Source organism: Heterodontus francisci, chromosome 41 (genome assembly GCF_036365525.1).
Source record: "Heterodontus francisci isolate sHetFra1 chromosome 41, sHetFra1.hap1, whole genome shotgun sequence".
In the NCBI taxonomy this organism is placed as follows: domain Eukaryota; kingdom Metazoa; phylum Chordata; class Chondrichthyes; order Heterodontiformes; family Heterodontidae; genus Heterodontus; species Heterodontus francisci.
Window position 1 is genome coordinate 33,275,374 of NC_090411.1, and position 269,604 is coordinate 33,544,977.

At 46.0% G+C, this 269,604-nt stretch overlaps 7 protein-coding genes across 16 annotated transcripts; 3 read left to right on the top strand and 4 right to left on the bottom strand.

Annotated features, from left to right (window-relative positions):
• Window positions 1–31,943: 31,943 nt before the first annotated feature.
• On the bottom strand, window positions 31,944–47,109 carry LOC137353461 (lysoplasmalogenase TMEM86A-like). 3 transcript variants are annotated; one of them, XM_068019771.1, is made up of 4 exons: window positions 46,725–47,109; window positions 41,939–42,124; window positions 35,759–36,023; window positions 31,944–32,511 (listed from the first exon to the last, which is right to left on the bottom strand). In XM_068019771.1, the coding sequence occupies exons 1-4, from the start codon at window positions 46,758–46,760 to the stop codon at window positions 32,084–32,086; spliced, it is 915 nt and encodes a 304-aa protein (XP_067875872.1). In that variant the 5' UTR covers window positions 46,761–47,109; the 3' UTR covers window positions 31,944–32,083. The 3 variants fall into 3 exon arrangements, with proteins under 3 accessions (XP_067875872.1, XP_067875873.1, XP_067875874.1); XM_068019772.1 differs by having other exon boundaries at window positions 41,939–42,177; window positions 46,725–47,105; XM_068019773.1 differs by lacking the exon at window positions 41,939–42,124 and having other exon boundaries at window positions 46,725–47,101.
• Window positions 47,110–48,569: 1,460 nt separating this feature from the next.
• LOC137353460 (probable G-protein coupled receptor 146) lies at window positions 48,570–64,841 on the top strand. 3 transcript variants are annotated; one of them, XM_068019769.1, is made up of 3 exons: window positions 48,806–49,079; window positions 57,838–58,210; window positions 60,820–64,841. In XM_068019769.1, the coding sequence occupies exon 3, from the start codon at window positions 60,956–60,958 to the stop codon at window positions 61,994–61,996; it is 1,041 nt and encodes a 346-aa protein (XP_067875870.1). In that variant the 5' UTR covers window positions 48,806–49,079; window positions 57,838–58,210; window positions 60,820–60,955; the 3' UTR covers window positions 61,997–64,841. The 3 variants fall into 3 exon arrangements, with proteins under 3 accessions (XP_067875871.1, XP_067875870.1, XP_067875869.1); XM_068019770.1 differs by lacking the exons at window positions 48,806–49,079; window positions 57,838–58,210 and adding an exon at window positions 48,570–48,735; XM_068019768.1 differs by lacking the exon at window positions 57,838–58,210.
• On the bottom strand, window positions 51,470–85,653 carry pdap1a (pdgfa associated protein 1a). 2 transcript variants are annotated; one of them, XM_068019777.1, is made up of 6 exons: window positions 85,507–85,653; window positions 77,534–77,616; window positions 76,635–76,697; window positions 74,948–75,072; window positions 73,793–73,944; window positions 51,470–51,852 (listed from the first exon to the last, which is right to left on the bottom strand). In XM_068019777.1, the coding sequence occupies exons 1-6, from the start codon at window positions 85,517–85,519 to the stop codon at window positions 51,845–51,847; spliced, it is 444 nt and encodes a 147-aa protein (XP_067875878.1). In that variant the 5' UTR covers window positions 85,520–85,653; the 3' UTR covers window positions 51,470–51,844. The 2 variants fall into 2 exon arrangements, with proteins under 2 accessions (XP_067875878.1, XP_067875876.1); XM_068019775.1 differs by lacking the exon at window positions 51,470–51,852 and adding an exon at window positions 68,770–72,321.
• Window positions 85,654–87,899: 2,246 nt separating this feature from the next.
• LOC137353459 (SH3 domain-binding protein 1-like) lies at window positions 87,900–192,483 on the bottom strand. 2 transcript variants are annotated; one of them, XM_068019766.1, is made up of 19 exons: window positions 192,044–192,482; window positions 176,216–176,255; window positions 175,021–175,125; window positions 172,244–172,320; window positions 168,431–168,542; window positions 163,917–163,993; window positions 162,802–162,919; window positions 162,069–162,137; window positions 160,594–160,684; window positions 158,572–158,699; window positions 156,156–156,267; window positions 155,099–155,180; window positions 154,055–154,135; window positions 153,320–153,433; window positions 152,249–152,346; window positions 93,361–93,502; window positions 92,657–92,814; window positions 91,268–91,750; window positions 87,900–88,954 (listed from the first exon to the last, which is right to left on the bottom strand). In XM_068019766.1, the coding sequence occupies exons 1-19, from the start codon at window positions 192,097–192,099 to the stop codon at window positions 88,899–88,901; spliced, it is 2,199 nt and encodes a 732-aa protein (XP_067875867.1). In that variant the 5' UTR covers window positions 192,100–192,482; the 3' UTR covers window positions 87,900–88,898. The 2 variants fall into 2 exon arrangements, with proteins under 2 accessions (XP_067875867.1, XP_067875868.1); XM_068019767.1 differs by lacking the exon at window positions 162,069–162,137 and having other exon boundaries at window positions 192,044–192,483.
• A 20,885-nt stretch (window positions 192,484–213,368) lies between these two features.
• On the top strand, window positions 213,369–217,535 carry LOC137353697 (ATP synthase subunit f, mitochondrial-like). Of its 4 annotated transcripts, none has more exons than XM_068020060.1 (4): window positions 213,369–213,454; window positions 215,033–215,140; window positions 215,900–216,016; window positions 217,396–217,535. In XM_068020060.1, the coding sequence occupies exons 1-4, from the start codon at window positions 213,439–213,441 to the stop codon at window positions 217,422–217,424; spliced, it is 270 nt and encodes an 89-aa protein (XP_067876161.1). In that variant the 5' UTR covers window positions 213,369–213,438; the 3' UTR covers window positions 217,425–217,535. The 4 variants fall into 4 exon arrangements, with proteins under 4 accessions (XP_067876161.1, XP_067876160.1, XP_067876159.1 ...); XM_068020059.1 differs by having other exon boundaries at window positions 213,387–213,454; window positions 215,030–215,140; XM_068020058.1 differs by having other exon boundaries at window positions 213,402–213,478.
• A 2,847-nt stretch (window positions 217,536–220,382) lies between these two features.
• On the top strand, window positions 220,383–232,586 carry LOC137353465 (16 kDa beta-galactoside-binding lectin-like). Its single transcript, XM_068019778.1, has 4 exons — window positions 220,383–220,511; window positions 226,892–226,971; window positions 228,224–228,395; window positions 231,448–232,586. Exons 1-4 carry the CDS (start codon window positions 220,503–220,505, stop codon window positions 231,592–231,594), a joined length of 408 nt encoding a protein of 135 aa, XP_067875879.1. The 5' UTR covers window positions 220,383–220,502; the 3' UTR covers window positions 231,595–232,586.
• A 13,956-nt stretch (window positions 232,587–246,542) lies between these two features.
• On the bottom strand, window positions 246,543–248,671 carry LOC137353698 (urotensin-2 receptor-like). The gene has a single exon (XM_068020061.1). It carries the CDS (start codon window positions 248,657–248,659, stop codon window positions 247,607–247,609), a length of 1,053 nt encoding a protein of 350 aa, XP_067876162.1. The 5' UTR covers window positions 248,660–248,671; the 3' UTR covers window positions 246,543–247,606.
• Window positions 248,672–269,604: the final 20,933 nt, after the last annotated feature.

Here is a 269,604-nt window from a genome sequence, read left to right on the forward strand (position 1 = left end):
CATTCCCTCAGTACAGACCCTCCGACAGTGCAGCGCTCCCTCAGTACTGCACTGGAAGTGTCAATGTGGATTGTGTGCTCAAGTCTCTGGAGTGGCCCCTGAACCTACAACCTTCCGACTCAAAGGAGAGACAGATCCCCACTGAACCAAGACTTAAAATGTACAGGTGCTACTTTGTGCTGTTCATTTGTTCGTGAGACGACTGTGGAGATTACATCAGAGGACCCTGTCGGGAGATGATTCCCTGTATTTCGAATTTGGAATCCAGGCACTCCTGACGCATGAAGTTACTACAGAAGTAAAGCAAAAAGAAACCCTGAAATCCAACTCGCACTGTCGACACCAGCCCTGCCTGAATGTTCTCGAATCACATCATCTCTGTGTCTGACCGTCTAGGCAAACTGACATTGAGGACAAAAGCAGCTCTGAATATCTCTGTCAGTGTTAGAGGGAGAGAGTGGGGAGTGAGAGAGGGGGAAAGTGGGGAGTGAGGGAGAGAGTGGGGAGGGAGAGAGGGGGAAAGTGGGGAGTGAGAGGGGGAAAGTGGGGAGTGAGAGAGGGGGAAAGTGGGGAGTTGAGTGAGGGAGAGAGTGGGGAGTGAGAGAGGGGGAAAGTGGGGCGTGAGAGAGGGGGAAAGTGGGGAGTGAGGGAGGGAGAGAGGGGGAAAGTGGGGAGGGAGGAGATAGTGGGGAGTGAGGGAGAGAGGGGGAAAGTGGGGAGGGAGGGAGATAGTGGGGAGTGAGGGAGGGAGTGGGTAGTGAGAGGGGGGAGAGTGGGGAGTGAGAGAGGAGGAATGTGGGGAGTGAGGGAGAGAGTGGGTAGTGAGAGGGGGAGAGTGGGCAGTGAGAGAGGAGGAATGTGGGGAGTGGGGGAGTGAGAGAGGGGGAGAGGGGAGTGAGGGAGAGAGTGGGGAGTGAGAGGGGAGAGAGTGGAGAATGAGGAGCACAGAGTAGGCTGTGAGAGGGGGTTATTGGGATGTAGAATGCAAGAGTGAGAAGAGGGGAGGAGAGTGAGGTGCGAGAAAGGAGGTGAGTAATGGATTTGTAATGGAGAAGTGGATGAGGGAGGCGTGTGAGCAGTTCTGGACGCGGCTGTGTGAAGGGGTAGGAGAGAGAGTGTTGTGACGTGATTTATGATCATCACATACCAGAGGAGTCTGGCTTCTGCAGTCAGTCCAGCGATCGAGACCCAATGTCATCATCAATATAGAGGAGCTACTTCTGGGGGACAATGAGGTCAGACTGTGTCCGCTGTCGGTGCAAAGGGGAAAGGTCATGTCTTTTTGCCTAGTTTTGATATTTGATCCAGGAATGGAATGAATTAGAACAGGTAATTGTTCAATGAGTCTTTAATTTCAACACAAAGATGCAGGGAAGAGGGTGTGTGTGTAGGAAGGGTAAAATTTAGGGGAATATAAGAAAGCTCAGAGGAAAACGATCCCATTGCAAAATGGATCTAAATTCGGTCTCAAAGGTGAAAGTTCCTTTCACCACCCCATGCATTAAATCTAAGTACAAGACAAACCTTTAACATTGACCCACACAGTAGCAGATGAGTGAATCTTAAGGACTCAGATACTTTGCCACATCAAGAATCCTACTGCTCTCGGACTCTGCTGCCCATATCCTAACTCGGACCAAGTCCCGCTCACACATCACCCTCTGTGCTCGTTGACCTACATTGGCCACTGGTCTAGCAAAACCTCGATTTTAAAATTCTCATCCTTGTATTCAAATCCCTCCATGGCCTCATCCCTCCCTATCTCAGTAACCTCCTCCAGTCCTACAAACCTCTGAGATCTCTGTGCTTCTCCAATTCTAGTCTCCCGTGCATCTCTGATTTTAATCGTTCCGCAACTGATGGAATTCCCTCCCTAAACCTCTCCGCCTCGCTCTCCTCCTTTAAGATGCTCCTCAAAACCCACCTTTCTGACCGAGCAGTCGGTCGCCTGTCCCAATGTCTCCTTATGTGGCTCAGAGTTAAATTTGGTTTGATAATGCTTCTGTGAAGTGCCTTGGAACATTTTACTGTGTTAAAGGCGCTATATAAATGCAAGGTGGTGTTGTTGCTTGCCTTCAGAGCCAGGATGACCGTGTGTGACTTGGATTTCAGACCCACCATTGCTGACCCCTGTTTCACTGCTTCCATAGCACATTCAAACTGGTGAATATGACCCTGAGGAGAAAAAAATAATAAAATCCATTGAGGCTCCCACACAGCGAGATGCTGGGGAACGGATGGTTATATATATTACACCAGCCAACAAAAGATGAGGAACCACTGACAATTGCAGGCTATTGGAAAGATAGCAATCGAGACTGATTTCAGTTCCTCTTCCAGACTGTCTGAGGTGGCACTCTCTGGCACCTTACCTAGTTTCACATTAGCCTATCCCCGTGTTCAAATCCCTCCATAACCTCTCCTCCTCCCTATCTCTGTAACCTCCTCCAGCCCCACAACCCTCTCAGATCTCTCCGCTCCTCTAATTCTGACCTCTTGAGCATCCAAGATTTCCTTCTCTCTACCATTAGCAGCCGTGCTTTTAGCTGCCTGGGCCCTAAGCCCTTCCTAAAGCTCTCTGCCTCTCTCTCCTCCTTTAAGAGGCTCCTTAAAACATACCTTTCTGTCCAAGCTTTTGGTCGCCTCCCCTAATATCTCTGTCTGTTGCTTGGTGTCAATTTTTGTCTGATTTATGCTCCTGTGAAGCACACTGGGGACATTTTACTACCTTAAAGGTACTATATAAATGCAAGTTGTTGTTGTAGATAGCAAAGGTTGGTAGGATGTGCCACTGTGGGAGGCATCGCAGCCTGTCCTCACCCACTATCCAAGTGCCTTTCCCAGTAAGTGTGGGGTCACAGTGGAGACCAGGATGGGGAAGTTTTTTTCCTCTCCCTCCTTTCCCCAGTCTGGAAGCGGTGCAGTGTCCTGTACTGCTAACCCAGCACAGACCAAGAACCAATGTCGGGATCTTCCTGTCTTAACATCACCCTGTTACCTGAGCCAAGGGGAAGTAAGCAATGGAGCCAGTTCCTATGGACTGGGTGTTGTTCACTCATTTCACACACATGAACGTGTTGGCCTTTCCTGTTAATTAAAGGATGTCAGAGGAGCAGTTAATTTTCAGTTTAGTGACTAATACTTTTATGATGCCGTCGTTAAAGAAAGAACTTTCATTTACATAGCGCCTTTCACAACCTCAGGACATCCCAAAGTCCTTTCCAGCCAATCAAGTGCTTTTTGAAGTGTAGTCACTGTTGTAATGTAGGAAACAGGGAAGCCAATTTTCACACAGCAAGATCCCACAAACAGCAATGTGATATCAATTGATAATCTATTTCAGTGAAGCGGGTTGTTTAAATATTCCTATGCCCTTCTTCAAAATCGGATGGGATCTTTTACATTCACCTGAGTGAACGGACAAGGCCTTATTTAAAGGTTCATTCAAAAAATGGCATCTCTGACAGTGCAGCACTCCCTCAGAACTGCACTGAGATTGTTAGCCTAGACTTTATGCTCAAGTCTCTGGTGTGAGACTTGAACTGGAGGCAGGTTCAACTGAAGCATTCAAAAGGGAATTAGGCTGCTATATTGAAAGGAATAATGTTCAGGGTTATGGGGAGAAGGTGGGGGAAATGGCACGAGGTGCATTGCTCTTTCAGAGAACTGGTGCAGACACAATGGGCTGAATGGCCTCCTCTGCATTGTAACAATTCTGTGAATTCTGTGAATCCACAACACAAGGGCTACCCAGGGAGCTATGGGTAACACAGCACGTGGGTGAAGAGTTAAAACGGCAGCCCGCATGCTCTTGGGTTTTGCGCGCCGCACCGGTACCTGTGGGCTCCAGACGGTGACATCGCTGTGCTACTGATTCTGAAACTGAAAGTAAGAGCGAAACAAATGATTAAAAATCAGCTCAGCTGCTAACCTGCGAGGTCTGACACCTGGATTGGAAGCGCCTTAAAGGGACATTGCCCCTAGAGACAAAAGCGCTTCAGAAATCTTTTTCTTTCTCGCAGAGCAGAAAATCCCCCTAGGCCATCTACCAGCCCAAATGATGCTTTGGTACATTTTTCACTCCAATGTGTCGTTTACTTGGCTCGCAAGCATTCTTTTCCCCCCCCCGTCCAAATGGCATGTCCCTTTAAGATGTACCAGCACTAAAACCGTCTGATTGCATATTTGGTCTTTCCCTGTCTTCCTCCATTACTGAATTGTATTGAAAAATTCTCCTGAAAACCAGGCTGTAAGTGAATGTCGATGACTGGGTTCTGATGGAATCTCATCAACCTAAATGATTTCACACTGCTTCTCTCTCTTTCTGCACACAGATGCTGCTTGAAAGTGATTTTATTCCCCATTACCAGCTTTCGTGCTATTTAGCTCTTGCTTCAGTTACAAGCGAGTTTTCTCTGGGTTCATGGACCTTTAAATGAAAGTGAAACCAGACTTCGAATTGAGACTGACCCCATCTGTGATCGAATTCTAAAACACTGAACTGCCAACACCAGTTAAAGCTCTTTGAAATAAAATCACACAAAGACTTTCAGCGCACGTTTACAGAGTACCCTCACATTTAAAAAGTCCAGAATGAACTTTTTGGACAGAATTTAAAACAGTGAATCCACCTGCTCCTTCAGAAATAAACTGTCTCGGGGCTGACACTCCCTGCTCCTCTCGGGGTCTCTGCACACTGGGCTTGTGGCGTGAATAAATTATAAGATTCTCACCATTTTTCCTCAATACTTCTGATCAAAATTTCTGTAACTGTTTCTGAGATTCTTCCCAAGCTCCCTGCTCGCTTGCTAATTCCCTTCCTCCTTGTCTCATTGTTGTTTCGAAAAGCCAGTCAAAGATACCTCATCACTGATTTGACCGATGTACACCATTTCCAGCTTTCATTTTCTCTCTGGGGGAATTTTGTGCTCTTCCCCCTCGGTCGGTTTGGAGGCGGAGAGAACATGTAATCAGGTGGGATGGTGACGGGGGCTGGTAGCCACATTAAAAGGCACTTAGTACCTGAAATGAGGGGCCCGGCATCGGGAGGTGGAGGGACCCACTGAGAGCCACCCTCCCCTGCCCTTTCTGCTGACCTCCACCGCCCCCCCCCCCCCCCCACCACACACCTCCCTCCCGATGACCCCACCCTGCAAAACCCCTCCTGCTGTGACTTACATGTGGCCCGGGTCCGGGGCCACTCCTGGGCCTCAGGTAGGTGCTCCTCCGCAGTGGCACTGCTCAGTTAAAGAGCTGCCAGCCTCTGATTGGCCGGGAGCTCTCAGAGGGCGGGGCTTCCGTCGCCAGAGTCCTTGATCCCGTGGAAGGCCGGCCACTGTCTAGTTAATTTGGCAGAGGTCCCACAGAAGGGGCGACGCAGGTTTCTCACCGGAGGTCGAGACCCACTTCGCCCAGATACAATTCCCGCCTCTGTGTTTTGTATCAGTAAAACTCTTTGTGTCTTTTATTTTGTGCCACTTTCTCTCCCAAAAGTTGATTCGCACTGAGTGAAGCCCCTAAGGCACCTCACCCAGGAGTGTCCCTAGAGCAGGACAGTCCCTCCTCCGGGGGTGACCCTAGTCCAGGGGTCAGCAACCTGCAGCTCAGAAGCCATATTCGGCTCTGAAATATCTCATTGTGGTTCCTGGTCCTTTCCAGTTGGGTCACATTAACATGAAAAAGCCTAAAAAAAGTTGTCAAGAAAAGTAAGAGCTGTGTTTTTATTGTGGGGGATAAAAAGCTAATCCTTAGGCTGTACTGTACAGATTGAAATGTTTATTTTAATATAAAACATGATCGTGCTCTATATAAACCTGTGTGAGTGGTATAGCTACACTATGGTTATAGATGATGCCTTTGGTTTGAGGAACTGGTTTTCTGGTTGCAAACATTATGGTTTCTAATATTGCTGTGATGATAAATTATTCTGAATGTGCGATTAGAAACTATATTTTATCACGAGAATCAACAGCCAAAAAATTGCCTTAATTCTACGCACCTTAAGCTATAGTTTGTCTTAAGGATGACTTTGCTGACAAAAATATAGTTAATTCAGAGTTAGGTCTATTTTAATTTCGCTTTTTTTCTTTTGATACATAAACTCAACCCATGTATTTTATTTATTACACTGTCATGCAGTTCACCACTTGTCAGGAACCAGGCATATTAATTTTGTCATGTGAACATTGATTTTAAACTGTTGCTGGAGTATAGAAAGGACCCGTTAAAAAAAAAATCACCAGTCACTTGGCTGGAAAAACATTTGCATACTAACAGTCAGTGCTTGGAGAGACAAAGGACTATTCCCTGGTCCACTTAACCCAAAATGGACTTTGATCACCAGACATTGACGGTGAGGAAGCTCACATTCCAGGATGACTGCTAAGATGGCAAAATCCACAAACAGAAGTGGTCAAACCAGCCAGTCACATGACTAACCTGCTGGGCAACCTGGGGTTTTTTGAATTGTGCCACAGAGAAAGGCAGAAGGCTGTTTGAACTGGAAGCTGAAACACGCAAGTCTCTTGCCTGGTTGTCTCTCTCTTTCGCTTTCTCCCAAGCAACCAGACCCACGGAAGACACATAAACCTCAAGATAGAAAAGACTCCGACCTCGAAACAAGTTGAAGCGTGCACTGGACCCCAACGAATTGCAAGTCTGACCGGCAACCAGAGACTTCACAGCAAAGTCAAAGGACAGTAAAATAGAAACCCATCTATTGCCTCAAGCTTTTCTCCTTTATTCTTTTCTACTTTTCTGTTTCTATCTGCGTGTATGTTTATCGCGTATGCCTGCTCGCCTGGTCGTGTTGCATTTTCGTAGTTAATAACCTGATTAGAGTTTAAGATGAATAAACTTCTACCTTTCTTGTTTAAAATCTAAGAAAACCTGTCTGAATTGATTTCTTTGCCTTACAATTGGAAAGCAGTGAACAAGGATTCACTGAGGGGAAGCTAAAACACAGTGTGTTTAAAATGAAACCCTGTTACGGTCAGACCAGGTAAGTCTGCGAGGGAACCCCTAGACCCCTTTCTCACCTGGTCATAACAATATATATAAATCATGCATTCTACCAGACATACTTGGCAATTTGCCAATTATTCAGTTCAGAAATGCCGAAATTTTGTCTTGTGGCTCCCAATGGTTTTTATTTTCAGCCAAAGTTTTTAAAAAGCCTCTTCAGGTAATAAAGGCTGCCAAGCCCTTTCCTGGACTGCAGGCCATTCAACAGCAGCAGGCATCACAGCTAGGGTTTCCAACTCTATTTGGACACATACCTGGAGGTTTCGTCACATGACCTCCTTCATCCAGCTCGACCCCACCCTCCCACCTGGTCTGCTGACATAGCCATCCTCACGGTGCCCCTGTCAGTATCCACAAGCTGAGCTATGGGCCTCCCAACTTCAACCCAATGTAACCAACTCTGTTCCCCGTATCCTAACGCACCAAGTCCTGTTCACCTATCACCCCCTGTGCTCGCAGACCTACATTGGCTTCCAGCAACAACTCAATTTTAAAACTCTATTCCTTGCTTTCAAATCCCTCTAGGGCCTCACTCTTCCCCCTATCTCTGAAATTTCCTCCAGCCCCACGACTCTCCGCTATCTCTGCGCTCCTCCAATACTTGCCTCCCGCGCACCCTCAATTTTTGCTCCACCATTGGCTGCTGTGCCTTCGGCTGTCTAATCCTATTCTCTGGAATTCCCTCCCAAAGTCTCTCATACCTCTGCCTCCTCCTTCAAGATGTTCCTTAAAACCTACCTGTTTGACCAAGTATTTGATCGCGTGTGATGAGAGACGAGGAGAGATTTATTTACGCAGTGAGTTGTTGTGATCTGGAATGCGCTGCCTGAAAGGGCGGTGGAAGCAGATTCAACAGTAACTTTCAAAAGGGAATTGGATAAATGCTCAAAAAGGAAAAATTTGCAGGGCTTTGGGGAAAGAGCAGGGGCGAATTGAATAGCTCTTTCAAAGGGCTAACACAGGCAAAATGGACTGAATGGCCTCATTTAGCACTGTATTATATGGGACGGTAATGCTGTGGTAGTGTCACCTGTCACATTTCTCATTATCTCCACCTCACATTCTCAGCCAGTGTCAGTCACTCTGGCTGGAATTTTATGCTCCCCAACATGCAGACTGGTGCGGGTTTTGGGGGAGGGGTGTGCTGTAAAATTGAGTGGGAGGCGGGAGAGGGCCATTCCTGACGCCTTCCCATCCCTGCTGCAATTTTACACGGGGTGGCAACGAGAGACCGCCCGTCTGCCCCAGGCCATTTCAAGCCATCATGGCTGATCTGTAGATAATCTCTGTGGAGATAATTTCATCTACCTGCCTTGGTTCTGTAATCCTGAATACTCTTGCCTAACAAAAACCTACCAATCTCAGTCTTGAAATTTCCAATTGACTCCCAGCCTTCAACAGCTTTTTGGGGGGAGAGAGTTCCAGATTCCCACTCCCCTTTGTTTGAAGAAGTGCTTCCTGACATCACCCCTGAACAGCTTAACTCTAATTTTAAGATCATGCTCATTTGGTTTAAACTCCCCCACCACACCCACTCCTCACGCACCAAAGGAACTAATTTCTCCATATTTACCGTTTTATCAGCTCCCTTAATTATCTCAATCCTCTTGAGCTTTAGGCGAAGAATAAAGAAGGAACAAAGCAGCACGCTTTAATCCGACACAGGACATTAAAGTTATTTGTTCCTCTCGACTCGCTCATCGGCAAGCTGACTACAGATAGGATAATTTTGGGAACTGTTATGGGATTTCTCTTTCGGGAGGGAAGAGGTGATCTCAATTTTTGCTCAGTAATCCCCTTCTTGTAAAATCGACAATGTGCTGCTGACGGGAAATGAGATTGTGAGCTTGGAGAATCAGTGGATGGGCTGATGTGTGGGTTGGAGGGAGGTAGCAGGCATACTGCTCTCCACCATCTGAGGGCAGGCTATCCTAACCATAGGCGAAGACCTTATTCCATTAACAGTGACTGACGCTGTGGTAACTCACACAGTTGATACATGAGTTATAGGACACCTTCACTAAAACACTGCGGTACTTGAGAATGTCCCAGAGAAAAAAATAGGCAGACCCCCCCACCCCACCCCACCCCACCCCACCCCACCAACAAAGAAATAACTTGCTTTTACGTAGCAACTTCAGCCAATGAAGCACTTTTTTGACGTGTAGGGAACTCAGCAGCCAATTCATGCACAGCAAGATCCCACAAGCAGCAATGTGATAATGACCAACGTTCTTGCATTTTAGTTCAGAGATAAATTTTAGTGCCAGGATGCTTCCCCTGCTCTTCTGTGAAGAGTGGCTGTGGGATCCAACTGAGGGAGCCGATGGGGTTCTTGGTTTAACATCGCATGCAAGAGAAAGCAGCTCCCGCTGGAAGCATTGGCTTTGAATTTAATGATCCAATTCTCCGGAGTGAGACATAAACCCACAACCTTCCAACCCTGAGATAAGATCACGACCAGCTAAGCCAAGGCTGACAACTGCAAATGTAATGAAAAGTGTCCTCAAAACTGGCTCCCAAAGACTCTACACCAGGAATGTAAATATTGACATAGCCTGTGTGGCTGGCTAATTTTAACCCCATTGATAAAGCTGTCTTTAGTGAAGGAGAGGGAGGGCAATGAGAGATCTGTCATCCAGGGAGGTGGTAGTGTGCCTGAATGTTTAAGTGATGTCAGCAAGTGATGACAGGCATTGATCACCACTCACCATTTAAACACTTCAGGAAAGTTCCACAGGAAGGTGAGCAGAAATACAGCAGATACTGAGATTGTCATTTGTGAAAATCTCTCCCAGTGCCGGCTGATTTCCTGTGCGTTTTTTTTCTCGCCTTTTTGTTTTTCTACCTTGAATTGGTTTCGACAGAACCAATGTCTCAGCCAAGTACCTGTTCATCAGAACTTAAGAAATAGGAGCAGGAGGAGCCCATTTGGTCCTTCGAGCCTGCTCCGCAATTCAATAAGATCATGGCTGATCCTCTACCTCAGCTTCACTTTCCTACCCTACCCCATAATACAGAAAAATCTATCACCCTCAGTCTTGAATATACTCAACAACCGAGATGCCACAGCTCTCTGGGGTAGAGAATTCCAAAGATTTACAATGTGCTGAGTGAAGAAATTTCTCCGGATCTCAGTCCTAAATGGTTGACCCTTTATCCGGAGACTGTGACCCCGTGTTCTAGGTTCCCCAGCCGGGGGTTGATCCTGCTGTTACTCATCATGCACGGTCTGCACTGAGAGCTGCTGAGTCTGGTGAATCTGGTGAGAAGGAGTTTTAAGGGTTAATTTCTATCTAAAGTCTCTTCTTCAATTTAGCAATTAACTAAAAATTATTCCTTAAGCTAAGAAGAGTTAAGTTTTATTCCAGCCCTAAAACAGCAGTATACAAGCTCTTTGGGAGGAGCTGCAACTAGTTACTTAGGAGCTGGCTTGAACTGGGTTTCGGAAGCTTGAATCAGTTGTTTTTCAGAAAGTATAAAAACAGGGCTTCCACAGAGCTCCTTTGAGTGCACAGAGTGTAAAGTGGGAGTTTGGTGAGTGAGGGAGTTGCTCCTTTCTTTCTTTTTCTATCTTTTTACAGTCTCCAGTAGCTAGCGCTTACTTCGATACAGAAGCTGATTGGTGAGTAACTGGGAAGTTATTCTACTTATTCTAATGGTAATAAATAATTTTTAGGTACGGTATGGCAGTTTAGCTCGGCCAAGTGGAATGTACATCCTGTGGTATGTGGGAAGTCATGGATGTACCATGTGTCCTAGAGGAACACAGCTGCAGGAAGTGTCACTGGCTGCAGAAGCTTGAGCCCCGGGTTTCAGAACTCTAGTGGCAGCTGGAGTCACTGTTGTACATCTGCAAGGCGGAGGACTACGTGAATAGCACGTTTAGGGAGGTGGTCAAGCCGCATTTAGGAGCATGCAAGCAGAGAGGGAATAGGTGACTGCCAGGCAGTCTAAGAGAACTAGGAAGGTAGTGCAGGAGGACGTTGAGTCTATCCTGTTTGCTAATTGGTTTTCCATTTTGGATACTGGTGAGGGTGATGGTTTCTCAGGGGAGTGCAGCCAAAGTCTGTGATGCCATGGGTGGCTCAGCTGCATAGGTGGGTAGGAAGAAGAGTGGAAGAGCAATAGTGATAGGGGATTTGATAGGGATCAGACAGGTGTTTCTGTGGCAGTAAGCATGACTCCAGGATGGTGTGTTGCCTCGCTGGTGCCAGGGTCAAGGATGTCACGGAGTGGCTGCAGGACATCCTTCTGGGGGAGAATGAATAGCCAGAGGTCGTGGTCCACATTCGTACCAATGACCTAGGTAGGAAGAGGGATGAGGTCCTGAAAGAAGATTTTAGGGAGTTGGAAGGAAATTAAAAAGCAGGACCTCCAAAGCAGTAATCTCAGGATTATTCCCAGTGCCATGTGCTAATGAGCATAGGAATAGGAGGATTGATCGATTGAACACGTGGCTGTTTGTTGAGGAACTGACTGAAGAACAGTCTATTTCAGATCTAGTATTATGTAATTAGAATGGGCTAATTAAAAATCTTCTTGTAAAAGAACCTTTAGGGATGAGTGACCATAATATGATAGAATTTTATATTATGTTTGAAAGTGAGGTAGTTCAATTTGAAGCTAGGGTGTTAAATTTGAATAAAGGAAATTGTGAAGGTATAAGGGGCAAATTGGCTAGCTGAGGTAGATTTGGAAAATACGTTAAAAGGTATGATAGAACATAAGCAGTGATAGTATTTAAAGAATTATTATATAGTTTACAGCAACTATATATTCCTTCAAAGCACAAAAACCCAAAAGGAAGTCAGTCAACTGTGGCTAACAAAGGAAACTAAACTTTGTCTAAGATTAAAAGAAAAGGCCTATAATGTTGCCTGAAATAGTAGTAAACCTGAGGATTGGGAGGATTTTAGAATACAGCAAAGGAGGACCAAGAAACTGATAAAGAAAGGGAGAATAGAATATGAATGTAAACTAGCAAAAAACATAAAAATAGACTGTAAAAGCTTCTAAAGGTACGTACAAAGGAAACGTTTGGCTAAGACATTACGGTCCATTACAGGCAGAGTCAGGAGAATTTATGATGGGGAATAGAGAAATGGCAGAGAAGCTAAATGATTACTTTGTGTCTGTCTTCACTGAGGAAGATACAAGAAATCTCCCAGAATTAGAGATCCAAGGGATTAGGGAGAATGATGAATTGAAGGAAATTAGTATTAGTAAGAAGGTTGTATTGGAGAAATTAATGGGGCTGAAGGTTGATAAGTCCCCAGGACCTGATATTCTACATACCAGAGTGTTTAAAGAGGTAGCTATGGAGATAGTGGATGCATTGGTGATCATCTTCCAAAAGTCAATTGATTCTGGAATGGTTCCTGCAGATTGGAAGGTAGCAAATGTCACCTCAATATTTAAGAAGGGAGGGAGAGAGAAAACAAGGAACAACAGACCTGTTAGCCTTACATCAGTAGTAGGGAAAATGCTAGAATCTATTCTAAAGGATATGATAAATGGACAGTTGAATAATGATCTTGTTGGATATTGTCAACATGGATTTATGAATGGGAAATCATGTTTGACGAACCTGTTGGCGTTTTTGGAGAATGTTACTCATAGAATTGATAAAGGGGAGTCGGTGGACATAGAATACTTGAATTTTCAGAAGGCTTTTGATGGTTAGCAAAATTAAAGCATACAGGATAGGAGGTAATATACTGGCATGGATTAAGGATTAGTTAACAGGCAGAAAACAGAGTAGGAATAAACAGTCATTCTCGCATTGGCAGGCTGTGACTAGTGGGGTACCACAAGGATCAGTACTTGGGCACCAGCTGGTCAGAACATATAGTCATAGAGTTATACAGCACAGAAACAGGCCTTTTGGCCCATCGTGTCTGTGCCAGTCATGAAGCACCTATCTATTCTAATCCCATTTTCCAGCACTTGGCCCGTAGCCTTGTATGCTATGGTGTTTCAAGTGCTCATCTAAATACTCTTTAAATGTTGAGGGTTCCTGCCTCTACCACCCCTTCAGGCAGTGTGTTCCAGATTCCAACCACCCTCTAGCTGAAAAATGTTTCCTCAAATCCCCTCTAAACCTCCTGCCCCTTACCTTAAATCTATGCCCCCTGATTATTTATCCCTCTGCTAAGGGAAAAAGTTTCTTCCTATCTAACCTATCAATGCCCCTCATAAATTTGTATACCTCAATCAGGTCCCCCCTCAGCTTTCTCTGCTCCAAGGAAAACAACCCTAGCCTATGTAAGCTCGAGGAGTTCAATAACTTCAGAGCATGACGGAACCCCCCATTTTACTTTTATTTTTAGTTATTTTTTCTTTTTTATATATTTTTTGTGTGTTTATTTTATTTTATTTCAACTTAGTTTGTTCAGTTTGCTTACCCACTGTTTTTTTTTCATGTTTGTACTTGCGGTTCAATTTTCAGTCCATTAACACCCTATCTGTACTAATGCTTTGTCTTTCAACACACCATTAACATATTGTTTGCCTTTGCTCCATGACCTTTTGGTCAGCTATTCTGTGACCTTGTCCAATCTACACCTTCTCCTTTATTATCTCTTGCCCCAACCCCGCTTTACTTGCGTATAACCTTTCACATTTCTAATATTTGCCAGTTCTGAAGAAGGGTCACTGACCTGAAACATTAACTTTGCTTCTCTCTCCACAGATGCTGCCAGATCTGCTGAGTATTTCCAGCATTTCTTGTTTTTATTATAGATTTCCAGCATCTGCAGTATTTTGCTTTTATCCTGGCCTATCCAGTCTCTCTTCATAGCTGAAATGCTTCAGCCCAGCCAACATCCTGGTGAATCTCCTCTGCACCCTCTCCAGTGCAATCACATCCTTCCTATAGTGTGGTGCCCAGAACTGTACACAGTACTCCAGCTGTGGCCTAACTAGCGTTTTATACAGCTCCATCATAACCTCCCTGCTCTTCCATTCTATACCTCAGCTAATAAAGGAAAGGATTCCATATGCCTTCTTAACCACCTTATCGATCTGTCCTGCTACCTTCAGGGAGCTGTGGACATTCACCCCAAGATCCCTCACTTCCTCTACATCTCTCAGTATTCTCCATTAATTGTGTATTCCTTTGCCTTGTTTGATCTCCCCAAATGCATCTCCTCACACTTCTGTGGGTTGAATTCCATTGGCACTTCTCTGCCCATCTGACCAGTCCATTGATATCTTGCTGCAGCCTGCAGCTATCCTTCTCGCTATCAACGACACAGCCAATCTTTGTGTCATCTGCAAACTTCTTGATCATGACCCCTACATTTACATCCAAATCATTAATATACACCACAAAAAGCAGGAGACCCAGTACTGAGCCCTGTGGAACGCCACTGGAAACAGCCCTGCGGTTGCTAAAACAGCCGACAACAATTACCCTTTGTTTCCTGCCACTGAGCCAATTTTGGATCCAGCTTGCTACATTCCCCTGGATCCTGTGGGATTTTATTTCTTTAACCAGTCTGCCATGCCAGACCTTGTCAAAAGCCTTGCTAAAATCCACGTAGACCACATCAACTGCACTACCCTCATCAATCCTCCTTGTTACTTCCTCAAAAAATTCAATCAAGTCAGACACGACCTTCCCTTAACAAATCCATGTTGACTATCCTCGATTAATCTGTGCCCTTCTAAGTGACAGTTTATCCAGTCTTGCAGAATTGATTCCAATAATTTGCCCATTACTGAGGTTAGACTGACTGGCCTGTAATTATTCGGTCTATCCTTCACTCCATTTTTAAACAGAGGTCCTCCAATCCTCTGGCACCACACCTGTATCCAGTGAGGATTGGAAAATGATGATCAGACCTTCTGCTATTTCCTCCCTGGCTGCTTTTAACAGCCTGAGGTATATGTCATCTGGTCCTGGCGATTTATCCTCTTTCAGGATGCTAATTCCCTTAATACTTCCTCTCTCCCTATGTTTATCACATCCAATACTTCGCGCCCCTCTTTCTTAACTACAATATCTGCATCGTCCCCCTCTTTTGTGAAGATAGACGCAAAGTATTCATAAAGAATCATACCAACATCTTCTGCCCCTACACATAGGTTGCCTTTTTGGTCTTTTATGGGTCCTACTCTTTCCTTAGTTATCTTCTTCCTCTTAATGTATTGATAAAACATCTTTGGATTCATCTTGATTTTGCTTGCCAATATTCTTTCATGCCCTCTCTTTGCTTTCCTAATTTTGTTTTTGGTTTCACCCCTCCACTTTCTATACTCCTCTCGACTTTCTGTAGTATTGAGCTCTTGGTGTCAGACATAAGCTTTCCTTTTTTGCCTTATCTTACGCTGTCAGCTCCTTGACATCCAGGGGTCTCTAGATTTGGCCGTCTCACCCTTTTTTCTTTGGGGGAACATGGTTACTCTGAAACCCTTGAATCTCCCCTTTGAATGCCTTACACTGCTCTGACACTGATTTACCTTCAAGTAGCTGTTTACAGTCCACTTTCGCTGAATCACTCCTCGGCTTAGTACAATTGGCCTGCCCCAATTGAGAATTCTATCCTTTTCTATCCTTGTCCTTTTCCATATTTATGTTAAAACTAACTGAATTATGATCACTACCACCAAAATGCTCTCCCACTGCCACTCCTTCCACCTGCCCATCTTCATTTCCTAAAACTAAGTCCAAAACTGTGCCCTCTCTTGTTGGACTTGCTACATACTGGCCAAAAAATTCTCCTGAATGAACCTCAGGAATTCTGCTCCCTCTATTTATTTCACGCTAAAACCAATAATATTAGGGTAGTTAAAATCCCCTACTAAGGTTAGTGGTGAGCAGCCTTCTTGAATTGCTGCAGTCCGTGTGGTGTAGGTACACCCACAGTGTTGTTCGGTTGCAGGATGTTGATCCAGCGACCATGACGGAACGGACGATATAATTCCAACCCGGGATGGCCTGGGGCTTGGAGAGGAGCTTGGGAGCTGGTTCCAATGCACATGCTGCCCTTGTCCTTCTAGGCAGCAGACGTTGTGGGTTTGGGAAGCTGCTGAAGGAGCCTTGACAAGTTACTGCAGTGTGTAGTAATGAGATGAGTGGGGCAGTGATGATGTGAGTGCAGTATATTAGAGGGCAGTTGCAATCACATGGGACCTGACACAGAAGAGACAGTCATGGCAAGGCAATGTAACATCTATAATCAGCCTAGATAGGACGGCTGACTAACTGGTTATCTATTATAATCTACTTGTGAGCTGATAGAAACACTTATAACCTGCTCAGCATCCATTTTCAGCTGTCAATAGATCAGTCTTGGCACCGCGGGCAGCACTCTTATCTCTGAAGTAGACAGAAATGGATTAAAGACCCACTCCAGGGATGTGAGTCCCTGATCTCATTGGACACTCCAGCACAGTACTGAGGGATGGGCTAGCTTTCAGAGGAGGGCTTGGTCTAGTCTATGAACTGGACATTAAAGATCCCAAAGTGCTATTGTGAAAAAGAGCAGGGGAATTTTCCCTGGTGTCACGGCCAATGTTTACGCCCTCAACCAACATGACTAAAACATCTTATCTGGTCATTACCACATTGCTGTTTGTGGGATCTTGCTGTGCACAATTTGTCTGCTGCTTTTTCCTACACTACAACAGTGACTACACTTCCAAACAAAAAGTACTCCATTGGCTGTAAAGCACTTTGTGATGTCCTAAGCTTGTGATAGGTGCTATAAAAATCAAAATATATTCTTTTTCTCTTTGCTCTAACCTGTTTAGGATGTTCCTACATCGGAGGTTGAGAGTGAAAGGTGAGCCACAAGGTCTCTTCATCCGTTCATCTCAAATCAACAGCAATTTAAAGTGGAAACCAAAAATATTGACAGAGCATAGAGTCTTTGAATGGAATTGATTGTTTTAACCTTGTTGTTCTTATCTACTGACTGATGACTGGCTGACAGGTGTGTCAGATTTAGAAAGACACTCTATTTATGGTCACACGCAAATGTATTTTAAGCTGATCTTACAATTGCAATGACAGCTGTTCCGCTCCTTACCAACAGGTCAAACCGCTTCAGGATGTTCCACTGATGAAGGAAATAGCGAGTATTCCATGGGCGAGAGTTCAGCTCCATTTGTTGTATCATCCGCAAATTCAGTACCCAAAAAGGGGAGGGGTTTGAGTGCTGCGAATAGAAGGTTTTCCATTTTGGTCATTCATAGTCCTCATCAAACAGTCCCAGGACAGGGACAGCACGGGGTTAGATACAGAGTAAAACTCCCTCTACACTGTCCCCATCAAACACTCCCCAGGACAGGTACAGCACGGATTAGATACAGAGTAAAGCTCCCTCTACCCTGTCCCCATCAAACACTCCCAGGACAGGGACAGCACGGGGGTTAGATACAGAGTAAAGCTCCTCTACACTGTACAAAAAAAAAAAAAAAAAAAAACGGGGGTTAGGTATAGAGTAAAGCTCCCTCTGCACTGTCCCCATCAAACAGTCCCAGGACAGGTACAGCACGGGGGTTAGATACAGAGTAAAGCTCCCTCTACCCTGTCCCCCATCAAACACTCTTAGGACAGGTACAGCACGGAGGTTAGATACAGAGTAAAGCTCCCTCTACCCTGTCCCCATCAAACACTCACAGGACAGGGACAGCACGGGGGTTAGATACAGAGTAAAGCTCCCTCTACCCTGTCCTCATCAAACACTCCCAGGACAGGGACAGCACGGGGGTTAGATACAGAGTAAAGCTCCCTCTACCCTGTCCCCATCAAACACTCCCAGGACAGGTACCCCACGGGGGTTAGATACTGAGTAAAGCTCCCTCTACCCTGTCCCCATCAAACACTCCCAGGACAGGTACAGCACGGGGGTTAGATATAGAGTAAAGCTCCCTCTGCACTGTCCCCATCAAACAGTCCCAGGACAGGTACAGCACGGGGGTTAGATACAGAGTAAAGCTCCCTCTACCCTGTCCCCCATCAAACACTCTTAGGACAGGTACAGCACGGAGGTTAGATACAGAGTAAAGCTCCCTCTACCCTGTCCCCATCAAACACTCCCAGGACAGGGACAGCACGGGGGTTAGATACAGAGTAAAGCTCCCTCTACCCTGTCCTCATCAAACACTCCCAGGACAGGTACAGCACGGATTAGATACAGAGTAAAGCTCCCTCTACCCTGTCCCCATCAAACACTCCCAGGACAGGGACAGCACGGGGGTTAGATACAGAGTAAAGCTCCTCTACACTGTACAAAAAAAAAAAAAAAAACGGGGGTTAGATATAGAGTAAAGCTCCCTCTGCACTGTCCCCATCAAACAGTCCCAGGACAGGTACAGCACGGGGGTTAGATATAGAGTAAAGCTCCCTCTGCACTGTCCCCATCAAACACTCCCAGGATAGGTACAGCATGGGGGTTAGATATAGAGTAAAGCTCCCTCTGCACTGTCCCCATCAAACACTCCCAGGACAGGTACAGCACGGGGGTTAGATATAGAGTAAAGCTCCCTCTGCACTGTCCCCATCAAACAGTCCCAGGACAGGTACAGCACGGGGGTTAGATATAGAGTAAAGCTGCCTCTACACTGTCCCCATCAAACACTCCCAGGACAGATACAGCACGAGGTTAGATATCGAGATCTCCACTCTGAATATTGATTCAGTATTAAGCCTGGGAAACTCCTTACCTCGGAAATCAATAGGCAGTCGATGTTACAGGCTCAACAATGACAAATTTAGCAGAAGACAACACATGCCTGATTTGCACCAATATTCAGTTGCTAAATTGGTCAGGGCCTGTTGCTAGGTGACCCTGGAACCTGCCTGAAATGAGGGTCCTATGCCCATGTCAGTGCCCATTTGCTAAATTTGTTTAAACTAGTGGAACTGGGAATAAAAAGAAAGACTTCCATTTCTGTCGCGACTTTCACGACCTCAGCATGCCACAATGTGCTTTGCAGCCATTGAAGTACAGTCCCTGTTGTGATGTACGAAATGTGGGAGCCAATTTGCTCACAGCAAGCTCCCATAAACAGCAAGGTGATAGTGAGCAGATTATCTGTTTTTGCTGGTGGTTGAGGGATAAATATTGGTCAGGCCACCAGAAGAGAACACCTCTTCTCTTCTTTGAAATGATTGCCCAGTTTGGTACTTCTCTCTCAGAGAGTCGTTAATCTTTGGAATTCTCTTCCCCAGAGAGCAGTGGAGGCTGGGTCATTGAATATATTCAAGGCTGAGTTAGACAGATTTTTGATCTGCAAGGAAGTCAAGGGTTATGGGGACAGATGGAAAGTGGAGTTAAGGCCACAATCAGATCAGCCATGATCTCATTGAATTGTGGAGCAGGCTTGAGGGGCCGAATGGCCTGCTCCTGATCCTATTTCTTATGATATTAAACAAAGTGCTTCCTGACATCGCCCCTGAGTGGCTTGGCTCTAATTTTAACGTTATGCCCCCTTGTTCTGGACTCCCTCCAACAGAGAAATAGTTTTTATTTGTCAAAAACTTAACTCCTTTAATCATTTTAAACACCTCAGTTGGATGGCCCCTTAATCTTTTATATTCGAAGGAATGTGGTCATTGGGGATGGGTGGCTTAGACTGTTGGAGGTTCACTGTGGTAGTTGGAAGAGTGGTTCTCGGTTGCTGTTGGGAGCGAGTGGAGTTTGGAGAGACATACTTGGGGACAGTGGGTTATAGAACATGAACAATCTCCCAAAATCATTTGGCCCATCTTAATTCACCCATCCAGGAAGATCCCACAGACCCCATCACTGCGTACAATATGTTCCTAAAGTTCTGCCTTCCATTACCCTACCCATAATTTCATTCCAAGAGTTGACTATCGATAACAAACGTCCTCATATCAGTTCTAAATTTGTCTTGTAACTAATTTGAACTTGTGTATCCTGAACGTTCTTCTGTAAGTAATAAAGTACTTTTCTGGATTAACCATTTCCATTTCCCAAACGATCTCAACTACTTCTGAATGAACACCTCGTTGACATCTTTCTTTCCTCTGCTTTCTATGTAATTATTTGTTGCAATTTCCTCCATTCAGAGTTCCCATTGCAATCACATTTATGAGTGGTAGATCAACCGTCTCCAGTCTTTCCTATCAATTCATACTTTAACAGGAGACCTACATTACAACAATGACTACACTTCAGAAGCAATTCATTGGCTGCAAAGAGCGTTGAGACGTCCTGAGGTTGTGAAAGGTGCTACAGAAATGCAAGTCTTTTCTTTTCCCAGTCCAGCTGAATGACTCAGGCTCAATAAACAACTGAGAGAAGGCATTGTGATTGTTGAAAATATTTATTAATATATTCTTAATGATTCGCACTTTATACAAAACACAAGTCCGTGAGTTACTTTAACACACGATCTCAGATACAACATAAGCAACGACATGTAGCCATGACACAGAGAAAGGACATCTGGGGAACTTTTCAAACAGTTCTTTCTAATGAGCCACTAAGTTTTACAAAACCACTAAAGTGGTTCAAAAAGAGACATTACCCACCCTTTTGGGACAACTAGGGATGGGCAATAAGTGCTGGCTTTGCCAGACATGTTGACATGCAGAAAAGGAATTAAAAACAATTGAGAGCCTTATACTGAGTGTGGGGTGTGTGATAGAGAGAGTGTTATAACGGAGAGTCTATACTGAGAGTGTGGTCTGTAACAGAGAGAGTGTTATAACTCAGAGTCTATACTGAGGGTGGGGTCTGTAACAGAGAGAGTGTTATAACTGAGAGTTTATACTGAGGGTGTGGTCTGTAACAGAGAGAGTGTTATAACTGAGAGTCTGTACTGAGGGTGGGGTGTGTGATAGAGTGTTATAACTGAGTCTATACTGAGGGTGTGGTCTGTAACAGAGACAGTGTTATAACTGAGAGTCCATACTGAGGGTGTGGTCTGTAACAGAGAGAGTGTTATAACTCAGAGTCTATACTGAGGGTGGGGTCTGTAACAGAGAGAGTGTTATAACTGAGAGTTTATACTGAGGGTGTGGTCTGTAACAGAGAGAGTGTTATAACTGAGAGTCTGTACTGAGGGTGGGGTGTGTGATAGAGTGTTATAACTGAGTCTATACTGAGTGTGGGGTGTGTGTCTGTAACAGAGAGAGTGTTATAACTGAGAGTCTGTACTGAGGGTGCGGTCTGTAACAGAGAGACTGTTATAACTGAGAGTCTGTACTGAGGGTGTGGTCTGTAACAGAGAGAGTGTTATAACTGAGAGTCTGTACTGAGGGTGTGGTCTGTAACAGAGAGAGTGTTATAACTGAGAGTCTGTACTGAGGGTGTGGTCTGTAACAGAGAGAGAGTGTTATAACTGAGTCTATACTGAGGGTGGGTCTGTAACAGAGAGAGTGTTATAACTGAGAGTCTATACTGAGGGTGTGGTCTGTAACAGAGAGAGTGTTATAACTGAGAGTCTATACTGAGGGTGTGGTCTGTAACAGAGAGAGTGTTATAACTGAGTCTATACTGAGGTTAGGGTCTGTTATAGAGTGAGTGTTATAACTGAGAGTCTATACTGAGGGTAGGGTCTGTTACAGAGAGAGTGTTATAACTGAGAGTCTATACTGAGGTTAGGGTCTGTTACAGAGAGAGTGTTATAACTGAGAGTCTATACTGAGGGTGGGGTGTGTAACAGAGAGAGTGTTATAACTGAGAGTCTATACTGAGGGTGTGGTCTGTAACAGAGAGAGTGTTATAACTGAGAGTCTATACTGAGGGTGTGGTCTGTAACAGAGAGAGTGTTATAACTGAGAGTCTATACTGAGGGTGTGGTCTGTAACAGAGAGAGTGTTATAACTGAGAGTCTATACTGAGGTTAGGGTCTGTTACAGAAAGAGTGTTATAACTGAGAGTCTATACTGAGGGTGGGGTGTGTAACAGAGAGAGTGTTATAACTGAGAGTCTATACTGAGGGTGGGGTGTGTAACAGAGAGAGTGTTATAACTGAGAGTCTATACTGAGGTTAGGGTCTGTTACAGAGAGAGTGTTATAAATGAGAGTCTATACTGAGGGTGTGGTCTGTAACAGAGAGAGTGTTATAACTGAGAGTCTATACTGAGGTTAGGGTCTGTTACAGAGAGAGTGTTATAACTGAGAGTCTATACTGAGGGTGTGGTCTGTAACAGAGAGAGTGTTATAACTGAGAGTCTATACTGAGGGTGTGGTCTGTAACAGAGAGAGTGTTATAACTGAGAGTCTATACTGAGGTTAGGGTCTGTTACAGAGAGAGTGTTATAACTGAGAGTCTATACTGAGGGTGGGGTGTGTAACAGAGAGAGTGTTATAACTGAGAGTCTATACTGAGGGTGGGGTGTGTAACAGAGAGAGTGTTATAACTGAGAGTCTATACTGAGGTTAGGGTCTGTTACAGAGAGAGTGTTATAAATGAGAGTCTATACTGAGGTTAGGGTCTGTTACAGAGAGAGTGTTATAAATGAGAGTCTATACTGAGGGTAGGGTCTGTTATAGAGTGAGTGTTATAAATGAGAGTCTATACTGAGGTTAGGGTCTGTTACAGAGAGAGTGTTATAAATGAGAGTCTATACTGAGGGTAGGGTCTGTTATAGAGTGAGTGTTATAAATGAGAGTCTATACTGAGGTTAGGGTCTGTTACAGAGTGAGTGTTATAACTGAGAGTCTATACTGAGGGTGTGGTCTGTAACAGAGAGAGTGTTATAACTGAGAGTCTATACTGAGGTTAGGGTCTGTTACAGAGTGAGTGTTATAAATGTGAGTCTATACTGAGGGTAGGTGGCACTGTGCTGTATGAAATGATTCTATCCCATGCCCCATGGTCCCCATGTTTAAAATCCTGGCACATGACAGAAATTCAGAAACCGTGGGAAAGAGACGAAACACAATCAGGTGGGTTGCATTTTTGGCAGAGTCGAGCTGGTTCCAGACATCAAACTTTTGGACAATTTGAGCAGTGGTTCCCAATGGAGCTGAAGAGGAGAGGAGAGAGAAGCGGGAGATTAGCAATGACTTTACCTGTGATTTGATCTCGATAATGCAATCTACAACTTCTTAATCATATCAACCAAGACCTACATGTTGCTGCAAAAACAAAGATTCTTTTATCATTTCTATGGGCTGGCAGATTTCCTGTGGTGTTGCTCATCAAAGGATGTTGCAATTTTATAACAAGACTGGTGTTAACTATAAACTGTGACAGTGAAGGTGTGACAGGAAGTGCATCCAATATACCAGACTCATTATTGATTGTCAGTCCAGGTGTATAAATCCAGGCATCATAGTCCAGAAGATATAATCCAGATGTTTTATATTTCAGGGTCTCTTATGATATAACAGTTACTGCAACCCATGACATTCATTGCCGAGCTCACACAAGAACAGTGGTGGCACCAGTGGCTGCTGTCCCACCACCTCCTTGTTGGCACTACTGTATAATTAGGGGAAGGTTCTACCTGTCCGAGTCAATGGAGTTTCTACATGCGAACCCCTCGTCGCTTTCTCCCAAACGTCTTCGCCCCAACGTCAGTGGGAATGAAGCTGCTGCTCAATGCCCCAGAACGGCTCAGGAAGTTTGCCAGGCGCTGTGTCACACATGTGGCAATGTTGCAGGGATTCGGCTGCTTACGGAGCGGGAGCAGCCTGTGAGGAAAGAGCGGACAAGACAGTCAGACAATCAGGGCAGGACTGGCAGTGAGACGGGGAAGGAGGCAAGATAGAGAATAGACAGATCTCAAAGCAGACAGATAGAAAGGGAGGGCGGCAGACACAGAGGGGCAGACAGACACACAGACAGACAGAAAGGCAGAAGGACAGACATATAGAAAGGCAGGCAGATGGACAGAGGTAGACAGAGCGACAGAGGGGCAGACAAAGAGGTAGACAGACACAGACGGAAATGCAGATTGACAGAAATGGAAGGCGGCAGAGAGGTAGAGACAGACAGATGGGAGACACCTTCTCGATCTCTGGTTGTGCTCTTCCTGCACGTAAGATGCCGCGGGATTGAGCAGCTGGAGTTGTCCAGTTGATCCTGCTGAATAGCGTCCACCCACACCCCGGATAAGAATCTTTCCGAAGTGTCGGCTTGCTGGAGATCTGAAACAGATCAAAAACCCAGGTGTCAGCTGCTGGTGCAAAGAAACAAAAGGCACTCAGTCAGAACACGAGATGCATAAACCTCAGTGCACACTCCATACTCGCCTCCGAGCTAGAAGATCATGAGTTCAAGTCCCACTCCAGAGACCTGAGCACATAATCCAGCCTGACACTCCCAGTGCAGTACTGACCAGATGATCTGGTCATTATCACATTGCTGTTTGTGGGATCTTGCTGTGTGCACAAATTGGTTGCTGCGTTTCCTACATTACAACAGTGACTACACTTCAAAAAGTCCTTCATCGGCTGTGAAGAACTTTGGGAGTTCCTGAGGTTGGGAAAGGCGCTATAGAAATGCAAGTCTTTCTTTTTCCTCCTACTACACTGTCAGAAAGGTCTCCTGGTTTCAACCGAGGGAGCAAAAAGATTTTTAAAAATCGACCTCATTACCCTCTTGCAGTGCCTCAGTGGGTGAATGGACCACCTGGTGCGTTATTGTGTCACAGTGAACAGGAAGATCCCAAGTCCAATTCCTGTTTGTGGATCTCAGATTGGCCTATGTTTAGAACCTCAGTGTGCCTGACCAAGGGATCGACAGGAAGAATCTGCTCGGCTTCCTGCTCCTAAATGCTGTCTCTGGAAAGTGTGTCTTTTGAGGGTGTTATTGGGCTCAATTGCGATGCACATCATGGGCAAATATCTTCACTGTTTAGGCACAGGAGGGAATTTGTGTCATGGAATTGCACTGCGGCAAGTGTCAGCCCTGTAGGAGAGGAGAGGCAGATGCCTGGAAATTAAGGAGACTCCCATCCCAGCAGGTTCCCTGTCCTACCAGTCCTGATTCTGCTCCTGATCCGCTCCGTAGGGAAAAATGAGAGGGAAAGCCCAGAAAATGTGGATCACGCACCTGAGGGAGGAAAGGTCTGAATCAGTCGTCACTGCCATCACACAAGCCAGGACCACCGACAGGGCAAAGGTCAGAAGAACCATGGCAACCTGAAAATAAGGCATGATGCGGTGAGAGGGTTCCTCGCTGGGCAAAGTACCAACCAGAATAGACACATACGACTGTCAGTTATAGCTCTCCCTCTGTGACACCCCCCACTCTCAGTATAATCCTCTCTCACAGCCGAGCCCCATTCCATAACCCCTGGACCAGGGAAAGGGAAAAGATCAGCCAGCATTCTCACTCCCAATCCCTAACCGGTCATCCTGGTGGACGACGCCTCTTGGCATTAGGTTTATTGTGGCTGAAATGCCCAGTGACAGGATGACACCTCATTCTGTGACTTCTCACATAAAGAGCGGATCCTGGGATGAGATAAGGAGACCATGGAACAACAGCCCTGTGAGCGTTCGCGCGTTCAGGAGAGGAGGGCTGAGAACCGTGGGGTGGGAGTGGGAAATCAGGTCGAGCAGTAAGAGGACAATACAGACATTATGCTCAAAGTACCCTGTGACATGCTGAGAAGTGTGGAACAGCACTGGAATAATGAAAACTTTCTCTCTCGCTGTTTAAAATAGAAGCAACTGATAATCAGGGAAATACGTTGAGATGAAAGGAGCAGCCAGTCCTTACCTCTGTTTACCTCCACTCGTTAAAAGCTTTGGTTTCTTGCAGTGTTCTGGGACGCTGCACTGTCCGCTTGTGAGCTTCTTGGCATCAGGCTGCAGGCTTTTATAGATCCAGGAGCAGACGGAAAAGGTGCAGGTGTCAGTGTCATGGGACAGAGCCAATCTCTTTCCAGAGCTAAGGAGTGTTTTTTCCTGCTCTCTGGTGACAGGGATAACGTGGCAGCTGAATCTCTGCTCACTCGCGAGGTGGGACCATTCTTCGATGTATAAACAGAAGGAAAGGTAAATTTCCCTCAAAGTTCCGGAAACCGAATCTCTCTGACTCCTTCTTTAAGACACTCCCTCAAACTCTCCTCCGGCCACGTTTCTGCGCCCCTTCCGAATATCTCCATCACTGTGTCTTGGTGTCAATATTTATCTGATTATGATACTAGGAAGCACCTGAGGATGTTTTACTATTGTTAAAGGTGCTATATAAATACAAGTTGTTGTTGTATACCACAGTTGGAGCACCGTGCATTTCTGGTCTCCACATTACAAAAAGGATATAGAGGTACAGCAGCAGGTGCAAAATAGATTTTCTAGGATAAAAACCATAGAACTGAGAGGTTATAATATAAGTGAAGATTGAATAGGCTGAGGCAGTACTGAGGGAGTGCTGCACTGTTGGAGGGTCAGTACTGAAGGAGTGCTGCACTGTCGGAGGGTCAGTACTGAAGGATCGCTGCACTGTCAGAGGGTCAGTACTGAGGGATTGCTGCACTGTCAGAGGGTCAGTACTGAGGGAGTGCTGCGCTGTCGAGGGTCAGTACTGAAGGATCGCTGCACTGTCGGAGGGTCAGTACTGAAGGAGTGCTGCACTGTCGGAGGGTCAGTACTGAAGGATCGCTGCACTGTCGGAGGGTCAGTACTGAAGGATCGCTGCACTGTCAGAGGGTCAGTACTGAGGGAGCGCTGCACTGTCAGAGGGTCAGTACTGAGGAAGTGCTGCACAGTCGTAGGGTCTGTACCAAGGGAATTCTGCACTATCAGATGGTCAATACTGAGGGAGTGCTGCACTGTCGGAGGGTCAGTACTGAGGGTTTGCTGCAGTGTCGAAGAGTCAGTACTGAGGGAGTGCTGCACTGTCGGAGGGTCAGTACTGAAGGAGTGCTGCACTGTCGGAGGGTCAGTATGAGGGAGTGCTGCACTGTCGGAGGTCAGTACTGAGGGAGCGCTGCACTGTTGGAGGGCCAGTACTGAGGGAGTGCTGCCCTGTCGGAGGTCAGTACTGAGGGAGCGCTGCACTGTCGGAGGGTCAGTACTGAGGGAGTGCTGCACTGTTGGAGGGCCAGTACTGAGGGAGTGCTGCCCTGTCGGAGGTCAGTACTGAGGGAGCGCTGCACTGTCGGAGGGTCAGTACTGAGGGAGCGCTGCACTGTCGGAGGGTCAGTATGAGGGAGTGCTGCACTGTCGGAGGTCAGTACTGAGGGAGCGCTGCACTGTTGGAGGGCCAGTACTGAGGGAGTGCTGCCCTGTCGGAGGTCAGTACTGAGGGAGCGCTGCACTGTCGGAGGGTCAGTACTGAGGGAGTGCTGCACTGTCGGAGGGTAAGTACTGAGGGAGCATTGCACTGTCGGAGGGTCAGTACTGAGGGAGTGCTGCACTGTCAGAGGGTCAGTACTGAGGGAGCATTGCACTGTCGGAGTGTCAGACTGCGGAAGTGCTGCACTGTCGGAGGGTAAGTACTGAGGGAGCATTGCACTATCGGAGGGTCAGACTGCGGAAGTGCTGCACTGTTGGAGGGTAAGTACTGAGGGAGCATTGCACTGTCGGAGGGTCAGTACTGAGGGAGTGCTGCACTGTCAGAGGGTCAGTACTGAGGGAGCATTGCACTGTCGGAGTGTCAGACTGCGGAAGTGCTGCACTGTCGGAGGGTTAGTACTGAGGGAGTGCTGCACTGTCGGAGGTCAGTGCTGAGGGAGTGCTGCACTGTTGGAGGGTCAGTAATGAGGGAGCATTGCACTGTCGGAGGGTCAGTAATGAGGGAGCATTGCACTGTCGGAGGGTCAGTACTGAGGGAGTGCTGCACTGTCGGAGGGTCAGTACTGAGGGAGTGCTGCACTGTCGGAGGGGCAGTACTGAGGCAGTGCTGCACTGTTGGAGGGTCAGTACTGAGGGAGTGCTGCACTGTTGGAGGGTCAGTACTGAGGGAGCGCTGCACTGATGGAGGGTCAGTAGTGAGGGAGCGCAGCACTGTCGGAGGGTCAGTAATGAGGGAGCATTGCACTGTCGGAGGGTCAGTACTGAGGGAGTGCTGCACTGTCGGAGGGTCAGTACTGAGGGAGTGCTGCACTGTCGGAGGGTCAGTACTGAGGGAGTGCTGCATTGTCGGAGGGGCAGTACTGAGGCAGTGCTGCACTGTTGGAGGGTCAGTACTGAGGGAGTGCTGCACTGTTGGAGGGTCAGTACTGAGGGAGCGCTGCACTGATGGAGGGGCAGTAGTGAGGGAGCGCAGCACTGTCGGAGTGTCAGTAATGAGGGAGCATTGCACTGTCGGAGGGTCAGTACTGAGGGAGTGCTGCACTGTCGGAGGGGCAGTACTGAGGCAGTGCTGCACTGTTGGAGGGTCAGTACTGAGGGAGTGCTGCGCTGTTGGAGGGTCAGTACTGAGGGAGTGCTGCACTGTCGGAGGGTCAGTACTGAGGGATTGCTGCACTGTTGGAGGGTCAGTACTGAGGGAGTGCTGCACTGTTGGAAGGTCAGTACTGAGGGAGTGCTGCACTGTCGGAGGGTCAGTACTGAGGAAGTGCTGCACTGTCGGAGGGTCAGTACTGAGGGAGTGCTGCACTGTCGGAGGGTCAGTAGTGAGGGATTGCTGCACTGTTGGAGGGTCAGTACTGAGGGATTGCTGCACTGTCGGAGGGTCAGTACTGAGGGAGTGCTGCACTGTCGGAGGGTCAGTACTGAGGGAGTGCTGCACTGTTGGAAGGTCAGTACTGAGGGAGTGCTGCGCTGTCAGAGGTTCCATATTTTAGTTGAGATGTAAATGCTCTGTCAGTCCCCTCAGGTGGATAGAAAAGCTTCCACGGTTACTATTTATAGAAAAGTGAAGGCCGACGGGTGACCTGTTGGAGGACTTTACAATGATGAAGGGCTTTTGATCGGGTGGATGTGGGTGAAAATGTTTCCTATTTGTGGGGAGAGCAGAACTAAAGGGCATAAATATAAGAGAGTCACTAATAAATGCAATAGGGAATTTAGGAGAAGCTTCTTCATGCAGAGAGTGGTGAGAATGTGGAACTCACTACCACAGGGAGCGGTTGAGGACTGGGTGCAATTGAGGGGAAGCTGGATAAGCACCTGAGAGTGAAAAGGATAAAAGGAAAGTTGATAGGGTGAGATGAGGTTGGGGTGGGAGGAGGCTCATGTGGTGCATAAACACCAGCATGAAGCAGTTGGGCCGAATGGCCTTTTCTCTGCTGGAAATTCTTTGTAATATTATGTATATAAATGCAAGATGGATTTGTACTTTACTGAACTCCACCCACCGTTTCCCCTCTCCTTTTGAAGATGCTGGGGTGCAGTTCCACGGGGGTCAGTCCAGCCCTCCAGGTCACTGAGTAAACTATTGCCGAGGTGTACGACAAGAACACCTGCAAGCAGGGAGATGGTGTTGTCGTGATCATATCGCTGGGCTAGTTATACAAAGGCCCTGGCTAATGTCCTGGGTACACAGCAGTTGGTGGAACTTAAATTCAATTAATTAATAAAAAGAAAATCTGGATTTGAAAGCGAGTCTCAGTAATGGTGCCATGAATCTATCATTGATTGTCGTTAAGAAAATACCCGTCTGTTTCACTGATGCCCTTCAGGAAAGTTAATCTGCCGTCCTTACCTGGTCTGGTCCCACATGTGACTCCAGACCCACGGCAATGTGGTTAACTCTGAACTGACCTCTGAAATGACCTAGCAAGCCACTCAGTTCAAGGGCAATTAGGGATGGGCAACAAATGCTGGCCTGGCCTGTGATTCTCACATCCCGTGACAGAACAAAAAAAAGTTTTTAAGCAGACCTCAAAGAGTTAATACAGCTGGAATTGTATAGACACTGCCCTCTGGTGGAAAAATTAAAAATAAAAAAACTGAGGGATAGAAACAACGGGGAGTGGGGGGGACTTGTTGACAAAGACATAGAAGCAGAGATAGGGAAAGAGAATGCGAGTGGATGAAATATAAGAAAGGTGAAATAAGAAAGGAACATGCAGAGTAAGAGAGTAGAAAAAATGTGTCAGCTTGATTCAGTGGCATAGTGGTAACATCACTGGATTGGTAGCCCAGCGACCCAGGCCAATGCTCTGGAGATGTGGGTTCGAATCCCATCACGGCAGATGGTGAAATTTGAATTCGATTAATAAATCTGGAATTAAAAAGCTATTCTAGTGGTGACCATGAAGCCATTGTCGATTGTTGTAAAAACCCATCTGATTCACTAATGTCCTTTAGGGAAGGAAAGCTGCCGTCCTTATCTGGTCTGGCCTACATGTGACTTCAGATCCACAGCAATGTGGCTGACTCTTAAAATGCCCTCTGTAATGGCCACTCAGTACAAGGGCAATTAGGGATGGGCAATAAATGCTGGCCTAGCCAGCGACGCCCACATCCCATGAATGAATAATAAAAAAAAAGTGGGCAGCACTCTCACCTCTGAATCAGAAGGTTGTGGGTTCGATTCACAGTCCAGAGACTTGAGCAGACACTCGCAAAGCAGTACTGAGGGAGTGCTGCACAGTTGGAGGGTCAGTACTGAGGGAGTGCTGCACAGTTGGAGGGTCAGTACTGAGGGATCGCTGCACTGTCAGAGGGTCAGTTCTGAGGGAGAGCTGCACTGTCGGAGGGAGAGCTGCACTGTCGGAGGGTCAATACTGCGGGAGCGCTGCACTGTCGGAGGGTCAGTACTGAGCGAGCGCTGCATTGTCAGAGGGGCAGTAGTGAGGGAGTGCTGCACTGTTAGAGGGGCAGTAGTGAGGGAGTGCTGCACTGTCGGAGGGGCAGTACTGAGGGAGTAGGAGATGCTGCACTGTTAGAGGTGTCATCATCTCAGATGCGATTATAAAACCAAGGCACCATCTACCCCCTCAGGTGGATATAAAAGATTCCATGACCACTATTTGAAGAAAAGCAGTGTGTTCACCACAGTGTCCTTGGACCAATATTTACCCCTCAACCAACATCACTAAAACAGATTATCTGGTCATTGCTGTTTGTGGGAGCTTGCTCTGTGAAAATTCACTATGTTTCTTACAACAGTGACTACACTTCAAAAGTACTTCATTGGCTGCAAAACACTTCAGAATGTTGTGAAAGGTGCTTTAGAAATGTAAAATATTCCTTCCTATCATCAGTTTCTGATCATTCTTCATTTCACTGATGATCCTGTGGTTTGATATCAAGCTCCTGGGGATAGAGTTTGTCCTTTGGGGACAATGGGGATTCTGGATGCAAAAAGCACTTGAAGTGCCGTTGTTTTTCCGAAACAAGTTTGAGTTTCCACCTAATCTCATTTTCAGAATCACAAAGATAAAATCTCTCGATGAACCAGCACAATCGGGCAGCATTTTGAGGGGTAACTTGGTGCAGTTTTATTAATGCAACTGAAAATGGGTTTCATTAAAAAAATCATTTTCACTAAGTGTGACCGGCCCCCGGCCCCTCGTCCCCGGCCCCTCGCCCCCGGCCCCTCGTCCCCGGCCCCTCGTCCCCGGCCCCTCGCCCCCGGCCCCTCGCCCAAGCAACCTGATTTCAACTCACTGAAAATGACTTAAACAGACTCCACTGAACCATTTACTAGTTTCACTAGTGGACGTTCGTCAGTTTGCTAGTATGTTAAATTTTTTTAATTTGTAAAAACTTTTAAAATGTGCCTATTCATTCATTTCAGGAAGGCCAGCAAATGGGTGACATCGCTGGAAACGAGCCGAGGTAATTAATTTGACCTGGGGGTGGGGGGGGGGGGGGGTGGCGTGGGCCTGTTTTGGGCAGAGCCGCTTGCCAGGGCGGAGCCAGTTTCCAGAGGAATCATTTTTTAGCCCTGCGCCAAGGATCGTGGAAGCTCGATTTACGCTGGATGTAACCTGCGCCAGAAATCCATCATCTTTTCTGCTGGTTTGACCAATTTCAGCCACATCTCGCTGATAAAACTAGTGAAAAGTCGAGTCCATGATCCCAGCTAATAATTGTCTGCCCAAGAAATCACAGTGATAGACAGCAACACCCAGGACATGAAGGAAGGAATGAGTGCACACGCAAGTTTAATTCATATTAAACATTGTTAATTGCTTGCGCCCATTCATGTTACATTTGCAACAGCAGCAAGCTCCAGCTTTTAGTCCCTTCGTTCAGTTGCTGATAGCCCTGTGCCTTTAACTTCTCTTCCAGAGCCTGTCCCGGTCACTGTGATCGATGATGGACAGGCAGATGAGCATCTGTGCCATGTAGTAGGTGGACATGACAAAGGCGCGGGCATGGGGCACAGGGAAACAGAACCTGTCGATGGCCAGGATGAAATCAGAAACTATAAAGACCACAGCTCCTGCCACCGTGCAGCCGCGGCCCCAGGACCAGTCATAGTTGGAGCAACTTGCCCGTGCCATAGCACGCCAGCTCATTGTCCCCAGCACCAAGACATACCCTGCCATGGCGTAGACCATGGGCCCCCGCAGGTATGAGTAGACTGCAGCGTAGAAGGCCGTTCCGAGCACCAGTAGAGATAAAGCCATCCAGAGTCTGAAAGGACGCAGCCCAAACGCCCAAGTGTACAGAACGTGAGTGATTCCGAACATCAACATGCCTGAAAAGCAAAAGGTACAACTCTTTAAGTCAAAAAAAACCCCCCACTTCTGCACTTCCTCCTGTCCGGCAACACCTCGATTTTAACATTTTTATCCTTGTTCTCAAGACCCTCTCTGTAACCTCCTCCACCCCCACAACACTCTCAGATCTCCACACTCCTCCAATTTTGGCCTCTTATGCATCCCCAGTTTTTATCACTCCATCATTGGTGGCCGTGCCTTCGGTTGCCTGGGCCCTAAGCTCTGGAATTCTCTCCCTAAAGCTCTCCGCCTCTCTCTCCTCCTTTAAGTTGCTCCTTAAAACATACCTCTCTGACCAAGCTTTTGGTCACTTGTCCTAATGCCTTTTTATGTGGCTTGGTGTCAATTTTTGTCTGATTTCCGCTCCTGTGAAGCACACTGGGGACATTTTACTACATTAAAGGCACTATATAAATGTAAGTTGTTGTTGTTGGTAGCAAAGGTTGGTAGGATGTGCCACTGTGGGAGGCATCGCAGCCTGTCCTCATCCACTATTCAAGTGCCTTTCCCAGTGAGTGTGGGGTCACAGTGGAGACCAGGATGGGGAAGTTTTTTTCCTCTCCCTCCTTTCCCCAGTCTGGAAGCGGTGCAGTGTCCTGTACTGCTAACCCAGCACAGACCAGGAACCAATGTCGGGATCTTCCTGTCTTAACATCACCCTGTTACCTGAGCCAAGGGGAAGTAAGCAATGGAGCCAGTTCCTATGGACTGGGTGTTGTTCACTCATTTCACACACATGCACGTGTTGGCCTTTCCTGTTAATTAAAGGATGTCAGAGGAGCAGTTCATTTTCAGTTTAGTGACTAATACTTTTATGATGCCGTCGTTAAAGAAAGAACTTTCATTTACATAGCGCCTTTCACAACCTCAGAATGTCCCAAAGTGTTTTATAGCAATGAAGTACTTTTTGAAACTTTTAGTCACTTTTATAATACAAGAAATATAGAAGCCAATTTGCATACAGTAAGATCCAACAAACAGCAATGTGATAACCACCAGATAATCTGATTTTTGTGATGTTCCGCAGTGTCACATCTCAGGTTGAAATGAATCACACTTGAAATCACAGCTGTAATTTTAACAAAGATTTAACAAGTGTTTTATTAAAAATTTCTGTAGAGTTCTTGCTTACTGCTCTCACTTTGGCTACAAAGGCTATTTGACAACAACCCCCAGGCTAGGTTTTTCCCCAAAGCACAAAGCTACTTTCAGCTTCCCTTCCAAGTATCATATATTCTCTAATACACAAGCCCACACATACAATCATGACAGACTGAGGGATAAATATTGAGGTGCGGACAGCAGGGAGGATTCCCCCGCTCGTCTGCAAAATAGCAGCCACAGGATCCCTCACATCCACCTGAGAGGACAGTCAGGGTCTCTGTTTAACAACTTACCCAAAAGACAGTACCTCCGACAATGCAGCACCCCCTCAGTCCTGCCCTGAGAGTGTTGGTCTGGATCTTATATGCAAGTTGCTGGAGTGGGACTTAAAATTTCTCACTGAGAGGTGAGCATGCTACCCCCTGAGCCACAGCAAACTTGTCATAGAATCCTGCCAGTGAAACAGGCAATTTGGCCATGGGGGGCTTCACATTTAATGTTACAGCTGGTATTAAGTTGCTGTCCACAGGGTGGTGCTAGTGAGTGAAATTCACCTTCAGCTATATGGGCACAGGAGAGAGTTCTTTAGCAAATCACTAATTGCACTTCAAAGCATGATAATGTTTGCTGTACTGTTTAACCTCTCCCTTCTCTCACACACACGCAGAAACACACACACACACACCGGAGGGTGGGGGGGTCAGTGGTGCAGACCTGTCCCTAAACTAAATTTACCAGTTTTAATGAGTACAGAGTTTGGAACTGGGTAAGGGCCAGGGAAATGGATGGGATCATGCTGACAGTTCTCCACTCTCCTAATATTTAAAACTGGCTGAAAACTTTAATCATTAATATTTAATCTCCACATCATTACACACAAGAATAACTGGAACTAATGTAATCAAATGGAAAAATACTTCCAAATTTTAAACTGGGTCGTCCAGTATTTTTTCAGTGAAAGTAGGGAACTCGGGGGCTCTGACTTGCGTACACGTTAGGTGGTGTACTGGTTAAAGTGATTGTGTTAAAAACACCACAGAAATGTGACACACTGAGCAAAGCTCAGCTAACAGGAAAATGAACCTCGGATACTTTGTAAACTCGAGGGTGTCACATCTTGAACTCTGCATCTCTCTGCCACACAGATACAGAGCTAGCTAGAAGGTGAGTCACTTTAAATCAATGATCCAAAGTCTGATCGCAGAGGTGGCAGTGAGGAAGCAAAGGACAAGTGTACTGAGATAACGGGGTGGGAGGGTGCAGTGATACTGGTGCATGAACCAAATCTCAGATCAGAGCTCCGTGAAAGTTGGAATGAACAAATGAAAGGACATCAGAATCCACAAGCTTTGCAGCCCTTCCACAAAAAACCTGATCGCCTCAAATTTCTAACGCACATCCTAGTGTTCAAATTACTCCGTAACCTTGCACCTTCTCATCTCTGCAACCTCTTCCAGCCTTATGACCCTCCGAGATCCCTGTGCTCCTCTAATTCTGGTCTCTTCCGCATCCTCTGATTTCCATCACTCCACCATTGACGGCAGTGCCTTCAGCTACCTTAGCCCTGGGCTCTGGAATTCCCTCCCTAAACCTCTCCTCCTCTCTCTCCCTCCTCCTTTACCAGGCTACTTAAAAACTGCTTCCTTGACTACGCTTTGGTCAGCTGTGCTAATATCTTATGTGGCTCGGTGTCAAATTTTTGTCTGATTACACTCCTGTGAAGGATATTGGAAAGTTAAAGGTGCTAGATAAATGCAGTCTAAAACAGGGCAGCCCAGGACTGTGAAGGGAAGGATAGGCCTGAGTGCATACTCCTGACTGCCAATCAGCTCCTCCTGATATAGTGCTCTATCTGTGGATGATAAATACTGAGATATGATAGCATAAAAAAGATAATTTCTTGTTTTGCATCCTTGCAGACTTTGTCCTGAACGAATTCCACCACTGAAATAGTTCTTTCCCTTCTTGTATTTTTCATGACAAGCCCTAAGGTCGCTTTGTGACTGTAAAAGGCTCCCCAGCAGGTCTAAAGACTCCCCCAGCCCCTTCTCTTCTGAAATCCCCCTTCTCTTCCTGTCACCCAAGGCCGAGCTTATAAGACGTTAAATGTCGAAGCCTTACCATAGATGAAGAATCCTTGATCTCCCCAAGTGAGGAAAACATCACCGAGGGCCGAGAAGAGAAGGCCGATGAGGATTTTTCTGGAGTACGAGTGAAACACCCCCAGGCCAATACTGTGTGCCAGCACAAAAAAGCCCAGGCACAGAACGGGCAGACACTTAATCAATGCACCAAACCAGGATGGGTGAGAGACGGGCAGCCACAGCACAAAGTAGATGCAGAAAGCGTTCAGGAAGGGAAGCAGCTTTGGACCAACGCTCTTTATCTGTGAAAGAAGAAGGGAAACACCAAACGTAAGTCAAGGGGACGACCTGTCTTCTGTGCTCTTACTGCAGCACACTTGGTGCCCGAACTGGGACTTCTTTTATTTTGTTTCCAATTTTCCTGTTTGCCTGCACACCCCCCCGCGCCATCTTCCCCGTCCGCTGATGCTGCTGACTATTACTAGTTACAGTTCCATGGGGCCTCACCATTGCCCTCCAGCACCTCAGCCAAATGCCCCTTTATCATCTGGGAACCCATGATGGGGTGTGTCACAACCAAGCCTGATTCTGTCCTCACCATGTTGACACACGTGCACACCCACACATACACACACCTGAGCGCGCACATACGCAGGCACTTTCTGACAGGAGTCACTGAAAGGTAATCAGGCGCAGGGACAGGACAACTGCTTTTTGTTCTTTTAACCAGACCAAAAGTGCTGAGAGTAGCTGTAACATTACAGACGCTCCACTGTCTGACAGCAGCTCACACAGCATAGACTCGAGCTCGGTATCGGCACTTCTTTATCTGTGTGGGTCACTGGGTAATTCTGAAAATCAGTGGGCGTCACTCCGACAATTCATTGACTGTAAAGCACTTTGGGACATCCTGAGGATGTGAAAGGGGCTATATAAATGCAATTTCTTGCAGTTAATTTTGTTCGGTCAGATGAGGAAAAGTGATCCATTTTAGTCTATCACCCAGGACAACGCTCCACTCCTCCCTATTGCTGAATCAAATTGTTCCTTAAATGATTCGCAGGTTTTCATCTTCACTACTCGCTACTCCAGGCATTTGATCACTCTCTGTCTGAAGAAGAACTTTGTCAGATCACACCTAAGTTTATCTTTTATCCCTTTAACCCCTTGCCCTACTCTTGCGATTCAACTCCAAGTAATTTTCTGGATTTCTCGTCTCCATTCTCTTTACTTACGTGGAATTCCATCGGGTCTGTAGCAAAGAAACAGGCCATTCAGTCCATCTGGTCCGTGCTAGTGTTTATGCTCCACATGAGCCTCCTCTCACCCTACTTTGTCTCACTCAATCAGCATATCCTCCTGTTCCTTTCTCCAACATGTGTTTATCCAGCTTCCCCTTAAATGTATCCATACTACTGTCAGGCTAGGAACCTGATTAGGCTAAATAACTTCTGCAAACCTTTTTTTTATTCATTCGTGGGATGTGGGCATCACTGGCTAGGCCAGCATTTATTGCCCATCCCTAATTGCCCTCAGCCTGCTGCCCAACCTTGCAGCCTCCAGGCCTCCTGTCAAACGCTGAACTCAACTCATTTCCCTTTTTTTAATGGAGAGTCCAGACAGAAAGACCAAGACTGAAAACTGTAGGAGAGAGGAGAAGACAGATCACAAAGTGGGGGTCGGCAAGTTTGAGCCTGGGCTTTATAGGCCTGTGGATTGTGGAAGGAAGAGGGAGGTGAGGGGCATGGACAGGGTGCATAGGGAGCAGCTGTTCCCCTTAGTTGACGGGTCAGTTACGAGGGGCCACAAGTTTAAGGTGAGGGGCGGGAGGTTTAAGGGGGATTTGAGGAAGAACTTTTTTACCCAGAGGGTGGTGACGGTCTGGAATGCCCTGCCTGGGAGGGTGGTAGAAGCGGGTTGCCTCACATCCTTTAAAAAGTACCTGGATGAGCACTTGGCACGTCATAACATTCAAGGCTACGGGCCAAGTGCTGGCAAATGGGATTAGGTAGACAGGTCAGGTGTTTTGATGCATCGGTGCAGACTCGATGGGCCGAAGGGCCTCTTCTGCACTGTATTATTCTGTGATTCTGTGATTTCCACATAGGAACAGGAGCAGACAATGCAGTGTCTTCAGCCTGTTCCACTGTTCACCCATCATACACTGGGCTCGCTGACCTATACGGGCTCCCGATTCACCAACATCTCAGTTTTAACATTTTAATCCTTGTTTTCAAATCCCTCCACGTCCTCACTCCCTCTAATCTATCAATCTCAGCCTTGAAAGATCCAATTGACCCCCAACATCCACTGCTTTTTGGGGGAGAGAGTTCCAGATTTCCACTCCCCTTTGTGTGAAGAAGTGCTTCCTGACATCAGCCCTGAATGTCCCCTCATTCTTGATTTCCCCGCCAGAGGAAATAATTTCTCCTTTTCTGCATCTCACATCCTTTTAACATTCTACTCTCAATTATTGGTAACGTGATGGATGGGGTCATCAACAATGCTGTCAAGCAGCACTTGCTCAGTAATAACCTGCTCACTGATGCTCAGTTTGGGTTCCAACTGGCTCCAGATCTCATTACAGCCTTGGTCCAAACATGGACAAAAGAGCTGAATTTCAGAGGTGAGGTGAGAGTGACTGCCCTTGACATCAAGGCAGCATTTGACTGAGTTTGGCATCAAGGTACCATTATTCAAGAAGGGTAGCAGGGATAAACCAGGTGATTACAGGCCAGTGAGTCTAACATCAGTGGTAGGGAAACTATTGGAAAAATTACTGAGGGACAGGATTAATCTCCACTTGGAGAGGCAGAGATTAATCAAGGATAGTCAGCACGGCTTTGTCAGGGGCAGATCGTGTCTAATAAATTTGATTGAATTTTCCGAGGAGGTGACTAGATGTGTAGATGAGGGTAAAGCTGTTGACGTAGTCTACATGAAGGAGATTGGTCAAGAAGGTAAGAGCCCATGGGATCCAGGGCAATTTGGCAAATTGTATCCAATATTGGCTTAGTGGCAGGAGACAGAGGGTAATGGTCGAGGGCTGTTTTTGCGAGTGACCAATGGTGTACCACAGGGATCGGTGCTGGGACCCTTGCTGTTTGTAGTGTACATTAATGATTTAGACATGAATATAGGAGGTATGATCAGTAAGTTCACAGATGACACGGTGGTGTCGTAAATAGTGAGGAGGAAAGCCTTAGATTACAGGACAATATAGATGGGCTGGTAAGATGGGCAAATGGAATTTAATCCTGAGAAGTGTGAGGTGATGCATTTTGGGAGGACTAACAAGGCAAGAGAATATACAATGGATGGTGTGACCCTAGGAAGTACAGAGGGTCAGAGGGACCTTGGTGTACTTGTCCATAGATCACTGAAGGCAGCAGCACAGGTAGATAAGGTGGTTAGGAAAGCATATGGGATACTTGCCTTTATTAGCTGAGGCATAGAATATAAGAGCAGGGAGGTTATGATGGAGCTGTATAAAATGCTAGTGAGGCCACAGCTGGGGTTCTGTGTACAGTTCTGGGCACCACACTATAGGAAGGATGTGATTGCACTGGAGAGGGTGCAGAGGAGATTCACCAGGATGTTGCCTGGGCTGGAGCATTTCAGCTATGAAGAGAGACTGGATAGGCTAGGGTTGTTTTCCTTAGAGCAGAGAAGGCTGAGGCGGGACCTGATTGAGGTATACAAATAGATAGGGTAGATAGGAAGAAACATTTTTTCCTTAGCGGAGGTGTCAATAACCAGGGGGCATAAATTTAAGGTAAAGGGCAGGAGGTTTAGAGGGGATTTGAGGGAAAAAAATTTCACCCAGAGGGTGGTTGGAATCTGGAACACACTGCCTGAATGGATGGTAGAGGCAGGAACCCTCACAACATTTAAGAAGTATTAAGATGAGCACTTGAAACGCCATAGCATACAAGGCTACGGGACAAGTGCTGGAAAATGGGATTAGAATAGATAGGTGCTTGATGACCAGCATGGACACGATGGGCCGCAGGGCCTGTTTCTGTGCTGTATAACTCAATGACTCTCAGGAGCCTGAGCAAAACTGGAGTCAATGGGCATCGGGGAGAAAACTCTCCGCTGGTTGGAGCCATACCTAGCTCAAAGGAAGATGGTTGTGGTTGTTGGAGACCAATCATCTCAGCCCCAGAACATCACTGCAGGAGTTCCTCAAGTTAGTATCCTAGGCCCAACTATCTTCAGCTTCTTCGTCAATGACCTTCTCTCCAACATAAGGTCAGAAGCCGGGATGTTCACTGATGATTGCACAATGTCCAGTACCAATCGCAACTCCTCAGGTACTGAAGCAGTCTGTGCCCTCATGCAGCAAGACCTGGGCAATATTCAGTCTTGGGCTGATAAGTGGCAAATGGCATTCATGTCACACAAATGCCAAGCAATCACGGTCTCCAACAAGAGAGAATCTAACCTTCTTGCCTTGACATTCAATGGCATGACCATCGATGAATCCCCCACCATCAACAGAAATGTAACAGGACCGGCCACATAAATACTACGGCTACAAGAGCAGGTCAGAGGCTAGGAATTCTGCGGCGAGTAACTCATCTCCTGTCTCCCCAATGCCTGTCCACCATCTACAAGGCACAAGTCAGGAGTGTGATGGAATACTCTCCACTTGCCTGGACGGGTGCAGCTCCAACAACACTCAAGAAGCTCGACAAAGCAGTCGCTTGATCGACATCCCATCCACCACCTTCAACATTCACTTCCTCCACTACCGATGCACAGTGGCAGTAGTGTGTACCATCTACAACATGCACTGCAGCTACTCACCAAGGCTCCTTCGACAGCACCTTCCAAACTTGCAACCGCTACCACCTAGAAAGACAAGGGCAGCAGATGCATGGGAACACCACCACCTGCAAGTTCCCCTCCAAGTCACACACCATCCTGACTTGAAAATATATTGCTGTTCCTTCACTTTTGCTGTGGCAAAATCTTGGAACTCCATTCCTAACAGCACTAGTTCCGAAGAAGGGTCACTGACCCGAAACGTTAACTCTGCTTCTCTTTCCACAGATGCTGCCAGACCTGCTGAGTGGTTCCAGCATTTCTTGTTTTTATTCCTAACAGCGCTGTGGGTGTATCTACACCCCAAGGACTGCAGCGGTTCAAGAAGGCAGCTCACCACCACCTTCTCAAGGGCAATTAGGGATGGGCGATAAATGCTGGCCTTGCCAGCGATGCCCACATCCCAGGAATGAATAAAAAAACCCATTTTAAACACTTTGATCAGATCATCCCTTAATCTCTTGTATTCAAGGACACAGCTCTGAGCTCGGAGCAGAATGGGTTGGAGTAGGAGATGGGGAGAGGAGTTGTGGTGAAGATACAGGGAGGAGGAAGTACGTGTAGGAAGTGGGTGTCTGGAGTTTGGGTGGAACAAGAGAGGAAAGGTCAGAGGAGCCATGGCTAGGTTAGTATTGATAAAATAGAAACAAGAGAAGTTATAATGGAGAGCAAGAGATTGGAGGCTGGAGGCTACTGAAGGGTCACTTAGAGTTTATTTACATACACTGCTGCTGTTCTTTCCCATCTCTGGGACATGTTGTCATAGATCTAGGCTCCCTTTAAGAGGCCTTCGTGCATGTTGGGGATTAGAACTATGATCCTCGAAGGCCTGGAATTTCAATTCACCTGCAGTTATCAGGAAATCTGATCCTTACAGAGTGTATGTTTGTAATCTATTTAAATATTATTGCCTTGTGTAAGTACAAACAGGAGACTGCAGTTATCTAGGTGCCTGAACATTACGTGCCTATCAGTGTGACAGTAACGAGGCAAGTACTGGTGTGCATCCAGGTAAGTTCAGCGAGGCTGGGTGACCTTGAGCTATCTGGGCCTTGATGTAGCTAAGGTCAGTGTTACGGAGCTGAGTGGAAGCGTGTGCGAATCCAGCCCTAGGGTGAATATCACGGAGCTTGATTACAGCTGGGTTTTGTCGGATTACAAGCTTGGAACATGGAACAGGGTGAGGGGCGGAGCGATTAGACTTCCTTCCCTCGGCCAGTTTCGGTTGTCTTCTTGCACAGGACACTAGTATCGGAGGCCCTGTTATCCTGCGGGATTGGACATCAGCTGTTATCTCGTCCCAAATCTTCTTCAGCTCAAACTATTATGTACACGTGCACTACAGCAAAGGTTTAAATCATTTCATTGTTACATGTGTGCTGCTTACCGTCGCGAACACTTTCTTCCGCCTCCTGGTATCATGACCCATAATATCCATTTTCCTCTGTTCCCTTCTCCTTTTCACTCGCTTTCTCTCTCTCTCTCTCTCTCCGTTGTCTGTCAGAGACCTTCCTGATATACTGCTGATATCCGGCTGTGCTTGCGGACTTTCTCCCCGATTATCTTGCACTTGCTGATAAATGAGGCACCTCAGATAGTGGCCATGTACTGACCTGCAGATAACAGCTAATAGCAGGATGTTTCTACAACCATCAACTAACTGAAAAGCAAGGGTCAAAATCCAACAGTGTCCTACCCACTCTTTCATTTCTTTTAGCTTTCCTTTTAGGACATTGATCTTTCACCAATTTTGACTTATTGCCTTGGGGATGTGGTTCTACAAGACCCTTCTGCCCTCCTGATATCTTGTCTAAAATATCGGTAGGTAGCACTCCTGCCTATCAGAGGGTTGTGAGTTCAAGCCCCACTCCAGAGACCTGAGCACAGTAACTAGGCTGACACGCCCAGTGCTGTACTGAGGGAGTGCTGCACTGTTGGAGGTGCCTTCTTTCAGGTGAGACGTTAAAACTTCTGCCTCTCAGGTGGATGTAAAAGCTTCCACAATCACTATTTCGAAGAAGAACAGGGGAGTTCTCCCTGGTCTCCTGGGTGACAATCATCCCTCAACCAACACCTAGAATAGATTATTTGGTCATTTATTCCATTGCTGTTTGTGGGATCTTGCTGTGTGCAAATTGGCTACCACGTTTCCTACATTAGAACAGTAACTACACTTCAAAAAGTACTTCATTGGGCGTGAAGTGCTTTGGGACGTGAGAGAAATACAAGGCTTTCTTGGTTTCTTCTTTCTAGGTACGTGGCCATTCTTCAGAGAGTGCCGACAGATTACCCCTCTAAGAAGTGGGTGCCAAGCTCACGCCTGGGTCCTTTTCTCCCCCATGGTATGAGCACCCAGCCACTTTTCAGCCAGAGTTGCTGGGTGATTATCAAGAGTGGGAGTGACTTTCATCGGTCATCGACAAGATGTAGCAACTCCAGCTGTTGTCCCCACTCTTGGAACATCAGCCCAGACTGAACATTAAAACTACAGCCTGGCTGCTCACCAGATCAACTCACTGAAGCCATGAGGTGAGAGCTCTCTGTTTGTGAGCAGCTATTTCCATCAATGAATTTATTAGTGCACTGGGAAAGGTCAGTTGAAAGTGTTAGCATTGGGCATAGAATGGTTTAGATACAAGGGACAGACCCACCTACATTACCCCAACATGACACCTCCATTATACACATCAGAGGGATTGATTCCTGGAATGAGAGAGTTTCCCTATGAGGAGAGATTGAGTAGAATGGGCCTATATTCTCTGGAGTTTAGATAAATGAGAGGTGATCTCATTGAAATGTATAAGATTCTTAGAGGGCTTGACAACGTAGATGCTAAGAGGCTGTTTTCCCTGGATGGAGAGTGTAGAACTAGGAGTTATTATCTCAGGATAAGGGGTTGGCAGTTAGGACTGAGATGAGGAGAAATTTCTTCACTCAAAGGGTTGTGAATCTTTGGAATTCTCTATCCTAGAGGGTTGTGGATGCTCAGTCGTTGAGCATAGTCAAGGCTGAAACCGATATATTTTTGGACACTACGGGAAGGAAGCATCAGAGTACAGGGTGGGAAGTGGATTGAGGTAGAAGATCTTATTGAATGGCGGAGCAAGCTTGAGGGGCCAAATGGCCACTCTGGCTCCTCTTTCTTATAACAGCACACAATGCTCTCAGGCTTCAGTTAGCCTGGGTGCAGCATAGATCCACCAGAATGCTGCACAGTGGCGCAGTGGTGAGCACCGCAGCCTCACAGCTCCAACAACCCTGGGTTTGGTTCTGGGTACTGCCTGTGTGGAGTTTGCAAGTTCTCCCTGTGACTGTGTGGGTTTTCCCCGGGTGCTCTGGTTTCCTCCCACAGCCAAAGACTTGCAGGTTGATAGGTAAATTGGCCATTGTAAATTGCCCCTAGTGTAGGTAGGTGGTAGGAGAATTGAGGGAAGGTGGGGATGTGGTAGGGAATATGGAATTAATGTAGGATTAACATAAATGGGTGGTTGATGGTCGGCACAGACTTGGTGGGCCGAAGGGCCTGTTTCAGTGCTGTATCACTCTATGACTCAAATGTTACCAGGACCTGAAGGGTTTGATTATGAGAAGTGATTAGTTAAACTGGGATTGCATTCCCTCGAATATCGAAAGTTCAGGGGTGATTTAATTGAGGTTTTTAGAGTTTTGAAAGGAATTGATAGAGTAGACAGAAACATTTTCCGCTGGGGGAGCGAGTCTAGGACAGGGGAACATAACCTTCAGATCAGAGCCTAGCCATTCAGGAGAGAATTTAGGAAACATTTCTTCAAGCAAAGGGTGGTAGAAGTGTAGAATTCTCTCCCACAAGGAACAGTAGATGAAGTTCTATTAATCATTATTCAAATCTGAGATCAATAGATTTTTGCTAGACAAAGGTATTAAGGGATATGAAGTCAAGGTGGGTTGATGGAGTTAGGATACAGGTCAGTCATGATCTCAGGTAATGGTGGAACAGGCTTGAGGGGCTGAATGGCCTCCTCCCATTCCTGTGTTCCTCAGTATGTTGACAGCCTCCATAATCACCTTTACTGGTCCACTTTCTAAACCAAAAAAAAAACTTGGAGCCTTTCTTTAAAAAATAAATCTGCTTAGCGTCTTTGCTTCTGCGCAATTTCCCCCCTCTCTTCCTCCTCCTGTTATTTTATTCAGGCTGTCAGCCTAGATTTTACGATCTTTATTATAATAGAAAATCTAGGCTGTGACTGATCAATTGGTGTTTTGGGAACCTCGTCTGATCCATTTGGTAATAGCAGGTTCTCCAGCTTCCTCGGGTATAGATTGGGTTGCCAACCCTCCAGGATTACCCTGGAGTCTCCAGAAATCAAAGATTATTCCCAACGGCACTGCTACGAGCAACACCCAGGAGAAAGATCAGAGGATTATTCTTTGAACTCTTGGCATTATTAGTTTTAAAGATGTAGAATTTGGGAAAAAATCTGAATGAAAGACTTGCATTTCTACGGCGTCTTTCACGACCACTGGGCAACTCAAAGTGCTTTACAGCCAATGAAGTACTTTTGAAGTGTAGCTGCTGTATTGTAGGAAACGCGGCAGCCAACATGCGCACAGCAAGATCCCACAAACAGCAAAGTAATAATGACCGGATAATCTGATTTTTAGTGCTGTTGGTTGAGGGATAAATATTGACCAGGACACCAAGAAATGATGGTGAGGTAACAGAGAGAAATGCAGATAGACATATAGAAAAGATGCAGACACAAAGACAGAGAAAGATGCAGTGAGAGAGGCAAATAAAAACAGTGAGAGAGGCAGACAGAGACAGGGAGAGAGACAGACAGAGAGAGACAGGGAGAGAGGCAGACAGAGACAGGGAAAGAGACAGACAGAGACAGTGAGAGGAGACAGAGACAGTGAGAGTGGCAGACAGAGTCAGGGAAAGAGACAGACAGACACAGGGAGAGACAGGCAGACAGAAACAGTAAGAGAGGCAGACAGAGACAGGGAGAGAGACAGACAGAGAGAGACAGGGAGAGAGGCAGACAGCAACAGGGAGAGTGAGGCAGACAGACACAGGGAGAGAGGCAGATAGAGACAGTGAACGAGACAGACAGTGACGGGGAGAGGCCGATAGCGACAGGGAGAGAGGCAGACAGACACAGGGAGAGAGAGGCAGACAGACACAGGGAGAGAGGCAGATAGAGACAGTGAACGAGACAGACAGTGACGGGGAGAGGCCGATAGCGACAGGGAGAGAGGCAGACAGACACAGGGAGAGAGAGGCAGACAGAGAGACACAGAACATGGCCAGCGGAAAGCTTCGCTGGGATTTCTGCCGTTCCTGATAACCCAGCTTTCTTCACTTGCTAATGATGGTTGTTTATCTGCCTCTCCCCAGTGTTCAGACACGTAGCTATTTGTTTGAATGTGCTTTGATATTTTTGCTCTTCAGAGAAGTTCCTGTGAAACTAACAGTACTGGAGATCACACAATGTGCCTGTTACCATAGAATTGTGAAGCAACTCCTGACAATTCACAAGATGAGCAACCCACACTCCACATCCTCATTTGAGCAAATATTTAGATCAAGTGGATGCAAATTTCTTTTTCTCCAATTTCCGTTCCTCCTCTCCTGTTGGTACTGAATACAGTTCCCTAGGTCTCAAGTGGCTATTAGCAATGTATGATCCTTGGCAGTGAGTGTTAATCGGCCATTTGGCCATGAGGGGCATCACAGCTGAACTCCAGGTTGATGTCCAATAATCTGTCTTCACTCTGTTGGCTGACAATAAACTCAAATGCACGCTGTTCCACGCACAAGGGCTAGTGTGCTGACATCATGACTGTCCCATGGTGTTGGGGGGAAGGGGAAGGGGTTATACTGAAGTAACAATAGAGACATTTGAGAGTTAGAGAGGGTTTTATCCTGACACATTAAGCTGAGGGAAGGTCAAGGAACAGCAGTGACTGAGCAGGTGATGGTCAGTGAGAGGCAGGTCTGTGATGTGCAGTCCTGAGTGACAGGTGTCATCCCAGTGTCAAGGATCCTGAGTGGCGGGTGTGAGCTGGAGTCAGATGCAGTGTTTGTCTGATAGTTTCCCCACCGCAGAGGTTTCTCCTGGTCGAATACCAGCTCAGAACCTCCTCCCCCCCCCCACCAACTTTAAAACCTGCATTATTTCTATTTTACTTACCACAGTGAAAACTGACACCATGATACTTGTTTGCATCACTCAGCTGACACCTCCTGCTGCTTCTGTCTGTTCTAACTTTGTTTTGACTCTTCCTGCTGTGATTCTGTGGGCCTTCGCCTTTCTGTGACCACAGCTGCCCTGAGAGGCCCTGGGGTGGAGACTGCAGAGCTGATTTATCGAGGACGTTGTGAGTTAATATGTTACTGAGCACTGAGCAGCACTGTGACAATACTAACACAAGAAACCAGAGCTGCTCATTACCTGAAATAAAACAAGACAGGAATGAGAGACTAGAGAGGGACAGAAGGGCAGGGGAATGGAGGGGAGAGGGAATCAAGGGAGGAAGAATAGGAGGGGAGGGAAGGCAAGAAGAGGAGGAATAGGGAGGAAAGGAGAGGGGAAGGAAGGGACGAAGGATGGGAGGGGAGGGGAGCAGAGGAAGGAGGGGAAAAGATTAAAGGAGGGTAGGAGGGGATGGGAGAATTAAGGAGAAACTTCTTTACTCAGAGTGTAGCGACTGGGGGGGGGGGGGAAGGGAGAGGAAGATTGATAAAATGCAGTGTGGGTGAAGTTTAAGATCAGGGGAAGGATGCAAGCCGAGCAAACAGGAAGGAAAAAGGAATTAAGAGGAAACAAAACTGGAGGAAGAGGAATTTCTGGAGCAATTATCAAAAAGGAATCACATCAGGCCTATAGCCCAGAAACAGGCCATTCGGCCCAACTGCTCCATGCTGGTGTTTATGCTCCACTTGAACCCCCTCCCACCACCTCTTCATCTCACCCTATCACCATATCCTTCTATTCCTTTCTCCCTCATGTGTTTATCCAGCTTCCCTTTAAATCCATCGATACTATTCACCTCAACCATTCCCTGTAGTAACAAGTTCCACAGTCTCACCACTCTCTGGGTAAAGAAGTTTCTGCTGAATTCCCTATTTGATTTATTAGTGACTGTCTTATATTGATGGCTATGGTGTCCCCCTAGTACTCTATCGAATACTTCCATAGTTTTACAGAGTAATCTCCAGGACTCTGTGAGCAAACCCAAGAGAAAAAATACTGAGATATTAAAACAATTATGTTGCTACACAAGTACAGGTTTTTTGTTGTTGTTCAGTGAGGACAGGGACCGGGTGCAGCTGTGATGCACACCAAGGTCAAATAACGAGCCACTACTCTCTCTTGCTCCAGGCATGAAGACTGGGCACATGGGCATTGCTCCCAAGGGCAGTCGATATCTTTGGCACTGTAACAAACCCCCTTCCACTGCCCTGGCAAGAGTCTGTGCCTTTGGAATAGTAAGAGATGGAACTGCATGATTCTTAATAATTTTCCTTTGAGCAGGGAAAGTATACAGGGAGATTTGTTAAAATCAGGATCAAAATCAGGAAGGGTTTTGTTACAGTAAATGAAGAGAGACTGTTTCCATTGACAGGAGTGTTGCAGAGGACCCAGATTTAAGATAACTGGCAAAAGAACCAGGTAGGGAAATGAAGAGACAATGCATTACACAGTGAGTTGTTGTGATCTGGAACGCGCTGCCTGAAAGGGCGGTGGAAGCAGGTTCAGTAGCGACTTTCAAAGGGGAATTGGAGAAATACTGGAGAATGAAAACATTTGCAGTGCCTTGGGGAAGGAGCAGGTGGGAGTGAGACTAATTGGATAGCTCTTTCAAAGAGCTAGCACAGGCACAGTGGCCGAATGGAACTTCATTATGCTCTATGATTCTCTGAGTGTACGAGGGAAAAAAAAGCCTGGCATTAGGTGTAAGCTGCAAAATTGTTAATTCATCTTAGATACATTACATTGGTGTCAAGCAGCTAGTTGGCACTCGCCAGTAATATCTGTGTTTGTCACTAAGGGGTTAGCTGTAACCAGCTCGTCAGTGAAGCAGAGAGATCATTTACTCATTCCCAGTTTAAGCTGCCTGTGCCAAAAAGATCAGGACTGCAGATGTCACAGGATCAGCCTGCTGCAGGAACTGTGCTGTCACCTCCTGCAGCCTCCTTAGGTAAATACGCCTCTGCTGTCAGATAGGCCTTTGTAGCCGGGGGGAGGGGGGGGGGGAGTTGAGGGGGGGGTGGGACGCAGGAACCCTCTGAAGGGGAGAGGGGAGGGTGGCAAACAACAGTCAGTAGCTGCTGAATGGCTTTGGAAGCAAGGCCACCGGCTCCTGGGCTGGGAATCTATGTCAGGATCTCAAGAACATGCCAAAGCTCTCCTTCCTCCTGAGCAAACGGCCAATGTGAAAAACAGAACTTCATTTAAAAAAAGACATGCACAAAACAGCTGGGAGTTTATCACAGGCTTTTGATTCCACAGATGAACACTGCGGAGGGACTGAGAAAATAAAAGGTACGGTGCACCGAGTTTTTTTTGCCTCTCTTTTGCTATATATTGACATTAAAATTGCATGGAAATAATATTAATAATCACAATAAATTATTATTTTGTATTTTACACCCCGTGTTACTTGTCGAAACGGAAATGAATTTCCACCTGTCTGATGCTAACTGTTGTGAATTCGGAACCTGTTTTAAAACAAAACTCTCTGCGGGGCGAGGGCAGGGCTGCGATGCCCCACACAGTAGAATAGCTGGATAACCCTCAGCCACTGGGTTTGGACACAATGATTGGGCGCCCGGGCTTCTTTTGGGAGGGGAGCCTCATGCACGGGTCAGAGTGAGAAGGCAGAAAGTTTTTCTCTCACCAGCTTTGAGGAACACCGGGGAGGAACCTGCCTCATTGTTGCTGCTGTCAGAACAGCTTCCATGTGTGAAATGCTCAGATGCACAGGATCAGTCTGTGAACAAATTAGATTTTTACTAATCCTTTAGCAAATTGAGCAGTCCTAGAGGGCAGAGGTTTAAATTATTCAAATGCCAAATTATAGGAAGTCAGTGAGTCAGGAGCCAACCCTTAATCCTTAGTGAGTCAGGTACATCTAACAGTTTATTCCATTTGCTCATCCCATGCCTTCATCCCTGACTGAAAACTGTGTGTTGAAAGAAAGACTTGCATTTCTATAGCGCCTTTCACAACCGCAGGATGTCTCAAAGTTCTTTAAAACTTTTGTAGCCACTGTTGTAGGAAACGCAGAAGCCAATTTGTGCACAGCAAGCTCCCACAAATAACGATGAAATAATGGTCCGATATTCTGTTTTTGTAATGATGTTGGTTGAGGGATAAATATTGGTGAGGACGTTGGGGAGAACTCCCCTGCTCTTCTTCAAAAGAGTGGCCATGGGATCATTTACATCCACCTGAGAGGCCAGACAGGGCCTCAGTTTAGCAGCTCCTCAGAAAGGCAGCACCTCCTACAGTGCAGCACTCCCTCAGTACTGGGAGCGTCAGCCTAGATTTTTGTGTCCCAACTCCCTACTTGAACCCACAAATTTATGACTCAGAGGCAAGAGTGTTACACACTGAGCCCCAGCTGACACCTTACATTGAACTTTGAAAGTTAGAGGGATTAGCTGTTGCAGCATGTTGAATTGTCTTTTACTGCCGTCATTGGGGTCTTTCAGATACAAGGACCCCTAAAAACAATTATAAAATTACCTCTTTCCCAAAAACTCCCTCGGTAAAGACTTTGCTTGTTGTGGTGAGCCCCATGCCAGGAAGACCGGCGGTCTCCGATTGGTCATCTGAAGTCAGTTGTGGACTGAGGTAATTAGAGACTACCACTAAAGTACATCTGCTTGGTCTACTGGTAGATACCTAAAAGCTGGGGACCTGAGCTATCCCCACCCTGACTGAGCACAGGGGAGAAAGGGGGCTGGGGAAATGGTCCTCAATAGAATGAAGCATCAAATACAGAGGAAGCACAACAGTTTTTAGGAACAGGAAAAGGTTATTACGTCAAAGGAGCCCTTCCTTTTCTCAAAGTTTACCCTATCTGTCTCTTCACCCTATCGCTCAAACCCTTCTCCCTCTGCATGAAACACAACTACCCTTTTCGTATCTACCTCAGCACTCTCCCCAGAAACACCCTTCAAAGACTCTGTTACCCTTCCAGTTAGAAAGATCTTTACTTATCACTCCCAACTCCTCAGTTCATAACTTGTGTTCGCTGGGACTTCGATCCTTCACTCTGTTGAAGAATTTACCTGGATGAGTTGCAGGGATCGCCCTCGAAGTCTTTGAAAACCTCAATTTTCTCACCTACCTCAAAATCTTCTCAATTCCAAGGAAAGCAAAATTGGTTTTGTTAACCTTTCTACAAATAAAAGGAGAGAGTGTGTGGGGGTGGGGGGGGGGGGGGAGAAAACACACATATAGAAGCTTCAAAAACAGTTGTCAATGTTTGTGCCTGGAATTCTTGTTTTTTGATAATGAATTCCAACTACATTCCTGAGCAATGGGTGTTCTATCTCTTCCTAGGACTTCCCGCGATGAATTACTGGATATCCGCACATTGACAGACTATGTACACAATGCTTCTGGAAAATCAAATGTCCTTACTTCACAAATTCACATCACTTCCTGGAAGGCAGGGCCTGGTTAGTGAGGCTGCAGAGTGTCAGCCACTCATCTGCGGCTAACATTAACTCCCTCATCTGACTCGATTATTGCTGACCGGAGTGAAATTCCTGTGTCTAGAAAATTAATCTTTAGGTTGCAGAATCCAAAAATAATAATTCATTGGAATTTTGTTGTGAATTTGTATCATTCAAGGCAGGGAGAATTGTTCTCTATTTTATTCTTTTGCACCTTTATTTTGATTTCTTTCTCCTCATCCATGGCCAGATGAGGACAGAGGTGGCAGTTAAATCTCTGCTGGTCCTGCCCCTCAGGCTCAAAAGTACCTCACTTCCATGTCTGTTAGTCCCTGTAGCTCACTCCCATGTCTATGTTGATTGTGTATTTTCCCGGGATGTTCCTACCACTGTTTGCAATGTCTGTTGACGAATGGTGATGCACACCCCAGTTTTGTGCATCTGTGTTGCAGCTCGGTCCCAGCCTCTTCACTCTTCTTGCCGCTGATTGCAGGCTGTAGATGTGAGAGATCGTGGCGTGTCACATCGATCACTGTCATTCGTTCAGATGCTAATTCATTGTGACCAATTTGCGTATGGCTGCACTGGGAGTGTGGCTGGGCATCGATCAAACAGCTGCATTTATTTGTCTGTGGATGAGGAAGGAACAATTAAATCTCAAAAATTAAATCTGAGGATTCTCTGCAAAGCACAATGAGAACAGAAAACTGAATGTTGGTTGCTTGCAGTGTGACAACAAAATGACTAGTTTCAGTTAGCTCAAGCCTCAGTCCCAGTGGACAAAAAAATCATTTTATTTTTAACTGGCTCGTCAAGGTGAAAGACACTATTTATAGGCAGCAGAACAATTTCAATGCTTTCATCAATCATTGTCAATACTGAACATTCCCAAGACAGGTACAGCACAGGTTAATTATGGAGAAAAAGGCAGTAGGCACATAAAAGCACAGCTGGAGTGTGCACCATGTATTATTCTCCCCATGTGATACAGAAGCTGTATATAGAGCAGCCAAGACTCGTGCACAAAATACATCGTAAGTATCAAATACAATTCTTCCATCACACGCATGGCCTGCCTTGCTCTCAGCTCTCAGTCCCTATGCTGTGGAGCACATACAGTTTACATTGAACAAGAACTGACTGACACCATTAAGGGCATGATTTATCCTTCTTACACAGCATCATACAACTGCAAGAACAGAATCTGCAATGTTCAGGAGCCACTGTAACATACAGCATGCTTGTTTTTAAATTCCTGTCTTATTACTACTGAGTTTTCTCCCTGTAAGTTAACAGTGCTCCTTTTAACTGTGCGCCTCATATTGTACAAGTTAGCAGCCTTTATTCATTCTTGGAGTATGGGCATCACTGGCGAGGCCAGTATTTGTTGCCCAACCCTAATTGTTCCTTGAGAAGATGGTGGTGAGCTGCCTTCTTAAACTGCTGCAGTCCATGAGGTGTAGGTACACCCACAGTGCTGTTAGGAAGGGAGTTCCAGGATTTTGACCCAGCGACAGTGAAGGAACAGTGATATATTTCCAAGTCAGGATGGTGGAGGGGAACTGGCAGTTGGTCATGTTCCCATGTGCCTGCTTTCCTTGTCTTTCTAGATGGTAGGGGTTGCGAGTTTGGAAGGTGCTGTTGAAGGAGCCTTGGTGAGTTGCTGCAGTGCATCTTGTGGATGGTACACACTGCTGCCACTGTGCGTCGGTAGTGGAGGAAGTGAATGTTGAAGATGGTGGATGGGGTGCCAATCAAGTGGGCTGCTTTGTCCTGATTGGTGTCGAACTGTGTTATCTATCACAATCTGCAGGTTATGGGGATAGATGCAGACTGAAATGAAATACTCATGGAACTCAATACTCCTCCACTGCTGGTGTCAGTGCGAGGGCACAGCTCATGGCTCAATAGCAGTAGTATTTTTGTTTGTACATCAACTGCTTGGTGAATGAACAGCTACGGACACCAGCAAGTCTAGGAAGGGAAGAGAAATAAGGAGTGAGTGTTGGGTGATGCCCAGAAAACTGAGGGAGGGGACGAGTCTCAGAGATTTGAAGTACTGGAGGAGAATGAGATTTAGAGGCAGTTCAATGGATGTACAGGGGTGGTTATTTCAGAAAGTGACAGATACCTGTGGATGTGTAGAACGTTGCATTGTTACAAGTCTATCATCATCTAGTGTCCCAGTTAAATTATGGGATCCCGTTCAAATCTGACATTGGTTGCATCATATTCAAATAGGTTGCATTTCTCAGCATTGATACCTCTCACTTTAATAAACACAGATATTCTTATTCTTCCTGAAAAAGAATTAAAAAAATTACAAAGCAGGGCCTTGACTGGTGTTGATTACATCGTGAAATGGGTCTTCCTGAAACTTGTGTGAGGAAGCCTCTATTTATTGGTCTTGGAACACAGTTTGTGGTCTGGTTTCACATTTACTGAGGCGATTGGGTCGAGGTGCTGCTGGAACAGGATCAAAATACAGCAAGTTTCCTTTGTCTGGGAGCATGTGAATGGGCGGGTAACTCGGAGGCCTTCACTGATTGAGGATGTGAGTAGAAATCCAAAATGTACCATTAAAAGAGTCAAGGGTTTGGAACAACATCTCCTGTGCCAACAAGCAAAAAAAAAAGCAGTAACTGTTCTCTTGCAATTGATCCATTTTACAAGGCAGTTATGTAAGTAGTCGATTCATTCTTTTGTTCTTCTGGCTCCAGTGGCTCTGCTTTTGCCAACATGATTGAGAAAAGAAAAAAAAGTATCTTGTGTGAAGTGAGAATAACGTTCCCCTGGAATCCATTCCCAGTCAGCAGATTATAGCGCTCGGTACAAGTTATTTAGCCAAGTTTTATTTTGTGCTCATCATACCAGGTGAGCTTTTAGCTGTTCATTGTCAATTTCAGGCGCTCTTAGATCAGATATCAAACAGATTGGATTCAGGGTCTCATCAAACTCTCTCAGAGCTGGTATGCATGGGTTAGATACAACAGCAACTTGCATTTAGATAGTGCCTATGACAGAGTAAAACATCCCCAAGTAATTTCACAGGTTTTTTTTTATTCTTCCATGGGACGTGGGCATCACTGGCAAGGTCCAGCATTTATTGCCCATCCCTAATTGCCCTTGAGAAGGTGGTGTGAGCCGCCTTCTGGAACTGTTACAGTCCATGTGGTGTCGGTACATCCTCAGCGGTGTTAGGAAGGGAGTTCTAGGATTTAGACCCAGCTACAGTGAAGGAACGGGATGGTGTGTGACTTAGAGGGGAACCTGCAGGTGGTGGTGTTCCCATGTGTCTGCTGCCCTTTTCCTTCTAGGTGGTAAAGGTCGCAGGTTTGGAAGGTACTGTCGAAGGAGGCAAAGTCTGACACTGAGCCACATAAGGGGATATTAGGACAGGTGACCAAAAGCTTGGTCAAAGAGGTAGGTTTTAAGGAACGCCTTAAGGGAGGAGAGAGAAGTGGAGAGGTTTAGGGAAGAAATTCCAGAGCTTAGAGTCTAGGCAGCTGAAGGTGCAGCCACCAATGGAGTAGCGATGAAAACTGGGGATGGTGAAAAGGCCAGAATTGGAGGAGCGCAGAGATCTCGGAGAGTTGTGGGGCTGGAGGAGTTTACAGAGACAGGGAGGGGGTGAGGCCATGGGGGGGGATTTGAGCACAAGGATGAGAATTTTAAAATTGAGGCACTGCCAGATGTTGGTCAGCAGGATCATGTTGTCTTTTATTCAGTGAAAACTGTTCTGAGAGCCTCTTGGTCAAGAAATAGACCCTCCCAATGAGGGATGGGCAATAAAATGCCAGCCTTGCCAATGATGCCCACATCCCACGAATGAATTAAAAAGAACTTGTTGGTGAGTCCTGGGCATGGTGCCATGAATATAAAATAACTGTCAATAGAACAAATAAATAATTAAGGTGGAATTTCTTTGCACAGAGAAGTGGTGAGAAGCTGGAGTGGTTGAAGATGGGACCGTTGAAGCAATTAAGAGGAGACTCGATGCATACCTGAGGGAGAAAAGAATAAAGGGACATGTGGGGGGGGGGGGGGGGGGGGGTGGGGGGGTGGGGAGGGGGGGGTTCGTGGACCAGGATTAGAAGCAGCAATTAAAATGGGAGGAGGATCATGTAGAGTATACACCCTGGCATAGACTGTAATATTACTTGTTACTTTGGTATGTGACCTATTGTAAGACTCACAGGACTCCAAGTAATATACAGAGAATACGTGAGTTTTTATTATAAATTAAACTAGAACAGATATATACACAGCTACTGCAGGAGTCACACCAACACACATCTCACTCTGTCGGGCTACACCCACAACTCTCTGGTCATGTGTGATGCGACATCACTTCCTCCAGTGACTTTCACTCACAGCCTCTTAAGGTGGTTCCACAACATAGACCAGGTGGACCAAATGGCCTGTTTTTGTGCTCTAGACTCCCCATGTAATTCTATCTGATTGAGTTAGAGTAAGAGGTGGTGCGATTAAATTGGTGTTGAAACTTCAAGCATGTTTTTTTGAAAATATAGAATATATAATTTAACAATAACTAGGAATATAAATATAAATCAGCATCTGCCCTGCTATCTCTCTTTCACTTCCCTCCCCCTCCACAGAAACTTCTTGGTTTTTGCCTTAGATACCTGACTTCCTGCAAACTCGCCCCAGGGGTGGGAGGGTTCACAACTCCTCCTTTTGCCAATCTAGTCCCTTGAGACCATAAGAGGCCCCACTATGAGGACAAATTGGAGTTAGGTCAGAGGTCACAGATCAGCCATGATCACAATGAATGGGCAGAGCAGGCTTGAGGGGCCAAATGGCCTCCTTTTGTTCCTATGTCCGTATAGTTATCCACACGTCGATTGTTGTCTTGTGCTTTTCAGAGAAGTTCCTGTGAAACTAACAGTACTGGAGATCACAAAATGTGCCTGTTACCATAGAATTATGAAACAACTCCTGACAATTCACAAGATGAGCAACGCACACTCCACATCCTCATTTAAGCAAATATTTAGATCAAGTGGATGCAAATTTCTTTTTCTCCAATTTCCATTCCTCCTCTCCTGTTGGTACTGACTCCTCACCTGGATACAGTTCCCTAGGTCTCAAGTGGCTATTAGCAATGTATGATCCTTGGCAGTGAGTGTCAATGGGCCATTTGGCCATGAGGGGCATCACAGCTGAGCTCCAGGTTGATGTCCATTAATCTGTCTTCACTCCGTTGGCTGACAATAAACTCAAATGCACGCTGTTCCACGCACAAGGGCTAGTGTACTGACATCATGACTATCCCATGGTGTTGGGGGGAAGGGGTTATACTGAAGTAACAATAGAGACATTTGAGAGTTAGAGAGGGTTTTATCCTGACACATTAAGCTGAGGGAAGGTCAAGGAACAGCAGTGACTGAGCAGGTGATGGTCAGTGAGAGGTAGGTCTGTGACGTGCAGTCCTGAGTGACAGGTGTCAGTCCCAGTGTCAAGGAACCTGCATTGCGGGTGTGAAAGGGTTACAGTTGCTGATAGTGATGTTGTAATCTCCCAATTTAATATTTATTTTCAAAGTGCTTGATGTGCGACTGTTAAAAAAAACAGGAAAAGATGACACCAATTGCAATAATGATAAAATAGTTCCCCTTAGAATACATTAGTCTCAAGAGATGCCACGGAATTGTGTATCTTACTTATGTCCATAACACTCACAGTACATTGCTGTGATGTGCGTCATAGTTTTCCCTCTGGATTTGTATGTTCAGGAGATATGGGCACACCATCATTTAATATCATCTACACCGTCATCAACCACCAGGATGGTTTGAGGGCTCTCCGCTTCGTCCTTGAACAGAGGCCTAACCAGTCCCCATCCACCACCACCCTCCTCCGCCTGGCTGAACTTGTTCTCACATTGAACAACTTCTCCTTCAACTCCACTCACTTCCTTCAAGTAAAAGGCGTTGCTATGGGTACCCGCATGGGTCCTAGTTATGCCTGTCTTTTTGTGGGATATGTCGAACATTCCTTGTTCCAGTCCTACTCAGGCCCCCTCCCCCAACTCTCTTTCCGGCACATTGATGACTGTATCGGTGCCGTTTCCTGCTCCCGCCCCGAACTGTAAAACCTTATCAACTTTGCTTCCAATTGTGACCCATCTCTCACCTTTACATGGTCCATCTCCGACACTTCCCTTTCCTTCCTCGACTTCTCTATCTCCATCTCTGGGGATAGGCTGTCTACTAATATTCATTATAAGCCCACCGACTCCCACAGCTACCTTGTCTACACTTCACACCCTGTCTCCATTCCATTCTCCATTCCATTGGATGCAACCTTCCATGACAGCACTTATGATATGTCTTCCTTTTTCCTCAACTGAGGATTCCCCCCCCCACTGTGGTTGACAGGGCCCTCAACTGTGTCCGGCCCATTTCCCGAACATCTACCCTCACCCCTTCCCCTCCCTCCCAGAACCGTGACACGGTTCCCCTTGTTCTCACTTGGTTATCTCTTGCCCCACCCCTGCTTTATTTGCTTAAAACCTGTTACATTTCTAATATTTGTCAGTTCTGATGAAGGGTCACTGATCTGAAATGTTAACTCTGTTTCTCTCTCCACAGATGCTGCCAGACCTGCTGAGTATTTCCAGCATTTCTTGTTTTTAAATTTGTGACGATGAACACTTGTGTTGCCAATACTCCAGTTATAAAATTACACGAGGTCGGGAGAAACAAAGGACTATTTGACCAACAGTCAAGAATCATTCAATTGAGTCATGACGAGTCCATTCGCTTTCCGATTGGCCATGGGATGGAGGGGCGCCACGAGGATGGGCGTGTTGGGTCGGCCAATGGTGGGAGAGTGGGGGCGGGGCAGTGGGAGGTTATGTGATGAAACCTCCAGGAATACGACCAACTTGTTTTGGGATGTGGCAAACAACCTGGGATTCACACCAGTGAGGAGGAAGAGAGTCATGCATCCATACCGACTGAGGTCAGCCCGTTTTGTGAAGTGATGCTTTACAAACAGTTCAAGTTAATGGTGTACATTGCATTAAAACTCATTGTTGGGCCACTTCAGCCCAGTATTAAAAACAGACAATCTAGGAGCTCTGGAGCCTCCTGCCTCTACACACCCTGTAAAATCTACCTTGTCCTAGACTCTACCCCATTTAATCCCCTGAGCTCTGTGTTGAGCTTTGGGCACCGCCCCTCAGGAAGGGTATATTGGCCCCGGAAGTCATCCAGTGCAGATTCACCAGAATGATACCAGCGCTAAAAGGGTTAAATTATGAGACTAGGTCACACAAACCTCTTGTGTTCCCTTGAGGATAAGGGATTGTGGGCAATTTGATTAAAATGTTAGAAGGATTCATCCAAAATCACAGTTGATCGGCACCTCAACTCCACTTTCCTGCCTTAGCTCCATATCCCTCGATACCCCTTACCCAACAAAAAAGCTTCAATTAAACCCCCAGCATCCACAGATTTTGGGAGAGTTCCAGATTTTTATCCCCCTTTGTACAAAGAGCTTCCTGACATCACCCCTGAATGGCCTGGCTCTAGTCTTAAGCTTATAGCCCCTTGTTCTGGATACCCCACCAGGGGAAATACTTTCTCCATATCTACCTTATTAAATTCTTTTATCATTTTAAACACCTTGATTAGATCACCCCTAATTGAATAGAAGCCAAGTTAATGCAATCCGTCCTCATAATTTAACTTTCTAAGCCCCTAAAGAATCTGGGCTTCAGGAGTAAGGGGGAGAAGAAGAAAATGATATTGAAAATATCTTTGTGAAGATCCACTTTTTCAAACATTTCTAGAGGAGCTGGTAATGGCACCTCCTTGTTGTCAATGGATTAGTTTGCCAGTGCTCTGTTGAAGCCACTTTTGACTATCCTACTATAATTGGCTAGTTACAGAGGCATGAGATAAGGTGCAAATGAGATTTACAAGGATGATACCAGAACTAAGAGGCTATAACTATTAAGAAAGATTGAACAGGCTGCGGCCCTTTTCTCTAGAAAAGAGAAGACCTATTAAAGGTCTTTGAGATTCTGAAGGGGGTTGATAGAGCATAAGAACTAAGAGCAGGAGTAGGCAATTCAGCCCCTCGAGCCTGCTCCGCCATTCAATACGATCATGGCTGATCTCATCTCAGCCTCAACTCCACTTTCCTGCCCTTTCCCCATAACCCTTCAACCCATTACTATTTAAAAATCTGTCGATCTCCTCCTTAAATTTACTCAATGTCCTGGCACCCACTGCACTCTGGGGTAGTGAATTCCACAGATTCAGGACCCTTTGAGAGAAGTAATTTCTCCTCATCTCTGTTTTAAATCTGCTACCCCTTATCCTAAAACTATTACCTCTCATTCTAGATTGCCCCACCAGAGGAAACATCCTCTCTATGTCTACTTTGTCAATCCCTTTAATCATCTTATATACCTCAATTAGATCTCCTCTCATTCTTCTAAACTCTAGACAGTAAAGAACTAAAATGCTCAATCTCTCTTCATAAGACAAACCCCTCATCTCTGGAATCAATCTAGTGAACCTCCTCTGAACTGCCTCCAATGCAACTACATCCCTCCTCAAGTAAGGGGACCAAAACTGTACGCAATACTCCAAATGCGGTCCCACTAATGCCTTGTACAGTTGCAGCAACACTTCCCTACTTTTATACTCTATTCCTTTAGCAATAAATGCCAAAATTCCATTTGCCTTCTTTATTACCTGCTGCACCTGCATACTAGTTTTCTACGATTCATGCACCCAGATCCCTCTGCACTGAAGCATTCTGAAGTTTCTCTCCATTTAGATAATAATTTGCCTTTCTATTCTTCTGACCAAAATGGATAACCTCACACTTATCCACGTTAAACTCCATCTGCCAAATTTTGGCCCATTCACCTAACCTATCCATATCCATTTGTAAATTTCTTATTTCTTTATTGCAACTTACTATCCCTCCTATTTTAGTGTCATCTGCAAATTTGGCTATAGTACTTTCTATCCCTGCATCCAAGTCATTAATATAGATTAATATAATATATATATAAATGTAGAGCAGACATAGAGATGTTTCCCCTTGCGGGGAACTAGGGGCAATAAATATAATATAGTCACTAATAACTCCAAAAATTCAATTAGGAGAAACTTTTTTACCCAGAGTGGTTCAAATGTGGCGCTTGCTACCACATGGAGTAGTTGAGGTGACTAGCATAGATGAGTTTAAGGGGAAGCTAGTTAAACACATGAGGTAGAAAGGAATAGAAGGATGTAGTGATGGGGTTAGATGTAGAAGAGTGGGAGGAAGCTCATATGAAACACAAACACTGGCATAGACCTGTTGGGCTGAATGGGCTCTTTCTGTGCCGTTAGGTTGTAATATTTTGTAGTTAATAATCTCATTCAGGCCATCAGAAAGAGGTCTGCTATAGAGGTGAGAAGCTGTGTTACGGAGAAGGAATAATCAAGGGCTTGTGTACCTTTGGACCTCTTTAACATCTCCTAGGAGCAGTAGCTTGATATTGGATGACAAAATAATAAGATGAGCAAGTTATAGTTCTAACATGTCTTTTTTAATCTTACTTACAGACATGCAGAAAAAGATGGCAACTGATTTCCACTCTACTCCTGACACATCCTTCAACAATATAAATATCTCCTCATGAAGTCCCGAATCTTGCCTTGCTGACCATTCCAGCCTCTGTTGGCCTAGAAACTCATCGCAATGTGGAGCTGCATTCAAGGGGACTTTGGACCCAACAGTACACTCTGCAGAGATGGCTTTTGCCATAATGTCAGCCTGATCCTGTCTGTTGCCTCGATGGCCTACCTCGTTGTCTGTTTCCCCCTAGGCCTTACCTTCAACATTTTGGTTCTTGTCGTCAACTTTCGCCATAAGTTGTCCATCAACATGCCAGATGTCTACTTCACCAATATGGCTTTGGCTGGCTTGATCCTTAACATAGTGGCTTTTCTGCAGCTTCTGGGTCCTGATCACCTCCTGTGGCCAGTGTGGACTTTTGGCCGGGAGCTCTGCATGGCCTCCTTCATCTTGTTCAACATGGCAGCCTTGGTGAGCATCTACTCCGCCACTTTGCTCAGCCTGGACTGCTTCATTGAGCAAGCTTTGCCTCACACCTATATGTCAAGTGTTTACAACACGAAGCACGTCTGCAGTTTTGTATGGGGTGGGGCCGCCCTGGCTAGCTTCTCCTCCCTCCTCTTTTACGTCTGCAGCAAGATTTCTGAGGAAGTCAACGACTGTTCAAAGCTTCAGACCAAGGAGCTGGGTGATGCCATCATGTTCTTCACTGGACTCGTGGTCCCCACCGCTGGAGTAAGCTACGCCTTCCGGCTAATTCTCTGCCCCTGCAAAGGCCGCACATTTCAGCTTGCAGAATCCTCAAGGCTTGACCCTTCTGTCCAGCGGCTTCTCCTGGTCACGGTCTTGGTGCAGTTTACCCTCTGGTTGCCCTACTACTTGACCCTTTTGGTGAGCACTGCCCACTTTGTCACTAGGGCAAGGGACGACACACGGTTTGCCAACCTGCTTCACTTCCTGAGAGGGGCATGCGAACTGCTTGCCTACTTGAGCACCTGCGCGGTGCCCATGATATACAAATGCCTGCAGAAAACTTTCAATGCCAGGCTTAGGCTGGTTATCCAAGATATGCGGTGCAGGCTGAAGGGGCACGAGGGCAACCACTGCGAGATACGTCAACGATATGTTGTGACGGTTTCAGAGGCAGAGCTACCCCCGGAATGAAAGTTCCAGTTGCTAGCGGAGACCATCTGACCAATCATTTGCATTAAAATCCCCATTCCAATTCAACAGCAAGCCATACTGGAACATTACTGAATGTAACTCTCCAGGGAGGCTACTCGCCACAGTGTCTATGATTAAACCCCGATGACCTATCAAACACAGAAAGAACTTGCCTTTATATCATAGAATCGTATAATGATTACCACACATTTGGCCCATCGTATCTGTGCCAGCTCTCTGCAAGAGCAACTCACCTAGTCTCACTCCCCTGCCTTTTCCCCTTGGCCCTGCAAATTTTTATACAGCACCTTGGTGAGCTCAGGATGTCTCAAAACACTTCACAGTCAATCAAATATTTAAGTCTAGTCATTGATGTTCCTGTAGGAATACATGGTAATTAAGGTATACGTCACAAGCAGAAATAAGATGACTGACCAGTTATATTATCTTTTTGGCGGTATTGGTTGAGGAATGAACATTGGCTTGGACACCAAGAGAGCTCCCCCTGCTCTTCTTTCAATATGTGCCATGTTACTTTATATCCACTTGAACGGGTAATGGGATCTTGGAGCATAAGAATTAGGTGAGGCCATTCAGAGCCTTGAGCCTGTTCTCCCACTCATTTATATCTTAGCTGATCTGTCTCCTACTTGCCTTTGTTCCATAACTGTTAATACCCTAAAAATCTGTTTTGAAAATTCCAATTGATCCCAGTCTTTCTGGAGGAGATGGTTCCAGATTTCCAACTACCCTTTGTGTGAAGAAGTGCTTCTTAACATCATCTCCTGAACAAGCTAGCTCTAATTTTAAAATTATGCCACCTCGTTCTGGCTCCCACACCAGAAGACATAGTTCCTCTATATACCATTTTAATTATCTTAAACACCTCGATGAGATCACTCTTTAATCTTCTATCCCCAGAGGCAAACACGTCTCATTGTGCAACCTGTCTTCATAATTATTTGATTTTAACACTGCTTCTGAAAGACAGCACTTCCTGCAGTGGTACTTTGATACTGCACTGAAGTGTCAGTCTAGATTAAATACCCCAGTCCTAGAATGGCCTTGAACCTATGACCTTTTGCCTCAGAGGCTAGAGCACATTACTGCATATCCATACTTATATCTATTGACTCAGATTTAATCGTAAAATTAAAAGACTTATAACTTGTCCATCTCTAATGGAAGGCTCTAAAATTGGGCAATAAAAGGATTAACACAGTCCCGTTAAGGTGTCATGTTAGTTCAGTTAGTAGCTATCTCACTTCTCTGAGTCAGAAGGTTGTGGTTTCAAACTCTGCCATTGACTCAAGCAAAGGGTCCTGGCTGACACTCCAGTGCTGTACTGAGGGAGTGCTGCACTGGCAGAGATGCTGTCTTTCACACACATGACTCTACAACTGAGACCCTGCCTACTTGCATGGTGGACGTAAAAGTGATTCCACGATTCAGAGAGAAGGGAGTTGTTCCCGCATCCTGGCCAACATTCCTGCCTCAGCCAATACGACTGGTCATTCATTGTTTGTAGGACTTTGGTTATAAAGTACTTTACAATATACTGACGATATAACAAGACATATTTTAAAAAGCCATTGTTTTTTGAACTGGGGGGCAGTTTGTATCAGGAAGCTATGCGTGACTTTAGTTAGATTCCATGTTTATTAAAAAACCCTACTACACTATGATTCCTGGGATGAAATATAGTGCTGGAGAAGAGATTCTCCAGATTCTCTAGAGTTTGGAAGAATCAGAGGTAATCTCATTGAAATATAAAATTCTTAAAGGGCTTGGCAGGGTAGATGCTGATAGGCTGTTTCCCTGGCTGGGGAAACTAGAACTAAGGGTTACAGTCTCAGGATAAAGAATTGGCCATTTAGGACAGATCTTATTAAATGACAGAGCAGATTTGAGCGGTTATATGGCCTACGCCTGCTCCTATTTTTTATTTTCTTATGATTGAAGGTCAGGAAGGGAAAAATATGGCTGATGTCCCTCTGGATTACCTCTGATTGATAGCACTGCCGGAAAGTACATATATACCAATATGAGAAGACAGGAATAAGCCCTACTGTGTCACCCGAACATCCCTCTGTCTAAATTCATAACTAGACAATGACCGCTTAGGTGAAAGAACTGCATTTCTATAGCACCTTTCATAACCTCAGCATGTTCCAAAGTGCATTACAGATATTGAAGTACTTTTGAAGTGTAGTCAGTGTTGTAATGTGGGAAACGCGGCAGACAATTTGTGCACAACAAGATCCCACAAACAAGCAACGTGGATAATGTCTAGATAATTTGTTTTAGAGATGTTCGTCGAGGGATAAATATTGGCCAGGACACGGAGGATAACTCCTCTATTCTTCTTCAAAATAGTGCCATAGGATCTTTAATCCAAAAGACGACACCTCCGACAGTGCAGCACTTCCTCAGTATTGGAGCGTTGGCGTAGATATACATGCTCAGGTCTCTGGAGTGGGGCTTCAACCCACAACATTTTGCCTCAGAGGTCAGACTGCTACTCACTCAGCCATAGATAGCACTGATATATGAGATACTGGGTTGTGCCTACAGAGCAACACATCCATGAGACCAGGAAAGGGGAGAAAACAATCCTAATTAATACCCCCCACAAACAGTGCTTGATGAAACAAAATCCTGACTGTTGCTTATGCTTAGCATGTAGTGGATAACTATAGACACTCTTTAAGAACTGCGCACAGCTGTGTAACCTATCATTCCATTTGTAATGTTCCAGTTTCTTCAGGTAATAATCAGCAATTTTCTCTAAAGAAAATGTGTAGCTTGATGCTCTGTATCAATAAATGTGTATTTAACTTTCAAAGATGTATCTGGCTGGCCAATGATACCTTCACTGAGTTGAAATCTACAAGTGTGTTGAAAAGATCGATCATTGTTCAGAAATACAAACCAGTTTAACTGCTTGAGTGTTGGCAGATATTTAGACTATGTTCAGTAATCATTTCATAGACTCTTACGGTGCAGAAGGGGCTCATCTGGCCCGTCCTCCCAGCTCTTTGGTAAAGCTATCCGATTAGTGCCATTCCCCCGTCCCCCTTTACTCTTTCCCCATAGCCCTGCAGATTTTTTTTCCCTTTTAATTTATCCAATTCCCTTTCAAAAATTATGATTGAATCTGTTTCTATCACCCTTTCAGGCTGTGCATTCCAGGTTACAATACAATAGTTACAATAGAATAATGTCTCCTCTGGTTCTTTTGCTGATTATCTTAAATCTGTGTCTTCTAGTTACTGACCGTTCTGCCAATGGAAACAGTTTGTCCTTATTTACTCTATCAAAACCATAAATGATTTTGAACACCTCTATCAAATCTCCCCTTAACCTTCTACGCTGTAAGGAGAACGTTGCCAGCTTCTCTAGTCTCTCCACATATATCCCAGGAATCATTTGGAAACAAAATCCAGCTTTTCTTTTGGGCAAGGGTGGAGAGGGGGGGGGGGGGGGGTCCAGGAGAGGGAAACATTTGACCATGTGTGCCCTCAGCAACACGAGACAACTGCTGATTTGAACCAAAATGCAAAATGGCCAATATTGTTCCACTGTTAACCTATCATGTGGCAGTTTTGAGTCCAATAAACTATCTTTCAGTACCAAGACCTCAAGGGAGCTCAACAATGCTGGGAACTCAGAGACTCTTCACTTCCTGTGGCTCTGAAGTAATTAAAACTAATCGTTTGTTTCCAAATTTCATGCTAGCCTTCTTTGCAAAATGTAAACCGTCCCGAAACGCAACAGCTTTGAAGTGAGAGAGTGAAGAGCTTTCCCAAACATCAGTGGATTCCTGTCATAAGATAAACAAGAGTGTAAAGTGACTGATCCCTCGGTTGGGGAAAGACACCCAGACAGCTCGCAGGCTAATGGTTCATATGCTCAGTCTACCCACCTCGTCAGGGCCCCTCTCGCAATTGTGTAAACACTGTAGAGCTTGAGGTTTAGCATAGATTGCAGTTAGTTAATCAGCAGTGTTGCGTAACAAAATTGTGGTTGGGACAAAAAACTTGCATTTATTTTATTGTTTTAAATGTAGTAAAATGTCCCAAGGATCTTCAAAGAAGTGTTATCGATCAGAAATTGACAATCGAGCCACATAAGGTGATATTAGGTCCAGTGACCAAAAGCTTGCTCAAAGATGTCTGGTTTAAGGAGCACCTTAAAGAAGGATTGAGAGGCTTAGAGAGGGAATTACAGAGCTTAGGGCCCAGGCAGCTGGAAGCACGACACCAATGGCAGAGTGATGGGAATTGGAGATTTGCAAAAGGCCAGAATTGGAGGGGTGGTACAATGCCCCAGGAGATCACAGAGATCGAGAGAGGTGAGGTCATGGAGGGATTGGAAAACAAGGATGAGAAATTTAAAATTGAGCTTTGGAACTCTACTATTTAATGTTCTTAATTAATTGCTGACTCCTTAACTCTTTCTTTGCTACAAACCCAAACTATGTGATTCCTTGCTTCCTTCAGTATGTCCTCCTCCAAGAAGTCTAAAACCTAGGCTTGGCTTTCTCTTATTCTTCAATCTTCATGGCATCTCACAATATGGACCTTAATCCTTGATCTTTCAATATATCTAAAAAAAAATGCTTTCAACATGTATAAAAATTAGTTAGCAGCATGGACCGAGCAAGCACTGTCACATCACTTCAAGGTATGTTGAAGATTTCCTCAATTTCCCAACATTGAGGTTTGGTGACTGCAGCTCTGTTGTACCTTATGGAGTAAATCTAAGGCAGGAGCACACTCTAGTGTATTTCCAGCCTGCAGCTTCATCAGTTTGTATCAAGGGCCCACTTGAGTAAAGTGTTTGACTGCCCACACTTGCCCCAAATCTTTTGGGTTGCTCCCTCTCCTGTCTCTTTCTAGGTAGTTATCTTGACATTTTAACCAAATATGAAGGACAGTACACATGAGCATGGTCACAAACTGGTGTCAATACCCATTGTAGAATGGTGTATACTTTGGAAGACAGCTTAATACAGAAAGAACTTGCATTTCTATAGCAACTTTCATGACCTCAGGACATCCTATAGAGCTTTACAGCCAATAAAAGTGTTTTGGAATGTAGTCACTGTTGCAATGTAGAAAACATGGCAGCCAATTTGCACACAGCAAGATCCCACAAACAGCAATTTGATAATGACCAGATAATCTGGCTAATGATGTGATTTGAGGGATACATTTTGGCCAAGACATTGGGTAGAACTCCCTTACTCTTCTCCAAAATAGTGCTGAGAGATTTTTTACACACACTTGAGGGCAAGATGGAGCCCCAGACTAATGTCACATTTGAAAGCTGACGCTGCTGACAGTACAGCGCTCCCTCAGTAGGGCACTAGAAGTCAGTATTAATACCTTTATAAAAGTAACACATTCCTTGTGATAAAGGTTAGATTAGATCATTAGGGCTCTGTTGGATGCTAAAGTATGAAGGTGTCAGGTCTTGCAATTTAGGAAACTTTGGGAATTATAGCTGCTTTGGAGACATGTCTATGTTCCAGCTGCTATCATTCTGTTAATGGGTGGTGATGCTTATAGCTATGCAAAATTGTCTTACTTTCCACATAAACTCGAGTGAGAATATATGTTGTGCAACATTGCCATCTACTGGTGTGTATTACACATAAGGATCACAATCTCAGAATTGATAGGTCCAGAGCATGTCATCTGACTGTCCCTCTAGGTGTATGAATAGACTTCCAGTAACTGTGCTGAGAACACTCCTGAATTGTTGGTAGACCCCCCCCCCCGCCCCCCCTAATGGATATCCGACGAGACTTGTAACTTGCTTGCATTTCCTGTTGATATTAATAAAATCAACAAGTTGATTTATCTCTGATATTTGAGCCTATATAATTTGGATTAATCATTTCAGTTGATCAAACACCCAGGCTTTCACTCAATGATCACGTGGACTGTACAGGTAACACTGGACAGTGACCAGGAGCTAGAACCCTGGCTGAGCATAACTAATATTCCACCAGCTCTGTTGGTTGAGATGAGTTACTCAGCTCTGGCTCAAAGTTTAACAAAGCCGTCTTCTGGGCTGCCCAGTTCCATACTACATTGTGTATTGCCTTCTAATCCTTTAACTTAAAAGTAGCTCCTGCCAAGCTCTTACCAAGACAAGAGTTGATATAGACACTCCAGATCAGTTCAATGCAAAGCATGGTTCATGCATAATGACACAAGTCTCACACTACAGAATTTTGCATTTATTTAACAAAACATCCCTGGAGTGTTATTAGACAAAATTTGACACATATTAGGGGAGATGACCAAGAGCTTGGAGTTCAATATGCAGAAAGTTTTAGGGAAGGATTTCTAGACCTTAGGGCCTGGGCAGCTAAAGGCACAGTCACCAATAGTGGAACAAAGAAAACAGGATGCACTAGAGGCCAAAATTGGAGGAGTACAGACATCTTGGAGAGTTGTGACACAGGAGGATATTAGAGACAGGGAGTAAGGCCCTGGAGCAATCTGAACACATGGATGTGAATTTTGCCAGACCAGCAGCCAACATTGGTAAGTGAGCAAATGGGGTGATGGGCACACGAGACTTATAGCAAATTAGGAAAAGAGCAGTAGCGTTTTGGATGAGACATTTAGAGGGTAGAGGATGGAAGGTCAGCCAGGAAAGAATTCGAATAGTCAAGTCTGGAGGTGACAAGGTCAGATGCATGAATTACAAGATGCCTTTTTTGAAAAACAAAAAAACAGACCAAGACAAAAAGGCAATTTCTTCCAGAGGTTTTATTTCAATTTAAATTAAAAAAAAAAGCATTCTTTAACCCTGTGATTATGTTGCAACACAAGATTGCTGAGGGGTTTCAGCCTGGATGCTTTCTAACAGAAGCCCACAGTGCTGGCACACGCACTTGACAGTTCAGTGACTCTATCCCCAAGCTTCTGTGGAAAGGATCCTTCAGACAACTGACATCTCCCAGTATCTGAACAAGAGGGTGAAAGAGTGGGTGCCCAGTTGCAGAGAGGAACTGGTTGACAAAGTGGGCTCTTAGCACTTTATTTAAAAAACAGTGGAAAGGATGACGATCTTGGCTTGAATCAAAGCCAGATTGAAATCTGACCTGTTATGGCCCTAACAGAAGAACTCAAGTTAGCTGCAATCCAATTTCCAGCCCACATTTTGTGCAACATGAGTTGGTCTGGCAATGGGTAGTATGCTGCCTCAAGGGGTGTAAGCAGTTTGGATAGAGACACAAAGAAGCCTGAAGTACAGCTGGTTACACCGATGACAAATTAAAAGTTGGCATGTTTCGTTTCAGATTACCAGCTGCAGTCAGTTGAAATCTCAAATATTAATCTAGTAGAATGCCTTTGATAACTCCTTCTCCAGTGGGAATTCTTTTCCTGTGCCTTTTACGATAGTCTAGAATGCGAGATTAAATTCTTTGACCAAGAAACCACCTGCTATACCATAGTGCTGCCTCAATCATAATTAGTTCGGATGCAAAGCGACCCCAGACTCCTGTAATTTCTGAATGGATTTGTAAAATAACCTGAGCATAGCAAGTAAAAGCGAGGGTGGGATGTCAGAGGTTTGCTGCACCTGAATAAAGTACATAGGAGGACGTTTGCACTGTGGTGCAGTGTCACTGAGCTTTAGGCAAGGGTCATTTCGATTCAATCCCTTGCTTAAGGAGCACTCTCATGGATGCAGCAGCAGAGCAATAAGATACAGAATGATGCCCGTAATTCACCACATACATGTTGATAATGGGGAATGCAACTGCAAGCCCAGGCCACAGAGGTGCATTAAAAACAATTCCGCAGAACCAAGAACTAGTTTCGTTGGGGTTTTCAGCTGTGGTTTGGCAGCTGGGGTGACTTTCTCTTCACTGCAGCCCCTTGCTCGTGAGCCTAAAGAAGAGGGAAAAGCAAAGTCCCAACTGGATGAAACATAAATGGAGGACTAAAAGGAATTGGGACGAAAAGGATCAGCAGGACTGTTAAAAGTGCCACAGGTAAAGGGGAAAGTCAACCTCAAACAGAGGCTCCCCTCCTCCCCCCACCCCCCTCCGAACCAAGGCTGTGTTACAAGGACTGCTGTACCACCACCAGGTGCTCTCAGCCTATTTACTCCAGAGACCTGGATTGCGACCTTCAGTGCTTTAGAGGGCCAAGGCCCCACCGAGGCCAGTGAACTGGGGCACGAGAGATCGTCTCCAAGATGTACTGAATTTTACTTGGTCTGTTTTTTTTAATATATGCATGGCTTAGAAGAGACTCGAGCTAAAACAGACATTAACGTCTGGATGTTTAAAATAAACAGTACCCTGCTAAAGGAGACACAATTTTTTTTTTTTAAAAAAGAATAATGGAGAATAAATCACAACCGTACGTTTTGGTTTCAGTTTGCAGGTTTCGTGCAATTGGGATTTTCACTGTTTCACCCCTAAATTTATCAGAAATATAAAAAAACAGAAGATGCTGGAAATGTAGAGGTTGAGTCAGCGTCTGAAGGAGAAAGGATCAAATACTAACCTTTATCTTTTTGCTGCTCATTCATCGTTTGGGCATTGTATTTGTCCTTCTAATTCCCACCGCCCCTCCCTTAACCTCCTTGGCTCTCCAAGAATGCCAGTGAGCCTGGAGACATTGAGCACGGAACAAGAGAATGTGTCTCAACCTCAGCTCATGGCAACTCAGGCATCACTTGGGGATAACCAGAGTCCTACTTCTTGCAGATAAGCCCCACCTCCACCTCCCATTACCTTGATGGGGATTCTGCACACACCAGTGGTACCTCGCTCAGGGTACCATTCTCTTGCAAGCCAAGGCAAGAAGTGCCACAGGTTATTTGATCTCAAGGGCATTGCAGACTAACCGTTTACCCAAAGGCTGCACACATGCACTTTGCAGAAGAGGCCACCAGGGAGTGATCAGGAGTAGGATTCCTAGGCACAAGTGGAACTTAAAACTAATGTTGGCATCTCCTCCCTTTCCACTCCCCTATCTCCCAGTCCTGCCAACACACTCCAACAAACCAGCCCAGATCAACCAACTCATCACAGGGCAGGAATTAAATCTGGAAAGTTCATATCGGAAAATTGTTTATATTTCTGTTTTCCTGCACCGGTGATCTTTTCCTTTGTAACGTTCATGGAGAGTCAAGGAGAAATTATCTATCCAGTCCTCCCACAAACAAAACTGTGGTCAAAAGAAAACAGGCACACTAAAAAAAATTAACGAGGGGACAGGCACGAATGTAGGAATTAGATTACTCCACAACCTGCCTAAGGGGGAAAATAAAAATGTAACTTTCCGCTCACAACAATGTCAGATTTACACAGTACAACAAGTCTGACTTTTCTCACGATAGAAGCGTTTCCTTATTTTAATCAACTCATAGCACCATTAACCAATGAAGCTTGCAAAAATACTGGCAGGCCAACAGTTTCGCGCTAAGAAGCAATGAAAAGAAAAAACACTCAGACTCTTCAAATGGAAAAAAAAGAAAATAGGAGCTCAAATAAAAATGATAGAGAACGCAGAGACTCGGCACACTTGCAGTGCCAGCAACACACCCAAAAAACAGAAGCACACCCCTGAAACAGCCCCGCAGCCTATTTATGCAATCAAAAATGTTAGGGAGTTAAGTAGTGAAGCCAATTATTTAATTCCCCCATTCAGAAACAGTATGCTCACCCCATTTTTGGCGACAATCAGTCGCATCCACAGACATACGATAAAAGCAGACGTTATCCTGTGGTAGAAAATCCCGTCTACACTCTTCTCAAAAATAGAATTTGAGTTACCTTAGTGCCACTATACATAAATGTTTTAAATGGAAATCAATGAGATGGGAGGGCCCTGAAGCTGGAGATCACAACGGGCTTGTAGCTTACATGTACGAGACCTAGGCAGTGAGGGCGGTCACCCAAAGTCACGCTACTTATTTGAACCCCTAACTATTTTAGCGCCGACAGACCATGGCACTTCCTTTTAAAGAATCGTAAGTCTTTCAGTCTTCATTTCACAGAATGCCAATGGTGCTTCTAAAAGCACGCGGCTGGATTAAAAAACACCCATTTATTCGTGGTTATCGGAAGAGTAAAAATTCAAACAACGCAGTTTCCCCTCTGGCTGGACCCAGTTGCAGCATGTGGTGCGATGGGTAGTTTTTTTTTTGTGTTTTTTTTTGTTTGCGATGGGCAGAGAGGAGATGAGCTGTGTGGGAGCAGACAGTCTGACTGTCCCAGCCTGGCCCTTCCAAGTTACCAGATGAATCTGTTGGGTAGACTTGGCGCTAGGCCTTCGCTTCTTTTCCTGAAAGAGAGAGGGTGAGGATAGGGAGAGAGAAAAAGAGGAAGAGAAAAAGCAAAGTTATCCTGCAGCATGCCAAACAATCAGACGATTACTCGCATCATCACTACTAATTTTTGCAGCCATGTTGTGCCATCTTTTAAGTCCATCTCTCCCTTTCCCCCTGCAATGTCCAAGGCAACTCAGGTCTCAGGACTGCGACCTACAGGCAGAAGCTCTCCTGCACTTAAGTGCACGCATGCATGCACAGTTCCCTCTGTGCCCGAGTACCAGAGGCACAGGTGAGAACCCAGGATGAGTGCGTGCAGTTACACAGGGAGGAGGAAGGCAAGGGCTGGAAAGGTAGAGATGCGAGCTCTGTATGCTTTCCGCAAGGACTGCAGTGGTTCAAGGCGGCGGTTCATCACCACCTTCTCAAGGGCAATTAGGGGTGGGCAATAAATGCTGGCCTAGCCAGTGATGCCCATGTACGAATAAAAAAAAAGCCAAGTTCCATTCATCCATCATTCCCTGGTCTCGCTGATCTACATTCTCTCTTGTTCCGGCAGCATCTCAAATTTAAAATTCTCATCTTTGTGTTCAAATCCCTCCATGGCCTTGTCCCTCCCTCTCTCTGTAACCTCCTCCTACAATCCTTTGAAATCACCACAGTCCTCCAATTCTGGCGTCTTGATCATTCCCCCCTTGTTTCAATTCACTGTCAGCGACCATTTTACATGGACAGGTGAGTCGTCACACAGAGTTACAGTCCTCAGCCAACAATTTTGTCATTTGTGAATGTGATTGACTCTAGGCTTCTGATGCATTGGAATTGATACATTATATGGGGTGGGGGAGAAATATAACTGGGCAAGACCATTTAGCCTTGTGACCATCTTAAGCCGTCACCCCATATTGCTCCCATCAATTGCGATCGATCTGCAACCATCAGTATTTCACCCTAATGTTATACAACTCTCCAGACCACTCAAACTTCGACAGAGGAAAGCTGCAACTGCAGTGCTGCACTTTTTACAGTCTAAGTGGATACAGTATCAGTGGCAATGCTGCCCTACAGCAGGAGAAATCTTCAGGACAGACCAAAGTGAAGATCAATGAAGCTGACAAGGACGCAGATGGAAGGAGAGATTCAATTCCCTTACTCCAGAGTTCCCCAATCTCATCTCCTTTGTGGCAAGGAACCCACTAGAGGCTGCAGCTCCTTAAGCCATCAGGATGGGAGGGAAGGGACTCACCAGAACCCATCACAGATTGAAACTCCGTTACTTATGGCACTTACAGCCAGCAAATGAGACTTCCACTCTCCCATCACCAGTTATTTTGTGCTAATTCGAGTCTAGCCACCAGGGGTACAAATTCTGTACCACCCCCACCCCCAATTTCCTGGCCTCTGTAGCCCAGTACAAATCCCCATTACCAGTCTATCACTGAACAGACACTGGCTTTCACTGGTTAAATCAATCCGATCACCAACCTTTCTTTTCATTCTCCCGCTTTTTGGCCGCATCTTCTCGTTGCTTCCGGATGATAGCGAGCCGCGCCAAGTCAGCACGCGCCTGCTCAGTCTTCCCCTCGAGGTGGAGTTTCATATACCTCTCTCGTGCTTGCTGTTTCTCAATCTCTTCCCTGAGATATGTTTATTTAAGGCAGGGTGGGGAAGGGAAAGAAAGAAATTAAACAAAATTCATATTGGTCTTGCATGATGTCTCGTCTCAATAGCTCACTTAAACTTTTAGCACTGGACCATAAATAAACTGGTTTGTAAATTCATTAAACAGACACTGGAGATACAGAACAGCAAACCTTAAAGGGAATGTATTATGATTTCTCTTTGGAAATGGGCCTATCCTAATGTATACGGAGAGAAAACAAAAAGAGCAGACAGATCTGCTTTCAGATGTAGGGAACTGGGAGGCAATAGTGCCATTAAAGATATGGTGTTGGGCAAGTGAGACTTGGGGTGTGATGTGATAGGGGCAGTTTTGGACAAACTAAATCTTATGGAAAGTAGAAGATGGGAGGTAAAGCCTGGCTCGGGTATAAAATTAACACCCGATGCGGGCCCGACCCAACAACAGCCAACCTGAACCTGACCCGGGTCAGAGTCCTTTAATTTTTTTTTTTTAAATGCCCGACCCGACAATAACAAACATATTTTTGAAACAGAAAACACACGCAGTCGGGTTTGGTCGGTTCGGGTCGGGTAGCCAGGCTTTAATGGGAGGCCAGGACTGCATTGCAGCACATCGGGTCCAGAAGCGACAAAGACATAAAGGAGTTTTTCAGTGGCAGACGGGCTAAAGTGGAGGGTGGAGACGGGCTAAAGTGGAGGGTGGAGACGGGCTAAAGTGGAGGGTGGAGACGGGCAATGCTTTCTGGACAGAAACAATATGGAGCTGGAAGCTCAACAAGAGATCAAACAGAATGCCAAGGCTGAAAACTGGTTTGTCCAGAGATAGTGGGCAGGGAAAGGAATGGAGCAGTTGATGAGGGCACAGAGTTTGTGGTGTATACATTTGATGTGATGCACATGCTGATGGAGAATACGTTACATTGTCAGTTAGCTCTGAGAGAAATCATGAAAGATTCCAAGTTTCAAATGTGACATGAGACTGAAGTGCCTTCTTACCTTTCTCGCCTGCTGAGCTCACGGTTAGGAGGATTGAGATCCAAAGCAGTTATTTTCTTACTTTTCTGTACTATTCGGTTTGGATTCTCGATTTCTATTAAACCTTCCACTCCTTTCTTCTTGGGCTGGGATAAGGGGAAAAAAAGGATTCAGATCTCACCCATTTCAAGAACCCAAGAATTAGTTTTCCGCTCAACAATAAATGCCCACAGTCCATTTTAAAAAAAACTGACTGCACCCGAAATGTTAAACCTGTTCTATCGTTTGAATGCTGATGCCTGTATGTGACAACAATTGCGATGAGCAACAACTGGCTATTGCAGCTCTCTCTCCCTGATAGTGACAGTGGCCCTTTGAAGATTACAGCATTGATTAGTAACAGATGGACTGATTCCACCTGTGACAAGGGCACTTGTCACAAGCCTAGCAGTCTGGCACTCACAAAAATGAGTGCAGGGTTCCAGCTCAATGTCTAATACTCTACCAGAAACACTGAAAATTACACACCAGAGTGGTTAAAATGTGTAACTTACTACCACATAGAAGGCGAAGAGCATAGATGCATTTAGCGGGAAACTAGATAACGCGATGGAGAAAGGAATAGAAGGATCTGCTGATAGGGCGAGAAGAGGAGAGATGGGTGAGAAGAGGAGAGATGGGAAGAGACTTGTGTGGAGCACAAGCACCCGAATGGCCTGATCCTGTGCAACAATTCTCCATAATAACACAACCACAATACAATAAACTTGAAACTTAGTCTCAACTAAATGGTACTCAATGTACCTCATCTCTTTTGCACCGGCTTTTGGAAGACTTTCTGCACCAGCCTGCTACAGGAACTAGAATTAGTCTTATTTCCTACGCCTTTTCTTGTTCTCCACTATGTAGAGGCAAGAGAACGGCAAGAGAAAACAGGGCGAATCCAGTTTCCATACAACCTGCAAAACAGCCCTATTAAAATAAACCTATTGATTTAATGGAGATATATTCCTTTGGGAAGGGTGGGGATAGAGGAGAGGACCTAGGCTGCACTTGATAGCTGAGGAACTGACAGTGCGGATAGCTCAGAAGCAGAGACCTGAGTCCACCATATGTAGATAAACATTGGCATGAAGTCTTTGACCAATACCCTAGCCGGGATGTGGTCTTCACAAACAGCAATACCAGCTCATACTGTGCAGTTCTACAAACCTCTCAGAACACCACACCCTCCATATGGTCAGCCAGCTATTAACTTAATGTTTGAGTGTGTTTTAATGCGCAGGGGCAAGGGAGCAAATGGCGAAAATACAGCTCTCTGGTAACTACGCCATGGAAAGTGTCAGTTGAGGAAAGGATTGAGCTCAGCAGTGAAGCTCTTCATGAAAGGATAAGTTACAGACAGGCAGGCTCAGAAGTGAAGAATGGAGCTGGTTAAGTGAGCTACCAGAGGGAGCTGGTAGAACTGCATTTCAAGATTCAGTTATTAGCGGAGGATGGGGGCAGGGCATGATGGGGGAAGGGGACAAAATTGAAGAAAGAAAATGCAACTAAACAGTTATTGAAACAAGAAATTTTATTTACGAAGTCTACACATCAAGGGATTTGGTAACAGCGGTAACAGTCAATGTCTGCAGGGGGAAGCAGAACCTGGGCAGCAAGAGCAATAAGGATAGCACTCATCCCTTTCACAGTCAAGGGCACTCACCTCTGAGTCATCTTCGCTGCTGTCAGAATCAGGGTCACTTGCATTTTCTGGCAGGTCTTTTGTCTAAAGGTTTAAAGACAGAACTCATTAGCTTGGGCAACAACAGATGGATTTAACCGATGGGTTCAATAATTCAGATTTGGGAAGGAGGCGAGGGGCACCTAAAGTTGAGGTAGAATAACTTACTTGTTCCAATGTCCACAGCACATTAGCTATGGAGTGAAGCATCCTTAAACACACAAAATGATTGAGTTTGAGGAATGGAAGACTTTGCATTTTGGGCAAAGCACTCCCAGGTCAGGTGCAGCAGCAACGCAGAGTAAAACTCTCTCTATTTAAAACTACTGTGCCAGTTGGTCCTGTGGCCACTGTAGCATAACTGTCCCCAATTAATCTCACAGCAGCCAGATGAAGGGAAGTTTACATTCTAACTATCTGGGTTGGATTTGAATTCAGGTTCCAAGAAACGCCTAACCCATTGCACTGTCCAGTCATTTCACCCTCTCTTACTCCCCACAGCTCAATTTGAACTCAAATTTCAACAGTGAAGCAAATATCATGTCTCAACAGTGTGGTGCGTTCCATCGCAAAAGGTTCTTATAGCTTTTCGAAGACAATGTGGAGAAACTTCTCCACCACTCTCGTCTCCATTAAGCCGCTCTTTAAATCCTCTCTCTTTGATCAGTCAACTGAGCCAATATCTCACATGGCTTCGTGTCAAGTTATTTGATATTGCTTCTGTGTCATGAAATGCCTTGGGGTGTTTTACTACATTCAAGGTGCTATACAAATGCAAGTTTTTGGAGACTCAATGCCCTTGAGCTCCCAACACGCAAAGTATTCAGTGTGCAGGAGTCCCCATGTAGTTTAGCAACTCAGTACAGCTGCCAGAAACTTGCCTTTTCTTTCTCTGCTTTCATCTGAGCATCAATCTCATCTGGGTTTGTAAACTGCTTTGCCCTCCCCTTGTGGCCTCGCTTACCTGAAGGAATTGAAGAAAAGAAAACATTTCCATTAGAATCTGCAAACAAGCAGATGGGATGGTGTGTAGCCAAAGATAGAAATCTGCAAGTTCAGCATGTTCAGGACATAACAGCAGAAATTTCCAAGTGTGTGGGAATCGTTCAATATTCAGTTATACACTTAAAAAAAAAAGCAGCTTTCCTCGTCTTCTTACCTGAAATTCAACTGCAACAACTTTTTGCCATAATTGCACGGTGACTTATTTTCGGTTACTTTTAAATGATAATTGTGTGTTCATTCCCCACCTACATTACAACAGAAACTATACCTCAAAATTGACTGCAAAGTGCTTTGGGATGTCCTGTTATGAAATGCAAGTCTTTGTCTTTTAGAAATGTATTATAGAAATCACATTGCATTTAGCTGTGCGAGTGACTGGTTATGGGTATGTGCAGGGCTACCTCCCCAGAGTTCAAAATTTAAACAAAGGAGTGGGTAGAATCTTATTCCTCGTGAACATTTAAAGCAACGCCCAGGAACTAGCAGCAGGTTCCTTGCTTTGCACTCTATACAAAGTTAAACAAACTATGGAAACTTCAGGGAGTCTCCCTGTCTCAATATATATTGCAGGTTTAATATCAGTGCAAAGCAGAGATCAATTATTAACCAGCTCTTGTCCTCAATTATTTTCATGATCTCTGTAGCACTTTTGCCTTCAAGCCATAAGCTATGTGGCGTTCAAGTCCCCACTTTGGAAGCTTGAGCACAAAATCCAAGTCAACACTTCCAGTGCAGTACCGAGAAAGTGCTGCACTGTTTGAGGTGCTGCTGTTCAGATGAGATGTAAAACTGAAGCCTCGTCTTCCCTCTCAGGAGGGTGTAAAAGATCCTGTGGCCATTATTCCATGAGTGTAGACTTTCCCCTGATGTTCATTATCACACAGGTGCTGTGGGGCCTTGCTGTGCGCAAGTTGACTGCTGCAATTTTTGAGATTACAACAGTCACTCCAAAAAGTATTTAATTGGCTGTAAAAGGTTCTGGGACATCCTGTCGTCTGAAAGATGCTATATAAATGCATATTCTTTCTTTCTGTAATTTCCCTGAGATTTTCTTAATTCACGGGCAGAGGGGTGACAAAATTCAACCAATTGGGGAAAATTAATATACAAAACATGGGCTCACGGACAATTTTATCCCAATGAAATATCAACTGGAACGCTGACCAGGGTACAAAAAACACAGGTATTTGTTCACATTATGTTCTGCACGAGAAGCTGATTATATCAATGATGCTTGCACCTACATATTCTGTAACAAATATTGCTACAGTAGAATCCTTGAGGGGAGAAAATACAAACTGCATTATGTACACTCCCTTTATCAACAGAATCATGAAATAAACTAACAAGATCCACTATGTGAAGTGATCACTTTGTTCACTATGGATGTTAAAGGACTACAATCTTCAAAGACCCTAGTTACATGAGCCCACCTCCTGAAGAAGCAAAATTAGTGTCCAAGTTAATTATGTCACTGTGGGTTCTGTAGGATAAGTATTCTTGCAATCTCAGGCACTGGTTTTGATTTACAACTATATCTATAAAAATGGAAACCGAACACTATAACTATTAAAATTATTAGGCAGAGAGTGTGAGCTCCTAGTATCTAAAATTATTTAATTCAACCATGGAATTCTTTTACACTAATAACTGCGCTCTTGCCCATTGCCAACCTACATTAGCTACTGATCCTAAAATGCTTCAATTTTTAAATTGTCATCTCGTGTTTAAATCCCTTCTTTGCCTTGCCCATCTCTATAATTTCCTCCAGCCATACATCCCTCATCATTAAACTCTATTCCTGTGGCTCATGTATCCCTTTCAATCCAAATCCTGCCGTTACTCAACCTTGCTGTCAAATGCTTAGGCCCCACACTCTACAATTCTCTCCCTAAACCCCCTCGGCCTCTCAACCTCAGACTCCTCCTTTTCCCATCCTCAAAACCCCCCAGTTTGGACAAGCTTTGGAAAGTTATCTCGCCCCTTTAGAAAATGGCATCAAAAGCTTGTCAGGTTAGTATACTGCACGGAACAACAGTGCATATACTTTCCCACCAAAAGCGAAGCATTCTCAGCCAAGCCAGTCAGGTATCTTCTCTCTGCTCCAGCTGTAATCTGAAATCCACAATTCTGCAGGCTGTAATCAGAGAGGTAGAAAGGTACTGTAGGAGCAGGGTGCAGAATCAGCCTTCCTGTGAAAGTTAGGTGCATCACAAAGCTCCTTATGGCCAGTGATGAAGGCCTAGGATATAGATAAAATGGGGCTGCAATTTCATGCAGAAAAGGCCAGATTGTTCAATTTTTTCTTGAAAAGTCAAATTGCTTACAATTAATTGAAAATACAAAGTACTTAAAAAGCACTCTCTCCATTTCCCTTCCCCCTTAAGCTGGTGCCTCTTCACATTACTTGCTGCTTGTTGCCCTATATCAATTCTCCTTTGCTTCGCTCACATCATTTCAGGCACAGGAATGACTAGGGATTCCACCCCTTGATATGATGCAGTCACACATTTGCCATTCAAACTCTTGGGACTATGAATTCAAAAGCCGTATTTATCCTGTGATCTCATCCTACCTACAATTTGAAAGTCAAAAATGCTCCCTGATTGTAAATGTACAAAATCGCTTATGACATCAAACCCTGGATTGTCATTTAACCCTAATCCACTAATAATCCAGCAATTTCAACAGGACTTAATCACAGGGCTTCAAGAGCAGTTAATAATTGTCAGTCATTTTTATAACTACTCAATCCTGCTTTTCATCAAATTCTACAATTCCTTTTATAAACATTGGGTTGTCTGCTTTGTTCAGTTGTATGTTTATTTGCAACTCATTAATTGCGATTCTCTAACGCAACCCTAAAGCACGTATCTCCCATTGCCCTCATACTTCCGACTGTGAAAAGTTAGTTTTATTGTGTTTAATTTATGGCATTTCCAGCTTATGTTCACGCTTGGTGCACAGGAATCCTGTTTTAATGGGAACTAGTCACCTTTGAACTTGAGGCTTTTGCCCCTCAAACTGATCAGGCCTGTTGGTCACTGTGGCCAATAACCAGTTTGACCTGGCTTTCAACAGTTGGTTAGTGTCATGTGGATGAGGAATAAATGCAAAGCGAATTTCCGGAAGGAACAAAACATGTGTTTTGATGGGCACAGGTTAGAACAGAGTTATAAAAATCCACAAACTCACCTTCTAGCACTGATCAGGCACCAGTTAAAACATTCATAGTTCAAGGCTGTGATATCACTCTGTGGGATACTAGCACACAATGCTCAGCATGTTTGCCTGAATATTACCCTTCTATTTTATCTAATGCTAAAAGAATTGGATTATGCCTCCAATACAACAGTATATTCAGACGAATATGCCAGGCATTTGTCTGTTTAATATCACTGCCATTTCAGGGTCCAAATCTAAGATAAAACCTCCAATACAAGATCTGCCATTTACTCTGTCCTCCGAGTATTCTGAAATTGAAATTTATCTGCTAAATTCTGATATTAAGGAAGTTTTGAATAAGCCTGGTCACGTTATGACTCAATAAAATAAGATGTTCAACTGGAAAATGAGACTGGTAGCTCACAGACATGAAGGCAGACCAGTTGTTACACAAGATTACAGCTCCATCTTACTGCTACCCTTCCAACAACTGCTGACTCACACATAACATACCCTTGAGTGCCTCATTTTAATTGTTAGAGAAGGCCTCCGAACATGAAGGAGTCCCAGATCCCTCAATCCACAGAACAGAGTCATGATCATCTTCTGGTAGAAATTTCACTTCTTAAACTCTATGGCGTATTTGCATAAGTATAAATTTTGTGGGGTGGGGGAGTAAAAAAAGACACCACAAAACTAGTTTCTGTATTGATGGAGGCACATGTACCAGATAATCAACCAGGATGGCAGTATGAGCAGCCACGGACTATCGCCTGAATCAGTGCATAGGGCGGGAGGGTAAAGAACAATGTTGTTGCAAGATTCACTACTTCCTGGAAACCTCACAGACTAAAACCTTTTAAACTGAAGTGCTGCAAGTTTTCAATCAGATAGTTTACTTGCAATTTTTTAAAAATTCATGATAGCTCTGACTCCCTCGACCCCCGCACCATCATAACATCCATCCCCAAGCTGCCATGTGCTGAGGAACTCCATTTCCCCCCCTCCCCCAATTACCATGCCACCACCAACCAGACGACATAGCCCCAGCCACCCCCAGTTGCCATGGGCTGCCCACCTTCCTCAGGTTGCTGTGCACCCTCCCACCAAACTTGCTATGTCCCCATTCCCCACCCCCCCACCCCCACCTGGGGGCTGCTATGTCTCCATTCCCCCACCGTCACCTGGGGGCCGTTATGTCCCCATTCCCCAGGGGGCCGCTATGTCTCCATTCCCCCCCCACCCCGTCACCTGGGGGCCGTTATGTCCCCATTCCCCAGGGGGCCGCTATGTCTCCATTCCCCCCCCCCCCCCCCCCGTCACCTGGGGGCCGTTATGTCCCCATTCCCCCAGTCACCTGGGAGCCGCTATGTCCCCATTCCCCCAGTCACCTGGGAGCCGCTATGCCCATTCCCCCCCCCCCCCCATCACCTGGGGGCCGCTATGTCCCCATTCCCCGCCCCCACCATCACCTGGGGGCCTCTATGTCCCCATTCTCCCCCCCCCCCATCCACCTGGGGGCCGATACATCCCCATTCCCCCAGTCACCTGGGAGCCGCTATGCCCATTCCCCCCCCCCCCCCCGGGGGCCGCTATGTCCCCATTCCCCACCCCCCCGCCCCCCCATCACCTGGGGGCCGCTATGTCCCCATTCCCCCCCCCCCCCATCACCTGGGGGCCGCTATGTCCCCATTCCGCACCCCCCCATTTCCTGGGGGCCTCTATGTCCCCATTCCCTCCTATCTCCTGGGGGCCGCTATATCCCCATTCTCCCCCCCCCCCCCCCATCACCTGGGGGCTGCTATGTCCCCATTCCCCCAGTCACCTGGGGGCTGCTATGTCCCCATTCCCCCAGTCACCTGGGGGCTGCTATGTCCCCATTCCCCCCAGGTTGCTTGGTGTCTTTCTCTCACCAAGTTGCTACGTGTCGCTGCCCACCCCTACAGGTGGTTGCTATGTGTTTTCCCACCCCAACCCCCAAGGCTGCTAGCCATGTGTCTCTCACCCCCCCCCCCCCACAATCCAAGTTGCTGTGTGTTTCCTTCACCCCGCACCCCCCAGGTTGCTATGTCTCCTTCCTACCCGCCCCCTCCCCCCCGGGTTGTTATGTGTCTCCTCCACCCCCCCCCCCCCAGTTTGCTATGTGTCACCTTCCCCCCCCCCCCCCCCACAGCGTTGCTATGTGTCACCTTCTCCCACCCCCACCGGGTTGCTATAGGTCTCCTCCCCCCCTCAGGTCGCTATGTGTCCCCTTCCCCCCCCCCCCCCACCAAGGTTGCTATGTGTCCCCTCCCCCCACCTCCAGGTTGATGTGTCCCCTTCCCCCCCTCCCAGATTGCTGTGTCCCCTTCCCCTCCCCCCCCCCAGGTTGCTATGTGTCCCCTTTCCCTCCCCCCCCCCCAGGTTGCTATGTGTCCCCTTTCCTTCCCCCCCCCTCAGGTTGCTATGTGTCCCCTTTCCTTCCCCCCCCTCAGGTTGCTATGTGTCTCCTCCCCCCCCCCAACCAGGTTGCTATGTGCCCACTTCCCCTCCCCCCCCCCCCCAGGTTGCTATGTGTCCCCTTCCCCTCCCCCCCAAGGTTGCTATGTGTCCTCTTCCCCTCTCCCCCCCAGGTTGCTATGTGTCCCCTTCCCCCCCCCAGATTGCTATGTGTCCCCTTCCCCTCCCCCCCCCCAGGTTGCTATGTGTCCCCTTCCCCTCCACCCCCCCCAGGTTGCTATGTGTCCCCTTTCCTTCCCCACCCCCCCAGGTTGCTATGTGTCCCCTTCCCCTCTCCCCCCCAGGTTGCTATGTGTCCCCTTCCCCCCCCCAGATTGCTATGTGTCCCCTTCCCCTCCCCCCCCCCAGGTTGCTATGTGTCCCCTTCCCCTCCACCCCCCCCAGGTTGCTATGTGTCCCCTTTCCTTCCCCACCCCCCCAGGTTGCTCTGTGTCCCCTTCCCCTCCCCCCCCCAGGTTGCTATGTGTCCCCTTCCCCCCCGGTTGCTATGTGTCCCCTTTCCCTCCCCCCCCCAGGTTGCTGTGTCCCCTTCCCCTCCCCCCCCCCAGGTTGCTATGTGTCCCCTTCCCCTCCCCCCCCAGGTTGCTATGTGTCCCCTTCCCCTCCCCAGGTTGCTATGTGTCCCCTTCCCCTCCCCCTCCCCCCCAGGTTGCTATGTGTCCCCTTCCCCCCCAGGTTGCTATGTGTCCCCTTTCCCTCCCCCCCCCCAGGTTGCTATGTGTCCCCTTCCCCTCCCCCCCCAGGTTGCTATGTGTCCCCTTTCCCTCCCCCCCCCAGGTTGCTATGTGTCCCCTTTCCCTCCCCCCCCCAGGTTGCTATGTCTCCCCTTCCCCTCCCGGTTGCTATGTGTCCCCTTTCCTTTCCCCCCCCCCCAGGTTGCTATGTGTCCCCTTCCCCTCCAGGTTGCTATGTGTCCCCTTTCTTTCCCCCCCCAGGTTGCTATGTGTCCCCTTTCCCTCCCCCCCCCCAGGTTGCTATGTGTCCCCTTTCCCTCCTCCCCCCAGGTTGCTATGTGTCCCCTTTCACTCCCCCCCCAGGTTGCTATGTGTCCCCTTTCACTCCCCCCCCAGGTTGCTATGTGTCCCCTTCCCCTCCCCCCCCAGGTTGCTATGTGTCCCCTTCCCCTCCCCCCCCCCAGGTTGCTATGTGTCCCCTTCCCCTCCCCCCCCCCAGGTTGCTATGTGTCCCCTTCCCCTCCCCCCCCCCCAGGTTGCTATGTGTCCCCTTCCCCTCCCCCCCCCCCAGGTTGCTATGTGTCCCCTTCCCCTCCCCCCCCCCCGGTTGCTATGTGTCCCCTTCCCCTCCCCCCCCCCAGGTTGCTATGTGTCCCCTTCCCCTCCCCCCCCCCAGGTTGCTATGTGTCCCCTTCCCCTCCCCCCCCCAGGTTGCTATGTGTCCCCTTCCCCTCCCCCCCCCAGGTTGCTATGTGTCCCCTTCCCCTCCCCCCCAGGTTGCTATGTGTCCCCTTCCCCTCCCCCCCCAGGTTGCTATGTGTCCCCTTTCCTTCCCCCCCCCCAGGTTGCTATGTGTCCCCTTCCCCTCCCCCCCAGGTTGCTATGTGTCCCCTTCCCCTCCCCCCCCAGGTTGCTATGTGTCCCCTTTCCTTCCCCCCCCCCAGGTTGCTATGTGTCCCCTTCCCCTCCCCCCCAGGTTGCTATGTGTCCCCTTCCCCTCCCCCCCCAGGTTGCTATGTGTCCCCTTTCCTTCCCCCCCCCCCCCCAGGTTGCTATGTGTCCCCTTCCCCTCCCCCCCAGGTTGCTATGTGTCCCCTTTCCTTCCCCCCCCCAGGTTGCTATGTGTCCCCTTTCCTTCCCCCCCCCAGGTTGCTATGTGTCCCCTTTCCTTCCCCCCCCCAGGTTGCTATGTGTCCCCTTTCCTTCCCCCCCCCAGGTTGCTATGTGTCTTCTTCTCTCCCCCCCCCCCAGGTTGCTATGTGTCCCCTTCCCCTCCCCCCCCCCCCCAGGTTGCTATGTGTCTTCTTCTCTCCCCCCCCCCCAGGTTGCTATGTGTCCCCTTCCCCTCCCCCCCCCCCCCCCCCCAGGTTGCTATGTGTCTTCTTCTCTCCCCCCCCCATCCATTCCATCCTACGGGGCTGAAGCCGCGGCCTTCCAGGCAGCGGATTGAACCCGCGCTCCCTCCCAGCTAACAAACGTGATAGACTGAAGCGCCCCGGCGCCGCTCTCACCTCCCCGCGGCATCACGGCTGCCGATTCTAATCGATTGACCGAAGGCCAGGCGGCTGCACTCGGCAGAATCACCGACTCTTCCCTCACAATCAGCCGCCACCGCCGGACGCTCAAACCACTTCCGCTCGGCACGCTGACTGACAGCTCACTCAGCCAATCACCGCACCGGTTACCTCATCTCGCACCTCAGCCAATCAGTGGGCGAAGAGTACCACCGAACCGCCCCCATGGGACGTCAAAAGAAAACAAGCGGGAGCCACTTGATTGAAAGGTCGGTTGAACCAATCGTCTGAGAGGACGTCGGATCACGTGCCTCTACGTGTCATTGATAAAAAACATTGGAGGACGGTTGATGCTGGTCAGCAATGCTGGGCTGGGATTGGCCAATGGGGGATGGCTGCCCTCAACCTTTGACCCACTTGAGGGTGGCAAGCTCAAGAATTGGCCAGTTTTGGAGGGCTGAGGGGAAAAAGGGGACAGCAAACTCAAGATTGTTCTGATGAAAGGTCACTGACCTGAAGCGTTAACTTTGTTTCTCTCTCCAGATATGCTGCCAGGCCCGCTGAGTAGTTCCAGCACTTTTTGCTTTTATTTCAGATTTCCAGCATCTGCAGTATTTTGCTTTTATTATCAAGATTGGGCCAATTTGGCAGGAAGGGGCCTGAGCTGAGAACTGAAGAATGACACCTTAGCCTGGCCTTTTTGGTAACCATGGAGAGGGGAAGGTCTAAGAAGTGTTCCTGGGCGCAAAATCCTCCAAAGCCGCCTTGGCTGACTTCAGAATATTTGAGAAGGGGGAGAGGGGGAGGACCATGACCGCTCGACCCCATATCTGTTACAGCCACTGACATCACAGCTATCCTGGGTGCACCATGCCAGCAAATGAGTGCCAAAGCTCTTGAAAATAAAAATTGACATAAAGTTTTCTTTTATCCGTTCGTGGGATGTGGTCATCGCTGGCAAGGCCTGTATTTATTGCCAATCCCTAATTGCCCTTGGGAAGGCAGTGGTAAGTGTAACGGTTTGATTCAACTGAGTCGCTTGCTAGGTCATTTCAGAGCGCAGTTAAGTCAACCACATTGCTGTGGTTCTAGAGTTGCATGTGGGCCAGAGCAGGAGAGGACAGCGGATTTAAAGAATCAGATAAGTTTTTACAATCTGGAGTTCCATAATCATTACCGAGACTAGCTTTTTATTTATTTGATTAATTGAATTTAAATTTCCCAAGTTGCCATAGTGGGATTGTGAACACACGTCTCCGGAGCAATATTCCAGGCCTCTAGATTACTAGAATCATAGAATGGTTACAGCACAGAACGAGGCCATTCAGCCCATTGTGTCCATGCTGACTCCCTCCAAGAGCAACTAGCTACTCCCACTCTCCTGCCCTTTCCCCATAGCCACTAGGCCAGTGGCATTACCAGTATGCCACCATTCCTGATTCCCAGCTCTGATCATGAAGGCACAGTTATGTGGCGCAAATGATGAACGAATCCTTCAGATCTTTTATAGCACATTGATAACTTGGAAGTGATTTTGAGTTGGGCAGCACATGAGATATAATGTCTACTTAAAAGCTACTCAGAAACACTGCCAGAATGTCGGTAAGTAGGATTAACTTGCTGAAGATAAGAAATCATTGGCGAAAACTATCCACCAAGGAACCTGAAACATTGCTGATGCTGAATGAAAAAGTCCAGCTGGGAAAGATTCCCAACCTGGTCTATCTGGGATCCACTGTTCGCTCCGCGGACAATCATTCCTAGCAAAAATAAGCACCATCGGTCACAAGAGAACGCACTGCAAGAAATGAGTTGATATCCTGACCTTATTCTTCCATACTGAAGGGCGAATGATGAAGAACGGGAGAGTTCTCCTCGGATCTTGTCCAATATTTGTCCCTCAAACAACACCAGTAAAACAGATTATCTGTCCATTATCACATTGCTGTTTGTCAGACCTTGCTGTGCATAAATTGGCTGCCACATTTCCTAGATTATAACTATAACTACACTTCAAAATGTACTTCATTGGCTGTAAAGTGCTATAGGATATCCTGACGTTGTACAAGATGCTATGGAAATGCAAGTACTTTCTTATTTGGAACTTGGGCTTGTGCACAAAGGCCCAGTATATTCTCGCAGTGGGTGAAGGCATTACCTCAGACCGGGATTGTCACAATAGCCCTGCACTCTGCTGCTTAGGGATGACAGGTCGACAGCTTTGTTTGATTTGTCGATTTGTGCTGTGCAATGACCAGAGTTGGCCAGCCTTGAGTCTGTGGTCACTCTCGATCTTGTTCAGCCTCCCTCCTGTTCCCACATCTACACCATTCAATGCTGATATCAAGTGAACACAATACAAAACAAACTGCCAGTCAGAAAATTGGCTTTTAAGAGAATCGTTTTCTTTTACTGGGTCATCAGGAATATTTAAATTACACTTGGATAATCTTCAAATAATATTTACACAGGGATAAGACGGGGAACCTGTACAAAACTAAAGGTGATAGGGTAAAGGGATCATCTAATGTAATTTAATATTGAAGAAGGGAGTGGCGGCAATCTGAATTGAGAGCTAAAACACATTATCGTTTGATTGAGGGGGGCATTGAGGGCAAGCCTGGTCCAATCCTAACAGAAACCCATTCATTTTCCAGCAAATGACACTGGATAGTGACCCAGAGCAGGAATCGCGCTTGGTTTTCTGCTCCGCTTACCAGGGTGCTGAGGCAAAATATTTATCCCTCAATCAACATCACACAAACAGATTATCTCATTGCTGTTTGTGGGATCTTGCTGTGCTCAATTTAGCTGCCGCGTTTCCTGCATTACAACAGCGACTATACTTTAAAAAAAAGTATTTAATTGGCTGTAAAGCGCATTGGGACGTCCTGCGGTTGTGAAAGGTGTGATAGAAAGTTGATTCTTTTCTGGCTCCCTCCGCTTGAGAACAGCCAACGTAGCGGAGCCCGGAATCAAATCAGGGAACTCCTTTGGTCTGCATCATTTGGTGACACAGTTGGAGTGAGTGCAAGTCTACACCTTGAACGTTATTTCTTGCCCATTGAGATGATTTTCCAGCTCACAGTTGTCCTAGATGTTGTTGGATCTGCAAGTCTCTCCAACCTCTCCTGTTGTCATCTTTGATCCTCAGCATTTGCAGTTTTTTTTTCCTATTGCCTTTATCCATACCAGGCAGCAGGAGAGCCAGGATCCGCCTCTCTTGATTGGACGCTTCTTGGAAGCGAACCGGCCAATCAAAAAGGCAGATCTAAAATTTGAAAACATCTCATTGGATGTTGTATAATAAAGGGCTAGCCAGTGAAATGATCTGGACTCAGGTTCTGGTACTGTCCAATCCCACTTGCTGTTTTAGAATCAGGTCTTAATCAGGATTGTTCCTTCGTGTTCTCCGTGGTGGCTGACAGTAACTTCTCCTGGGCTCCTAAAGAGGAACACAAGAAATATTTTATTTCCATTTTAGGATCAAAGGAACAGGAGGAGGCCATTCAGCCCATTAAATTAGATTGTGATTGATCTGCAGCTTAACTCCATCTACTTTCCTTGGATGCAAAACCCTTTATACCCTTTGATATGAAAACCCCACATGGCAAATTTGAAATATTGATTTCATCAGTTGGAACTTTGCCTGAGACTTTTTCTGGAAATTGTTACAAATACCTTTTTAAAAAGAACAGCTAGCAGCTAAGATGGCCATGAACATTTGCATTTGAAACACCAAAGGATTAGACTGGAGACAAGCATGATTGACTCAGCCTAGTCAGAACAATGGGGTGCTCTCTGATTCAATTACCTGAGATAACCTTATCAATGTGGTCGTCAAGAGCCATCGACACCCATTGACTCAGAAGGCAGACTATAACTGGAAGTAAACAAGGGAACAGCTCTCTCTCTCTCCCTCTGTCCAGTAGAGAGCCAGTGAAGCTTCAAGCTGCAGCTGGCAAAGCCAAGTCTACAGATCCTTACAACCAACAACAAGGATACAAGCAAGCCTGCAACCATGCACGTGGCCCAGCGAGGACTTCAGGACGACAATTTCAACTAAGAACACTGGGACTACTGAACTGTAGTTAAATTCCATTTATTACAGACTCTACTCCAATCTCCCAACTTGGTTTTTCCTTCTGTAATCTATTTGTGTATGTGTGGCTCGTGTGAATGTGGGCACGGATACATGGCGTATTTCAGTCATTTTAGAATGATAAGGATAATAAACTTGCATCTTTCTTGTTTAAACTCAAGAAAACCTGTCTGATTGGTTCATTTGCAATTATAGTAGAGGAACAGGAGCAAGCGCTCACTGAGGTGGTAAATTCAATCACTGTGTTAAACAAGGTTAGATCCTGTTGCAGTCAAACCAGAGAAGGGGTGAATGGGGAGTCTGAGACCCCCCTCCTTACCTGGTCGTAACACCTTGCGTAACAAAACCCTAGCAACCTCAGTTTTGAGATTTTCAATTGACCCTCAACAGCATTTTGGGGGCGAGAATTCCAAATTTCCCCTCTCCTTTGTGTGAAGACGTGCTTCCTGGCATCACCCCTGAATGCCCTGGCTCTAATTTTTATGTCCCCTTGTTGTGGATTCCCCACCAGAGGAAATGGTTTCTCTCTCTATCTACCCTATCAACTCCTTTAATCATCTTAAACACCTTGATTCAATCACCCCTTAATCTTCTTTACTCTGTGGGAATACAAGTCTAGTCTATGCAATCTGTCCTCATAATTTAACCCTCTGCAATCACTGCAAATGTTCAAAAACACCATATACAGAGAAGTTATGTTAAACTTGTATAGAGCCTTGGTTAGAATGTACTTGGAGCACTTTGGACAGTTCTGATTGACATATTTCACAAAGGATGTAGAGGCACTGGAGAAGGTGCCAAGGAGATTTACAAAGATGATACCAGAACTGAGAGGTTATAATGATCAGTAAAGATTGAACAGGCTGGGGTTCTTTTCTCTAGAAAAGAGAAGACTGAGGGGTGACTTGATAGAGGTCAATTATGAACTGGTTCGATAGGGTAGATGAAAAGATGTTTCCACTTGTGGGGGGAGACCAAAACTAGGTGTCTTAAATATGATAGTCACTAATAAATCCAAATTGGGAATTCAGGAGAAACCTCTTTACCCAGAGAGTGGTGAGAATGTGGAACTCGCTACCACAGGGAGTGGGTGAGGTGAATAGTATAGATACATTTAAAGGGAAGCTGGATAAACATATGAGGGAGAAAGGAATAGAAGGATATGCTGATAGGATGAGACATAGTAAGATGGGAGGAAGCTCATGTGGAGCACAAACACTGGCATAGACCAGTTGGGTGGAATGGTCTGTTTCTATACTAAATTGTATGTAACTCTATGTAATTATGATGCAACAACAGCAAAGTGCATTTATATAGCGCCTTTAATGTAGGGAAAATGTCTGCAGGCACTTCACAGGAGTGTTACCAGCCAAAATTGACAAGGAGCCAATGAAGGAAACATTAGGCCAGGTGTCTAAAAGTGGAGCCCAAGAGTTAGTTTTAGGTATGGTCTTAAAGGAGGAGAGGGAGGCAGAGAGGTTTAGGGAGGCAATTCCAGAGTTTAATTGCTGTTTAATCAGGGTAAGTTGCACATTGAGAGGAATTTTGAATTTCGGTTTCCTGGTCAAAGGAACGCAGCATGAAATTGGCAAAAGATTATGGAACGCCTCTCTTCGCCATCCCGACCCCAGCCCCTCTGTAACATTCCTTACATACCACACTTTTCCATAGAAGAAGATCCGTTCACTTCCGAATTCACATTTGAAGGTATTGCTTGACTGATGGAAAAAACCCTACTTCTAGGCAATGGCTGTGGCTGCTTATTCCACCCAACTTGGCAGCAACGAGGTTGCGAGGGCTGCATTTCAGAGGTGGCCCTCTGCGGGTCCCTACCCGAGGCGTCCAAAGTCTGCTTGCTCGAGCCCTGAGTAGAGGCCACGGGATTCCCCTGCGGACAGACCACGTCGGAATAGGGTAAATCCAGGCTAGCTGCTCGCTGGTGCGTGTGAGGGGGAGGAACAGGAGGAGGGGGCATGGATGGTGTCCGAACGGGACCAGCAGTGGCTCTTCGAGTGATGATGGCCTTTTCGTCCACCGGCAGGGTTAGGGAAGCGCACACTGGGTTAGATGTCCAAGGCAGACTGGGTTTTGGCTGCTGTGGTGGAGGGTAGGTCGGTCTTGACAGTGCTGGTTTCTTCACTGGAACAGGAAAACAAATCAAATGATTCATTTTAATTTGTGCTCTGCTCCCCTGAAGGTGCTGAGTTATTGGAGTGGACTTCTCCATGCTCTGTCCCATAGTACACGTCACTCTTACACACACACACACAGGCTGAACACACACGCACGCTGAACACATACACACAAACGCGGTGAAAACACACACACGCTGAACACACACGCACGCTGAACACATACACACAAACGCGATGAAAACACACACACGCTGAACACACACGCACGCTGAACACACATATACACACACACACACTGAACATACACGCACACATCCAATGACTACAGAGGCACACACAGTCTTCAATCACCCACTCACTGAAGGCACACCAACACCAATCTTCACGCACAAATACACACACTGAACACACACACAAAACACTCTTCACAATTGAACAGGGGGGTATAATTACAGGACTCTGATTACCTGAACTCCACCCCCGCCCCACCCCCCCGCAGCCCCACCCCACCACCACATACACACCTGCTCACCCACACACACGTACAAACCGCATTCACACAGTCATAGAATCATAGAGCACAGACCAGGTAATATGACTTTGAAAGAATTATCCCACACCCCCCTGTTCTTTCCCCATAGCCCTGCGATTTTTTTCCCTTTCAATTATATAATCAAATTCGTTCTGGTCAAGACATGAAGCAGCTTTAATCAAACTATACTCCTTGTTTTTGAGCCATACAATCCCCAAAGCTGAGGGCTCACACTAGTTCCCCAAGGGTTTTCTCCAGAAATGGAACACATCTCCTTAAAAAGGAGACCACCTCCCCTAACCAGTTCCCCGACCTCCCCCATCCCAGACAGACCAAATTATTTTGCTAAATTAATGGTCCAATTCCTTTGCGTCCTACCTTTTTTCACCAGGAGGCTGGTTTTCTGGCCAATGGCAGTGTGAGTCTGGTTGGATCCAGTCTCGGCAGGCTGGGCCTCCACTTTGCTTGGCCCATTGCCGAAGCTCGAGGGGAGTGACGGCAATGGAGGAATCGAGGGACTTTCCTCGTTTGAACATCTGGGAAAATAAGCGGAATAGATGTGAATTGAAATCCTGCCAGGAAAGGTTCCAGTCAGTCAGGCTGAAAGTTTGACTGTTGCCACAGTAACGGAGATCACGGTTACACACAGGGTAAATCCTGTGCGACAAATCCTTTTAACTTGGTTTTATTCAGTCACCACCTTTTTGTTATTTTCACCCCTTGCCCTTCGCTGACTCTATTCCCCTCCCTCCACCCAGCAAGCTCAACATCTTGTATTTATATAGCGCCTTTAATATAGTATAACATCCCAAAGTGCTTCACAGGAGAGTAAATCAGACAAAAATTGACATCGAGCCCAAGACAGTGATATTAGGACAGGTGACCAAAAGATTCATCAAAGAGGTAGGTTTTAACGAGCATTTTAAAAGAGGAGAGAGGCGGAGACATTTCAGGAGGGAAAGCTTAAGGTCTAGGAGGAAAGCTTAAGGTCTAGGAAGCAGAAGGCATGGCCACCAATAATGGACAATGAAAACTGGGAATGCACAAGGTAAATTAACTTTTTAAAAAAAGTCAGAACGTACTCTTCCTTCTGTAGAACGATCTCTTTGACTGGAGGAGGGAAGGCCTGCGCCTGCTCCATTGTGTCGCTCTCTTTCTTTGGTGATGTGTAGTTGGAGTACAGAGAACTCGGCCCAAACATTCCTGACACATTGAAATCTAAATCTGTAAAGAGAAGCACTGTTTAAATAATTACTGGAGACACAGGGCTCGAGGCTGCTCAATATCAGAAAACTCCTTCTTAGATCAGTGGTTTTCAAACTTTTCTGTTTTGGGGACACCATGTAAACATTAACAAACTTCCAGGGACTCCCCCTTCTAACTAATAACACACTCCCAAAGAACACATGTAAATACTGACACACTTCTGGAGACCCCCTGTAAATACTGACACACTCCAGAGTAATCCCTGTAAATACTGACACACTCCTAAGTAATCCCTGTAAATACTGACACACTCCAGTGTAATCCCTGTAAATACTGACACACTCCAGAGTAATCCCTATAAATACTGACACACTCCAGAGTAATCTCTGTAAATACTGACACACTCCAGAGTAATCCCTATAAATACTGCCACACTCCAGAGTAATCCCTGTAAATACTGCCACACTCCAGAGTAATCTCTGTAAATACTGACACACTCCAGAGTAATCCCTGTAAATACTGCCACACTCCAGAGTAATCCCTGTAAATACTGCCACACTCCAGAGTAATCTATGTAAATACTGACACACTCCAGAGTAATCCCCATAAATACTGACACACTCCAGAGTAATCCCTGTAAATACTGACACACTCCTGGAGACCCCTGTGAATACTGACACACTTCTAGAGACCCCTGTGAATACTGACACACTCCAGAGTAATCCCTGTAAATACTGACACACTCCAGTGTAATCCCTATAAATACTGCCACACTCCAGAGTAATCTCTGTAAATACTGACACACTCCAGGGAAATCCCTATAAATACTGCCACACTCCAGTGTAATCCCTATAAATACTGCCACACTCCAGAATAATCTCTGTAAATACTGACACACTCCAGAGTAATCCCTATAAATACTGCAACACTCCAGAGTAATCTCTGTAAATACTGACACACTCCAGAGTAATCCCTATAAATACTGACACACTCCAGAGTAATCCCTATAAATACTGACACACTCCAGAGTAATCCCTGTAAATACTGACACACTCCTGGAGACCCCTGTGAATACTGACACACTTCTAGAGACCCCTGTAAATACTGATACACTCCAGAGTAATCCCTGTAAATACTGACAAACTCCTGGAGACCCCTGTGAATACTGACACACTTCTAGAGACCCCTGTAAATACTGACACACTCCAGAGTAATCCCTGTAAATACTGACACACTCCTAGAGACCCCTGTAAATAGTGACACGCTCCTGAGTAATCCCTGTAAATACTGACCCACTCCCCGAGACTCCCTGAAAATACTGACACACTGCAGAGTGATCCCTGTAAATACTGACACACTTCTAGAGACGCCTGTAAATACTGAGACACTCCTAAGAAATCCCTGTAAATAATGACACACTCCCGGAGACCTCCTGTAAATACTGACACACTCCAGAGCAATCCCTGTAAATACTGACACACTCCCCGAGACTCCCTGAAAATACTGACACACTGCAGAGTGATCCCTGTAAATACTGACACACTTCTAGAGACCCCTGTAAATACTGCACACTCCCCGAGACTCCCTGAAAATACTGACACACTCCAGAGTAATCCCTATAAATACTGACACACTCCAGAGTAATGTCTGTAAGTACTGACACACTCCAGAGTAATCCCTATAAATACTGCCACACTCCAGAGTAATCTCTTTAAACACTGACACACTCCAGAGTAATCCCTATAAATACTGCCACACTCCAGAGTAATCTCTGTAAATACTGACACACTCCAGAGTAATCCCTATAAATACTGCCACACTCCAGAGTAATCTCTGTAAATACTGACACACTCCAGAGTAATCCCTATAAATACTGCAACACTCCAGAGTAATCTCTGTAAATACTGACACACTCCAGACTAATCCCTATAAATACTGACACACTCCAGAGTAATCCCTGTAAATACTGACACACTCCTGGAGACCCCTGTGAATACTGACACACTTCTAGAGACCCCTGTAAATACTGACACACTCCAGAGTAATCCCTGTAAATACTGACAAACTCCTGGAGACCCCTGTGAATACTGACACACTTCTAGAGACCCCTGTAAATACTGACACACTCCAGAGTAATCCCTGTAAATACTGACACACTCCTAGAGACCCCTGTAAATGGTGACACACTCCTGAGTAATCCTTGTAAATACTGACACACTCCCCGAGACTCCCTGAAAATACTGACACACTGCAGAGTGATCCCTGTAAATACTGACACACTTCTAGAGATGCCTGTAAATACTGAGACACTCCTAAGAAATCCCTGTAAATAATGACACACTCCCGGAGACCTCCTGTAAATACTGACACACTCCAGAGCAATCCCTGTAAATACTGACACACTCATCGAGACCCCTGTAATTGACACACTCCTAAGAAATCCCTGTAAATACTGACACACTCCCGGAGACCCCTGTGAATACTGACACACTTCTAGAGACCCCTATAAATACTGACACACTCCAGAGTAATCCCTGTAAATACTGACAAACTCCTGGAGACCCCTGTGAATACTGACACACTTCTAGAGACCCCTGTAAATACTGACACACTCCAGAGTAATCCCTGTAAATACTGACACACTCCAGTGTAATCCCTATAAATACTGACACACTCCAGAGTAATCTCTGTAAATACTGACACACTCCAGAGTAATCCCTATAAATACTGACACACTCCAGAGTAATCTCTGTAAATACTGACACACTCCAGAGTAATCCCTATAAATACTGCCACACTCCAGTGTAATCCCTATAAATACTGCCACACTCCAGAATAATCTCTGTAAATACTGACACACTCCAGAGTAATCCCTATAAATACTGCAACACTCCAGAGTAATCTCTGTAAATACTGACACACTCCAGAGTAATCCCTATAAATACTGACACACTCCAGAGTAATCCCTGTAAATACTGACACACACCTGGAGACCCCTGTGAATACTGACACACTTCTAGAGACCCCTGTAAATACTGACACACTCCAGAGTAATCCCTGTAAATACTGCCACACTCCAGAGTAATCTATGTAAATACTGACACACTTCCAGAGTAATCCCTATAAATACTGACACACTCCAGAGTAATCCATGTAAATACTGACACACTCCAGTGTAATCTATGTAAATACTGACACACTCCAGAGTAATCCCTATAAATACTGACACACTCCAGAGTAATCCCTGTAAATACTGACACACTCCAGAGTAATCCCTGTAAATACTGACACACTCCTGGAGACCCCTGTGAATACTGACACACTTCTAGAGACCCCTGTGAATACTGACACACTTCAGATTAATCCCTGTAAATACTGACACACTCCAGTGTAATCCCTATAAATACTGACACACTCCAGAGTAATCCCTGTGAATACTGACACACTCCAGTGTAATCCCTGTAAATACTGCCACACTCCAGAATAATCTCTGTAAATACTGACACACTCCAGAGTAATCCCTGTGAATACTGACACACTCCAGAGTAATCCCTGTAAATACTGACACACTCCAGAGTAATCCCTGTGAATACTGACACACTCCAGAGTAATCCCTATAAATACTGACACACTCCAGAGTAATCCCTATAAATACTGACACACTCCAGAGTAATCCCTGTAAATACTGACACACTCCTGGAGACCCCTGTGAATACTGACACACTTCTAGAGACCCCTGTAAATACTGATACACTCCAGAGTAATCCCTGTAAATACTGACAAACTCCTGGAGACCCCTGTGAATACTGACACACTTCTAGAGACCCCTGTAAATACTGACACACTCCAGAGTAATCCCTGTAAATACTGACACACTCCTAGAGACCCCTGTAAATAGTGACACGCTCCTGAGTAATCCCTGTAAATACTGACCCACTCCCCGAGACTCCCTGAAAATACTGACACACTGCAGAGTGATCCCTGTAAATACTGACACACTTCTAGAGACGCCTGTAAATACTGAGACACTCCTAAGAAATCCCTGTAAATAATGACACACTCCCGGAGACCTCCTGTAAATACTGACACACTCCAGAGCAATCCCTGTAAATACTGACACACTCCCCGAGACTCCCTGAAAATACTGACACACTGCAGAGTGATCCCTGTAAATACTGACACACTTCTAGAGACCCCTGTAAATACTGCACACTCCCCGAGACTCCCTGAAAATACTGACACACTCCAGAGTAATCCCTATAAATACTGACACACTCCAGAGTAATGTCTGTAAGTACTGACACACTCCAGAGTAATCCCTATAAATACTGCCACACTCCAGAGTAATCTCTTTAAACACTGACACACTCCAGAGTAATCCCTATAAATACTGCCACACTCCAGAGTAATCTCTGTAAATACTGACACACTCCAGAGTAATCCCTATAAATACTGCCACACTCCAGAGTAATCTCTGTAAATACTGACACACTCCAGAGTAATCCCTATAAATACTGCAACACTCCAGAGTAATCTCTGTAAATACTGACACACTCCAGACTAATCCCTATAAATACTGACACACTCCAGAGTAATCCCTGTAAATACTGACACACTCCTGGAGACCCCTGTGAATACTGACACACTTCTAGAGACCCCTGTAAATACTGACACACTCCAGAGTAATCCCTGTAAATACTGACACACTCCTAGAGACCCCTGTAAATGGTGACACACTCCTGAGTAATCCTTGTAAATACTGACACACTCCCCGAGACTCCCTGAAAATACTGACACACTGCAGAGTGATCCCTGTAAATACTGACACACTTCTAGAGATGCCTGTAAATACTGAGACACTCCTAAGAAATCCCTGTAAATAATGACACACTCCCGGAGACCTCCTGTAAATACTGACACACTCCAGAGCAATCCCTGTAAATACTGACACACTCATCGAGACCCCTGTAATTGACACACTCCTAAGAAATCCCTGTAAATACTGACACACTCCCGGAGACCCCTGTGAATACTGACACACTTCTAGAGACCCCTATAAATACTGACACACTCCAGAGTAATCCCTGTAAATACTGACAAACTCCTGGAGACCCCTGTGAATACTGACACACTTCTAGAGACCCCTGTAAATACTGACACACTCCAGAGTAATCCCTGTAAATACTGACACACTCCAGTGTAATCCCTATAAATACTGACACACTCCAGAGTAATCTCTGTAAATACTGACACACTCCAGAGTAATCCCTATAAATACTGACACACTCCAGAGTAATCTCTGTAAATACTGACACACTCCAGAGTAATCCCTATAAATACTGCCACACTCCAGTGTAATCCCTATAAATACTGCCACACTCCAGAATAATCTCTGTAAATACTGACACACTCCAGAGTAATCCCTATAAATACTGCAACACTCCAGAGTAATCTCTGTAAATACTGACACACTCCAGAGTAATCCCTATAAATACTGACACACTCCAGAGTAATCCCTGTAAATACTGACACACACCTGGAGACCCCTGTGAATACTGACACACTTCTAGAGACCCCTGTAAATACTGACACACTCCAGAGTAATCCCTGTAAATACTGCCACACTCCAGAGTAATCTATGTAAATACTGACACACTTCCAGAGTAATCCCTATAAATACTGACACACTCCAGAGTAATCCATGTAAATACTGACACACTCCAGTGTAATCTATGTAAATACTGACACACTCCAGAGTAATCCCTATAAATACTGACACACTCCAGAGTAATCCCTGTAAATACTGACACACTCCAGAGTAATCCCTGTAAATACTGACACACTCCTGGAGACCCCTGTGAATACTGACACACTTCTAGAGACCCCTGTGAATACTGACACACTTCAGATTAATCCCTGTAAATACTGACACACTCCAGTGTAATCCCTATAAATACTGACACACTCCAGAGTAATCCCTGTGAATACTGACACACTCCAGTGTAATCCCTGTAAATACTGCCACACTCCAGAATAATCTCTGTAAATACTGACACACTCCAGAGTAATCCCTGTGAATACTGACACACTCCAGAGTAATCCCTGTAAATACTGACACACTCCAGAGTAATCCCTGTGAATACTGACACACTCCAGAGTAATCCCTGTAAATACTGACACACTCCAGAGTAATCCCTGTGAATACTGACACACTCCAGAGTAATCCCTGTGAATACTGACACACTCCAGAGTAATCCCTGTAAATACTGACACACTCCAGTGTAATCCCTATAAATACTGCCACACTCCAGAATAATCTCTGTAAATACTGACACACTCCAGAGTAATCCCTGTAAATACTGACACACTCCAGAGTAATCTATGTAAATACTGACACACTCCAGAGTAATCCCTGTAAATACTGACACACTCCAGAGTAATCCCTGTAAATACTGACACACTCCAGTGTAATCCCTATAAATACTGCCACACTCCAGTGTAATCCCTATAAATACTGACACACTCCAGAGTAATCCCTATAAATACTGCAACACTCCAGAGTAATCTCTGTAAATACTGACACACTCCAGACTAATCCCTATAAATACTGACACACTCCAGAGTCATCCCTGTAAATACTGACACACTCCTGGAGACCCCTGTGAATACTGACACACTTCTAGAGACCCCTGTAAATACTGACACACTCCAGAGTAATCCCTGTAAATACAGACAAACTCCTGGAGACCCCTGTGAATACTGACACACTTCTAGAGACCCCTGTAAATACTGAAACACTCCAGAGTAATCCCTGTAAATACTGACACACTCCTAGAGACCCCTGTAAATAATGACACACTCCTGAGTAATCCCTGTAAATACTGACACACTCCAGAGTAATCCCTGTAAATACTGACACACTCCTGGAGACCCCTGAATACTGACACACTTCTAGAGACCCCTGTGAATACTGACACACTTCAGATTAATCCCTGTAAATACTGACACACTCCAGTGTAATCCCTATAAATACTGACACACTCCAGAGTAATCCCTGTGAATACTGACACACCCCAGTGTAATCCCTGTAAATACTGCCACACTCCAGAATAATCTCTGTAAATACTGACACACTCCAGAGTAATCCCTGTGAATACTGACACACTCCAGAGTAATCCCTGTAAATACTGACACACTCCAGAGTAATCCCTGTGAATACTGACACACTCCAGAGTAATCCCTGTAAATACTGACACACTCCAGAGTAATCCCTGTAAATACTGACACACTCCAGTGTAATCCCTATAAATACTGACACACTCCAGAGTAATCCCTGTGAATACTGACACACTCCAGAGTAATCCCTGTAAATACTGACACACTCCAGAGTAATCCCTGTAAATACTGACACACTCCAGAGTAATCCCTGTGAATACTGACACACTCCAGAGTAATCCCTGTAAATACTGACACACTCCAGTGTAATCCCTATAAATACTGCCACACTCCAGAATAATCTCTGTAAATACTGACACACTCCAGAGTAATCCCTGTAAGTACTGACACACTCCAGAGTAATCTATGTAAATACTGACACACTCCAGAGTAATCCCTGTAAATACTGACACACTCCAGAGTAATCTATGTAAATACTGACACACTCCAGTGTAATCCCTATAAATACTGCCACACTCCAGAGTAATCCCTATAAATACTGACACACTCCAGAGTAATCCCTGTAAATACTGACACACTCCAGAGTAATCCCTATAAATACTGACACACTCCAGAGTAATCCCTATAAATACTGCCACACTCCAGAGTAATCCCTATAAATACTGCCACACTCCAGTGTAATCCCTATAAATACTGACACACTCCAGAGTAATCCCTGTAAATACTGACACACTCCAGAGTAATCCCTGTAAATACTGACACACTCCAGTGTAATCCCTATAAATACTGCCACACTCCAGTGTAATCCCTATAAATACTGACACACTCCAGAGTAATCCCTATAAATACTGCAACACTCCAGAGTAATCTCTGTAAATACTGACACACTCCAGACTAATCCCTATAAATACTGACACACTCCAGAGTAATCCCTATAAATACTGACACACTCCCGGAGACCTCCTGTAAATACTGACACACTCCAGAGCAATCCCTGTAAATACTGACACACTCATCGAGACCCCTGTAATTGACACACTCCTAAGAAATCCCTGTAAATACTGACACACTCCCGGAGACCCCTGTGAATACTGACACACTTCTAGAGACCCCTATAAATACTGACACACTCCAGAGTAATCCCTGTAAATACTGACAAACTCCTGGAGACCCCTGTGAATACTGACACACTTCTAGAGACCCCTGTAAATACTGACACACTCCAGAGTAATCCCTGTAAATACTGACACACTCCAGTGTAATCCCTATAAATACTGACACACTCCAGAGTAATCTCTGTAAATACTGACACACTCCAGAGTAATCCCTATAAATACTGCAACACTCCAGAGTAATCTCTGTAAATACTGACACACTCCAGACTAATCCCTATAAATACTGACACACTCCAGAGTAATCCCTGTAAATACTGACACACTCCTGGAGACCCCTGTGAATACTGACACACTTCTAGAGACCCCTGTAAATACTGACACACTCCAGAGTAATCCCTGTAAATACTGACAAACTCCTGGAGACCCCTGTGAATACTGACACACTTCTAGAGACCCCTGTAAATACTGACACACTCCAGAGTAATCCCTGTAAATACTGACACACTCCTAGAGACCCCTGTAAATGGTGACACACTCCTGAGTAATCCTTGTAAATACTGACACACTCCCCGAGACTCCCTGAAAATACTGACACACTGCAGAGTGATCCCTGTAAATACTGACACACTTCTAGAGATGCCTGTAAATACTGAGACAATCCTAAGAAATCCCTGTAAATAATGACACACTCCCGGAGACCTCCTGTAAATACTGACACACTCCAGAGCAATCCCTGTAAATACTGACACACTCATCGAGACCCCTGTAATTGACACACTCCTAAGAAATCCCTGTAAATACTGACACACTCCCGGAGACCCCTGTGAATACTGACACACTTCTAGAGACCCCTATAAATACTGACACACTCCAGAGTAATCCCTGTAAATACTGACAAACTCCTGGAGACCCCTGTGAATACTGACACACTTCTAGAGACCCCTGTAAATACTGACACACTCCAGAGTAATCCCTGTAAATACTGACACACTCCAGTGTAATCCCTATAAATACTGACACACTCCAGAGTAATCTCTGTAAATACTGACACACTCCAGAGTAATCCCTATAAATACTGACACACTCCAGAGTAATCTCTGTAAATACTGACACACTCCAGAGTAATCCCTATAAATACTGCCACACTCCAGTGTAATCCCTATAAATACTGCCACACTCCAGAATAATCTCTGTAAATACTGACACACTCCAGAGTAATCCCTATAAATACTGCAACACTCCAGAGTAATCTCTGTAAATACTGACACACTCCAGAGTAATCCCTATAAATACTGACACACTCCAGAGTAATCCCTGTAAATACTGACACACACCTGGAGACCCCTGTGAATACTGACACACTTCTAGAGACCCCTGTAAATACTGACACACTCCAGAGTAATCCCTGTAAATACTGCCACACTCCAGAGTAATCTATGTAAATACTGACACACTTCCAGAGTAATCCCTATAAATACTGACACACTCCAGAGTAATCCATGTAAATACTGACACACTCCAGTGTAATCTATGTAAATACTGACACACTCCAGAGTAATCCCTATAAATACTGACACACTCCAGAGTAATCCCTGTAAATACTGACACACTCCAGAGTAATCCCTGTAAATACTGACACACTCCTGGAGACCCCTGTGAATACTGACACACTTCTAGAGACCCCTGTGAATACTGACACACTTCAGATTAATCCCTGTAAATACTGACACACTCCAGTGTAATCCCTATAAATACTGACACACTCCAGAGTAATCCCTGTGAATACTGACACACTCCAGTGTAATCCCTGTAAATACTGCCACACTCCAGAATAATCTCTGTAAATACTGACACACTCCAGAGTAATCCCTGTGAATACTGACACACTCCAGAGTAATCCCTGTAAATACTGACACACTCCAGAGTAATCCCTGTGAATACTGACACACTCCAGAGTAATCCTTGTAAATACTGACACACTCCAGAGTAATCCCTGTGAATACTGACACACTCCAGAGTAATCCCTGTGAATACTGACACACTCCAGAGTAATCCCTGTAAATACTGACACACTCCAGTGTAATCCCTATAAATACTGCCACACTCCAGAATAATCTCTGTAAATACTGACACACTCCAGAGTAATCCCTGTAAATACTGACACACTCCAGAGTAATCTATGTAAATACTGACACACTCCAGAGTAATCCCTGTAAATACTGACACACTCCAGCGTAATCTATGTAAATACTGCCACACTCCAGAATAATCTCTGTAAATACTGACACACTCCAGAGTAATCCCTGTGAATACTGACACACTCCAGAGTAATCCCTGTAAATACTGACACACTCCAGTGTAATCCCTATAAATACTGCCACACTCCAGAGTAATCCCTATAAATACTGACACACTCCAGAGTAATCCCTGTAAATACTGACACACTCCAGAGTAATCCCTATAAATACTGACACACGCCAGAGTAATCCCTATAAATACTGCCACACTCCAGTGTAATCCCTATAAATACTGACACACTCCGGAGTAATCCCTGTAAATACTGACACATTCCAGAGTAATCCCTGTAAATACTGACACACTCCAGTGTAATCCCTATAAATACTGCCCCACTCCAGTGTAATCCCTATAAATACTGACACACTCCAGAGTAATCCCTATAAATACTGCAACACTCCAGAGTAATCTCTGTAAATACTGACACACTCCAGACTAATCCCTATAAATACTGACACACTCCAGAGTCATCCCTGTAAATACTGACACACTCCTGGAGACCCCTGTGAATACTGACACACTTCTAGAGACCCCTGTAAATACTGACACACTCCAGAGTAATCCCTGTAAACACAGACAAACTCCTGGAGACCCCTGTGAATACTGACACACTTCTAGAGACCCCTGTAAATACTGAAACACTCCAGAGTAATCCCTGTAAATACTGACACACTCCTAGAGACCCCTGTAAATAATGACACACTCCTGAGTAATCCCTGTAAATACTGACACACTCCAGAGTAATCCCTGTAAATACTGACACACTCCTGGAGACCCCTGAATACTGACACACTTCTAGAGACCCCTGTGAATACTGACACACTTCAGATTAATCCCTGTAAATACTGACACACTCCAGTGTAATCCCTATAAATACTGACACACTCCAGAGTAATCCCTGTGAATACTGACACACCCCAGTGTAATCCCTGTAAATACTGCCACACTCCAGAATAATCTCTGTAAATACTGACACACTCCAGAGTAATCCCTGTGAATACTGACACACTCCAGAGTAATCCCTGTAAATACTGACACACTCCAGAGTAATCCCTGTGAATACTGACACACTCCAGAGTAATCCCTGTAAATACTGACACACTCCAGAGTAATCCCTGTAAATACTGACACACTCCAGTGTAATCCCTATAAATACAGACACACTCCAGAGTAATCCCTGTGAATACTGACACACTCCAGAGTAATCCCTGTAAATACTGACACACTCCAGAGTAATCCCTGTAAATACTGACACACTCCAGAGTAATCCCTGTGAATACTGACACACTCCAGAGTAATCCCTGTAAATACTGACACACTCCAGTGTAATCCCTATAAATACTGCCACACTCCAGAATAATCTCTGTAAATACTGACACACTCCAGAGTAATCCCTGTAAGTACTGACACACTCCAGAGTAATCTATGTAAATACTGACACACTCCAGAGTAATCCCTGTAAATACTGACACACTCCAGAGTAATCTATGTAAATACTGACACACTCCAGTGTAATCCCTATAAATACTGCCACACTCCAGAGTAATCCCTATAAATACTGACACACTCCAGAGTAATCCCTGTAAATACTGACACACTCCAGAGTAATCCCTATAAATACTGACACACTCCAGAGTAATCCCTATAAATACTGCCACACTCCAGAGTAATCCCTATAAATACTGCCACACTCCAGTGTAATCCCTATAAATACTGACACACTCCAGAGTAATCCCTGTAAATACTGACACACTCCAGAGTAATCCCTGTAAATACTGACACACTCCAGTGTAATCCCTATAAATACTGCCACACTCCAGTGTAATCCCTATAAATACTGACACACTCCAGAGTAATCCCTATAAATACTGCAACACTCCAGAGTAATCTCTGTAAATACTGACACACTCCAGACTAATCCCTATAAATACTGACACACTCCAGAGTAATCCCTATAAATACTGACACACTCCTGGAGACCCCTGTGAATAATGACACACTTCTAGAGACCCCTGTAAATACTGACACACTCCAGAGTAATCCCTGTAAATACTGACAAACTCCTGGAGACCCCTGTGAATACTGACACACTTCTAGAGACCCCTGTAAATACTGAAACACTCCAGAGTAATCCCTGTAAATACTGACACACTCCTAGAGACCCCTGTAAATAGTGACACACTCCTGAGTAATCCTTGTAAATACTGACACACTCCCCGAGACTCCCTGAAAATACTGACACACTGCAGAGTGATCCCTGTAAATACTGACACACTTCTAGAGATGCCTGTAAATACTGAGACACTGCTAAGAAATCCCTGTCCATAATGACACACTCCCGGAGACCTCCTGTAAATACTGACACACTCCAGAGCAATCCCTGTAAATACTGACACACTCATAGAGACCCCTGTAATTGACACACTCCTAAGAAATCCCTGTAAATACTGACACACTCCCGGAGACCCCTGTGAATACTGACACACTTCTAGAGACCCCTATAAATACTGACACACTCCAGAGTAATCCCTGTAAATACTGACAAACTCCTGGAGACCCCTGTGAATACTGACACACTTCTAGAGACCCCTGTAAATACTGACACACTCCAGAGTAATCCCTGTAAATACTTTGTGGGCGGCACAGTGGCGCAGTGGTTAGCACCGCAGCCTCACAGCTCCAGCGACCCGGGTTCAATTCTGGGTACTGTCTGTGTGGAGTTTGCAAGTTCTCCCTGTGTCTGCGTGGGTTTTCTCCGGGTGCTCCGGTTTCCTCCCACAAGCCAAAAGACTTGCAGGTTGGTAGGTAAATTGGCCATTATAAATTGCCGCTAGTATAGGTAGGTGGTAGGGAAATATAGGGACAGGTGGGGATGTTTGGTAGGAATAGGGGATTAGTGTAGGATTAGTATAAATGGGTGGTTGATGGTCGGCACAGACTCGGTGGGCCGAAGGGCCTGTTTCAGTGCTGTATTTCTAAACTAAACTAAACTAAAAACTGACAAACTCCAGTGTAATCCCTATAGATACTGCCACACTCCAGAGTAATCCCCGTAAATACTGACACGCTCCAGAGTAATCCCTATAAATACTGCCACACTCCAGAGTAATCTATGTAAATACTGACACACTTCCAGAGTAATCCCTATAAATACTGACACACTCCAGAGTAATCCCTGTAAATACTGACACACTCCAGAGTAATCTATGTAAATACTGACACACTCCAGAGTAATCCCTATAAATACTGCAACACTCCAGAGTAATCCCTGTAAATACTGACACACTTTAGATTAATCCCTGTAAATACTGACACACTCCAGTGTAATCCCTATAAATACTGACACACTCCAGAGTAATCCCTGTGAATACTGACACACTCCAGTGTAATCCCTGTAAATACTGCCACACTCCAGAATAATCTCTGTAAATACTGACACACTCCAGAGTAATCCCTGTGAATACTGACACACTCCAGAGTAATCCCTGTAAATACTGACACACTCCAGAGTAATCCCTGTGAATACTGACACACTCCAGAGTAATCCCTGTAAATACTGACACACTCCAGAGTAATCCCTGTGAATACTGACACACTCCAGAGTAATCCCTGTAAATACTGACACACTCCAGAGTAATCCCTGTGAATACTGACACACTCCAGAGTAATCCCTGTGAATACTGACACACTCCAGAGTAATCCCTGTAAATACTGACACACTCCAGAGTAATCTATGTAAATACTGCCACACTCCAGAATAATCCTTGTAAATACTGACACACTCCAGAGTAATCCCTGTGAATACTGACACACTCCAGAGTAATCCCTGTAAATACTGACACACTCCAGTGTAATCCCTATAAATACTGCCACACTCCAGAGTAATCCCTATAAATACTGACACACTCCAGAGTAATCCCTGTAAATACTGACACACTCCAGAGTAATCCCTATAAATACTGACACACTCCAGAGTAATCCCTATAAGTACTGCCACACTCCAGTGTAATCCCTATAAATACTGACACACTCCAGAGTAATCCCTGTAAATACTGACACACTCCAGAGTAATCTCTGTAAATACTGACACTCCAGAGTAATCCCTATAAATACTGCCACACTCCAGTGTAATCCCTATAAATACTGACACACTCCAGAGTAATCCCTGTAAATACTGACACACTCCAGAGTAATCCCTGTAAATACTGACACACTCCAGTGTAATCCCTATAAATACTGCCACACTCCAGTGTAATCCCTATAAATACTGACACACTCCAGAGTAATCCCTATAAATACTGACACACTCCAGAGTAATCCCTGTAAATACTGACACACTCCTGGAGACCCCTGTGAATACTGACACACTTCTAGAGACCCCTGTAAATACTGACACACTCCAGAGTAATCCCTGTAAATACTGACAAACTCCTGGAGACCCCTGTGAATACTGACACACTTCTAGAGACCCCTGTAAATACTGACACACTCCAGAGTAATCTATGTAAATACTGACACACTCCAGTGTAATCCCTATAAATACTGCCACACTCCAGAGTAATCCCTATAAATACTGACACACTCCAGAGTAATCCCTGTAAATACTGACACACTCCAGAGTAATCCCTATAAATACTGACACACTCCAGAGTAATCCCTATAAATACTGCCACTCCAGAGTAATCCCTATAAATACTGCCACACTCCAGTGTAATCCCTATAAATACTGACACACTCCAGAGTAATCCCTGTAAATACTGACACACTCCAGAGTAATCCCTGTAAATACTGACACACTCCAGTGTAATCCCTATAAATACTGCCACACTCCAGTGTAATCCCTATAAATACTGACACACTCCAGAGTAATCCCTATAAATACTGCAACACTCCAGAGTAATCTCTGTAAATACTGACACACTCCAGACTAATCCCTATAAATACTGACACACTCCAGAGTAATCCCTATAAATACTGACACACTCCTGGAGACCCCTGTGAATAATGACACACTTCTAGAGACCCCTGTAAATACTGACACACTCCAGAGTAATCCCTGTAAATACTGACAAACTCCTGGAGACCCCTGTGAATACTGACACACTTCTAGAGACCCCTGTAAATACTGAAACACTCCAGAGTAATCCCTGTAAATACTGACACACTCCTAGAGACCCCTGTAAATAGTGACACACTCCTGAGTAATCCTTGTAAATACTGACACACTCCCCGAGACTCCCTGAAAATACTGACACACTGCAGAGTGATCCCTGTAAATACTGACACACTTCTAGAGATGCCTGTAAATACTGAGACACTCCTAAGAAATCCCTGTCCATAATGACACACTCCCGGAGACCTCCTGTAAATACTGACACACTCCAGAGCAATCCCTGTAAATACTGACACACTCATAGAGACCCCTGTAATTGACACACTCCTAAGAAATCCCTGTAAATACTGACACACTCCCGGAGACCCCTGTGAATACTGACACACTTCTAGAGACCCCTATAAATACTGACACACTCCAGAGTAATCCCTGTAAATACTGACAAACTCCTGGAGACCCCTGTGAATACTGACACACTTCTAGAGACCCCTGTAAATACTGACACACTCCAGAGTAATCCCTGTAAATACTTTGTGGGCGGCACAGTGGCGCAGTGGTTAGCACCGCAGCCTCACAGCTCCAGCGACCCGGGTTCAATTCTGGGTACTGTCTGTGTGGAGTTTGCAAGTTCTCCCTGTGTCTGCGTGGGTTTTCTCCGGGTGCTCCGGTTTCCTCCCACAAGCCAAAAGACTTGCAGGTTGGTAGGTAAATTGGCCATTATAAATTGCCGCTAGTATAGGTAGGTGGTAGGGAAATATAGGGACAGGTGGGGATGTTTGGTAGGAATAGGGGATTAGTGTAGGATTAGTATAAATGGGTGGTTGATGGTCGGCACAGACTCGGTGGGCCGAAGGGCCTGTTTCAGTGCTGTATTTCTAAACTAAACTAAACTAAAAACTGACAAACTCCAGTGTAATCCCTATAGATACTGCCACACTCCAGAGTAATCCCCGTAAATACTGACACGCTCCAGAGTAATCCCTATAAATACTGCCACACTCCAGAGTAATCTATGTAAATACTGACACACTTCCAGAGTAATCCCTATAAATACTGACACACTCCAGAGTAATCCCTGTAAATACTGACACACTCCAGAGTAATCTATGTAAATACTGACACACTCCAGAGTAATCCCTATAAATACTGCAACACTCCAGAGTAATCCCTGTAAATACTGACACACTTTAGATTAATCCCTGTAAATACTGACACACTCCAGTGTAATCCCTATAAATACTGACACACTCCAGAGTAATCCCTGTGAATACTGACACACTCCAGTGTAATCCCTGTAAATACTGCCACACTCCAGAATAATCTCTGTAAATACTGACACACTCCAGAGTAATCCCTGTGAATACTGACACACTCCAGAGTAATCCCTGTAAATACTGACACACTCCAGAGTAATCCCTGTGAATACTGACACACTCCAGAGTAATCCCTGTAAATACTGACACACTCCAGAGTAATCCCTGTGAATACTGACACACTCCAGAGTAATCCCTGTAAATACTGACACACTCCAGAGTAATCCCTGTGAATACTGACACACTCCAGAGTAATCCCTGTGAATACTGACACACTCCAGAGTAATCCCTGTAAATACTGACACACTCCAGAGTAATCTATGTAAATACTGCCACACTCCAGAATAATCCTTGTAAATACTGACACACTCCAGAGTAATCCCTGTGAATACTGACACACTCCAGAGTAATCCCTGTAAATACTGACACACTCCAGTGTAATCCCTATAAATACTGCCACACTCCAGAGTAATCCCTATAAATACTGACACACTCCAGAGTAATCCCTGTAAATACTGACACACTCCAGAGTAATCCCTATAAATACTGACACACTCCAGAGTAATCCCTATAAGTACTGCCACACTCCAGTGTAATCCCTATAAATACTGACACACTCCAGAGTAATCCCTGTAAATACTGACACACTCCAGAGTAATCTCTGTAAATACTGACACTCCAGAGTAATCCCTATAAATACTGCCACACTCCAGTGTAATCCCTATAAATACTGACACACTCCAGAGTAATCCCTGTAAATACTGACACACTCCAGAGTAATCCCTGTAAATACTGACACACTCCAGTGTAATCCCTATAAATACTGCCACACTCCAGTGTAATCCCTATAAATACTGACACACTCCAGAGTAATCCCTATAAATACTGACACACTCCAGAGTAATCCCTGTAAATACTGACACACTCCTGGAGACCCCTGTGAATACTGACACACTTCTAGAGACCCCTGTAAATACTGACACACTCCAGAGTAATCCCTGTAAATACTGACAAACTCCTGGAGACCCCTGTGAATACTGACACACTTCTAGAGACCCCTGTAAATACTGACACACTCCTAGAGACCCCTGTAAATAGTGACACACTCCTGAGTAATCCTTGTAAATACTGACACACTCCCCGAGACTCCCTGAAAATACTGACACACTGCAGAGTGATCCCTGTAAATACTGACACACTTCTAGAGATGCCTGTAAATACTGAGACACTCCTAAGAAATCCCTGTAAATAATGACACACTCCCGGAGACCTCCTGTAAATACTGACACACTCCAGAGCAATCCCTGTAAATACTGACACACTCATAGAGACCCCTGTAATTGACACACTCCTAAGAAATCCCTGTAAATACTGACACACTCCCGGAGACCCCTGTGAATACTGACACACTTCTAGAGACCCCTATAAATACTGACACACTCCAGAGTAATCCCTGTAAATACTGACAAACTCCTGGAGACCCCTGTGAATACTGACACACTTCTGGAGACCCCTGTAAATACTGACACACTCCAGTGTAATCCCTATAAATACTGACACACTCCAGAGTAATCCCTTTAAATACTGACACACTCCAGAGTAATCCCTGTAAATACTGACACACTCCAGAGTAATCCCTATAAATACTGCCACACTCCAGTGTAATCCCTATAAATACTGACACACTCCAGAGTAATCCATATAAATACTGACACACTCCAGAGTAATCCCTGTAAATACTGACACACTCCTGGAGACCCCTGTGAATACTGACACACTTCTAGAGACCCCTGTAAATACTGACACACTGCAGAGTGATCCCTGTAAATACTGACACACTTCTAGAGATGCCTGTAAATACTGAGACACTCCTAAGAAATCCCTGTAAATAATGACACACTCCCGGAGACCTCCTGTAAATACTGACACACTCCAGAGCAATCCCTGTAAATACTGACACACTCATAGAGACCCCTGTAATTGACACACTCCTAAGAAATCCCTGTAAATACTGACACACTCCCGGAGACCCCTGTGAATACTGACACACTTCTAGAGACCCCTATAAATACTGACACACTCCAGAGCAATCCCTGTAAATACTGACACACTCCCCGAGACGCCCTGAAAATACTGACACACTGCAGAGTGATCCCTGTAAATACTGACACACTTCTAGAGACCCCTGTAAATACTGCACACTCCCCGAGACTCCCTGAAAATACTGACACACTCCAGAGTAATCCCTATAAATACTGACACACTCCAGAGTAATGTCTGTAAGTACTGACACACTCCAGAGTAATCCCTATAAATACTGCCACACTCCAGAGTAATCTCTTTAAACACTGACACACTCCAGAGTAATCCCTATAAATACTGCCACACTCCAGAGTAATCTCTGTAAATACTGACACACTCCAGAGTAATCCCTATAAATACTGCCACACTCCAGAGTAATCTCTGTAAATACTGACACACTCCAGAGTAATCCCTATAAATACTGCAACACTCCAGAGTAATCTCTGTAAATACTGACACACTCCAGACTAATCCCTATAAATACTGACACACTCCAGAGTAATCCCTGTAAATACTGACACACTCCTGGAGACCCCTGTGAATACTGACACACTTCTAGAGACCCCTGTAAATACTGACACACTCCAGAGTAATCCCTGTAAATACTGACAAACTCCTGGAGACCCCTGTGAATACTGACACACTTCTAGAGACCCCTGTAAATACTGACACACTCCAGAGTAATCCCTGTAAATACTGACACACTCCTAGAGACCCCTGTAAATGGTGACACACTCCTGAGTAATCCTTGTAAATACTGACACACTCCCCGAGACTCCCTGAAAATACTGACACACTGCGGAGTGATCCCTGTAAATACTGACACACTTCTAGAGATGCCTGTAAATACTGAGACACTCCTAAGAAATCCCTGTAAATAATGACACACTCCCGGAGACCTCCTGTAAATACTGACACACTCCAGAGCAATCCCTGTAAATACTGACACACTCATCGAGACCCCTGTAATTGACACACTACTAAGAAATCCCTGTAAATACTGACACACTCCCGGAGACCCCTGTGAATACTGACACACTTCTAGAGACCCCTATAAATACTGACACACTCCAGAGTAATCCCTGTAAATACTGACAAACTCCTGGAGACCCCTGTGAATACTGACACACTTCTAGAGACCCCTGTAAATACTGACACACTCCAGAGTAATCCCTGTAAATACTGACACACTCCAGTGTAATCCCTATAAATACTGACACACTCCAGAGTAATCTCTGTAAATACTGACACACTCCAGAGTAATCCCTATAAATACTGACACACTCCAGAGTAATCTCTGTAAATACTGACACACTCCAGAGTAATCCCTATAAATACTGCCACACTCCAGTGTAATCCCTATAAATACTGCCACACTCCAGAATAATCTCTGTAAATACTGACACACTCCAGAGTAATCCCTATAAATACTGCAACACTCCAGAGTAATCTCTGTAAATACTGACACACTCCAGAGTAATCCCTATAAATACTGACACACTCCAGAGTAATCCCTGTAAATACTGACACACACCTGGAGACCCCTGTGAATACTGACACACTTCTAGAGACCCCTGTAAATACTGACACACTCCAGAGTAATCCCTGTAAATACTGACAAACTCCAGTGTAATCCCTATAAATACTGCCACACTCCAGAGTAATCTATGTAAATACTGACACACTTCCAGAGTAATCCCTATAAATACTGACACACCCCAGAGTAATCCATGTAAATACTGACACACTCCAGTGTAATCTATGTAAATACTGACACACTCCAGAGTAATCCCTATAAATACTGACACACTCCAGAGTAATCCCTGTAAATACTGACACACTCCAGAGTAATCCCTGTAAATACTGACACACTCCTGGAGACCCCTGTGAATACTGACACACTTCTAGAGACCCCTATGAATACTGACACACTTCAGATTAATCCCTGTAAATACTGACACACTCCAGTGTAATCCCTATAAATACTGACACACTCCAGAGTAATCCCTGTGAATACTGACACACTCCAGTGTAATCCCTGTAAATACTGCCACACTCCAGAATAATCTCTGTAAATACTGACACACTCCAGAGTAATCCCTGTGAATACTGACACACTCCAGAGTAATCCCTGTAAATACTGACACACTCCAGAGTAATCCCTGTGAATACTGACACACTCCAGAGTAATCCCTGTAAATACTGACACACTCCAGAGTAATCCCTGCGAATACTGACACACTCCAGAGTAATCCCTGTGAATACTGACACACTCCAGAGTAATCCCTGTAAATACTGACACACTCCAGTGTAATCCCTATAAATACTGCCACACTCCAGAATAATCTCTGTAAATACTGACACACTCCAGAGTAATCCCTGTAAATACTGACACACTCCAGAGTAATCTATGTAAATACTGACACACTCCAGAGTAATCCCTGTAAATACTGACACACTCCAGCGTAATCTATGTAAATACTGCCACACTCCAGAATAATCTCTGTAAATACTGACACACTCCAGAGTAATCCCTGTGAATACTGACACACTCCAGAGTAATCCCTGTAAATACTGACACACTCCAGTGTAATCCCTATAAATACTGCCACACTCCAGAGTAATCCCTATAAATACTGACACACTCCAGAGTAATCCCTGTAAATACTGACACACTCCAGAGTAATCCCTATAAATACTGACACACGCCAGAGTAATCCCTATAAATACTGCCACACTCCAGTGTAATCCCTATAAATACTGACACACTCCGGAGTAATCCCTGTAAATACTGACACACTCCAGAGTAATCCCTGTAAATACTGACACACTCCAGTGTAATCCCTATAAATACTGCCACACTCCAGTGTAATCCCTATAAATACTGACACACTCCAGAGTAATCCCTATAAATACTGCAACACTCCAGAGTAATCTCTGTAAATACTGACACACTCCAGACTAATCCCTATAAATACTGACACACTCCAGAGTCATCCCTGTAAATACTGACACACTCCTGGAGACCCCTGTGAATACTGACACACTTCTAGAGACCCCTGTAAATACTGACACACTCCAGAGTAATCCCTGTAAATACAGACAAACTCCTGGAGACCCCTGTGAATACTGACACACTTCTAGAGACCCCTGTAAATACTGAAACACTCCAGAGTAATCCCTGTAAATACTGACACACTCCTAGAGACCCCTGTAAATAATGACACACTCCTGAGTAATCCCTGTAAATACTGACACACTCCAGAGTAATCCCTGTAAATACTGACACACTCCTGGAGACCCCTGAATACTGACACACTTCTAGAGACCCCTGTGAATACTGACACACTTCAGATTAATCCCTGTAAATACTGACACACTCCAGTGTAATCCCTATAAATACTGACACACTCCAGAGTAATCCCTGTGAATACTGACACACCCCAGTGTAATCCCTGTAAATACTGCCACACTCCAGAATAATCTCTGTAAATACTGACACACTCCAGAGTAATCCCTGTGAATACTGACACACTCCAGAGTAATCCCTGTAAATACTGACACACTCCAGAGTAATCCCTGTGAATACTGACACACTCCAGAGTAATCCCTGTAAATACTGACACACTCCAGAGTAATCCCTGTAAATACTGACACACTCCAGTGTAATCCCTATAAATACTGACACACTCCAGAGTAATCCCTGTGAATACTGACACACTCCAGAGTAATCCCTGTAAATACTGACACACTCCAGAGTAATCCCTGTAAATACTGACACACTCCAGAGTAATCCCTGTGAATACTGACACACTCCAGAGTAATCCCTGTAAATACTGACACACTCCAGTGTAATCCCTATAAATACTGCCACACTCCAGAATAATCTCTGTAAATACTGACACACTCCAGAGTAATCCCTGTAAGTACTGACACACTCCAGAGTAATCTATGTAAATACTGACACACTCCAGAGTAATCCCTGTAAATACTGACACACTCCAGAGTAATCTATGTAAATACTGACACACTCCAGTGTAATCCCTATAAATACTGCCACACTCCAGAGTAATCCCTATAAATACTGACACACTCCAGAGTAATCCCTGTAAATACTGACACACTCCAGAGTAATCCCTATAAATACTGACACACTCCAGAGTAATCCCTATAAATACTGCCACACTCCAGAGTAATCCCTATAAATACTGCCACACTCCAGTGTAATCCCTATAAATACTGACACACTCCAGAGTAATCCCTGTAAATACTGACACACTCCAGAGTAATCCCTGTAAATACTGACACACTCCAGTGTAATCCCTATAAATACTGCCACACTCCAGTGTAATCCCTATAAATACTGACACACTCCAGAGTAATCCCTATAAATACTGCAACACTCCAGAGTAATCTCTGTAAATACTGACACACTCCAGACTAATCCCTATAAATACTGACACACTCCAGAGTAATCCCTATAAATACTGACACACTCCTGGAGACCCCTGTGAATAATGACACACTTCTAGAGACCCCTGTAAATACTGACACACTCCAGAGTAATCCCTGTAAATACTGACAAACTCCTGGAGACCCCTGTGAATACTGACACACTTCTAGAGACCCCTGTAAATACTGAAACACTCCAGAGTAATCCCTGTAAATACTGACACACTCCTAGAGACCCCTGTAAATAGTGACACACTCCTGAGTAATCCTTGTAAATACTGACACACTCCCCGAGACTCCCTGAAAATACTGACACACTGCAGAGTGATCCCTGTAAATACTGACACACTTCTAGAGATGCCTGTAAATACTGAGACACTCCTAAGAAATCCCTGTCCATAATGACACACTCCCGGAGACCTCCTGTAAATACTGACACACTCCAGAGCAATCCCTGTAAATACTGACACACTCATAGAGACCCCTGTAATTGACACACTCCTAAGAAATCCCTGTAAATACTGACACACTCCCGGAGACCCCTGTGAATACTGACACACTTCTAGAGACCCCTATAAATACTGACACACTCCAGAGTAATCCCTATAAATACTGACACACTCCAGAGTAATCCCTGTGAATACTGACACACTCCAGAGTAATCCCTGTAAATACTGACACACTCCAGAGTAATCCCTGTAAATACTGACACACTCCCGGAGACCCCTGTGAATACTGACACACTTCTAGAGACCCCTATAAATACTGACACACTCCAGAGTAATCCCTGTAAATACTGACAAACTCCTGGAGACCCCTGTGAATACTGACACACTTCTAGAGACCCCTGTAAATACTGACACACTCCAGAGTAATCCCTATAAATACTGACACACTCCAGAGTAATCCCTGTGAATACTGACACACTCCAGAGTAATCCCTGTAAATACTGACACACTCCAGAGTAATCCCTGTAAATACTGACACACTCCAGAGTAATCCCTGTGAATACTGACACACTCCAGAGTAATCCCTGTAAATACTGACACACTCCAGTGTAATCCCTATAAATACTGACACACTCCAGTGTAATCCCTATAAATACTGACACACTCCAGAGTAATCCCTGTGAATACTGACACACTCCAGAGTAATCCCTGTAAATACTGACACACTCCAGAGTAATCCCTGTAAATACTGACACACTCCAGAGTAATCCCTGTGAATACTGACACACTCCAGAGTAATCCCTGTAAATACTGACACACTCCAGTGTAATCCCTATAAATACTGCCACACTCCAGAATAATCTCTGTAAATACTGACACACTCCAGAGTAATCCCTGTAAGTACTGACACACTCCAGAGTAATCTATGTAAATACTGACACACTCCAGAGTAATCCCTGTAAATACTGACACACTCCAGAGTAATCTATGTAAATACTGACACACTCCAGTGTAATCCCTATAAATACTGCCACACTCCAGAGTAATCCCTATAAATACTGACACACTCCAGAGTAATCCCTGTAAATACTGACACACTCCAGAGTAATCCCTATAAATACTGACACACTCCAGAGTAATCCCTATAAATACTGCCACACTCCAGAGTAATCCCTATAAATACTGCCACACTCCAGTGTAATCCCTATAAATACTGACACACTCCAGAGTAATCCCTGTAAATACTGACACACTCCAGAGTAATCCCTGTAAATACTGACACACTCCAGTGTAATCCCTATAAATACTGCCACACTCCAGTGTAATCCCTATAAATACTGACACACTCCAGAGTAATCCCTATAAATACTGCAACACTCCAGAGTAATCTCTGTAAATACTGACACACTCCAGACTAATCCCTATAAATACTGACACACTCCAGAGTAATCCCTATAAATACTGACACACTCCTGGAGACCCCTGTGAATAATGACACACTTCTAGAGACCCCTGTAAATACTGACACACTCCAGAGTAATCCCTGTAAATACTGACAAACTCCTGGAGACCCCTGTGAATACTGACACACTTCTAGAGACCCCTGTAAATACTGAAACACTCCAGAGTAATCCCTGTAAATACTGACACACTCCTAGAGACCCCTGTAAATAGTGACACACTCCTGAGTAATCCTTGTAAATACTGACACACTCCCCGAGACTCCCTGAAAATACTGACACACTGCAGAGTGATCCCTGTAAATACTGACACACTTCTAGAGATGCCTGTAAATACTGAGACACTCCTAAGAAATCCCTGTCCATAATGACACACTCCCGGAGACCTCCTGTAAATACTGACACACTCCAGAGCAATCCCTGTAAATACTGACACACTCATAGAGACCCCTGTAATTGACACACTCCTAAGAAATCCCTGTAAATACTGACACACTCCCGGAGACCCCTGTGAATACTGACACACTTCTAGAGACCCCTATAAATACTGACACACTCCAGAGTAATCCCTGTAAATACTGACAAACTCCTGGAGACCCCTGTGAATACTGACACACTTCTAGAGACCCCTGTAAATACTGACACACTCCAGAGTAATCCCTGTAAATACTTTGTGGGCGGCACAGTGGCGCAGTGGTTAGCACCGCAGCCTCACAGCTCCAGCGACCCGGGTTCAATTCTGGGTACTGTCTGTGTGGAGTTTGCAAGTTCTCCCTGTGTCTGCGTGGGTTTTCTCCGGGTGCTCCGGTTTCCTCCCACAAGCCAAAAGACTTGCAGGTTGGTAGGTAAATTGGCCATTATAAATTGCCGCTAGTATAGGTAGGTGGTAGGGAAATATAGGGACAGGTGGGGATGTTTGGTAGGAATAGGGGATTAGTGTAGGATTAGTATAAATGGGTGGTTGATGGTCGGCACAGACTCGGTGGGCCGAAGGGCCTGTTTCAGTGCTGTATTTCTAAACTAAACTAAACTAAAAACTGACAAACTCCAGTGTAATCCCTATAGATACTGCCACACTCCAGAGTAATCCCCGTAAATACTGACACGCTCCAGAGTAATCCCTATAAATACTGCCACACTCCAGAGTAATCTATGTAAATACTGACACACTTCCAGAGTAATCCCTATAAATACTGACACACTCCAGAGTAATCCCTGTAAATACTGACACACTCCAGAGTAATCTATGTAAATACTGACACACTCCAGAGTAATCCCTATAAATACTGCAACACTCCAGAGTAATCCCTGTAAATACTGACACACTTTAGATTAATCCCTGTAAATACTGACACACTCCAGTGTAATCCCTATAAATACTGACACACTCCAGAGTAATCCCTGTGAATACTGACACACTCCAGTGTAATCCCTGTAAATACTGCCACACTCCAGAATAATCTCTGTAAATACTGACACACTCCAGAGTAATCCCTGTGAATACTGACACACTCCAGAGTAATCCCTGTAAATACTGACACACTCCAGAGTAATCCCTGTGAATACTGACACACTCCAGAGTAATCCCTGTAAATACTGACACACTCCAGAGTAATCCCTGTGAATACTGACACACTCCAGAGTAATCCCTGTAAATACTGACACACTCCAGAGTAATCCCTGTGAATACTGACACACTCCAGAGTAATCCCTGTGAATACTGACACACTCCAGAGTAATCCCTGTAAATACTGACACACTCCAGAGTAATCTATGTAAATACTGCCACACTCCAGAATAATCCTTGTAAATACTGACACACTCCAGAGTAATCCCTGTGAATACTGACACACTCCAGAGTAATCCCTGTAAATACTGACACACTCCAGTGTAATCCCTATAAATACTGCCACACTCCAGAGTAATCCCTATAAATACTGACACACTCCAGAGTAATCCCTGTAAATACTGACACACTCCAGAGTAATCCCTATAAATACTGACACACTCCAGAGTAATCCCTATAAGTACTGCCACACTCCAGTGTAATCCCTATAAATACTGACACACTCCAGAGTAATCCCTGTAAATACTGACACACTCCAGAGTAATCTCTGTAAATACTGACACTCCAGAGTAATCCCTATAAATACTGCCACACTCCAGTGTAATCCCTATAAATACTGACACACTCCAGAGTAATCCCTGTAAATACTGACACACTCCAGAGTAATCCCTGTAAATACTGACACACTCCAGTGTAATCCCTATAAATACTGCCACACTCCAGTGTAATCCCTATAAATACTGACACACTCCAGAGTAATCCCTATAAATACTGACACACTCCAGAGTAATCCCTGTAAATACTGACACACTCCTGGAGACCCCTGTGAATACTGACACACTTCTAGAGACCCCTGTAAATACTGACACACTCCAGAGTAATCCCTGTAAATACTGACAAACTCCTGGAGACCCCTGTGAATACTGACACACTTCTAGAGACCCCTGTAAATACTGACACACTCCTAGAGACCCCTGTAAATAGTGACACACTCCTGAGTAATCCTTGTAAATACTGACACACTCCCCGAGACTCCCTGAAAATACTGACACACTGCAGAGTGATCCCTGTAAATACTGACACACTTCTAGAGATGCCTGTAAATACTGAGACACTCCTAAGAAATCCCTGTAAATAATGACACACTCCCGGAGACCTCCTGTAAATACTGACACACTCCAGAGCAATCCCTGTAAATACTGACACACTCATAGAGACCCCTGTAATTGACACACTCCTAAGAAATCCCTGTAAATACTGACACACTCCCGGAGACCCCTGTGAATACTGACACACTTCTAGAGACCCCTATAAATACTGACACACTCCAGAGTAATCCCTGTAAATACTGACAAACTCCTGGAGACCCCTGTGAATACTGACACACTTCTGGAGACCCCTGTAAATACTGACACACTCCTGTGTAATCCCTATAAATACTGACACACTCCAGAGTAATCCCTTTAAATACTGACACACTCCAGAGTAATCCCTGTAAATACTGACACACTCCAGTGTAATCCCTATAAATACTGCCACACTCCAGTGTAATCCCTATAAATACTGACACACTCCAGAGTAATCCATATAAATACTGACACACTCCAGAGTAATCCCTGTAAATACTGACACACTCCTGGAGACCCCTGTGAATACTGACACACTTCTAGAGACCCCTGTAAATACTGACACACTGCAGAGTGATCCCTGTAAATACTGACACACTTCTAGAGATGCCTGTAAATACTGAGACACTCCTAAGAAATCCCTGTAAATAATGACACACTCCCGGAGACCTCCTGTAAATACTGACACACTCCAGAGCAATCCCTGTAAATACTGACACACTCATAGAGACCCCTGTAATTGACACACTCCTAAGAAATCCCTGTAAATACTGACACACTCCCGGAGACCCCTGTGAATACTGACACACTTCTAGAGACCCCTATAAATACTGACACACTCCAGAGCAATCCCTGTAAATACTGACACACTCCCCGAGACTCCCTGAAAATACTGACACACTGCAGAGTGATCCCTGTAAATACTGACACACTTCTAGAGACCCCTGTAAATACTGCACACTCCCCGAGACTCCCTGAAAATACTGACACACTCCAGAGTAATCCCTATAAATACTGACACACTCCAGAGTAATGTCTGTAAGTACTGACACACTCCAGAGTAATCCCTATAAATACTGCCACACTCCAGAGTAATCTCTTTAAACACTGACACACTCCAGAGTAATCCCTATAAATACTGCCACACTCCAGAGTAATCTCTGTAAATACTGACACACTCCAGAGTAATCCCTATAAATACTGCCACACTCCAGAGTAATCTCTGTAAATACTGACACACTCCAGAGTAATCCCTATAAATACTGCAACACTCCAGAGTAATCTCTGTAAATACTGACACACTCCAGACTAATCCCTATAAATACTGACACACTCCAGAGTAATCCCTGTAAATACTGACACACTCCTGGAGACCCCTGTGAATACTGACACACTTCTAGAGACCCCTGTAAATACTGACACACTCCAGAGTAATCCCTGTAAATACTGACAAACTCCTGGAGACCCCTGTGAATACTGACACACTTCTAGAGACCCCTGTAAATACTGACACACTCCAGAGTAATCCCTGTAAATACTGACACACTCCTAGAGACCCCTGTAAATGGTGACACACTCCTGAGTAATCCTTGTAAATACTGACACACTCCCCGAGACTCCCTGAAAATACTGACACACTGCGGAGTGATCCCTGTAAATACTGACACACTTCTAGAGATGCCTGTAAATACTGAGACACTCCTAAGAAATCCCTGTAAATAATGACACACTCCCGGAGACCTCCTGTAAATACTGACACACTCCAGAGCAATCCCTGTAAATACTGACACACTCATCGAGACCCCTGTAATTGACACACTACTAAGAAATCCCTGTAAATACTGACACACTCCCGGAGACCCCTGTGAATACTGACACACTTCTAGAGACCCCTATAAATACTGACACACTCCAGAGTAATCCCTGTAAATACTGACAAACTCCTGGAGACCCCTGTGAATACTGACACACTTCTAGAGACCCCTGTAAATACTGACACACTCCAGAGTAATCCCTGTAAATACTGACACACTCCAGTGTAATCCCTATAAATACTGACACACTCCAGAGTAATCTCTGTAAATACTGACACACTCCAGAGTAATCCCTATAAATACTGACACACTCCAGAGTAATCTCTGTAAATACTGACACACTCCAGAGTAATCCCTATAAATACTGCCACACTCCAGTGTAATCCCTATAAATACTGCCACACTCCAGAATAATCTCTGTAAATACTGACACACTCCAGAGAAATCCCTATAAATACTGCAACACTCCAGAGTAATCTCTGTAAATACTGACACACTCCAGAGTAATCCCTATAAATACTGACACACTCCAGAGTAATCCCTGTAAATACTGACACACACCTGGAGACCCCTGTGAATACTGACACACTTCTAGAGACCCCTGTAAATACTGACACACTCCAGAGTAATCCCTGTAAATACTGACAAACTCCAGTGTAATCCCTATAAATACTGCCACACTCCAGAGTAATCTATGTAAATACTGACACACTTCCAGAGTAATCCCTATAAATACTGACACACTCCAGAGTAATCCATGTAAATACTGACACACTCCAGTGTAATCTATGTAAATACTGACACACTCCAGAGTAATCCCTATAAATACTGACACACTCCAGAGTAATCCCTGTAAATACTGACACACTCCAGAGTAATCCCTGTAAATACTGACACACTCCTGGAGACCCCTGTGAATACTGACACACTTCTAGAGACCCCTGTGAATACTGACACACTTCAGATTAATCCCTGTAAATACTGACACACTCCAGTGTAATCCCTATAAATACTGACACACTCCAGAGTAATCCCTGTGAATACTGACACACTCCAGTGTAATCCCTGTAAATACTGCCACACTCCAGAATAATCTCTGTAAATACTGACACACTCCAGAGTAATCCCTGTGAATACTGACACACTCCAGAGTAATCCCTGTAAATACTGACACACTCCAGAGTAATCCCTGTGAATACTGACACACTCCAGAGTAATCCCTGTAAATACTGACACACTCCAGAGTAATCCCTGCGAATACTGACACACTCCAGAGTAATCCCTGTGAATACTGACACACTCCAGAGTAATCCCTGTAAATACTGACACACTCCAGTGTAATCCCTATAAATACTGCCACACTCCAGAATAATCTCTGTAAATACTGACACACTCCAGAGTAATCCCTGTAAATACTGACACACTCCAGAGTAATCTATGTAAATACTGACACACTCCAGAGTAATCCCTGTAAATACTGACACACTCCAGCGTAATCTATGTAAATACTGCCACACTCCAGAATAATCTCTGTAAATACTGACACACTCCAGAGTAATCCCTGTGAATACTGACACACTCCAGAGTAATCCCTGTAAATACTGACACACTCCAGTGTAATCCCTATAAATACTGCCACACTCCAGAGTAATCCCTATAAATACTGACACACTCCAGAGTAATCCCTGTAAATACTGACACACTCCAGAGTAATCCCTATAAATACTGACACACGCCAGAGTAATCCCTATAAATACTGCCACACTCCAGTGTAATCCCTATAAATACTGACACACTCCGGAGTAATCCCTGTAAATACTGACACACTCCAGAGTAATCCCTGTAAATACTGACACACTCCAGTGTAATCCCTATAAATACTGCCACACTCCAGTGTAATCCCTATAAATACTGACACACTCCAGAGTAATCCCTATAAATACTGCAACACTCCAGAGTAATCTCTGTAAATACTGACACACTCCAGACTAATCCCTATAAATACTGACACACTCCAGAGTCATCCCTGTAAATACTGACACACTCCTGGAGACCCCTGTGAATACTGACACACTTCTAGAGACCCCTGTAAATACTGACACACTCCAGAGTAATCCCTGTAAATACAGACAAACTCCTGGAGACCCCTGTGAATACTGACACACTTCTAGAGACCCCTGTAAATACTGAAACACTCCAGAGTAATCCCTGTAAATACTGACACACTCCTAGAGACCCCTGTAAATAATGACACACTCCTGAGTAATCCCTGTAAATACTGACACACTCCAGAGTAATCCCTGTAAATACTGACACACTCCTGGAGACCCCTGAATACTGACACACTTCTAGAGACCCCTGTGAATACTGACACACTTCAGATTAATCCCTGTAAATACTGTCACACTCCAGTGTAATCCCTATAAATACTGACACACTCCAGAGTAATCCCTGTGAATACTGACACACCCCAGTGTAATCCCTGTAAATACTGCCACACTCCAGAATAATCTCTGTAAATACTGACACACTCCAGAGTAATCCCTGTGAATACTGACACACTCCAGAGTAATCCCTGTAAATACTGACACACTCCAGAGTAATCCCTGTGAATACTGACACACTCCAGAGTAATCCCTGTAAATACTGACACACTCCAGAGTAATCCCTGTAAATACTGACACACTCCAGTGTAATCCCTATAAATACTGACACACTCCAGAGTAATCCCTGTGAATACTGACACACTCCAGAGTAATCCCTGTAAATACTGACACACTCCAGAGTAATCCCTGTGAATACTGACACACTCCAGAGTAATCCCTGTAAATACTGAAACACTCCAGTGTAATCCCTATAAATACTGCCACACTCCAGAATAATCTCTGTAAATACTGACACACTCCAGAGTAATCCCTGTAAGTACTGACACACTCCAGAGTAATCTATGTAAATACTGACACACTCCAGAGTAATCCCTGTAAATACTGACACACTCCAGAGTAATCTATGTAAATACTGACACACTCCAGTGTAATCCCTATAAATACTGCCACACTCCAGAGTAATCCCTATAAATACTGACACACTCCAGAGTAATCCCTGTAAATACTGACACACTCCAGAGTAATCCCTATAAATACTGACACACTCCAGAGTAATCCCTATAAATACTGCCACACTCCAGAGTAATCCCTATAAATACTGCCACACTCCAGTGTAATCCCTATAAATACTGACACACTCCAGAGTAATCCCTGTAAATACTGACACACTCCAGAGTAATCCCTGTAAATACTGACACACTCCAGTGTAATCCCTATAAATACTGCCACACTCCAGTGTAATCCCTATAAATACTGACACACTCCAGAGTAATCCCTATAAATACTGCAACACTCCAGAGTAATCTCTGTAAATACTGACACACTCCAGACTAATCCCTATAAATACTGACACACTCCAGAGTAATCCCTATAAATACTGACACACTCCTGGAGACCCCTGTGAATAATGACACACTTCTAGAGACCCCTGTAAATACTGACACACTCCAGAGTAATCCCTGTAAATACTGACAAACTCCTGGAGACCCCTGTGAATACTGACACACTTCTAGAGACCCCTGTAAATACTGAAACACTCCAGAGTAATCCCTGTAAATACTGACACACTCCTAGAGACCCCTGTAAATAGTGACACACTCCTGAGTAATCCTTGTAAATACTGACACACTCCCCGAGACTCCCTGAAAATACTGACACACTGCAGAGTGATCCCTGTAAATACTGACACACTTCTAGAGATGCCTGTAAATACTGAGACACTCCTAAGAAATCCCTGTCCATAATGACACACTCCCGGAGACCTCCTGTAAATACTGACACACTCCAGAGCAATCCCTGTAAATACTGACACACTCATAGAGACCCCTGTAATTGACACACTCCTAAGAAATCCCTGTAAATACTGACACACTCCCGGAGACCCCTGTGAATACTGACACACTTCTAGAGACCCCTATAAATACTGACACACTCCAGAGTAATCCCTGTAAATACTGACAAACTCCTGGAGACCCCTGTGAATACTGACACACTTCTAGAGACCCCTGTAAATACTGACACACTCCAGAGTAATCCCTGTAAATACTTTGTGGGCGGCACAGTGGCGCAGTGGTTAGCACCGCAGCCTCACAGCTCCAGCGACCCGGGTTCAATTCTGGGTACTGTCTGTGTGGAGTTTGCAAGTTCTCCCTGTGTCTGCGTGGGTTTTCTCCGGGTGCTCCGGTTTCCTCCCACAAGCCAAAAGACTTGCAGGTTGGTAGGTAAATTGGCCATTATAAATTGCCGCTAGTATAGGTAGGTGGTAGGGAAATATAGGGACAGGTGGGGATGTTTGGTAGGAATAGGGGATTAGTGTAGGATTAGTATAAATGGGTGGTTGATGGTCGGCACAGACTCGGTGGGCCGAAGGGCCTGTTTCAGTGCTGTATTTCTAAACTAAACTAAACTAAAAACTGACAAACTCCAGTGTAATCCCTATAGATACTGCCACACTCCAGAGTAATCCCCGTAAATACTGACACGCTCCAGAGTAATCCCTATAAATACTGCCACACTCCAGAGTAATCTATGTAAATACTGACACACTTCCAGAGTAATCCCTATAAATACTGACACACTCCAGAGTAATCCCTGTAAATACTGACACACTCCAGAGTAATCTATGTAAATACTGACACACTCCAGAGTAATCCCTATAAATACTGCAACACTCCAGAGTAATCCCTGTAAATACTGACACACTTCAGATTAATCCCTGTAAATACTGACACACTCCAGTGTAATCCCTATAAATACTGACACACTCCAGAGTAATCCCTGTGAATACTGACACACTCCAGTTGAATCCCTGTAAATACTGCCACACTCCAGAATAATCTCTGTAAATACTGACACACTCCAGAGTAATCCCTGTGAATACTGACACACTCCAGAGTAATCCCTGTAAATACTGACACACTCCAGAGTAATCCCTGTGAATACTGACACACTCCAGAGTAATCCCTGTAAATACTGACACACTCCAGAGTAATCCCTGTGAATACTGACACACTCCAGAGTAATCCCTGTAAATACTGACACACTCCAGAGTAATCCCTGTGAATACTGACACACTCCAGAGTAATCCCTGTGAATACTGACACACTCCAGAGTAATCCCTGTAAATACTGACACACTCCAGAGTAATCTATGTAAATACTGCCACACTCCAGAATAATCCTTGTAAATACTGACACACTCCAGAGTAATCCCTGTAAATACTGACACACTCCAGAGTAATCTATGTAAATACTGCCACACTCCAGAATAATCCCTATAAATACTGCCACACTCCAGAGTAATCCCTATAAATACTGACACACTCCAGAGTAATCCCTGTAAATACTGACACACTCCAGAGTAATCCCTATAAATACTGACACACTCCAGAGTAATCCCTATAAGTACTGCCACACTCCAGTGTAATCCCTATAAATACTGACACACTCCAGAGTAATCCCTGTAAATACTGACACACTCCAGAGTAATCTCTGTAAATACTGACACTCCAGAGTAATCCCTATAAATACTGCCACACTCCAGTGTAATCCCTATAAATACTGACACACTCCAGAGTAATCCCTGTAAATACTGACACACTCCAGAGTAATCCCTGTAAATACTGACACACTCCAGTGTAATCCCTATAAATACTGCCACACTCCAGTGTAATCCCTATAAATACTGACACACTCCAGAGTAATCCCTATAAATACTGACACACTCCAGAGTAATCCCTGTAAATACTGACACACTCCTGGAGACCCCTGTGAATACTGACACACTTCTAGAGACCCCTGTAAATACTGACACACTCCAGAGTAATCCCTGTAAATACTGACAAACTCCTGGAGACCCCTGTGAATACTGACACACTTCTAGAGACCCCTGTAAATACTGACACACTCCTAGAGACCGCTGTAAATAGTGACACACTCCTGAGTAATCCTTGTAAATACTGACACACTCCCCGAGACTCCCTGAAAATACTGACACACTGCAGAGTGATCCCTGTAAATACTGACACACTTCTAGAGATGCCTGTAAATACTGAGACACTCCTAAGAAATCCCTGTAAATAATGACACACTCCCGGAGACCTCCTGTAAATACTGACACACTCCAGAGCAATCCCTGTAAATACTGACACACTCATAGAGACCCCTGTAATTGACACACTCCTAAGAAATCCCTGTAAATACTGACACACTCCCGGAGACCCCTGTGAATACTGACACACTTCTAGAGACCCCTATAAATACTGACACACTCCAGAGTAATCCCTGTAAATACTGACAAACTCCTGGAGACCCCTGTGAATACTGACACACTTCTGGAGACCCCTGTAAATACTGACACACTCCAGTGTAATCCCTATAAATACTGACACACTCCAGAGTAATCCCTTTAAATACTGACACACTCCAGAGTAATCCCTGTAAATACTGACACACTCCAGTGTAATCCCTATAAATACTGCCACACTCCAGTGTAATCCCTATAAATACTGACACACTCCAGAGTAATCCATATAAATACTGACACACTCCAGAGTAATCCCTGTAAATACTGACACACTCCTGGAGACCCCTGTGAATACTGACACACTTCTAGAGACCCCTGTAAATACTGACACACTGCAGAGTGATCCCTGTAAATACTGACACACTTCTAGAGATGCCTGTAAATACTGAGACACTCCTAAGAAATCCCTGTAAATAATGACACACTCCCGGAGACCTCCTGTAAATACTGACACACTCCAGAGCAATCCCTGTAAATACTGACACACTCATAGAGACCCCTGTAATTGACACACTCCTAAGAAATCCCTGTAAATACTGACACACTCCCGGAGACCCCTGTGAATACTGACACACTTCTAGAGACCCCTATAAATACTGACACACTCCAGAGCAATCCCTGTAAATACTGACACACTCCCCGAGACTCCCTGAAAATACTGACACACTGCAGAGTGATCCCTGTAAATACTGACACACTTCTAGAGACCCCTGTAAATACTGCACACTCCCCGAGACTCCCTGAAAATACTGACACACTCCAGAGTAATCCCTATAAATACTGACACACTCCAGAGTAATGTCTGTAAGTACTGACACACTCCAGAGTAATCCCTATAAATACTGCCACACTCCAGAGTAATCTCTTTAAACACTGACACACTCCAGAGTAATCCCTATAAATACTGCCACACTCCAGAGTAATCTCTGTAAATACTGACACACTCCAGAGTAATCCCTATAAATACTGCCACACTCCAGAGTAATCTCTGTAAATACTGACACACTCCAGAGTAATCCCTATAAATACTGCAACACTCCAGAGTAATCTCTGTAAATACTGACACACTCCAGACTAATCCCTATAAATACTGACACACTCCAGAGTAATCCCTGTAAATACTGACACACTCCTGGAGACCCCTGTGAATACTGACACACTTCTAGAGACCCCTGTAAATACTGACACACTCCAGAGTAATCCCTGTAAATACTGACAAACTCCTGGAGACCCCTGTGAATACTGACACACTTCTAGAGACCCCTGTAAATACTGACACACTCCAGAGTAATCCCTGTAAATACTGACACACTCCTAGAGACCCCTGTAAATGGTGACACACTCCTGAGTAATCCTTGTAAATACTGACACACTCCCCGAGACTCCCTGAAAATACTGACACACTGCGGAGTGATCCCTGTAAATACTGACACACTTCTAGAGATGCCTGTAAATACTGAGACACTCCTAAGAAATCCCTGTAAATAATGACACACTCCCGGAGACCTCCTGTAAATACTGACACACTCCAGAGCAATCCCTGTAAATACTGACACACTCATCGAGTCCCCTGTAATTGACACACTCCTAAGAAATCCCTGTAAATACTGACACACTCCCGGAGACCCCTGTGAATACTGACACACTTCTAGAGACCCCTATAAATACTGACACACTCCAGAGTAATCCCTGTAAATACTGACAAACTCCTGGAGACCCCTGTGAATACTGACACACTTCTAGAGACCCCTGTAAATACTGACACACTCCAGAGTAATCCCTGTAAATACTGACACACTCCAGTGTAATCCCTATAAATACTGACACACTCCAGAGTAATCTCTGTAAATACTGACACACTCCAGAGTAATCCCTATAAATACTGACACACTCCAGAGTAATCTCTGTAAATACTGACACACTCCAGAGTAATCCCTATAAATACTGCCACACTCCAGTGTAATCCCTATAAATACTGCCACACTCCAGAGTAATCTCTGTAAATACTGACACACTCCAGAGTAATCCCTATAAATACTGACACACTCCAGAGTAATCCCTGTAAATACTGACACACACCTGGAGACCCCTGTGAATACTGACACACTTCTAGAGACCCCTGTAAATACTGACACACTCCAGAGTAATCCCTGTAAATACTGACAAACTCCAGTGTAATCCCTATAAATACTGCCACACTCCAGAGTAATCTATGTAAATACTGACACACTTCCAGAGTAATCCCTATAAATACTGACACACTCCAGAGTAATCCATGTAAATACTGACACACTCCAGTGTAATCTATGTAAATACTGACACACTCCAGAGTAATCCCTATAAATACTGACACACTCCAGAGTAATCCCTGTAAATACTGACACACTCCAGAGTAATCCCTGTAAATACTGACACACTCCTGGAGACCCCTGTGAATACTGACACACTTCTAGAGACCCCTGTGAATACTGACACACTTCAGATTAATCCCTGTAAATACTGACACACTCCAGTGTAATCCCTATAAATACTGACACACTCCAGAGTAATCCCTGTGAATACTGACACACTCCAGTGTAATCCCTGTAAATACTGCCACACTCCAGAATAATCTCTGTAAATACTGACACACTCCAAAGTAATCCCTGTGAATACTGACACACTCCAGAGTAATCCCTGTAAATACTGACACACTCCAGAGTAATCCCTGTGAATACTGACACACTCCAGAGTAATCCCTGTAAATACTGACACACTCCAGAGTAATCCCTGTGAATACTGACACACTCCAGAGTAATCCCTGTGAATACTGACACACTCCAGAGTAATCCCTGTAAATACTGACACACTCCAGTGTAATCCCTATAAATACTGCCACACTCCAGAATAATCTCTGTAAATACTGACACACTCCAGAGTAATCCCTGTAAATACTGACACACTCCAGAGTAATCTATGTAAATACTGACACACTCCAGAGTAATCCCTGTAAATACTGACACACTCCAGCGTAATCTATGTAAATACTGCCACACTCCAGAATAATCTCTGTAAATACTGACACACTCCAGAGTAATCCCTGTGAATACTGACACACTCCAGAGTAATCCCTGTAAATACTGACACACTCCAGTGTAATCCCTATAAATACTGCCACACTCCAGAGTAATCCCTATAAATACTGACACACTCCAGAGTAATCCCTGTAAATACTGACACACTCCAGAGTAATCCCTATAAATACTGACACACGCCAGAGTAATCCCTATAAATACTGCCACACTCCAGTGTAATCCCTATAAATACTGACACACTCCGGAGTAATCCCTGTAAATACTGACACACTCCAGAGTAATCCCTGTAAATACTGACACACTCCAGTGTAATCCCTATAAATACTGCCACACTCCAGTGTAATCCCTATAAATACTGACACACTCCAGAGTAATCCCTATAAATACTGCAACACTCCAGAGTAATCTCTGTAAATACTGACACACTCCAGACTAATCCCTATAAATACTGACACACTCCAGAGTCATCCCTGTAAATACTGACACACTCCTGGAGACCCCTGTGAATACTGACACACTTCTAGAGACCCCTGTAAATACTGACACACTCCAGAGTAATCCCTGTAAATACAGACAAACTCCTGGAGACCCCTGTGAATACTGACACACTTCTAGAGACCCCTGTAAATACTGAAACACTCCAGAGTAATCCCTGTAAATACTGACACACTCCTAGAGACCCCTGTAAATAATGACACACTCCTGAGTAATCCCTGTAAATACTGACACACTCCAGAGTAATCCCTGTAAATACTGACACACTCCTGGAGACCCCTGAATACTGACACACTTCTAGAGACCCCTGTGAATACTGACACACTTCAGATTAATCCCTGTAAATACTGACACACTCCAGTGTAATCCCTATAAATACTGACACACTCCAGAGTAATCCCTGTGAATACTGACACACTCCAGTGTAATCCCTGTAAATACTGCCACACTCCAGAATAATCTCTGTAAATACTGACACACTCCAGAGTAATCCCTGTGAATACTGACACACTCCAGAGTAATCCCTGTAAATACTGACACACTCCAGAGTAATCCCTGTGAATACTGACACACTCCAGAGTAATCCCTGTAAATACTGACACACTCCAGAGTAATCCCTGTAAATACTGACACACTCCAGTGTAATCCCTATAAATACTGACACACTCCAGAGTAATCCCTGTGAATACTGACACACTCCAGAGTAATCCCTGTAAATACTGACACACTCCAGAGTAATCCCTGTGAATACTGACACACTCCAGAGTAATCCCTGTGAATACTGACACACTCCAGAGTAATCCCTGTAAATACAGACAAACTCCTGGAGACCCCTGTGAATACTGACACACTTCTAGAGACCCCTGTAAATACTGAAACACTCCAGAGTAATCCCTGTAAATACTGACACACTCCTAGAGACCCCTGTAAATAATGACACACTCCTGAGTAATCCCTGTAAATACTGACACACTCCAGAGTAATCCCTGTAAATACTGACACACTCCTGGAGACCCCTGAATACTGACACACTTCTAGAGACCCCTGTGAATACTGACACACTTCAGATTAATCCCTGTAAATACTGACACACTCCAGTGTAATCCCTATAAATACTGACACACTCCAGAGTAATCCCTGTGAATACTGACACACTCCAGTGTAATCCCTGTAAATACTGCCACACTCCAGAATAATCTCTGTAAATACTGACACACTCCAGAGTAATCCCTGTGAATACTGACACACTCCAGAGTAATCCCTGTAAATACTGACACACTCCAGAGTAATCCCTGTGAATACTGACACACTCCAGAGTAATCCCTGTAAATACTGACACACTCCAGAGTAATCCCTGTAAATACTGACACACTCCAGTGTAATCCCTATAAATACTGACACACTCCAGAGTAATCCCTGTGAATACTGACACACTCCAGAGTAATCCCTGTAAATACTGACACACTCCAGAGTAATCCCTGTGAATACTGACACACTCCAGAGTAATCCCTGTGAATACTGACACACTCCAGAGTAATCCCTGTAAATACTGACACACTCCAGTGTAATCCCTATAAATACTGCCACACTCCAGAATAATCTCTGTAAATACTGACACACTCCAGAGTAATCGCTGTAAGTACTGACACACTCCAGAGTAATCTATGTAAATACTGACACACTCCAGAGTAATCCCTGTAAATACTGACACACTCCAGAGTAATCTATGTAAATACTGACACACTCCAGTGTAATCCCTATAAATACTGCCACACTCCAGAGTAATCCCTATAAATACTGACACACTCCAGAGTAATCCCTGTAAATACTGACACACTCCAGAGTAATCCCTATAAATACTGACACACTCCAGAGTAATCCCTATAAATACTGACACACTCCAGAGTAATCCCTGTAAATACTGACACACTCCAGAGTAATCCCTGTAAATACTGACACACTCCAGTGTAATCCCTATAAATACTGCCACACTCCAGTGTAATCCCTATAAATACTGACACACTCCAGAGTAATCCCTATAAATACTGCAACACTCCAGAGTAATCTCTGTAAATACTGACACACTCCAGACTAATCCCTATAAATACTGACACACTCCAGAGTAATCCCTATAAATACTGACACACTCCTGGAGACCCCTGTGAATAATGACACACTTCTAGAGACCCCTGTAAATACTGACACACTCCAGAGTAATCCCTGTAAATACTGACAAACTCCTGGAGACCCCTGTGAATACTGACACACTTCTAGAGACCCCTGTAAATACTGAAACACTCCAGAGTAATCCCTGTAAATACTGACACACTCCTAGAGACCCCTGTAAATAGTGACACACTCCTGAGTAATCCTTGTAAATACTGACACACTCCCCGAGACTCCCTGAAAATACTGACACACTGCAGAGTGATCCCTGTAAATACTGACACACTTCTAGAGATGCCTGTAAATACTGAGACACTCCTAAGAAATCCCTGTCCATAATGACACACTCCCGGAGACCTCCTGTAAATACTGACACACTCCAGAGCAATCCCTGTAAATACTGACACACTCATAGAGACCCCTGTAATTGACACACTCCTAAGAAATCCCTGTAAATACTGACACACTCCCGGAGACCCCTGTGAATACTGACACACTTCTAGAGACCCCTATAAATACTGACACACTCCAGAGTAATCCCTGTAAATACTGACAAACTCCTGGAGACCCCTGTGAATACTGACACACTTCTAGAGACCCCTGTAAATACTGACACACTCCAGAGTAATCCCTGTAAATACTTTGTGGGCGGCACAGTGGCGCAGTGGTTAGCACCGCAGCCTCACAGCTCCAGCGACCCGGGTTCAATTCTGGGTACTGTCTGTGTGGAGTTTGCAAGTTCTCCCTGTGTCTGCGTGGGTTTTCTCCGGGTGCTCCGGTTTCCTCCCACAAGCCAAAAGACTTGCAGTTTGGTAGGTAAATTGGCCATTATAAATTGCCGCTAGTATAGGTAGGTGGTAGGGAAATATAGGGACAGGTGGGGATGTTTGGTAGGAATAGGGGATTAGTGTAGGATTAGTATAAATGGGTGGTTGATGGTCGGCACAGACTCGGTGGGCCGAAGGGCCTGTTTCAGTGCTGTATTTCTAAACTAAACTAAACTAAAAACTGACAAACTCCAGTGTAATCCCTATAAATACTGCCACACTCCAGAGTAATCTATGTAAATACTGACACACTTCCAGAGTAATCCCTATAAATACTGACACACTCCAGAGTAATCCCTGTAAATACTGACACACTCCAGAGTAATCTATGTAAATACTGACACACTCCAGAGTAATCCCTATAAATACTGCAACACTCCAGAGTAATCCCTGTAAATACTGACACACTTCAGATTAATCCCTGTAAATACTGACACACTCCAGTGTAATCCCTATAAATACTGACACACTCCAGAGTAATCCCTGTGAATACTGACACACTCCAGTGTAATCCCTGCAAATACTGCCACACTCCAGAATAATCTCTGTAAATACTGACACACTCCAGAGTAATCCCTGTGAATACTGACACACTCCAGAGTAATCCCTGTGAATACTGACACACTCCAGAGTAATCCCTGTAAATACTGACACACTCCAGAGTAATCTATGTAAATACTGCCACACTCCAGAATAATCCTTGTAAATACTGACACACTCCAGAGTAATCCCTGTGAATACTGACACACTCCAGAGTAATCCCTGTAAATACTGACACACTCCAGTGTAATCCCTATAAATACTGCCACACTCCAGAGTAATCCCTATAAATACTGACACACTCCAGAGTAATCCCTGTAAATACTGACACACTCCAGAGTAATCCCTATAAATACTGACACACTCCAGAGTAATCCCTATAAGTACTGCCACACTCCAGTGTAATCCCTATAAATACTGACACACTCCAGAGTAATCCCTGTAAATACTGACACACTCCAGAGTAATCTCTATAAATACTGACACTCCAGAGTAATCCCTATAAATACTGCCACACTCCAGTGTAATCCCTATAAATACTGACACACTCCAGAGTCATCCCTGTAAATACTGACACACTCCAGAGTAATCCCTGTAAATACTGACACACTCCAGTGTAATCCCTATAAATACTGCCACACTCCAGTGTAATCCCTATAAATACTGACACACTCCAGAGTACATAGAACATAGAGAACATAGAAAAATACAGCACAGAACAGGCCCTTCGGCCCACGATGTTGTGCCGATCCTTTGTCCTCTGTCAAGGACAATTTAATCTATACCCCATCATTCTCCTTTATCCATATACCTATCTAAAAGCCGTTTGAAAGTCCCTAAAGTTTCTGACTCAACAACTTCCCCAGGCAAGGCATTCCATGCCCCGACCACTCTCTGGGTAAAGAACCTTCCCCTGACATCCCCCTTATATCTCCCACCCTTCACCTTAAATTTATGACCCCTTGTAACGCTTTGCTCCACCCGGGGAAAAAGTTTCTGACTGTCTACCCTATGTATTCCCCTGATCATCTTATAAACCTCTATCATGTCACCCCTCATCCTTCTCCGTTCTAATGAGAAGAGGCCTAGAATGTTCAGCCTTTCCTCGTAAGACTTATTCTCCATTCCAGGCAACATCCTGGTAAATCTCCTCTGCACCCTCTCCAAGGCTTCCACATCCTTCCTAAAATGAGGCGACCAGAACTGCACACAGTACTCCAAGTAATTCACAGTAATCCCTATAAATACTGACACACTCCAGAGTAATCCCTGTAAATACTGACACACTCCTGGAGACCCCTGTGAATACTGACACACTTCTAGAGACCCCTGTAAATACTGACACACTCCAGAGTAATCCCTGTAAATACTGACAAACTCCTGGAGACCCCTGTGAATACTGACACACTTCTAGAGACCCCTGTAAATACTGACACACTCCTAGAGACCCCTGTAAATAGTGACACACTCCTGAGTAATCCTTGTAAATACTGACACACTCCCCGAGACTCCCTGAAAATACTGACACACTGCAGAGTGATCCCTGTAAATACTGACACACTTCTAGAGATGCCTGTAAATACCGAGACACTCCTAAGAAATCCCTGTAAATAATGACACACTCCCGGAGACCTCCTGTAAATACTGACACACTCCAGAGCAATCCCTGTAAATACTGACACACTCATAGAGACCCCTGTAATTGACACACTCCTAAGAAATCCCTGTAAATACTGACACACTCCCGGAGACCCCTGTGAATACTGACACACTTCTAGAGACCCCTATAAATACTGACACACTCCAGAGTAATCCCTGTAAATACTGACAAACTCCTGGAGACCCCTGTGAATACTGACACACTTCTGGAGACCCCTGTAAATACTGACACACTCCAGTGTAATCCCTATAAATACTGACACACTCCAGTGTAATCCCTGTAAATACTGACACACTCCAGAGTAATCCCTGTAAATACTGACACACTCCAGTGTAATCCCTATAAATACTGCCACACTCCAGTGTAATCCCTATAAATACTGACACACTCCAGAGTAATCCATATAAATACTGACACACTCCAGAGTAATCCCTGTAAATACTGACACACTCCTGGAGACCCCTGTGAATACTGACACACTTCTAGAGACCCCTGTAAATACTGACACACTCCAGAGTAATCCCTGTAAATACTGACAAACTCCTGGAGACCCCTGTGAATACTGACACACTTCTAGAGACCCCTGTAAATACTGACACACTCCTAGAGACCCCTGTAAATAGTGACACACTCCTGAGTAATCCTTGTAAATACTGACACACTCCCCGAGACTCCCTGAAAATACTGACACACTGCAGAGTGATCCCTGTAAATACTGACACACTTCTAGAGATGCCTGTAAATACTGAGACACTCCTAAGAAATCCCTGTAAATAATGACACACTCCCGGAGACCTCCTGTAAATACTGACACACTCCAGAGCAATCCCTGTAAATACTGACACACTCATCGAGACCCCTGTAATTGACACACTCCTAAGAAATCCCTGTAAATACTGACACACTCCCGGAGACCCCTGTGAATACTGACACACTTCTAGAGACCCCTATAAATACTGACACACTCCAGAGTAATCCCTGTAAATACTGACAAACTCCTGGAGACCCCTGTGAATACTGACACACTTCTGGAGACCCCTGTAAATACTGACACACTCCAGAGTAATCCCTGTAAATACTGACACACTCCTAGAGACCCCTGTAAATAGTGACACACTCCTGAGTAATCCCTGTAAATACTGACACACTCCCCGAGACTCCCTGAAAATACTGACACACTGCAGAGTGATCCCTGTAAATACTGACACACTTCTAGAGATGCCTGTAAATACTGAGACACTCCTAAGAAATCCCTGTAAATAATGACACACTCCCGGAGACCTCCTGTAAATACTGACACACTCCAGAGCAATCCCTGTAAATACTGACACACTCAGAGACCCCTGTAATTGACACACTCCTAAGAAATCCCTGTAAATACTGACACACTCCCGGAGACTCCCTGTAAATACTGACACACTCCAGAGCAATCCCTGTAAATACTGACACACTCCCCGAGACCCTGAAAATACTGACACACTGCAGAGTGATCCCTGTAAATACTGACACACTTCTAGAGACCCCTGTAAATACTGACACACTCCTAAGAAATCCCTGTGTATAATGACACACTCCCGGAGACCTCCTGTAAATACTGGCACACTCCGGAGACTCCCTGTAAATATGGACACACTCCAGAGTAATCCCTGTAAATACTGACACACTCCTGGAGACCCCCTTTAAACACTGACACACTCCCCGGGGACCCCCACTGTAAATACTGACACACTTCCGGAGACCCCCTGTAAATACTGACACACTCCTAAGTAATCCCTGTAAATACTGACACACTCCTGGACACCCCCTGTAAATACTGACACACTCCAGAGTAAAACCTGTAAATACTGACACACCCCTAGAGACCCCTGTAAATACTGACACACTCCTAAGTAATCCCTGTAAATACTGACACACTCCTGGGGACTCCCTGTAAATAATAACACACTCCTAAGTAATCCCTGTAAATCCTGACACACTCCCGGAGATTTCCTGTAAATACTGACACACTCCCAGAGACCCCCTGTAAATACTGACACACTCCTGAGTAATCCCTGTAAATACTGACACACTCCCGGAGACCCCCTGTCAATACTGACACACTCCCCGGGGACCCCCCCTGTAAATACAGACACACTCCTGGAGATCCCCTGTAAATACTGACACACTCCCGAGGACTCCCCCTGTAAATACTGACACACTCCAGGAGAACCTCTGTAAACACTGTAAACACTGACACACTCCTGGAAAACCCCTTTAAATACTAACACACACACTCCCGGGGACTCCTTGTAAATACTGACACACTCCTGGAGAACCTCTGTAAATACTGGTACACTCCCGGAGACCCCCTTTAAATACTGACACTCCCCAGGGACCCCCCCTGTAAATACTCACACTCCCCAGGGACTCCCCCTGTAAATACTGACACACTCCCGGAGACCCCCTTTAAATACTGACACTCCCCAGGGACCCCCCCTGTAAATACTGACACACTCCCCAGGGATCCCCCCTGTAAATACTGACACACTCCCCGGGGACCCATGGAAATACTGACACACTCCCGGAGACCCCCTGTAAATACTGACACACTCCCCAGGGACCTCCTGTAAATACTGACACACTCCCGGAGACCCCCTGTAAATACTGACACACTCCCCAGGGACCTCCTGTAAATACTGACACACTCCCGGAGACCCCCTGTAAATACTCACACACTCCCCGGGGACCTCCTGTAAATACTGACACACTCCCCGGGGACCTCCTGTAAATACTGACACACTCCCCAGGGACCTCCTGTAAATACTGACACACTCCCCGGGGACCTCCTGTAAATACTGACACACTCCCGGAGACCCCCTGTAAATACTGACACACTCCCCGGGGACCTCCTGTAACTACTGACAGTCTTTTTTTCAGGAGTGGTGCAGAGAAAAGGGAGAGAGTTGAGGTAAATGTAAAATGGTCACATGAGTCTAAATGACACACTGGGATGGTTTTACATCTTTACAGGGGCAGCATTCTGGCAGATTACACCAGCATCCCAGAATAGAAGTGGCCTGTTTTGCATTTCATCGGGTTCCGTTATGGGTAGGTGACTCAATGCGACAGATGAGGGAACTCGGAACTCCAGCGACTGTCACTGAAGTTGGTTTGTGACTAGACAGCAGGTGGCACTGTGGGACAGAATTACAATCTTCTCAACCCTGGGTTAAAATCTGAATTTGGGTTCAGACTGAACGGATGGAATGCAGAGGTAGACTGCTGCAAGGAACCTCCCAATCCCTCGTTGTTTTTCCACAATTTCCACAAATAGATGGCAAAAGGTCAGTAAAATCTCTGTGGAAACTCCAGGAGTTATACACTGTCACAAACATTCCCAGGGCAGGTACAACACGTGTTAGATACAGAGTAAAGATCCCTCCACACTATCCCATCAAACACTCCCAGGACAGGTACAGCACGGGTTAGATACAGAGTAAAGCTCCCTCTACACTGTCCCATCAAACACTCCCATGAAACACTCCCAGGACAGGTACAGCACGGGTTAGATACAGAGTAAGGCTCCCTCTACACTGTCCCCATCAAACACTCCCAGGACAGGTACAGCACGGGGTTAGATACAGAGTAAAGCTCCCTCTACACTGTCCCCATCAAACACTCCCAGGACAGGTACAGCACGGGGTTAGATACAGAGTAAAGCTCCCTCTACACTGTCCCCATCAAACACTCCCAGGACAGGTACAGCACGGGGGTTAGATACAGAGTAAAGCTCCCTAAAAAAAGAAAAAAAAAAACGAAAAAAAAAAAAACGGGTTAGATACAGAGTCAAGCTCCCTCCACACTGTCCCATCAAACACTCCCAGGACAGGGACAGCACAGGGATTGTCAATTTGGAGCACTTCCTGCCAGCAATCAGGGGGAGCAGCTGCACCTGTGTTGCAGCAATTGCACAGTGGAGACTGCAGCAACTGGGGAGAGGAGAGTGGAATAACTGCAAAGAGGTGACTGCAGAGTGCAGACAGCTGCATTTACTGTGGAACTGTTGCACTTTTTCAAGACTAAGAAGACCTGAGAGTCATTTTGGAGAGGTGGGTGTTGGAGCACCAGAGAACTGTTGGTTGTTTGGACTGTTGGGGGAGGGAGAAGGCACCGGAAGATCCAGGGGTGGGGCTGCCAAATTCTATAGGGAGCCCCTGTACTAACTCTTGTGTTTATCTGCCATCCTACACAAAAGGGGCTCCCTCCCCACCCCCAACTGTGTGGCTCGGGACGGCTGGAGCTGCCCGGCTGAAGAAAATCCTTATACAACAACAGAAAAGGGAGAGAACCGGGCGGCTCTTACCGACCCGGGCGAAGAACCCTCCCCTAACTGAAAGAGTGGAGTGTCGACTCTGCAGGAAGGTGCTCCAACCACCAATTGAAGTGTAACATCCTTGCAGCTGTTCTCTCTCTTCCATCACTCGGCCACCTATCCTCTCCTCTCCTTGTCCTTTTCAGCCCTATCCTCCTCTATTCCCATCCCCCCCTCCCCCATCATATTGTTTGTGTTTAAGAAAACTGTCGTGTGCTTTGTTTCTTGGGGGTGGGCGTAGCTCTGCGACCCCATGGCAAGCCCCTCTTCGCCTGTGGCGGGGCCTTCCCGTTCATATGCTGCTGCGGCTGCTGCAGCTGCACCTGTTGCCCCGTCACCGTTTGCTTTATTAACATCGAAGCATGGGGTCAAGAGCTACGTCCACCCGAACATGACTATCGAGGCATGCGTGAAAGCAATGGCTGAGGTTGTCGGCCCTTCGGCCATTGTTGCAGCCTCTAAAATGTACGGGAAGGCAGTGTTTTTCCTGAAGACCGAGCGGGCGGTGTCCCTGGCTCTGAGCAAGGGGCTCACCGTGGGCGGGACCTTTCTGCCAGTGGACCCCCTGGAGGCCACTGCGCAAAGGCTCATTCTATCCAATGTCCCGCCCTTCATTCCTGGTGAGCTCCTCCTTCCCCCCCTGCACCATCTGGGGGAGGTAAAGACGGGGCTCACCCCAGTCCTGCTCGGTCTTCGGGAGAACAGCCTCCGACACGTCTACTCCTTCCGCCGCCAGTTATTCATGCAGCTGGCGCGGGAGGAGGTGACAGAGGGCCACTTTTATGTAGAATTCCAGGGGACGGCCTACCGCGTCTTCTGGACCTTGGACGGGGTGCGGTGCCATGTCTGTAAGGGGGTGGGGCATGTTCGTAAGAACTGCCCCAACCTCCCGGCTGCCAACTCCAACTCGGCGGCCCAGGGTGGCGACGCTGCACCTCCTCCCACCCCCCCTACACCACCACCAGATACCATTCAGTCGGTACCAGAGGCTGTGGTTTTCACGGCCTCCGGCAGGGAGGGCGGTGACCGTCCAAGTGGAAGGAAGGCGCGGAGGAGAAATAAACATCGAGAGGCGCGTCCCCGGACACCGTGACACTACCCGAGCCTGAGCTCAGCCCAAGGCCCGATCTCGGGAAGTCAACTTGCTCCAGGGCTGGGCTCCGGCCCAGGGTGAATAAAAAAAAGGAGAGTGTGGAGGTGGAGGCCTCTGATGATATGGAGGTCTCTGAGCCTCCGCACACAACTGGGAAAAAGAGGAGAAGGCACCCCTCCACAGAGGTAACAAGGGGCCCTGAGGCGCAGGGCCCATCTGTTGGAGGGGAGCTGTCTCCTGTTTCGGGTCACCAGGTTTCCCCTACCGCCACCACCAAGGCTGCAAAGTCCGGGCAGGAGCACTCTATTCCTCAGGATGGAGGGGAGGGGAAGGCCCCGGTACTTGAGGCCCCTCCTGAAGGAGGAAGTGGGGCCCTGCTTGTGGTGGGGGAGCCTGGGGACGCCGCCCATTCTGCCACTGCTACTGGGTCGGGTGCCCTGAATGAAGGGGAGGGCGAGGCCCCAGAGGGTCGGGCATCCCAGCCGGAGTCCACCACCAACCAGGAGACACCCGACCCAGTTATAACTGAGAATGCTGCCCCATCTGCTGGGCCTGTGGGTGCTGGCGGAGCGGGAGATAGCCTCCTCCCTCCGCCTCCAGTCTCGGCTCCGGCTGGTTTCCCGGAGTCCGGAACATCTGTCTCCCCTGGACCACTCATTGGCCTGGGGACGGAGGTGGAGGGGGGTCCTGAACCGCTGGTGCCTACAGGCTCCAGTTTCACAATAGAACCCAGAGAGATCCTGGGGGTGGGATCGTGACGGAGGCGGGACCAGCTGGCGCGGCTGGGACGTCCGCCCCACTGTGTTTGGTAGATGTGTCGGCCGCTGGCGGTGACGACCCGGAGGAGGATGGGGATTCGGTGCGGGGCACGGAGGATGATCTTGATTCCATCGCCAGTGAGGTGGTGGAGTCCCTCGTGCCTCCCACCGAATCTCCTCTCATCCCCACGGCGGAACTCCGGGATTTCCTCGCGACTTGCAGGGGTTGCCGCAATAAAGTTCAGCTGGCCCTCGACCGTTGGTCGAATCTGGCGCTGATCATACAGTCCGTCCGTGCCGCCCTTAAGATAGCGGGCAAGCGCGCGGACGTGAAACTGGTTGAGAGGCGCTGTTTTAATGTGTTCCTCAATGGGTTGCTGGGGGAGTGGAGGGCCAGGTGCACCCACTCCCTCCTCACAGTGAGGTGTTTGTGACGGGTTTCAATTACCTTTGACATGAAGATAACCATAGCCAGCCTCAACATCAACGGCAGCAGAGGGGCTCACCGCAGATTTCACAATCTCTCAGTCCTTAGGGAAGGGAGATACGTGGTGAGCTTTCTGCAGGAAACCCACACCGTTCTGGGAGACGAAGCCACCTGGCTCCTGGAGTGGCAGGGTGGGGTCTACATGAGTCACTTCACCCCTATTTCTAGTGGGGTGGCTATCTTGTTGGCCCCGACTTTTCAGCCGGAGATCTTGGGGGTCAAGGAGCTAGTGCCGGGCCGCTTGCTCCACCTCGCCGTTCGCCTGGGTAGCGTGCCGCTCCACTTTGTGAACGTGTACGCGCCCAGGCCCGGCACGTTGCAAGCGCGCTTCTTTGAAGAAGTGTCCGCTCTCTTGAGCTCCATCGATAGCGGCGAGTGCATCATCCTCGGGGGGGATTTTAACTGCACCCTCGAGGTGGGGGATCGCTCCGGTCCCCAGCGCGGCCAAGCGTCGGTGGAGAAGTTGAGGGGACTGATCAGCTCCCTTAACTTGGTGGACGTCTGGCGGAATCTCCATCCCGACTCCAGCGCCTTCACGTGGAGGTCTGGAGGAGGGGGGTCGCGAATAGACCGCCTCTACATTTCGCAGGCGTACGTCTCCCGCGTTTCGGCGGCCTCCATGCGGCTGGTGCCGTGCTCGGACCACCACCTGGTGTGGGCGGAGTTTACTCCGCTCCGCACGCGGGCGGGGTCCGCGTACTGGCACTTTAACAACCGGCTGCTGGAGGACGTGCGATTTCGGGACTCGTTCTGTCGATTCTGGGCCGACTGGAGAAGGAAGCAGGGGGGCTTCCCCTCCTTGAGGCTATGGTGGGATGTGGGCAAGACTCACATCCGCGTCTTCTGTCAGGAGTACGCGAAGGGGTCGACCAAGCCGAGATCGGGCGCCTTGAGAGGGAGGTGCTCGACTTGGAATCCCGCCTCGGTCATGCCGTCGCGGACCCGGCCCTGTGGCAGGCGTACAAAGAGAAGAAGGGCGCGCTGAGGAACCTGCAGCTCATAGGGTCCCGAGGCGCGTACGTGAGGTCGCGGATCCAGATCCTGGAAGATTTGGACCGCGCCTCACCCTTCTTCTACTCGCTGGAAAAATGGCGGAGGGTCAGTAATCAGCTCGTCGAGCTGCTGGCCGACGACGGATCCTCCATCACGGCTCCAGAGGGAATGGGCCTCCTGGTCCGGACGTATTACAGTGCGTTGTTCTCTCCGGATCCGTCCAGCGAGGATGCACGCAGAGTTTTGTGGGAGGACCTGCCGCAGGTCAGCCCGGAGGGCGCCGAAGGATTGGAGGCTCCGCTCACGTTGGCGGAGCTGACTGGCGCCCTCCACCAGCTCTCGAGGGGCAAATCCCCAGGGCTGGATGGGTTGACCGTGGAGTTCCTCAGGGCGTTCTGGGACGTCCTGGGGGACGATTACGCGCGGGTCCTGGGGGAAAGCCTGGCGACCAGGGAGATGCCCCTCTCGTGGCGCAGGGCGGTCATCGTCCTGCTGCCGAAGAGGGGCGATCTCCGCCTGCTTAAAAACTGGCGTCCGGTCTCCCTCCTCAGCACGGATTATAAGATCTTTGCCCGGGCTATGTCTACCCGCCTGGGCTCCGTGCTGGCCCACATGATCCACCCCGACCAGTCCTACACGGTCCCGGGCCGGTCCATCCAGGACAACATCCACCTGGTCCGGGACCTGATCCATCTTTCCCAGAGGACTGGTCAGTCGGTCGCCTTTCTCTCCCTCGATCAGGAGAAGGCGTTCGACAGGGTGGATCACGATTTCCTTTTCTGGACTCTGCGCGCTTTCGGACTCGGGCCGCATTTCGTGGCCCGGGTCCGACTTTTATACGCCGCCGCAGAGTGTCTAGTCAAAGTTAACGGGTCCTTGACGGCGCCCCTTCGATTTGGGAGAGGAGTGCGTCAGGGGTGCCCCATGTCCGGCCAATTGTATACCATCTGCGTGGAGCCCTTCCTGTGCCTGCTTCGCAGGAGGTTGACGGGATTGGCTCTGCGCGAGCCGGCCATGCGGGTCGTCCTCTCGGCTTACGCCGACGACGTGCTCCTCGCAATCACAGATCCCGTTGTCTTGTGGAGGATGCGCGACTGCCAGCAGACCTTTTCTGCTGCGTCCTCCGCGAGGATCAATTGGGAGAAATGTTCCGGACTCCTGGTTGGTCAGTGGCGGGTGGACTCCCTGCCGGAGGAGATGACACCTTTTGCGTGGAGCACCACGCACCTCCTCTATCTGGGAGTCCACCTTAGCCCCGCTGAGGAAGCCTGGCCGGCAAACTGGCAGGAGTTGGAGGCGAAAGTCACCGCTCGGCTGGGGCGCTGGACAGGACTGCTCCGAGTGCTTTCCTACAGGGGCCGAGCGTTGGTCATAAACCAACTGGTGGCCTCCATGCTGTGGTACCGGTTGGTCACTTTGGCCCCGCCCCCTGTATTTGCCACCAAGATCCAGAAGAAACTCGTCGATTTCTTCTGGGGCAAGAGGAAACACTGGGTCTCTGCCGCGGTCCTGAGTCTCCCGATCGAGGAGGGCGGTCAGTCGCTGGTGTGCGTCCGCACCCAGGCTGCGACTCTCCGCCTTCGGACCCTGCAGAGATACCTGTACGTCGAGCGTCCTCCCAGATGGTGTGCGCTGGCGACGTATTTTTTCCGCCAGTGTCACTGCCTTCAAGACGACACGCAGCTCCCGGTGGAGTCCGTTAGCCGCGCCTCTCTGAGGGAGTTGCCTGACTTTTACCGGGATCTATTCCGAGTCTGGCACATGGTCGCCTCCAGTCAGGGCGCTCCCCCGCCGGCGGAGGTGAGCCCCTCGGCTGTCCGGGCGGCCGACTCCGGGGACGGACCGGCGGGCGAAGGAGTAGCCGAAGCCCCCGGGACGCCCCTTACTGCGGGTGGCGAGAGGACTAGGGACAGCGGAGCGCTCCCGGCCGAGCCGACCCCCACTTGGCCGGAACTGCTCATCGGATCCAGGCCCCGAAACCCTCCTCGGGAGCTGGTCCCGCACAACCCGAGCCGCCTCTCGGAAATGCCCTCCGTGCCATTCCAATCGGCCTGGAGGGGTTTCCTGTGCGGGCTGCTCCTGCACACTCTCCACTTCCTCGCCCTCGTCAGCCAGCATGACATGCCCTGGTGGTCCGCGTTGCCATCTGGCGGCGAGGGGAAACCCTGATGGAGGTCTCTCTACACGGGAGTCTTCCCCCTTTATATCGGGGACCTGAGGTGGAGGGTGTTGCACAGGGCAGTCCTGTGCAATAGGCTTTTAAGTAGGTTCACGGACTCCCAGGCCGCCTGTACTTTCTGCGGCCTGGACGAGTCCTGTTTCATGTATATACGGAGTGTGCGAGGTTGCAGCCCCTCTTTGAGTATCTGAAGGGGCTGCTCCTCAAGTTCTGGCTGCACTTCAGTCCCACGCTCCTGATCTTTGGGCACCCGATGCGGAGGGGCGTGGGCCAGGAGGAGGATCTCCTTGTCAGTCTGCTCCTGGGCCTGGCCAAGGTGGCAATTCACAGATCCAGGCTGCGGGCCATCGGGGGGTCCGTCCACCCTGATTGCCTGCCCCTCTTCCGCGGTTACGTTCACGCCCGGGTGTCCCTGGAGAAGGAGCATGTGGTGTCCGCCGGTACGCTTGAGGCCTTCCTTGACCGGTGGGCACCGCAGGGACTGGAGTGCATTGTCGACGCCGAGAATGGCATTTTAATTTGAGTTTTTGGTTTATTTATCTGTTTTTAATAAAGTTATTTTAAAAATCTGTATATAAAGGGGGCCTGAGGAATAAAGACCCCCTCGACATGAAATATATAAAAGGGGCCTGGGGTATAAAGGCCACCTTGGAAAAAAAAGAAAAAGAAAAAAAAAACGGGTTCGATACAGAGTAAAGCTCCCTCGACACTGTCCCCGTCAAACTCCCAGCCATAGGATTGGCTGAGCAGTTTGTGGAGCACTTCCTGTGTGCAATTCGAGGGAGCAGCTGGAGTGGAGAGAGGAGAGTGTGGAGACCTGAGTAACTGGAGAGTGGAGAGAGGAGAGTGTGGAGACCTGAGTAACTGGAGAGTGGAGAGTGGGGAGTGGAGAGAGGAGAGAGGAGAGTGTGGAGACCTGAGTAACTGGAGAGTGGAGACTGCAGAGTGGAGAGACAGAACAAGTGATTCCATCAAGAAAGGCTGCAATTGTTTTGGAGAGGTGGGTGTTCGAGCACCTGAAAGACTCTAAGTTTGGACTGTTTGGGGGAGGGAGAAGAGGCCGGAAGACTCGGGGGTGGGGCTGCCAAAATCCGGTAGGGGGCCCCTGTATTTGTATTGATGTTTGCACACAGGGAGCTCCCTCCCCACCCCAACTGTCTGCTCGGGACAGCTGGAGTTGCCCGGGTGAAGACTCTTTGTGAAAGATCGGAAGAGGAGAGAGTACTGGGTGGCTCCAGCCGTCCCGGGCGAAGAAGCCTTCCCCAATTGGAAGACAACTAATAGTCTTGGACTGACTTTATTAAGTTTCTCTAATGAGCAGTTGGTGCAAACATCCCTCGCAGCCTTTCTCTCTCTTCCTCCACTCAGTCACCTATCCTCCCCTTTTCCTTTACCTTCCTACCCCCGTCCTCCTCTACTCCCACAAAACTTTGTTTAAAGTTTCTTTTTTTGTTTCAACTGTGTAAATTTGCTTTGTTTGTTAGGAGAGGGCGTGGCTCTTAGACCCCACGGCAAGCCCTTTTTCACCGATGGAGGGGCCCTACCGTACATCTGCTGCCGCGGCTGCCGCAGCTGCTCCTGTGGCCTTGTCACCTGATGCACTAATAACATCTAAGTATGGGGTCAAGAGCTACGTCCACTCGAACATGACGCGAGAGGCATGTGTGAAAGCAGTGGCTGAGGTTGTCGGCCCTTCGGCTATTGCTGCTGCCTCTAAAATGTACAGGAAGGCTGTGTTTTTCCTGAAGACCGAGGGGGCGGTGTTCCTGGCTCTGAGCAAGGGTCTCACTATGGGCGGGACCTTTCTGCCAGTGGACCCCCCGGAGGCCACTGCGCAACGGGTCATTTTGTCTCATGTCCCGCCCTTCATTCCTGGCGAGCTCCTCCTTCCCCACCTGCACCATCTGGGGGATGTAAAGACAGGGCTCATCCCTGTCCCACTCGGTCTTCAGGAGAACAGCCTCCTTCCGCTGCCAGTTCTTTATGCAGCTGGCGTGGGAGGAGGTTACAGAGGGCCAGTTTATTGTGGAGTTCCAGGGGGTGGCCCACCGAGTCTTCCGGACCTCGGACGGGGCGCGGTACCAGTGGGGCATGTTCGGTAGAGCTGCCCTAACCTCCGGGCCGCCAACTCCACCTCGGCGGCCCAGGGTGGCGCCGCTTCACCTCCCCCTAATCCCCCGACCCCTGCAACAACTACCACTCATGCGGTTCCGGAGGCTGTGGTCTTCACGGCCTCTGGACGGGAGGTGGAAACCCGTCCGGGTGGAAGGAGGGCGTGGCACAAAAGAAAACACCTGAAGGCATGCCCCCTGGACACGGAGAAAAGTCCTGAACCTGAGCTCAGCCCTACTGATCCAGGGGAGCCCACCTCCCCCGCGGCTGAGTTCGGACCCAAAGAACCTGGGCAAAGGGGCGTGGAGGGAGAAGCAAAGGCCTCTGCTGAGATGGAGGTCTCTCAGCCTCTGCGCCCCCGCCCCCAAAATAAGAGGAGGAGCCATCCCTCCTCTGAAGAGGGCAGTGAGTTGGAGGGCCCATCTCCTGGCACGAGTCCTCGGGCTCCCCCTGCCACCAGAACATGAGGGTCTCGAGCCCTGGGCGGGAGGCCTCTGCCCCTCGGAATGGAAGTGGGGGAGATGCCCCTGTAATCTTGGCAACTCCTGAGGTGGGGGGCCCGCCCATGGTGGGGGAGCCTGTGAACCCACTGGGTGAAAATATTCCATCTGCCACTGGGTCGTGTGTCCTGGGTGGGGGCGAGCCCTGTCGGGATCAACCCTCCCAGCAGCCTGATGCTGCATCCCGGGATGTACCTGAACCAGATAGCGATTTCTGTAATTCTTCATCTGCTGGGTCTGTGGGTGCTGGCAGGGCGGGAGGGAGATGGCCTCTGCCTCCGGTCTCGGCTCCAGCTGGATTTCCAGAGTCGGGAACTTCCATCTGCCCTGGACCACTCATTGGCCCGGGGAGGAGGTGGAGGGAGGTCCTGAACCGCTGGTGCCCACAGGCTCCAGTTCCATCCTAGAACCCAGAGAGGACTCCTCCGCCATTGGTCCTGGGGGTGGGATCGTGACGGAGCCGGGAGCAGCTGGCGCGGCCGGGACATCCACCCCACAGTGTGTCGTGGGTGTGTCGGCCGCTGGCAGTTGTGACCCTCGTGCCTCCCACCAAGTCTCCTCTCATCCCCACTGCGGAACTCCGGGACTTCCTCGTGGCATGCAGGGGTTGCCGTAATACAGTTCAGCTGGCCCTCGGCCCGTTGGTCACATCTGGCGCTGATCATCTGGTCCGTCCATGCCGCCCTCAAGAAAGCGGGGAAGATGTACAAGATTATGACAGGCTTAGATAAGTTAGACAAGGAAAAACTGTTCCCATTAACTAATGATACAAGGACTCGGGGACACAGATTGAAGGTTTTGGGCAAGAGATGCCGGGGGAATGTGGGGAAGAACTCTTTTATGCAGCGGGTGGTAGTGACTTGGAACTCGCTGCCCACGAGGGTGATGGAAGTGGAGACGATCAATGATTTCAAAAGGAATATTTATGGGTATTTGAGGGAATTAAACTTGCAGGGCTACGGGGATCGAGTGGGACTGAGTGGATTTCTCTGTGGAGAGCCAGCATGGACTCAGAGGGCCGAATGGCCTCCTTCAATGCTGTAAGGCTGAAGTAATATTGCCCCAGAGCGGGGAGGATGGAATAAGCTGAGGTTGCGAGGGGAAGTGAGGGGTAAATCACAAGGCCAACCTGAAGGGATTACGAGAAAGGCCCTACCTTCTGGGAAGATGCTGTCTGCGTTTTGTATGATGGGTTCCATAACCGACACGACTTGGACTGAAGATGCTGATGCCATGTCCGTCAGTGACACTTTCCTGTAACAGGACGAGAAGGCAAGGGTCAGTTTTAAAGTTTGTGATCATCATACTGCAGAATTGTTGGCATGTTTGGACTTTTTTTTTTAACAGAAGCGTGCCTATATTCTCCACAAGAAGGGACCGACACCTTTCCCAACATCCGAAGCGCATCACAGTCAGTGACTGTTGTAATGTAGGAGCCGCAGCAGCCATTCTGCGCACAGCAAGCTCCCACAAACAGCATTGTGATAATGACCAGGTAATCATTTTTAGTAATGCTGGTTGAGGGATAAATATTGGCCCCAGGACACTGGGGAGAACTCCCCTGCTCTTCTTCGAAATAGTGCCATGGGATCTTTTACATCCCACCCAAAAGGGCAGATGGTTCAACTCAGCTTAAAGTCTCTTTTTAATGATGGCATCTCGCTCGCTCAGTCCTGCTCCGGGAGTGTCATCCTGGATTTTACACTCAAGTCTCTGGAGTGGGGCTCAAATTAACTCAGAGGCAAGCGCTACCCACTCAGCCGTAGCTGACACATAGAAGGCGCATTTTGTTCTCTGTTGTTTGCTTTTGGGTCTCATATCTATTGTCACAAGAACATGAAACAAGGACACAAGCAGGAAAATGTTGTTTGGCCACTGGAGCAGCAAAACTTTCCTAGACTGGCATCAAATGGCCCTAAAATCTGGAGGGTTGAGGTTGTGCTGCCAATTGTGTGTTTCCATTTGGTGGAAGGTTCTAGACAGCATAAAAGAACAACGTTACAAATTATTTTTTTAAAAAGAATCAGAAATGTTGGGAAGGGCATCATTAACACATTCAGCCGGAAGTGATAAGGAATGACTTCCTGATTACAAGTCTGAGGAAGAAGGACAAAATGACCATCTCTCTATTGAAAATAACTTTCTTGAGCTTCCTGCAATAAACGGCCAAATGCAAAGATAAAGTTACCATGATGTTAACTGAACTTTCACCTGACCTTTAACCTACCCTTCATTCCTGGGCCAGAGGAGATTTGGTCCCAGCACGATGGCAATGTTACTGGGACTCATTTTGTTCACTTCCTGATATTCTGCCAACTTCGCCAAGAACTTAATGAGATACCTGGTTTAAGAAAACACAAAAGACTTATTTTCCTTTTTTTTTTCCCCAGCTGAAACTTTTCCCAGCATGCCATCCAACTGGCCATTCTCCATGTGTGAACGTCAAGCGGTGAGTGCTATCACCCTATTTAACTGATTGAGGCATCACAGTCCAACCTGGTGCTGATCCCTAACACAAGCACTTGAAGGGAATTACCGCATAGCGGTGCGGAGTGAGAGTCTTAGCATTTGGCCCGGGTTCCACCCCCATTTGCAGGTATAAGTTGCCCTCTTCGCCTCTCTCCACCTCGTTTAAGACGCTCCTTAAAACCTACCTCTTGTGACCAATAGTTTGGTCACTGTCCTAATGTCTCCTTATGTGGTTCGGTGCCACATTGATAACGCACCTGTGAAGCACCTTGGGACATTTAACTACCTTTCTTTCTTTCTTCTTTTGGGCCTCCTTATATGCGCTATATAAATGCAAGTTGTTGTTGTACACTCTGTGCGCAAGCCAAGGTTTAGGCTGGGGACCTAGGCCTCTCTGTACACCCCGTAATTATAATAGGAGCCGTCGGAAACTCATCTCTCCCCAGCCCCACCCTCAGGAGAGGTTCATCTGTCTGTGTGTGTGAGACGTTACCGTAAGTTATTGTAGGATTCTGGAGGCAGTTTAGCGCAAACTTCTCGCAGGCTCTCCACCTTCTTGGGAAGATCCTTCTCACTGCTCAAAGAAACAGAGTCAACAATAAGTTTCGTGATCAGGGGACGACATTTTCCAGAACGTTCTGCATCAGAAGTACTACTCCCTCGCTGAAAAAAAATGGTCCCTGCAAACCTTCCCCCCCCTTTGAATAATGGTACATTCTTGGGGGTGGGGGGGGGGGGGGGGAACCCCCTCTGTCTATTGACTGATCCCCTAGATTCTATTTGAATATTAGCATATTCCTTGGGAAACTCAGTGAATAGTAACACATTCTCCGAAACAAGTTAGCAAGGCCATAAAAAAGCAAACCAAGCACTAGGGTTTATTTCTAGATGGATAGAATTGAAAAGTAAAGGAGTTATGCTAAACTTGTATCGAACCTTGGTTAGACCGCACCTGAAGTAACGTGTACAATTCTGGTCGCCAGATTATAAAAAAGATACAGACACAAATAAGATAAAAGGTGCAAAAAAAGATGATACCAGAAATGCATGGGTATACCTATCAGGAGAGGCTGAGACTCATTTCTCGTGAAAAGAGAAAAGTTTTGCTAGAGTGGACACGGTGGGCTGGAATTTTACCACCTTGTGGAGGTAGGTTTGGAGGCAGGAATGTCAGGAAAATAGTGGGGGGGGGGGGGGGGATTTCTGAGGCGCGGACTTGGAACCTGGGAGGTAGGCAGACAATTAGTACAATTAAGGACCCACTGAGGGGCCATTTTGCAATGGCGATGGTATTTTCCTGTCATCTGCAAGCTGAGCGCAGGTGATTCCCGATGGGTCAGACATGTAAGACATGGTCGAGCTGATCAGCACTCAGCCTCAAGTACTGCCTGTGGCTGGTGACAGTAGCAGGGTACAGAGCACTGGTCTGACCTCTATACCTGGGGCACTTGGTGAGGATTGGGGAAGGGAGTGAAAGCATCTCCAAAGGTACCATATCACCACAGGCAACAAAACTAACAAACATGCCATCACGTACCTGGCAGCTTGGAACCACTCATCATAAAGGTCAAATGTCATGAGGGGCTGAGGTAATTCACGCAGGTAGGACTTCAGTGCACCTATTATGGAGAGTGAAGGAAGATTATTTCTGCTGTAGTTCGTATCATCTTTAACAACAAGCAACTCATTCTGGTTTCAAAGGGCTAGTATCCTTATTGAAAAGTCTTGACCGTGACTTTTTAATCAACCTTAACTTTTAAAATGAATTCTTGGTTTGTAGGTGTTGCTGGCAAGCCCATCATTTATTGCTCGTTCCTACCAGTTACTTGCTCTCGAGGCAACTTGAAAGGGACGTTAACATCATCTTTTGATGATGCAATATATCAAATTTGTTAGAGGAATGTTACTGAACTGTGTGCTTGTGGTGCTATGATGAAATGCAGGCATTACTTTTGTAGCTTTTCTCACTACTTGCGATGAAAACCAAGATTTTTAACAATTTTGTTCTGCTAATCAAATTGAGAGATATTTCTCCTGCAGAATGCAAATAGCATCAGGGATTAGCATATGAATTTAAGCAATGATTTCAGAGTACATATTGGAACAGAGTGGGTTCCAGCGTCAAACATTCCCAGGGCAGGTACAGCACGAGCTTAGATACAGAGTAAAGCTCCCTCTACACTTTCCCATCAAACACTCCCAGGGCAGGTACAGCACGGGTTTTATTCATCTTTTTAATAAAGTTATTTATTTAAATGTATATAAAGGGGGCCTGGGGTATAAAGGCCACCTTATTATAAAAAAAAAGGGGTTACATACAGAATAAAGCTCCCTCTACACTGTCCCCATCAAACACTCCCAGGACAGGTACAGCGCAAGTATAGATACAGGGTAAAGCTCTCTCTACACTGTCCCCATCAAACACTTCCAGGACAGGTACAGCGCAAGTATAGATACAGAGTAAAGCTCCCTCTACACTGTCCCATCAAACACTTCCAGGACAGATACAGCACGGGTTAGAGGCATTTACCAGTTACTTATTGTATACGTATTATAAAAGTGACTTGTATCATCTGTGCTGGAAAATATCTTACCTGCAACGGCATGTGAGTCTGAGTTGAACTCGTTGGGGTCAAATGAACCGCTATCCAGTGCAAATTTTAACCGTTTCAGTACTGAGGCTGCAGCTGCTAATCTGAACAGTCCCTGAGAGAGAGAAGTGGAAAATTCATTAATTCAACCGAGATTCAGACAAGCATTGTAGTATAAACTGAGTGGGATTTCCCAGTACTCAAATGAGTTGTTCATAGGGAGACCCACATGCAAGTGTGACCTTCCCTTCAGAAGACAAGAAACTATTGTCAGACTGGTATGGTTTACTTCGCTGGATGTATCAAGTTCCCATTAATGAGTCATGGCTCTTTTTTGATTCATTCATGGGATGTAGGTGTCACTGGCAATGCCAGCATTTATTGCCCAGCCCTGATTGCCCTTGAGAAGGTGGTGGTGAGCCACCGCCTTAAACCGCTGCAGTCCATGTGGGGTAGGTACACCCACAGTGCTGTTGGGGAGGGAGTTCCAGGATTTTGACCCAGCGACAGTGAAGGAACAATATAGTTCCAAGTCAGGATGGTGTGTGGCTTGGAGGGGAACTTCCCACATGTCTGCTGCCCTCTCCTAGGTGGAAGAGGCTGCAGGTTTGGAAGGTACTGTCGAAGGAGCCTTGGTGAATTGCTGCAGTGCATCTTGTACATGGTACACACTGCTGCCACTGTGCATTGGTGGTGAAGGGAGTGAATGTTGATGGTGATGGATGTGGTGCCAATCAGGCGGGCTGCTTTGTCCTGGATGGTGTCGAGCTTCTTGAGTGTTGTTGGAGCTGCACTCATCCAGGCAAGTGGAGAATATTCCATCACACTCCTGACTTGTGTCTTGTAGATAGTGATCAGGTTTTGGGGAGTCAGGAGGTGAGTTACTCACTGTAGAATTCCCAGTCTCTGACCTGCTCTTGTAGCCACAGTAGTTATATGGCTGGTCCAGTTCCGTTTCTGGTCAATGGTGACCCCCAGGATGTTGATAGTGGGGGATTCAGTGATGGTAATGCTATTGAATGCCAAGGGGAGATGGTTAGATTCTCTCTTGTTGGAGAGGTCCTTGCCTGGCACTTGTGTAGCACCTGCCACTAATCAGCCCATGCCTGAATGTTGTTCAGGTCTTATGAATTTGGGCATGGACTGCTTCAGTGTCTGAGGAGCTGTAAATGGAACTGAACATCTCCACTTCTGACCTCATGTTGGAGGGAGGGTTATTGATAAAACAGCTGAAGATGGTTGGCCTAGGACATTACCCTGAGGAATTCCTGCAGTGTAACCATTTAGTTATATTGTCTTCTCCATGCCAAACACTGGATTCCGATTTCTTTCCTTGCTTTGCACCCAGCAGCTCATACTCTGGGTTGTTTCCATAATGAAGCCCCTTTTAGTTTGCCAGATCGTTAATTTGACTCATAACCTCCAAGCAGGAGAACCGGCTAGGTGTGATGGGGAAGTCACCATTCGACTCTAAAGCTCCCTCTACACTGTCCCAGGGCAGGTACAGCACGGGGGTTAGATACAGACTAAAGTTCCCTCTACACTGTCCCCCATCAAACACTCCCAGGACAGGTACAGCACGGGGTTAGATTAAAAAAATGAAGAAAAAAAAACGGGGTTAGGTACAGTGTAAAGCTCCCTCTACACTGTCCCCATCAAACACTCCCAGGACAGGTACAGCACGGGATTAGATACAGAGTAAAGCTCCCTCTACACTGTCCCAGGGCAGGTACAGCACGGGGGTTAGATACAGAGTAAAGTTCCCTCTACACTGTCCCCATCAAAAACTCCCAGGACAGGTACAGCACGGGATTAGATACAGAGTAAAGCTCCCTCTACACTGTCCCAGGACAGGTACAGCATGGGGGTTAGATACAGAGTAAAGCTCCCTCTACACTGTCCCCATCAAAAACTCCCAGGACAGGTACAGCACGGGATTAGATACAGAGTAAAGCTCCCTCTACACTGTCCCAGGACGGGTACAGCACGGGGGTTAGATACAGAGTAAAGCTTCCTCGATACTGTCCTAATAATATGCCTTAACCTCAACTTGAAAACAACACTTCATACAAAGCCACTGTGATATTTCCATTTCCTGCTACAGTCAGGCTGGGTTATGTCCTCACTTAGATCCACACATAGAGACTTTCCATCATTAGTCACTTCTCCATGATCAAGAGCATGAACCCAGTCAGTCTTCCACTCAGTAGCTCCGGACTGTGGAGCCACTATCCAGCTCCCAACTGCTTCCCAAGCAGATAATACACTAACTCAGCTCAGTACTGGATCAAACCTCACATCAACCTGGTGTGCATGGTTCAGGTGCACCTCAGGTGGAGCTTTTAACCCCACTGACCCTTTGGAGGAGTGAGACAGTTCCTTCTCTCTCTCTCTATCTCAGTTCACACATGGAGCCTACCTCTTCCGTCATTCCTTTCTCCAGCAACATCATGACACACGCCTCAATGGGAAGAGCGATTTCACGTCCGCAGGTTTTCAGGTGCTCGTCCAGCGGCCGTCCAAAGGTTGGATTCCCTGATCTGCCACCTTTCCACACAGAGAATGGGCAGAGAGTGAGGGACAGGAGGGGTTGTAGGAAACAACATAGACTAGTGAAAGGCAATCAGATATCCAAGATCTTATTGGGTACTTTAAGGCACCATAAGAATCGAAATAATAATGTGTGTGAGAGAGAGTCTGTGTTTAGTTTAGAGATACAGCACTGAAACAAGCCCTTCGGCCCACCGAGTCTGTGCCGACCATCAACCACCCATTTATACTAATCCTACACTAATTCCATATTCCTACCACATCCCCACCTGTCCCTATATTTCCCTACCACCTACCTGTACTAGGGGCAATTGCTAATGGCCAATTTACCTATCAACCTGCGAGTCTTTGGCATGTGGGAGGAAACCGGAGCACCCGGAGGAAACCCACGGAGACACAGGGAGAATTTGCAAACTCCACACAGGCAGTACCCAGAATTGAACCCGGGTCGCTGGAGCTGTGAGGCTGCGGCGCTAACCACTGCGCCACTGTGCCACCCCAAGATACAGATGTTTGTAGAGAGATTGTGTGAGAGTGTGTGTTAGGGTGTGTGTCTGTGTGAGATTGTGAGAGAGAGTGTGTGTGTGGGTGTTTGTGTGAGAGAGTATGTGAGGGTTTTTTTTTATTCATTCATGGGATGTGGGCCTCACTGGCCAGGCCATCATTTATTGCCCATCCCTAATTGCCCTTGAGAAGGTGGTGGTGAGCTGCCTTCTTGAACCGCTGCAGTCCATGTGGTGTAGGTACACCCACAGTGCTGTTAGGAAGGGAGTTCCAGGATTTTGACCTCGCGACAGTGAAGGAACGGCGATATAGTTCCAAGTCAGGATGGTGTGTGACTTGGAGGAGAACTTGCAGGTGGTGGTGTTCCCATGTATTTGCTGCCCTTGTCCTTCTAGTTGGTAGAGGTCGCGGGTTTGGAAGGTGCTGTTTAAGGAGCCTCAGTGCATTGCTGCAGTGCATCTTGTAGATGGTACACACTGCTGCCACTGTGCGTCTGTGGTGGAGGGAGTGAATGTTTGTAGATGGGGTGCTAATCAAGCGGGCTGCTTTGTCCTGGATGGTGTAGAGCTTCTTGAGTGTTATTGGAGCTGCACCCATCCAGGCAAGTGGAGAGTATTCCATCACACTCCTGACTAGTGACTTGTAGATGGTGGACAGGCTTTGGGGAGTCAGGAGGTGAGTTACTCGCCTCAGGATTCCTAGCCTCTGACCTGCTCTTGTAGCCACGGTATTTATATGGCTACTCCAGTTCAGTTTCTGGTCAATGGTAGCCCCTAGGATGTTGATAGTGGGGGATTCAGCGATGGTAATGCCGTTGAATTTCAGGGGGAGACGGTTAGATTCTCTCTTGTTGGAGATGGTCATTGCTTGGCACTTGTGTGGCGCGAATGTTACTTGCCACTTATCAGCCCGAGCCTGGATATTGTTCAGGTCTTGCTGCATTTCTACACAGACTGCTTCAGTATCTGAGGAGTCACGAATGGTGCTGAACATTGTGCAATCATCAGCGAACATCCCCACTTCTGACCTTATGATTGAAGGAAGGTCATTGATGAAGAAGCTGAAGATGGTTGGGCCTAGGACACTACCCTGAGGAACTCCAGCAGTGATGTCCTGGAGCTCAGATGATTGACCTCCAACAACCACAACCATCTTCCTTTGTGCTAGGAATATAACAACAACTTGCATTCATATAAACGTCTTTAATGCAGTTAAAATATTCCAAGGCGCTTTATAGAAGCATAATTAGACAAATTTGATACCGAGCTACGTCAGGGTGTGTGTGTGTGGGTGTGTTGGGGTGTGTGTGAGGGTGTGTGTGTGTGGGTGTGTGAGAGAAAGTGTGAAGATGAAATGATACCTTCTACACAGATTTCCAGCTGCTCACCTGATGTGTTGGTGCTGGTCTTCAGTGCTGGGAGTAAGGCGTCCAACGCTTTTAGTGATTTTCTGTGATAATCAGCTTGTGCTTCCAATAACTTCAAAAACAAAGGAAATGATGAAATTACATCCAAAGACTATTATACTTCTGAATCCACCCATTTACTTTCTCTGGAATATAACAACAACTTGCATTCATATAAACATCTTTAATGCAGTTAAAATATTCCAACGCGCTTTATAGAGACGTAATTAGACAAATTTGATACCGAGCTACGTAAGGAGATATTAGGACAGGCAACCAAAAACTTGGTGAAAGAGGTTGGTTTTAAGGAGCATCTTAAATGAGGAGAGAGAGGTAGGGAGGGAATTCCAGAGCTTGGGCCCAGGCAGCTGAAGGCACGGCCGCCAATGATGGGGTGAAACATGTTGGTTCCTGAAACTGGGCCTTGTAAACTTGTGACCAGGTCCAATTTCCACCCCATCTTCTAGACTTAGTATTCATTTAACTCTTTTATACCTCTCTATAAGATCACATCTGAGATACCTCCTCTTAAAGCTGAAAAACCCAAGTATCTCCTCAAAACTTAGAGCATTGATACTAGGGATTAGCCTCCTGGCTCCTCTCTGCACTGACTCCAGTGTGTCTCGGTGACCAGAACTGAACAATGTACTCAAGGTTTACCATTACTGAGAGGAGATCTCACACAAAAGATTGGCTTATATTGTAACCATGAGTTGGGAAGTGACATCGGCCGATTGTGTCGCCAAGTGCTCTGGATACACAAACTACAACTGAGACGGCACAGTGGCGCAGTGGTTAGCACCGCAGCCTCACTGCTCCAGCGCCCCGGGTTCAATTCTGGGTACTGCCTGTGTGGAGTTTGCAAGTTCTCCCTGTGTCTGCATGGGTTTCCTCCGGGTGCTCCGGTTTCCTCCCACATGCCAAAGACTTGCAGGTTGATAGGTAAATTGGCCATTATAAATTGCCCCTAGTATAGGTAGGTGGTAGGGAAATATAGGAACAGGTGGGGATGTGGTAGGAATATGGAATTAGTGTAGGATTAGTATAAATGGGTGGTTGATGGTCGGCACAGACTCGGTGGGCCGAAGGGCTTGTTTCGGTACTGTATCTCTAAATAAATAAAAAATAAATAAATAAAAATTCCCGTGTACAAACACCAAATTCCTACAACGATGGTGAAGGTCATTTGGCCCATCTGGGCTCATTCTTCCAGCTTCATGTCCTCCCAAACAAACCATCCATCTGGTGGTTCTAGGCTTCTTAAAAAAGGTCCTAAATTCCCCTCTCCCAGTTTGACCCTTCCTTGTCCTGCAGTCATAGTTAACCTCGAGGTAGTGTTCCAAGTTGACCATTGACTATTTTATATGACTCTATAAGCTCCCCTCCTTTCAGTTGTCCCCTCTCAAGGTGCAGAGGCGAAGCTTCTCCTGTCTTGTGTTTGAGGTTTAATTACTTACTGAGAAAAAGTAATTAGAGTATTCCTCTTCTTTACTGGCAAAGTGATAAAGGTCAGCAGCATACTCATCCTGTAATAAGATGAATGGTCGTTAGGTATTCTGCTCTTCACTAAAATACCATGAATTCTGAAGATGCTGAGTCCACTTTCCTTTATTTTTCCCCTTGTTGATGAAGTATGTAAGCATCGTGTTTAAGCCCCAGTATTAGATAGACTAATTGAGTGGCGGAAACAGTGGTAAGGTAGAGTTCAATATAGGGAGGTGTGAGGTTATCCACTTTGGATTTGAGAAAGACAAATCAGAGTTTTCTTAATGGTGAGAGTCTAGAAGTTTGGGAGAGGCAAAGGGATTTGGGTGCAAAAGGTAATCAAAAAGGTTAATGACCTTTATCTCAAAGGGATTGGACACAAAGGAGAGGATTTGATGCTTCAATTGGATAGAGATTTGGTCAAACTCCATCTGGAATATTGCATTCAATTGTGGGTACCACACCCCTCAGGGAGGATATATTGGCCTTGGAGGGGGTGCGGTGCAGATTCACCAGAATGATACTGGGGCTAAAAGGGTTAAATTAAGAGGCCAGGTGGTTTAAGCTTGGTTTGTATTCCTTTGAGTTTCGATGTTGAGTGTGATCTGATCGAGGTGCAAATGTGTTCTGGATATGAGCCCATGATGCAACTCTAAAAGGACATTGTTCACCTAACCCTTGACGCCCACTATGTTCCCCGTGTACCTTGGACTGTTCTACTCTTCTCCAAATCTCTTCCACCTCTTCTTTGAGAAGGTCCACTTTAGCTGTCATAGACTGAACAGCAGCTCCCGTGTTGCCCGACTTTGTTGCCTGGCCCAGCCTAGAAGACAGAATGTGACAGTGACCCTGCATGAAGAGACAGCCTTCAGGCTTGGGGCCCAGTCCAAGATACCACACAGCTCCTCACTGAAGCTCAATTACATCTCAATATGAATAATGCTGCATGCCAGGGATTCAAAGATAACTGCTCCCTCCACCCTCTGTGTTTCAATGTGTGTGTGTGTGTATGAAAGAATGTGAGTGTGTGTATGAAAGAATGTGAGTGTGTGTGTGAGCATGAATGTGTGTGTGTGTGTGAGCATGAATGTGTGTGTGTGTGTGTGTGTGAGCATGAATGTGAGTGTGTGTGTGTGAATGTGAGCAGGTGTGTGTGTGAATGTGTGTGTGTGTGTGTGAATATGAGTGTGTCTGAATGTGAGCATGTGAATGAGTGTATGAATGTGAGTGTGTGAGCGTGTGTGAAAATGTGGGTGTGTGAGTGTGTGGATGAATGTGTGTGTGTGTGAATGTGAGTTTGTGAGTATATGAATGTGAGTGTGTGTGTAAATGTGAGCGTGTGAGTGTGTGTGAGAATGTGAGTGTGTGCGTGTGTATGAATGTGAATGAGTGAATGTGAGCATATGAATGTGTATGAATGTGAACGTGTGTGTTAATGTGAGGGTGTGAGTATTCGTGTGTGTGAAAGAATGTGAGCCTGTGTGTGTATGAATGTGAGTGTGTGTGTGAGTGTCTGTGAATGTGAGTACGTGTGTGTGAGAGTGTGTGTGTATGTGTGAATGTATGAATCTGAGTATGTGAATGGGAGTGCGTGTGTGTGAGTTTGTGTGTGTATGAATGTGAGTGTGAGTGTATGAATGTCAGCATGTGTGTGTGTGTGTATATGATTGTGAGTGTGTATGTGAGTGTATGAGTGTGTGTTTGAATGTGAGTGAGTGTGTATGTGTACCTGTGCGTGTATATGGGGTATAAGTATATCTCACCTCTGTCTCTCAGTCAGTGTGTGTGTGATTAAATGTGTGATGAGCTGGTTATTTTACCGGTTCTTGGCTGCTGTCCAGTCCACTGTTAGTTTGGCCAACTGCTTCTTGTGTTTCAGAATGTTTGGAAGTTCCTCCTGTTTATAAAGAAAAACATACGTTACTTTAGTTCTGAAAATGTACAGGTAGAGGCTTGTTTAGTTTGTTCCTCTGCCTTGCTGACGATGCTGACTTTTACTGAGGATTGAGACCCCTGGTTGTTGCTCTTCTCCAGCACCTCAATCAAACAGGTATTCCGCATTTAGACTGCGAGGAGGGGAATTTCTTCCTGATTGTATCTTCCATAACTTTGGAGATTGAGCGTCGGAAAGACCCTGAAGATATCATACTGGATTAATTGGAGGACCCTAGTGGGAATTCACTGCTAAGAATCGATGACCGTTCACCTGGAGAGGACATGATGGTCAAATGTGCCGACCACACACTAGAATTTCTGCTCCACCATTGGTGGCCGTGCCTTTCATTGCCTGGGCCCTAAGCTCTGGAGTTCCCTCCCTAATCCTCTCTGGCTCTCTCCGTCCTTAAAGATGCTCCTTAAAACCTACCTCTTTGACCAAGCTTTTGGTCATCTGCCCAAATATCTCCCTATGTGTCTCAGTGTCAATTTTTGTCACTTCCTGTGAAGCGCCTTGGGGTGTTTTACTACACTAAAGGTGCTATATAAATGCAAATTGTTGTTGTGGGTGTAGGAGTTCAGCTGTTGGGCGAATGGGCACTGCCAAGAGTCTGGGGGTGTGCTTTCTAACATTATCTGCCCAGTGGATAATGGTCAGGAGAGAAGTTAACAATGAGTAGGTTCATTTCCCCACACAAAGACCTCATCAATCGATGGAAATGGGGCTAAAAGTGGGGGCTGGTCACCTTCCTATCCCGTTAACACCAGCGATGCAGCTGGCACCATCTTGAAAGTGGTCCTACTTCCAGGTGTCCAAAGCTCCCTCCTGTTTTAATATGGGAATTGGGATCCTGTGATGCCAATAGAAGCTCAATTGTCATTTTAGGCTGGAATATTCCACAGGTGATGGAAGGCCCAGCAAAGGTGAGTCTTGAATTATTCCAATTATTTGAATTATTCCCTGGAGGATGCAGGAGTTGACAACTCTGGGGCCCGTGAATATAATCTGGACCACTGCCACCCTGGGACTCCTACCCTCTGCAATCGTGACCCCCTCCCCACTCTCTACAACTTTATCTTGCTGGTTGTTACTCTATTTCAAATTTAAGGCCTCAATCCACCCAGTTGCGTTAGGAAAGCCTGTTCAGCATCTTGCAGCTCACCTGATAAATAGGAAATTAAGCCAGGACCTCCCCATCATGAGGGGGTTTGGTGGGTGGGGCGGTGACCGGCCAAAGGTCTAAGTCGATATTTGTTACCTCTCGACTTGACTATTCCAATGCTCTCCTGACTGCCCTCCTGTCTTTCATCGTCCATAAACTTAACCTCATCCAAACCTCTTCTACCTGGCCTAAGAGGGCTGTAGAGGATCAGTCATCAAGTATATTCAAGACAGAGATTGATAGATTTCTAGATATTAAAGATATCAGGGGATGTAGAGATAGTGCAGGAAAATGGCATTGAGGTAGAAGATCAGCCATGATCTAGTTGAATGGCGGAGCAGGCTCAAGGGGCTGAATGGCCTACTCCTGCTCCTAATTCCTATGCTCCTAACTCGCACCAAGTCCAGTTCACCCATCACCCAGTGCACACTTACCGACATTAGCTCCTGGCTGAGCAATGCCTTGATTTTAAAATTCTCATCCTTGTTTTCAAATCGCTCCTTGGCCTCGTCTCCTCCCTATCTCTATAACCTCCTCCAGCCTCACAACCCTCTGAGATCTCTGCACTCCCCCAATTCTGGCTTCTTGTGCATCTCCAATTTTCATCCCTTCACCCATGCCTTCACTGCCCAGGCTCTAAGCACTGAATTTCTCTCCCTAAACCTCTCCACCTCTCCGCCTCTTTTTCCTCCTTTAAGATGCTGCCAGAAAACCTACCTTATCTGTCTTAATATCTCCTTATGTGGCTTGGTGTCAAACTTTTGTTTGATAATGCTCCTGTGAAGCACCTTGGGATTAAATCCTGGCTCGGGTATAAAATTGAAACCCGACCCGGGTCCGATCCGACTACAGCCAACCCGAATCCAACACGGGCCCAAGTCCTGTAATTCTTTTTCGCACCCGACCCAACCCAACCCGACGTGACACGGATATCGTTCATCCGTTCCGGCAGCAGATGGAGTTGTGGGGAATCATGGGTAAGCCTGATCCCGTGACTTCCCGGAAGCAGTGTTCGGCCCGACCCGATCTGAACCCGAATGCTGGACTCGGACTATAGACCCGACCCGACCTGTGCCCGACACATGTAGTCGGGTCTCGTCGGGTTCGAGTTGGGTAGCCAGGCTTTACTTGGGATGTTTTACTAAATAACCCAGGACGAAATTAACAGTCACTTGGTCAAGTATGGATTAATTAAGGAATGCCAGCACGGATTTGTTAAGGACAAATCATGTTTAACTAACTTGATTGAGTTTTTCAATGAAGTAACAGAGAGGGTTGATGAGGGTTATGTGGTTAAAGTAGTGGTGAACGGTTGAAGTATAGTGGGGTTCCCCAGGGGTCGAAATTTGGACCACTGCTTTTCTTGATCTGTATTAATAACCTAGACTTGGGTGCACAGAGCACAAGTTCAAAATTTGCAAATGACACAAAATTTGCAAGTATTGTTAACTGTGAGGAGAACAGTGATAAACTTCAAATGGACATAGGTTGGTGGAATGGGCAGACACGTGGAAGATGAAATTTAATGCAGAGAAGAGTGAAGTGAAACATTTTGGTAGGAAGAACGTGAAAAGGCAATATAAAATAAAGGATATAATTCTCAAGGGGAGGCAGAGCAGAGAGACTGTGGGTATATCTGTGCAAATCATTGACGGTGGCAGGGCAGGTTGAGATAACGGTTAATAAGACACACAGCATCCTGGCCGTTATATATAGAGGCATAGAGTACAAAAGCAAGGAAGCTCTGGTGAAACCTTATTAAACACTGGTTCAGCCTTATCTGGAGTATTGTGTCCAAATCCGGGCACCAAACCTTAGGAAGGATGTGAAGGCATTGGAACGGGCACAAAAAAGATTCATGAGAATAGTCCGGGTCTGAGAGACTTCAGTTATGTGGATAGGTTGGCGAAGCAGGGGCTGTTCTCTTTAGAGAAGGGAAGGTTGAGAGGAGATTTAATAGAGGCATTCCCAATCATGAAGGGTCTGGACAGGGTAGATCAGGAAATTGTTCCCATTGGCGGAAGAGTTGAGAACCAGAAGACGCCCATTTAAGGTGATTGGCAAAAGAAGCAATGGTGACAATGAGGAAAAACCTTCCCACGCAGTGGGTGTTTAGGATCTGGAATGCACTGCCTGAGAGTGTGGTGGAGGCAGGTTCAATCGTGGCCTTCAAAAGAGAACTGGATAATTATCTGAGGAGAAAAAATGTGCAGGACTACGGGGAATAGGTGGGGGACTGAGCCTAGCTGAGTAGCTCTTACAGAGAGCCAGCACAGACATGACTGGCTGAATTGCCTCTTTCTGTTCTGTAACCATTCTATAATTCAATAAAGGTGCTATAGAAATGAAAGTTGTTGTTGAGCCACTCAATGTACTCTGGGAATCAGTGCAGTCACTCCTGAAGCACAGTCTGGTGTCACACCCACACTGCCTAACCACAGACTTACACAACTTACACACCAAGCTGCTCCTCGGCCTTTAGGACACCACTGCACTCCAGCAAGTCACTGACACCTGAGAACTGAGGCTCAGTTTCTATCTGAGCAGGAAGCTGCCTTGCCTCCAGTCCTGTTTAAAGAGAGCTGTGTGCGTTTACAGAACTCTTTCTTCACCATGACCCTGGTCCATTTGTATCCTCCAACATGGCCCCTTTCCGTGTTGAGTATGCATGGCGGGTTACTGCTGTGATCTGCACTGGCAATGGCCAGCTCATTAGTGGCACAGAGTGATCACATGCCCCACCACTTGGCATGGAGTGACCACATACCCTCCAATTGGCACAGAATGACCATAAGACCCTCCACTTGGCATGGAGTGACCACAGCCTATCCATATGGCATGCAGTGACTACCAGTCCCGCCACTGGGCATGAAGTGACTACAAGCCTCACATGCGCCTTCAAAATGACAGGGAGCTTAAAGCTGAGATTTATTGGTGCAGCCTCAGACCAGTGGAGTTTATGAAGAAGTACTTTCTGATTCCAGTGCACGAGGAACCTCTCCCCTTCCACCTTTAGACTGTGCAACTTATCGTTTTAAAAACAGTAAGAGTAATTAAAATAGTTGCGGAGCATGACTGCAAGCAAGCCTGATATAAATAGAAGCCTGCCACAGACACTAAATCAGCCAGGAACCACACAGCACTCTGTCTTTCTGTGCAAATTACATGCACTGGCTTATAATGTACACTTGTTACACACACACACAGACCCTGTTATGTGGAATTTCTTTCCTCACCTCAGACAGTTTGAAGAGTGGGTCCAGGACTTCTTTCTCCACATGAATTTCATGTTCAACAAGGACCTTTGCCAAAGTGCTTTCGACCAAGCAGCAAACCTCCATCATTTTCCTAAGGGAAGAATGCTTAAAATATGAGAAATAAGAGGAGACAGGGTGACACATTGGGTCATACAAGGTAATTTCAGCATCTGAACCTGAGTCCAAAGCCACCCACTTGATTGGCCCCATCCACCACCTTCAACATTCACTCCCTCCATCACCGACGCACAGTGGCAGCAGTGTGTATCATCTACAAGATGCACTGCAGCAACTCACCAAGGCTCCTTCGACAGCATCTTCCAAACCCGCGACCTCTACCACCTAGAAGAACAAGGGCAGCAGGTACATGGGAACATCACCGCCTGCAAGTTGCCCTCCAAGCCACACACCATCCTGACTCGGAATTATATTACCGTTCCTTCACTGTCGCTGGGTCAAAATCCTGAAACTTCCATCCCAACAGCACTGTGAGTGCGATTACACCCAAGGACTGCAGTGGTTCAGGAAGGCAGCTCACCACCACCTTCTCGAGGGTAATTAGGGATGGGCAATAAATGCTGGCCTGGCCAGTGACGCCACATCCCATGAACGAAATAAAAAAAAAACTCCAAAATGTTAAGCGTCTCTCCCTAAAGCGGTGTTGCTGGGTGATAAATGAATTAAACACTGGGGGCTTACAGGGTTAAGTCATCAGGCCATGTTGCATAGACTTGGTTTAATATTGCCTTGAGTTTAAATGTTTGAGTGGTGATCAAATTGAGGTGTTTAATTCGATAGGTTCGATCGAAACTATTATCTCTGGTGGGTGAACCCAGAATAAGGGCGAAGAATCTTAAAATTAGATCCAGGCCGTTCAGGGGTGATGTCTGGAAGCACTTCTTCACACAAAGAGGGGAGGGGGGGGGAAATCTGGAACTCTCTTCCCCCAAAAATTTGTAGAGGTTGTGGGGGGGGGGGGGGGGGGGTGTCAACTGGTGCTTTCAAGACTGAGAAGGATAGATTTTTTCTGGGTAAGGGAATCAAGGGATATGGAGCAAAGGTGGGAAAATGGAGTTGCGGTACAGGTCAGCCATGAGTGTTGCAGCAGGTGCGAGGGGCCGAATGGTCTCCACCTGTTAGATTTTTGTTAGCTCGGGGTATCAGAGATATGAAAGGATATAAGAGTACCAGGAAGAAGAAAGATTTGCATTTATATAGCGCCTTTCACAACCTCAGGATGACCCACAGTGCTTTACAACCAATTAAGTACTTTTTGAAGCGTAGTCACTGTTGTCATGTAGGAAGCACAGCAGCCAATTTGCGCACAGCAAGATCCCACAAACAGCAATGCAATAATGACCAAAAATCTGGGGTTTTTTTAGTGATATTGTTTGAGGAATAAATATTGGCCTGGACATCAGAAAGAACTGATCCTAATCCCAGATCATGCACTCAAATCTCTGCAGTAGGGCTTGAAATCACAACTTCCTGAATCAAAGGAGAGACTGCTGCCCACTGACACATTTCCCCCTCAGGTCGACTGCAACTCATTTGCAACTTCCTTCCCTGTTGAACTATCCAGTCAAACTTATGGAAATAGATATTAACTCTTACTGCTGAGACACTTCCTCCATCCACAACTCAGTAAGTTTTTATATTCTTGTTTTTTATATTCCTATTCCTCTGCAAAATGGTGCTGTCCAAATCTCCAAGGTGTGCTACATAGAGCCAATGGGAGTGGGTCAGGGGAGGTCATGACCCCCTCCCTACTCCAATCATCTTGAGGTCGGCCAATGCCGTCTTTGGAGGACTGTCTGATATTTTGTTCCCTCTGTCACCCTGATTTCAGTCCCCAGGTTTAGCCTGCAATTCTGTGTGAGTCTTTGAGACTGGGTAAGGTCACATCGTCCAGTTCCCAGGTCGGTCCCCTTCTGCCTTGCCTTTTGAGTCTTGAGTTCGACCCCCAGTTGTCCTGAACTTCCTGCATATAGAACCAACTCTAAATTGTGGGACCAAGTCTCTCCCCAAATCTATTTGTGTAGATATAAATGTCTTGCACCAGGCATGACTGTCATAACTCAGAGCTTTGAAAGTATTAGTTTATTTATAACATGGTCTCTCTGCAAGGGGTGGAGCCATGAATTTACTGACATCTAGCAATCTACAGAACTTCCTCTCCCCCTGAGCAATTAAACTCGGATTAACATGTCTGGTGTGTCAATTTTGAACTTCTCCCACAGGAAACAATGCCCTTAAAGAGATAGGCCAATCGAGAAGCTAAACATCCAAACTGTGCCTCAAAGCCCAGCCTAACTTTCAGCCATGCCATGTGAGTCTACACAATGGATGTTGCCAGGATATTTGACCACCAGTGGCATCACCCGGCATCTGTAGACATTGTTACGCTCCTGGAGGGAACAGTGATGAAACTGGAGGAATTATGAAATAAAAGTCAACAGTGAACCGAACTACAAAACAAAAGGACACATTTATGCCACAGACAAAATGGGGTAGACGTCAGGTGACCTCCCTCCTATACGGCCAATAAACATGTTTGTCTGTGAAGATGAAACCCATTGTCCACAGGTGAATTAGCTTTGGGGAAAACACATTGAAATGTAAAACAGCCCATTCCATGCTAAAAACTCCTATCTGCAGGAATGGAACTAACAAAGACTTTTACAGACAAACAAACTACTCCAAAGCCCAAGGCCACAATAATAGGTGTGAAATAACACCTATCTATCAGAATGGACCATATTCAGAAGCCATCATGTAACAATGGTTCCTATATCCTGGAACATTGTATTCATCACCTCAGGAGAGAGAGCCCTTAGTCACCTGACTGACACCCCAACCTGACAAGTTTCTATGTTAAAAGGTATATCTCAGGAGAGACAGGACAGAGGCAGGACAGCCGGAGAAGGTCTTTTCCAGTCAGAACAGCTGCGAGACCATTCCAGCTAAACAGGAGCCCTGCTGACCACATCTTTTAACTACCGGAGCAGAGATATTGCGAGATGACTTTGGAATGCCCCATCTACAGAAGTGAACCATGACTTTGGATTGAGGCTGAACCACAAGGAATCTGTGACACTTCTTCCTTATTAAGATAACGAACATTCAGGCCTGTATTGCTGAAAGATTTCCCAAAAAGCTTCGAAAGTTTTTTTTTTAAAACAACACTTTTTTTTTACAACAGTTGGACTCTAATTGCATGTTACACTCTACTCTCTATCTTTTCTTGTGTGTGTGAATGCGTGCGTGAGTGAGGTCACAAATATTTTCTGGTTATTGTGTAAAAATAAATATTCCTCTTTCTTTTTTAACCTACAAGAAAACCTGTCATTTGTCTATTTATTTGACTTTTAAAAGACTCAGGGGCTAAAACACCATTTTTAAAACATTATCTGCGATCAGTTGAGAGGTAAAAAGTGGAAGTCACCCAACACCACTTCCCATCTGTCTGTAACAACATGCAGGCCCTGGCTGACTTCCCCATCCCTTGCTTAGATGAGTAAGGTCACTCAGCACAGCCCAGCAATGGAACCAAGGCCACTAATGGTCCTGTGTGACTCAGTACTGCACGGGCAGTTGGCCTTGTTGATGTGGCCCTTAAATCTTAGCATCAGCTCTGGCAGAGCTGAATTGGGAATTGTCTGCAACCCAAATGAATCCAGCCTCTTGGTTATTTGTGTCTCTTTTCCTCACATATATGTGGCATCTTTACGCTTTGACCTACACCCTGGTCTTGGCTTGGCCTCCAATATTAAACGATGGCTTCTTACCCACCTAATGGAGGATTCGCTGTCCATCTCTCTACAGCTGTCCGCCATGCTCACTGACAGGGTCATTAGGGGCATCTTTTTCTGTGAAACATAGAAAAAAAAATTTAGGTGGAGGTGTGGCCATTGGGTCAGAGAGTGGGGGCGGGTGGGGGGGGGGTGTTGCGGTGGGTGCGATGAGTGGCAGCAGGGAGGTTGTGGGTAGTCTCGCCTCAGAAGCAGGAAGGCCCTCAAAAGTGATTGAGTGCACACCATGTGCGAGGCCAAGGGAAGAGAGTGTGAGGTGACAGGGGACACAGTGGGGCCTGGGATAGTGTGCATGAGTCAGACATAGAGTGGAAAGGGAACAATAGTTGAGAGGTAGCAGGCATTAAATAATGCCTTGCTTAGGCCTCTTTTGAATACTGGTTCCCTCACATGGTGGGTGATACTGAGAGGAGAGCCATGGGTTTACAATACCTCAGCTACCCAGATAGGCTTAAACAGCTGCATCCATATACTTAAGAGGAGTGTAGACCAACAACAATTTGACTAAAGGTTATAAAATAACGAAGCAATTAGATTGTGTGCATGCTGACAAACTGCTTCAATTCGAGAGCCTGGGGAGGATTATGGGTCACTTTAATAAATTACAGAAGGCTAGTCATCAAGCCGTTCTTCTTTATCCTAGAGAATAGTAGACCTATGGAACATTAGAGACAAAAATTAGAGCCCTCCAAATTGAAGAACAGGGCGTGACTAAAGCCTCACTTAGCTTCTTATGTTATGGTATAGCTTGTGCCGATTCATTATGTACCTTTACAAGAAAGCAGGACTGTTCCTGGATGTGATGGGGAGGGCTGTTGTGGGGGTGGTGGGGTGGTGGTTGTTAGGAGTATCTCACATAATACAATAGGTAGGTACCAAATACCAAATAATATAACAACATAAGAATGAGGAGCAGAAGTTGCCATTGACCAGAAACTTACCTGAACCAGCCATAGTATATAAATATATAAATACAGAGGTTGGAAATTCTGCAGTGAGTAACTCACTTTTTGACTCCACAAAGCCTGTCCACCATCCACAAGGCACAAATCAGGAATGTGATGGAATACTCTCCACTTGCCCAGACGAGTGCAGCTCCAACAACACTCGAGAAGCTCGATACCATCCAGGATAAAACCACTCTGCTTGATTAACACCTCATCCACCACCTTCAACATTCACTCCCTCCACCACCGATGCACAGTGGCAGCAGTGTGTAACACCTACAAGATGCACTGCAGCAACGCACCAAGGCTCCTTCGACAGCACCTTCCAAACCCGCGACTTCTACTACCCAGCAGAACAAGGGCTGTAGATGCATGGAAACACCACCACCTGCAAGTTCCCCTCCAGGCCACACACCATCCTAATTTGGAACTATATCGCCGTTCCTTCACTGTCACCGGGTCAAAATCCTGAAACTCCCTTCCGAACAGCACCTACAACACATGGACTGCAGCGGTTCAAGAAGCAACTCACCACCACCTTCTCAAGGGACAACTAGGGATAGGCAATAAATGCTGGCCTAGCCAGCGATGCTCACATCCCATAAATGAATTTTTAAAAATTAATACGTAGGCCATACGGCCCCCTCAAGCCTGCTGTGCCATTCAATAGGATCATGGCTGATCCTTAATCTCAACTCCTTGATTCCCTGTGAGTCCAAAAATCTATTGATCTCAGTCTTGAATATGCTCAACAACAGAGCATCCACAACCTCCTGGGGTAGAGAATTCCAAAGATTCACAACCATCTGGGTGAAAGAATTCCCCTCATCTTAATCTTAAATGGCTGGCCCCTTATTCAGAGACTGGGGATAATTTTATGCTCCTCCACACAGCAGATTTGGAGACGGGGAGAGCAAATAATCAGATGGGATGGTGGCGGGGGACCCCGATACCTTCCCATCTTTGCTGAAATTAGTCCAGGGCGGGAAGGCCTGTGAATGGCCTTCCTGCTCCGCCGCCAACTGAGGCCCTTGACTGGGCAATTAATGCCCAATTAAGCCCACTGCCGCTGCAATTAGCCGAGTGACCAGCGTCCCAGGGCCTCATGGGAAGCACGGCAGGAGAACCCGTGTGGGCTGCTTCCCAGTTCCAGGGCGGGGGTTGGGGGAATGTCACTTGTTAAAAGGCACTTGGTGCCTAAAAAGGGACCTGGCATCGGGGAGGAGGGGTCCGCTGAGAGCCACCTCACTGCCCTTGCTGCTGACACCCCTCCCAGGACCCCCACCCCGCGAGACCCCTCCTGCTCTGACCTATCTATGGCCTGGGTCTAGCACCCATCCTGGGCCTCAGGTAGGTGCTTCACCGGCAGCAGCCACTGCCTCCGCAGTGATGCTGCTGGCCTCTGATTTGCCGGCAGCTCTCAGAGGGCAGGACTTTTGTCACCGGGGTCCTTGTTCCTCTGGAAGGTCCACTGCTGTTCAGTTAAGAGCCTAATTGGGACTGGATTCAATGGGCCTTCCATAGAAGAGGCGATGCGGGGTTCTCGGTGTCGCTTTTGACGGACGTCGACCCCCCCTGTCGCCCTGATAAAATCCTGACCCATGACTCCACGTTCTAGACTCTCCAACCAGTGGAAACATCCTCTCAGCATCTACCCTCTAAGAGTCTAAGACATGGTCAGTCTGATCTCCTGGATTAGTTTTGCTTGCAGTCGACAATCACTTGCACAAGCACACACTCACAAGGGGAGTGCTTCGCACCAGCCGTGACTTCTTGACTTCAGTGAGACAGATGGAATTTCTTTACTCACCAGACGTTTCTCAAAATCTGACCCCTGTTGACTCTGAAGACAGGCCAATAGCCTTTTGTGTGTGTTGAAGGTCGCCCGCCTGGTAGGTTCAATCCTGTTTTCAAACTGAGCAAAGTTGAAGAGAAAAGAGGTGAGAGGTCAACTCACTTAATTAATGGGAAAGCATTGTTGCCATAGAAACGGGTCAAGGTCAAAGTTCGAATGGGAAAAGGCATTTGGTCCATTGGATCTAATACTCCTGGAAAACTAAGCCTACTGCCTGCCTGATGTAACTTTAAGACATATGGTACCTTCAGCTTAAGGACTAGTGCGAAGGCTGGCATTTCATGCAATGCAGGACTCCCTCAATGCTACACTGGAATGTCAGTACTCCATCACAGCGCCAGTATTCCCGAAACTTGCTGGTCTTCCAGCGCAAAGAGTTGTCCATGACCGAATGTTGCAGACTGGCACATTCCAAGGTCCAGGACTACATGCTGAGGGACGCACTAAAGCTTGGGGCAGCCGCAGCAAAGGCTCAATAGGGAAAGACCACAGTGTAAGGTCCCCCCCACCAAACTGAACTGAGGGGCTGGATCCATGGGAAACCCCTCGAACTGTATCGGGAAAATTTTCATTTGCTGTAAAATATAAAAATGTAATTGGCATGACAAATGTGAAATGGAAGGGTTGTGAGGCAACCCATGATTGTAATGAAGGAAACTGATCACCTTTGCACTGTTAGTATTTTTTGACTTGGTGCTGTTTGAAACTGGTAATGTAATTTTTACAGATTTTTATGAATAAAGTATATTTTGGAAATTAAAAAAAAGTATTCCATCAGTATTACACTGGAGTGTTAGCACCTCTCAGTACTGTATCAGAGTGTCAGTACTCCCTCAGTATGGGATGCATGAGAGTGATTCCTTGTTTGCAGCAAATTTGAACCATTGAGGATGTTCAGTAAACTCGCAGTAGACTGTCAAGATGGGGTTGGGGAAGTGGGGAATTCAAAATCACAAAATTATAACCCTGTGCTTTTTTTTGTGGATTGGTGAAAGGGAAGGGCGGAGAAACAAATTCTCAATTGGTTGAGCTGCCTCTGTGCCTCACTGATTTCTTCATAAGTCTACTTGTTGCCAGAAGGTCCCGTTAACATTACATTATTAAGCCGCTATATTGGGGTCTTCCCACTTTGTAGCACAGTTGGCTGTACCTGGATGAGATCTTCACTGAGAAGTTCCGAATTCTCACTTCTGGAAAGAAAGCAGGGAGAAAAAAAACAAGATCAGCACTGGGATTAACTCAAAAATTATTTCTGACAGCCGTGACGTTGCAAGGAATCTGGTACATTGCATTTTCATCAAATGTTTACAAAATATTGCACAGCCTTTCCAATTGGGAATTTGCATATTGCCAATTTTGGGTGCAGCTAGTATGATTTTCCATTGTGGGAAGCATCCGCCCAAAATTACAGTAGCTGCTCCCATTGGGCGAGAGTCTGCACCAGGAGCCAGAATCACATGCCCAGTAAATCTAATCTCCATTTCCTTCTGTTGGGACCTAGAAACAATCCTGTTTGAACATGGAAATGAATGGAAACAGAATTGAAGGATGGACCCTAATATCAGAAATGAAGACAGGATCAGGACTTGATACTTGGGCATCCTTTATCCAGATCCAGTGAAGAACATTGGGATAATTGTCTCCAGACATTGGAAGGATGTCCAAGTACATTCACTTGTACCATGCCCATTCCATCTATTGCCATCTACACTGCATCCCAGCAAAGTCTCTCTGCACTAGTCATCCTATAGCCCCATGGTAACTCAGGTCTTTGGGACACTCCAGCTTCATTTTATGCAGCACCCGAACACCCAGTAGACTGAGAATACTATAATCTGGACTGGATTCGGACCAGAATTCCAGAAATGAACAACACCAAGGTCTAAAATCACTGATAGGAATTTTGGAAGGGTAGGTTAGATACAACAATAGTTATCCCCTGCCCAGAACATTAACACGTTATTATATGTGTCAATCTTGGCTCGTTAATAGCATTCTTGCTTCTGACCATTGGGTTCAATTCCCAATCCAGAGTCTTGAACATAGAATCGAGATTGTCATTTCCAGTGCAGTATTGAGGGAGTGCTACAATGTCAGAGGTGCCATCTTTCGGATGAGATGTTAAACCAAGGCCCCATGTGACCTAAATGTAAAAGATCCTATGACATTATTGTGAAGAGCAGGGGACATCTCCCTGGTGTCCTGGCCAACATGAACCAATATCACTAAAACAGATTATCTGGTCTTTTGTCACATTGCTGTTTGTGGGAGCTTGCTGTGTGCAAATTGGTTGCTGCGTTTCCTACATTACAACAGTGGCTACACTTCATAAGCACTTTTCATTGGCTGTGAAGTATTTTGGGACATTCTGTGAAAGGTGCTACAGCCATGCAAGTTCCTTCTTGTAAAATCCACTGTATTGTGCAAGACCTCTTACCATGCATCCATTCTCAATATTGAGTTCTACAGGTTTGATTCCATCTCCTTCCCCCTCTATAGCCACACACTCTGTGGCTAGAGTGTGAGATCATCCACAGCATTAATGTCTTGAGAGGCAGTAACTAAGGTTTAACGATGGCAACCTCTACTTCATGTTTCAATTCTAATTCCCTCGAGTATAGAAGATTAAGGGGTGAGCTAATTTGGGTATTTAAGATGATTAAAGGATTTGATAAACTAGATAGAAAGAAACTGTTTCCTCTGGCGGGGGGTGGGGGGGGGGGGGGGGGGTGGGGGTGGGAATCCAGAACAAGGGGACATAACCTGAAAATTAGATCCAGGCCATTCAGGAGTGATGTCAGGAAGCACTTCTTCACACAAAGGGGAGTGGAAATCTGGAACTCTCTCCCCCCAGAATCTATTGAGGTTGAGGGTCAATTGGAAATTGCAAAATTGAGGATAGATTTTTGATGGGTAAGGGGATTAAGGGTATAGAACCAAGGAGAATAGGTGGAGTTAAAATATGCATCAGCCATGACCTAATTGAATGGCAGAACAGGATAGAAGGGCTGATTGGCCTCCTTCTGTTCCTATGTTCTCCTTGGAGTCAATAAAATGCAACCACTAGCTGCTATGACATGTTCATTGGAATGGTTTCCATTCTAGATGTGGCAGTTCCCACACATCCATGAAGATCCCTTTTTTTTTTGTTAGGTTTCTAGAAGAACTGAGAGGCTCTGCCTGTAGATGATCTTGAGGGCTGTACAATCAGTGAACACTACAAGCATAATGGAGAGGAGGAAATAGCCAGTGTTCACAACATTTGTTCACTCGCACCAAGGACAGCAACAATAACGACAACAACTTGCACTTATATAGCACCTTAAATGTAGTAAAACATCCTAATGTGCTTCAGAGGAGCAATATCTGTCGTATAAGGATGTAAAGGGTTAATACCAAAGACAGTAAGAGAGACCCCACCCACTGTATGAGTGATGATGTAACAGTCACATGAGATAGGCTTGAGTAGAAGAAGGTATAGCAGCACGAAGGATGCTAGCCTAGGTGGCTTGTGGAGAGTGTATATAGTAACTGTAAATAATAGAGTTGCTGTTAACCTTTACTGGAGCGTAAGATTTTCTCTCTAGAATGTCCTACAATGCGACTAATACAAATTCAATAACGCAACATGGCGGCAATGGGTGAAAGCAAACAGGAGAATTTGCAGATCTCCTTACCTTTGGAAGAAACACCAGGGGAACAACAGAGAAATTTAAAGATAACTACTGGCCCAGTACAGTATGAAAACTACTTACCAGCAGAAGAGGCTGTGAAGAGTTCTGCAGCCTCTCAGACCACACCACAGCAGATGGGGATCTGCATCGGTACTTCCAGCACATCCAGCGGTCGGGTCCGACCCCTCATGCCGAGCAACAATCCAGGAACGGTGAGGCAATGAAACCGGCCATTTATTTAAATGGCACACTGGTAAGAAAAATTCAGGCGCAGAATGCAATCTCAGTTGAATCAGCGACTGGGGAGGAGAATACAGTCGGTAGCCATTGCTCAGCCTCGCCGAGGAGAAAAAGCACGGTAATCGTCGGAAAGTGTGGGATAGGTCAGGCAGCGCGGGTAAGCTCCGAACACATTGTGAACACCTCAAGCCAAGCCTGAAAAATTGAAAATTAAAGGGGAACACCCTAGCAAAGACAAGCAAACAAAAGGGAGCAATATGGATCCAAAATTGGGGATGCCTGAGAGTTTCCAGAATCAAGAAGGTCCCAATAAGGTCCAAAATTGGCTAATAGGGAGAACAAAGTTCTTAAGATTCATAATTGCTTCTCAATTCCAGACCAGATCTGAAGTCAACACCTTCCTGTATTCAGTAGTAGTGATAGCGGACGATGTAATTGTCCGACAAAGGATTAACGAGGCTACCGATAAATTCGAAGAGGTTCTCCAAGCCTTTGATCATTTTAGCCTCCGTGCCAATAAAATCTTGGAAAGAGCCAAATTTAATAAGCGGGCGCAGATGATTGGCAAATCCGTAGACTCCTATATTAAAGACCGGTATAGATTGGCAGAAGGTTGCGAATACTGTGAAGTAAAGGCAGAACAAATCAGAGACTGGATAGTCATCGGCATAACAGATGAATCCTTGTCAGACCTGTTACAATTCAAGGAAGACCTTACACTGGAAAAGGCCACTTTTAGACAGGCAGAAGTTCTCAAACAGAATAGGGACATCCTCCGAGCTGAAGACAGCTGTGGATGAGAAGGAGTCCAATGCCTGTCCAACTAGTTAAGCCAAAGTCAGGGAAACACTTTGAGGAACATAAAAAACATACAGGTGAGAAGGGGCATGAAATAGGAAAAATTTGCCAACACTGTGGAGCCAAGAAGACCCACAGACGACAACAGTGCCCAGCAAGTAAAACTGAGTGTTTTAAGTGTGGGAAACTTGGACACTATGGGAAGATGCGCCATAGCAAAATTTCTGTGCTTAAAAGGTACAAAGCAGAAGACCATCACACAAAGAGCAGTGAATCAAGCACAGCAATACCCACAAGAGAATGAACCAGGAGAGTTCTTGGGAGAAATCAGTAATCCAGACCAAGATTTCTGGACAACAGTCATCTATGTGAATGGTCACCTCACGAATTTTAAGCTTGGCACAGGGGCTAGCATCATGGTACTGTCTGACCAACTTGGGTGAAGAGACATTACCTGCAACCGACAGATATACATTTGAATGGTCCAGGCGGGACACAACTGCGAGTAAAAGGCAAACTCCAAGCAACTCTTCAGCATAGAAGCAGACAACCGGTAGAGACATTATATGTCTTAAACAATCAAGAGTTTTACCGAGCAGGAATGCATGATTGGAACTGCAGTTGATTAAAAAGATAGCCAAAGTCAAGCAAACAGAGGTAAACAATTCCTTATTATCACCAGCAGAATTACTAATGGGAAGAAAGTTAAGAACACATCAATTAATTCCTGGATTGAAAACTCAAGACTGCGAGAAAGTTTGAGAAAGAGAAAACTCCTACAGAAGGAAACAGGAGATTTACAAAGGGGATTTTGAGCAAGAAGCTTACCCAAATTAAACAATAGTTAAAAAGTTTGGCTATGTGACCTGGAATGAGAAGGCACTGTAATCCATAAACATGAGGACTAACAGCGATCAGATGTTATACGAACAAATGAAGGGAAGATATGAAGGAATCGGAGGAATATCGTTCCTATTCTGCAAAAGCAACAGCCAATAATTCATCTGCAAGATCCGGATGAAGACGAACAAACCCAAACCGAATGGAATACTACAACCCGTAGAAACGAAAAACCAAGTCAGCAACCCAGACGTCCTACGAAGACTACTGATCATCCCAGACAGATTACAACCAGATCAGGGACAGTTGTCAAACCTCTCTGATGAGACTGAATCTGTAAAGACAGAGACTTGGGGGGAGAGAGAGTAGTAGAGAAGTCATAAATGTATATATGTTTGAAAAAATGTTGGATAAAGACTTAGGGGGAGATGTAATATAAGGATATAAAGGGTTAATAGCAAAGACAGTGAGAGAGACTCCTCCCACTGTACGAGTGATGATGTAACAGTCACATGAGATAGGCTTGAGAAGAAGAAGGTATAGCAGCACGAAGGATGCAAGCTTAGATGGCTTGTGGAGAGTGTATATAGTAACTGTAAATAATAGAGTTGTTAATTAACCTTTTCTGGAATCTAAGACTTTCTCTAGAATGCCTTACGATGCTACTAATACAAACCTGACAACGATACAATATCAAACAAAATTTAACACTGAGCTACGTAAGAAGATATTAGGACAGGTGACCTAAAGCTTGATTAAATAGGTAGGTTTTAAGGAGCATCTTAAAGAAGTAGAGAGGTGGAGAGGTTTAGAGAGGGAATTCCAGAGCTTAGGGCCTAGTAGCTGAAGGCACAGCTGTCAATGGTAGTGATTAAAATCAGGGATGCACAAGAGGCCAGAACTGGAGGGACGCTGAGATCTCAGAGGGTAGCAGGGCTGAATGAAGTTACAGAGATAGGGAGGGGAGAGGCCATGGAGGGATTTGAACACAAGGTTGAGATTTTTTAATTTGTAATGTTGGTGGACCGGGAGTTAATGTAAGTCAGTGGGCACAGGTGTCGATTGGTGAACGGGACATGGTGTGATTTATAATACAGCCAACAGAGTCTTGAATGAGCTGAAGTTTACAGAGGGTGGGAGATGGGAGGTTGGCCAGGAGAGTGTTGGAATTGTCGAGTCTGGAGGTCACAAAAGCATGGATAAATGTTTCAGCAGCTGTTATGCACAAATAATTGTGATTAATGGTGTATCTCACCACAATGACCAGTCTGACACCTCTTCCTGCTTGGCTGAAATTCCACTAGTCCTGTCTCAGAGAGACACCCGGATCCAGCTTGACCAGCTCTGTCTCAGAGAGACACCCGGATCCATCTTGACCAGTCCCGTCTCAGAGAGACACCTGGATCCATCTTGACCAGTCCCGTCTCAGAGAGACACCCGGATCCATCTTGACCAGTCCCGTCTCAGAGAGACACCTGGATCCATCTTGACCAGTCCCGTCTCAGAGAGACACCTGGATCCATCTTGACCAGTCCTGTCTCAGAGAGACACCCGGATCCATCTTGACCAGTCCTGTCTGAGAGAGACACCTGGATCCAGCTTGACCAGTGTTGTCTCAGAGAGACACCCGGATCCATCTTGACCACTCCTGTCTGAGAGACACCTGGATCCAGCTTGACCAGTCCTGTCTCAGAGAGACACCTGGATCCAGCGTGACCAGTCCTGTCTCAGAGAGACACCTGGATCCAGCGTGACCAGTCCTGTCTCAGAGAGACACCCGGATCCATCTTGACCACTCCTGTCTCAGAGAGACACCTGGATCCAGCGTGACCACTCCTGTCTCAGAGAGACACCCGGATCCATCTTGACCAGTCCTGTCTCAGAGAGACACCCGGATCCATCTTGACCACTCCTATCTCAGAGAGACACCTGGATCCAGCGTGACCAGTCCTGTCTCAGAGAGACACCTGGATCCGGCGTAACCAGTCCTGTCTCAGAGAGACACCTGGATCGGGGGTGACCAGTCCTCTCTCAGAGAGACACCTGGATCCAGCGTGACCAGTCCTGTCTCAGAGAGACACCTGGATCCAGCGTGACCAGTCCTGTCTCAGAGAGACACCTGGATCCGGCGTGACCAGTCCTCTCTCAGAGAGACACCTGGATCCAGCGTGACCAGTCCTGTCTCAGAGAGGCACCCGGATCCAGCTTGACCAGTCCTGTCTCAGAGAGACACCTGGATCCAGCGTGACCAGTCCTGTCTCAGAGAGACACCTGGATCCAGCGTGACCAGTCCTGTCTCAGAGAGACACCTGGATCCATCTTGGGGAGACCCATTCCCAAACAGTAAGCCAACGGGGAAAGGAAAATCTCTACTCTCCAATTATTTAAATTCAGCTCAGGCAGGGAAAGTGTTAAACTTTGCGAACCACATTTGCAGATGATACAAAACTTGGAAATGTAGTAAACAATGAGGAGGATAGTAACAGATGTCAGGAAGACAGAGACAAACTGGCGAAATGAGTAGATGTACCAGATGAAATTTAATGCAGAGAAGTGTGAAATAATAGATTTTAGTAGGAAGAATGAGGAGAAGAAATGTAAAGCAAGTGGCACAGCTTTAAAGGGGGTGCGGAGAAACCCGAGGGCTTAGGTACACAAATCTTTGAAGATGGCAGGACATGTTGAGAAGGCTGTTTAAAAAGCATATGGGATTGTTGTCTGTATTATTAGAGGAATAGAGTACAAAAACAAGGAAGTTTTGTCAAACCTTTATAAAATTCTGGTTCGGCCTCAGCTGGAATATTGTGTTCACAGTGGCGCAGTGGTTAGCACCGCAGCCTCACAGCTCCAGCGACCCGGGTTCAATTCTGGGTATTGCCCGTGTGGAATTTGCAAGTTCTCCCTGTGTCTGCGTGGGTTTCCTCCGGGTGCTCCGGTTTCCTCCCACATGCCAAAGACTTGCAGGTTGATAGGTAAATTGGCCATTAGCAATTGCCCCTAGTATAGGTAGGTGGTAGGGAAATATAGGGACAGGTGGGGATGTGGTAGGAATATGGAATTAGTGTAGGATTAGTATAAATGGGTGGTTGATGGTCGGCACAGACTCGGTGGGCCGAAGGGCCTGTTTCAGTGCTGTATCTCTAAAACTAAAAACTAAAACACTTTAGGATTTACTAGAATGGCACCAGGGACTTTAGTTATGTGTCGAGACTGGAGAAGCTAGTGTTGTTTTTAGAGCAAAGGAGGTGGTGGGGAGATTTGATAGAGGTGTGCAAAATCATGATGTATTAAATAAGGAGAAACTGTTCCCAGTGTGAGAAGGGTCAGTAACTAAGCAATGAAGGGATAAGCTGCTGGGTTAAAGAAGTGGAGTGAGATAGAAGATCAGCCAGAAATGTATTGAATGGCGGACAGGCTCAAATGGCTGTATGACCTAGTCCTGCTCCTATTTCGTATGTTTTTATAACCAGAAGACACAGATTTAAGGCGACTGGTAAAAGAAGCAGGGAGACTTGAGGCATGAAGATTTTTTTTCTCACAGTGAGTTGTGATCTGGAATGCACTTCCTGAAAACGTGGTAGAAGCAGATTCAATAGTAACTTTCAAAAGGGAATTGGATAAATACTTGAAGTGAGAACATTTTCAAGGTGCTGGGGACAGAGCTGGGGAGTGGGAGTAGTTAGATAATGTTTTTAAAGAGCTGGAAATCTGGAATAAAAAAGGAAATGCTGGAAATACTCAGCAGGTCTGGCAGCATCTGTGGAGAGAGAAACAGAGTTAACGTTTCAGGTCAGTGACCTTTCATCAGAACTGGAAAAAGTTAGAAATCTAATAGGTTTTAAGAAGGTCAAATAGGAGAGGGTGGAAAAAGAACAAACGGGAAGGTCTGTGATAGCGTGGAAGACAGGAGGCATTACATTTTTAAAATTTTATTTAGAGATACAGCACTGAAACAGGCTCTTCGGCCCACCAAGTCTGTGCCGACCAACAACCACCCATTTATACTAACCCTACATTAATCCCATATTCTCTACCACATCCCCACCATTCTCCTACCACCTACCTACACTAGGGGCAATTTACAATGGCCAATTTACCAACCAACCTGCAAGTCTTTGCCGCCCATGACAAAAGAGTTGGTGGGGCAGAGTCAAAGGGAGTAATAATGGGACAAGTAAAGAGACAAAAGATGTGTCCAGAGGAGGTGTGAATGGCAGAATAATGAACAGCTGACACCCGAAAGCAAAAACAAGAGAAAAACAAGGTTAAGACCAAAACCTGCAAAGAAAAGGAAACAAAATGGGGGCAGAGATTACAGTCTGAAATTGTTGAACTTAATGTTGAGTCCAGAAGGCTGTAAAGCGCCTAATTGAAAGATGAGGCGCTGTTCCTTAAGCTTGCGTTGAATCTTCATTGGAACACTGCAGGAGGCTGAGGACAGAGGTTAGCATGAGAGCAAGGTGGAGAAATAAAATGACAGGCCACCAGAAGCTTAGGGTCATGCTTGCGAACTGAATGAAGGTGTTCCGCAAAGTAGTCACCCATTCTGAGTTTGGTCTCCCCAGTGTAGAGCAGACTGCATTGTGAGCAGCGAATACAGTATACCAAATTGAAAGAAGTACGTGTAAATCCCTGTTTCACCGCCAGGAAATCCCACCTTGCTTTACTCGAGACTCCAGATTAGGGTCAATCAGGGCACTTCAGAGGGCAGATTAAGGCCACCCATATTGGTGGGGGACTGCTGTCAAATGTAGGCCCAGGTCACTGGGTGGGCAGCAAGATCGGCTGGTTCAGATACTGGCCAAGGACCTCAACAGAGTCCGTATGAGAGGTGAGGCAATCAGGATGGTGGGGTTTGGGGGTATTGGCTGGCAATGGCAGTGGTTTTAATGTGAAGCAATCCCAGCTTCAAATTTGGTCAGTACAAAACTTTAAAACTTGCTTTTTGTGAGGCAACATCCCGTGGTCCCTGAAAGAATGCTTGCTTTGGTCACTGCACACCTGAGGATGCACGGCACGAGCTGTGGTCATTCCCAGTCCAATTTTGTTTTATTCATTCGTGGGATGTGGGCGTCGCTGGTTAGGCCAGCATTTATTGCCCATCCCTAATTGCCCTTGAGAAGGTAGTGGTGAGCTCCCTTCTTGAACCACTGCAGTCCATGTGGGGTAGGTACACCCACAGTGCTGTTAAGAAGGGAGTTCCAGTATTTTGACCCAGCGACAGTGAAGGAACAGCGATATAGTTCCAAGTCAGGATGGTGTGTAGCTTGGAGGGGAACTTGCAGGTAGTGGTGTTCCCATGCATCTGCTGCCCTTGTCCTTCTAGGTGGCAGAGGTCACTGGTTTGGAAAGTGCTGTCGAAAGAACCTTGCTGAGTTGCGTGAAGGGCCCCAATTTGCATCTACAGAGGAGCCCAACCAATATGGCAGGCAGTGCACTTCTGCCACAGAATAACCACGTGCATGCCACCTTCCATATTGGTCACTAAGGCACCCATTGTACGCCTGTCAAACAGGCACAGCACGATCCAATTTCTGGGCCTCAATCTTAGGGATTGATACTGAATTTGTTAAAGACATTGGTTAGACCAATGTGGTGTACTGGATACTAGTTCTGGGCACCTCTCTGTAAGAAGGATAATGGAGTCAAGAAAAGGGGAGGGTGAAGGTTCAGTAAAATGAGACCAGGAATGAAGATTATCGTTATCAAGAAAAGCTTGAGAAAAGTTGAAACTTTTTGCTGTGGTACTGAGCTGCTTAAGAGGGGAATCGAGGTTTTCAAAATTAGGACGGTCTTTGAGAGTGTAAAGAGTAAGAGATTTATTCCACTGGTTGATGATTTGTGAACTAGAGGAACTGTTCGAGATTTAACACTTAGAGGACAAAGGGGGACGTTTAAAGGAATTCTTTTCATAGTCTTATTAGAATAGAATGCTTTGCCACAAGCATTTTGACTGTAACATCATTTGAAAGGATCGAGTCATTTACAGCACAAAAGGAGGCCATTCGGCCCAACAAGTTCATGTCGGCTCTCCCCAGCTCGATCCCCGTAGGCCTGCAAGTCTATTTCCCTCAGGTGGCCATCCAACTTCCTCTTGAACTCATTGATTGTATCCACTTCCACCACCCTCGTGGGCAACAAGTTCCAGGTCATTACCACCCGTAGCATAAATAAAGTTCTTCCTCATATTTCTCCTGCATCTCTTGCTCAAAACTTTCAATCAGTATCCCCTAGTCCTTGTACCATTTGCTAAGGGAAAAAAGTTTTTACTTGTCTAACTTATCTAAGCCTGTCATAACCTTGTTCACTTCCATTAAATGTCCCCTCAATCTCCTTTGAACTGTGGAGAACAAAACCCAGCTTTTCCAACCTAACTTGTAACTAAAAGCCTCCATCCCTGGAACTATTCTGGTAAATCTCCTCTGCACCCTCTTGAGGACCCTCACATCCTTCCTGAAGTGTGGTGACCAAAACTGGATGCAATACTCTAGTTGGGGCCTAACTAGAGATTTATAAAGGTTCAGCATAACTTCCCAGCTGTTGCACTCAATGTCTCTATTTATGAAGTCCAACAGGCCAAAGGGCCTGTTTCAGTGCTGTATCCCTAAATATAAAAATATGAATATAAATCCCATTTGATTTACTAACCGCGCTCTCAGTATGTCCTGCCACCTTCAAAGATCGATGTGCATGCACTCTCAGACCCCTCCATTCTTTCAAACTCTTTGGAACTGTGCCATTAAGTATATATTGCATTTCCCTGTTGCTTTTGCCAAAATGCATCACCTCACACTTGTCAGTATTAAATTAAATCTGCCACCTCTCTGCCCATTCTTCTGCTAGCCTAGGTCCTGTTGCAGGTGGTTGATATCCTCACTGTTCACTACACCTCCAAGTTTGGTGTCGTCAGCAAATTTTGAGATACTGCTCTGTATTCCAAGATCCAACTCATTTATATATAGCAAAGAAAAAACAGTGGTCCCAGCACCTTTTCTTCTTTTGGGCCTCCTTATCTCGAGAGACAATGGATACGCGCCTGGAGGTGGTCAGTGGTTTGTGAAGCAGTGCCTGGAGTGGCTATAAAGGCCAATTCTGGAGTGACAGGCTCTTCCACAGGTGCTGCAGAGAAATTTGTTTGTTGGGGCTGTTGCACAGTTGGCTCTCCCCTTGCGCCTCTGTCTTTTTTCCTGCCAACTACTAAGTCTCTTCGACTCGCCACAATTTAGCCCTGTCTTTATGGCTGCCCGCCAGCTCTGGCGAATGCTGGCAACTGACTCCCACGACTTGTGATCAATGTCACACGATTGCATGTCGCGTTTGCAGACGTCTTTATAACGGAGACATGGACGGCCGGTGGGTCTGATACCAGTGGTCCCAGCACCGACCCTTAGGAAACACCACTGTCTACCATCCTCCAGTCTGAAAAACAACTATTGACTACGACTCACTGTTTTCTGTCTAAAGCAATTTTTTTATCCAATTGTACACTGACCCTCCTATTCCATGAGCCTCAATTTTGTTAATCAGCCTTTTATGTGGTACTTTTTCAAATGCTTTCTTAAAATCCATATAAACAACATCCACCGCAGTTCCTTCATCAACCTTTCTCTGTTACCTCATCAAAAAATTCAATTAGATCTGCCTTTTACAAATCCATACTGGCTATCCTTAATTAACTCGAACCTCTCTAAGTGTTATTGATATTTTCCTGATTATTGTTTCTAAAACCTTACTCACCACTGATGTTAAACTAACTGGCCTGTAGTTGCTAGGACTGTCCTTGCACTCTTTTTTGAGTCACATTTGCCATTCTTCTAGTTGGGCTGAGAATATACTGATCAAGTAAGTTCTCTTGAGCACATTTTAGAAATTCCTCTCCTTCCTTACCCTTTACTCTAAAGTTATCCCAAATCGATACATGGGTAATAAAGTCCCCCAATATCACCATTCTATAGTTCTTGCACATCTCTGTGATTTCCCTGCAGATTTCCTCCTCTATCTCTATCTCACTATTTGGAGGCCTATAGAATATCCCCGTAGTGCGATCATACCCTTTTTGGTCCTCAACTCTAACCAGATGAATTCTGTCCTTCCCCCTTCAAGGGCATCCTTCCTTTTCAGCACTGCAATGTCTCCCTAATCAGCACCGCACCCCACCTCCCATTTTTTCTTCTCTATATTTTCTGAACACATATCCTTAAGCACCTAGTCCTCACCATTTCTAAGCCATGTTTCCATTATTGCCACTACATCATATTCCCATACTGCTATTTGTGCTTGTAGCTCACCAAATTTATTCACCACACTTTGCACATTTACACACATGCATTGTAACCCTGTCCATACATTCCTCGTAGGCCTTATCAGTCCACTCCCAACTAATATGGAACTACTCCCTTCTCCCTTCTCTAGTATTAACACTCTCACTCTGACCCCACCTTATACTTTGCTATTTCCTACTATAGTTTTATCTTTCTCTTCTAATTCTCTATGCCCCTTGGTGTTCCTCTCTTGTATTATCTCCTGGTTCCCACACTCCTGCCAAGTTAATTTAAATCCTCCCCAATATCACTAGCAAATCACCCGCAAGGAAATTTGTTCCAGCTCTGTTCAGGTGCAACCCGTCTGGTCTGTACAGGTCCCACCTTCTCCAGAACTGGTCCCAGTGCCCCAGGAGTCTAAAGCCCTCCCTCCCGCACCAACTTTCCAGTCATGCACTATCCTCCTATTTCTATACTTACTCTTGGATCTTGGGTCTTGGATAAGTGTTTGTCGAGGCAGAACATGAAAGATGCAGGAAAAGGGGCAGGGAAATAGGGATAGAATAGAGCTCCAGCACAGGCACGAAGGACTGAATGACCTCCTTTTGTGCTGCAATTACTGCAATTGAATTAGGGGAGTAAAGGAGAATATTCAACAGGAAATATGTCAAAATTGATGTTAACAATTTACTAATTTTACATCATAATTATGCAGGATTTGCCAAGTGGGAATGAATAGAATTTTTCTCTCTCTCTCGGCAAATCACATGTGCTAAAATTGTAATGAGAGGTCAATAAATTGTGATTGAAATTGAGAGTGTTGTTCTCACTGTGCAATCCCCAATGAAATGGAGCTAGGTGAGTGAAGCTGAGAGAGATTCGATGGGGGCGGAGATGGGGGGCGGATCCCAGTAGCAGGTCCTGATGCTAAAGCTGGCCTGTGGGTGTACAGAGTTCCGACAACTGAAAGCTACAGTCTGGTATTTGTGGTTTCGACTTTATTTTGGCAGCTCAATGGAGCTGCAAGAGAAAATGCCACTGAAAGCAAAGGCAGGTATGCTAATGGGAGATTTTTGCTGCGGGAATTTCTAAAGATGGGGAATTTAAGACCTTGGAAACACTGGACTCTCTGTCACTGGATGGCGGGATTGCAGAAAAGGTTACCTGTGCCACGCACTGCTCTGGCAAGGCCAGCATTTGTTGCCCTTGACAACTGAGTGGCTTGCTAGGCCATTTTGGAGGGCAGTTAAGAGTCAACCACATTGCTGTGGGTCTGGAGTTACATGTAGGCCCAAATTAGGTAAGGGCAGCAGATTTCCTTCCCTAAAAGACATTAGTGAGCCAGATGGGTTTTTACAACAACGAGTGATAGCTTCATGGCACCATTACTAAGATTAGCTTTCAATTCCAGACTTTATTTATTAATTGAATGCAAATTCCACCAGCTGCCACGGTGGGATTTGAACCCGTGTCCCTAGGGCATGAGCATGGGCTTCTGAATTACTAGTTCATTGACATTACCACTATGCCACCATCTCCCCCTATACACCTAGTCCAGTACAGGGGAGCCCTAAGCAATATGGCGGGTGGCGCACCTCTGGTCCAGAATGACCATACACAAGTCGCCCGCTTTTCAGACCAAGTGCAATGGAGTGATTCCGTGATCTCTTGCCCCCAGCAGGAAGCGATGCTCACAAAGCAGAGCACAATGGAAAATCGTTCCTGTTCAGCCTCCCCGACATCAGTAGAAAACACCCCTACAGCACCAATGCAGCATTTGTCTATTTCCCCACACAGCAGACATCCTGTGGCCTCATCGATGCTGAAAGGAGCAGAAAGAAAGACCTTGAAAAGAAGAACTTGCATTTCTATAGCATGCTCTACAACCACAGGAGGTCTCAAAGCGTTTCACATCTAATGAAGTGTGTGTATATATATATATTTTTTATTTGAAGTGTAATCACTGTTGTAATGTAGGAAACACAGCTGCCAATTTGTGCACTGCAAGCTCCCACAAACAGTAATATGATAAATGACGATGATCAGTTTTAGTGATGTTGGTTGAGGGGCAAATGTTGGCCCCAGGGCCCTGGGGAGAACTCCCCTGCTCTTCTTCGAAATAGTAGCTATTGGACTTTTTACGTCCACTTAAACAGGGCAGACGGGGCCTCAATTTAAGGTCGCATTTTACACCCTGATATTTTTCCTTGAAACTGGATTGAGACTTACCCAATCTCATCTCACAGAGGACACCTGCAGCCCACAGAGATAAACGATGCTCCACTAAATATTAAAAATTCACATAACTGTACTATTCCCTGCAGCTGCATCCCAAAAGGATTAAAATCACATTATCTGGAACAAATGCACCAACACATTCCAGTGTAGTTCCTTAGTTTTTTTAAAAAACAAAAGTGCTAAAATCCCAAATGGTTAATAACCGTTATTCAAACAGCAGGTAGAAGAGTGGGGAGGGCTGGACTGGACTGGACTGGGGTGGAGGGGATCACAACACCAGCAATACCACACGCCTTGAACGCTGTGAAGGTCACGTAGAAACATGGAAAGATTTACAGCAGACAAGGTGACCATTCAGCCCATCATGTCTGTGCCGGCAAACATGCCCCGGTACGCAAAACCTTCCTTGGCAGAATCAGGTGTGCAGATTGGTATTCCCGATCCAGCCAGGCATTTTAATTATTAATCATTGGAACACTGGGGGCACTGACCCGACAGCCAGTTCTGCAATGGGTACATGGCTGACCTGCCTCCACTTAACGGAACCCACATCGCTATTTCAACCCCCGGGACATCTGTTTATCAAAGATGTTACATGGCAGGGGGTGGGTGAGGAGGACGGAGGTTAGGCATATTCATACCGAAATCGTGAACCCATTCCTACAGTTCCAACACTGTGACAAGACATAAAAACAGCAAGAGGAATCAATCTCCAGTTCACTGCACCTTCCAAGTTGCACATAGTCAGCCGAATTACTATTGCAGTTATTATCAGACAGCAGTAAATGCCTTTATTTTAATATAACAAAAGAACTCCACTAGTGACAAATATATCAGTGAGCCAGTTACTTCCTAATTTGAGTATTGCAAAACCAACAGGCAAACGCATTTGAAAAATCTTACACCGATCTCTTGCTCGATTCTTACCTGCCAGTAGTGTGACTTGCCAGCTGCAACATCCGATTAAACTGTTTCTTCATCATTTTTAAACTGCTTTTTCTTTATGTGTATATATATATATATATATGTACTTTAGTTCACTTGGAGTTGTAGTCTCTGCTGTTACTGCACGGTCCAGTTAGTGGGCAGGAGCTCAGCGTATTTCTGCTCCCTCCCACAAAAGACGAAAATGAAACTTGCCTTTAAAGCCACAGGGATGCTTATAAATCACTTTGTTTGTAAGAAAACAGTGAAATTTGATGTGAAACCTTTTCCCATTGTTTCTGTGGTGATCGTCCCTCCAAATTGGATGCGTTATCTGAGGTATTCGTTCTTTTTTTTAAATAAAGAGACATCTTCCACTCATGCCACAACTTGCCATTCCACAGCCAGTCAGTTGCTTTGAAAGTATTCTTGTTTTATATATAGGGAAGGTGGGGGAACACGAGGCAGTCGATTTCGACACAGCAAAGTCCCCTAAAACAGCAATGACTGTGCAACTAATAGATTTTGTTGCACAAAGAACTTGTTACAAGGAACATAGCGACAGGAGAAGGCCATTCACCCCTCTCTCGAACCTATTCTGCCATTCAGTTCCATCGTGGCTGATGTCTCTTAGTTCCATCTACTCGCCTTGGTTTCAGAACCTTTAATACTCTTGCCTCACAAAAATCTACCAATCTCAGTTTTGAAATTTCCAATTGTCCCCCCACTCTGCTGCCTCAACAGCTTTTTTGGAGGAGAGAGTTCCAGATTTCCACTCCCCTTTGTGTGAAGAAGTGCTTCCCGACATCACCACTTGAACCCCCTTGTTCTGGACTTCCCCCAATCAGCTGAAAAGGTTTCTCTCTGTCGCGACCCCATCAACTCCTTTAATCATTCTAAAACATCGCCATTTGATCACCTCTTAATCTTGTATATTTAAGGGGATACAAGCCGAGTCTATGCAGCCTGTTTTATAATTTGACCCTCTCAGTCCCCTAATGGAATTGGATGTCCTTTTTTTGTGTCTGTTCAGCTTGAATAGGGAGGAGAGTGATAAAGGACCGAGGAACTGATGGTTCAAACAGAGCCCACTGGAGAATGTACAAGAGAGGTAAATAAATACTGTGCGAGGCACGGGAAGTGACTGAGAAGGAGAGAAAGGCAGTGATATTTAGAAGTGTCAGGACAGTAATCAGGGTGTGTGTTCAAATAGTTTAGTTATCATAGGGCAGATGCAGAGTAGAGCTCCTTCCATCTTTCCTCGGCTATGATTCTCAATCCTCCGACAACCCTCTGAGATCTCTGCACTCCTCCAATTCTGGCCTCTTGTGCATCCCCGACTTTAATTACTCCACCATTGGCGCTTTGTCTTCAGCTGCCTGGGCCCTAATTTCTGGAATTCCCTCACTAAACCTCTCTGCCCCTGAAAACTTTCTTCTTTAACCAAGCTTTTGGTCACCTGTCTTAATATCTCCTGATGTGGCCCTGTTTCAAACTTTGTCTGATAAACACTCCTGTGAAGCCCCTTGGGACATGTTTACGATGCTAAAAGCGCTATATAAAAGCAAGTTGTCGATGTTTTTGTTAACTGGTTTTAGGGAATTCAAGGGGGCCAATCTCGTGGGCCAAGTACCAAGCTGCGAGTTGCTCAGCCTAATGCAAGCAGTGTGCACTATGTAAGCTTTGCTGATTTGCTCTGGTTATGTTGCATTGTAATGTTGCAGACAGGTGTTGCACATTGTGCCCCAGACAAATGTAGAGCGCGATTCATTTCCTGAAGCCTTTTGTTGTGCTGAATTATTGCAGTGAAAGCCTCATTTTCGAGTCAGCTGTGGCTCAGTGGATATCTCTTCCACCTCTGAGTCAGATGGTTTGTGGGTTCAAGTGCAACTCCAGGGACTTGAGCATAAAATCTTGGCTGACACTCCCACTGCAATACAGAAGGAGTGCTGCAAGTCTGAAGCACTGTCTTTCAGATGAGACATTAAACCATCTGCTCTCTCGTGTAGACGATCCTGTGGTATTATATTGAAGAAGAGCAGGGGCCTTTCCCCCAGTTTCCTGGCGGATATTCATTGCTTAACCAACATCACTAATACTAGAATATCATATTGCTGTTTGTGGGAGCTTGCTGTGTGCAGATGGGTTGCCACATTTCCTACATTACAACAGTAACTCCATTGCGAATTACTTCATTGGCTGTCAAGGGCTTTGGAGTGTCTGGAGGATGTGAAAGGGGTTATAGAAATCAGGTCCTCCTTTCCTTTTAGCTGCTCATGCACCACATACAAAACAAATACTCAAACTGCAAAATACATCAGCAATAACTTGCATTTATATAGGGCCTTTAACACAGTGATGTGTCCCAAGGCACTTCACAGAGGCGACATCAGCCAAATCTGACATCAAAAATTTGGCACTGAACCACATAAGGAGATATTAGAACACGCGACCAAAGGTTTGGTCCAAGAGGTAGTTTTTAAAGGGTGTCTTAAAGGAGGAGACAGAGATAGAGAGGTGGAGAGGTTTCAGGGAATTCAAGACTTAGGCAGCTACTGGGAGAAACAGTTATTGATCTGAGATACAGATTAACCCAGATTTAACTGAATGGGGGAAGAGGCTTGAGGGGCTGAATGGCCTCCTCCTGTCCCTATCCTATTCAATCTGTGTTCCTTCATTATAATAATATTCCCTCCAATTTCCTTCTCTTTTCTTGGAGACAGTGCTGCCCACTTGGATACAATTCCCTAGTGTGTCAACCATCTCCACTTCTGAACATTGGCAGGCTATTCAACTGTGAGGGCAGCACCTCAGCCAAGCCCAATGAAATCTGTACCCGACGTGCACTTCAGTCAGTCGTTAGAAATCAATCAGGTGAGGTAAGTCTGACTAATGTTCCTTCGCTCCAGTCCAAGGAAATGGAAATGTTCCCTGAAAGTTTAATTATCTAGCTATCTTCCGTGCATCAGGACAGTATGTTTGGTAATATAATTGTGCTGAAGAGGAAGTCTAATCATGTGAACTGCCACATAGTTCCATGGACTGTGAAAGGGGAAACTCCGATAGTTTTATTGGTGATTGTCAATCCTGCATGGTTCCTGTTTCATGTAGGGGGTGAGATAGCTTGGGAGCAGTGATTTTGAGTTGAAGTCTCTCTCAATAGCATTACACTCAATGATACTATGAATTGTGTTTTTACTCAAGGCCAGCATTTATTGCCCACTCTAAATTGCCCTTGAGAAGGTGGCGGTGAGCCATCTTCTTGAATATAAATGTATGGCTTGCTAGATCATTTAAGATGTGTATGTGATGTCTCATATAGAGGCCAGACCAGTTAAGCATGGCAGATTTCCTTCTCTAAAGGACATTAGTGAAACAGATGGGGTTTTACAGCAATCCAATAGTTTCTTGACTACCGTTATTGATACAAGCTTTTTTATTCCAGATTTATTTAACTAACTGACAGGAGGAGGTGGCTCCACAAACATACCCATCCTCAATGATGGGGGAGCTCAGCACATTAGTGCAAAAGATAAGGCTGAAGCATTTGCAACAATCTTCAGTCAGAAGGGCCGAGTGGGTGATCTGTTTCGACCTCCTCCTGAAGTCCCCAGCATCACAGATGCCAGTCTTCAGCCAATTCGATTCACTCCGTGTGATTTCAAGAAATGACTGACGACACTGGATACTGCAAAGGCTATGGTCCTTGACAACATTCCGGCAATAGTACTGAAGATCTGTGCTCCAGAACTTGCCGCGTGCTTAGCCAAGCTGTTCCAGTACAGCTACAACACTGGCATCTACCCGGCAATGTAGAGAATTGCCCACATATGTCCTGTACACAAAAAGCAGGAGAAATCCAATCTGGCCAATTACCGCCCCATCAGCCTACTCTCGATCATCAGTAAAGTGATGGCAGGTGTCGCCAACCGTGCTATTAAGCAGCACTTGCTTAGCAATAACCTGCTCAGTGACGCTCAGTTTGGGTTCCGCCAGGGCCACTCAGCTCCTCATTACAGCCTTGGTTCAAACATGGACAAAAGAGCTGAACTCAAGAGGTGAGGTGAGAGTGACTGCCCTTGACATCAAGGCAGCATTTGACCGAGTAGGGCATCAAGGAGCCCTAGCAAAACTGGAGTCAATGGGAATCAGGGGGAAAACACTCCGCTGGTTGGATTCATACCTAGTGCAAAGGAAGATGGTTGTGGTTGTTGGAGGTCAATCATCTCATCTCCAGGACATCACTGCAGGAGTTCCTCAGGGTAGTATCCTACTCCCAACCTCCTTCAGCTGCTTCATCAATGACCTTACTTCAATCATAAGGTCAGAAGTGGGGATGTTCGCTGATGATTGCACAATGTTCAGCACCATTCACAACTCCTCAGATACTGAAGCAGTCCGTGTAGAAATGCAGCAAGACCTGTATAATATCCAGGCTTGGGCTGAGAAGTGGCAAGAAACATTCGCACCACACAAGTGCCAGGCAATGACCATCTCCAACAAGAGAGAATCTAACCATTTCCCCTTGACATTCAATGACATTAGGATTGCTGAATCCCCCACTATCAACATCCTAGGGGTTACCATTGACCAGAAACTGAATTGGAGTAGCCAATAAATACCATGGCTACAAGAGCAGGTCAGCGGCCAGGAATCCTGCGGCGAGTACCTCACCTCCTGACTCCCCAAAGCCTGTCCACCATCTACAAGGCACAAGTCAGAAGAGTGATGGAATACTCTCCACTTGCCTGGATGGGTGTAGTTTCAACAACACTCAAGAAGCTCGACACCATCCAGGACAAAGCAGCCCGATTGATTAGCACCCCATCCACAAACATTCATTCCCTCCACAACCGATGCACAGTGGCAGCAGTGTGTACCATCTACAAGATACACTGCAGCAATGCACCGAGGCTCCTTAGACAGGATCTTCCAAACCCGTGACCTTTACCACCTGGAAGGACAAGGGCAGCAGATGCATGGGAACACCACCACCTGCAAGTTCCCCTCTAAGCCACACACCATCCTGACCTGGAACTGTATCGCCGTTCCTTCACTGTCGCTGGGTCAAAATCCTGGAACTCCCTTCCTAACAGCACTGTGGGTGTACCTACCCCACATGGACTGCAGCGGTTTAAGAAGGCAGCTCACCACCACCTTCTCAAGGGCAATTAGAGATGGGCAATAAATGCTGTCCTAGCCAGCGATACCCACATCCCATGAATGAATAAAAAAATTTGAATCATTGCCCCCAGTTTAATGCCAATAAATCTTGCTCATCACATTAATGTGCTAGCATGGGAGATTTAAACTCATGTCACCAGATCATTAGTCCAGGCCTTTGGATTACTCGTCTGTAACATAGCCACTATGCTACCATTGGGACTGAGCTCCATAGGCCTTTGATTCCATAGTATGATCTACAACTCAAAATGGCCGAGGCAGAGCTTCCTAACAAATGTTTATTTCTGTTTTCTTAAGCACAGTATCAAACAGAATTTGCTGATAAATCAATCACCTCATCTGGTACTGAGGCACAAAGGCCAGGAAAGGGCCCCAGGTTCAATCCTTTGGTTCTGTGCTGGATTATCTGGTCCTAGCCTGATGGAGGCAGTAAGGTGGGAGAAAGATAGGGTGCTGGCGGGCAAGGACGTAACAGTTGACCTCATTACCACTACACCAGCAAGGATTATCTGCGTGACAGGATGTGGAAAAGTGCCCCAAGGTTGTGCATTGGATGAGGACAGGGCCGCGATTAGGCCTAGATGGCCCCTCCACGGTTGAATAGCCTGCTGAGTTTCAGCGGGCATGAAGGGCAACCATTTGGGCAAGGGGATGGGTAGGTCTGCTGACACCAGTGCCCCAGCCCAGAAGGCAGGGGGATTTTGCTTTCACATAACTAGGTTGCTTTTTTTGTCATTAAGGAAGTCAGTTTTGCAAGAAAGTGTGACTGAGGCAATCACCTTTTGGTGTAGAATAAGAGCATTGCAGAAACCAAGTCGTGCAATTTACCCACCTTCCTTCAGCATTGCAAAATTCAGCATTTCTCAAAGCAAAAAAGCAATTGTCAAAGGGGAGTAGTGTTAGGGAGTGGATATTTTTTTTTTTATTTCCAAAATATACTTTATTCATAAACATCTGTAAAATTTACATTGCCAGACAGTTTCCAAACAGCACCAAAAAATACAAACATTGCAAGGGAGATCAGTTTCCTTCAATACTGTCATGAGTTTCTTCCCAACCGTTCCGTTTCACAATTCTCATGTCAATTACAGTTTTACATTTACAGCAATTGAGAATATTAACGATACAGTTCGAGGGGTTTCCCATGGATCCAGCCCCTCAGTCCAGCTTGGTGGGGGAACCTTACACTGTGGTCTTTCCCCATTGAGCCTTTGCTGCGGCTGCCCCAAGCTTTAGTGCGTCCCTCAGCACGTAGTCCTGGACCTTGGAATGTGCCAGTCTGCAACATTCGGTGGTGGACAACTCTTTGCGCTGGAAGACCAGCAAGTTTCGGGCAGACCAAAGGGCGTCTTTCACCGAATTGGTAGTCCTCCAGCAGCAGTTGATGTTTGTCTCGGTGTGCGTCCCTGGGAACAGCCCGTAGAGCACAGACTCCTGTGTTACAGAGCTGCTTGGGATGAACCTTGACAAAAACCACTGCATCTCTTTCCACACCTGCTTTGCAAAGGCACATTCCAGGAGGAGGTGGGCGACCGTCTCTTCCCCACCACAGCCAACGCGGGGGCACTGTGCGGAGGGGGCGAGACTTCGGGTGTGCATGAAGGATCTGACGGGGAGGGCCCTTCTCACCACCAGCCAAGCTACGTCTTGGTGCTTGTTTGAAAGTTCTGGTGATGAGGCATTCCGCCAAATGACTTTGACGGTCTGCTCGGGGAACCATCCGACAGGATCCACCTTTTCCTTTTCCCGTAGGGCCTTGAGGACATTCCGTGCAGACCAGTGCCTGATGGACCGGTGGTCAAAGGTGTTTTTCCGCAGAAACTGCTCCACGAAGGATAGGTGGTACGGCGCCGCCCAACTGCATGGTGCGTTCCGCGGCAATGTGACCAGGCCCATCCTTCGCAACACCGGGGACAGATAGAACCTCAGCACGTAGTGACACTTGGAGTTTGCGTACTGGGGATCTACACATAGCTTGATGCAGCCGCACACGAAGGTGGTCATCAGGATGAGGGCCACGTTGGGTACATTTTTCCCGCCCATGTCCAGAGATTTGAACATCGTGTCCCTCCGGACCCGGTCCATTTTAGATCCCCAGACGAAGCGGAAAATGGCTCGGGTGACTGCCACGGCGCAGGAGTGGGGTATGGGCCAGACCTGCGCCACGCCTCGCACCTGATGACCAGGTTCTTACCCACAATGGAGAGAGATCGCTGCCCCCACATGCCCAACTTTTGTCGTACCTTGGCTACTCGCTCCTCCCATGTTTTGGTGCACGCCCCGGCCCTTCCGAACCATATCCCCAGCACCTTCAGGTAATCTGACCTGACGGTGAAGGGGACAAAGGATCGGTCAGCCCAGTTCCCAAAGAACATGGCCTCGCTCTTGCCGTGGTTAACTTTGGCTCCCGAGGCCAGTTCGAACTGGTCGCAGATGCTCATCAGTCTGCGCACGGACAGCGGATCCGAGCAGAAGACGGCGACGTCATCCATGCACAGGGAGGTTTTGACCTGAGTGCCTCCGCTGCCTGGGATTGTCACCCCTCTTATGCTCGCATCCTTCCTAATAGACTCAGCAAAGGGTTCAATACAGCAAACAAACAAGACCGGGGACAGAGGACAGCCCTGTCTGACTCCAGATTTGATCGGGAAACTTTCCGATTCCCACCCGTTGATTGACACTGCGCTACTGATGTTTGTGTAGAGCAGTTGGATCCAATTGCAGATTCCCTCCCCAAACCCCATTTTGGAAAGCACGTCCATCATGTAGGTGTGCGATATCCTGTCAAAAGCCTTCTCCTGGTCCAGGCTGATGAGGCAGGTGTCCACCCTCCTGTCCCGTACGTAGGCGATCGTATCCCTGAGTGGATATTTATACTGTACTCGTGTCTGTCTGTCTCTCTGTCTGATTGCAACTGAACTTAGGAAAGATCAGCCTCTCAGTTGCATTAACACTCAGCAAGGTTATATTGGCCTTGGAGGGAGTGCAGTTTCACCAGAATTACACCCGGGTTAATAAGATTGATTATGAGGACAGCCTGTTGAGGATGGGCTTGTCGTCCCTTGAGTATGGAAGATTAAGTGGGCGTTACGTAATTGAAAGATGATGAAAGGAAGTGATAGGGGAGATAGAAACTACTTCCTCTGGTGGGGGAGCTCCTGAAGATGAGGGAATAATTTTAAAATTAGAGCTAGGCCATTCAAGGATGATGTCAGGAAGTTCTTTCTTTGTTCCCTGGATTACTAATTTCTAGGAACATTTCCCAACTTGCAGGTGGGGTCTCGGAATTCTCTGGGACTCCGCTATATCAGTAAAGCATGGTGGAACAGAAGACCTCGCCTGCTGCCCAAGGCAGGAGACCCTCCCCTGACCCAAATGTCAAGGGTGAGGGTCATTTGCGGCAGTGAGGGACTTCCTGTGACAGTGTGACTTTCCCCTTTAAGATCTCACACTCTTTGACACCCCCTCCCCCTTCCAATGAAAATAATCAAGCACAAAGTATCTTGATTCACTTTTGGTGTCTCATGGTTTTGAATGATCTGTCTTGTTTTGCAAATTGTGAGAATGATGGGTTCGTTCAGGTTAGAAATTACAGAAATTAAGGGATTTCTCATACCGAAACCCTCTCTCAAATAGCATTATCTTTGCTGTTTAAAATGTGGACAGTGAGCTTAGCCCAGGATGAAGGCACGTCATCAGTTTTTTTTTTGCTTTGCTCAAGTTTAAGTTTCCCTATTCCACGTCCTGCTGTCAATACACTGCCTATCAGAGTGTGTCATTATTGAGAAACGCAGCAGCCAGTGCTAACAGTAGCCCCCTTGAGTGTGTTCCTGGCTTAGGGAATCAGCCTTGCAGGTCAACCCCTCTCTCCATGCTAGCCTTCAATTATGAGACAAAGCACAAATTAGATACAGAGTAAAGCTCTCTCTACACTGTCCCAGGACAGGTACAGCACTGGGTTGGCTGTTGCTTGATTGGAACTGCTGAGTTGATAACAAGGTTCAGCTGAGTGTGGCTGTCTGACTGCTGTGAGGAACACTGAGACTGAAAGGAAGGTTCTTCCATCTATTCCTGCCGACTAAAGAGGAAAACAAGAGGCCAAAAGAACTGACAGTTCTTGTGGGTTTGGCTTTTTGAAGCCCTTTCATTGATTGTTGTGGGGAGGGGAAAAGAAGAGACCTTGGGTGGGTCTGTTTTGTTTGAACAGGGGACTCCTGTGTTTAACAGCATTGAATAGGAGCTCCCTCCCCACCCCAACGACCTAGTCTGGGATAGCTGGAGCTACCCAGGTGAACAGACTTTCTCTTTTCTGTTTTCCCTCAATACCGGTAGAAAAGTGTGACAGACTACAGCTGTCCCAAGTGAAGACATCGCACCCCCCCTCCCACCACCAACTGTAGACCAGCAAAAGGACTGCCTTAAAGTAACATCTACAAAGAGACTGGTTCCTTCTTACCTTCCTCTCCTTCAGTCTCTCTCCCTTGCCATAACCTCCAGCAGAGTATTTATGGGACCGTTTGTTATTTTTTTTTCCCTTTCTCTCAAAGTCTATTTTATTCAACGATGGGTGTGGCTCTTCCCCCATGTCTTCACAGTCCTCTCCGGTGACGGGGTCTTCCTATGCTACAGCAGCTGCTCCTGTAGCCCCGTCACCATTTAAAATCTTGACATCAAAGCATGGGGTGAAGAGTTACACTACCCAACCATGACTATTGAGGCATGCTTTAAGGCAATGGCTGAGGTTGTCGGCCCCTCAGCTATTGTCGCAGCCTCAAAGATGTATGGGTTTTTCCTGAAGACCGAGCTGGCGGTGGCCCTGGCCCTGAACAGGGGGCTCACAGTGGGTGGGACCTTCCTGCCAGTGGACCCTCTGGAAGCCACTGCACAGCATGTGATTTTATCCAACGTCAAGCCCTTCATTCCTGATGGGCTCCTCCTCCCCCATCTACACCTTCTGGAGGAGTTGAGGTCAGGGATCACCCCAGTCCTGCTCGATCTTCGGGAGAACAGCCTCTGATATGTCTACTCCTTCCGCCGCCAGCTATTCATGCTGCTGGCTCAGGAGGAGGTCACAGAAGGACATTTTGCTGTTGAATTCCAGGGGACGGCCTACCGAGTCTTCTGGACCTCAGACGGGGCGCGGTGCCGTGCCTGCAAGGGAGTGGGGCATGTTCAAAAGAACTGTCCCAACCTCCCTGCTGCCAACTCCACCTTGGTGGCCCAGGGTGGCGCCGCTGCACCTCCTCCCACTTCCCCTACACCTCCAACAGACACCGCTCAGGCGGTTCCAGAGGCTGTGGTTTTCACGGCCTCTTTGGGGAGGGGAAATGCCTGTCCCGAGTGGAAGGAAGACACAGAGAAAGAATAAACACTGATAGGCGCGTCTCCTGGATACTGTGGCACAACCCGAGCCTGAGCTGAGCCCAAGGCCCGATCCCGGGGAACCCATCTGCCCAGGGCTGGGCTCAGGCCCAGGGTAACCAAACAAGAGGAGGGTGCGGAGGCAGAGGCCTCTGATGGCATGGAGGTCTCTGAGCCTCCGCACCCTAGTGGGAAAAAGAGGAGAAGGCACCCCTCCACAAAGGTAACACAGGGCCTTGAGGGGCAGGGCCCCATTCTGCTGGAGGGGAGCTGTCTCCTGATTCAGGTCCCCAGGTTCCCCCTGCCACCACCACCATTGAAGCTGTAAAGCCTGGACAGGAGCTCCCTACCCCTCAGGTTGGAGGGGAGGGGGAGACCCCTGTACATGTGGCCCCTCCTGAGGGAACGAGTGGAGCCCTGCTTGTGGTGGGGAAGCCTGGGAAGTGCTCCTGGAGAAGCCTTCCCATCTTCCACTGGGTGGGGTGCCCTGAGTGGAGGGGAGGGCGAGGCCGTGAAGGGTCGTCCTTCCCATCCAAAATCTACTACCAGCCAGGACATACCCGACCCAGTTACGGTTGAACATGCTGCCCTGTATGCTGGGCCTGTAGGCCCATGTGGGGCGGGAGATGGCCTCCTCTCTCTGTCTCTGACCTTGGCTCCGGCTGGATTTCCGGTGTCAGGAATTTCCATCTCCCTTGGGCTGCTCACTGGCCTGGGGATGGAGGTGGAGTGGGGGGTTCTGAACCGCTGGCGCACATAGGCTCCAGTCAAATAGATGAAGCCAAAGAGGACTCCTCCGCCATCGATCCTGGGGGTGGGATCGTGACGGGGGCGGGACCAGCTGGCACAACCGTGACGTCTGCCCCACAGTGTGTGGTGGGTGTGTCGGCCGCTGGCGGTGACAACCCGGAGGAGGATGGGGACTCAGTGTGGGGCACGGAGAACCATCGCCAGTGAGGCGGTGGACTCCCTTGTGCTTCCCACCAAGTCTCCTCTCATCCCCGCTGCGGAACTCCAGGACTTCCTTGCGGCATGCAGCGGTTGCCGCAATAAAGTTCAGCGGGCCCTTGGCCGGTGGTTGAGTTTGGCGCTGTTCATCCAGTCCATCCTTGCCACCCTCAAGAAGGCGGGGAAGCGCGCGGGTGTGAAACTGGTTGAGAGATGCTTGTTTAAAGCTTTCCTCTCTGGGTTGCTGGGGGAGTGGAAGGCGAGGTGCACTTCCGCTCCCTCCTCACAGTACGGTGCTGGTGACGGGTTTCTATGTACTTTTGACATGAAGATAACCATAGCCAGCCTCAACATCAACGGCAGCAGGGGATCTCACCTCAGATTTCACAATCTCTCAGTCCTCAGGGAAGGGAGATACGCAGTGAGCTTTCTGCAGGAAACCCACACCGTTCCAGGAAAGGAAGCCACCTGGCTCCTGGAGTGGCAGGGTGGGGTCTACACGAGTCACCTCACTCCTATTTCTAGTGGGATGGCTATTTTATTGGTCCTGACTTTTCAGCCGGAGATCTTGGGGGTCAAGGACTTGTGCCAGGCCATTTGCTCCACCTCGCCATTCACCTGGGTACCGCGCCGCTCCACTTTGTGAACATGTACGCACCCATGCCCGGTGCGTTGCAAGCGCGCTTCTTTGAAGAAGTGTCCACTCTCTTGAGTTCTAGCGATAGCGGCGAGTACATCATCCTCGGGGGTGGGGGAGGGGCTTTTAACTGTACCCGCGAGTTGAGGGATTGCTCCGGTCCCCAGCGTGGCCAAGCGTCGGTGGAGAAGTTGAGGGAACTGATCAGCTCCCTCGACTTGGTGGACATCTGGCAGAATCTCCATCCTGATTCCAGCACCTTCACATGGAGATCTGGAGGAGGAGGGTCCCGAATCGATCGCCTCTATATTTCACAGGCGTACGTCTCCCACGTCTTTGCGGCCTCCACGCAGCTGGTGCCATGCTCGGACCACCACCTGGTGTGGGCGGTGTTCACTCCACTCCGCACGCAGGTAGTGTCCGGGTACTGTCACTTTAACAATTGGCTGCTGGAGGACGAGCGATTTCAGAACTCGTTCCATCGATTCTAGGCCGACTGGAGAAGGAAGCAGGGGGTGCTTCCCCTCCTTGAGGCTGTGGTGGGATGCGGGCAAGATTTACATCCGTGTCTTCTGTCAGGAGTATGCAAAGCAGTTAACCAAGAGGCAGGAAGTCGAGATCGGGTGCTTGGAAGGGAAGTGCTCGACATGGAGACCTGTCTCGGTCAGGACGTTGTGGACCCGGCCCTGTGGCAGGCGTACAAACAGAAGAAGGGTGCGCTGAGGGACCTGCAGCTCACCGGGTCCCGAGGCGCGTACGTGAGGTCGCGGATCCGGATCCTGGAAGAATTCGCCTGCGCCTCACCCTTCTTCTACTCACTGGAAAAATAGCAGGGGGTCTTTACGCAGCTCGTTGAGCTGCTGGCTGATGACGGATCCTCCATCACGTATCCGGAGGGAATGGGCTTCCTGGTTCGTACCTATGACAGTGCGTTGTTCTCTACAGATACGTTCAGCGAGGATGCGCCCAGAGTTTTGTGGAAAGACCTGCCGAAGGTCAGCCCGGAGGTCACCGAAGGATTGGAGGCTCCACTCAAGTTGGCGGAGCTGACCTGCGCCCTCCACCAGCGCTCGAGGGGCAAATCCTCAGGGCTGGACGGGCTGACTGTGGAATTCCTCAGGGTGTTTTGGGGGGTCAATTACATGCAGGTCCTGGGGGAAAGCCTGATGACCAGGGAGATGCCCCTCTCATGGAGCAGGGCGGTCATCGTCCTGCTGCCGAAGAGGGGCAATCTCTGCCTGCTTTAGAATTGGCGTCCGGTCTCCCTTGTCAGCACGGATTGTAAGATCTTTGCCCGGGTTACCTGCCTGGGCTCTGTGCTGGCCCACACGATCCACCCCGACCAGTCCTACACGGTCCTGGACCACTCTAACCTGGACAACATCCGCCTGGTCCGGGACCTGATCCATCTTTCCCAGAAGGCTGGTCTGTCGGTTGCCTCTCTCTCCCTCGATCAGGAGAAGCCATTCGACAGGGTGGATCACAAATTTTTGGGGCTCTGCGCGCATTTTGTGGCCTGGGTCCGACTTTTATACTCCGTCACAGAGTGTCTAGTCAAGGTTAATGGGTCCTTGACGGCGCCCGTTCGCTTTGGGAGAGGAGTTCGCCAGGGATGCCCATGTCTGGCCAACTGTACACCATCTGCGTGGAGCCCTTCCTGTGCCTGCTTCGCAGGAGGTTGGCGGGATTGGCTCTGCATGGGCCGGGCATGCGCTCCGTCCTCTTGGCTTAAAACGATGACGTGCTCCTCACAGTCACAGATCCTGTTGACTTGCGGAGGATGCGCGGGTGCCAGCAAACCTTTTCTGCCGCGTCCTCCGCGAGGATCAATTGGGAGAAATGTTCTGGTCTGCTGGTAGGTCAGTGGAGGGTGGACTCCCTGCCGGAGGAGTTAATACCTTTTGCATGGAGCACCACGCACCTCCTCTATCTGGGTGTCCACCGTAACCCCTCTGAGGAAGCCTAGCCAGCAAACTGGCAGGAGTTGGAGGTAAAGTCACCACTCAGCTGGGGAGCTGGACAGGACTGCTCCGAGTGCTTTCCTACAGGGGCCAAGCTGGTCATAAACCAACTGGTGGCTTTGATGCTGTGGTACCGGTTGGTCACTTTGGCCCCACCCCTTGCATTTGCCACCAAGATCCAGAAGAAGCTCGTTGATTTGTTCTGGGGCAAGAGGAAACACTGGATGTCTGACACAGTCCTAAGTCTCCCGATTGAGGAAGGCGGCCAGTCGCTGGTGTGCGTCCGCACCCAGGCTGCGGCTCTTCGCCTTCAGACCCTGCAGAGATACCTGTACATCGAGCGTCCTCCCAGATGGTGTGCGCTGGCGACGTATATTTTCCGCTGGGGCACTGCCTTCAAGATGACACCCAGCTCCCAGCGGTGAGCGTTAGCCCTGTCTCTCTGAGGGAGTTGCCTGTCTTTTACCGGAATCTGTTCAGAGCCTCGGCTGTCCGGGTGGCCGGCTCTGGGAACGGAACAATGGGCGGGGGAGTAGCTGAAGCCCCCGGGACACCCATCACTGCGGGTGACAAGGCAGCTCGGGAGAGTGGAGAGCTCCCGGCTGAGCTGATCTCCGCTCGGACGGAACTGCTCATTGGACCTGGGCCCCGAAACCCTCCTCGGGAGCCGGTCCCACACAACCTGAGCCGCCTCTCGCAAATGCCCTCCATGCCATTCCACAAGGCGTGGAGGGGCTTCCTGCACGGGCTGCTCCTGCACACTCTCCACTTCCTCGCCCTCGTCTGCCTCCCAGACACGCCGTGGCAGTTCGTGTTGTCATCTGGCGGTGGGGGGAAACCCCAGTGGAGGTCTCTCTGCACGGGAGTCCTCCCCCTTCACATTGGGTACCTGGGGTGGAGGGTACTGCACAGGGCAGTCCTGTGCAATAGACTTTTAAGCAGGTTCACGTACTCCCAGGTGGCCTGTAATTTCTGCGGCCTGGACGAGTCCGTGTTCCATGCATATAAGGAATGTGCAAGGTTGCAGCCCCTGTTCGAGTATTTGAAGGGGCTGCTCCTCAGGTTTTGGTTGCACTTCAGCCCCACGCTCCTTATGTTTGGGCTCCCGGTGTGGAGGGGCATGGGCTGGGAGGAGAATCTCCTCGTTGGTCTGCTCCTGGGCCTGGCCAAGGTGGCAAATCACAGGTCCAGGCTGCGGGCCGTCAGGGGGGTCAGTCCGCCCTGATTGCCTGCCCCTCTTCCGAGGTTACGTTCGTGCCCAGGTGTCCCTGGAGAAGGAGCATGTGGTGTCTGCCGGTACGCTTGAGGCCTTACGCGACCGGTGGGCACCGCAGGGACTGGAGTGCATCATCGATGCCGAGAATGGCATTTTAATTTGTGTTTTGTTTTCTTTATCTTTTTTTTAATAAAGTTATTTATTTAAAATGTATGTCAATGGGGCCTGGGGAATAAACGCCTCCTCAAGCAAAATAAAATCCTGGGGTAGGATTTTTTAAAAAAAGAAAAAAAGGAAAAAAGAACGGGTTAGGCACAGAGTAAAGCTCCCTCTACACTGTCCCATCAAACACTCGACATAATTCCAAGTAAAAACAGCATCAAAACAGAGTTGTGATGAAAGGTCACAGACCTGAAACATTAACTCTGCTTCTCTCTCCACAGATGCTGCCAGACCTGCTGAGTATTTCCAGCACTTTCTGTTTTTATTTCCGATTTCCAGCATCTGCCGTACTTTGCTTTTATAAATTCTAAGTATCCCTTTTTCTAAAGCAGCTGTTTTGATTTATAGACATGTGAGTTAGCCTAGCAGATGATTTTTGTATGGGACTCTGCCTGATGTGGACTCCCTGGAGCTCTGCTCTATTGACATTACAAGCACAGTCTAATGCTGATATATGTTGTTCATCATTGCTGCTCTCTCCCAAACAACCACCACGGCTCACCCATCCTGAGTAGGAGAGCCATGCGTTTGTACCTGATACTAGAGGCTTCAATTCATTTATATTTTGCCACTCAAGTGTAATACACAGAAATGTATTAGCACAGGAACAGGAGGAGGCCATTCAGCCCTCAAACCTGATCCACCATTTGGTTCGATCATGGCTGATCTGTCTCTTAACTCCATCTGCCCACCTTGGTTTCATAAACTTTAATACCCTTGCCTAACAAAAATCGATCAATCCCAGTGGCGCAGTGGTTAGCACTGCAGCCTCACAGCTCCAGCGACCCGGGTTCAATTCTGGGTACTGCCTGTGAGGAGTTTGCAAGTTCTCCCTGTGTCTGCGTGGGTTTCCTCCGGGTGCTCTGGTTTCCTCCCACATGCCAAAGACTTGCAGGTTGATAGGTTAATTGGTCATTATAAATTGCCCCTAGTATAGGTAGGTGGTAGGAGAATATAGGGACAGGTGGGGATGTGGTAGGAATATGGGATTAGTGTAGGATTAGTATAAATGGGTGGTTGATGGTTGGCACAGCCTCGGTGGGCCGAAGGGCCTGTTTCAGTGCTGTATCTCGAAACTAAAACTAAACTTGTAGCCTCCACAGCCTTTTGCAGGAGAGAGTTCCAGATTTCCACTACCCTTTGTGTGAAGAAGTGCTTTCTGACATCACCCTTGAACAGCCTGGCTCTAATTTTAAGGTTATGTCCCCTCATTCTTGAGTTCCCAGTCAAAGCAAATTATTTCTCAGTATCTACTCTATCCAACCCTTTTAACAGTTTACCCCATTTCTAAACCAAATGGAATACCACCCAGTATTCTGCAGCCAGTCTTCCTAATTAAACCCTCTAAGCTCTGGTTTGATACCAGTAAAAAAAAAACAGGTTGACAGACAACTGCCATTCCAACCCTCTGGTTTCTTCCTCCTCCCGATCACTGTAACCTCCTCCAGCACTACAACTCTCCAGGATCTCTGTGCTGCCCCAACTTTGGTCTCTTGCACATCCCCCATTTTCATCGCCTCTCCATTGACCGTCGTGCCTCTGCTGCCTGGGCCCTAAGCTCTGGAATTCCCTCCCGAATTGTCTTCACTTCTCACTCCTCCTTTAATCACTCCTTAAAAAACTACCTCTTTTGACCCCAAGCTTTTGGTCACCTGTCCTAATATCTCCTTATGTGAGTTGTTGCCAAATTTTGTTTGGGAATTTCTCCTGTGAAGTGCCTTGGGATGCTTTTTACTTTGTTCAAGGTGCTATATAAATGCAAGTTGTTGTTGGCGAGTCTTGACATCAATATTCATGAGCGGGAAACTTGGGCTGAAGCAGTTAGCAATTTTGCTTTGCATCTGGTTGCTTGACAGGTGTTGCAATGAGTGCTTTGTAAATATTTTTTAAAAGGCCATGGACCAACCCAAAGCTGCAAGTTTCCTCTTTGAAACCACAGGAAGTTGGCTGAATGTAGGGACTGACGCTTTCAGTCACATTTCTGCACAAGAGGAAGTTTATTTTCTGCTGTTCAGCAAGCAGGAGTCCACACGCCTTCTGCTTGTCCAATTGTGCGCTCATCATTGTTGGGTTTATTTTCAATACAGAGGTTGGGCTAAAATGAAAGGGTCAAAGTGTCGGGCCAACTGCAGGCAAATCTGAGCAGAAACCCTATTCTCATCCCACAATTTTATTTTAATCAATATTGTTGGTGATGAAAAGGAAAATAAAAACGATAGGGGTTAGGATGCCCATTGCTTCTATGTTTCAATCAGGAAATGTCATCATATTTCCTTTCCGGTTTTATTAGAATCAAACCAGACAATAGTAGATGGCTGGGATTCTCTTACAAGCTGTAACATGCTCCAAAGAGTTTTAAGATTAGTGGTGAGTGAGAGTACATCTCGAAATTCGCAAGTGTCAACTGTTTCCTCCCCTCCTCCCAAGAATGTTACACTTCATTTAACCTTTTAAACATTATTGAAATCAATCGCCTTCAGGCTTCTCTGCCTCCTTACAGGCCATTCAGCCCCTCAAGCCTGTTCTGTCATTTAATTAGAGCATGGTTGATTGTACCTCAACCCCATTTTCCAGTCTTTGCTGCATATCCCTCGATACCTTTCCCAACAAAAATCTATCAACATCAGTCTCGAAAGCTCCAATCGACCCCCCCCCCCCTCAGCATCCACAGCCTTTTGGAGCAGAGAGTGGCAGATTTCCAGTCCCCTTTGTGTGGAGAAGGCGCTCCCTAATTTCACTCCTAAATGGCCTGGTTCTAATTTTAAGTTTATGCTTGTTAGTTCTTGGTTCCCGCAACAGAGGAAATAGATTCTCTCTATCTACCCCATCACTTTAAACATCCTTGACCCTTCACATTTTTGAAAAAAACAAGGTGGCTGATCCACAAGCCCCTGTTCTTCATTTTCCAGTTGTCCCTATTCTTTTGAACCTATGTGGTGTCCTACACTTTAACACTTTCTACCCAGTTTCTTAATAGCAAAATAAAACATGAGAATAATATAGGGAGGGAATTTCATGGGGCCTGGGCAGCTGGAGGCACGGCTGACAATAGTCGATTCGTTGGGAGGTGCGAGAGGGAGGATGCGGGTCAGGGGAATAGAGATCTAGGTGGAGGTGGTGGGGGCAGAGCGCAGTTTGTGGTGTTAGTGTTGGCCGCAGAGTTCAGGAAGAGTGCGCCATGGAGGGAATTAAACAGAAGTATGAGAATTTAAAATTTGAGGCTTTGGGGAGTGGGGGGAAAGGGGGCAGGGGACCAGGACGACTGGGGTGATTAGGGTTGTCAGCTCTGCTTGGACGTATTCCTGGAGGTTTCATCACACGACCCCTCACCTCAAACTGCCCCACCTCCACACTCCTGCCATTGGTCCATCCACCGGGTACTGCCTTCCCGCGGACAATTGGAAAGGGAACAGACTCTTTGTATTAATCTTGACTGTTAATGAAACAGCCTTTTCCCCCCAATCTCTAATGATTTTTACAACTAATGAATGGAAATATTCAAAGAGAAGAAAAATAACACAATTTTTTTAATGCCCCGATGATTCTCCTTCCAGCTGTTGCAGTGTACTGGAGATTAATCTTCAATTCCTGGAGTCTTTGGGACAATCCCGGAGGATTGGGAACCCAAGGGGCAGGAATGGGTGATAGGGTCGTGAACCGAGGTAGGGTACAGGTAGCAGAGTTTTGGATGAGCTAACATTTACAGTTGGTGGAGGATGAGTGTCTGGCCCAGAATGGATTGACATCGTTAATTGCCTAGAGCCTCGAGGTGGTATTAATGCAACCTCTGAACCCTCAGGCAATTTCGGTACACCTCACACCTTTTGCTTTCATTCTCAATACTTTTGTCAGGTTAGACGATCCCTTGGTTTCCATTCCCAGCCTGATAGTGCCACCATCTGTTCACAAATCAGAGTGCTGGAAATACACGTCAGGCTCAGTCTATATGTGAAGCATTAAACATTAAGTTCTGTACATTTCCAGCACTTTAAGGTTTTATACATATTTTTCAAAATTTGCATTTTTTTTCTATTAAACAAATAGAAAGATTTACCTTTTTTTGATCATTGGTACATTGGGCCTTTTGCTCTGGAGTTCTCTCTCTGAACCTCTTTTAACCTCTGCACCTCCTTTATTAAAATCCTCCTTCAAATCTACACCTTTGGCCGAGCTTTTCATCACCTGTCCTAATGTCTCCCTATGTAGCTCGGTGTCAATTTTTGTCTGACAACTGCTCCTGTGAAGCGCGTTGGGACGTTTTGCTCTGATAAGGCGCTATATAAATGTAAGTTGTTGTTATTGCAGTCTCCATTATGCAACAAGGGGCTTCAGTCGAGAGGAAGATGATGCAAAGGTAAGACTGCACCAAGTTCTGGCCTGGTGTTCACAGGTCTATCTCCTGATGGGTATTGAGTCAGGAAGCTGCACAGTCAGGTGGAAAATGCATGCTCCAAAATTTTTTCCATATAATTCCAATCTCTTGTGAATGAGTGGGATCTCAAAATGCGGAATATGGAGCAACTCCAAGAAAACTCAAGGGACTCACAAAGTTGGAGCCTCTGTATAAAATATGGCTTGTTGATATTTCCATGCCTTAAAGGGAATCAAGTGGCTCTTTCTGGATGGAGGAATTAATATGGCCTAAATGGTTTTTGCCATCTGTAACTATTGTATATCTTGTTTCCGACATGAGGTGTGTCAGCACTGTTGCCTCTGAGTCAGAAGATCGTGGGTTCAAATACCACTCCAGAGACACAGAATCATTGAATGGTTACAGCACAGAAGGAGGCCATTCAGCCAGTCATGTACATGCTGGCTCTCTGCAAAAGCAACTCACCTAGTCTCACTCCCCTACTTTTCCCCATAACCCTGCAATTTGTTTTTAATATAGAATTATAAAATATAGACATGAGCACAAAAATCTACTGTCACTCCCTGTGCAGTACTGAGGGAGTGCTGCACTGTCATAGGTGCCCTCTTTTGAATGAGATGTTAAACTGAGGCTCAGGCTGCCCTCTCAGGCGGACTCAAAATATTTTTAAGAAGACGGGAGGGGAGTTCTCCCTGGTGTCCTGGCCAATATTTATCCCTCAATCAACATCGCTAGAACAGATTATCTGGTTATTGTCACATTGTTGTTTGTGGGATCTTCCTGTGTGCAAACTGGTTGCTGCTTTTCCTACGTTATAACCGTGACCACTCTTCAAAAAGTACTTCATTGGCTGTGAAGCACATTTGGACCTGAGGTTGTGAAAGGCACTATAAAATACTCACAAATCCCGGCTACTGATGTTTGACACCATGTTCCACGTGGTGTATAAAATAGCAAAAGCCTTTATTTACGTCAATGACTTCAAGAGGAAGTTGGATGGCCACTTGAGGGAAATGGACTTGCAGCACTACAGGGATCGAGCCGAGGAATGGGACTGATTGGATAACTCTGTGGAGAGCTGGCATGGACTCAATGGGCCGAATGGCCTCCTCCTGGACTGCAAATGACTCTGTATGATATCAGAGGTCACGTGTGTATGGCAAGGCAAAGTGCACAAAAAGTATTCATCCAAATAAAAGGTGCTCTACAAATGTGAGCAATTTTAACCGAGAACATTTGCCTTTCTAAAATCAGGCAGATCTTATAAAAGTTAAAAAAAAACTTCAGGGGAAGAAAGACAAAAAACAATTTGAATTCTATTAAAAAAGGGACAAGGCCTGAAAAAAAATGGTCAGCTGGCAGGTCGCCTCTGATTGGTCCGACCTGTTGCCCGCCCCCTAAAGGTCCCCATACTATTGGGAGACTGGGTTATCAGTTAAGTGACGCCAGCACGCTGTGGCTGTTTGCAGGGCACGCACAGTGGGAGGCTGCTGGAAGATGGCGGACAGGCCGGGTGAGGAGTGGATACATTGTATCCGTAGGTGGATACATTGGCGTTCCATAGGGGCTGCACCTGATACAGTGTATCCCGCGGTTGCGACTACGATACAGATACGGGGAGAGGCTGAAGCTGAGGCAAAAGGGAAGACAACCTCTGGGCAAGGTCACCCTGAGTCAGCCGGAGCTCATCCCTGGAGGCCATTGAGTGACAGGAATTGGGGCAGAGCAGAGGGGTTAGGACTGGGGTAGTGAGCTGGGGGGTTGAGGGGAAAGAGAGGGAATCTCCCAGAGGCAGGGGTTGGAACTGGGGCACAGTGAGCTGGGTGTGCAAATCTCCCATAGAGAGGTGCTGGGAGCCAGTGTACACTCAGTCTCCTGGGATAGAATGAGCTGGGGGGGGAGAGGTGGAATCTACCAGACAGAAGGGGTTGGGAACTGGTCTATTAGGGTTCAGAGTGGAATCTAAGCCAAAGAGATTGGCTGTGCCCCTATCGGGTTTGAGTGAACTGGGGTATAGTCTAACAGAGAGAGAAAGGGACTGTGAACTGGTACATTGGGGGGGGGGTGGGTTCAGAATGAACTCGGGAGAATCTAACCCAAAGAGAAGGGACTGTAAGCTAGTGTAGTGGGGTTCAGAGTCAGGAGGCAATCTATTGCAGAAAGAGATGGATTGTGAACTGCTCCATCAGGGATGATCCGAGGTGCAGTCTTAACTCATCGAGAGAAGCTGTGAGCTTCTGGTCTGTTGGGGATCAGAGTGTATTGGGGAATCTCATCCAGAGATAAGATACAGCATTCAACCTTTTTATAAAAGGAGCAGATTAATTGGTCAGGGCTGAATAACTCCGCATAATGTTGCCAGCAAGGAAGTGGGGGGAAAAAGAGGAGTTAATCTTATTTGTTGAGGTTTACTGATGCTGTCTGCATACTCACTATATATTATCTATATGCATCTTAATTTTCTGGGAGTGATTGTGGACATAATGTATATAACATTGGTTTGGTGCTAAGGTTAAATGAAAAAGACTCCAAGTTGTAACTGGGCTTTCAAATATTTGCATCAGGCTTGGTATTTCCTTGTTTAGAAAGAAAATTTAAGATTTATTAAGGAGGTGTTAATTGAATGCATTTCGATAGCTCTGGGTGGGACAGAACTTTTGAATTGTTTATTGAAGGGGGTTGAGACTGACGGTTTGAGTGTGAGATTTTGGATGAGTAAATTTCTATCGAGTACATCAGCCCAGATTATGTTATCAAGTCTCTGGAGTGGAGTTTGCACCCAAAATCAGCTTGACTTGGGCTAGGATGATAACTAACCGAGTCACACTGACCCTTGCAGTCCGTGCGGTAAAGGACATACAACAGTTCAAGAAAGTGGCTCACCACCACCTTCTCGGGGTAACTAGGGTTGGGCAGTATTTGCTGGCCTTGCCAGTGATGCCCAGATCCCATGAATGAATAGTTAAGATATTTGTAAGCTTAATTATGATTTCTCATTTTACCTGCTATGCTCCCCCCCCCCCCCCCCCAACCCCCCAACCCCCCAATCTTAAATGCTGACCTCTTTTGACCTTTGTTTCTGTGTCAGCAGTTCCAGTTACGGAGAAGCGTCTGATGGATGTGAAGCTGGGAGAGCTTTCTCGATGGATCACCACACGAGATTTCACTCCCAATGGCGTTCTAGAGGCTCTACGTCGAGGTGAGGGTGTGATCTGAGCTGATATGGGAATAATTGTGCAGCAAATTGTAATGCAAAAACAGGAATACTTATTGCACGCTTCCTTTAATCAGTCTTTGTGCCTGTTGAATTTTTTTCCCTGAACAGCACATTGTTTGCCTTGTATATGTCTTGGGATTGAATTGGGGGCAGTTGGGAAGTGAAAGAGAACTTCCTTTTAGCTAGTTCAGGCGGGTTGAGGGTAGGAACAGGATGGTTCTCCATCTATGAATCATGCACTTGTGTAAGCACATTTGTGCACTTGTGTTTTGCACATCTCTGGTCTGTGCTGAGGGCAGCAATAAAGTTGTAGATGGTGTCAGTGCCCTGGCTTAAGAGGGAAGAAAAGGTACGGGGAGCTATAGGGAGAAAGCAACAAATATTCCTGCCCTTTATTGCGATCCACTGACCCCTGAGTGAAGGTGCTTGTGTGGCTCTGGATCATTTCTGATGCCCTTCATAGTTGAATAGATCGATGACACTTGCCTGCTGTCTTGTGAAAGAAGCATGGGCGAGTAACCATTGAGATGTGACCCGAGTCCATGTCTTCAGGAGAAAGGTGGGGGAAGTGCAGGAAGCTAATTATGTGAGATTGCGTTGGTTAGTGCAGTTTCCTGTATAGATTTTGTAACATATTTAAATAGCCTGAGTGACAACCCTGCAGTTTTCACTAATTTGAAATTGAGCTGGTAATGGCCATGTTTTAACCTGTCCCATGCTGCTTCTTTCCCCTCTCTCCAGGCCATAACCGGTACTACAACAAGTATATTAATGTGAAGCGAGGTGGGATCGGTGGTGTCGCCATGTTGCTGTCTGGTTACGTTCTCATCAGTTACGTCTGGGAGTATGATCACCTAAGTAAGTTGGGCCTTCTGTTAGTAGGGGCAGAGTTGGCTCTGACTCTTAACTTCCTAGCAAGCCACTCAAGCTATTAAGGCAACAAGGGGATGGGCAATTAATGCAGGCCTTGTCAGCAACACCCACATCCTGAGAATTTATTTTCCGATCTCAATCACTATCTGGGAAATATTTTGGAATGCCCTGTCCAGCAGCACTGTGGGAACGCCTTCACCATATGGACTGCAGAGGTTGAGGAAGATGACTCACTACCACTAGGTGGGGATGTGGTCGGAATATGGGATTAGTGTAGGATTAGTATAAATGGGTGGTTGGTCGGCACAGACTCGGTGGGCCGAAGGGCCTGTTTCAGTGCTGTATCTCTAAATAAATAAATTAAACAAATAAATAAATAACTACCACAGGGGCAACTAAGAAATCAGCAAATAAATGCTGGCCTTGCCAGCGGTGCCCACATCCCAGGAAGTGTCATCTGCAACAACGTCAGCATTGCATTGGGCACCTTTTGTGGGATCTTTGAAGGTCCACCACTGCCGCCTTCAGCAGCTGGGGCCGGGCAATAAGTTTACCTTGCCAGCATCCTTTGAAATTGGTAAGATACTTATTTTCGTATCCATGTTGTTTGCAGCTCCCCCACTTTTGGAATTCCCTTTGGTGGAGTGGGGTGACTATAATAAAACTTACTGTAGTCACAGTGGTGATTTGTCCTGAAATCCACCCCACAAAGGACCCGTAATTACCCTGAAAATGCATCCGGTTTACACGGGCAGTCAGTTTAAGGCATCCAGGAGCTGGGCAGAATGTGATGTGAATGGCAGGGAACCATGCAAGAATCTTCTTGCTCTTATTAAACTTGAGGCGGTTGTGTAGTGTATGAGGATGAATTCTGAGTCAGAAGGTTGTGGGTTCAAGTCCCACTCCAGGGACTTGAGCAGAAGATCCAGGCTGACACTCCCAGCGGAGTGCTGAGGGAGTGCTGCACTCAGGTGCTGTCTTTTGGATGAGACATTAAACCGAGACTCTGTGCCTTCGAGTGGACGTAAAAGATTCATGGTCCTATTTCAAAAGAGCAAGGGAGTTCTCCCCAGTGCTCGGGTCAATATTTGTCCCTCTATCATCAATAAAAAGGTGATCTGGTTATCATTGCATTGCCATTTGTGGGAGCTTGCTGTGTGCACATTCGCTGCTGTGTTCCCCTACATTATGCTTCATTTGCTCTAAAGCACTTTGGCACATCCTGAGGTTGTGATAGGTGCTATAGCAGTGCAAGTTCTTTTCCAAGCTGTAGAGCTGACGCACTGAGACAGGTCAGTAGATTTCAGTGATCAATTGTTGCCAATTTTTCCTTTGATGGTTTGTCATCTTTCTTCCTCTGACAGAGCATGAGCGTTGGAGGAAGTACCACTGATCCGCAGCTGAATTCCAGATCATTCCGCTCGCTGTATTTATGGAATTTTAAAGAAACGAGTGTTCGAGTCAGAATCATGGAAAATAAAATTAGAACCAGTTTCAGTGTCAATTTGTGTTTATTTTTGGTTTGCCTAGTCGGTGTCGAGACTGAATATTCTAAGTTTAGCTACACTATGAACTGGGTATGGAGTATTTACAACACAAAGAGGCTTTTTAGTCCCTCCATATGAGCCTCCTCCCACCCCTCTTCATTTTACCCCGACAACATATCAGGGAAAGGTCTCCTCGCTCCTCAGAGTTCTTATCCCAGCCACAACAACAGTTTCCACAAAAACTACCCTTGTGGTTTCTTGAATCTCATTGCCAGTTTGTGGTGCTCAGGATTCTGGTCCATTAGGAACACATTGAAGCTGAAATATTCCAGATGCATTCGGGACCAACCTATGAGTTCACGAAGAAGGGTCACTGACCCGAAACGTTAACTCTGCTTCTCTTTCCACAAATGCTGCCAGATCTGCTGAGTGGTTCCAGCATTTCTTGGTTTTTATTATCTGAGTTCACTACCTTTGCACCCTGTAGTTGATTAACTCTGTCATCTGCACAGAGAAAGCCTTTGTTCCTCCCGTCATGCCTAGCAAGCTACACACAGACAGTTTTAGTAACGAAAGAGTGCTTAGGCCCAAAAGGAGAGGGTAGGGGCTTTTCTATGCATTGAAATAAACTCGCAGGGACAAAGTCTCTGCGTTTGATCTCACCTCTGTCTTACCAACAATGAAAGTCTAAATTGTCAGTAAAACTCAAAACTTACTGAATGAAATCATATTGTTGTCTGTGTTAACTACACACTCTAGCCTGGCTGGTGCCCACTGTTCATGAATGCTTCATGCGTACTGACAGACACTGCCTCTCCATCTGCATAGCCGCAGAAGAGATGCAGGTAGCTGGATTGAACAGTCCCCTTGACTGCACTCTGCTTGGGCTGATGGTCTAGGAGCAGTCTGACACGGAGGTCCTCTTCTGCGCTGGGTGGCCAAAGAATTCTAGAGGTGAGAGTGACTGCCCTTGTCATCAAAACAGCATTCAACCGAGTGTGGCATCAAACAACCCAAGTAGAATTGAAGTCCATGGGAATTGGGGAAAACTCTCCACTAGTAGGAGTCATACCTAACATAAAGGAAGATGGTTGTTGGAGGCCAGCCATCTTAGCTCCCGAATATTGCTGCAGGAGTTCCTCAGGGTAGTGCTTCATCAATGACCTCTCTCATAAGGAGAGAAGTGTGATGATTGCAGAGCGTTCAGTCCCATTTGTAACTGCTCAGCTGATAAAGCAATCTGTGCCCACGTACAGAAAAAAACCTGGACAACATTCAGGCTCGGGCTGATATGTGGTAAGTAACATTGGCGCCACACAAGTGCCAGGCAATGACCATATTCAACAACAGTGTCTAACCATCTCCCCTTGAAATTCAGCAGCATTACTATTGCTGAATCTCCCACCATAAACCTCTTGGGGGCTACCATTGATGAAAAACTTAACAGGAACAATCGCATAGATACTGTGGTTACAAGAGTACTGTCAGAGGCTGGGAATTAAGCAGTGAGTAACTCACCTAACTCCCCAAAGCATATCCACAAGACATGTCGGGAGTGTGATGGAATACTCCTCACTTGCCTGGATGAATGCAGCTTCAACAACATTCAAGAAGCTCAACACCATTTCAGCCTGCTTGATCGGCACCCCATCTACTACCTTAAACATTCTCTCCACCACCAATGCACAGCGGCAGCAGTGTGTACCATCTACAAGATGTACTGCAGCAATTTGCCAAGGCTCCTTTGACAGCACCTTCTAAATCCGTGACCTCTTACCACCTAGAAGAACAAGGGCAGGAGGCACATGGGAACACCACCACCTTCACAAGTTCCTCTCCAAAGTCACAAATCATTCTGACATGAAAATATATCACCGTTCCTTCATTATTGCTGGGTCAAAATCCTGGAACTCTCTCCCTAACAACACTGTGGATGTACCTATACCACATGCACTGCAATGATTCAATAAGGCAGCTCACGACCACCAATTAGGAATGGGCAATAAATGTTCGCCTTACCAGCAATGCCCATATCCCATGAATGAATAAAAAATGGCTCAATTTTAAATTTCTCACACTCATGTTTAAATCCTTCAAGGCCTCACCCTTCCCTATCTCTGTAACCTTTTCCAGCAAGCTCAGACACACCATTCATAAATGATCTCCTCTGCCTTCCAAAAAAACTCTCTAGTCCCTCTGGCAGTCTCACTTAAAGGCCTGCTTGGGTATGAAATTGAAACACGACCCGGGCCGAGTCCTTTGATTTTTTCCGGCGTCCGACGCGACCCGGCTAATAAAGTTAATTATATCAAACTTACCTTGTCCAAATGTTGTGATTGTCTGTTCCGGCAGCAGGCTATTCCTGCAGAATCATGAAGACGTTCCCACCCTGAGCAAGGCAGCACCATGTCCCCGTCCAGCCCGACCCGTCTCAAGCCCGAATGCCGGACCCGGAAGAGAGACCCCACCCGACCCGAACCCGACACATGTCGCCAGGTCTGGTCGGGTTCGGGACGGGTAGCTATGTTTTCGTCTCACTTACCCGGTACAAAGTGATCCCTGTATTTCACCTTGAAAAGAACAGAAAACCATCTGAAAGTGTTACTGAGGCAGAAACTCTGACAGATAAATATGCACCTAATTTATCACCATATGCCTTTAACACAACACTTGCCCCCAAAACATGCTTTTTTCAGCAGCTTCATCCCAGCTAATTGTACTAGCAGCTCCTTGCAAACCTTTGATTGGATAAATTGGAGTGCCTGGCACTTGATTGGGTGCTGACTCCAAAGGGTGGGCAAATGGGTAGGGGCTGGTTGAGAATAAATGCACTGATTGGATAATCTTAAGTGCCAATCATGTGTTATCAGATGACGATGGTGCTGATATAGGGCTCTGGCTGTTGCAATTGTTTTATATGTTCTGTTAGGAAGCTAGTTGTAACTGGAAGCTGAGAGAGGGAGAGGAAAAGAAAACGAGTGGCTATGAAGACTGTGAGTATTAAACTAACACTGAGTTGATCTAACTGAAGTGCAGCTAGAAGTGAGTTGTATAATTGTCTTGAAGTGGCATACTGTTAGCTGGTTTAAAACTAGGGTCTGTGTTTCTCATCAGGGCCTTTAATCTGTAGGTGAAGACTTTGTTTTTTTAAATCAACAATTAGTTGCTGTGCAAAAGGTAGTAATTACAATTGACATTAAGCAGTTCATATCAATAGGTTTGAGGATGTTGAATGGTTGGGAGCTGTAGTGGTATAAAAAATTGTGAGTTGAAAAAGGTAATGACCTGACTGATTCCTCCAATGAATATGACTTGAGATAATGGCTTTTTTGCAGAATAAAGCTTCAATTGATTTTTTTTTTTGGAAACCTGTCATAAATTGTAGTTCATAGATCTGGTTCCCTGAGAATCTCCTGCTCTCAGCAGACAGAACAACTCATTGGCTTACAAATGTTATTGGTTGTCTATTTAATCTCTAATAGGTCAGAACTCTTAACAAATGTTACATTCCTGCATCTGAAAATTGTTTACAAAACTTAAAAAAAAAACTGGCCTGTTAGCATTATGTTGCAATGCATAACTGTTTAAGGTCCTGATGACTAAGATTGGGCTGACTTCTACTGGAGTGTTATTAAACTGATATTTCTCTAGTGCCTTTCACATATCCCAAGTTGCTTTATAGCCAATTACTTTTGAAGTGTCACTGTTGTAATATAGGAAATGTGACCGCCAATTTGCACATAGCAAGATTTCCTTGAACAGCAATGTGGTAATGACCAGATTGGTTGTGTGATAAATATTGGGCAAGACACCAGGGAGCACTCTCCCTGCTGTCTTTCATAATGGTGTCCTGGGATCATTTATCCCCACTTGAGGGCTGACAAGCCTTGGGTTAATATCTTATCTTATCTTATCTGAAGGGTGGTGCATCTGACATTGTGGCACTGGAGGTACCAGCCTGGATTATGTCCAGGTCTCCTGAATCCACAGCTGACGTGGCGGTGCACATTTTAGTGATATCCAGTAGCTGTTGGGGAGGTTTCAGATCATCAGGTTTTGTTATGATTACAGCAAGTAAAACTTTGTATTCTGGATCAAAGTGGTTTTGTTTCTGTGCATTGGGGAGAAAACGTGCTCATGCGAGCCTGGGTCATGAGGGAGAATCAGAAGTGTAGTAATTCTTTAAAGATCTGAATACCACTTTTCTTGTAATCACCATTTTGTTCATGTCCAGCACTTGCGCTACCTGCCACTCATCCTGTATTGTTCCTGGCTGGAAAACCGACTGTTTAGAATCTGCTCGTTACTGGTTCCACTCATTTGCTATTGTCTCTTCACTGGGTTACATGGCAGGTTTTCTGCCTTTGTGTGCATTGCATACATCCATGGCCAAGAGGGGTTTTTTTTTTTTTTTTGCAACTTTAAAAATCTGGTTGCTCATGCCAATCTAGTTGCTGCAAATATCATTACACTCATCCACCAATAAAGTGATTGGGTCTGTTTTAGCACAGCTGATTCTGAAATGCTAGCTGGCAGGAGCTTTTGTTATTGAAGTGACGTTTTGTTCACTCACTCACTAGAAAAATCTTTTACAAACGTTTGAATGAGAAAGCAGCTTTGAGGTTTGTGACCTGGGTCTGTGAATGCAATGGGTAATCCATGTTCTACAACAGCTTGGAAAAAAAGTACTTGAACATCTGTAACCTTCTGACCAACGGTCTGCCTAGCTGAGCTAAAGCCTGCTATTGACTATATTTCAGGAATCAATCCAACTTGTATAAGTTTCCAGGTGGTTTTTGAGGTCACTCTCTCCAGAGTTCCTGATGCTGATGTCCTCAAAACAAAGGAGACAAAACGGGTTGTTTAAAAGTTTGCTTTTTTTGCTAAAACTAGGTAGGAACTATTGTATTGGCACCTGTAATGGTGTCTTTTGTCCAACATGACAGACTGATGTGCTACTCTACAATAAATATTATTTCACTTCTGCTCCCAGTCGTCCCTATCATAGAATTGATCACCAGCTATGGTGAAGTTGGATTGTTAGGCTACCCAGGTCCTTCTGCTCTCAAAAATGAGCACTGCACAATGCCTAATTCCTCTGTGTTGAGGCCCTGTTCCCACCTCAGCCTGCAGTACTAGAAACAGCAATGCAGGGAATCATGGAGGCTGCTTGGCCCATGTCTGTGCCAGCTGCAAAACAATCCACCCAGTCTAATCCCACCTTCCAGCATTTGGTCCGTAGTCCTGCAGGTTACAGCTCTTGAGGTGCATATCCAGACTTTTTTTTTTGAATGAGCTGAGGGTTTCTGCCTCAACTACCCTTTCAGGTGGTGAGTTCCAAACCTCCTCCACCCTCAGTGAAAATTTTTTTCTTCGACTCCCCTCTAGCCTTTCTACCAATCACTTTTTTTTTAAAAACCACTGACCTCTCTGCTAAGGTAAATAGGCCCTCTCATCCACTCTATCCAGGCCCCTTGAAATGTACAAAATTGCAATCTGATCTTTCCTCTGCTTCCAAGGAGAACATCCCCAGCCTATCCAATCTTTCCTCATAGCTTCATTTTTCCAGTCCTGGCAACATCCTCAAATCTCCTCCCTACCCTCTCTAGTGCAATTGCATCCTTTTCTGTAATGAGGTGACCAGAACTGTACACAGTACAGATGTGGCCTAACCAATGAGTTATACAGTTCCAGCATAACTTCCCTGCTCTTGTATTCTATACCTTGGCTAATAAAGGAAAGGATTCCATATGTCTTATCCGCTTTATTGACCTGTGCTGCCACCTTTTGGAATCTGTGGACATTTACTCCAAGGCCCCTCACCACCTCTACAGCTCAGTATTTTTCCATTAATCGTGTATTCCTTTGCTTTGTTTGACCTCTCCAAATGCATCACCTTGCATTTGAGTTGAATTCCATTTGACACTTTTCTGCCCATCTGACTGGACTATCAATATCATCTTGGGGCCTACAGATATCCTCCTCGCTATCTACCACAGGGCCAATCTTTGTCATTTGCAAACTTCCTGATCATGCCCCCTACATTATGTCCAAATTGTTAATATATCTCAAAGCAGAGGCCCCAGTACTGAGCCCTGTGGAATGCCACTGGAAATAGTCCTCCAGTTGCAAAAATACCTCAACAATTACCCTATGTTTCCTGTGACTGAATTTTGGATTCACCTTGCTGAATTTCCCTGGATACCATAGAATTTTTTTTAACCAGTCTGCCATGTGGGATCATGCCAAACTCCTTGCTTAAATCCATGTAGACCACAACTGCACTACCCTCATCTATCTTCCTTGCTACTACTTCAAAAAATTTAGTCAAACAAGATCTTCCCTTAACAAATCCATGCTGACTATCCTTGATTTAACCTGTGCCAGTCTAAGTGGCCGTTTATCCTGTCTCAGAATAGATTCCAATAATTTGCCCACTACTGAAATATAGAAAATGGGAGTAGGCCATTCAGCCCTTTGAGCCTGCTCTGCCATTCATTATGATCATGGATGATCATCCAACTCAGTAGCCTGTTTCTACATTTGTCCCATACCCTTCGATCCCTTTAGACCTAATAGAAACATAGGTTAGACTGACTGGCCTGTAATTCAGTTGGTCTGCCTCTCTTTAAACAGAGGCACAATGTTAGGAGTCTGCCAGACCTCTGGCACCACACCTGTATCCAGTGAGGACTAGGAAATGGTCAGGCCTTCCACTATTTCCTCTTGCTTTTAAATAGCCTGGGGTACATTTCATCCAGCCCTTGTGATTTTATCACCTTTTCAAGGATGCTAATCCCATTAATACTTCCCCTCTCCCTAATGTTGATATCCAATACTTCACACCCCTCTTCCTTAACTACAATATCTGCATTGTTGTCTTTTGTGACAGCCAATGCAATGTATTCATTAAGGACCATACCAACATCTTCCCCTATATGTTACCTTTTTGATCTTTTATGGGTTCTAATCTTTAGTTATCCTTTTTACTCTTTAATGTATTGATAAAACATGTTTGGGTTCACTTTTTGAATTTGCTTGCTGATATTCATTCTTGCCCTCTCTGCTTTCCTGATTTTTTTTTTTTCCTTTTTGATTTCACCTTCCACTTCCTATAATTCTCTAACAAATAAAAACTCTCTCTAGTGGTAGAGGAGTCAGTAATGAGGACCGAGATTAAAGCTGGTTAGCTGCATTATTCTGATTCCATAATTGTCAGATCTCTAGGAACTGACGGTGCTAAATTGACATCTTTAGTGAGTGGTGTGGGAATTGAGAATGACGTGGCTTTTGAGCTTAAAATCTACTTTTGAGTTGGTTTTTAACTTTCTCAAAATTGAGACTGGCTTTTTCCAAAGGAAGGGAGACTACTCATTCTGAAGTGAATCCAAAAGTTTTTAAAACTTTGTAACCTTTGTGCGGGTCAATCTTTAGCCTGAAGATTTCCTTCAAGAGCTAAATCTATAAACCAGATGAGCTGTCTAACCAGTTAGTAGGCAAGACTTTCCCCTTGGATGCCTCATATTTCAAATTCACTTGGTGCCAATTCTCTAGAAAACTAGCAGTGAGTTTAATCTTTAATTGCTGTGCTTTTTTTGTCGGCAGAATTGGACATTTCTGTATTCAATATCTACAGTGACCTGATGAAACACTTTTTTTTTTTTTTATTGTGCAACACTGTGAAGTTGGGGCTTAAATACAGCAATGAAGTTTTACTTTGCAAGTAAAACTAAATTCTGAACTTCAGTGGGGGGCTGGTGGGCAGGGCTTGAGTATTAAATCCAGATGCCTAGCATTGGTCAAAAACTGCATGGCATGATCCTTTTGACTCTTGACTATACAGAATAGATTGGGTTTTTTTTTCTATTAATTTTCCATCTCCACCCACTCATCTTTGAAAGGGGAGTTTCTATCTTTGGGGCTTGCCACTTTCCATGAACATTGTTGTCTTTTTGAACATTGTTTTGCTGTCCACGTTTTAGCCCATGTTCAGAGCACTCAATGCCTTGGTGTCATTGTTACCATGTGTCTTCAGTGTGAGTATGTTGTACTTTGTACAGTTTTCAGGCTGAACAATCTAGATCCTAGTGAATACTATACATCCAATGGAATGGTCTACTACAAATGCCTTGTGTTGCACTGTTTCTGCTGCTAGTCACTTTGTGACCATCACTCTTTTTTCCTTTGGGATCCTAATGCTTTCACAATGGGAAAGTTTTTGGTTTAGCCCATCCTGCCTCACCAGTTTAAATGTTTGTTAAACTTGAATATGCCTTCATGACAATTCCCTGCCAAGGCTAAATGCCCACATTGGGTTTTCCATGACTACTTTGGCTCTTGAATGTCATGGAACTGTTTTTATTCTGTTTAAAAAGTGTGCCTTTAAGACTGAGCAGTGTGCCAGCAGCTGTACCTGTTTCTCTCTACAGTGAGAGGGAAGGTCAAATGGGGTACTGTAACTTTAATTGTGGATAAAGACTGGTTTCAACCAGCTTGAATTAGTGTTTAGCAATACATGCTCTGAAGGGAAGAAGCTGTCTATATTTCTTAACAGAAAAACTACATTGAGTTACAGGCTGTGTTATTGCCTAATGGAAAAATCCCTGAAAGAATATTCCTCTTCAAGAGGGACTCTTGTTTGTTTTCTGAAATTCTCTTAAGTTTCTATTGAAATGACCAATTTTTGAATCCAAATAGACCTGTAGCTATACTCTTTAAAAGAACTAACGCCTGCTGGAACTGAGTGCTTTTAACACCTATCCTTTACAGACTGTCATTCACCTGGAGACTGAGTGACATCTGATTATTCTAATCTGGGACACCTCACCAATCAGGAACATAACTCACCAGGACTTGCAACACAGCTACTTATTTTATTTACTAGTTTTTAAAAATAGTATTTAACTTTTTTGAATACATGTGTGCATTAGGGTTGTGAAAATAAGTTTAAGTCTTTATACTCCAATTTCTTGAGTGCTTAACTACTAAATTAAATCTTAATTTGTTAAGATACCTGGTTTGGTCTTAATTTCTGGTCACAAGTGTTTTAATTTGGCAAATATCCAGTAGATGGGAAAACTTTAATATGCTGCAATCTGTGGCATATTGGGACTGAATTGACAGTGTATTACTCCTGCCTTGGTTGTAACAGAGTACATTATGAATAAGGTGACTAGTTTTGACTACTGCACAGGGTGAACTCTAGCATTTACTGCATATTCACATTTCTTCTCTCTAGTCATGTGGAGTTTAGTTTCCAGTAGATAATAAGTTGGGGGGTGGTGTACTTTCCCTGAAGTTGTATTTTAAACTGGACTTCTAATGCATTTGAGCTGTTAGTGCTGTCTCAACACTTGTTTTCCTGTTCCAACAGGTTCTGGAAATGTTTGATGTTGACATGAAAATTGGTGACACTGTCAAAATCAAAGTGTTTATTGACCCAGAAGCAGACCGGTAAAAGTCGATTGCTTTTTAAATATTCTCATCTTTGCCTCTGCCTCACTGTCCCTCCTATCTCTGTAAATTCCTCTAGCCCTAAACCTTCAAGAATTTGGCATTCCCTGAACTCTGGCTGCTTGTATGTCACTGCCCACTCCTTCACCCCCAACATTGTCTGGACCTGGAGCTATGAATGTTCTCCCTAAACCTGTGTCTCTACTATATATTTTTTTTTAAAAAGCTCCTTTTTTAAAAAACTTTAACCAAACTCTTAGTCATGTCCTAATTTATCCTTTTGGTTCAGCCAGTTTTTTTTTTTTTTTTTTGCCTGTGCTGTTATGAAGCAACATTTGGATGTTTTGTGTTAGACACTATACAAATGCTAGTTTCATTGGCTGGAAGTGTGAGGTTCAACAATACAGACCAGAAATCCCAGTTGACCTCAGGACCCTGGGCTGAAGCATAGAAATTGAATGCCTTGTAAGAATTACTGCATTGAATTTGCAGGGGAAACTGACAGTGATTCTAGGATGTAATGTGTTTTTTTTCCTCATTCAGTAGGATCTAGCATGGTAGTGTATGCTGGACACTAGTTAGTTCATTAGGACAGAGTTGAAGAGTTGTCTAGTCATTCCTGCATCATGCTAGCTTGGATTAGATGAAGGCCTCCCATATTCATGGTTGAGTGTAATGTGGATCTTTATTTTTATTGAATTCTATGGCACAGACATTCATTTCTATAATTGATTTCACTAACCCAGGCCATCCCAAAGTGCTTCAGTCAATAAGTTATAAAAATTAAGCTTCCATAATCTATGGTTGACTTCCATTCCATCTAATCAATATCTTCCTCTCCTGAGGAATTATTGTCCAAAGTGCCCTTCTGATCAGTGTAATTTGTTACTGAACTTTTAAGTTTGAGGTTAAAGCTCACCATGGCTGTTTTGGAATAATTAAAAGCTGTTTGATTGTGTATTAGTCGAGTTCTTAAAACCACAATTTTTTTTTTTAAAAACTTGAAGGAAATCTTTTTGCTTGGTTTAGCTATAATTTCCAGCCCAACACCAACCATCCTATGAAATGACTTAGTAAGCCTTTCATTCAGTTGTATCAAAACCACTCAGACTGCAGGACTAAAGATGTCCGTCTTGCCCATATTCCTAAGTGAATTTAAGAATACCACCAGCAATATTTTCTTGGAATGTTTTTTTTTCCAGCAGGGTGACACATTGACCTCTAATACATTTTTTTTTTTTTCTCTTTGCAGGTTTGCAATTAGTCTGGGAAGAGACCACTCTGAGCTGGCATTGCATTTCAACCCTAGGTTTGATGATGATGAAGTTGGTAGAGTGATTGTGTGTAACAGTAAAGAAGATGGTGAGTGGTGCACTGAGCAGAGAGAGGAGGCCTTCCTGTTTGAGAAGGGTGAATGCTTCAAGGTGAGAAAGGAAAGGAGGCTGTGATCTAATGTGTGTTCCTAGTCCTTTTAATTGAGGAGACCTGCTTCAAGCCTGTACACCTTCTGGGGGTGGGGTCTTGTTTGGTCTAAGGTTTATGTGCAGTTAATTCCTCTTATCTCAGATAGAAGCTGCCTGAATTCTCCCAGGCCAAGGAGGAAAACTTGGGTTACAGGCTTGAGGGGGTCAAATGACCTGTTCCTGTTCTACCTCCATGCCTGACTTATTGTCAAACTGGCAATAGTGGAGTCAAGACTGAATTTAAGTTTGGAATATGAAGCTCTTGGGTTCTAGCACTTACTGGCCAGGCTCTGGAAGGATTCTTGCTCAGCTGTTCTAGACCCCTTGTGACTGTAGAACACTGCCCCAGGAAGAACATGAAGGGTATTTTCTTGGTCACTGTTCCGTGTTGAAACTGTCATAATATAGCAGGCTAACATTTTTGTCCACAAGCAATCTGATTAGTACAGGGTACAAGAGGCTGAATTGCAAAGACACTTGAATGAGGTTACCAAATCCAACAATAATATAGAAGATCTGATTAAAAGAATTGATGGAGTAGGTAGAAATTATTTCCTTGAGTCCAGAAACCAGGGGGCATAACCTTTAAAATTCAGGGGTGATGTCAGGAAGGACTTATCACAAAGGATAGTGAGAATTTGGAACTTGCTTTTTCTTGCCCCTGCCACTGACCAGCCCCCCCCCCCCCCACCAAATCACCCCATATTCTGCCACAATTCAATCTGTATCATAGTCTGCTAGCACTCTTGTTCTGCAATATGCCCTGTTTAGACCCTAAGCTCTAGAATTGCCTCCCTAAATCTCTATGGTGCTGATCCTAAATCTACCTCTTTGATTGCTTTTGGTTACCTGCCTCAATTTCTCCTTCCTAAGAAATGGGAGTAGGCCATTCAGCCCCTCAAACCTGCCCTCATTCAATACAATCATGACTGGTCTGCCTCGACTCTACTTTCCCACTTGCCCCCCATAATCCCTTGATTCACTGATCAAAAACCTCCTGTAAGGACTCCATTCCCTTCTCCCAGTTTCTGTCTCCAACACATCTGCTTTGATGCTAGCTTCCATGACAGCACTTCTGATGTGTCTTCCTTTTTTTCCTCAACTGAGGACCCTCAACCATGTCCAGCCCATTTCCCACACCTCTACCCTCACCCCCTTCCCCCTCCAGAATCGCAACAGGGTTCTCCTTGTCCTCACTTTCCACCCCATCAGTCTCTGTATCCAAAGGATCATCCTCCGCCACCTCCAGCGTGATGCCACTACCAAATGCATCTTCCCTTCCCCTGTCTGCATTCTGAAGGGATTGACACCCTGGTCCACTCCTCCATTACCCCCACCACCTTCCCCTGCAATTGCAGGATGTGTAATACCAGTCCATTTACCTCCTCTCTATCCCAGGCCCCAAACACTCCTTTCAGGTGAAGCAGCGATATAATTGTACTTTCAATGTAGTATACTGTATTTGCTGCTCACAATGTGGTCTCCTCTACATTGGGGAGACCAAACGCAGACTGGGTGACCGCTTTGCAGAACATCTCTGCTCAGTCCGCAAGCAGGACTGAGCTACCGGTTGCTTGCCATTTCCTCGTGCTCTTGCGCTAGCATCTCATTTACCAACTAGGCACACTACAGTCTGCCAGACTGAACATTGAGTTCAATAATTTCAGAGCATGGTGGGGGGGGGGGGGGGGGGGTGGAATTTTAGTTTCATTTTTCCTTTTTGTTTTATTTCATAGCTTGTTCAGTTTACTTTCCCAGTTTGTTTGTACTTGCAGCTGTTCAATTTTATCTTTTTTTTTAGCAATACAGTGCACAGGCCCTTCAGCCCACCCAAGTCTGCTGACCAACAACCACCCTTTTATACTAATCCTACATTGATCCCATATTCCCTACCACATCCCCAGCTTCCCTCCATTCTCCTACCACCTACCTACACTAGGGGCAATTTACAATGGCCAATTTACCTATCAACCTGCAAGTCTTTGGCTGTGGGAGGAAACCAGAGCACCCAGCAGAAACCCAGTCAGAGAACTTGCAAACTCTGCACAGGCAGTACCCAGAACTGAACCCAGGTCGCTGGAGCTGTGAGGCTGTCGTGCTAACCACTGTGCCACCCTAATTTTCAGTCCATTAACACCCTATCTGTACTAATGCTTTGTCTTTCAACATACCATTAACATTGTTTGTCTTTGCTCCATGACCTTCTGGTCAGCTATTCTGTGACCTTGTCCTATTTACACCTTCGCCTTTGTTATCTCTTACCCCACCCCTGCTTTACTTATAACCTTTTTACATTCTATTAGCTAGTTCTGAAGGGTCACTGACCTGAAATGTTAACTCTGCTTCTCTCTCCACAAGTGCTGCCAGACCAGCTGAGTATTTCCAGCATTTCTTGTTTTTATTTCAGAATTGTTATACTTTAAATGTCTCAGTAGGTGGCAGGCTTTTCCATTATTTAACTGGAGCTTGGTTTGTAGCCTGCTTTGCATATATTTCAGTTTTAAGAGTCTACCTCAATCTAAATGGGTGTGGCATCTAACACTGCAGCAGCATTCCCACCTCCCCCCAACTCTGTCTGTAGCTCTGCTCTTGACTGATATGAATTAGGACTAACTTTTTTTTTGTATTTGCCCAATTAATATTTCAGACTGCTGTAGGAGGCTCTAACTGAAGTTGGCCTGTATTTAGACAGCAGAAATGCTGTTTCTGCATAGCTGACCTCAGCAATAAATCAAGAATTGACCAAAGTTCCAGATGTGAAGTTAGTCAGCATATGCTTGAGTGACTAGCAAGGTCAAACAGGATTGGCTACCTGTTGAGTGTTTCCCAATTGACTCAAGTGCCAATAAGGGTTGAGATTCTAACAGCCCATGTCTGTCGGCTCTGTCTACCTAGTCCATTATCCATGCCTTTTGAGTGACCCCTCATTAGTGTATTAATAAGGATATTGAGTAAGAGGCTCATGTGCAACTTTTCCCTTTCTAACGCATCTTGTCTTATTTTGTCTGAACAGCTTTCCATCACATTCCTTGGAGTCAAGTTTGAGATTAAGTTGCCTGACTCAGTTATGGAGTTCCCTAACCGGTCTTCTATGGATAGAATAACCTTCCTCACTGTACAGGGTGATATTCGAGTGAAGGCCCTGAAATTTGATTATTGATATTCACTGATCTTGAACAAGCTGTATGTAATGGAACGCCAGAGATGAATATTTTTTCTTTTGGGGGGTGAGGGAGGGAAGAACTTTCCCCTTTCCTAAATTTTGGGGGTGGGGGCAGGGAGGTGGGGTGTAAGGGAATGTTAAACAAATTCTAGTTCTCTGCACCCCCCCCCCCACCCCCACATACCTTGGGTAAGGGGGTTTTGCCCCTAATCCTACTTTGCTCACCCCCCTAAAATCCCATTTGTATATACCTAGGAACAAGGTCTGATCATGACTATACCTCTAGGTACAGATAATTCACTTTAGAAGAAAGGAGTCTCACTGGAAGTTCCTGCACCTTGTTTTGGAAGGAATAGTCAAACTCTCTCTCCAACCTGAATTTCATGTCTGTTGCTAATGGCATCTCCATGGATTGGTGTTTATGAAGACTGGTGTACAAAGCACTGTGGGTGCTACAGATTAACAGGGTTTTTCCCTCTCAACTGGTCCCTGATTTTTGTGTAGCAAATGCTGATCTAGTTACTCCATTCTCTCAAGTAAGAATTGGGAAGGTTAATCCAGAGAGCTCCTGTCCCATGAACTTCATCTACTGTCCTCTTTAGGAAGGTGGCATTGCTGTTCCTGAACTTGACGTGGGGGTTGTCTTCCCCTGCATGGTGTCCAATAGCTGAGCAATATTTGCCCAGAGTATCTGGCACTCGAACTGTCCACCTTCCTAACAGGTGACAAACTGATCTTGAGACATCCATTGATCTGTTTCCACTTGCACAAACTAACTCTTGTATGAATGAACTTGGAGAAATTTATTCATGTGCTGTTATACCTTTTACCATTTAGTATTGCACAAGTCTATTTCACTGTTTAAATGACATTTTTAAATTTTTCTTTGTAAAGCAAGTTTTCAACTTGATGGCATCCAATGTGGCTGAAACCAAAGTGGACACATTCAAGCTTGTTTGTTATCTCTAATAAAGTTGCTTTAAAGTGAACCAGTTGTACACTTTTTTTTTTTGAGCTGCATAATTGATTCACCAAAGCACTTTTTCAGTTTTTCTGCTGTGGCAGGGTTTTCATCCAATCTGAGGGCCTGGTCTCCATGACTGACATTGAGCACGAGGTAGTTTGACAGTTCAATGTTCTCTGGCTTGGAGTCTCACCTTTCATTCCATTAAACACTGATTCACAATAGCTGATTGAATTGAGCATTAAAAAATCAAAAGACCAACACTCTTGCTGCAGCAGCAGAATCCATCTTTTGGGTCTGAACAATTGCCTGGGATTCTATTGCAAAATTTGAGTCCTTGACTCATGTCTATGAAATCTTGACTCCATTTGTCATTAATCAGGTCACCTTTTTCTCAACAGGGGATCAACTCTTCTGACTTGTCTACTTTTGAAGAACAAACTGATTACTCCACAGCCCTTTGCCATGAACTTAGCTATCACTTTTTCCCTCTGGGTGGAGTATTGGATGTCAACTTTTTGATTCCTAAATCATCCAATGGATGATATTAGGAATATAAGTATTTTATTCTTGATGGACAAGGCAAGTTGGGTCTAATGGTCTGTCTCATCCCACTATTGTGAGCTTTGATCAGCTGACAATTGTGTGTTTACTGCCAGCCTGAAAAGAGGGAGCTGGAAGGAAATTGCAATACTATCAATCACTGCAAATGCAAGCATTTGCTAGCTTGCATTGCCATAACTTGTAAATAATGAAGCCAGCTATTCAGGGTCTGGAATCCCATTCCTTTAGCTGTGTGAAAATTACAATTATCTACCAAATGCAATAAATCTAGAGAACGCCGATATACATCCATACAGGACATTCCAATGGCTGAGGAGGAATCTTGGGTTTACTTGAAAGATTCTCACTCTCTCGACACTTGGCTGAGAGGTCAGGGAGCCTGGATCTTGCAATTTAACAGTTCTGACTTGTAGCTGATTCCTGGAGCTGGGGTTTCTTATTTTTTTTTTGCCAGAAGTGAAATATCTTTCAAAATCTACCAAATGTGAAATTGGAAGATTCATTCATTCAGTTTTTTTAAACCCAGACCATCTTTAATCACTGATCTGGAGAGATCCCAGACTCCATCCCCACATTTATCCCCAAGCCCTGCTGTTAAACAATTCTAGTAATTAATTCCAACCGAGTTAAGAACCTCCTGATATTCATTCTAAATGTGCTTGTTGTGAATCAGTGTCCATGACGAACCCTTCTAGTTTATTTCTAAGTGATCTAGATTTCCCTCTTTAGTATTTATCATACTTCAGTTGCTTCCTTTCTGCTCTGGCAAGTTTCTCCAATATTTCATTGCAGTGCAATCCCTCATTTCCTGGGCTTAACTCTCACTAGGCTCATTGATCAGAATTGGGTTTCACATTTCATGTATGGTCTGTCTAGGCAGCACAAGATGAGCACAGCACCTGCCCTTTTAAGCTCCACTGTTTTAGCTACTTGTTCAAAATTCCTTTTGTTCTGTAATTATCTGGGAATCAGGTTTTTCCCTTAACATTTTTAATTACTCACCTTTTCATATCTTTTTTTCCTCTTTCCTGCTTGAGTTTGTTTCTACCTTTATCCATATACCATGAATCATAGAAAGTTTAAGGCACAGAAAGAGGCCACACAGCCCATTGTCTGTGAAAAACAATCCACCTATTCTAAACCCACCTTCCAGCATTTGGTCTGTAGCCCTGCAGATTATTGCACTTGAGGTGCATATCCAGACTCCTTTTTGAATGAGTTGAGGGTTTCTGCCTCAACTGCCCTTTCAGGCAGTGAGTTCCAGACCTCCACCACCCTCTAAATTTTTCTTCATCTCTGCTCTAATTTTTTTAACCAATCACTTTAAATCTATACCCCCTCATCACTGACCTCTACTAATCTGAATAGACCCTTCACCTCCACTCTATCCAAGCCCCTCAATTTTGTACATTTCAATCAGATCTCCCCTCTGCCTTCTCTGTTCCAAAGCAAACAACCCCAGCCTATCCAATCTGCACTCATAGCAGTGGTGTAGGGTATTGTCATTGGACTAGTGACCCCACAGTATTGCACTGGGGGCATGGGTTCAAATCTCAGCACAGCAGAAGGTGAAATTTGAACTCCATTAGTAAATCTGGAATTAAAAAGCTAGTTTAACGAAGACTGTGATGCCAGTGTTGACTATTTAATTTTTAAAAACCCATCTGGTTCACTAATGTAGGCCAGATTTCCTTCCCAAAATAAGACATGTAATTCCAGACCCACAGCAATGTGGTTGACTTACATGCCCTCTAAAATGGGCTAGCAAGCTACTCAGTTGTATCTAACCACTACAAAGTCAATTTATATTTATATTTTTAAAAAAAAAATGAAATTGGACAGACCCCCCACCTGGCATCGAGCTAGGCCCTGGAAGTGACGATGCCAAACCCAGCTCTGCTCCTCCCAGCAGTGATTGCCCCTTTTCTGTTCCTTTAGCTCAATCCATATGGCCTCATTTGATGACCCTTCCAACATATCCAACTTTCTTGACCAAAATTGCCACTTCCCCACCCCCACCCCCTTTCTTATCCCTGTCCCTATCATGTCTGACAACCCTGTAACCAGGAATGTTGAGCTGCCATTCCTGTCCCTCCTTAAGCCATGTTTCTGTAATAGCTATGATGTATTGTCTATCTGTACACTCAACTCATCTGCTTTATTTGCTATGCTCCTTTCATTGAAATCGATGCCCTTGAGCACTGCCAAACTTTTTTATTTTCTAACCCTCGTTTCCTCTGTCTTCCAGACTCGTCCATTAATTTTCCACCTTCCATTTTAATTTTATTTTGTCCTAACTGAGTCTACCCTCAGGTCCCCACCCCCCTGCCAAACTAACGTAAATCCTCCCCAACAGCACTAGCAAAACGTCCCACAAGGACATGTCATTCTTTCAGCTTGCATCTCTTGTTCTTTTATCTCATTTCTCCTTTTACTATCTCCTTTCTGTCATTCCCTTTCTCCCCATTCCCTGCATTTTGTTTCACATACTTCCTTATATCTGTTTCACCTCCAATCTATTGGCTTCATTTTTCTGCTATTGCTGTCAAGTATGCAGAGTGGAATCTGTCTGGTCCAATAGTATTCTATCGCAGTTGTTTCTATTCTAACCTGAGGCAACACAGCCACTTAAATTAGTTTCCCAAAGAGTTAGAATTTAAGGTTTTTTTTTTTTGCTTCTAGAGTCTTTAATCATCCAAACTTTGACAGTGAAAACTGTAATGTAATCTGTGAGATAGTGGAAGTAGCTTAATAGAGTTACTGCTTCAGCTCACTGCACATTAGGAAGATTGTCAAGACCTTTGAGACGGTGCGGAGGAGATTTACCAGCACACAGACTAGGGAAGCTGGTTTGTTCTCTTTGGAGCAGAAAATGTTAAAGGAGATTTTAATAGAGGTGCTCAAAACTGAGGGGTTTTGATAAAGTAGTTAGGGAGGGTCAGTAACCTGAAGGCACCCATTTCAGGTAATTGGCAAAAAGAATCAGAGGTGAGATGTGAATATCTGGAAGGGGAGGTGGAATTAGATTCAATAACTTTCAAAAAGGAGTAGGATTTTTTTTTTGGGGGGGTTTGGTAGCAATGATTTTGTAGGGGAAGGGAAGTAAGCTAGCTCTTAAACAGAAGGCACTGTCGGCAGAATGGTTGCCTATACTCATTCTATGAAAATAATGAGGGAAAAGATTTTTTTTCCCACTAGTTTGGTCCCTTTTTACTAGCTAAGGGGGCAGATAGAGACTCTGGACTCTGCCAATCTCAACCCATCGCAAACTGTTCGATACCAGAAAGCCAGATGAAGGATAGACCTGGAGCTGATCTTTACACTCCTGTATTTATTTAGTTATACATTACAAGCATTCACCTCCTAACTCAACAACCAGTTTTGGTTTCTGCCTATTTTTATAAGGGCTCAAGTGAGTCTCCAGGGATGCCTGTCACCTGCATACAATTCAACAAAATTAATATAACCTACTGTTAAAGTGAACGGGAAGAAGCTGGAGCTGAGTTTTTGGGTTGCCTGCTGTTGGACAGGTCAGCTTTTGGATGGCCTGTCTGGGAATTTTCTGAGAAACTGACAGGTTTTTTTTTCAGGAGGAACATTTTTCCTACTTGTTTCTGAGCTCTGTGTGCATATCACTTACTCAGTGTGGATGGCTGAGTTCCAACCGAGTTGATCAAATTTGGTCTTGGGCCTTGTCTGCCCCTTTCTTTCCCGCCCCTCCACTTCACAATGCTGGTGCCACTTTAAACACAAACACTTAGACAAAGGATGTTCTGTTTGTTTCCATTCGTGACCGCATTTTGTGAGAAATGAGAGTTTTAAAAACTGCAGCTAACATCACGTGTGTGTAGCAACAACTCCAGTAAATAGCAGCAGCTTGAGACACACTGCAACGCTTTCAGACCAAGTCTTCTCTGTGGGTGACTAGAGGGCTATTTAAGACGTCCTGACAGCATCTCTGAAGCTCTGTCTTTGTGCGACAGTGTGGAAATGGGACGCTGCAACTGATGGGGCTGATTTTGTTAAGGTGATTGCAAGCCTTTAAAAATGAGATGCTAGCTGATACCTGTGAAGGGTAAATGTTGAAAGCTTCTAGCTGGGTAAGGTGCAAAAGAGATGCTCCCATTTTTTTGCCGTTCTCTCCCTCCATCAGCCAATTGCAATCTGTCACCAGTGTTTGAGGAAGGGCAGCTCACTGGTGTAAAGTGTACTGCTATATAACCGTCTGCTTGAGCAATAACACTTAACAGTCCTTTCACATTTGGTGCTTGTTTGGGTTACAGTGTGAAACAGTAATAGGTCATACAATCCAAGAACCTTACCACACAGCATTGGAGCACTGTGCCTTTGCCAGCTCTTTGAAAAAGCTATCCCACTCCCGCCACCCCCCCCCCCACCCCCCACTGCATTTTTCCCCCAGACCCCTGCAAATTTTCTCCCCTTCAAATGTTTATCCAATTCCCTTTTGAAAGTTGCTTTTGACTCATCTTCCATTACCATTTCAGACATCAGATTCCAGATCATAAAAGCAAAATACTGCGGATGCTGGAAATCTGAAACAAAAACAAGAAATGCTGGAATCACTCAGCAGGTCTGGCAGCATCTGTGGAAAGAGAAGCAGAGTTAACGTTTCGGGTCAGTGACCCTTCTTTGGAACTGGTTCCAGATCATAACTTGCTGTGTAAAAAAAAAAATCACCTCTGCCCCCACCCCTGGTTCTTTTGCTAATTACCTTAAATCGGTGTCTTCTGGTTACAGACTATCCTACCAGTGGAAAGTGTTTCTCCTTATTTGCTCTCATCAAAATCCTTCATGAATGGGAATACCTCTATTAAATCTCCTCTTAACTTTCTGTGCTCCAATGAGAACAATCCAGCTTTTCCCATTTCTCCACTTAGCTCAAGTCCCTGCTCCCTGGTACTGCTCCAGTAAATCTTTTCTGCACCCTCTCCAAGGCCTTGAATCTGGTTTCCACTTCCTTTTATTTGCATTTTATTTATTGGTGATGTTGGATTCCTGATTTGAATGCATGTCCCTTTGTTACCAATTATATCAGGGCATCCAAAACTGCTTTACGGTGAATTAATTGCCTTTGAAATGTAGCCACAGTTGAAATGTAAGGAAATGTGGCAACCAATTTATGCATAGCAAGCTCCCACCAAATTTGTATCTAATTTGGTATCTAAGCCATGCTGTACCTGCCCTGTGAATATTTAATAGGACAGTGAAGAGGGATATTTGTTCTTTATCTAACCTGTGCTGTACCCGCCCTTGGTGTGTTTGGTACAGTGTAGAGGGAGCTTTACTCTGCATCTAGCGAAATTATATCTTAAATAGAAACAGGAGATCTTGGAAATGCTCAGCGGTTGCAGAGTTAATGTTTTAAGTCAGTGACCTTTCATCAGAACTAGTGATATAGCAGGTTTTAAGTAAGAGGCAGGGAAAGGGACTAGGGGAGGAAATGAATAAAAGAGAAGATCTGTGATCGAGGAGAAGGCAGGAGAGCTTAAATGATAAAAGGGACGATGTTGCAAGGCTAAAGGAGATGGAAATGGGACAGGTAGAGAAACAAAAAAATAGGTCTAAAGGAGGTATAAATGGCAACAGCAGAATTATTACCAACAGCTGCCTTCCAAGAAAAAGAGCAGAGGTTATGATTTGAAATTGTTGAACTTAATGTTGAGTCCAGAAAGCTGTAAGGTGCCTCATTGAAAGATGAGATGCTGTTCCTGGAACTTACATTGAGCTGCATTGGAATAGTAAAGCAGACCGAGGTCAGAGTGGGAGTGGGGTGGAAAATTAAATTGATGGATGACCAAAAGCTTTAGGCGACTGTTGCGGACTGAACGGAAGTATTCCACAAAGCGGTCAACCAACCAGTGCAGAGCAGTGGATGCAGTATACTAAATTGAAAGTACAAGTAAATCACTGTTTTACCTGGAAGAACTGTTGAAGGCCTTAGACCTTGAGAAAGGAGGAGGTAAAATGGCAGGTGTTGTATCTCCTGCTTCTGCATGGGAAGGGAAGGGGGTGTTGGTGATTGAGGAGTGGACCAGGGTGTCGTGGAGGGAATGGTCTGTTCGGAATTCTGGATGGGGAGATGAGGCGAAGATGTGTTTGGTGACATCACACTAATGCAAATGGCACACGATGATCCATTGAGTGTGGAGGCTGGTATGGTGGAAGGTGAGGACAAGGGAAACCCTAACATGGTTCTGGGAGGGAGGGAAAGTGTGGGAAATAGGATGGAATTGATCAAGGTCCCTGTCAGCCATGGTTGGGGGGGTGGGGGGGCGGTGGTGGAAGTGAATCCTCTGAAGTAAAAGGAAGACATATTGAAAGCAATGGCATGGAAAGTGGCATCATCAGAACAGATGTGATGGAGAAACATGAAGGATGGAATATAATCCTTAAGGGAAGTGGGTGGGAGGAAATGTAGTCAAGGTAACTTTGGGAGTCATTGGGCTTTTTTTTTTATTCATTCATGGGATGTGGGCGTCACTGGCCAGGCCAGCATTTATTGCCCATCCCTAATTGCCCTTGAGAAGGTGCTGGTGAGCTGCCTTCTTGAACCGCTGCAGTCCATTTGGGGTAGGTACACCCACTGTGCTGTTTGGAAGGGAGCTCCAGGATTTTGACCCAGCGAGAGTGAAGGAACGGCGATATAGTTCCAAGTCAGGATGGTGTGTGACTTGGAGGGGAACTTGCAGATGGTGGTGTTCCCATGTATTTGCTGCCCTTGTCCTTCTAGTTGATAGAGGTTGCGGGTTTGGAAGGTGTTGTCTAAGGAACCTTGATGCATTGCTGCAGTGCATCTTGTAGATGGTACACACTGCTGCCACAGTGTGTCGGTGGTGGAGGGAGTGAATGTTTGTAGATGGGGTTCCAATCAAGCGGGCTGCTTTGTCCTGGATGGTGTCGAGCTTCTTGAGTGTTGTTGGAGCTGCACCCATCCAGGCAAGTGGAGAGTATTCCATCACACTCCTGACTTGTGCCTTGTAGATGGTGGACAGGCTTTGGGGAGTCAGGAGGTGAGTTACTCGCCTCAGGATTTCTAGCCTCTGACTTGCTCTTGTAGCCACAGTATTTATATAGAACAGAGAACAAAGAAAATTACAGCACAGGAACAGGCCCTTCGGCCCTCCAAGCCTGCGCCGATCCAGATCCTCTATCTAAACATGTCGCCTATTTTCTAAGGGTCTGTATCTCTTTGCTTCCTGCCCATTCATGAATCTAGATACATCTTAAAAGACGCTATCGTGCCCGCGTCTACCACCTCCGCTGGCAACGCGTTCCAGGCACCCACCACCCTCTGCGTAAAGAACTTTCCACGCATATCCCCCCTAAACTTTTCCCCTCTCACTTTGAACTCGTGACCCCTAGTAATTGAATCCCCCACTCTGGGAAAAAGCTTCTTGCTATCCCCCCTGTCTATACCTCTCATGATTTTGTACACCTCAATCAGGTCCCCCCTCAACCTCCGTCTTTCTAATGAAAATAATCCTAATCTACTCAACCTCTCTTCATAGCTAGTGCCCTCCATACCAGGCAACATCCTGGTGAACCTCCTCTGCACCCTCTCCAAAGCATCTACATCCTTTTGGTAATGTGGCGACCAGAACTGCACGCAGTATTCCAAATGTGGCCGAACCAAAGTCTTATACAACTGTAACATGACCTGCCAACCCTTGTACTCAATACCCCATCCGATGAAGGAAAGCATGTCGTATGCCTTCTTGACCACTCTATTGACCTGCGTTGCCACCTTCAGGGAACAATGGACCTGAACGCCCAAATCTCTCTGTACATCAATTTTCCCCAGGATTTTTCCATTTACTGTATAGTTCACTCTTGAATTGGATCTTCCAGAATGCATCACCTCGCATTTTCCCTGATTGAACTCCATCTGCCATTTCTCTGCCCAATTCTCCAATCTATTTATATTCTGCTGTATTCTCTGACAGTCCCCTTCACTATCTGCTACTCCACCAATCTTAGTGTCGTCTGCAAACTTGCTAATCAGACCACCTATACTTTCTTCCAAATCATTTATGTATATCACAAACAACAGTGGTCCCAGCACGGATCCCTGTGGAACACCACTGGTCACACGTCTCCATTTTGAGAAACTCCCTTCCATTGCTACTCTCTGTCTCCTGTTGCCCAGCCAGTTCTTTATCCACCTAGCTAATACACCCTGGACCCCAGACGACTTCACTTTCTCCATCAACCTACCATGGGGAACCTTATCAAACGCCTTACTGAAGTCCATGTATATGACATCTACAGCCCTTCCCTCATCAATCAACTTTGTCACTTCCTCAAAGAATTCTATTAAGTTGGTAAGACATGACCTTCCCTGCACAAAACCATGTTGCCTATCACTGATAAGTCCATTTTCTTCCAAATGGGAATAGATCCTATCCCTCAGTATCTTCTCCAGCACCTTCCCTACCACTGACGTCAGGCTCACCGGTCTATAATTACCTGGATTATCCCTGCTACCCTTCTTAAACAAGGGGACAACATTAGCAATTCTCCAGTCCTCCGGGACCTCACCCGTGTTTAAGGATGCTGCAAAGATATCTGTTAAGGCCCCAGCTATTTCCTCTCTCGCTTCCCTCAGTAACCTGGGATAGATCTCATCCGGACCTGGGGACTTGTCCACCTTAATGCCCTTTTGAATACCCAACACTTCCTCCCTCCTTATGCCGACTTGACCTAGAGTAATCAAACATCTGTCCCTAACCTCAACATCCGTCATGTCCCTCTCCTCGGTGAATACCGATGCAAAGTACTCGTTTACAATCTCACCCATTTTCTCTGACTCCACGCATAACTTTCCTCCTTTGTCCTTGAGTGGGCCAATCCTTTCTCCAGTTACCCTCTTGCTCCTTATATATGAATAAAAGGCTTTGGGATTTTCCCTAACCCTGATTGCTAAAGATATTTCATGACCCCTTTTAGCCCTCTTAATTCCTCGTTTCAGATTGGTCCTACATTCCCGATATTCTTTCAAAGCTTCGTCTTTCTTCAGCCTCCTAGACCTTATGTATGCTTCCTTTTTCCTCTTCGCTAGTCTCACAATTTCACCTGTCATCCATGGTTCCCTAATCTTGCCATTTCTATCCCTCATTTTCACAGGAACATGTCTCTCCTGCACGCTAATCAACCTCTCTTTAAAAGCCTCCCACATATCAAATGTGGATTTACCTTCAAACAGCTGCTCCCAATCTACATTCCCCAGCTCCTGCTGAATTTTGGTATAGTTGGCTTTCCCCCAATTTAGCACTCTTCCTTTAGGACCACTCTCGTCTTTGTCCATGAGTACTCTAAAACTTACGGAATTGTGATCACTATTCCCAAAGTAGTCCCCTACTGAAACTTCAACCACCTGGCCGGGCTCATTCCCCAACACCAGGTCCAGTATGGCCCCTTCCCGAGTTGGACTATTTACATACTGCTCTAGAAAACCCTCCTGAATGCTCCTTACAAATTCTGCTCCATCTAGACCTCTGACACTAAGTGAATCCCAGTCAATGTTGGGAAAATTAAAATCTCCTATCACCACCACCCTGTTGCTCCTACATCTTTCCATAATCTGTTTACATATTTGTACCTCTATCTCACGCTCGCTGTTGGGAGGCCTGTAATACAGCCCAACATTGTTACCGTACCCTTCCTATTTCTGAGTTCTGCCCATATTACTTCACTGCTCGAGTCCTCCATAGTGCCCTCCTTCAGCACAGCTGTGATATCCTCTTTGACCAGTAATGCAACTCCTCCACCCCTTTTACCTCCCTCTCTATCCCGCCTGAAGCATCGATATCCTGGGATATTTAGTTGCCAATCATGTCCTTCCCTCAACCGAGTCTCAGTAATAGCAATAACATCATACTGCCAGGTACTAATCCAAGCCCTAAGTTCATCTGCCTTACCTACTACACTTCTTGCATTGAAACAAGTGCACCTCAGACCGCCAGTCCCTTTGCATTCATCATCTGCTCCCTGCCTACTCTTCCCCTTAGTCACGCTGACTTCATTATCTAGTTCCTTACAGGCTTTAGTTACTACCTCCTTACTGTCCACTGACCTCATTTGGTTCCCATCCCCCTGCCACATTAGTTTAAATCCTCCCCAACAGCGTTAGCAAAAGCACCCCCAAGGACATTGGTTCCAGTCCGGCCCAGGTGTAGACCGTCCAATTTGTAATAGTCCCAGCTCCCCCAGAACCGGTCCAATGTCCCAAAAATCTGAACCCCTCCCTCCTGCACCATCTCTCAAGCCAAACATTCATCCTGACTATTCTTTCATTTCTACTCTGACTATCACGTGGCACTGGTAGCAATCCTGAGATTACTACCTCTGAGGTCCTACTTTTTAACTTGGCTCCTAACTCCCTAAATTCTGCTTGTAGGACCTCATCCCGTTTTTTACCTATATCATTGGTGCCAATGTGCACAACGACAACTGGCTGTTCACCCTCCCCCTTCAGAATGTTCTGCAGCCGATCTGAGACATCCCTGACCCGTGCACCTGGAAGGCAACGTACCATTCGGGAGTCTCGTTTTCGACCACAGAACCGCCTATCTACTCCCCTTACAATCGAATCTCCTATGACTATAGCCCTTCCACTCTTTTTCCTGCCCTTCCAAACAGCAGAGCCAGCCACGGTGCCATGAACCTGGTAACTGCTGCCTTCCCCTGGTGAGCCATCTCCCTCAACAGTATCCAAAACGGTATACCTGTTTTGGAGGGAGATGACTGCAGGGGACACCTGCACTGCCTTCCTGCTCTTTCTCTGCCTTTTGGTCACCCATTCCCTTTCTCCCTCAGCAATCCTAATCTGCGGTGTGACCAATTCGCTAAACGTGCTATCCACGACCTCCTCAGCATTACAGTTCAGTTTCTGGTCAATGGTAGCCCCTAAGATGTTGATAGTGGGGGATTCAGCAATGGTAATGCCATTGAATGTCAAGGGGAGATGGTTAGATTCTCTCTTGTTGGAGATGGTCATTGTCTGGCACTTGTGTACTGCCTGTGTGGAGTTTGCAAGTTCTCCCTGTGTCTGCGTGGGTTTCCTCCGGGTGCTCCAGTTTCCTCCCACATGCCAAAGACTTGCAGGTTGATAGGTAAATTGGCCATTAGCAACTGCCCCTAGTATAGGTAGGTGGTAGGGAAATATAGGGACAGGTGGGGATGTGGTAGGAATATGGAATTAGTGTAGGATTAGTATAAATGGGTGGTTGATGGTCGGCACAGACTCGGTGGGCCGAAGGGCCTGTTTCAGTGCTGTATCTCTAAACATAAACAAATGTTACTTGCCACTTATCAGCCCAAGCCTGGATATTGTCCAGGTCTTGCTGCATTTCTACACGGACTGCTTCAGTATTTGAGGCTTATAACAGATATTAGTCAATAGCCTATTCCCAGAAATGAAGATAGAGAGAAATCAAGGCAGGGAAGGGAAGAGTCGGAGATGGACCAATTGAAAATGAGAGAAGGGCAGAAATTGGATGCAACGCTGATGAAATTTTCCAGTTCAGGGTGAGAGCAGGAAACGGCACTGATACAGACATCAATGTCCTGGAAATAGAGGTGAAGGAGGGGACCTGAGTAGGACTAGAATAAGGAATGTGCCACGTATCCCACAAAAGGCAGGCATAGCCAGGACCTGTATAGGTTCCCATAGTAACACCTTTCATTTGGAGGAAGTGAATGGCGTCAAAGGAGAAGTTGTTCAAAGTGAGAACAAGTTCAGCCAGGCAGAGGAAGAGGGTGGTGGGTGGGGACTTGTTGGGCCTCTGCTCAAGTAAGATACCGAAAACCCTCAGACCATCCTGGTGGGGGATGGAGGTGTAGAGAGATTGGAAATCCATGGTGAAAAGGAGATGTTGCAGGCCAGGAAACTTAAAGTGATGGAAGACGTAGGAAGAGATTGGACAAGAGGAGAAAAAATGAAGTTGAGATCGAAAGCAATCAGTTCTGGGGGGCTAGGACAGGCTGAAATGATGGGTCTACTAGGGCAGTCCTGTTTGTGAATCTTGGGAAGCAGGTAGAAGTGGGGTTGGGGCATAATGAGATTGGAGGCCATGAAGGGAAGGCCTTCAGAGGAAATGAGGTCAGTGACAGTCAGGGAAATGATGTACGGTGTGGGGGGTTGGGGTGGGGGGAAGACTTCTGGCTAAAGAAGTGGGCGTGGAAGTGAAGGTGACAGAAGAAGAGCTTAATGCCATGTAAAGCTCAACTCACTGAGGTGGAAACATAAAGGGATGAAGCTTAGGCCTCTGAGGACTGATTGCTCAGGGTTAAAGAGGGGAAGGTTAGAGGGAATAGTGAAAACACAGCAAGGCGTGAAATTGGAAGAAGGGATGGGGTCAGAGGAAAGTGAAGGGGGAAGAAGGATCCAGAGAGGTGTATGTATCCATGAATTGTTGAAGCTTGTGATCCTTGACACCTGATAGGAAAAAAAACGTGTTTTGTTAAACCACGCAATGAGGTAAAGGTTGAACTGGACTGCGGACCAGGACAGTTTTGAGAGAGAGTGAGTCGGTGCTAAAGAAGAGAGAGATTATGACAGTTGACTGACCTTTGGTTGAATCTCCAATGTGGATAATTAGCCTCCCTGCCCCAATCTGAGGCTTGAGGACTCTGCTGTAAAATTTTGGTTATACTCAGTGCCATCTCTGAGGCTAAGGATGGTGAGTAAATCTTAAGGCAAAATGTGAATTGCATGTTGGTAGCAGGGTGGGGTGAGGGGTGGAGTGATGTCCGAGAAATATTGATCCAAGATCTTGAACTGGCTATAAATAACTGGAGCCATTGGCTGTTCACATGTGACAGTGATCTCTGTGTGATTAGTTCACAGCCAACTTTATTAGGCAGCTGACAGTTACACAGGCTACACACAAGTATAAGAAATTCTAAAGTAACATGAGGTAAGCACAACGCATGAAGAAAGAACCCTTGGCTATAACCGAGGGAACACAAAAAGGCATTTCGAGAAAACGTGGTGTAGTGAGAAACTGACCCCTTCCGATTTCTACTGGGCTATGCCGACTGGCTGAGTTGGAATATTAACAGTTCGAGTTTCACCGAAAGGCACACCAGCCCTCTTTGGTTCTTGATATTGACTGAGTTACTCTCGGCTAGTTCCAATTTCAATCTGCCATTTGTGCCGACTTCAGCTACTTTTAAATGATCTCGGTTGGACCACACTTGGAGCACCTTGTACTGTTCTGGTCTCTATGTTACAAAAAGGATATGGAGGCAATGGAGAAAATCCAAAAGGGATTTACAAGGATGCTACCAAAATTCAGAGGTTCTAATTATCAGACAGGACTGAACAGGCTGGGGCTCTTTACTCTGGAAAAGTGAAGACTGAGGGATGATAGAGAGTTCAAAACTATGATGGGGTTTGATAGCGTACACACAGCGAAGATGTTTCCACTTGCAGGGAATCCAAAACTAGGGGGCCATAAATATAAGACAGTCACTAATAAATCCAGTAGGGAATTCAGGAGAAACCTCTATACCCAGAGAGTGGTGAGAATGGGGAACTCGCTACAGGGAGTGGTTGAGGTGAATAACATAGATATATTAGAGGAAGCCGGATAAACACATGAGGGAGAAAGGAATAGATGGATATGCTGATAGGGTGAGATGGAGTAGGATGGAAGGAGGCTTGTGTGGAGCATAAACACTAGCACAGACCAGGTGGGCTGAATGGCCTGTTTCTATCTAAATGCTCTTCTTTTAAGTTGGATTTCAGAAGCTTGATGTCAATGAGCTTCCTCCTGCCAGTGATGCAGTTCTGTCGACTGGTGATATACTTCTGGAAGATGAAAGAACAAGCTTGCATTCATATAGCATCTTTCACATCATTTGGATGCCCTAATGAAGTACTTTTGAAGGATAGTCACTGTTATTGTGCAGGAAACGCAGCTGTGAGATGAAGTGGCTGGGATTCTCACTACATCTGATTCAATCAGATCTGAAAGCACATTCTATTTACTCTGGCGGGGGGAGTTCAAATTAGAGCCAGGCCGTTCACGGGCGATGTCAGGAAGCACCTCTTCACACAAAGGGGAATGGAAATCTGGAACATTCTCCCCCGAAAAGCTGTTGAGGCTGGGGGTGAATTGGAAATTTCAAGACTGAGATTGGTAGATTTGTGTTGGGTAGGGGGATTAAGAGTTACAGTACCAAGGCAGGTAGATGGTGTTAAGATACAGATCAGCCATGATCTAATTGAATGGTGGAATGGGCTTGAGGAGCTGAAGGGACTGCCCCTAAGTTCTCTTATCACCAGCTGTAAAATGGGGAGAAGTACTCGACATCCAGCACTATGATCTGTTTTATCTTGAAAACACATGAAGATAAAAGGATAAGCAATTCAGGAGCAACTCATTCTTGTTCCGTGCCAGCAGTCATTAACTCAAATTAGGCACTGCTGCCTGATGTCTCGCCTTGTACGCCCATTCAAGTGGCTTTCACGATGCCCCTTTGGGCAGCCGACCTCTCGAAGCCTTGACTTTCTCTCTGCCACCTCTTAAAGGTGACCCGCTCATTTGAACCTCTGCTGCGATGTGTTGAGCACTCCTTGTAATTTTTGGTGAGTAGAGTGTAGAGAAACGGATTGATGCAACTATTGCTGTAGGTCAGGCATGTCACAAAGAAGTTGATGTACGTATGTACCGGTGGCGTCAAGCTCAGTGAGTCATGACTGTAAAGCTTCACCAGCTGCCAGACCCAGAAGGGTACAAAGCAGGCCCAATATGCCAAGATGATACTAAAAATCATATACAGAACCTTCTGCTTTAGTGTACGATTCTTATTGTCCAAAATCATCCTGCCTGAGATCCAGTAGGCCTGCGCCAGTCGGATGTATAAGTATCCGATGACGATGCCTGGAGCTAAAACGCTGGTGTTGAATAAAATGGTGAGATACGCTTTATAGGCCTCAGGCTTCCATGTTGGGTAGCAAATTCTCTTCAATGACCCTGGAGGGTTGGTGGTTTCTCTTAAATGGATCATAATCATCATTGGTAAGGTCAAAAGGCAGGACAATAACCAAATGACCATAGTAATCATCTTTCGGTGGGTCCTTGAACCCCTGATGTCCAGTGGCATTGCCACAGCCCTGTATCGTTCAACACTCATGACAGTGAGTATGAAAATGCTTGCGTGCATGGTCAGAAGATCCAGGCTGAGGAGGATTCTGCAACCGATTTCCTCAAAGTACCAATCTTTGGCAAAATAGGTGCAGACCACAAAAGGGATGGTGAGCAAGTAGAGAAGGTCAGCCAGTGCTAGGTTTGTAATGTAGATGTACATGGACCCGGCAGATTTGATTGATTGGCTGGTGATTACCAAAGTATAGACATTGCCGACTATACCAAAGACGCACATGATGGCCAGAGTAGCTCCAAGAAGGGAGGTAATCAAGATCTCGTCTATATTACCTTGACTTTGAAGGGAGGAATTGCTGGTCGAGTTGCCTTTTGCGAGTTGGCCATTGTCAACTCCTTCCATTTTGATTCTCAGTTTGCTGCAGTGTAACTTGACTTCTTAAGATATCTTTGCTTCCTGTTATCCCATTTCAGGGCATCTAAAAAAAAAACAATGTATTTTTCTATTAGTACTGATATTTATTTGCCTTTCTTTTCTCAAGCTAACATATTTTGTTTTATCCCATAATTTTGCCGTATTTCCTGTCTTCACGGCCTCCTACTTCTGAAGCATAGAGCAGTCTCCGCTTTGGCAATGCTTCTGTACCCGGTCACTAGTAGAAGTCATAGGTGACTGAGGTGTGCCTTCCGCCTCTGGTTTCCTCTCTTTCCCTCCCTCCATCTCATGCCTCTGACACTTGTTTAGCACATACCCTAAGTGATGCCTCTCAGATTGGTAACTGAGAAGAGTGTCTCCTAAACTTGTGCCCATCTATGTTGGTATTGAGCTGCCCTAGTTTAAGGTATTTAAGACACACTGAAAGGAACAACTGCCTTTCCTTCTAGTGTTTAAAGCAAAGCCAATGTCATTAGAGTGCAGTCTGCCTTTAAATACTGCATGCCCAATTGTGTAGCTTGGTAACATTCCTTTTCCCACTCCTTGGAGTGTATATCTGGGATAAGGTACAGCCTGCAGTGTTCTATATACAAAATAGCACACAGGTTGTAACTTATATTATCCAATGAATAGCAGACACCAGTCTGAATATAAACTCTTCTGTGAACTGGCCCCAGGCTGTGACTGTTTCTCTTGTGACTTGCTGATGAGAGTAGGGTTAGGGTCTGACAAGGACACCATATGTTTTCAGCAGAACCTCCTCTGACTACTGATTCAGCAATATAGTTCCACATTCTGTTTAATTTGTTGACTGCCGCTCCATAGCACCATGACCTGTTGGCACGTAGCCCTCTGATCTCTTTCAATCTCTCCTTGAAAGAGGCCAAGGGTCTTACTGCACATTCAGATCTACTCTTGCCAATTGGTAGGTGGTTAACGTTGGTATAGCTTCATTCTCGTCCCCTGGCAGGCTGACAGGCCGTGACATAAACACTCCTTCCATGGCCATCTTTATATCTGCTGATGGTGCTGTCAGGGAGGGTTTGAACTACTTTGGCAGGGGGATAGGGACCTGAGGGTAGACTGAGCTGGGACAAAATCACAAATTTAAGAAGGGTGGTAAGGATAATCCAGGAAATTATAGGCCGGTGAGCCTTACGTCAGTGGTAGGGAAACTATTAGAGAGGATTCTTCGGGACAGGATTTACTCCCATTTGGAAACAAACGAACTTATTAGCGAGAGACAGCATGGTTTTGTGAAGGGGAGGTCGTGCCTTACTAATTTGATTGAGTTTTTTGAGGAAGTGACGAAGATGATTGATGAGGGAAGGGCGGTGGATGTTGTCTATATGGACTTTAGTAAAGCTTTTGACAAGGTCCCGCATGGCAGACTGGGACAAAAGGTGGAGTCACACGGGATCAGAGGTGAGCTGGCAAGATGGATACAGAACTGGCTCGGTCACAAAAGACAGAGGGTAGCAGTGGAAGGGTGCTTTTCTGAATGAAGGGATGTGACTAGTGGTGTTCCGCAGGGATCAGTGCTGGGACCTTTGCTGTTTGTAGTATATATAAATGATTTGGAGGAAAATGTAGCTGGTCTGATTAGTAAGTTTGCGGACGACACAAAGGTTGGTGGAGTTGCGGATAATGATGAGGATTGTCAGAGGATACAGCAGGATATAGATCGGTTGGAGACTTGGGCGGAGAAATGGCAGATGGAGTTTAATCCGGACAAATGTGAGGTAATGCATTTTGGAAGGTCTAATGCAGGTGGGAGGTATACAGTAAATGGCAGAACCCTTAGGAGTATTGACAGGCAGATAGATCTGGGCGTACAGGTCCACAGGTCACTAAAAGTGGCAACGCAGGTGGATAAGGCAGTCAAGAAGGCATACGGCATGCTTGCCTTCATCGGTCGAGGCATAGAGTATAAAAATTGGCAAGTCATGTTGCAGCTGTACAGAACATTAGTTAGGCCACACTTAGAATATTGCATGCAATTCTGGTCACCACACTACCAGAAGGACGTGGAGGCTTTGGAGAGGGTACAGAGGAGGTTTACCAGGATGTTGCCTGGTCTGGAGGGCATTAGCTATGAGGAAAGGTTGGAAAAACCCGGATTGTTTTCACTGGAACGACGGAGGTGGAGGGGCGACTTGATAGAGGTTTACAAAGTTATGAGCGGATGGACAGTGGATAGTCAGAAGCTTTTTTCCAGGGTGGAAGAGTCAGTTACTAGGGGACATAGGTTTAAGGTGCGAGGGGCAAAGTTTAGAGGGGATGTGCGAGGCAAGTTTTTTACACAGAGGGTGGTGAGTGCCTGGAACTTGCTGCCAGGGGAGGTGGTGGAAGCAGATACGATAGCGACGTTTAAGAGACATCTTGACAAATATATGAATAGGAAGGGAATAGGAAGGGAATAGAGGGATATGGGCCCCGGAAGTGCAGAAGGTGTTAGTTTTGGCAGGCATCAAGATCGACGCAGGCTTGGAGGGTTGAATGGCCTGTTCCTGTGCTGTACTGTTCTTTGTTCTTCTTTGTTCTTTGAAAATGGAAGGCAGAAAGTTAATGGATGAGTCTGGAAGACGGAGGAAACAAGGGTTAGAAAATAAAAAAAAGAGTTTGGCAGTGCTCAAGGGTATCTATTTCAATGCAAAGAGTATAGCAAATAAAGCAGATGAGCTGAGGGTCACAGATAGACACGTGGCAGTATGATATCATAGCTATTACAGAAACATGGCTTCAGGAGGGACAGGAATGGCAGCTCAACGTTCCTGGTTACAGGGTTTTCAGATGCGATAGGGAGGGGGATAAGAAAGGAGGGGGAGTGGCAATTTTGGTTAATGAAACTATTACAGCTGTGAGGAAGGATGTTATGTTGGAAGGTTCATCAAATGAGGCCATATGGATTGAGCTAAGGAACAAAAAAGGGACAATCACACTGTTGGGAGTGTACTATAGACCCCAAACAGTCGGAGGGAGATAGAAGAGCAGATATGTAGGCAAATCTCTGAGAAGTGCAAGAACAATAAGGCAGTAATAGTAGGGGATTTTAATTACCCCGATATTAACTGGGATAAATTTAGTGTGAAAGGAATTGAGGGAGCAGAATTCTTGAGGTGCATTCAGGAGAACTTTTTTGGCCAGTATGTAGCAAGTCCAACAAGAGAGGGTGTAGTTTTAGACTTCATTTTAGGAAATGAAGATGGGCAGGTGGAAGGAATGGCAGTGGGAGAGAATTTTGGTGGTAGTGATCATAATTCAGTCAGTTTTAACATAATTATGGAAAAGAACAGAGATAGAACAGGAGTTAGAGTTCTCAATTGGGGCAAGGCTATTTTTACTAAACTGAGGAGTGGTTTACCCAAAGTGGACTGGAAACAGCGACTTGAAGGTAAATCAGTGTCAGAACAGTGGGAGGCATTAAAAGGGGAGATTCAAGGGGTTCAGAGTAAACATGTTCCCATAAAGAAAAAGGGTGAGATGTCCAAATCTGGAGCCCCCTGGATGTCAAGGAGTTTACAGGGTAAGATAAGGCAGAAAAGGAAAGCTTATGTCTGACACTGACAACTCAATACTACAGAAAGTCGAGAGGAGTATAGAAAGTGGAGGGGTGAAATCAAAATGAAAAGTAGGAAAGCAAAGAGAGGGCATGAAAGAATATTGGCAAGCAAAATCAAGGTGAACCCAAAGATGTTTGATCAATATCTTCAGTGGAAGAGGATAACTAAGGAGAGAGTAGGGCCCATAAAAGACCAAAAAGGGTAACCTATTTTTCGGAGTGGAAGATATTGGTATGATTTGGAATGAATACTTTACCTCACAAATGAGGGGGACGATGCAGATATTGTAGTTAAGGAGGAGGAGTGTGAAGTATTGGATGTGATAAACATAGGGAGAGAGGAAGTATTAATGGGATTAGCATCCTTGAAAGTTGATAAATCATCAGGGCCAGATGAAATATATCCTAGGCTGCTAAAAGAAGCAAGAGAGGAAATAGTAGAGGGTCTGACCATCATTTTCCCGTCCTCTCTAGATAGAGGTGTGGTGCCGGAGGACTGGAGAACTGCTAATGTTGTACTTCTGTTTAAAAAGGGAGTGAAGAATATACAGAATAATTACAGGCCACTCAGTCTAACCTCAGTAGTAGGCAAATTATTGGAATCTATTCTGAGAGACTGTCTCAGGATAAACTGTCATTTAGATAGGCACAGATTAATCAAGGATAGTCAGCGTGGATTTGTTAAGAGAAGATCTTGTTTGACCAACTTGATTGAAGTTTTGAAGAAGTAACAAGGAAGATAGATGAGGGTAGTGCAGTTGATGGATTTTAGCAAGGCTTTTGATAAGGTCCCACATGGCAGACTGGTTAAAAAAACAAAATCCCGCAGGATTCAGGGAAATGCAGCAAAGTGGATACAAAATTGGCTCAGTGGCAGGAACCAAAGGGTAATTGTTGAAGGGTGTTTAAGCGACTGGAGGGCTGTTTCCAGTGGCATTCCGCAGGGCTCAGTACTGGGTTCCCTGCTTTTTCTGGTGTATATTAACAATTTAGACGTAATGGGGGCATGATCAAGAAGTTTGCAGACGACACCAAGATTGGCTGTATGGTAGATTGTGAGGAGGATAGCTGTAGGCTGCAGGAAGATATTGATGGTCTGGTCAAATGGGCAGAAAAGTGGCAAATGGAATTCAACCTGGAGAAGTGTGAGGTGATGCATTTGGGGAGGTCAAACAAGGCAAAGGAATACATGATTAATGGGAAAATACTGAGAAGTGTAGAGGAAGTGAGGGACCTTGGAGTGAATGCCCACAGATCCCTGGAGGTAGCAGGACAGGTCGATAAGGTGATTAAGAAGGCATATGGAATCCTTTCCTTTATTAGCCAAGGTATAGAATACAAGAGCAGGGAAGTTATGCTGGAACTGTATAACTCATTGGTTAGGCCACACCTGTACTGTGTACAGTTCTGGTCACCTCATTACAGAAAGGATGTAATTGCACTAGAGACGGTAGAGAGGAGATTTATGAGGATGTTGCCAGGACTGGAAAAATGAAGCTATGAGGAAAGATTGGATAGACTAGGGTTCTCCTCTTTACAGAGAAGAATTGAGGGGAGATCTGATTGAGATGTACAAAATTGTGAGAGGCCTGGATAGAGTGGAGGTTTAGAGTCTATTCACCTCAGCAGAGAAGTCATTGATGAGGGGGCATAGATTTAAAGTGATTGGTACAAAATTAGAGGGGCAGTGAGGAAAGACTTTTTCACCCAGAGGGTGGTGAGGGTCTGGAACTCACTGCCCGAAAGGGTAGAGACCCTCAACTCATTCAAAAGGCATCTGGATATGCACCTCAAGTGCCGTAATCTGCAGGGCTACGGACCAAATGCTGGAAGGTGAGATTGGAATAGGTTTCTCGGCCGGCACAGACACGATGGGCCAAGTGGCCTCCTTCTATGCCTTAAACCTTCTTTGATTCTATGATGGGGGGAAGCCGGTAATTGAGAGGGTAACCATTGGTACTTGCAAATGGTGTTATGATGGCCCCAGGAGTACTAGCCTGGTGATATTTGTTGTTTGGGCTCACACATCAATAATAGCCACTCGGTTGGGATACTTCAGGTCACCCGTCCAAACAGCTTCAGGAGAAGAGAAGAATAAAATAAAATGAACAAGCCCAGAGTTGTTTTGTGACTTTTACTCCTCTGGCTTTGACTGACCCTTTGAAGATCAGACGCTCACTTTCTGCAAGGAGGCCAGAATGTACTAGTCTGTTGCAAAGTCTACGTCCAAGAGCTAATCCTTGTGGAGAACTTTGGCTTCCGAGCAAACTTTGGTGAAGAACCTATTGTGGGACAAGGGTATTGTTCTTTTACAAGTGAGGAGGAGTCAAACCAATACATGTCTGAAATCTAGATATTTGATTAATCCAATAATTGAAGATATAAGATCATCAAAACAAAGAAAGAATGTTTCCAGTAACAGCTACACCACTGAAGATCATAAAACTTAGAGCATCATAGAGGATTGTTTATTCATTAAAACAGCAGCATAAATATTACTGTTTATAAGGAAAAACATTTATTGCTGTCGCGCTTTGTTCCTTAATTGTCTTTTTTCAAAGAAATTCTGTTCTAGAAGGATTTCCTTAAGCTGCCTGTACGATTCATCTCTGTACTGTCACTCAGTTGAGTGGAGATGATGGGCTGTGGAGACACTCAGTCTTCATATCTTTTGAAGAGAAATTCATATCAACATTAGCATGGGAAAGATTCAACACAAAATGGAGCTGTAGTTTTCTATTCCTGATTTTTTGGGGTGAATTTTCATCCTCATTTTCAAGATGAGGGAAGTTGGTATTGGGGAATGAATCAGTTTTCATTCAGGCCCTCAGTGTCCCATCAAACACTCCCAGGACAGCTACAGCACTGGGATTGGCTGGGCAATTTGGAGCACTTCCTGTCAGCAATCAGGGGGGAGCAGCTGCACCTGTGCTGCAGCAACTGGAGAGAGGTGAATGCAGAGTGGAGAGAAACCATCAAGGAAGGCTGCAATTGTTTTGGAGAGGTGGGTGTCAGGGCACCTGAAGAACTCTTAAGTTTGGACTGTTTGGGGGAGGGAGAAGAGGCCGGAAGACTTGGGTGGGGCTGCCAAATCCAGTAGGGGGCCCCTGTATTTGTATTGGTGTTTGCACACAGGGAACTCCCTCCCCACCCCAACGAGCTAGCCTGGGATAGCTGGAGCTGCCCAGGTGAAGAGACTTTCTCTTAACTTTGTAAAGCACATCGGAAGCAGAGTGTCTGGGCAGCTACAGCTGTCCCAGGTGAAGACATCGCACCCCCTCCCACCACCAACTGGAAGACCAGCAAAAGGACTGCCTGCATTAACACCTGTAAAGAGACTGATTCCTCCTGACTCTCCTCTCGTTCAGCCTCTCTCCCTAGCCATACCCTCCAGTCTGTGCTTTTTTTGCTTTTTGCAATAATTTGTTTTTTGTTACTATTTTCTCTCGATTTCAATTTTTATTTATTTTTCTCTCTACGGTGGACGTGACTCTTCTACCCTATGGCCCTCCTATGTTGCAGCAGCTGCTCCTGTGGCCCCGTCACCATTTAGAATATTGACAACAAAGCATGGGGTGAAGAGTTACAACCACCCTACAATGACTATTGAGGCTTGCGTTAAGGCAGTGGCCGAGGTTGTCGGCCCCTCGGCCATTGTGGCAGCCTCAAAGATGTATGGGAAGGCTGTGTTCTTCCTGAAGACTGAGCGGGTGGTGTCCCTTGCCCTAAGTATGGGCTCACAGTGGGTGGGACTTTCCTGCCAGTGGACCCTCTCGGGGCCACTGCGCAGCGGATAATGTTGTCCAACGTCCCACCCTTCATTCCCAGTGAGCTCCTCCTCCCCCACCTGCACCATCTGGGGAGGTGTGATCAGGGATCACCCCAGTCCGGCAAGGTCTTCGGGAATACAGCCTCCAACATGTCTACTCCTTCTGCCGCCAGTTATTTATGCAGCTGGCGCGGGAGGAGGACTCTGAAGGCCAATTTAATGTGGAGTTCCAGGGGACGGCCTACCGCGTCTTTTGGACCTCGGACGGGGCGCGATGCCATGTCTGCAAGGGGGTGGGGCATGTTCGTAAGAACTGCCCCAACCTCCCGGCCGCCAGCTCCACCTCAGCGGCCCAGGGTCCTCCCACAGACACCGCTCAGTCGGTTCCGGAGGCTGTGGATTTCACAGCCTCCAGCGGGGAGGGGAGTGCCCGTCCGAGTGGAAGGAAGACACGGAGGCGCATCCCCTGGACACATTGAAACAACCCGAGCCTGAGCTCAGCCCAAAGCCCGTTCTCACGGAATCCACCTGTCCCAGGGCTGGGCTCAGGCCCAGGGTGACTAAAAAGAAGGAGGGTGCGGAGGCAGAGGCCTCTGATGACATGGAGGTCTCTGAGCCTCTGCGCCCTAGTGGGAAAAAGAGGAGAAGGCACCCCTCCACAGAAATAACACAGGGCCCTGAGGCGCAGGGCCCATCTGTTGGAGGGGAGCTGTCTCCTGTTTCGGGTCCCCAGGTTTCCCCTACCGCCACCACCAAGGCTACAAAGTCCGGGCAGGAGCACCCTATTCCTCAGGATGGAGGGGAGGGGAAGGCCCCGGTACATGAGGCCCCTCCTGGAGGAGTAAGTGGGGCCCTGCTTGTGGTGGGGGAGCATGAGGATGCCGCCCATTCTGCCACTGCTACTGGGTAGGGTGCCCTGAGTGAAGGGGAGGTCGGGGCCCCAGAGGGTCGACCCTCCCAGCCGGAGTCCACCACCAACCAGGAGACACCCGACCCAGTTATAACTGAGAATGCTGCCCCATCTGCTGGGCCGGTGGGTGCTGTTGGAGCGGGAGATGGCCTCCTCTCTCCGCCTCCGGTCTTGGCTCTGGCTGGATTCCCGGAGTCGGGAACATCTGTCTCCCCTGGACCACTCATCGGCCTGAGGACGGAGGTGGAGGGGGGTCCTGAACTGCTGGTGCCCACAGGCTCCAGTTTCACAGTAGAACCCAGCGAGGACTCCTCCGCCATCGATCCTGGGGGTGGGATCTTGACTGAGGCAGGACCAGCTGGCGCGGCCGGGACGTCCGCCCCACAGTGTGTGGTGGATGTGTCGGCCGCTGGCGGTGACAATCCGGAGGAGGATGGGGATTCAGTGTGGGGCACGGAGGATGACCTTGATTCCATCGCCAGTGAGGTTGTGGAGTCCCTCCTGCCTCCCACCGAATCTCCCCTCATCCCCACGGCGGAACTCCGGGATTTCCTCGCGGTTTGCAGGGGCTGCCGCAATAAAGTTCAGCTGGCCCTCGGCCGTTGGTCGAATCTGGCGCTGATCATCCAGTCCCTCCGTGCCGCTCTTAAAGCGGGCAAGCGCGCGGGCGTGAAACTGGTTGAGAGGCGCCGTTTTAATGTGTTCCTCAATGGGTTGCTGGGGAGTGGAGGGCCAGGTGCACTTCCACTCCCTCCTCACAGTGAGCTGTTGGTGACGGGTTTTTAGTACCTTTGACATGAAGATAACCATAGCCAGCCTCAACATTAACAGCAGCAGGGGGTCTCACCGCAGATTTCACAATCTCTCAGTCCTCAGGGAAGGGAGATACGCGGTGCGCTTTCTGCAGGAAACCCACACCGTTCCGGGAGACGAAGCCACCTGGCTCCTGGAGTGGCAGGGTGGGGTCTACATGAGTCACCTCACCCCTACCTCTAGTGGGGTGGCTATCTTGTTGGCCCCGACTTTTCAGCCGGAGATCTTGGGGGTCAAGGAGCTAGTGCCGGGCCGCTTGCTCCACCTCGCTGTTCACCTGGGTAGAGTGCCGCTCCACTTTGTGAACGTGTACGCACCCAGGCCCGGCGCGTTGCAAGTGCGCTTCTTTGAGGGGGATCTCCTCGTCGCTCTGCTCCTGGGCCTGGCCAAGGTGGCAATTCACAGGTCCAGGCTGTGGGCCATCAGGGAGTCTGTCCTCCCCGATTGCCTGCCCCTCCTCCGAGGTTATGTTCGTGCCCGGGTGTCCCTGGAGAAGGAGCATGCGGTGTCCACCGGCAGACTTGAGGCCTTCCATGGCTGGCAGGCACCGCAGGGACTGGAGTGCATTGTCGATGTCGAGAATGGCATTTTAATTTGAGTTTTTGGTTTATTTATTCGATTTTAACAAAGTTACTTTTAAAATGTATATAAAGGGATCCTGAGGATTAAAGGCCCCCTTAACATAACATACATAAAAGAGGCCTGGGGTCTCAAGGCCACCTTCAAAAAAAAAAAGGGGTTAGATTAAAAAAAAATGGGGTTAGATACAGAGTAAAGCTCCCTCTTCACTGTCCCATCAAACACTCCCAGAAGTGGCACAGCACAGGGTTAGGTATAGGGTAAAGCTCCCTCTACACTGTCCCCATCAAACAATCCCAGGACAGGTACAGCATGGATTGCATACAGGGTATCCCTTTGTGCCTGTGCCCTCTCTCTAAAGAGCTTGTTCCGTGATTGGGCCAGTGAGATAGTGAGGTTTGGAATGCTGCCATCTCCCTCCTTAATCACCAGCAATCCTGGAGATAAGAAGCTTAACAATCTTAACGCTAATTTGGCCATTCCTGGGCAGGAATTAAGTGATACAATGGGACAGCTCATGTTGTGTGGCCCGTGACACTCAATTGCTGCAGACAGTCCAGATCACATGAAGCTTCACCAAGTGTGTCAGTGCAAGTCCTTCTTAACACAGAGCTCTTTAAATGTCTCATAAATAACAAATAACCCTTGACTGAATCTTAATGACCTCGTGGGGAATAGCTCCATCGGAAATGTTGTACGAGGAAAGTAAACTACATTATTTTAATCATGTCATTAAATAACTGCGGCATTAGTAGTCAAATGTGTTTTATTTAATAGCCTCCCTTGTTCAAAATATACCTCCTCCACCAATTCAAAAAAAGCATGTGAAAATGACAATGCTGAGCCTCTTTATCAGTAACACTCTGGGTGAATGAGCTGCCCATGGCGGGACTCAGCCATAAAGACCAGGGGGTCCAGGTTTGACCCCTGACCTATGCTCTTGGGGCTTCAGGAAGAGTGGTTCAGTTGTCCCCATCGTCCCAGGCCAAGGGTGAGTTGATGATCAGGCTGAGCTCCTGCTTCTGATTGGTCTCCAGTGACTCCTGTGTGGGCATTGGGTAAGAATGGGAATGGGCAATAAACTGTGGGCATTGCTGCTCTGAGCTGGGTGATTATTATTTCTGTACATGGCACAGAGACACACGTGAAACTCTTGGCCACATGTGTGTGATGCCCTTAAATTTGCCAACTCTCTGTATTTTATGTGGGTGATCAGAATTTTGCTCTTTTGCCCTCTTTCTCTCCAATTTCTTTCCCCTCCCTTTATTACTCTCTCTCTCTTTTCCTCTCACTCCATTGCACACTTTGCTCATCATTTTTCTCTGATTCCTCTCCCGTCTCTTTCTGCACCTTTCTCTCCATTGCACTCTCTAGTTCTATCACACTCTACCTCTCTCTGTCCTTCTCCCTATCACTCACTTTTACTCCCTCTAGCTAGATTGGGATTTTACACTGATACATGGTTATCTATCAGTGCCAATAGTTCTGGCCTAGGAGCAACCTGATCTTGGCACTACTGCTTTGACCCTGTAAACTGGGCAGATTTATTGTTTCACACAGACCAGCACAGTGCATACAGGCTTCAATTCCCAGTGTGACTTCACTGAAAATGAGAACTGCAGTAGCTGATCCAATTTCACCTGGTTTACTCTATCTCCCAAAGTGCAAACTATCCCAAATTGCCTCTTCCATCTGCCCTTTCTCGCTTCCTTGTCTTTCAGTTCGCAGCTCTGATGAGAGGTCTTCACTTGAAACATTGACCCATTTTTCTTGTATTCAGCAAAAGTAGTTGCATAATTTTTCTGGCTTCATTTTAGCTGTCACTTGATTTAAAAGAAAAAGAATTGATTATGATTGAGACTGCTTATGGCATTATCAGGAAAACCAGCTTCGACTATTTACCAAGTGTAGAATTCAACTTTGGGGGTGGGGGGAGGTAGTAGATTGGGGGATATGCCCCACTCCCCCAGTTTCCTCTGTACTCCTGCCCATGTTACATCTGACCGCAAATGAATCCGATAGTGTAAGAGAGCTGGTATTATTAATACCAGTAGCTCGCATTGATATAATATCTTTAAAGTTGGAAAACATCCCAAGGCACTTTACAAAGGCAGAAGCAAGGAAAAAAAAGGGACATTGTGCCAAAAAAGGCAAGGGTTGGGGGAAGGAGATGAAAGCTTGGTCCAAGAGGTGTTATTTCTAAGAAAGGCTGAGAGGGAATTCGAGAGCCTGGGACCTACATGACTGAAGACACTGAAGACATGGAGTGAAGAGTGGGGATGTACAAGAGTTAGAGGAGTAGAATGTTCTGAGGACGGGGCGGGGGGAAGTTTGTAAGGCTATAGGATACAGAGATTGGGAGAAAGGGGTCAATGAAAGGGATTTCAACACAAGGATAAGAATTTTAAATTTGAAGCATTGGAGAACAAAGACAGGAATTGGACTGGATACAAGTTAGGAAGTGGGGCATCAGCGTTTTAGATGAGCTGAAGATTATGGAGGGCGGGACAGCACTGGAATAGTCGAGTCTGGAGGTGAGAAAGGCATGAATGAGCAATAGGTTTAAATGATCGCTGGGTAGTTAAGGATGAGAAGGCCATTCAGCCCATCTTGATTCATCCACCACGACAGAAGCTTCACCAATTGCAACACCCAAACGTATCTTAAAAGATTCTAAGGTTCTTGGCCCCACTGCTTTATCTGACCTCCAAGTGCCAATCACTCTGTGTGAGGAGAAACCTCCTGATATCAGCCCTAAAGTTTACTTTTTAAAAGTTTTAAATATTTGAAGCTGTGAAGTGATTCATTTCAGTAGGAAGAACTTGGAGAGACAATATAAAACAAAGGTTACAATTCTAAAGAGGGTGCAGGAGCAGAGGGACCTGGGTGTATATGTGCATATATATATTGAAGATGGCAGGACAGGTTAAGAGAGTAGTTAATAAAGCATAGAGTATCCTGGGCTTTATTAATCAGGGCATAGAGTACAAGAGCAAGGAAGTTATGTTGAAATTGTAAAAGACACTAGTTCGGCCTCAGCTGGAGTATTCGTCCAATTCTGGGCACTTGAGGAAAGATGTGAGGGCATTAGAGTGAGTACAGAAAAGATTCACAAGAATGGTTCCAGGATGAGGAATTTCAGTTATGAAGATAGATTGAAGAAGTTGGGACTGTTTTCCTTGGAGAAGAGAAGGCTGAGATGTGATTTGATCAAGGTATTCAAAATCATGAAAGGTCTGGACAGAGTAGACAGAGAGAAACTGTTTCCACTCATGAAAGGATCGAGAACGAGAGGGCACAGATTTAAAGTATTTGGTAAAAGAAGCAAAAGTGACATGAGGAAAAACTTCTCACGCCACCACCTGCAAGTCCCCCTCCAAGTCACACACTATCCTAACTTGGAACTATATCACCGTTCCTTCACTGTTGCTGGGTGAAAATCCTGGAACTCCCTTCCTAACACCACAGTGGGTGTACCTACCCCACATGGACTGCAGCGGTTCAAGAAGGCGGCTCAGCACCACCTTCTCAAGGGCAATTAGGGATGGGCAATAAATGCTGTCCTAGCCAGCGATGCCCACGTCCCATGAATGAATAAAAAAAACGCAGAGAGTGGTTAAGGTCTGGAATGCACTGCCTGAGAGTATGGTGGACTCAGGTTTAATTGAAGCATTCGAAAGGGAATTAGAATTAAATGAAAACCAGGAATGTGCAGGGTTACGGGGAGAAGACGGGGGAATGGAACTGAGTGAATTGTTCTTTCGGAAAGCCAGTGCAAACACGATGGCTTCCTTCTTCACTGTAACAATTCTGTGATTCTGTGAAGTTTACAATGCAAGAACTTGCATTTCTATCACAATCTCACAACGATCCCAAACACAACCAATGAAGTACTTTTGAAGTGTAATCACTGTTGTAATGTAGGTAACACAGCAGTCAAATTGCACACAGCAAGATCCCACAAACGGCAATGTGATAATGACCTGATAATCTATCTTTAGTGATGTTGGTTCAGGGATAAATATTTGCCAGGCTCTGGGGATAACTTTCCTGCGTTTATTCTGGGGACTGAGTTCCAGATTTCCACCCCCGCTTTGTGCGGAAAAAATGCTTCATTTCACTCCTGAATGGCCTGGATCTAATTTTAAGATTATGCCACCTTGTTCTTGATTCTTGCACCACCGGGAATAGTTTTTCTGTATCCATCTAATCAAATCCATGTAATATTTTAAATGCCTCAGTCAGATCACCCCTAAACCTAAACTCTAGGGAATACAAGCTAGGTTTGAGTCCTTTGGCCTCATAATTTAACCCTTTAAACCCCAGAATCATTCTAGTGAATCTGTGCTGAATTCTCTTTCTCCAAGGTCAATATCTCTTTCCGCAGACATGCTCACAACTGAACGCAATTACTCCAGATGGGGTTAGACCAAGGCTCTGTACAACTGAAGCGTAATTTTGTACCCCAGCTGTCTTGAGATGAAATCAACACTCATATTGGCCGTTTTGATTGAGCGGGGAGGGAGACAGGTGGTGGGTGGGGGTGTCGTGTTAAAATGGAATACACTCGGTTCCCAGCCAGTACCGAGTCAACTTGGGGTCACAGATGAAGTGCTGTGATTGCCCTCAGAGCCCCTTAGCTACAGAGAGTATGTGGCGTTTGTGTTTGGATGTTTCCTGAGGCCAGTCTATGATGCCTCATATGGTAGAATAACCTACCAACCCATGCCAAGAATGACCACCAAAGCTGAGGTAGCACAGAGATGCCATTCATTGAGGAATTGGAAAAGGAGGGAGAAAATTATGGAGGGAAATAATGGGAAAAAAGAGAAATGTAAGACAAAAAATTAAATACATATATTGATCATGAATAGAAAATATTGATTCAAGCTTACATTGATACAGCGTTGCAGCTGCTCTTGGACTCCCCCATCCAGCTCAAGTCTATCCAGTCTTCAGATGAATTTCCGCAATCCTCCTCACTTGATCCAGAATAAAACGCCTCACCTTTCCTCTTAACGGAATGTGCAACAGACAAAATCCAGGATATCCGTCTCTATCTCATATCCATGAGAATCTCTATTTTCCATCTGTCTCACTCCAGAGCAATAGATGGACACTGTGTGCATCAAACGAGGAGTTTCCATCAGTCACACAATCCATCGTCTCACATACAGACTGAGAGCCACAGGGTGAAGGGATTGTTACAGGAAAAAGTGAGAATGGGTGACTGCTCTAGTGTCTAGCTCTCCCTCCCTATTTATCCTGTTATCTCTCTTGCTCTCACACTTCCTCACACTCTCTGTCTTTCTCCCTCCCCTCTTCCCTCTTCCTCCCACCCCCTCACTCTCTTCCCTCTCCCTTTCTCCTTTCTCTCCCCTATGACTCCCTCTCCTTCCCTTTCTCTCCCTTTCCCCCTCTTTCCCCCCTCTTTAGCCCCTCTCACTCTCCCCTCTTTCCCCCTCCTATTCTCTCTCTTCCCCTTTCTGTTCCCCTCTCTCTCTCCTTCCCTCCCTCTTTCACCCTCTTGCTCTCTCTCTTTCCCCTTCTCTCTCTTTCCCCTTCTCTCTCTGTCCCCTTCTCTCTCTGTCCCCTTCTCTCTCTGTCCCCTTCTCTCTCTGTCCCCTTCTCTCTCTTTCCCCTTCTCTCTCTTTCCCCCTCTCTCTCTTTCCCCCTCTCTCTCTTTCCCCCTTTCTCTCTCTCCCCCTCTCTCTCTTTTCCCCCTCTCTCTCTTTTCCCCCTCTCTCTCTTTTCCCCCTCTCTCTCTTTTCCCCCTCTCTCTCTTTTCCCCCTCTCTCTCTTTTCCCCTTCTCTTCTTCTCTCACCTCTCTTCCTCTCCTCCTTTCACTCTGCCAGCTTCTCTGTTTAGTTTGGTAACGGCTGACTGGCTTTGTCAGCTGATTGCTGCCCCAGACACTAATCCCAACATCTACATGAGAAAAATAATGTGCTATTCTATATGTCATCCACTCCCGGCCAGTGAAATTCCATTCTTGGTTCACACCCTTCTTTCATTCTCTTCCTAATTCAAAATTTCTCCTGTTTGCTCTTTTTCTTCTCTTTTAACATTCTCTTCTTTTCTATTTCTTGTTTTTGTCCTCATTCTATTTCTCTCTTTTGCTCATTCTCAATCTCTTGTGTTTATTAAAGGGAACAGCAATAGAACTGGGCGGCACAGTGGCGCAGTGGTTAGCACCACAGCCTCACAGCTCCAGGGACCCGGGTTCGATTCCGGGCACTGCCTGTGTGGAGTTTGCAAGTTCTCCCTGTGTCTGCGTGGGTTTTCTCCGTGTGCTCCGGTTTCCTCCCACAAGCAAAAAGACTTGCAGGTTGGTAGGTAAATTGGCCATTATAAATTGTCACTAGTATAGGTAGGTGGAAGGGAAATATAGGGACAGGTGGGGATGTTTGGTAGGAATGTAGGATTAGTATAAATGGGTGGTTGATGGTCGGCACAGACTCGGTGGGCCGAAGGGCCTGTTTCAGTGCTGTATCTCTAATCTAACCTAAAGAAAACTACTTTATAGAACAGAATAGAAAAAAACTTACATAGTGTCTTTCACAACCTCAGGACATCCCAAAATGATTTGCATACAACGAAGTGCTTTTGAAGTGTAATCACTGTTATTATGCAGGAAAGGTGGCAGCCAATTTGCACACAGTAAGCTCCCATAAACAGCAATGAAATAAATGATCAGAAAATCTGTTTCAGTGGTGTGAGACCAGCAACTGGGGAGAATGCCTCAATTTTAAAATTCCCCTCCTTGTGTTCAAATCCCTCCAAGGCTGCGCCCCCTCTCTACCTCTGTAACCTCCTACAACCCTGTGAGATCTCTGCGCTCCTCCAATTCTGGCCTCTTATTCATCCTCGATTTTAATCACCCCACCATTGGCGGCCGTGCCTTCAGCTGCCTGGGCCCTAAACTCTGGAATTCCATTCCTAAACCTCCCCAACTCTCTCTCCTAAAAACCTACCTCTTTGACCCAGCTTTTGATTATTAGATTAGATTAGATTAGAGATACAACACTGAAACAGGCCCTTGCAAACTCCACACAGGCAGTACCCGGAATCGAACCCAGGTCCCTGGAGCTGTGAAGCTGCAGTGCTAACCACTCCGCCACTGGTATCTGCTCTAATATCTCCTTACTTGGCTCGGAGACAAATTTTCTCCCAACAATGCACCTTGGGACATTTTACATTCAGGGCGCTGTATAAATGAAAGTTGCTGTTGTTGTTAATGAGAGAAGCACTAACTCTTCAGGAAGAAAACTGAGTAGATATGTTTGCCAACTCCAGGATTGCCCTGGAATCTCCGGGAATTGCAGATTAATCTCCTGGACACTGCAGCGAGCAACATCCAGGAGAAAAATAAAAGGGCCATTAAAAAAAAATGGGCTTTGTAAATATTTCTCTGGACAGTTCTGTTCATTTGTTAGACAAATATGGGGGGATGAAAAGGTGATTGTTTGGAGGTGGGAGGTATATGATGAATCATCCAGAAACAGAACTGGCTACCCTGAGGTGAAGTTGATTGCAACACTAAAGGGTGTAAGGAATTGTTTGTGGAGAGTTAATCAAGTTAACGGTGACTTGAGTTAAAGGAATACATCAACATGTTTCTATATATTGGAGGCCGTGTATTTATTGGGCTGATTAGTTTCTCTGTGGTTTGTCTGAACTGAATGGCAAAAGCTGACTTTTTAAATTAGCACTCTGTCTTTCCCCCACAACCTCTTGTGTTTGGTAATGTCGTGGTGTTTACTGATCCAACTTTGTTTTTCAACAGTAAGGACAGAAAAAAAGAACTTGCATTTCTATAGTGCCACTCACGATCTCATGGCATCCCGATGTGATTTACAGCCAATTAAGTACTTTCTGACATGGAGTCACTGTTGTAATGTAGAAAAGGCAGCAGTCAATTTGTGCACAGCAAGCTCCCATAAACAGCACTTTGGTAATAAAGAAAATGCTAGAAATACTCAGCAGGTCAGACAGTATCTGTGACGAGAGAGAAACAGAGTTCATGTTTCAGGGCTGCGTGACCTTTCATCAGAACTGGGAAAAGTTTAAAATGTAATAGGTTTTAAGTAGGTGAAATGGGGGAGGGTGGGGGAAAAGAACGAAAGGGAAGGTCTGTGATCGAGCGGAAGACAGGAGCGATTAAATGACAAAAGCGTTAGTCGTGCAGGGTAAAAGGGAGTGATGATGGGGCAAGAAAAGAAACAAAAGATGTGCCGAGAGCAGGTATGAATTGCCGAATGATGAACAGTGGCTGTCAAAGCAAAAACAAGAGAGCAACAAGGGCAAGACCGAAAGCTGCAAAGAAAAGGAAACAAAATGAGGGCAGAGATTACAATCTGAAATTGTTGAACTTAATATTGAGTCCAGAAGGCTGTAGAGTGCCTGATCGAAAGATGAGATGCTGTTCCTCGAGCTTATGTTGAGCTTCATTGGAACAAGGCAGGAGGCCGAGGACAGAAAGGTCAGAGTGGGAGTGGAATGGAGAATTAAAAGGACAGGTGCCCGGTAGCTCGGGTCACGCTTGCGGACTGAACAGAGGTGCTCTGCAAAGCTGTCACCCAATCTGTTTGGTCTTTCCAATGTAGAGCAGACCACATTGTGAGCAGCAAATAGAGGATACTAGATTGAAAGAAATACACGTACATCACTGTTTAAACTGCAAAGAGCGTCTGGGGCCTTGGATAGTGAGGAGAGAGGAGGTGAAAGGGCAGGTATTACACCTCCTGTGCTTGCATGGAAAAGTGCCATGGGAGGTGGAGAGGGTACTAAGGATGACTGAGGAGTGGACCAGGGTGTCGCAGAGGGAATAGTCCTTTCGGAATAATGAAAGGGGAGGGAAAGGGAAGATGTGTTTGATGGTGGCATCACGCTGGTGGTGGCGGAACTGGCGGAGGATGATCCATTGAATATGATTAGATTAGATTAGATTAGAGATACAGCACTGAAACAGGCCCTTCGGCCCACCGAGTCTGTGCCGAACATCAACCACCCATTTATACTAATCCTACACTAATCCCATATTCCTACCAAACATCCCCACCTGTCCCTATATTTCCCTACCACCTACCTATACTAGTGACAATTTATAATGGCCAATTTACCTATCAACCTGCAAGTCTTTTGGCTTGTGGGAGGAAACCGGAGCACCCGGAGAAAACCCACGCAGACACAGGGAGAACTTGCAAACTCCACACAGGCAGTACCCGGAATCGAACCCGGGTCCCTGGAGCTGTGAGGCTGCGGTGCTAACCACTGCGCCACTGTGCCGCCCACAGGCGGCTGGAGGCTGGTGGATAGAAAGTGAGGACAAGGGGAACCCGATCTTGGTTTAGGAAGGGAGGGGAAAGTGTAGTGAGATTGGACATTCATGGTGAAGAGGAGATGGTTAGGGCCAGGAAAATTGGAAACTGTTAAAGAGACTTGGGTGTCCTTGTACAAGGAACACAGAAAATAGCATGCAGGTACAGCAAGCAATTAGGAAGGTAAATGGCATGTTGGCCTTGATTACAAGGGGATTGGAGTACAGGTGGAGGGTGAGACAACATCTGGAATACTGTGTGCAGTTTTGGTCTCCACATTTAAGGAAGGATATACTTGCAGTGGAGGAGTACAGTGAAGGTTTGCTAAATTGGTCCCTGGGATGAGGGGGTTGTCCTATGATGAAAGGCTGAGTAAATTGGGTCTATATTCTCTGGAGTTTAGAAGAATGACAGGCAATCTCATAGAGAGATACAGCACTGAAACAGGCACTTCGGCCCACTGAGTCTGTGAAGACCATCAATCACCCATTTATACTAATCCTACGTTCCGATGAAGGGTCACTGACCCAAGGCGTTGGCTCCGCTTCTCTTTCCACGGGTGCTGCCGGACCTGCTGAGTGGTTCCAGCATTTCTTGTTTTTGTTTCAGATTTCCAGCATCCGCAGTATTTTGCTTTTACATTAATACCACGTTCCCTACCGCCTACCTACACTAGGGGCAATTTACCTATCAACCTGCAAGTCTTTGACTGTGGGAAGAAACCGGAGCACCCGGCAGAAACCCACATGGTCACAGGTAGAACTTGCAAACTCTGCACAGGCAGTACCCAGAACTGAACCCAGGTCGCTGGAACTGTGAGGCTGCGGTGCTAACACTGCGCCACTGTGCTGCCCCGAAACAAGTGAAACACACAAGATTCTCAAGGTGCTGGGTAGTGTAGACACTGTTTCCACTGGTCAGGGAATCTAAAACACGGGGGCACAGTCTCAGGATAAGGGGCCAATCATTTAGGACTGAGATGAGGAGAAATTACTTCACTCAAAGGGTTGTGCATCTTTGGAATTCTCTACCCCAGAGGGTACCCCATCATTGAATATATTTAAGGCTGGGATAGATAAATTTTTCGTTTATCAGGGAATCAATGGATATGGTGGGTGAGTGGGCGAGAAAGGGGAATTGAAGCCTAAGATCAGCATGATCATATTGAATGGCAAAGCAGGCTCGATGGGTCATATGGTCTACTCCTGCTCCTATTTCTTGTGTTCTTGTGTTGAACTTGCTTTGTGCAAACTGCCTGCTGAGTATCCTACCTTACAATAGGAACTACACTTCAAAAAGTAATGTATTGGCTGTGAAACACTTTTAAATATCCTGCAGTCATGAAAGGCATGATATCAGTGCAAGCTCTTTCACTCTTGAGTCATTTGCATATCTCTGCCTTGAGAGAAATTTCAATATTTGCGTTTGGATCTTTGATTTACAGTGACTGACAGCTGACTGCTCAGTCGCACGTCCTGTGGTGTTGCTCCTGCCCTCCCCCCCCCCCCCCACCCCCTACATTTTGCTCAGCTTGAGTTTAATCGATGAACCCGCATCTCGTCATTTTATGATTTCTGATTCACTCCCTCTCAGTGTGACTCCCCTGCCAATAACCATGCTCCCTCTGACTTAAAGCTTCTGTGTTACATATCACACCAAGCATCTATTGAATGCATTAAATGCTGCTGAGTTTCGAAAAAGGATTTTCTTTTGAATCGCTGTTAGTTTTCGTGCTCATTGAAGTGAGGAAATCAAAAGCTTTCCGTCCCAGACAATCAGGTCTGGCATTGAACACTCCCAGACCACATATAGCACGCAGTGCTCCAATTCTGGCCTCTTGCGTACATGTGATTTTCACTGTGCAACCATTGGCGGATGTGCCTTCAGCAGCCTGGGCCTTACATTTTGGAATTCCTCCCTAAACTTCTCTACCTCTCTCTGCTCTTTATCAAGTTTTT

What these genes read in the sequence shown, in the direction of transcription:
- LOC137353461 (XM_068019771.1), bottom strand. Translation starts at nt 46,760, where the DNA reads ATGCAAACAAGTATCATGGTGTCAGTTTTCACTGTG. An exon ending in TGGTGTCAGTTTTCACTGTG is followed by an intron (nt 42,125 to 46,724) that starts GTAAGTAAAATA and finishes CTCATTTATCAG; the next exon opens with CAAGTGCAAGATAATCGGGG. An exon ending in TCAAGGATTCTTCATCTATG is followed by an intron (nt 32,512 to 35,758) that starts GTAAGGCTTCGA and finishes TTTGCTTTTCAG; the next exon opens with GCATGTTGATGTTCGGAATC.
- LOC137353460 (XM_068019770.1), top strand. Translation starts at nt 60,956, where the DNA reads ATGTGGAGCTGCATTCAAGGGGACTTTGGACCCAACAGTACACTCTGC.
- pdap1a (XM_068019775.1), bottom strand. An exon ending in TGAAAGCAGAGAAAGAAAAG is followed by an intron (nt 76,698 to 77,533) that starts GCAAGTTTCTGG and finishes TTAAACCTTTAG; the next exon opens with ACAAAAGACCTGCCAGAAAA. An exon ending in GCAGCGAAGATGACTCAGAG is followed by an intron (nt 75,073 to 76,634) that starts GTGAGTGCCCTT and finishes CCCTTATCCCAG; the next exon opens with CCCAAGAAGAAAGGAGTGGA.
- LOC137353459 (XM_068019766.1), bottom strand. Translation starts at nt 192,099, where the DNA reads ATGATGAAGAAACAGTTTAATCGGATGTTGCAGCTGGCAAGTCACACT. An exon ending in TCAGTGAAGATCTCATCCAG is followed by an intron (nt 175,126 to 176,215) that starts GTACAGCCAACT and finishes AACTTTGCTCAG; the next exon opens with TTTGAAAACAGGATTGAACC. An exon ending in ATCGTTCTACAGAAGGAAGA is followed by an intron (nt 92,815 to 93,360) that starts GTACGTTCTGAC and finishes TTATTTTCCCAG; the next exon opens with ATGTTCAAACGAGGAAAGTC.
- LOC137353697 (XM_068020057.1), top strand. Translation starts at nt 213,439, where the DNA reads ATGGCGGACAGGCCGGGTGAGGAGTGGATACATTGTATCC. An exon ending in GGAGTGGATACATTGTATCC is followed by an intron (nt 213,479 to 215,029) that starts GTAGGTGGATAC and finishes TTTCTGTGTCAG; the next exon opens with CAGTTCCAGTTACGGAGAAG. An exon ending in CTGGGAGTATGATCACCTAA is followed by an intron (nt 216,017 to 217,395) that starts GTAAGTTGGGCC and finishes TTCCTCTGACAG; the next exon opens with AGCATGAGCGTTGGAGGAAG.
- LOC137353465 (XM_068019778.1), top strand. An exon ending in ATTGACCCAGAAGCAGACCG is followed by an intron (nt 226,972 to 228,223) that starts GTAAAAGTCGAT and finishes TTCTCTTTGCAG; the next exon opens with GTTTGCAATTAGTCTGGGAA. An exon ending in AGAAGGGTGAATGCTTCAAG is followed by an intron (nt 228,396 to 231,447) that starts GTGAGAAAGGAA and finishes TTGTCTGAACAG; the next exon opens with CTTTCCATCACATTCCTTGG.
- LOC137353698 (XM_068020061.1), bottom strand. Translation starts at nt 248,659, where the DNA reads ATGGAAGGAGTTGACAATGGCCAACTCGCAAAAGGCAACTCGACCAGC.